Source organism: Clupea harengus, chromosome 1 (assembly GCF_900700415.2).
Source record: "Clupea harengus chromosome 1, Ch_v2.0.2, whole genome shotgun sequence".
Classification (NCBI taxonomy): domain Eukaryota; kingdom Metazoa; phylum Chordata; class Actinopteri; order Clupeiformes; family Clupeidae; genus Clupea; species Clupea harengus.
Window position 1 is genome coordinate 6,441,048 of NC_045152.1, and position 288,358 is coordinate 6,729,405.

Sequence of the window (288,358 nt, forward strand, 5' to 3'; positions counted from 1 at the left end):
TTTTTAAACAGGAACCTATTTGCAACCTTTTTATTTCACTGTACTGTAGGCAAAAAAAAAGAAAACAGAAAAGTTTTTACTTATTACAGCGCTTCCCAGTGGTCAAATGATGCAATATTTTTGCACTACCTCACAAGTCCACGTATCAAGTTTCATGACATCAAAGAGTTGCTGAGATATGATCTTACAGCATCATGAATCACGATACAAGGACACTAGAGGGATTTACAGGTAAAGATACTTGCTGTATCATATTTCATACATACATACATATTTTCAACAAAAATGTACTCTAAAGTATGAAATATTAAAACATTAGAAGTAAACCTTTATATAGAAAAATGTCAGTAATGGCTGAGCCAAATTTCATCGTTCTGTAACAATATCAATTTAATTCTTACAGAAACTTCACTTAAATTGCCAAAGATTTCCCTGCCAAATACCGTATGAGTTATAACATGAAAGCAGACATTATGGCATTCTACTACCTGCAGTGCACCTACAGTGCACGGATAAACCACCAGAGGTCAGATTGAACACAACAGGGTTTTCAGGAAAGGATTGATCATGATTTAGAAAAAACTCGTGTAGCAAATATGATACAACAATCATTATAGGGTTAAGTAAAACAAACATGTCATATGTAGGATTAACCAAAGATGGTGCATCTCACCAAAATTGGTAAAAGCAATATAAGGAGGCTGACACTAATATGGACTGCTAAGTGTCAAAAGAGGCCAAAAGTGACATTGGCAAAAATAACACAATACACGGTCTCTACTCCCAAGAACTGAAAATTACTCCGACCTTAAGATGTAATGGCTGAGCCAAATTTCATCGTTCTGTGAAGATACAGTGAATAGTTTTAAAGTAATGTGCAGTTACTTACCCTTCCCACATTTTGACTCCCATATATTTCACACTCTACCAATCTTTTGAATCAATAAACCAAGGTTATTTACTGAAACAGCAATAAACATGAAAGATTCCTAGGTTTCCACATTTTTTAGCAACTATACCTTGTGATTGTGTCGCCTGATTACTTAAGGGTGTGAAGACATAACAGTATATGACCGCCTGTGCACACGCTGGACAGGAGTGTAGATTTAAATAAAGCCACAAGCAGCAATCATAGGGCTCCAAGCACAATGTACAAACAGCCCCAAGTAGCTAAAGATCTGCAAATCAGGGAATACTGGGCCTTCAGAGATGAGATCAGTGTGCATCACAGGGTCCTCTTCAAATGCGACCGGGTCATCATCCCTATGAGGCTGCATCCAGATATGCGCATTCACTGGAGGCGCAAAGGAGCAAAGGCTTGCTACAGACAGACTCATCAGACACTTTTCTGGCCTAACATGCAAGGGGAAATGAACTATGTGGGTCGATGTTCTGCATGAAACGAGTATGCACACGCGCAACAAAAAGAATCCATGATGGCTCACCCTCTCCCAACGCGCCCTTGGCAGATCTTAAGCATGGAGCTGTTCAATTATGCGGGCAAGGATTTTTGACTAATTGTGAACCATTACTCCGACTTCTGGGAAGTTCTCTGACTTCTGGGATAGTTAGATAGTTAGACAACTATCAGAAAGTGCAAAGCCCAGATGTGACCAGCCTGACCGTGTCATCACAGACTCTGAGATTAAATGCTTTATTCTGTGAGTTTACCCTGGAGTGGGGATTTGAACACATCCCTTCATCCCCACGCTACCCCAAGGCAATTGGGAGTCTGCAGTGCAAATAGCTAAGAGCACCTGCACGTGCTTCCGTGTTATTGGACCAACCTGGTGGTGGCTGTTGTATTGTGTTGGGTTATTGCTTGCTTGCTTGCAAGTTCAGTTTATGCAGCTCATAGTGGAATATGCACACATATAATGTTAGTCTCGGTTGCAGTCTAGTTATAGTGGCTAGCTAGCCTCCCAAGTTCGCATTCATTTCTAACTATTTGCCATCAGCATCCCCCAATGTTCTTTTTCTGTTAGCATCCCCCCCATCATAGCATCCCTGATTTGTAACTGGGTTTTGTTGTCTTAGACGTATCCAATTGTTGTCAACAAATGCATGTGTACAACTGTCTACATATGACGGTAGCCTAGAAGTTAAGTGCACTCAAAAACTCTAGGGGTCTAGGGGCATACTGTCAGGGCCAGTGTCGGGAACCTCGCCGCTGGTTTACTGGTCCAGTGAGGAACTCACTGAGCAAAGTAGGAGGAGGACTCAAAACGTTCTCTTTAATATCTTCAACAAAAGGCGAAATCCAAAAAGTCAAAAGACAAAGCTCAGAGGTTCAAAAAAGCAAAAACAAGAGGCTTGAAAATCACAAAAAAACATCCAAAAAAACACAGGAGGACTGTGACTGCAGACAAGGACACTGAGGCTAGGAAACTAGGAGACTTGAGACTAGAGACTAGAGACTAGGAAGCTTGAGACAACAATAACATGAGACTAGCATTCAACCAGAAAACAATAGGACAAGGACACAGCCAAGAACAAGACAAAAGACCTGGTATAAATACTCTAGCTAATTGGTCATGTGACCATCAGCTAGCAGGTGAAAACAGTGGAGAAGCACATGTACACACACACAACAGGCATAGAGTCCTTTGTTAGTGGCCTCTTGAGGCCCGAAGGTCTCAAATCGTGACACATACGGTTTCACTTTCTCTCCCTATGGAGTATGGAAGTAGACCGGAAGGCTGTAGTTTTTAGTGTTAGCATTTTAACACTTCCTGGTTCCAAAGAATAAATCCCTATGGAAAAATGAATGGGTTTTTGCAAAATCAGCGAAGTGGCAGTAGTGTCAGACAGTGTGGTGGGGATGGGTAGGTGTGGGTAGAGGGTTTCTGCAAGTAGATCAGGTGCAAGGACTACAGCAGCATCCCACAGTGGAGACAGTCTAGACTAGGAGGGGAAGAAAAGAGACAAAGTGAGTGAGCAGAGCTCGGTGTATATACTGTACAGTATATGCGTATATGTACTTAATGGTTATGGTGATGAGGAACAATGGTGTCCCAGCCATCAGCATTTGCGGGCAAAGGTCATGCTATTAGAGAGAGAATATTTGGTTAGTAAACATCAATCTGATAAACAAAATAAATGTAGGTAAACAAATAACAGTAGGTAATATGGCCACTTTATCAGTATGAATGCCTTAGCATACTATGATATAGACGGAGATGAAGAGGGAGAGGCTGCCCGGCATGGATTCTGTTTATGTTTATGGTTCTCACCACAGTATATAGAACTATCTGGAGCTCATTTAGTCTCATCAGACTAAAGGTTTGTTTTCCTCATGCTGCCAGAGTCCTTTAAAGACTGTTTGCCAAACTCTAAGCAGGAGATTGCATGCCCCTTATACTCTAGAGTGGCCTCCGTCTGATTGGTGGAGTGCTGCCCCTCTAGAGTGGCCTCCACCTGATTGATGGAGTGCTGCTGAGAACAAGATGACTGTGACTTGGGCCGTTAGAGCCACTTAGTTGTGTAGAACATCAATTCAAGTTTCATGTCTCATATTTCTTGTTTCGTCTAATGGCTACATTTCAACAACACATCAAGTAACACATTAATATTAGCGTGGTTCATTTAACCCTCTGCAGTCTTCAGAATAGCTAACATCACTTCATTATTTTAAACTAGCAATGGAAAGGCCCCAAGAGTTATAAATGGGAATCATTTGCCAAAAAAAAAGAGAAAAAACGTGTACAAATTTCCTACGCTACAGTACATGTATCCCAGTTAAGGATTGATTAAAGGTATCAGCCTGTTTGCATGGTTTGGATTGGAACCGTGTACCATTTGGCATGGGAACACAGCGAATAGCAAGTTTCCAGTGTAAACTCACTGGTGGTAGGAAGCCGTGCATTTATGCAGGATTCAAGAAAACCTGCTGTATTCTGTGAAGCGATGAATCAAACCTCCCACTAAAGAAGCAAGAAGAAATCATTTGAGGGTATCTGAGTAGGTCAGTATGCTTTTAACGTTGTGTAGTTTTGTTTATTTGGTATGAACCACAGGTTTGTGGAGAGTTGTGTGTGTGGTGTTGGGGTGAAGTAGAGTTTGAATTCGTAAATAACTGTCATCTCGCCTCAAAAGGAATAGCAAACTTTTGAGATGTGCCTTAGAGAAAAGGCGTCATAATAAGTATTAACATCATAACAACTATGATGGAGCAATAAAGCATTTTAACAACATTTAATTGTGTTGACAGTTTTCAGTGTCAACACAGCCTTGTCAGTGCTAATTATGCACAGGGGCTTGTTTTACACCGCACTGACTGGCTTCACAGCATTGTGATGAAATGGCCTGTGGATATCATTCAGAGTAATGTGTTATGAAATAGCCCCTTAATGGCACATGATGTCACATCCATTTCAACACATGGAAAAGTCCCATTTGTTTTTGGCTATTGAATCGTATAGTACATACGGTTTCTTTTGGACGTTGCATAAGATCCTCTATTGATGCTTAATAAAACACCATTCAGTGTCCAAGAAATATGACTGACTTGGTGACCTTGGCAGAGGTATCAAGGTAATTATAGAGGTTATCTGACATCAAGGTTAGTGATATGTAATTGTTTCAGCACCATGTCTCTCCATGTAATCTCCCACTTACATTCTCTCCACTGGTGTTCAGTGTCATGCCATAGAGATCAAACATAACATTAAAATGTACATTTTTGTGGTAGATTTGTGTCTTGCCATCGTCAGTTTTGCCAGCATTTGCCCTTTTTGTAGTTATCCTAGGGTGCTTGAACAGTAAGGTGTGAGGTCCTCTTCTGGGATATGTAGTTCTCCTAACCTCAGAACTCAGAGCATCCTCACCAACTGCATGTCAGTATGGTATGGCAGCTGCTCTATTGTGGACCGGAAGACACTACAGAGGCTGGTGAAAACTGCCAAACGCATCACCGGTTTCTCACTCCCCACCATTGAGGCTGTCCAGAGCAAGAGATGATGTCTGCAGAGGGCACGCAGTATCGTCAGGGACAGCTCTCACCCCAGCCACAGACTGTTTGCCCTCCTCCCCTCTGGGAGGCGCTACAGGGTCCTCCGTTCCAGGACCAGCAGGTTTAGGAACAGCTTCTTCCCTGCGGCTGTCACCCTGCTGAACTCTACTCCACCGTGATAGCCCCCACCCCACACACACACACACACACACACACACACACACACACACACACACACACACACACACACACACACACACACACACACACACACACACACACACACACACACCTCCTCCAGTGACTGTACTTCCCCCCTCCACCTGGACTGGCACATACCCTCCTCCAGCCACTGAACATTTGCACTAGACTGTTTTTTACTACTGTATTTTCCCCACTTATAGTGTATTCATATTTATATCTATTTATATACTTATCTTGTCTATAGTGTATTCATTGTACTTATATCATACCACTTAACTTACTCTGTATATAACATTACTACTACCATTTTCATTTAATTTACTACCATCACTTAAACTTACTCCTGCACTTCATATATTCTGCGCTACCTACTTCTATTGCTGCTAGTCTTGTATCAATACTGTTCATACTCCATATCTTATTCCTTACTGTACATATCTTATTTATTTACATATTCCACTTTACATATGTACATACTCTGCACTTTTACTGCTTTTTTGCACTTCTGGTAAGATGCTAAACTGCATTTCGTTGTCTTAGTACTTGTACTCTGTGCAATGACAATAAAGTTGGATCTAATCTAAAAAAAAAACTACAAATTAGGTACAGATCAGAATGATACTTGTGTTTTCTATTTTACCCACTAAAGGGCGCTGTTTGTCTAATCATGGAGCAAAAGATTTTTCTCTGAGTGCCAGTGTCTAAAAGGTATCCCTCTACATCCCACCAATTAAAAAAAATAACTATTATTATTATTTTCTTTTTACTTCAGCCATGGCCTTGATAAAACAACCAAAATAATGCACAATCATTCAAATCTGACAACCTTGCACCACAAATTAAACAGAGACCAAAGAATAAGAAATTCGTTGTGAATAGGGTGAAACATACAAGGACAGGTGTGTGTGTGTGTGATGCAGGACAGGTGTGTGTGATGTAGGACAGGTGTGTGTGACAGTGATGTTAAAGGCTGATAGTCACTTCAACCGTCAACCGTGGTATGGAAGGGGGAGTATTTTCTCTTTGCAAAGGACAATGGGCCTCATTCTCGAACGCAGTTAAGAAGAATTTAAGAGGAATTTAAGAGGAATTGGATTTAGGACAACATTCGGCATTCATGAAAGTTTTCTCATCTGGGATTTGCTCTGAACTTCAGAAGACTTTCCGAACTCGAAATAGCAGTCGTAACTCGGCCAGAGTTTTCTCAAATGCGATTCCTTAAAAAACCACAAGATGGCCCCATGGCCCCATGGGCCATCTTGTGGTTTTTTGAGGAATCGCATTTAAGAAAACTCTCCGTGTTAATGAATTTGTGAGAAATCGTTGGTGATTGCGTTCACATCAACTCTACAGATCCTCGGATTAAAGTATCATTAACAATTACGTTTCACATGTAGGCCTATAGTCATGATTCTACGAGGCACCGTGATGTCATAAAATAAATAAAAGGACTACACCGGAATGCTGCGCTCGTCTAGTGAGCGTCGTTTGGCACTGCCGTCTGTGCAAGTACGGCAATCCAGAATTTTCAAGTAGTTCCACGTTGGTGGAACGAACTGCCTAGCACTACCAGAGCAGGCGCGTCCCTATCTACCTTTAAGAAGCTTTTGAAGACCCAACTCTTCAGAGAGCACCTCCCTTCCTAACTGGCACTTCGACTAGTGCTTAACTTGCACTTATAGCAGTTACATTCCTGCACTTCGTTTTTATTTCCTATTTCGTTTTTCTATTTCTTATGTAAAGTAGTATTTATTGTTACACTAGGTCTCTATTGCTCGTAGCTTGACTGTTCTATCCCTTGTACGTCGCTTTGGACAAAAGTGTCTGCTAAATGACTAAATGTAATGTACACGAAACCGCTTTGACATGACTCGTTTACGAGTTGCTTTCGTGTAGATTCGGTCGATTCCGACTGCACACGTCACTACGGTTGCGTGCCCTTATAAGGAGCTGGCAGGGCATGTATGTATGCAAATTCAGGAGCACGAGAACGCGCTTTCAATTTAAGAAAACTCTTCCGGGGGAGCACAGCCCAGAAAACTTCTGCTGCGTAGGACCGCATTTTCAAGCGTGCATGAATTTGGCGGATGTCTTTTGCTTACGTTGTTTTTCCGAAGCCCGTAAGAAACATTTCAGAAGAAACTTCAGAAAATGTTCGAGAATGAGGGCCAATATCTTGATGTTAGTCATCTATTTGATCCAAAGCCATGGAGGAGAGGAGATACACCCAGTGTGTCAGGTGATTATGCTAACATAGGCCACAGAATTGAGATTTTCCTGTTTGCCAGTGAAAGAGAAAATACTACGTTGAAGGGATCATGATTATGGGATCAGCCCCTGGTGTTGACTCAACTGGGTGGAATGGTCGAGGCAGAAGAAAACCTGTTGGCTGTGAAGAGAAAGCATCCATGACTTGTGGCTTGCTTAGGGGCTGGCAGGGAAACACCACAGGCTATCATATGGGGTTTTTCCACTGGCACTTTAGGCCGCTCCGAGCCGGGCTGTTCTGAGCTAATGTGCCGTTCCATTTCAAGTTGAAAGGTGCCTCTCCTGAGCAGGGCCAAAACATACCGTGCCTGCCTCCAAACACACCAAATGTCGTTGAAGATAATACTTATTTTGTGATTGGTTCTGTCATCATTCAGCGCTTGCCATATAGGCCAGGCAAATTAACCCTTTTTGGAGCCAATAATAGAATTAATTGTAAAATAATTTTTTTCAGCATAGATCATTTCTATGAGGTGTCCAGAACAACATACTAAAAGTCCTAAGAAATCCTAGTTGAGGAAATATGTCAAGTATGTTACAATTAGTCTGTCGTAAAACGCTATTTTGCCTGGACTAATAGTGTGTCTGTATTTTTGTTTATCAAGACATGTATGTAACAGATCCGATCTGCCCATCGTCATTTCTACCACGACGAGTGTGTTTAGGCAGACATTGAATTAACGTATTCTCTCATTGTAACAAGTGTTATGAACTCGATACATTTCATGGTTAAATAACATTGTTATCTTGAGAACTAGCAAGCTAACCCACATAGATTAGAAACAGCTACAATCAATGTTAGCAAGGATTTGGGCTTAGAAATAATGGAATCAATTTTAACCAGGCAACCTCTGTTATCTTTGACTAAAGTACTATCCTAGAAACTAAACAGGTTGGGTTCTTTTAGACTAAACCTGGACACTAAACAGGTTGGGTTCTTTTAGCCTTAACAGGTTGGGTTCTTTTAGACTAGGCCAAATGTTTCCTTCGTGGGCTGATGTCATACACACCAAAATACATGTATGGCATCTAGAGTATAGATGGAGGAAACTAACGTTACACTTTGCGTCATGCAGTTCTTTGCCTCCACTTCGTTGAATATTTGTGTATGTCAGGACACCTCGGCGGGCACTATCCTTTACTTAAAGAAACATCCTCAAACAAGTAGACCCTGATATATGGGAATGCAAATCCAGGATGTGCTTGGTCGACAGGCTAAGCTGAGCGAAGAACACACTGAGGGACGCCATTCGTATTGAAAAACGTCAATACAGTCATGCTGTAATGTCAAAGCTCACCCGGAGGTGCTGTTGGGCTGTCTAATCAATATTAAATGCATGTTCACATTTCAGTAAGTAAGAACTAATACTGGGGTTGTATAAAATATTGGATATCGGAAACCTGTACAGAAAGTGAATATATGGTGATTACTAGTAGAGTAATGAGTAGGCTTAGACTTTGCCTTAAGTATTTTCAGCTGGGAAGATTGTAATACAGATTTGAACTGGGATACTGTGGGGATACAGTATTGGCCCGTTCTTCAAGGAGAGTCTCTAGTTGTTTGAGGGATGACGGAGGTGGATATCTAGGCTGTGCTCTACACTCCAGAATTCCCATAAATGTTCCATAAATGGCAGCTCACAATGTGCTGTTTTGTAGCGATTGGATTGATTCTATTATGCAGTGATTTCCGGTGCTGGGGATATTTGCACATTATCACATTATTAGTATATTATCGTCGCTGTTGGGGAGCTTTGGACTGCATCCATGGTTCATTATTGCAGGTGCTGAGTTTTGGTCAGCAAATGCTGTCATTGACACTGTTCCCCTTGACACCTTAAACAATATCGCAGTTTTTTTGTGGCCAGCGCCCCTTTTTAACCTGTATTTGAACATTCTGTTACATCATGAGAGATGGGGCTAGTTAGATATATTAAATATAATATATAATTAGTATACATGTCCGTTGGGATGCCCTGGGTAATTGTGGCTAAAGTGTTGTGTGTGTGTCCTCGTGAACATCTAAGGGTAGAGGACACACAGACATGAAGCGTACAAACATGTCATGAGGCGTACAAACATGGTTCAAACCATAAGCAGGGCTATCACTGGTTTCAGACCATAAGCAGGGCTATCACTGTTCTCAGAGGTTCAGACAATGATCTCTCCACAGCAGACATTACCACTAAGATCTGATAGCATGCAGAGATACCTGGTGTTTCACCATCAGTTAGACGTCTTCCAGATAACATAAGGCATCAGAATGCTGTCCAGAAGAGTAATGTAAAATGGAGAAAAATGGAAGGACAGATTGCATTACAGGCCTAGTAGGGCCTCTACAATCCAAGCCCTTAAAAGGCCTGCCTTGTGTAGAAGTGAGCAGCTGTCACTCTGTCTGTCTGCCTCAAAGAAGCATACTGAGGAATCTATTTTCTATTCTATTTTCTCCCCTGGAGGGACCCACTGGTTTGCATCAGCAGTGGCTCAGGCTCACACATGGTGTTGGGAGGAGTTATGGGGCACGGCCTCCATCAAAGAGTGCATATGTCAGGAACTGTCAATGCTTCCTCCACTATGCCTACACTGTTCATGGTTTTAAAGGTGCATTGTGTAGGATTTAGTGGCATCTAGTGGTGAGGTTGCTGAATTGCAACCAACTGAATACCCCTCCCTTTCCAAGCGTGTAGAAGAACATACGGTGGCCATCAAAATACTGGCACTAGAGAGAGCCTTTCACGTCTTTATGGCACCTGAAGGCCACCGTAGCTTCTCTTACATGCTTGGAAAGGGAGAAGTAGCAGCCTCACTGCTAGATGCCACTAAATCTTTACATACTGTACCTTTAAGTGTGGTTTCTCTGAAAGGGCAAGTTGAAGGGGGAGACGCAGGGGCTCTTGTGGTCTTGCAGAATTAGAACCCAAAAGCAGTTGTTGGGCACAGATATAACACACTTTGGATTTAAATGTGATGTCATGTTAATATGTTAAATATTAAAATAAGAAAAAGTAGAGGGGCTTGAGCACCACCTGGGGTCTATCTGTGCACATGCCTGATATACTGTAAATCATGTTAATCAATAGTGCATTCAGTACAAATATTCAGTAAATCCCATGTTCTGTAGAACAAAAACAGTTAGCAAAGCATAATGTCTTGTTATGCCTGTAAGTAACACTGTATATGAATCAAGCCACCAGTTTTTTCACTCAACTGATAAATTATATTAGTAGTATGCTGGTATGCCACTGAGAATAAGCAACCTTACTTAATACCCTATTCATAGATAAAGGGGTACCCAAAGTGGTTCAGGGGGTACGCGGGGAGAATTTGAATTGCGTATTGCACAGTGAAATGATGACCTTACCATTAATGATCTTGCAGGCTCAGCTATGCCTTGCAAATGAAAGGAGTAAATGATCTAATAGAATATACCACTTCCAAAGGTCAGATCTAACTTAGTAAATTACTCAGTCTGGAAACTATTTCCAGAGGCCTGGCAGTTCATGTGTATGACAACTGCAGGGACTTAATTCAGTTCATGTGTATGACAACTGCAGGGACTTAATTCAGTTCATGTGTATGACAACTGCAGGGACTTAATTCTTTTATGTAGTTTACAATTGAACACCGCAACAGTGCGTGATTTCAAAAGATCGTCAGGCGTCTGATCTGAACACAAAGGTGAGTCAACAGCCTAAATGACAAAGCATGAGAGACCAAAGGTGGTTGAGCTGACAAAATGTGGAATCTACTGACTGAGGTTGTATGGGAATAGTGATAGTAATAGTCAAATGGTCTTTAAAACTTTTCAGCAGCTGAACTGAACTGGTCTTTAAAAGCAGCAGAAGAAAATAAGTGTTGAGGACTTGACGCTTTTTTCCTCTTCTTTTTTCCTCTTCTCCTCTTTCCTCTTCTTTTTTCCTACTTCTTTCAGCCACTAGATGGCAATAGCACTACATGCATCTTTCAAAATCTAACCAGGTGCCACAGGCTTTAACATCCTCACAGTTACTCAAGAGGTTTTAAGAAACTTCACCACCTTGATATTATATATTCTTAGATATGAGATGGAGAAAAAGTAGTGAGTCATTTGTTATCTAGCGATGATGCAGTGCCAAGGATGATCGGTTGTCAGAGCAGTTAACATGAAAAATGACATCAACATGGCCTTTAGTCTCAGAAAAGGGGAAACAAGGAAAGGGTGATGAATTCTATTGTACTTGTACTAAATATTTAATATCTACGCTTGACAAATACAGCACCAATCATGTGGAAATCAAGGGTAAAATGTATAAACTTCCTCAAGTCTATAATTAAGCGGTGGATGTTTAAACAGTTTCAACCCTGATTTGCTTTTCATTTAGTGAGCCAACACCCCATAATGACTACGTAACCATTATATTATTCTGTCAAAGGGGTTTGAGAGCTGTGACGTGCATGGAATCAACCATGTGTGTACCGGTAACCACTTTGTTTGGATAGCTCCTCGACTGCAGGCTTTTTGATGAAGACAAACCGGATAGCGAACCAAATGTACACCTCAACCAGCCCCCACCCCCACCCCGTCCCTCTCTACCTCCGAATCTCCCTCCTTTCCTTTAATTGCAGTGCTGTTGTTGCTTCAGTCTCAAGCGCCAACTAAATCAATACGTCCTGACAATGCTAATCAGCACCTGTTCCATCAGCAGGAGACACACCACCACTGCGCTACATGTTTGGCCTCTCCCCCTGCCACACAGGACCACAATGAGCCCATCATGTGATTACCAAGGAGGCTCTGTGTGTGTGTGTGTGTGTGTGTGTGTGTGTGTGTGTGTGTGTGTGTGTGTGTGTGTGTGTGTGTAGGTTTGAGCGATCCGCTTCAGAGGCTTTGAATATGTATCGTCTTGAGTCGAGCACTCCCCTTTGAAGTCAATTCATATTGTTTCCCCTCAGTCGCTGTCCTAAAAAGCACTCTCTCTCTCCCACTTTTAGCCATTCTATTTGCATCCAGATAAGGGGTGTGTTTACACACTGCAGAGGCCACAGTGGCATACGGCGCACCTGAAGGACGGCCAAGGCTTGTGTGATCGTTTTCTTTCTCGAAGCGACAGTGGGTGAACTATGCTGAGAGGCACCTCGACATGCAATTAGGGCAAACTGTTACAGTAGGGGGTGGATTGTCTGCGTGATCCCAGAAGAAACTGGCAAGTGCTTAACACCTCCTCCGTGACACCAGTGTCATTAAACTAATGTATCGTACAGTACCGTCTGAGGCACTCCATTTCATATTTACCTTATTTTTTATGTTGATGCAGTGTTGTTGCTGAGTTTTGGAATTGATTTTGTTAACCTGACTGCGTTTCAGAAGCTCTTTCTTTTCCAGTCAGCTGTCTCTCAGTAGGGTTGTCATTTCAAAATGGCCTGACGGCTCAGCAGGCAATTGCAGTGCACTACACTAAAAAGGACAATTATCTCATTTTAAATTGAGAGCTCCTGAGATGTGACTGAGTGTGCCATTGTGTGCTGTACACTCAGGAGACACTGTTTGTCCTTCATATTATTCGGACCGGTGTCCCCAGTTGACCCTCCTGTAATGATCACAGGCGAAAGACCCAAGTGAAGAGTTTTCATTTTAAAAAAAGTCTCACTTCGATGAAACCAGAGGACAACACGAACACGATAATCCCAGGACACAGAATCCAGGTCAAACACAGCAAGGTATAGATACAGGTAGGGCACACAGCAAGGTGTAGATACAGGTAAGGCAAGACTGAAGTGGACATGGTTCACATGGCTGACATCTTCATGTTAGGTTCATCCAGTTAGCATCCAAATTTACCTCAGATGTCCTTAAATGTGTTGGACCACAGGTGCTCACTTCCAGCACCATTTCTATGAAAAGCCAATTAAAGACCACATCAAAATCGTGTGTCGTCTCGTCTAATGGGATATCATTTATACCATATATTGAAGATTCAGTCTTAGGTTTGATCAGTCAGGATTCAGGTTTATTCTTGAAGAATGGCGGCCGACCACTGTGAGACAGAGACTGAGGATCCATCCTCCCTCACAGAACTTCACCTCAGTATATCTGACTTATTCCTTGAGGAACAGTCTGTTAAATACACTGATATCTAAGGGGTGTTACCGTCTATTCAAATGGGCCATGCATGCAGGATTCTTTGTCTCGACCTGGGGGGGAAGGTGAGAGTCTAATATCACACCTCACTCCCCAGGTCAGCCCAAAGTATATTCACCAAGGAAAGTTTACATGCTAGTTAAATCCAAATAAAAGTAACAATTATAACTAGGTATAATATCATTGAATTATTGACTATGGCATATTCTTATGACCTATGCCGGTCCCTTCACGTCTATGAGGATTGGTGGATGTTGAAAACTGACCGTGATGACAGTCACGAAGCAATTTGAGAATGCGCAGAGTATTGAACTTTGCATCTGTGGTTTGCTGGAAGGGTTACATTTTGCAGGATACAAACCTATAAGTAGCCTAATTGAAGTATAAGACGTTTTGTACATGGAAGGTTTGCAGCACGTTATCCTTCTGACGGCAAGCTAATTCAATCAAGCCAATTCAGAAGAAAACAACTTACTGATAGAAGCGCACACCCTCAGGGTACATGCTGGTGAAGCTACTATCTCTGTGTATAGCCCACAACAAGCATCAGCTATTGCATGGATCTAACACATGCAGTCTAATAAGAAAAACTAAAAGGTTATGCATTCAAAATCAAGAATCATTTATATCAGAGGCTTATTTGGGTCGGGTAGAATCAAACATTATCTCTGTTGGTCCAGTTCATTTGCTTACTTCCATGGCGGTCGCACGCTGTGTTCGCGTTCCTATCTGTCTTCCTCCTGGGGAGTCAAAATGGCACTGGAAAAATGGGCAGTGGGCGGAATGAACAGGCCAACACACAGATGTTCCGTTCCGGAATGGGATTTTTTTTGGAGCAGCCAGTATTTCAGTTTTGCATGTTTCCTTAATCTCTGATGACATAACATGTTCATTTTAGGATTTAGTAGTACAGTAAATGTATTACATATGTCTCCTTTAAAATATTACTGATATGAATTGAAGTGGAATTCATTTAATCAATATGAGAGTGCCACAGTGCTGAGGAGGGTTACTAGAAATATGCTTTTCATCTCAACAAAACAGATGTGGTTTGATGTTGAGGCAATTTGAAAGACATGATCTCAATCATGGTTGTTTCCTAGAAGTGATACAGAACTGGAGTGTTTTTGCACGTGCTGTGACAGTCGGGCCATCTATCATCCGCCCCTACCACCTTCACAAATTGGTTGGTCCTGAAATTTTGAATTGATCCTATGTCGATGTGATGTGATGTGCTGCTATGCCGCTATGCCGTGTCCATATGATTGAGTGTAAATGTCTTGGCCCTGCAAGGATATATCATGCTGAGGTTCAAATCGCAGTGGTGCAAAGAATAGTAAATTTGCACACTGGGACTGCAAATTCTGCCAAAGCGGATGCTACAGATTTATTTGCCGCAGCTCAACACAAACAAACAACTTTATAATACTGTTTAGACTTCATTTGATACAAGAACATTATGTCACTTTTTAAATGCATGAACAAAGTTTTCTTCTATGACACTTCTCAACACTTGATGCTTGATGGTAAGTATACATTAGGCACACCACAGCTCATTCCATAATATAAAATACATTTATGTTTTGAACATCCAGTCAGTTTATATCCCAGCAGGAATACAAGTTTTGAAGGCAACTGGCCGCAGTTGGGTGTCGATAACTTTCCAGAGAGGAAAGTTATCTCTCCAAAGCCGAATGAAGCAGGTTTGCACAAAGGCATGGGGTTCTATCCTATCAGTTTTCAATGTTCTGCTCCTAATTCCTTTCTTTTGAAGGGTCAGTCACTGATCCATATGGTAGACCTGGTAACTAATTACAAGATTATCAATCTTACTTAAATATAATTACCATTCTACAAGGACGAATAGCAATCTGTTGTTGTTGTGCTGAGCGTTTGTGACGTAAATACCAAAGACATTTAGGTACTGTAGAATATTGTGTGTGTGTGATAAAAATAAATCTGCTGTGCAAATTAAATCTGTAAAGTGGCTGCAAGAAAATACTTATCGTGAATTGAGTGGATATGTCATATGTGTGTTAATTTATCTCTCGTCATAAAAATGAATGCATATGTATGTACAGGATGTGTGCATGAGTGTGTTTGGGTGCATGTGTGATTACACAAGAGTGTGTTTCTGTGTGTGTACAATGTGCGGTATGTGTTTGTATGTATTGCATGCCTGTGTAAGAGTCACACCATCACAGTGTGACTGAGTAGCTGTGTGTATATTTACTGTGTATGTGTGTGTGTGTGTGTGTGTGTGTGTGTGTGTGTGTGTGTGTGTGTGTGTGTGTGTGTGTGTGTGTGTGTGTGTGTGTGTGTGTGTATATACACAATCAAGGCATAGACAGCTGTGTTCCCCAGTATAGTATACAGTCCCACCAATGTAATTATTTCTCACCTAGCCTTACCCTTCCACCCACATCATTAATCTCATGCTGTTTCGTCATGACAACCCTCCGGAGAGGTGCTAACAGCTACATGAAATCCCCAAGAGCCATGACACTTGAGGTGTGATCTCCTAATGAAGGTCAGAACCAGAACTGTAACCCAATGCTCGGTGTGTCTGCCTTGCCTAAAATGACTCTTAACATTTGCTGCCTTTAGGGCTGCCTGTAAGACTGAGGTCATTGTCTAGCATCTCCAGATGGTCAGGAGCCATTTGGTCCCTGAGGATCCCCCTGGTCCAAAATCAGATGATCCGTCTTTGTCGGATGAACATGTCGTCTTTGATTTGATTTGTGTTATTGGATTTCGAAGCCCTGGTCCTCTCTCGGCTCTTGGTGCCTCATTCTCCATGCGATGACCAGAATCGTGACGCCCGTGAGGGCTTCGCTCAGGCTCGACACGCAGGCCAGTGCCAGGGACCAGCCGAAGCGGATGTCCACGCCATCATCGAGGGTCTTGGTGCCGTCGCCGTTGAGAGCCAGGTCGAGTCTGGTTGCCTCCCTGTAGGCTGCAGCCCAGTAGGCCACGTAGATGCACACACCGCACATGGTCACCAGGGCTACAACACAAATATATATAACATATATGTACATATATATAGATAGAGAGAGAGAGAAAGAGAGAGGAAACTGCTTTGTGTGTTTGTGTGTGAGACAGAGAAAGAGAGGAAGAGAGAGACAGCAATTCAGTATTGTAGAGTTTAAGTGTATGTGTGAGTCAGACAAAAAAAAGTCAAATTAAAAAGGAAACAAAACATACTAATATGACCGCTACTATCCTCTTGATGTTTATTACAGACAGTACTATTTTCATACTATTTTCATACATTGTTCATATGAAGTGCCTCTTCTCTTTAGGCCTTTAGTACAAAAAAAACCCACAAAGACAAATGAGTTTAAGGGGTTGGATGTCTGTTGTTGGATCTCTGTCTCTCTCTAAAGCTAAAGCTGAAGCCTCTGCAGAAAGTCCAGAACACCATGACAGGTCTAAACTTCAGTTAGCTAAAGAGGATACGTAACACCATGATGGGTCTAAACTTCAGTTAGCTAAAGGGGATACAGGCCACTCTTTTGTTTAATGCCATTCACTGGCTTTAGCTTGCTTCTCCAATTATAATCAAGCCAGTGATGTTTGCCTCTAGTAGCCACCAGATCAGCACCTGTCTCCCTGAATTCCCCTTTTCAGGCACTATGCTCAGTCTCTCCCGTTATATTCCTCTGCAAGGAAAAACACTGAGCATTTCCACCTTACTGGTTCATTTTTGGTCTCTTGGTGGTGGAACAACCTGCTGTGATTCATCTGATTTGGCAAAATCCTCTCTACAAGAATTATTTGAACATAGATAATCATTCCAATATCACCTTTTGATTTAGTGTTACACTCCCCTTATAGAATAAGGAAAGAATATATTTTTGTCATGTTGCATAAGAGTTTCTGTACTCTGTACATTGCACTGGGACCTGTGGTTCACACTTTGGATAACAGGGCATACATTCTGATGAAAAGAGCAGAAATACACAAACACACAAACACACATTCACTCTGAACACACTCATACACACTCTCAAACATACATTCACTCTGAACACACACATACACACTCTCAAACAGACATTCACTTTGAACACCCACATACACACTCTCAAACATACATTCACTCTGAACACACACATACACAATTTTAATTTCACACTGCCCTTACTGGTTTGCGCTGATGTTTATTTTTGTGGTTTTGGTGGATTCCATCTGTTCATGCTTGATAAGGTTGACATTAATGATATCCAATAATGAGAGTATAAATTCCTATAAATAAAATAAAATACATTATTTTTGAGGTATTGAGTAGTATTCTGGGGAGCCTTTACTTTAGGCTCTTTTGCCTCTGGCGTTGACTCTGAGGATACGGTGAAGGGCTGGTGGATGAAGCTACATCACGAAGAGAGGTTCTTGAGTAACGATTTGAAGTGCCCAGGGGAAAAGAGATGGGGACAAAAGGTTTGTTTTTCCATTTTATTGTCTACTTTTGTGTTGTGTCTTACGGGAATGCCCAATAGCCACAAGCAGCACGGTATTATTATTCAATTAAGGCTGGGGTTACTGACTTTAAATCAAACAGTTGGGCTTGACAGACCAAAAACTGCTGACCCATGGATGCTTAAAAAAAGCACCAGCGTAAGGGGAGAAATCTATAACCTGCACAGCACCATTGCCCTGAGCTATAACTCCGCTGGGGATAGGGAAGTGGGGAGGGATGGTGTGTGTGGGGGGGGGGGGGGGGGGGAGTGTTGAAAACCCTTACCACCGAAAATTAGCTGGATTCCCGTCACCACCAGGAGCCGGCGCGCCCTTGCCAACAGTTTGATGATACCGAGCACGCTGCTCACCACCATAATGATCACGCTGAGAGGCAGCAACACCAGGAAAGCGCCGTGCAGGTCTGTGGGGACAAGCAGAGCCATCACAACGGCAGAATCATCAGATCATCGGTGTTTTTGAACATGACCACTTAATCAGTTCCCGTCGTTATTATCACTGTTTTCTTTTCAACTTGCCTTTTACTCCATTCTAAATTGAGTTTATTCTCAATCGGGCTATACGATTGTTTTATTGTCTTGTTATTTATGTATCTCTTGAAGGGGCTGTGTTTGTTGACGTTGATTTTTGCACACACTTTAATCTCCAAGGACCAAAGAGAATCAGGATTCCTCACAAAATAATAGCTTAAAGAATGTGTTATACTGACATGAAACAAAAATTAAAACAAGATTTGAAATTCTAGCAGTACTTTAGTGCTTATGTGGTGGCCAATACTAAGTCTTAAACTATTTTCACAATCAGAAAGTCAAGACAAAGGACGTGTTGTTCCAACGGATTTACTGTAGTACATTAAGCCACAGCAAAGAGATGTATTCCGGAAATAGATCTGCCACATTACACTCGCGCCAACATCTTTAAACCTGTAATTAGCACCTCCCATCTATGTTTTGCTTGGTTGACCAATCCAGCCAATTAAACCTGACCTCTCCATTCTGACCCCACCCAAATCAAAGACTTCCATGGTATATAATACCACACCCATTTTTACCTTAGGTCACGCCAAGCTACGCCCTCTTATTTTAAATCTCTACCTCATCTGAAATGTAACCCAAAGCTAATCTTTACACTCATTCAACAGGTATCTGGTAAAACTATCCCATATTCATATGAAAATATCCCACACTTACAACTAAGACCCTATTTTTGCCGCCAAAGTATCACACTTAGTAGCGGAGCGAGGGCATGAGGGTCCCCAGGGCAGGCCCACGGTTCCTCTAGGTACAAACGGGGCCACCTTGGCCCCAATCTGCCTGACAGAACATGCATTTTTGTTGTTCCGTAGAATATTTTGAATAAAGTTTGTCTGTGTGTCTTGATTGCTGCGAAACTGTCCAATGTCGCCGCAGATGACGCAACCAGTAGAATACAGGATCTAGCCAACTTCTATGCTGGAGTCTGAGACGTGTCCACAGCTAAGCGCGTGTTGGATGAATTTCCATTCTATGTGCAGCAGATTAAAACTCAACACCACAGTATCTGTTCTGCCATTTATCGAACGATGATTCCATCTGCAACGATATGAAAAAAGGGCATTTCCCAATATAATTATTTTCTATCGTATTTGCAGAACACTACGTCACCACTGCAAATCCGGAACTCAGTTTCAGCCGCCTGAAGTTAAAAACCAGGCATGCATGAAGCTAGACTCTCACACCTCACATTGCTATCCATAGAGAGGGATATTGCCATTGATAAGAACAAGGTGGCTGAAAGTTTTTAGAGGATGAATGAGAGGAGGATAGTGCAACAAGATCACGCTCGAGAATGCGTTCGAGTTTGGCATGTTCAAACGTGTTGGAGTTTTTGGATATTGGACATTTCGTGTAGGCTACAATGGATTCCATTTAGTTTTTGCCGGATTGGATTCAAACTGACATCTGCTGGATAGAAACAGAACCATCCATCCTCCAGCTGCTGGATGGAAACATCGTTAGTAAATAGTTTCATACTCATTATTGGTAATGATGTAAACCACTGTGTCTCCTTGGTTGGTGTAATAACGGCAGGTCACACATTGCTTCCCCACTTGTTGTTTGATGTTGTGTGTAGGTTGTTGTGGCTTAATTCTGTAGGCTATATGGCTGCGTGGCTGTATTGCACATCTGTATTCATTAGTATTCAATCCTTGCCTGCCCGTTAATTTTATCTGACTCAGGTTTGAGCAAATTATCAAATTATTTTATTAAAATCCATGGCGCTGACCATGGTTCTGACATAATCTATTTGCAGTTGTGCTGCTTGAATTTCAGCAGGTCGCCGTTAAATGAACAATACAATGTCCTGTCCATGGTGCTGAAATAGCACATCTCATTGTAATCCGCATTTCTCTCTGCCCTTCCGTCTCTTAAAATGTCCCCTTGGATCTGTTTTGCATGTCCATGATAGGCTGTATTAGGGCCCACTACAGGTCCCCGCCCCCTCTCCAATGAGCCGCCAGCTCCACACCTTACCTGATATATTACTTAGCTAATCATTGTTATAATGCAAATCTAAATAAACTACATTACATTAACATTTACAAATCCTAACAATTACAACAAACCATCTCTGTTGTCTTTAGAAAACCAATGTTCAACGTTGCTTGTCTTCATCATAGAGATGAATTACAACAGTGCTCAAAGATCACAATAAATACATCTTAAATGACACACTATGTCTGACTTAAAGAAAATCTATCCTTTGTATTCCTTAAACAATACTATCTAGACTTTGCGATGCTTTAATCATGTCTTAGAATTTTTTAGAATGTTACGGTCACAAAAATTCTACTATTTGTATCAGTGAGAAACTACTAAAAGTGTAAACATCACAAAACATTTAGAGAATCCGAATATACAAAGCCTACCTCACACTGAAAACACCTACAAAATGGGGTTTGAACCTTTGGACATTAAGTAGTGAGAATGAAGCACTGAATGAACTTAGATTATGCATTGAAAAGTATTAGGAGTATAAAGACTTCAATGCATTGCAGTGCAGTGCTTTGCTTTGGAATCAATTTAATTAGTCTCGGTTCTGAAATGTAATCCAAAACTCAGAAATGATGTATTGCCTGATGATGAATCTAGACCTTAAGTAAACTGAGTTTATAGTTTTTTTTAACTTTGTCTTTATTGGAAGTAAGACACATAAACATAATGTACATACAGTAACAGAAATAATGTACCAACATACATTGGAAAATAGGTTAACAGAAATAAATTACTTTAAAAAAAAGAAAGAAAGAAAAATGAAAAGACATACAAGGGTGAACCTCGCCTTTAACAGGAGGAGACTTTACAGGAGCCATATTATAAATATATGGGTCCTTTACTATATAATATAATTCTTAGTATTCTATAATGTTCATATTTAATTTATTATCCAGTCATGTCTACATATGTTTCATTTTGTATCCATTTTCCCCAGTTCCTAGCAAATAGCTCTTCTTTCAATTTCAGTTTGTATGTTAACTTTTCCATCCCCTGGATTTCCTCGATTATAGATAGCCATTGCTTACATAGTGGCATGTCTGCTTTCAGCCAATTTGTAGTGATTGTCTTCCTGCTCGCTGTAAGAAGAATTTTCACCAGATATAGGTCATCTCTAGCTACACACTACTAAATTTCCTAAGTAAAGACTGTACATGTAAAGGGAATTGGATATCCCAGGGTCTGGCATACAACTTCATGTACCTCTCTCCAAAAAGGTTCTATTTTCTTGCAGCTCCAAAAAATATGTGTATGATTTGGTGACACATCACCACATCGTCTCCAGCATGTTTGCGGAGTTGACGACTGTTTACTTGTAATTAAGGGAGTGATAAAGTAACGGATCTGATTTTTCCAGGCAAACTCTCTCCACTTATGTGATTGTGTGGTGGTCTGGTGACATTTCCACATTTCATACCAAATCTCAGTAGAGATTTCCTCATCTAGCTCTTTCTCCCATTTAGCTTTTATATAACATGGTGAGTGTTGTTTGGATTCCATTAAACAAGTATAAAGAATTGAAATTGCCTTAGGTATTTCTCTACAGTATGACGTCACAAGAATCTTGATCAGGGGATGAACTTCTCCATCCTTCTTTCTTATTTTTTTATCATAATAGTCCCTCATCTGTAGATATCTGAACAGATCTGCGTTCCTTACACAAAATGTATCTTTTATTTCTTGGAAACTCAGCATTACCCCCTCCTTGATAATGATACATGTTGCCGTTATGCCATCATTTACCCATCCTCTATAGGTCGTGTCCATCCTCAAATGCAATCCATTTTAGAAGACTAAGCTCCCTACCTATTTTCAACTGCTTAGCAACTGAGTGCCATATCGTATCTAGCGTAAAAGATGTTAATGGATCAATCTGATCCTTGAGCTGTAGAGGGGTTTGCCTTTCACCTACGCATGTTTCGAATGGGTAAGTATGAGTGCATAACTCTATATCCTTCCAGCGGGTTATAGCGGTATTATTCCCCCAACATAGAAGTGGGTGGATTTGTGCTGCATAGAAGTACTCCCTCAAATTTGTAAGTGCCATACCTCCTTTATCCTTAGGTAGCTGGAGAGTGGTAAAGCGTATTCTAGGTCGTCTTCCTTCCCATACAAATCTGGATATCAATTTGTCCCATTTTGTGAACTGTGCTTGGGGCACCTCCACTGGGAGTGATTGAAACAGGTATAATAACCTGGGTTGTATATTCATTTTGACTGCATTTATCCTGTCTGTGAGATCCATGGGATAAGTAGACCACCTCTCTATATCCGTTTTTATCAAATTGTTTACTTCTTCATAATTACTATTATATAGTTCTAAAAGGTATTTGGTTATGTTGACTCCCAAATATTTAAGTGATTTTGCTTCCCATCTCAGTCTGTGTTTTTTTAGTTTCTGTGTTGGTGTGGTATGGAAAATGAGTGTCTGTGTCCTTGTTACATTTAACTTATACCCAGAGTAGCAGCTTAACTTTTCTAGAGTTTGCATTAATCTATCAAAAGATTCTTCCCCTGTTTTACACCCAATGCTTACAGCTTTTTTTTAAACAACAAAAAGGCCCTCGTCCACTTTCCCTGCTGTACATTGCCTTGACAAAGTATGCTATTTGCTCAGGGATATGCATTACTTTATGTTTGTCTTCACATATACATCAAGGGTGAGAGAGGAATGTATCTATGATTAAAAAAGGCGTAGGCCACTTCACTTGGAAGTGAACTTCTGAAAGAATGGATGGTTGCCCTTTGCCTGTAACCTCTCTCTTGGGCTTCGCGAAGCTGACATGTTGCCTGACAGCTGCCTTATCCCATTTTTCACCAGTCGGTAGATTTTTTCCTGATGAAAGATAACTCTGTGAAAAAGTGGAGTTACATGGTTGTGTTTTTTTGCACAGCTCTTCTAGAGAAGGGAACACTGAATGATAGTAAAGGAGACACGACTTCAGATCTAGCACTCTCCCCACCTAAGATTGCGGCAATGCGAGCTTTCATCATGAAAGACCATCTCCAGAGAGTTATTTGGCAGCACGTTGGCATCCATGTGTTCAATTCTGTGATTCCGTCATTCCAATTTCGCTCTGAATGAAGACATTGTGCTGTCTCTTCCGTGACACACACACTTGAATAGGGAATATTCTCTGCCATAAAGCCCAGTCACATTCAGAGAACATTTGTGACACCCCTTTAAATTGCAGAGTATACATGAATGAACAGGGAATAAAGAACTGCCATGGCTAAGGTTCACGGAACTCAGAACTCAGAACTCAGAACATAGCTTTTAAACTGAACTGTAGGATTGGAACTACTCTAACAGAGCCTGCATTCAGAGTGAGTGAGTGCGTCAGTGACAGGAGTTGCCATTTTCTCCATGAGTCATATCAATCAGCTCCTATACCACGGCATTGTGCTTTAGCTTCAGGACTCGCTAGCATGGCAGCCCATGTTCGGCATCCTCAGTGATTTGCCAGGCACCCATCGGTGCAGATGGGATTTTTGAACTGGGGGGGACGCTAACATCGCCTAATCAGCTGTGCAGAGTTATTAACTGATGATTGTCGCCTTACGTAGGGAGAGTGGTGGGGACGGATCGGGGTCACTATGAATCTGGGGGGGGACATGTCCCCCCCGTCCCCAGTGCTATCTGCGCCCCTGCAGGCACCCACAGTGTCTCTCTGATTTCAACACACCCTCCCACTGTGGCCATTCGCTCAGAAAATCCTCGAGCAGAAGCAACTACCATCTCAATGGTTTCGCCAAATGGTTATGGGAATGTCAGTGCCACCACCTTCCATAAATTCTCAATGATGTCTGGAATGTTGATGATGTATTCTGGGTCATCTGCCATTTATTTAACATGGCTAGCTAGCTACCTTTTCTGAATCACCTCCTGCAACTAAATTGTATTGTAGCTCTAAACAGCAATTTGCGTTATTTACAGATTGTACTTAACTGACACTAGACCTAAAGCCTACAGAAGTTACAGTATCAAGATTTTTCAAAGAAGGAAGTTACAAGGACATCCATGTTCATGTTTCCTCCTTATTGTCTGATTACGGTCAAGAGCTCGCAATCAGTGTCAAATGATTTCCCATCTGCGTCTCCCAATTTTGGGTCAATTCAACACTCCCTCACATTCTCCCTCAGTGGAGAATACAGGAAGGGTTTTTCCTGGGCAATCATCATCAGTGCCTCCCAGGAATTGCAGACCCTGGTGAGAGACCAAACTTAGTTTATTTATACTATTTATTATTATTATTATTATTATTATTATTTATTAACTGTTTATTCAAAAGACTTTTTTTGTTCATCTAAAGAACCGGCAGACACTGCCCTCATTTGGAAAATGTCAGCGTAGTTAACTATTACAAGTTAGCCATATTAAAGTATTCAAGTAACCTGCCATTATCAATAACGAGACCAGCAATAATTATTTTCTTTTTAATTACACATTAATGTTAATATACCATTTTAAATTAGACTCTTCAGCTTTGCTGCCTGATTAGCTAGCCATGTTAGCCAAGGTTTTCTAATGAGATTAACGTCAACACCCCTCTAACTTTACTGAATGATCGTCAATTAAGGGTAGTTCACAACAGACCCAATAAAGAATCAATCAATTTAGAATGCCAGACCGTATAGCACTAGTACTTGCCAGACAGAGGACTTCTATGACAATTGTCATACGGCTTTTATGTGTTTCTTTGGAAACCGTCCTGGTTTCATCAGATTCATTTGGCAGTATGTCAATTTGTGATAGTTTTAAGGGTTGAAAGTAATTACATGCAATGCCAAAAAAACAACATTTCAATCCTATTCTTAGCATGAATAAAGTTAGTTGATTAAATGCAGGTCCAGACGCCCAACTTGTGTCTGGCTGCACCTGGACTTCCTTTGTCCTTTTTTTTTTACATTAGTGGTGCATATTCTTCTTTGCTGAGCTCCGCTAATGGAGGCCTTAGATGCAGGGTCACTGGCAGAGAGTGGGTTGTACACACTTCATATCTCTCCCCTGTGGAAAGCCTAAGGCATAGGCATCATTTACGCTGGGGATGCAGGGGACATGTCCCCTGTCTTGTTATTCCAAAGTCCTGGGTCTGAAACACTCTGGATTAGAACGGGAATGAGGGATCTAAAGCACTTTACTGAAAAATGTAAAAGCATGAATCTGGCCTTAGCCATCTAAATAACACCCTGAAGCAAAACCTCTTTGGAAGACTGAGTATTGCAGAGCAGTTGGACGAGGGGTACTGAATTGGCATTCGAAAACATGTAGTATCATCCAGTGTTTCTGAATCTATTCTGCTCTAAACCTCTAGTATCATCCAGTCTTTCTCACTCTATTCTGCTCTAAACCTCTACACACTGCGTTTTTTTTAATCTACCCTGTTTTAAACTTCTTGTACACAATGTTTCTGAATTTATTCTGCTCTAAACCTGTAGTATCCAATGTTTCTGAATCTAGTCTACTCTAAACCTTTACTAACCTATGTTTAAACCTCTGGAACCCAACCCAATGTTTCTTAAACCATTCGGCTCTAAACCTCTCATGCCCAATTTTACAGTTTGTTGAGAGTTGTTAATGGACAGTGTTGAGCACTGTGTTTTCATGAAATAAATCTTTGTTTTTTTTATATATATTCTACTCAAAACCTCTCGTGTGTTTTTTCTCATTGTGGAGTGCTATTTAAACCGCACCGCCCAACTGCGCCCCCCCCCCCCCAAGAAATAAATCACCAGCCGCCACTGCCTTCAAAGTGTCAATGTTTGACCAGAAATAGCTACGCCTTCCTCAAAGAAAAGCTTTCCTTTGAAAGTACAATTCTGTAATACAATCACGTTGCCATAACATTCCTATTCTTTGTTGCATGAAACTGATGACAATATCTGAAAATAAGGGAGCCACACTTCAGAGACTGACTGTCTGAGAAATCCCAGTGGCAATACAAGTGATTGCATGAAAAACTATTCAGCATTATTTCATTTAGATTTTTGTGAGGAAACTGTCTTTATGATTCATGTTGTAGATGTGTGTGACAAATTGCAGGCTTAATCTGATGTTCTGGCCATTTCCCACAGGGTGTCCTTTCAGACAGAAAGGACACATTTTAGAAATGGGTTAAATTGGAAGGATGACAATACAGATGTCATATTACATTAGTTGGTTATGTAACTATAATCTTAGTTATTTAACTATAATGATTTAAACGCATATGATATCTTCTGAATAGATAACCTGATATGAAATAGTAATTCCATACGGATAATGATATATAAACAGCAGATACCTACATTAATATCACTAACACATGATTCACAAGCAGCACCCTGACTATATAGAGTATCTATTATCTGTGCAGTGTGGTCATGACATCATACAAATTGATGGTTATGGAATTTTGACATGGATTTTTTTCCCCTCTATCCGCTATCCCTGGTCTTCCATATTTTTTCCAGCTCACTGCTCTGTGTAATTTATTGTGCCAGTCGGTTTGGTTTGAGCCACACTGAGGAATGCCAATACCAGTTACAAGTTACAAGTCTTTTATTGTCAGATGCACAGAATGACACAGGGTCAGACTGGGCACTGAAATTCTTAGGATAAGGCACCGCACAACAACCTACCATAGCATAACATAACAACCATAATATAACATAACATAACATGACATAACAATACCAACAGAGACCAGTGGCTTGTGTAAGGCACAGGAAAGAAGATGTGTAATCACATCAGACAAGGGATAATGAGGCAGGTCTAAGCCGTTTGAAAGCTTAATTTACATTTACCAAAGCTATTTGTAATAATGTTCAGATCAATTTTTGAAAGAAATGGTCCTTCGAGACACCACTGCTCTCACTTTTGAAGTACCTATAATACATTGATTCTGAATAACATTCCCGATAGATGTCTGGAAGTGTGATGACATGGTAATTTGCATTTGAGATTGAGACTCTTGCACATGAGAGTAAGTGTATATCCAGTGGATAGAAAGAATAAAACCACAATAAACTTCAAATGTTACCTATTTCTATATCTAGTCAAAGAATAGCAGATTGAGAGATAAGTTATGTGTACACATAATATAAAACCACGTGTAGCCAATAAGAGCTTCAGAAAACAGTTATAAGCTTAATTTCTACATAATCTTTACATTGAAGACAGAGGAAAGTATACTTACTTAATATTTGCCTCTCTGAATATGTGAAATTTCCACCATTTTTAAAGGGATTCACCAAGGATGAGCATTGGCTTTGAACTGCAAAAAAATTAATTCAGAATGTTCTGAATTCAACTTTGTAATGAACACAAAAAATATAGTATAATGAAGAGGCAGAAGATGAAACGTGAACTTACAGTTACAAGTTCTCCACAGTCCAGTGTGTGAGCTCAGAGACACAGAGGAGTTGTGCCTCTGCTCAGAGACATGGATTATGTACCAAAAGTCCGTTCCAATGGCCACCAGCAGACATGCAAAGCTCAGGAGTCCAACGACGCCTACAAATCGGGTGAGAAATCTCAGGGACAGCCTCATGTCTCTGTTGTTTCTGCACTGCCGCCCAGGAGGTGCAAGTGAGACTGACGCTCTGAATGAGGGTGTGCTGTGCATCTGTGCACTCCTTCTGGGCACAACCCTGAATCTGGCAGACCCTACGAATGAACTGCATCTATATATAGGAATGGTCACAGGTACCGCCCTCAACCAGGAGATGGCAATGTGGTTGCACTCTCCCTCCCTCTCTCTCTCCCTCTCTCTCTCTCTCTCTCTCTCTCTCTCTCTCTCTCTCTCTCTCTCTCATAGACACACAGTTATCCGCGATGCCATGGAGTATACAGAAGATCAGTGTGTGTGTATGGTGCCGGTGATCTCAACTGGATTCTCAGGCATCAGCATCTTTTTGCCAACAAATTTGACCTTGGAAGTCGATGAAATTGCAATTAAGTGCCTGGAACATTTCTTGCGCTATAAAACTTTAACTGGTCAATCACTTCAGTTTGCTGAAAAACCACACATAATGAAAAGGTACCTACCTTAAAGTTCTACCAATTTTTTTATGTGTATAAATGGCTGCATGATGTGGTGAAAAAGTCATATTGCGATTATTATGAACAATATTGCGATTTGCAATATAGACTAATAAACAAATGGTATTGTAACCTTATATTTTATGGCTTTGGGTTAATGAAGATAAACAAATTAATGTAGAACTTATTGTTTATATTACATTTTGCTTTTATGCACACCAGTAACCTAGTCTGCTGGGTCATGAGAGATTGGTTCCAGGGGGATGTACCCAGTGGTAAGGTAAATTTGGGCGCTATTGGGGCGAAGAGAAGTGTGTTGTGTTTGTGTGTGTGTGTGTATGTGTGTGTGTGAAGTGTGCTGTTTTGCTGAGTTTGACTGTGTATTTAGGTTTTGTATCTTTTCTAGTCTAGTCTTTAAATCTGTTAACTTATACTTCTGAGCTTTCGCCCTGTGACTCTTTTAGTCTTCCCTGTTTGTTTTCTATTCCTCTTTCCCTGGCTGAGTTTAAAATAAAGACTCTGTTTGCACCTGTAAGATTCATGATCAAGTTGGCCTGCTTAATATCCAAAATGGTTATCTTATCATGGTAACAAAGGAAAGGTCCCCACACTGGATTTGCTCGGACACCTGGGATCAGGAAGCAAACTAAGGTGTGAGTGACTGCAATTAATCATAGTATGGGAATGGGATGGGAAAATTAAATATCAATAACAAAAAACAATGAATGCCCATACAAGGACATTTAAGCAGGGTGAAACAAATATTAGTGATTCAATTACGAAATGGGGCATACTTTGCACAACCTGTTCTACAAATAAAAATGTGGATATCAAATAAAAGTGATACTTTAGGTGGTTCACTCACACCCAAACCACTGTGGCCGTGCAGAGAAAGACTGCATCTCCCAGATCTCCTGCGGCAGAACCGCCCCTCTCAGCTGTGTTGCGCACCTGACGTGAACCTTTTAATATGGCACCTGCGGGGGTCCTCCTCCATTATCCTCCACTGCCACACTGGACTGGGGAACCTTTTTCCGGCCTCGCTTAAGTCCGTTCTGGTGCAGCGCGTTCAATCACTGTTTTTCCCCTACTATAAAAAAGCCACTGAATGCGTCACAGCGTACCCCAAGGTCACTATTTTGTTTCAATGTGCAAACTGTGTTGCCTCTGCTATTATAAGGCCGTACTGTCCCATTCTCTCTGTGTCAGAGGCACTGTTCGCTGGTTGTAGCGTATAGGCCTGGCCCTTCTTGAACCCCCCCCCCCCCCTTCCCCCATTTAATGTGCTCAGCGTCAGAGTGCCCATTGTGGGGTGTATCACCAGGTTGTGCTAAGACATCTTACTTGTTCCAGTAGTGTGCCCTATAGTGGGGTGTATCACCATAGCGTGCTAAGACACCTTAATTGTTCGTCCGTTAGGTGACGCTGACTCCCCCATCAGAACCCCCCCCCCCCCCTTTTGGCCAGTCCCTGACGTACACCTCTAGCCACTGCCTAGTCGTGGTTGGCCCTAGACCCTCTACCCACAGCCCGGATAGTGACCTTATCTAAGAGGCGTCTCAGTCCCATCTTCTCTGTTGTTTGGTTCATTGATTTCCTGTGTTTTCCAGTGTACCGGGTGCCTGTGAGTGACTTGGTCTGTGTTTATATTAACTTGCTGCCTAGAGCCGAGAAAATAGTTTTATTAATAAACCTATTCCTATATTTTTATACATCAGCCTCTGTCTAGTCCTTAAATTGACTCTCTGGTGGGGGGGAACCCGTTTATGGGAAACCACAAGTAGTGGAAGGGTGAACCTACACAGGTTACACCACTTAAACTGAAAAGTGAAGAAAGGTGGAGTGAGCTTAGACAAAATCGTCAGAGGTGTGTGAGGAAAAGGCCCAAGATCTGGGAAAACAGGAAAAGCAAGAGAGACAGAGATGCAGGTGACTAAACAAAAGGAGCTGGTGAGACAGACAGAGGCAGAGCCAAAGCAAAGGGACTGCTTGACTGTGTTTTATATCTTTTGTACTTTGGAACCCCCGTTTTCTTTGTGTTAGGCTTCTCACAAGTGATCTTCTCTGTAGTGTGCATTGTACCTAATTTCATATACTTAATAATAGCTATTAGAACAGATCAGAAATGTAATAGGTAAACAAATCCTATTACATATCATATAGACGCAATCCCCAGGAATGGTTCATACAATGATTAGTGGCATGTCCAGGATTTTAGACATAGTTCACAAAGGAGAGGGTGAGCACAAGATTAAAGGAGAGGATGAGGGTACAAGGTTGTATTTCTGATATAATTGTTTTACTTTCCCATATTTGTTTACGACAAACTCAGAGATTTCCTGGCACCCCAGTGTTTACATGTAATGATAATAACAGTCACGACACTGTTGTTTCCAGCAAACGATGCGTTCTCACGTCATGTTTTTATGTCCTGCCTCACGCAAGCATAAAAATCATTTTCATTGTGCATCTCACGTCAAAAACCACCTGTTTTGGCAAGTCAGCCTAGAACGTTGGCAACTCTGCTAGTCTCATTGCCAGCAACAGGTTTGTCATAACATATGAGCATAAACCTGGAAAGAAGAGTTAACTCATAAACAAAGTGTAAAAGAAAGTTCCTTATCGCAGTTCACTGCGATATAACAGAATGGTACATGACGTTAGCCTGAAAGGCCGCGATTCGTCTGCGCTTACTCCTGGGCCCGCCCCCTCAGAAGTCTATAAATTCATCCGCGCAGCACGAATTCATCCTCTTTGAAAAACTTCGCAAGACGAAGCCCCAGCTCCGAGTATATCCTCTACGCTACCAAAAGTCAAAGAGTTTTGTGTGCTTTTGCTCTCGACGGGTTGGTGAGTTATTCGGGTTCTTTAACCCTCACTAGCTCAGGGCGCTGCAAAATTTGTTGACTCAACTAGATTTTGGAAGTAGTAGCCACTATCCTAGCTGCCTAGCTGGCTAAGTTTCTGACTAGCCTGCTAGCTTGCTAACAACGTGTTCGTTGCTAATAGTGTGCTTGTGTATTAATACTTTCTTCTTCTTTCAGAACAAAGATGTCCAGGCAATACCCCGACTGTGGGCATGTGCGAGTCAAGGGTGACCGCCACCGTCGGTGCGTGACCTGCCTCGGCAGGACCCACGCAGAGGCGCCGCTCTCAGGCGCCGACCCTGCCTGTGGCATCTGCGCTAGCTTGACGCTAGCCAAGGCTACAAAGCGCCTTGCGCTATGGGAGTGCAAGGACGCTGAGGAGGCTGCACCGGCTTCATCCGGGGTTAATACCCTCGTAGGACCGAGTGTGCCTCCAGCCTTAGGTAATGTGAGTGTTAGCAGCCGCTTTGCAGCCGCAGCTTCACCCATTAGCCTCTCCCCGTCGCCGCCACCTGCTAGCCCAAGGGCCGCGGGCCGAGAGGCGGTGGAGCTACCACAGGCCGAACTGGAGCTGGACTTCGGACCGGATGATGATAGTCTGCTGGACTACTCCGACGAGCACAGCTCGGTCGCGGAAGCCATGCAGACGAGCCATGATGTTCAGGGTAGCCTCACCCCCGGCTATGTCACGGATTCTGGGCCAGCAACTCCACAAGGTTGCTCTGAGAGCAGCCAGCTGCCTCGGACTCCCTCTCCCTCCCCCTCCCAGTGTGCGGTCCTCGCTGCTGGACGGGGAGTTCTACGCTGGCCCCGCCACACCAGCTCCTAGTGCCCTCCCCTTCTTCGAGGAGGTCCACGAGGAGCTGCAGGCGACGTGGGCGACCCCCTACTCGGGCCGTGCCCCAGTGCCGGGGTTCGCCCCGTACATGCAACTCCACAGGGCTAGTGAGAGCGGCTACCTCTCCTTCCCTAAGGTGGAGGATGCAGTAGCGGGCTACCTCTCGCCCGCCTCCCCCACGATGCGCCTCGGCCAGAAGCCCCTCCTGCCCACGCGAGTGACCAGGCACCAGGCGGCGCTGGCTGAGAAAGCCTACTTGGCTGCAGGGCAGGCTGCCTGCACAACCAACACGGCGCCGCTGCTGCAGCGTTACCAGGCCAAGCTCCTGACAGAGCTAGCCTCGTCATTGGGGGAGAATCACCCGTCGGTTGCGGAGCTCCGTCGGGCAACAGATCTTTCGCTCCGACTCACCAGGTGCACCTCACAGGCCCTGGGGAGGGTGATGGGTACCGCGGTGGCTACCCAGAGGTCCCTGTGGCTGTCGCTGGCCAAGCTCTCCGACAGGGAGAAGGCACCGCTCCTCGACGCCCCGGTCTGTGTCTAGGGCGTCTTCGGCAAAGCTGTTGACACAATGGCTGCCAGATTTGAGGAGCAGCAAAAGAGCAGGGAGGTATTCCAGGCTTGGATGCCTCGCTCTAGCGGCTCGGACGAGCAGTCCTCATCGGGACACACTACGCCTACACAGGGCCAGAAGCGAAGCGGGTTCCGTTCGCCAGCCCCTCTGGCAAAGGTGCCCACCAGGCGAGGCTGGCAGAGACACCCCTTCCGCCCTCCAGCTCAGCCTGCAGCCCAGCAGCAGCCCACTAGCCTCAGGCTACCTGATGGTGACAGTTACCCAGTGGCCACACAGGGGGGAGCGGTGGAGCCCACACCACCTCCACAGACATCCGCCCGTTGCTCACATGCGACAATCATGTCCAGCACGGTAAGCAGGTTCTCACAAGCACCACACTCATACGTCCTAACACCTGCCCCAGAAGGCGCAGTGCCCAGGCATGCTTATGCGACTCCCCCCGCGATGCACACAGTGCAATCGCACCCCCCAATTTTTTTCAAAACCATGAGGGGGCAACCCCAGATCTCGTCCCCCTCCCTAGGCGGAGCGGGTGCAGATCTAGGCTTAGACTCATTGACCATGAGCGGGTTAGTTCCCGACTAATTCAACTCAAAGCCCAGCCTGGCTGGTTGTGTGGCGAGTTGGCGCACATGCGCAATCTCACCATGGGTGCTGAGAACGATCACAAAGGGGTACGTGCTGCAATTCGCCCGTCCCCCTCCGCCATTCGGCAGAGAGATCCAATCCGTGGTGCAGCAGGGACAGTCTCACTTCCTACGGGAAGAGATAGTCTCCCTGCTCGGAAAAGAAGCGATAAGCATAGTGCCTCCCGAGGAGGAAGCTTCAGGCTTCTACAGCCGTTATTTTCTGGTCCCCAAAAAGGACGGGAATTATCGGCCAATATTAGATCTACGTGTGTTGAACAAAGCAATCATGCCACTACGGTTCAGAATGCTGACCCCACGCCGGCTAGTGCAGTTCATAAGACCAAACGATTGGTTTATCACGATAGACATAAAAGACGCATATTTCCACGTTCCGATCCACCACAGACATCGGAGATATCTGAGGTTTGCATTCGGAGGAATAGCGTACCAATTCAACGCACTCCCGTTCGGCTTAGCTCTGGCACCGAGGGTTTTCACAAAGTGCGTAGAAGCAGCCATCGCCCCATAACGACTACGCGGCTTACGCGTATTCAATTATTTGGACGATTTGTTAATAGCTGCTCATTCAAAGGCCGCAGCGGTGCAAGATGGCCATCTAGTGGTGGCACACCTGCATCGACTGGGCTTTGTGATAAACAAGGAAAAAAGCGTTCTGTGCCCAAGCCAGACTACGCATTTCCTAGGCATGGTTCTAGACTCCACCTCCATGGAGGTCAGGCTGTCTCGAGAACGAATAAATGCCATCAAAATATGTGTGCGCCAGTTCCGACTGGGACAGTCAGTCTCGTCGCTGTGCTGCCAGCGCCTGTTGGGAATGATGGCGTCAGCCGCTATCGCGCTCCCGCTGGGGATGTTGCGTATGCGGCCATTCCAGATGTGGTACCTGTCTCTGAGGCTCAACGCAGTCACAGACAGGCACCGCAGGGTAACGATGTCCTCCAGATGCAGGAGGGCCCTGACAATCTGGAGAACCCCCTGGTTTCTCGCTGCGTCGGGCACTATGGGCATAGTGACGCGTCGCGTAGTAGTGACCACAGACGCCTCCACTAAGGGGTGGGGTGCGGTCTGCGAGGGGAGAGGCGTGAACGGTCTCTGGTCTGCGACAGAGGCCGCGTCTCATATAAATGTGTTAGAACTGCGGACAGTAGTCCTGGCTCTACGACACTTTCTGCCTAGACTGAGTGGTCAGCATGTGTTAGTGAGGACGGACAACACTGCGGCCTTGGCGTATATAAACCGTCAAGGCGGAGTGCGCTCCCAGTCACTGCACCATTGGGCGAACCGCCTGCTCCTGTGGTCAGCGACTCACGTCCTTTCCCTCAGGGCAGTTCATATTCCAGGTCACCTCAACTACGGTGCGGACCTGTTATCGAGGGGCGACCCTCGAGCAGCAGATTGGTGTCTACACCCTCAGGTGATAGAACAGATCTGGGTGCGTTTTTTCAGGGCGCAGGTGGACCTGTTTGCGAACAGGCAGAATACCTGCTGCCCACTCTGGTTCTCGCTAGGGGGCGACAACCCCCCACTAGGCATAGACGCGCTGGGTCACCAGTGGCCAGACCTACGCCTATACGCTTTTCCCCCGATCCCGCTCCTCCAGCAGGTGCTGCGCAGAGTAGCGGACGAGGGCAGAGAATTGTTATTGATAGCCCCCCACTGGCCCAACCAGCCGTGGGCAGCGGATCTATTCAATCTGTCAGTGCAACAGCCCTGGGAGATGCCTCTACGGAGAGACCTCCTAACGCAGGCGCACAGGACAGTGTGGCACCCCCATCCGGAGTGGTGGCGTCTCAGGGCCTGGCACCTGAAAGGTGGCTACGATACAGAGTGCCCGAGCGGTGTCGACACGGGCTCTGTATACGCTGAAGTGGCGCAGTTTTGAACGATGGTGCACTGCGCGTCAGCACGACCCCATTAACTGCGCGCTGGGCGTTATACTAGAATTCCTACAGCAGTTGTTTGATGAGGGGAAGGCAGCTTCCACTCTCAAAGTGTACCTGGCAGCCATTTCAGCCTGCCACGCATGCATTAATGGCAGTTCTCCTGGCAGTCACCCGCTAGCGTCACGCTTTATGGCGGGGGTGAGACGGCTCAGGGTGCCAGAGAGACACCTCATACCCTCTTGGGATCTGCTGGTGGTGTTACGTGCTCTCACAGGGCCTCCGTTCGAGCCCCTGGAGACGGTGGACATAAAGTTTGTCTCTTTAAAGACCGCGCTGCTACTGGCGTTGACGTCAGCAAAGCGCGTTGGTGACATGCAAGCCCTGTCGGTCAGCCCATCGTGCCTTCAGTTCTCGATCGCTGGTGACAGAGTAGTTATGCGACCTAATACTGCTTACACACCTAAAGTGGTGGCAACCCCATTCCGCAAACAGGTGATTGAATTAGCAGTTTTCTCGCCTCCTCCTTTTGCGTCCGCAGAGGAGGAACGTTTGAATAAGCTCTGTCCAGTGCGCGCTCTCCGCTGTTATGTAGAGCGCATTGGAGCTTTCAGACAGTCAGATCAGCTATTTGTGTGCTTTGGTGCACGTGCAAAAGGCAGACCTCTATCAAAACCGAGCCTCTCCCGTTGGATAGTAGAGGCTATCGTGTTGTCTTATAAGAGCTTGTCTTTAGATCCCCCGGAGAAGTTGCATGCGCACTCTACGCGGGGGGTCTCGTCTTCCTGGGCCTTACTAAAGGGTGTCTCAGTGGAAGATATTTGCAAAACTGCAAGCTGGAGTTCTCGCCACACTTTCATTAGATTCTATATGTTAGATGTGGCTGAACCTAGTTTTCTACATGGAGTTCTGCAGGTGAGCGATCTCTGAATCCCCTGGCCTGAGAACGATATAATGATGAGTGTGTTCATTAGTGTCTACATGTTATGTTGCACATGAAACATCCCAGGGTGGTTTCCTATGGGCGCGGGATCACGGATCCCTGCCGTCTATGTTAAAGGTTGCCCACCGCCAGCTGCCGTATGAACCTCTAGGAGGGCAAAGGCTTGAATAAAGTTGGTGTGTGTGATTGGCTGCCACTGTATTATCACGCGGGAATGTATAGGCTCCCATTCTGTTATATCGCAGTGAACTGCGATAAGGAACGTCTCGGTTACTTACGTAACCTCGGTTCCTGTGAAAGAAATATGCTATATAATTATTATCATGATATGTGTTGTAGTTTGATATTAGTTTGTTAAATAGAAGTCTCAGCTGTTTCCTTTGTTCTGTGAGAGGAATTGTGAATCTGTGGAACTCAGAGGTGTCATGAAATGTTTAGGTTAAGACTGATTTATTGTTGTAAGACCCAGAGTTTGGGTTTGGGGGTTTTAGGTAAACATTCTTATCTCTGGGAACCAAAGACGAGATGGTACAACCATGGGAGTGTCATGTATGAACTGTGAACATCTTCTTGGGTTAAGTGCAGATATCCTAAAGTGTATCCCAGAATCCTGTCTGCCATCCTGTGTAAACATTGGATTTTCAATAAAGAGACTTGTTTCCGCATAGCACGTCAGAGAGACCCTGGTCGAGGTGTCTGCTCTCCGCCGGACGCGGCGTAAACAAGTCCAGTTCACTTCCATGCTGGGTTGTGTCTTTAATCTGCTAGTTAACTGTTTAGGGTAATTTCCCTGACAGTTCCTTAAGCAGGAACCAGATATAACAAAGTTGGCGTGTACAGTGTTACCTTGGTTTGATATTCTTGCTCAGTTTTTCTTTCCAAGGATGAATTCGTGCTGCGCGGATGAATTTATAGACTCCTGAGGGGGCGGGCCCAGGAGTAAGCGCAGACGAATCACGGCCTTTCAGGCGTGAATGGATAAATGCTTCGATTTGGGTCCATGACTAACGTCATGTACCATTCTGTTATATCTGGTTCCTGCTTAAGGAACCGAGGTTACGTAAGTAACCGAGACGTTTTCTTTTCATATTCTGGCTCGATCTTTGGTGTCATAGGCTAAACAATAACAAACATAAAGAAACTAGAATATGCATTTCCTGAAGGAAATACCAGTGCATGAAATGCAAAAGTTAAGAAAGAAAGAAGAGTGACTAAGAGTGAAAGAAGAAACGAAAGAAGAGTGAACAAGAGGATAAAGAAAGTAAAGAAAGTGAAGAGGGAAAATACTGAAAGAAGGACAGAAAATGGAGAGAAGAAGAGAGATGGAGTGTGAGGGAGAATGGAGGACTTTAAAGTCAAAGAAGGCTGACAAAAAAGTAGAAAAAAAGAAGAGGAATTGATGGACAAAGTAATTGAAAGAAGAAATGAAAGAAGAGTGAACGGGAGTGAGAGAATTAATCTGCCTATGAGATAATTAATCGGACTCTCACAGACTGCTTGCTCTGTGTGATACTGATCCTTCTGCAGAAAATCTTTTTTTGTAATGTAGTTTTCTCTGATGCATATTCACGTCTGTGCTAATATGTAATTTAGCTAACATTACTGTGTAAACATCAAAATGTGTTGCTTATTGTTTGAGAACCCATATGTGTTGCTGGGAGAAGACATGTAGAATGGTGGATGTATCAGTGTAATCTTACTGTGGTATTGTTTGATGTGTTTTATATGTTTTGTATTTATCTTTCTGTCCCCCGAGTGAGCAACCACTTGCCAGAAACAGTGACAGAGAGGGATACAAATTAACTGATAAAAAAAAAATACAAAACAAATTAAAAAAACAATCCATCATTTTGATTTAGTAGCAGTAACAAGGAATGTGCATAGCTAAAAAACAATAGTGATTGGAAACTAATAGCGTTGAGTCCAGATGATTGCTAGCTCCTCTGGTTCTTGGCCTCAGTGAACAAACATAGGGTGAGAGTTAATCACCACATCTGCAGTGGTCTGTGCCAGGGAGATTGGAGACCTGCGGTTACTACCCAGTGTTCTACCCCAAACAAACCAGAGATGGACTTGACAGAGGTTAAAGTCCTCCTGTGCTCCACAGTCAGGCGTGTTGGTTGGTTAGTTTGCCGAATGGCAAATGTTCTTGTGCCAAACATGTCTTGTGAAATATTAAGAAGGGGGGGGTTGTGAGAGTGTGGTGGAACAAAGAAAGGGCGTAATGAAATTCTTGCAGAAGTGCTCTCAGTCACGTTATACCACCCCACCCATAGGCGTTGTGATACTGTTATGAAAAATACATAGCATAAGTGTCCTTTACAAGACCTACGCAACAACTCAGTTTGTAAGTTAAGCGGTTCGAAGCAGAAGTTCGGTACAAAGAATAACTAGAAAATGCATTTCCTGAAGGAAATACCAGTGCATGAAATGCAAAAGTTAAGAAAGGAAGAAGAAAAGAAAGAAGAGTGAAAGAAGAAAGGAAAGAAGAGTAAAAGAAGGAAAGAAGAGAGGAAGAAGGAAAGAAGAAAGGAAAGAAGAGTGAAGAAAGGAAAGAAGAGTGGAAGAAGGAAAGAAGAGTGGAAGAAGAGTGAAGAAAGGAAAGAAGAAAAGAAAGAAGAGTGAAAGAAGAAAGGAAAGAAGAGTGAAGAAAGGAAAGAAGAGTGGAAGAAGAAAAGAAAGAAGAAAGGAAAGAAGAGTGGAAGAAGGAAAGAAGAGTGAAGAAAGAAAAGAAGAGTAGAAGAAGGAAAGAAGAAAGGAAAGGAGAGTGGAAGAAGGAAAGAAGAGTGGAAGAAGGAAAGAAGAAGAGTGGAAGAAGGAAAGAATAATATTCCTAGTTATACAGTTGAATGGAGAGGGACAGAGAAGAGGAGCCTTGGAACCTTGGCGCAGGTGTCAGTGAAGCACAGGTGCAAGCCAGTTTAATGACCCTATTATGATGTCATAATGGCCCAATGTAAGTCAATAGGACATTTTTTATTAGTTTTTCTTTAATAACCTAAAAAGTATAAAGTTTAGAAAAATGAAAAATACATAGCACAAGTGTCCATTATAAGACCTACGCGACAAAGTTTGAACGAAGTTTCTACGTTAAGCGGTTCGAGCTGAATTAAGCGCAGAAAAAGGTAAAAAGAACTAGAAAATGCATTTCCTGAAGGAAATACCAGTGCATGAAATGCAAAAGTTAAGAAAGGAAGAAGAAAGGAAAGAAGAGTGAAGAAGCAAAGAAGAAAGGAAAGAAGAGTAAAAGAAGGAAAGAAAAGTGGAAGAAGTCAAAGTCAAAAAAGTCAAAGTAGCTTTATTGTCAATTTCTTCACATGTTAAGACATACAAAGGAATCGATAGGACGTTTCCCACTCTCCCACGGTGAAACATATAAAAGTGCACAGGCACAACAGATAAGACAAGACATTTCCTAATACTAAGTAAACATAAAGATTCACGTACAGTTGTTATAAATACTATATATATAAATACTATAAATACTATATATATATAAATAATATAAATACGTAATACAATTTTAAACAAGTGAATACAAGTGATTAAAGTGCAGAGTCTTGAGTTATTTTTTAGGGGGGCGGGGGGATTTTCAGCTTCCTGTCAGACTGGAGGATATGGCTGGGGGGAGTGAGGGGAGAGAATTTAGCTTCCTGACAGCCTGGTGTATGAAGCCATTTCTGAGTCTGGTGGTGCGGCAACGGAGGCTCCTATACCTTCTTCCAGAGGGTAGGAGGCTGAACAGACTGTGTGCAGGGTGGCTGGTGTCATTCACAATCGAGGTAGCTTTCCGGGTGAGGCGGGTGGTGTAAATGGCTTGCAAGGAAGGGAGTGGGGCACCAATGATCTTACCAGCTGTGAAGGAAGAGTGAAGAAAGGAAAGAAGAGTAAAAGAAGGAAAGAAGAGTGAAGAAAGGAAAGAAGAGTGGAAGAAGGACGGAAGAGTGGAAGAAGGAAAGAAGAGTGGAAGAAAGGAAAGAAGGAAATATGAAAAGAATGAAGAGTGAAGAAAGGAAAGAAGAGTGGAAGAAAGAAAGAAGAAAAGAAAGCAGAGTGAAAGAAGGAAAGAAGAAAGGATGAAGAGAAAAAGAAGGAAAAAAGAGTGGAAGAAGGAAAGAAGAGTGGAAGAAGGAAAGAAGAAAGGATAGAAGAGTGAACAGGAGTGGCTATGGATAAAGAGATAAAGAGAGAGTGAAGAAGGAAAATATTGAAAGAAGGAGAGATAAATGGAGTGAAGCAGAGAGATGGAGTGTGAGAGAAAGTAGACTGAGAGAGATTAAGAGAAAGATGGAGAAAAAGAAGTAGAGTATGGAAGGTGTCTTAATCCCTAGTTATACAGTTGAATGGAGAGGGACAGAGAGAAGAGGAGCCTTGGAACCTTGGCGCAGGTGTCAGTGAAGCACAGGTGCAAGCCAGTTTAATGACCCTATTATGATGTCATAATGGCCCAATGTAAGTCAATGGGAAAATTTGTATTCGTTTTTATTTAATATCTTAAAAAGTATAAAGTTTAGAAAAATGAAAAATACATAGCATAAGTGTCCTTTACCAGACCTACGCGCCAAAGTTTGAACGGAGTTTCTACGTTAAGCGGTTCGAGATGAATTAAGTGCAGAAGCCGGTACAAAGAATAACTAGAAAATGCATTTCCTGAAGGAAATACCAGTGCATGAAATGCAAAAATTAAGAAAGGAAGAAGAAAAGAAAGAAGAGTGAAAGAAGGAAAGAAGAAAGGAAAGAAGAGTAAAAGAAGGAAAGAAGAGTGGAAGAAGGAAAGAAGAAAAGAAAGAAGAGTGAAGAAAGGAAAGAAGAGTGGAAGAAGGAAGGAAGAGTGGAAGAAGGAAAGAAGAAAAGAAAGAAGAGTGAAGAAAGGAAAGAAGAGTGGAAGAAGGAAAGAAGAAAAAAGAAAGAAGGAAAGAAGAAAGGAAAGAAGAGTGAAAGAAAGGAAAAGAAGAGTGGAAGAAGGAAAGAAGAGTGGAAGAAGAAAAGAAAGAAGAGTGAAGAAAGGAAAGAAGAGTAGAAGAGTGAGAGGTATAAAGTTTAGAAAAAAAAACAAAAAACATAGCATAAGTGTCCTTTACAAGACCTACGCGACACATTTCGAATGCTACGTTAAGCTGTTCGAGCTGAATTAAGCGCAGAAGTCGGTACAAAGAATAATAAGAAGAAGTATAAGAAACGAAGGAATAACAATACAGGGCATTTCATGCACTGTAATAAGAAGAAGTATAAGAAACGAAGGAATAACAATACAGGGCATTTCATGCACTGTAATAAGAACTATAGTGTTCACAGTTCGCTCGAAACCCTGCCTCTCTGTGCAGGAGAGAGAGAGGGCAGAATATGCTGTACGCGGAACTATGTGTGCCACGAAGCATTGTTTCTTACGTGTAGTGTGAAAGTAACACATGGCAAGCTAGAGGGGGTTGGTCTGCAGTCATGACAGCGTTGCGATTGCTTTTAATTTAAAATCACTACTGTTAACCGAGGTAATGTGTTTAGCCATGAAGGTTTAATATGTTTGTGTCTGTTCTGACATGTATACATTGTTTTCGAGGAGATTTCTCAGTAAATCGCGAACATGCTCTCTTGTGTCTGCAAGCTAACTTAATCTTCTTATGTTACCGTTAGCTTACACTAAGGTTGAATGAACCTGTATAATTTAATCAATCATTTTAGCAGTTATCTTGTTGGGTACACTTCCTATTGGAAAATGTTCTAACGTGCCATAATATTTTCTGTTGTTTACTGTAGATACGGTTCCTATAGTAACTTAACTGACGTGAATAAGTCCGGTCCAAAGACGCAACAGTGTAGACAGCCAAGCATGAAGAGGTAAACAGGTGCCACACACTTTTTTCCAGCTATATCCCATGTTAGTGTATCTCTTCGTGAGGCCTAGATTTAAACTTAACCTAGCTGCTTTCCTAAAGGTGTCTCCGAATATGTTGAATGTTATTGCTCACTGAATAACATCCATGTTGGCTCCGTAAAATGCGCGTAGGATGGTGGGAAAAGTCTAGCCTTTTGTATAAAGTATAGACAGAAGTCTGAAATGTTCTAAAATTTGTGCAGGCCTGTGAGATTTGCTTCTGCATTGCAGGCAGTGTGTTTTAGCTGTTAGTTTACAAACCATGTTGTGTCAGAAATGTCTTAGCTATACCTCTCATCTGCTCTTGTAGGTAAAATCTATTGGCTTTGGCCTTTACGGCTTAGACAACCCCACATAGAAATCTTGAATCATGATTTATAGTTATTGTGCTTGTGTATAGCAAGCTCCCAACCAATACATTTTGAAAATATTTGAAATATCTTGACTTAAGTCCCCACATTAACTGCCTTCTGTTTGACCTTGTAGCAGTAGTCAAATGCAGCTTGCAGGGAAAGAAAGGTTTGCCTCTCATAGTAGCACAACATCATTCAACAAGTAATATGTCAACAACCAGAGTAAACTGGCCGCCATTCACTTCAGCTAAACAAAGAAGCCACTCTCTTTTTGTGTTATGTAGAGACAAACAAGACAGGCGATGCAAATGAATATCGTGTAGTTTCGCTTTTTACCATACATTCAGAATAACACCATTGTTATTGTCTTGAAACAGCATGTATTCATGTGATCCTGAAACATACATGTTACACCTTTCTAGCCATGCCCTACTCTTTGTACGAGAACAAAAACTGATGCACAAAAAAATCGGCCATGATTAATATTAACAGGAGGATGAGTGTAGGTAAATACATTATCCTCTGGGGTACATACTGATTGACATGAGTATACTAGCCTCAGAGGCTCTCCTCAGGCAAGCTAGCTACAGATGTCAGCCTTCACTATGAGCAGGTGAAATGGCTTTTGTGTCAGGTCAGCGTGAGATGCTCATAAAGAAGCCTCCCACACACTTCTGTCACTCTTCAAGACAACTCAAGGTCATTCTTTTCAAGGGTTGAATTTCCAAGGCTTATAATTGGTTGATACTGTCTCTATAAAATGATAAGGTTGATATCGTTGCACTAAGTTATTTTGGAAAAGAAAATTGGTTTAATATTGAATGCTTATTTAGCTGCATAACTTAACAGCTTCCATGCCAAACTGAACGACTGATCTCTTCAGTATTAGAATCAGTATTAGACGTATTTGACCACGGTGAACCTTATGCAGAGGAATAAAGTGTTGCAGTGCTGTAATGTAATGTGATGGCAACGCTTTCATCCGAGATCATAGCACTGTGTAAAGGCATATAATCACTGTACGTTGTGTTGGATCACAGCGTCTTTTACATGTAAAGCCTTTGTATTTTCCTCAGGCACCCTGGAGCTTTCCTTCTCACATAGGAGATATGTTGACTCAGCCATGGACGAAGTCACCTTCCGCATGGACACTGTCTTGTCAGATGTGCACCTTTTACTGCCCAACGCCCGCCACCTGATGACCCGCCTTAACGGTGTCGGCCAACCAGGTAGCAGGACCGCACTCAGTCCTTTTCTTGCCATTGACATAATACTGGCCAATGAGATGTGATCACAAACCTTACTATCAGAACTCTTGTGGACATATGTGGATCCATGGTAGCTCTCCCCACTCCCACCATTCCTGAAGTGCCATTGTAACGAATGCTTTTATGTGTTTTCACATTTTTATATCTGAAACACGGTATGGCTAAACGTTATGGCTTACACATACTCTCGGTCCTCCACGTGCTGCCAAAACAGCCAGGACCCATCAAGGCAGGGTTCAGTCCCCTGCTTGCATGCCCATTGGAGGCGCTTTCGATGGCGGACAGAGGTTGGCACATGGGCACGCTGACCAGTCCATATACCACCATTACCCAGCCCTGTGTGAGGCACACATTCCTGTTGTACACATTCCTCCCAGTTCCATCATTAAACATTTTTGATGGTGGACAGAGCCTTTGTTGCCGTCTTGTATCACCATGTGAAAGGTCGAGATAGCTGTCGCGGTTAGAGCTGGATGGAAACTCATGGAGGACTCAGGAGGTAGAAGATGTTAGAAAGATGAGGTTTTTATTTCCTCAAATAAGGCCCATAAGGCGGTAAAACAAGGACATTACTAAATACAAAAATAATGTTGCAACATGGACAAATAATCAGGCATCCTAGCCTCAATACAAATAAGCAGTCGACTAGACAAATAAAAGGACCCAGGTAACTAGTCCGAATGAGAGCCCCAAGACTTATGTCTTATTAACAGGCAACTCTCCTGAAACAAAGAAAAAGGCAGGTTTAAGTACCCTTGACACTAGCCTGCAATTGGCTCATGCCAATTATTGATTGCAGGTGTGTCATAGTCAGGCACCTGCACCCCGTCCACTGAAGGCAGCAGCCTACAGGCTGCAGTGGCGGGTCACACAGGTGCCCCGTCACACACCAGTTCATGATTCGTCCCTCCTTGAACCAGTAGCAGTAGGCACTCTCTACTGCTGACCAGGACCACTCCACAGGCCTTGTGCCATTTCAGAGATGCTCCAACACAATCACCTGATCATAACACTCTGGCCCTCACCAGAGTTGCTTATAGGTCTTTACTCCTGGCTATTTCTACCGCCTCCAGAAAGAAGCTCATTCGAGTGGACTGTACTTTTACCTTATAATATATGCCAGACCTTGAGGAGCACTGTTGTTGCATGGTAATCATCATTATTCACTTCATCAGTGAGTGGTCATAATGTCCTGGCTCATCGGTGAAGTCTTCTGTTGGAAGGAGAGCCAGTGGAATATACAATGAGTGCTTCAGTGTATATCTGAGTGCCTCTGCGTATCCTACAGACCCTGTGCCTTCCCCTTCACGAGCGTTACGCTGCATGGTAAACAGAGGATCGTGGGGCATTCATTCATTCTGTCTGAAGACTCCTCACTGGGCTTCATTTACTGGCGAAATTGCTTTAAATTTAATTGAATTGGTTGCTGATTTTATAAAGGCTGGATATGAACAACAACGTTTGCGACAGCTTCTTTTTATTTAAAGCAGTAGACTGCACATCTCAAATGAAGACAAAGAGTCTTGGCTGGCTGGGGCAATTTGTTTGCAGACACAATATTGTCTTTTGCCGACCAGAGCAATGACCAAATCCTAATAACCTGAAAGGTGCACTTTTAAAACCCCCTAGACTATTACTGTCACTATTCCCATACAACCTCGCTCAGTAGATTCCACATTTTGTCAGCTCAACCACCTAATAATAATAATAATAATTAAGACCTTTGTCAGGTTTTTAATGGCACACACGACACACTGGAACACACACGTGCATATATGAGGCGACACAGGACACACACACACACACGCAGGTAGGCCTGAGGTCGCGGTGAATTTATTTTCTGCTTTTTTCCCATCCTGGACCGCCCTTCCTCAAGGACCGCCCAGGAGCAGTGGGCAGCTTGTAGCGCCCGGGGACCAAGTGAAGTGAACTGTCCATCTTTGGTCAGGGATGGACATGTGTTCTGTTCTTTTTGCATGTTTTTTCCACCTTTGGTCGTTTGCACTTATGGTTATTTATGGAAGGGGTGTTGGCATTCTCTGAAGGTAGATCATCTAAACCAGTGGGGGCGTGAACACTCTCCAGGGGGGGCGCGATGTTACAGACGGAGAAAAAAAAAGAAAAACGCCGACCTGTCACTGGTTAGTGAAAGCTCCCTCAGTGGCGAAATGCAAGGGGCTGGACTGACCCAAACAAATCAAATACTGTTTTGCTCCTGATCCACCAATCAAAACGGAGTCTTATCATTTCAACGCGAGTTGCACCTCCGCTTCCGAGTATAAAAAAAAAAACGCAGGCATGGTAAGCGCTCACCCTGAGATGACACTTTGCAGAGTTTGTTCAATTTCTCTTGTTTCCTCTATCATTCAGATATTCATTGCTTTATACAGTATTTTTAAAGACTCACTCCTTCCTTAGTAATACCTTACTGCACTTGCAGTAGGTCTATTCGTAGCCTATTCTAAGGAGTAATTTGCTCCACAATCTTTAAAAAAAAGCTTGTAGCCCCGAGAGCTAGCCTAGCTAGCTACCTTTTCCAACTACAGCTAGCCCTTTTCTCCTTAACACCTAGCCTACCTTTACATTTTTTGATCATCCACCGTGTTGCAACAAATAAAACACCAGCACTTGAATACTATTTTGTGCTGTCCCTGTCTACATTGTGTACAGTTCGTTTTGTTAGGAATCATTGCCTAGCACAGCCTTATCCATTATTCGTATGCAAATCGTTCACAACCACACATACAAGAACACTACGTTGAAATTAGAACTTTATTAACTTCACACACACTGTATCAGCAAACAAACACAACATGGACAAGTTTCTGATTCGTAAAAGTCAGAAAGAGAAGCCTGTGGACTTCTTTAAACATAAACGTGATGGCCTCCAGCAACAACGAACCACCATGTCCAAGCATAGCACTGTCTCCAAGCAGTGTCTGGAGGCATCTTATGTAGTTGCTCATAGAATTGAGCTTGGCAAACCCCATACAATTGCCGAAACACTGATTTAGCCGGCCACGCAAGATGTGTAGAATAATGATAGGTATTGTGCTGAGTTTAGCTCCTATGTCAAATGACACTGTATCACGCCGAATATCAGAAATCAGTTTAGGTCCTATTTCAAAGAGGACTACCGTTCATTCGCCTGAGTTCGGGATCCATTTCTCTGCTCAGCAGATAAGCTGTCACTAGACATGAAAGAGCAGCTGAAGAGTGACAGTAGACTTAAGCATCTCCCCTCTTTCGTCATTCTGGGTAGCAATGATCAGCTTTGCGACATAGCCTTAAAAATGCTCCTCCTTTTCGCGTCGACATATTTGTGCGAGATAGGCTTTTCAAGACTGCGCTCAAAACTAAATACCGCAACCGCGCACAGATCGAGGATGACCTGATGATATATTTGTCAAACATTGCCCCAAGATTTGAGGACCTTTGCAGTGCAAAGCAGACTCATGTCTCGATTATTTCAAATTGTATGTTATGGCAGGTAATGTGTTTTGGCACCAGATAGCTAAATGTAACTAAAAGTGCACATGTTGCCATGGTGATCAAATGATCGCGTGAAGATTCATGGGTAGCCTATGTATTATTTTATAAACGAATAGAAAGCAATTTTTACGTTCTGTTTATGTAGCCTATTGGACGTTTACATTTTTTGGAAGAGGCACCCCAGGGGGTCCGCGCAGGTACTGCAGGGGGTCCGCCAAATTATTTTATCTGAAGCATTTTTTCCCTCTTCCAAAAATGTAAAATGCCCCTAGACTATTACTATCACTATTCCCATACAACCTCGGTCAGTAGATTCCACATTTTGTCAGCTCAACCACCTTTGGTCTCTCATGCTTTGTCATTTCGGCTGTTGACTCACCTTTGTGTTCAGATCAGACGCCTGACGATCTTTTGAAATCACGCACTGTTGCGGTGTTCAATTGTAAACTGCATAAAAGAATGAAGTCCCTGCAGTTGTCATGCACATGAACTGAATTAAGTCCCTGCAGTTGTCATACACATGAACTGCCAGGCCTCTGGAAATAGTTTCCAGACTGAGTAATTTACTAGGTTAGATCTGACCTTTGGAAGTGGTATATTCTATTAGATCATTTACTCCTTTCATTTGCAAGGCATAGCTGAGCCTGCAAGATCATTAATGGTAAGGTCATCATTTCACTGTGCAATAAAGTAGAAACAAACTACTCTCGAAAGTTCTGAGGAAAGGAATTTCGTGATTCAATTGCCATTGAACTTCATGCTTCATGGTGTCTGAGCCTGCAAATGCCAGCAAAACATAAACTGCATGCACATAGAGGAGGGATAAAAGATAATAACACATTCTGCAGGTGACAATGAGGTTTTTGTGACAAGTCCCGGTTGCACACAAACCACCCATGTGTTTGATTTGAAATTGAGAACACAAATCGAGTGAAAGACCCACAGTGCAAATTGCCTCCTCAGTATCAATTATCTTTAAAGCTAATTGGTGTAACATAAACCTAGATATAATTGGGACAGTTCATTTCTCAACACTAACAATAGGCCTATAGGCACAGTAGGACTGCAGAGCAATATTCACGGAATGAAAACACACACCACATAAGAATTGTAGCCGGACACTTGTGACATTTGAATACAAGTGTGCTTGTCTGTGCAGTCTTCGTCTTTAAGTTTGAATACATTTGTGCTTGTCTGTGCAGTGTTCATCTCTAAGTTTAAGATTTTGTGGGATGCGGAGGAGAAGGAGCCTGCCTGCGGTGGACTGAGTGAGGATGGCAGCCCCTCTAGTGCGTCAGAGGCGCCCCTGGATGACGATGGTGACCTGGACGTGGCAAGGAGGCCCAGAGATGCTTCCCCAGAGCGGGAGAGGGTGTGCCCCATCATCCTCAGACAGGCCACGGGCACTTCGACAGATGGCCGTGGGGAAGATGATGATGATGAGGAGGAGGAGGAAGAGGCAACGCGTCAAGATGTCATCAGAATAGGTTATTTTTGTTTATGGTCCCTGTCATGTACAGGCAGCATCTGCTATTGTGTTGTACACCTGGTAAATGACCTCGTCTGAGGCAATCTGGTTTCCCAATTCACACTGACACCATGAACCAGATCAAAACATTGCTATGGGTTGGTAAGATTTTTTTTGTGTTCTTTTTCAATTTATTTTCCATCTGTGTTGAGGCTGTCCAGTATTCCTTTGTGTGCGGTTGGAGCGCAACTGACTGTTGTATCTCTGTCACCATATATAGAACATACAATGGCTACCCCACTGGAAGATGTCGGCAAGCAGGTAAAGGTTCTAAAACTGTCCCTTTTATTGTGAACACACACACACAAACATGTAGTGATTTTTTTTGGTGCCTCTTTTCAAGATTTGGCGAGGAGCTTTTCTTCTAGCTGACTTCATCCTCTCGCGACCAGCTGAGTTCGAGGGAGTTACTGTTCTTGAGCTTGGGGCCGGAACTGGACTGACCAGTGTCGTCATGGCAACACAGGCCAAAATGGTGTATTGCACAGGTATTCATAGTTTTCAGTCACGTGACTACAATAGGTAGCTGGCGGGCAAAAAGAACAGCGAAACAGCGAAAATGGCGACAAACAGTGGACAACTTCGAGCAGTGCCGCCTACTCAACTACGATCGCCATCAACAACAGACCATACCACTATAGCCAGACAGAGATATTTAGAAAAAAATAAAACATTTAGGAGCTTGTGATCCATTTACTGCACCCGCTGACATTTTTATTTCTTTAACCTCGACGAAGTCCCTGCCTGAGCTCCAGTGTGGAGATATTTACATCTACATCAAAAACTGAAAGCCTACAAAAGCACAGATAGTTATTCAATTTTCAGAAGTGGATGGGTTCACAACGCCGTCGTCTGGAAGGTGAAAACAAAAAATCTTCATAATCAGAGCAAAGATGAGTGTCATTTAATAGCTAGCTACCAGCTAGCGAGCTACCTGCTGTTAGCTAGCAGCCTTTAGCCTACCCAACGCTGTTCTTTATCATTTGACACAATTTCCTGGTTTAAACAAGTACGAACACCTGGTCTGGCAAATGACAACTTAAATTATCTTCCCGTATATTTTCTACTGGCATTGTAGTATTACTAGCCTGACGATGTCATACTCATAATTCTAGTCAGAATATGAGTCTGATATCGCTCCATTGGGCTGTGATTATGGGGCGTGTTTCAACCGAACCAGGAGAAAAAATGCCTCTTCGCTCAATTGGTTACCTACAACCAATCAGAACAGCGTAGTATGTGACCAGGGCCAGCTGATAAATTAAACTTTTACCGGATCCCGTAGGAAGGAAGGCAAAAACATCTTTTCGATTGACAAATGCCTTGATCACGTTTCTCTGTTCCTCTTTCAAAATGAATGCACTGTCAATGTCTAAATGGACTCGAATCTATACATTTCAGCTCTCCAGCGGCAGCCATGTTTGTTGAAAACGAATTCAACTCGTGTGTTGGTGACGTGCTTGATTACGTTACTGTTGATGATCTGTCCATCATCGTATAAAGCCCGCCTTGACAATTTGATTGGTCCGGCAATTTCTGTCCGAAAATAATTTCTCCCCAATGGAGTAATGCCAGACCGAACTTCCCGACTTCAAATGTTGTGGGCGGGGCTAAGTTCGGTCTGGTATCCAGGCTATAGTATTACCAGTTGGATGACAAAATACACTAGCCTAGCCTACTTGCTTAGGTACTTGTCGCAATCTCAGAGCAGAAACCGGGTAATCCAATTTGAATTGTGTTGATGCTTTGTTTCTTGACTTTATTACTTGATCTATTCCCGTTTTAGGCAGTTATTCTGATAAATGAGGCGAACAGGGTGACAGCTTTTATTGCCAGCTCCAAAAGTAAGGCTACTTTACTTTACTTTTAAATGCGATAAAAACACAATCCAGGTTTGTCTCCTCGCCGATTTGAACAGCCAACCGAGCAACAACTGTCTAGCATTTTACTACCTAAGTCAGACAATGTTAAAGCGGAGATATTAAATTATCTTGAATGAAAGGTGGTCGGTTCCTGTATAAACTCGAGTGTTAGATAGCTGTGGAATGTTTTTTTTGCCCGCCAGCTGGTCATTCTGACTTCACGTGAAAACTATCAATTAATGGAGCTTAATTGCTAAAGTGAGATTTTGCAGGTGTCTCTGGGTCAAACAAGGTCAGTGAGCCTGCTGTCAGATGGGCTTTCCATGCCTGGGCCACTTTCATCCCAGGCTGTTGATTGCTGAAGTGTGTACATGAGTGGAAATTAGTGCCTGTTTCTCTCTCACCAAAATTGTCCTAATTGAAACTCTCCATCCAAAGTTAACTTTCTGAAGTAATTCCAGAAGGGGGAGTAGAACCATCTGCTGTGAATGTCTTTAGCCACCTGTGGTCTCTCTCTCTTACAGAAAAGTTTATTTTTTTGCAGTATTTCATGTAGAGTAATATTCTTAATTAAAGACAGCGGGACAGCGTATTTTTCTCAGATAAAGTATTTTCCTTTGTCAGCTTGCACACAAGTGATTGTCATCATAAAGACCCGTTAGAGGTATGGATGTTTGTGTATATTAGGATTATCTATATTATCTATATTTTATTTTCCCAGCGTTTTGTGGTAATGATCCATGGTGCTCTCCTGAGGTCAGGTGAGTGAGTGCTCTCAGGTTAAGAGATTTAAGAGATAAGTGTTTGTTTGCGGAGGCAACAGAGCGGGCAGGGTGACAGGCAGCGGGAGCGAAAGTGAGGAGGATGTTCACGGCCACGCTGTTGCCATGGCCATAATTGGAATCTTGGTGTTCTCTGGGTATATTTAAATATAATTAGTTGTGCCTCACAAAATTGTGTCTTCGCCTTTGTTTCTTTTCTTTGTTTGTGGGGGATGGGGGTGGTGAAGTGTTCCCATGAGTGTACAAAGGTGTCCTTACATAATGTAACCTTCAGCTAATGGTGCTTGAGATATGTTTTTCCATGTCTAATGATGACGTGCTTCTGTTGTTCTGTTTGAGAGCCGCATTCTTTCATTTATACACTGAGGGGGGGTGGGTTTAAGCCATGAACGTAAGTGCAGCCGGATAAATGTTTACATGTTTTCCAGACGTGGGCCAAGACCTGCTGAGTATGTGTCAAAGAAACGTCACCATAAACCGACATCTCACAGAAGCCAAAGGTGAGCCATTGCAGGTAACCCATGTTCTGGTGATCGTGCGCAACTGTCTGATCTCACTATTAGATGCCAAATCATTTCAGCAGTCAGCTGTGGCATTGTGGGAGCAGTCATGTGAAAGTGAGCGAATCCCTCCTCAAACCATTGCACTCAAAAGGCATTGACATTTTCCTGTTGGGCAGCTAGCATTCAATGAATTCCCCTCTTTCCCCCTGCAGCGAGTGAGGTGAGAGTCAGACAGCTGGATTGGACAGGGGATGATTTCTGCACAGGTGAGGCCGGTGGTGGCTGTGTGTTTGTGTGTGTGTGTGCGTGCGTGCGTGCGTGCGTGCGTGCGTATGTTAATGGTGCGTTATGTGTGATGTGGGTTATGTGTTTGCGCCATTTTGAAAGCTAAATCGCTTGGAAAGAGTTGTGCAGTAAAGGTCACATTGTGCGCTAAAGGTCACAGTGTGTGCGCTAAAGGTCACAGTGGCCCTACGGTCCATCTGTCCAGCAAGGCCCCCACAGCCCAGCTGGCACAAGCGGGGTTAACTGACGAGGTTAATTGCAGTTTTATTAGTGGAATTATATTTAGTATTTTGGCCGAGAGATGGTATTCTCACAGAGAATAGTCTTCTCTTGGGTCAGTTTCACGATTTCTTCACAGCTCTGCATAATTATCTGTGTGTCCCTATTTTGTTTTTCTGTCTGTCTGTCTAACGTCTCTGTCTATCTACATCTATCTGTCTGGATCCCTTCTCTTGTTAAAGCTACTGTTATTCCTGCAGATGCTGAGGTGGCCTATGCATGGACTGAGGATGAGGTGGCTGACCTGCACAATGAGACATCATTAATAATGGCCGCAGACGGTATGTGTATAAAGAAACATGCCCCTTTCTAAGGGGCTGTGATTGATCTGATTGAAGGTCCTTGCAATTGGCTTGAGTTAATGACCTTCATTTCCTGTTCCTTCAGTGTGCTATGATGATGAGCTCACCGACGCTCTCTTCAGGATGCTGTACAGGATAACCAGCAATCTACGAAACCAGAGCACAGTCTACCTCTCCATTGAGAAAAGGCAGGATGCAAGCAGTGCTACTTTTAGAACAGCATCATCACCCTGTTCTCCCATCATGCTAATATTACACCTCAGAAATGTAGCTCTGTGGGATTAGGACACTTAACACAATGGATGTTGAGCTCAATAACCATCATTCTGTTCCAGAAAAGAATTGGGTTTGGGCGGTTAGTTGTAAGTCCTTGGCAGGGAAAAGAAAATTGTAAAATGTTTATCGATCCCAACCATCATTTGTAGCTTGAGACATGGTTAATGGAAATGTCATCCGTTTGTTCTTCTGCTGAGGTGAGGAAAGAGAACAACACATAAATCAAAGGAAGGGGTGGAACAACAGCTTGTGTGAAATCTCAGAAGTGTCATTAGAAGCTAAATGCAAGCATCGTTCATCACACACTCCATTGTCACGACTGCTGTTCTAAACACTCCCACACTTTAACGGAAGTCTTCTAAAAGGAAGTTCCTTGAATCCTGAGGGAAGGGAATGATTCATTAACTTCAAGGCCCTGTTAATTGGAGAACGTTTCTGTCACATCACAAATGGCTGCTCAATAAACTGAGTCACTTTGGCTCAGGCACTAAACTGGAGCAAACCTTTTCCTGCCTGGGCAGGTTGAACTTCACCCTGAGGCACATGGAGGTGTCCTGCGAGGCCTACGACCACTTCCGCCACTGCTTGGACGAGCTTCACGACATGGAGGATGGCAAGATGCAGTACTGCGTCGAGCAAGTGCTCAGCCCCTTCCCCCAGTTCTTCCAGTACGAGCGGGTGGAGCACCTGGTAAGTGTGTCCTTTTCACTATCGCGCAAGCGTTCTGCGTGAGCGGTCTGCGCGAGCGTTCTGTGCGAGCGTTCTGTGCGAGCGTTCTGCGTGAGCGTTCTGCGTGAGCGTTCTGAGTGAGCGTTCTGCGTGAGTGTTCTTTTCATTATCGCGTGAGCGTTCTGCGTGAGTGTTCTTTTCATTATCGCGTGAGCGTTCTGCGTGAGTGCTCTTTTCATTATCGCGTGAGTGCTCTTTTCACTATCGCGTGAGCGTTCTGCGCGAGCGTTCTGCGTGAGCGTTCTGAGTGAGCGTTCTGCGTGAGTGTTCTTTTCATTATCGCGTGAGCGTTCTGCGTGAGTGCTCTTTCCACTATCGCGTGAGCGTTCTGCGTGAGTGCTCTTTTCACTATCGCGTGAGCGTTCTGCGTGAGCGTTCTGAGTGAGCGTTCTGCGTGAGTGTTCTTTTCATTATCGCGTGAGCGTTCTGCGTGAGTGTTCTGAGTGAGCGTTCTGCGTGAGTGCTCTTTTCACTATCGCGTGAGCGTTCTGCGTGAGCGTTCTGCAGGTTTAGGCCTTTGTTTACATATACCCTCTAGATGTTCGATAAAGGCCTCCACCCTTTCCAAAAACAATTAACAACAATTGACCTTTAGAAAGTGTTTGTATGTCTAGACACATTCCAGTCACATTGGTGATTCCAGTCACAACACAAATCAATCATTGTACCTTTAAATTGTGGAATTATGCCCCTGGGTTCTTTCTGGCCTTTCTTTTGTCAGAAATGCTAATATCAGACAGATATAAATGTTCGTTGAGGCTGATAGAATTGTCCCAACAAATCCTTTCACATTCTCGTTGTTATTCTGCACCAACTGACACGATTATTCAGCGCCAACAAACATCATCCTTCCCTTAGACTGTTAGTCATGTTGGATGGGTTTTAATTAGTGCTGTCAATAGATTAAAAAAAATTAACGAATTAATCGCACATTTTGAAATGAATTAATCGCGATTAAAAGTTTGTTTTTCTTCTTAAGACTAAATCTTTCTATCATGCACCTTTGACCAGAGGCCTGAATAAACAGGGATTCATCTGCTTCAGTTTAGCTGGCCAGGACAAGGTCAAAGTCAGAGGCCTCTTAGCCGGGCGCAGAGGAGATAAAGACCATCTGCTCACAAAGCCATGATTGTCACTTAGAAATTAACACACAGAATGCATTCTGGTACACAAAACAAAGAGTCAGTCTTTTAAGGGCCAGATCCACTGATGTTACTTCCTGGGGCCTCCAGGTATCCGCCTCTATGGGACTGTAAGTCTGAAATAGTAATAATTTCTAAGTGACAATCATGGCTTTGTTAACACTTTGCCTCCCTTCTGCAGATGGTCTTTATCTCCTCTGGGCCCGGCTAAGAGGGTCAGGCGGAACATCCACGCCAGCTATATCCTTAAAGGATTTAAAAATGTCTGTCCAAAACTCAGATAGGCGAGGACACGCCCAAAACATATGCACCAAGTCAGCAGGTGATTGTCCACAGCGGTTACATGCATCACTTACGTCAGGAAATATCCTTGCATTGGTATAATGAATGCGGTGTAAAATCTTGCATTGTATCAGACCATGTCTAGCACAAACTGATGAAGAGTGGACTAGCCCCAACGCAGTCTCCCATGTCCCGTCCGTCAGCTCCACCCCCAAGTGCCGCTCCCAAGCAGCTTTAAGATGGTGAAGAGTCTCAGGCTTAATGGAATCTATCTCAGTATGTATATTTGAAATTAGGCTTTTTACATGGGGTTTTAAAGAGAGAATATGATCAAATTCAGAATAAGCAGGGTGGTTCGGAAATTCTGGAAATTGCTTTGGTAAATAATGTCTAATTTGGAAGTAACGAAAGGGACTGCTTTCTGTCGGGTGCTTTGCATTAAGGTGATAACTTCAAGACGAGCTGCTTCTGTGATGCTTGACAAATTCAGCTTCAGCTTGACAAATGCTACATACAACTTTAGTTTTGTCGATTGTTCCGTCATTTTGGCTCTTAAACAGAGACTTTTTCGCCCAACAATCCCTCAGCTCTCTCCATCTTCAACTACCGCAGTGGTTCTCAAACTTTTTCTGTCATTCCCCACTTTGAACAAGGGGGGCTTTTCAAGCCCCACCTGTCCCTCTTCGCTCCCATAAAATGGTAGGCCAAACCCCCTACTTACGGGCTACATTGCCCGAGGGGACACAGGTTCAAGTCTGGCCTGATGTCATTTCCCAATCCTCTCCCCACCTCTTCTCCGCCTCGCTTCCTGTCATAACTTCATGTTCTATCCAAATATAAGCTTTAAAAAAAAAAAAAAAAAAAAACGTTAATTGCGTTAAAATATTTTATCGCATTAATGGCGGCCTCATTAATCGCATAGATTGACGCGTTAACGTTGACAGCCCTAGTATTAATTGCAATGTCTAGAACAAAAGGCTATAATATGGAAGGGCATTAACATTCTTTTAAAATATAAATTTCATGACAGATAAGTCCCAAAGGGTTGACTGTGTCGGCATCAGCCTTGGATGATTTTAAAGTGGTGAGCCATTTTCAACCCATAAAATGCAGGTTTTTCTAAAAATGGTAATATGGCACTATTAAAGCCCTATTATGCGAGAATTTTTTTGTTTGCTCCTGAGCTCCCCCTAAAGGAGAGCAGAGAGTGTAGCTCACTTTTACTCCACTGTACGGACCCCTAATGGACAGTGGGTTCCCATTCACATCCATTATAAAACTGGCCTGTTAATAACAATGGTTAATTAACTGCAGTTTTCTAAATCATGGGGCTAGAGAAGTCAACTTTATGAAGTCAACATTTTTACTGTGGTACCTATCCCCTAGCCCCCACCCTCAGTCACCGTTATTGAACATCTGAACATTTCATCCACACGCCACAAGAGGGCAGTAACAAGGCCTTTCTTCAGTTCAGTTCAATGCTTTTATTTTGTAGTGTCTTAAATCAATATTTAATTAAATGCTCTTGCATCTTGTCACCTCATTTATGTGTTTTGTAGAGCTTGCATAAGACGGCTTCAATGCTTTTTTTAATTTCCTTTCCCTTCTCTCTCTTTCTCTACAGGAGCTGTGGAAAGTCTCCGCCTACCAAAAATGAACTCTGTGACCGGCTTGGAGCCTCTCTAATTTGGGATGGAATTTCAGTGTCTCCTGATACCTGATATAGATGCTTGTTTTGTGAGATTTAATTTTGTGTTTTAACTCAAAAGGGACAAGGAAACACACACATTTGAAGATTTGATCAGGAGTGACAGGTGAAAGACGTCAGGTTCCTACTTCTGGCTATTAGTTGTTGGATGCCTACAGACTGCAATAGGTGTCCCATGTGTTTTGAGGGCACGTGCATAGACCTAATCATGCCTAATTGCACTATATTATTGTGGAAAGAAGGAAGGGCCATGCTGACCACTGATTGTGTATTTACTCAGCAAGGCACCTTTCATTCAGGTGGTGACACTATCTCCCATGCACAAATTGATGTTTGTGGGCTTTTCTTCTGAAACTTCTTGTTTTTTTCTTTACCTCTAATTGTGTACAATACAAAATAAAAAACTGCTTTTCATGCTTGAGGAGTCCTGTTTAAATGAACGATATGATGAGGCATTTGGGATACTCTCAAAGTCAAGAGGCTCTTCATATTAGAAAAATCAGGCACACAGAGAACGGCGTCAGCTGTTGTCCGGGCTATTTTTCATTGCTCGTCCGATGTCGAACTGTAGAGGGAGTAAGAACCGAATCACAGACACCGACAGGTTGAGTTTGTTGGCAGAGAACGTTAGTTACAAAATCCATTATTGCAGCCTACCGCTTGCTGTCTACTGTCTGACATTCGATCCCCCCGTCGTGTTTTGTTCTTCGGATTTGTTTCATGATTGAACATTGAAGGTATATTATCTTAAATATTTCTGAAATATACTTTTTATAATCGTGTACTGACAGAATTTCTTGTAAAATCTTTTTATCAATACTTGATGGTTAGATCAGCTCGTTATCAGTGAGTTTTGTACCTTTGCCATTCATGTGGTGATTTATTTGTATGATTGTGATAATCTACATATGCAGGGTTTAAGGAGTCACAAAGATAGCTAAAGTCATATATTTGTATCATTTTACATGAATGGTTGATAACTCGATTTGCAGCCAGAGCTGTTGGGAGTCAGCCAGTGCGCAGTACTCTGATTGGCTAACAGCGCATCGGGTCTCATTAAGGCCCTCCTTCAGTCAAAAGAACCAGATCGCAAGCGATGTAAGATCTGACCCTCGGAACCTGTTTACGTTTTACTTTCGTTGTTCTCTCGCTGCCGCAGCGGCCGTGGTTTCCGCACACCCATAGATCGCTACAGTATCAAAACGTGAGTACCTTCACCATACGCTTCTGCACCGGTGCATCTTTTGTCTCCTATAAGCACATAGCATAGGGGTATCAGACAGCCTATGTTTTCAGCCTGTAGCCTGTTACACAATGTAGCTTCATTCTTAGAAGCATTACCCTAGCAAAAGACTCGAGTTTCTTTTCTTCTGACATTTGTGTTGCTATAGATATCTGCATAACTTTTGTCTAGACTCTACGTGAATGCATTCTGTGGTTTCGGCAACCTCGGCGGCATACAATGACATTGCCCAACAAACACTATCTCCACATTTTACTGAATGGTACATTGCAACGCTATACAACCTAAGTTGTACGTGTTCTTGTGCAACAATATTGTCTGCAGAAATGTTTGACTACTTAGATCCAGTCGGAACTGGTTGGCGTCTGTTTGTTCGGCGTATGACGTGAGTAACGGAACTCTTGATATGATGGAGGAACTTGGTCGATCTCAATTTGTCTACAGGCCCTATGACGATAAATCATTAGTCAATACTTAACTCGTAAATGAATGCAAATCTGTCAGGAACATTGCGTTTCCTACACTTGTAGTTGTAAAGCTTTATATTATTAATATTATATCAAGTTAAGTAATTATTAAAAAATTCTCAACTGCTTAGCAGTCTAATGAAGGTATGCACCTTAACCACGCTAAAATATTCGATCCAGAACGTATTGATGTGTAAGCTAGAAAAGCTCTTCCTTCAAACAGTCAGAGGACCTGCAGCTGGGGTTGACCTGTTGCTCCAATGCAGCTGATCATGTAACCAGTGGCATGTTAAAGGTATTGTAGGTATGCCATGTGCCCGGAGCGCCACTGAGCAGGTTCTAATCTGACAAGTCGTAGCTTTCTCGAATATTGGGGGAATTTCTTCAGATAGTCCAACACTGTATAGAGGTCGTATCCTTGAGCGGAAAGACTCCATGTTTTGTAATTTCAGGTATGACTTGGCTCATGGGCGTCGTTTGGCCTGGGCCTCTGGGGCGACAGACCCGAATGTTTGATTTATAACTCCAGATCTCTATGTTTATTTTTTACAAAAATAATAAATTGTCATTATTGGTATCTGGTGGTAGCTAATTATCTAAGTGAAGACTTAAAGGCTATGGATATAAGAAGTTGAAAAAACTATGGTGGAGGAATATCTTAGTGCAAACCAAGAACGAGGTTATTGGGACGTAAACGGTTATGCGAACCGTTTAGACTCAACTCGATCTCCAGGGTGGGCCTACTTGGGAAACCACCTGGCCTGACTGCATTCTATAAGCCTAAACCTTGGTTTACCAAACGTTCTGATATTCAAACTCAAAATGATTTTCGAATGAGATTAAAATGTCTAATGTAGTCTACAAAAACCTAGTTAATGTTCTGTATGGGTACCTATGTCAGTGTGCAGTGTAGGGTGACCAGCTGCAAACAAACCAAACGTGGGACGAGAAGTAAGTTTGTGTAAGACAATGTAGGAGCAGGTGACCAACGCTGAAAGGTAATTCTAAAACTTTGATATTATGTCTATCTAACTGAACAAGGAACATTTGTATTCTTCCTTTTGGCTCGTAAACATTTGTACGTTTGTTTTTTTGTGACGAAGCAGAGGAGTTTACTGGCCCCATGTCTGCACAGTTTGATTGACAGCTGTCACAGCCTCTTGATGAGCGCCTTCACTGCTCTCTTCTCAGTCACGGGATGAAAGACAGACTTTTAGAAAAGCTTGGCTATGTTGTATTTGTATGATCCAAGTTGCTGCTTTTGACCTAGCTCTATTAAAGAGGTAGTGCACACTTAAATGTGATTTTTTTTTTTTTCAACCCCTAGCCAAGGCCCTTCCAAATGATTCTCTAGGAGTATCCATAAGGTGTATGAACTCCACATCCCGTACTGTAGGTCAAAGGCACTTTTATCCATAAATGCACCCCTGCGAGTGGCTCATACTTTGTTTTTCATTTCAGTATGGAATATGATTGAAAATTGCATTTAGTGTTTTGGTGTAATGCAGCCTTTGCACCGTGCTGGCTGCATTGTCTATAGTTGCGCCCCTGGCGCACATACACATACACACACATACACAGTGCAGGTACACTCAATTAAAGCCAACAGCAAATTAACAAAATATAACCTCAAATAAGAGCTACATAACAGCGACTTCACGCAGAGGCTCTGGCTTAGGGGCCCCCTGAGCTCATGGGCCCCTGGGCCTGGGCCCGGTAGGCCCGTTCGGTAATCCATCCCTGGTCACAGTCCTTTACAGTTTCACATCAAGTTCAACTCACTTATGCTTGTCACAGAGTAATTGCTGGTTCTGTTTCCATCTACTTAAATGCTCTTGAAAGGGCAAATGTTACCCCAAGGATGCTGCACTCGTCTAATGAGCGTCTTTTAGCACTGCCGTCTGTGCAAGTACGGCAATCTAGACTATTCTCATTCGTAGTTCCACGTTGGTGGAACTAGCTGCCTAGCACTACCAGAGCAGGGGTGTCCCTCTCTACCTTTTAAGAAGCTCTTGAAGACCCAACTCTTCAGAGAGCACCTCCCTTCCTAACTTGCACTTCTACTAGTACTTAACTTGCACTTACAGAAGTTACATTCCTGCACTTTTTTTTCTATTTCTTATGTAAAATAGTATTTATTGTTACACTAGCTCTCTATTGCTCGTAGCTTGAATGTTCTCTCCCTTGTATGTCGCTTTGGACAAAAGCGTCTGCTAAATGACTAAATGTAAATGTTTGCTGTGTTTGTCCCACGCGGCCTTATGTAAAGAATACTTCAGCGACACATTTAGTGTCATTGTCATTACCTCACACATGCATGTACAAATCTGCTGCTTTAGTGAGTCAGAGGACTCAGTGGTTGGTGTAAATGGTTCACTCTTTGAATGGTAAATGAGTCGTAAAACAAGCCTGATCAGAAGGCTCTGTTACGATTTATTGTATGTGCTGATATGTGTAGCATAATACTTTTTTCATTTATTGTATCACAGAGGATGAGACTGCATCGTTTCTATTTGCAATTTAAAGCGATCTAGACCCTGGCTGATATGGTACACTACTACTTTGACTAAATGCCGTGCCTGAAAGGAACAATTTTGCCCTGGGAAATGATTCATGTTTTCAATGTGAATTGAATTAATTTCAGTTTATAATTTACTACTACAGCTGTCATAACTGTGCCCTTCAGCCAGCTTGTGTTGCCAGCGTCTTGTCCCTTATGATCATATCTCTTTGAGCTCTGACCTTATAGAAATCTAGGAAGAACTGCTAAAACTGTAACCAACACAAGAGCAGAAATGGTTGGCCCACATCTACGATGGTGAGACGCAGCTTTTGGTCATTTTGTATGACTATTCAGTTGGAAGATCTCTGTAGATTCCTGACTTATAACCGCTTAAGAGACTGCATCACTGTTTTTCAATGGGTTTAACAGCACAAGGCATCAACCACATTTCTGATTGCTGTGTCAGTTTAGATTTGATCTTGCTGACCATGTGGTAGCAGTGTGTACTGACACGCATGCATCTGCTGAGGTGCTCAAATCTGATTTGTATGGCTTCCGTGTTGAAAGATTCTCTATGAGATGCTCTGCCTTTTGAAAATCGTATCCCTACACGCTCAGCAGCAGAAGTCCATTTCATGCTGAGAGTGTGGACTGGGGGGTTAGAATAGAATTGCTACCCTCCCTCCCTCTCTGGTTACCCTGGCAACTCTAGGCCAATATTTATTTGATTCAAGAGGTTCTATACTGGATGTGTGCGCTGTTGCTACGACGACAGATTAGGGGCCCTCATTTGCACATTTAAAGAGGAGCTATTATGCTCATTTTCAGTGTTCATCATTTTATTTTGGGGGTCTACTAGAAAAGATTTACCTGCTTCATCTCTATTCACCCTCTGTCTGAAACGCTCTTTTAGAGCTTCTTTGTCTTTAAGTCTTCCCTACCGATGAGCCCAGTATGCTCTGATTGGTCAGCTAGGCGGGCAATAAGGATTGTGTAACGAGATTGCATCCTTTTGTAACAAAGGAAAAGGGCTGAAAATTCCAGTCAGGTGTTTCAGGCAGCTGAGAAGAGTTGTAGAGAGAGTAATTCCTTCTGGGGTGTACTTAGGACTTTGTAACTTTGCAGACGCACACAAACAAGCTATACAACACACTACAGGATAGGGAAAAACCGGAAAGCATAATAGGCCCTGTTTAAGTAAACACTCTCTTACTAACTACACACCAGCTATAACACTGCGATCATCAGATACAGGTCTATTACAGGTCACCAGAAGCAGTCATAAGAAGATTGGCAATGCAGCCTTTGTCAACTACGCCCCAAAATTATGGAACACATTACCTATTAATATTAGGGAAGCAAACACGCTAGACACTTTCAAAAGTCAGCTTAAAATCTTTTTACCAAAGCATTTTATTAATTTTCTGTGGGGTTGATACTAACTGTAAGTTTCACTGTTTTTACTATTTCAGAAGGGTTTTATTCCTTTTATTCCTTTTATACCTTTTATACCTTTTATCATGATTTTAGTAAGTCAAGAAGCCTATCGGAACATCAGGTTCTGATACGATATTGATCATTATTTTACTCCATGTATTGCTCTTGCTGCTTGCTTTTATTGGTTTTATGTAAAGCACTTGGAACTGCAACTATTGTACAAAATGTGCTATATAAATAAAGTCTTACTTATTTACTAAGGAAATGAAACCACTGTAAATCGTAGCATTAGTCGAAGTATCCATTGAAATCAAAATCGCATGCAACTACAGTCTAATCTCTCCTTTCTTCCATCACCTGTGATTTGTCTCATAGATAATTGAATTTACCACAGTAGATTAAGACAGGGTAATGTATATTATCTACTAAATAAAGGGGCTTGTCTGTGTAGAACAGTGTTAATGATGTTGACAGCCTCTCCCCTCTTTTGTAGAGGGCCAGTTCTGAGAGTTATGGCCACTGCAATGTGCTTTGATCCTGTTCAAGGCAAATGCCTTCACTTCTCATTAGTGTAGCAGGACCTATGCAAGCTTCAGCTCTAGTAGATGGATGCATTCCTCTGTATAACAATGCAGTGCTAATGATTAGCATTCAATGAATTTAGGCTGTCAGAGTTATACAAAAAATATTGTGACGTCATTGTAAAGAATAATGTATAAAGCCTTGTATCTGTTTTGTTTTTAAAATGATGAATTAAGTGGTCTTCATTGAGAATGGCATGCCAAAATAAGATGTTATGGATGTTCTGGTCCTTATAGAAGAGCGTAAGCCAAGGCTTACTCATGCTAAACAGATGAAATGGAGGATCTGTTATTGTCAGACATGATCCTGTAACTCAGGCCTCTCCGAAAAATGATACAATGTAAACTGCATCTTCACAATCATTGCTTACATTGATCACTCTTTCTGACAATTTCTGTTTGATTTCTTAATGGTGGAGATTGTTTGCTTGTTTGAAGCTGCTTTTACTCATCCCGTGACCGATGCATGCCAAACATGTTGCATAATGCAGAAGTAATTAGCATTTAAATCACTTTCAAAATGGCCACAGAGCAGGCTGTGTAACTCTCTGCGCTGCAACCTAAAACAGCCGGAGAAGTGGTAAGCGGTTTCAGTGAGAATATGTTATTTATGATTCTTTATAAATATTAAGTGTGTTGTGTGGGGGGCCGGGGCTCGGGGGCAGACCTCGCTGTCTGTCTTGAGAGGACTTGAGGGCTGGGGTGGCATGGCCACAGTTGTGCAACACTGAACAGCGGGTCACTGTTGGCAGTGAAATGAGCCCACGGCGTGGCGCGAGGGGCAGAGCCCAGATGAATAACGAGTAGCCACTTCCAAGTTTTGTAACACCGTGAGAGCTGAGGGGAAAGCAAAAGAGAACCGGTGCTCGGCTCAGTGGAGTGAGATGCGGTTTCTGACTGTTTGTCTTTCACAGTTCATCTAAGGATATTTTCAGTCTGCGACTGAGGTGTCAGTTGTGTGCTGCTTGTATTTGCTGTGAATGAGTTGTTGCATAGGCTTTTAAAAAACGGTATCCACTTACTCGTGGAGATACGTGCTGTCACTGAAACTAAAGTGATCGCACGCTCCAGAGTTCATAAATACAATTCAGTACATACATTCAGTGATCGTACAGTAATTGGATATTGTTGTGATATTCACAACCTTAGCCATGAGAAGACTATTAATACACATGGCGTCATCCATCCAAAACAGTATTTCCCCAGGGAATCCATCCAGTTTAGCCCACTTCTTCAGGTAGCTGCATCCTCCCAGGCATATGGGATGCAAGCTTGTGTAATGGCTCCTTTTGAGAACCAGTTCCATCCAGTCGAGGTTTTGTTGTCTGGATTGAGGGGGGGGGGGGGGTTGATGAGGGGAGGGGGGGTTCGTGCGGCTCATTCCTTCTGCAGACTCGGAGCATCGTCTGGAATTTTCTTGCTTGGGCACAATCCGAGGTTGCGTAATCAAGCTCCCCAATCGGGAGAGGAGAGACAGGGGTTGGGGACTGAGGAAGATGAAGGGAGAGAGAGCGAGAGAAATGAGAATGATGGAGTCAGAAAGAGGAGGAGAGAGAGAGAGAGAGAGAGAGAGTGTGTGTGTGTGTGTGTGTGTGTGTGTGTGTGTGTGTGTGTGTGTGTGTGTAAGCAAGAGGGCGGAAGGGAGACGAGACTGTGATGGTTACAAAAGAATGGGAATAGTGGGGAGAAAAAATAGGAGAAAAGACGAATGTTTCAGTTGCTCTGTGTGTTTGTTAGGGATGACCACTGCCTCTTCTTAGTGGACAATCATCCGGTTCCTTCAGGTGCCTCAAAAAGGTCACCTGGAAAAATGGCACAAACATAAAGTGCCTGTACACAGTAACCTGGTGCCTGGTGCATGGTGCATGGAATGAGTAATGCAGCACATATGCAGCAATTCCCCCAGTCACGTGACGTGACTCGGTTAGGCGCATTCTCATCAAAATATGTCATTGCTATTGATCAAGTAACAGTGTATTGGCTGCCCTCCTTGGAGCGCTAGCCTCTATGCGTTGTGAGATGATGTTGGTTGAGGGGGTGTCTTAGCGTGTAACAAACATGTACAAAAACGAATCGCATTGCAAAAAACGTAAAAAGAACGAAAAAAAGAACATAAATGGCTTCACTGCTTAAAGCACAGTCACCTATAGATTCTGAGGCTAAAAATCGCCCTGTGTCAGCACATTTTTACTATGTTAATTGGGGTCAGGTCAACCCTGCTAGTGTGCGTGTGTGTGTGTGCGTGTGCGCTAATGACCTAAACACAGGTCAGGGGATGCAGGTGAGAGTACTCCCCGCGGGAATGTGAGACCATGTGTAATCAGACCGTTTAGCCCAATTAATCTGTTCCAGAGCTGTGTGTGTGTATGAATGTGAATGCCTTGAGTGAGTGTGAGGGATTAATCATCGCCTTGCAGGGGCTGTATGAGTCAGTCATGTTAGAAAACCCCCAGTAGTGTCCTAACATGGCTCAGCCCAGACCGAAGGAGTCCCCAACCCACAATCCTGTGCGGTGCCCGGTCTGATTTATGGCCATGCCTGAGAGGGGAGAGGCAAGGTTGGGAATTAAGGGGGGGGGGGGGGGGGGGGATGGGTAATTATGACAGGGGAAACACATAGCAGATTTGCACCTCAAGGACTCCCTGGAGAGGGAGAGGGAGAAATCCTGGAGGTGGCTCCTGAACACCAGTGCAGTTGGGTCACCTGTTTTTGGATACAGACAGTACTAGACAACGCCTTGAGCACGGACAGGCAGTACTAGACAACCTGTTTTTGGATACAGACAGTACTAGACAACGCCTTGAGCACGGACAGGCAGTACTAGACAACCTGTTTTTGGATACAGACAGTACTAGACAACGCCTTGAGCACGGACAGGCAGTACTAGACAACCTGTTTTTGGATACAGACCGTACTAGACAACGCCTTGAGCACGGACAGGGCTCGGGCAATAAGTAGAGATCCTGGCAGAAATGTTACATGACTATTTCTGGAATGCTGTTTATGAGTAGGTCCCATTGTGGATTCTCTACAATTAATCCGATTCCTTTGATTCATTTTATTATAGCCATTGAAGGTGTCACTGACTCAATGTCATTTAGGAGGTTTCCATTTCAATATACTTTATTAAAAATAGGATTAAACTACTGGTAATCCAGGAAGACCAGTGAATGAGTGTGACTGTAGACCAACAGAGGTTTCTATGCTGATGTAGCGATGTGCAGAAGAGGAGTGAACAAATGGCCTCAATGGTCTTTTGCTTGCCGTCATGGCTTCTGATATCCTGAATCACTCAGTTATGGGTGTACTGGTTCATGAGTCAGGTGTTTGGCATCAGATTGTTGTTGGCCATCATGTCTTTGTGGCAACTGGGATTGGGTCTGGGATTCCATCACACGGCCAGAGGATGGGTAGAAATGCATGGGAGTGTTGTGTGAAATGTACTGGCAACAACGGATGAGTGTACGAATGAAAAGCATAAGAACTTGTGTATGGTTGCTTTTTGAGAGTGCTTCTGTGTGGTGGTGTGGTAGAGGATGGTGAGATCACGTCTGTCTGTGCTCACTAATATCGCTGCCGAGTGCCAAATACGATTTACCTTCACACCCAAACTCAGTCCAGGTTGAGCTTTAATTCCTAATCCTTACTGCGTGTGAAAGGTTGAGGTAGCCCATTCAAGCTCAACCAAACTGACTCGCCACATGAAAAGCAATTATATGGCTACCAGATTAGTTGGCTGATCGTGCCGGTCAGATGCTTCTTTCCCAGCCCAGCCCAGCCCGGTGCAGCGCAGCGCTGATGCCCCCCTGCCCTCTCTGAACAAAGGCACAGCACGGGCAAAAAGGTTCCACCACTTCGGCTGTAGTCATCAGCTCCTTCAGTGGCCAAGCTCACTTAAATCAATCAAAACCATTATTCAGAACTTGGACTGGTGACTAATTTGCAGTCGGCCGCAGTAGCAAAGTCTGTACCAAAGCAGAAGAAAACCACTAATGCCAAATGACACTAATGCAATCTTTTCATATCTTTTCAGAACAAAAGGATATTTTTATTAATCCACATATATCAAGGGTAATAATAATGTATTAGTGGCCCTTGCGTAACACACACGTTTCAGATATGCAGCTGCTGTCGAAGGGCTTAACTTGCTGAGTCATGTGTCGTAATAAAGGTGCAACTAGATGGTGCAAGACAGAATGCCGTCACCGGCCCCATAGTCATCGGTCTCTGCCTCAGCGTGCCACCACAACAGAACCAACCAGGTCCCTCCTGTCTGTGTGTCTCTGCAGGTTAAGCCAGGCCAGCTGCTGTGTTTAAGGACCATCCTCCCAGGTTCTGGTTCGGTGCGGTTCTTGTTCCGGTTCCGTCTGCCAGGCACTCCTACACATGGCTTCATCGCTGCTCAGCCGTCAGCTGGCCCTGTCCCTTCAACATAACCTGCGCCTTAGTGCACAAGGTGAGCCCCCGCAGCCCACGAGAGACTGTCATTACGTCATTATGACCTTATGGCCAAGACTAATGTCGGTGCATTATGTTTATTGTTATATCAGTTCTTTTCATAATACACTACATTGTTCATTATGTTGTTGTCTTATTATTATTGATTTTAAATTAAGCTAACAGTTGACAAATTAATTGGTGTGTTCAATTTATTAGCATAATTAGCATTATGTTGCAGAGGTGAATTTTTATTTTCAAATTTGTATTGAGCTCCGATGAGTATGGCTATGACTGGTCAGTTGGGTATTAGCGGTATTAAAATAATGCATGAATGTTGATCAGTCATTCCCCTTTGGGAATCTCAGGAGATTCATAGGAGAATACCTTACTCCTCCTTACTCCTGCATTATGTGTATTATACCATCTAATTTAATTCATTAATGTAAGACAAATTTAAAAAATGTATGTGTAGCCTTATGCCTATGTGCAGTTGTAAATTGGCAGCGTTTCCTCTTTGGTGATTGTTCAGACGTGAGTTGGGCTGTGTTCGGTCCTAAGTTCATGTTGATCTGTTCGTCTGTTCATATTCACCTGTTGATTAATGATCAACAGTTTTCCGGTTCCATCCAGTTTTGTGCCATTTTGCCTCCATGTTGGGGAAAAGGCAATCCCTCCCTCATGCTAATAGGACGCTTATAGCACTCCGGTCAACCGGTCAAGGGTTGCTTATGTAAACCTTCTATAAACCTACCTAGGCTAACCTCATAGGACCTTCATAGCCCTGCCATTGTATATCAGAATGTTATCACAACTGCATTGTAAAGATCTGGTCTAAAATTGGTTCACTGATATTATAGTATACGATTTCCCACATCATGACATTGACATTAACAGTTATCACATTTAAACTTGTTAAATGTATTTATTTTTTTATTTTGCATGTCTCTGTTATTGTGGGAATGTAATCTTATGCACGCAACGATTTACAAAGAGTCCACAGTTACCATCCTGTATACTTAAGCTTGCTCCTACTTTTGAGTGCTTTTACTCAGAGTTATCAGTGATCTGGTAGACACAGAAACATGTTTTGATTGAGCAACCCAAACAGTGCTCAACGTAAACATCCTGTTTTGCCCAACCCAAAGCATACATCTTGCCCAGTACTTATAGTGATTACTACCTTTCCCCTCTCCCCTCCTAGGCTGCAGGTATGTCAGCAAAACAGCCACAAAGTCGGAGGTGGACTTTGAGTACGATGCTCCCTCAATGAAGACCGAAGTCCCAGGGCCAAGGTCCAATGTAAGCCACTCTGTCCCATAATTCTTTAGCATAATGTGAATTTCCCCCCAAAGTTCTGTAGCATAATGAGATGCTGTCCCAACGTCTGGCTGGCTCACCTCTGCTGTCAGCTGCTCAGACTGTAAATGAGGCATCGGCCCGGTGGATGCTCTATTTCTGGACTGTTTATCCGTTTTGTGCGGTTTGTGTAGGTGGAGCAGAGTTTTGACATGATGCCACGGTTTATCTTTGAAAAAAACATTCTGCCGTAGTGTTTTGATCAGCAGCTGATCCGAGTGCCTCAGGCATTTCAGAAAATACGTCTGTGCAAAGACTATATTTGGTCCATTGCTGGAAAGCCAAAGCGAAGTTCCCTTATCAACAGATTTGCTAGCTTGTGTTTTTTCTTATGAATGATACACAATAAATGCCAAGTGTCTGTGCTTAGCTCTTAAGTAACCTGAGTAACTCATTCCTGTATTCCCAAATGAGTGACATGATATTCTTCTTCTTTATCCTTTCACAGGAACTGCTCAAACAGCTGGGTGATATTCAGGTAAGACAAATAACATATGATGTATAACTATGATGTAATACTGATGTATTACTATGAGCTGCTTGATCGGAGACACTGTGAACCATTCTCATTTCCCTTATGGTGTCTCTCTCTCTCTACACTCACATGGTATCATAACGTCACACAACATGGCCACCTCAAATTCAACCCCCCTGATTATAGGTCAATGGTTAATAATATGAAGATGTGATGTGATATGTTGTTTTTTTTGGGGGGGGAGGGGTGGTCCTCCAATGGCAGGCATTCCCATGTCATGTGATGGCCGTATCTAGTGGGTAATGCAGCATGCCTTGCGTGGGTGGCTGAGCACAGTGAGCGTTAGCGTTAGCATTAGCATTAGCTGAAGATGCGTGTTTGAGACTCAAGGTCACCCTGATTACACGATCTCACACAGTGGGTCTGGGCATCTTCTGCACAAACCTGCGAGAATACGGATAGACCTTTGCATGCATGTCTGGATTATAAAGCTGAATGTGCAGAACCTTTTTCATGTAAAACTTCCCCCTGTAAAGAACCCCTTTGATGTAGAAGAGGTGATACATGGTTAGTCACAGCTAGCTGCCAAAAAGCTGACAGAATGAGAATCACCAGATTAGATCCGAAGGGGCTTAATAAAACTTTAACGAGCGTCTCCTTGGAGACAAACCGAAAAAACCCTAAAGGGTTCTAGAATGCAGGCTTTCTGATAGCTTGCATTTCTGACAAGGGGTAGATAATAGACTTCCTCCTCTCATTACATCACTGCAACTGCCTGGGAGACCTCTTCCGTCCCAACCACAGACCTCAATGTGGCACACCAGTGTGGCAGCTCCGCAGGAAGACCTTCACCATGTTACACGACTCCATGACCCAGTGAATTGTGTAACCCTCTGAACACGACCTGCCTGCATGTTTGCAGATGGTGCTACATTTCTTTGCAACGTGAAATTCACCTTACCAGGCTTCCAGGCTTCTAAAGGAGTATGGAATGACTTCCGATGCTTGTCCTGAGACGTTTTTCTATTGAGCTCTCTGCTGATAACTGATTGGTGCATATGGGCATAACTACTGTCTAACTGTTACCCATGACTACTGTCTGACCGTTACCCATGACTACTGTCTGACCGTTACCCATGACTACTGTCTGACCGTTACCCATGACTACTGTCCGACCGTTACCCATGACTACTGTCAGACTGTTACCCATGACTACTGTCTGACCGTTACCCATGACTACTGTCTGACCGTTACCCATGACTACTGTCTGACCGTTACCCATGACTACTGTCTGACCGTTACCCATGACTACTGTCTGAACGTTACCCATGACTACTGTCTGACCGTTACCCATGACTACTGTCTGAACGTTACCCATGACTACTGTCTGAACGTTACCCATGACTACTGTCTGACCGTTACCCATGACGGGCGGGGAGTGAGACTATAATCATGAATAATTAGTTGTTGAACTTGACAAGTTCACTTGACAAGGGGGTCTGTCTATTGATCACCTTGTTGTGTCAAATAACCATTTCTTACATAATTGCAAATGTAAGATGTAACTATTAGCCATATATGCAATTTATGCAGTCTGGTCAATAGATTGTTAAACCATAAAAAGCATGAATCCACTGCTAATCCTGCCATCAACCCTCGACGCTTAGCGAAACCATGATGTGCAGCACCTAATTTCAGTGCGTGCTCTTCATAGTGCCCTTTTGTATGTGAGCGAGACAGGATTCCTCTCAGGCGGTCCATCTGTTGAGTGCAATGCTGGTTCACGTGTGTTGATGCTGCTCTTGGAAGATGCCCAGAGCGCTCTGCTCTGCTCTGCTCTGAAGTCCGACCCCCCTCAGCCGACCCAGGAGCTTGATGGCTTGTGACAGGCGGGCTCGAAGGTTCCTCCTGCCGATCGGTTCCTCGCGCTCCTCTTGCTTTCCTCCTGCCCTCGTTACATAAGCGCCTCCCCCACCCCCCTCCAGTCATAATAGGGGGAGCAGAAATGCATTATGCATAAATCTCCTCATTAGGAGAACCAGAATCGGGGCTATGAACGGAAATCTTTTCTATGCGTGCGGCAGAAATGTGAGACAAACAGGAAAAGGTTGAAAGATGAAGATGTTTGTTGTTGTTGTGTGTGTGTGTGTGTGTGTGTGTGTGTGTGTGTGTGTGTGTGTGTGTGTGTTTTTTGATTGTGTGTGTGTGTGTGTGTGTGTGTGTGTGTGTGTGTGTGTGTGTGTGTGTGTGTGTGTGTGGGAGCTCTGGTCACTAGGCAAGCCTCAGCGTAGCGATTTGCCATGCTACACATGATCCATTCATCTCTGGCAGTAGCTGGCGATTGTGACTTTGGTGCCTGGCGAGCGAATGGGTGGTGAATAGCAGGCAGGCTTTGGTCTTTCTGCCTGAGTTACGCACTGACTTAGACTGGTGCTTTGTACTTAACATGGCAGGGGGTGGGAGCGCCTTGAGACGTTACAGAATGGTTCCAGAGTGTTGCAGTGTAGACTCGTGCCCTCAGGAAATGGGATTGTTTCCTTATTCCTTCCATTTAATTGAATTTGATGGAGGCTGGCTCATAGTGCTATGCTCGCACGTAAGACTAGCATTCTGAGCTGCACGATTGGGTGTAAATATCGGGCGCTTCATAAATAAACTGGTTTTGAATTGATCTTTGGTTGACTGCTGTATTGCATCATACCTTTTACATTTACTTCTACTCCATGATTGACTAAGAGGCTTTCATTCTTTTTTCCATTCTCCATAAAATGGACGGGGAAAAGATTAGACACAGGCAAATGTTTAAATGTTCTATGAAAATTAACCTGGTTATCCAACAGGCCCCTAGTGAGCATGCTCTGTGGTATATTTAATATGCTGGTTTCATTTTCCATAATGTAATTTCACTGAAGCCACTGAATTACCGAAAGCCTTTTTTTTTAAAATATATATATATATATATATAAATTTGCAACCGTGGCTTTTACCAAGATTAATTCGTCCTATAAAATGTGCTGCTGAAACCCGATGTGCAGTGGAGGCCAGAGAGGCGCCGACTCTGGAGTAGATCCTCCCCGGATCAGGGCCACGTCTGCGCCAGAGTCGGCTCTGACAGTCAGTCATACCTGCGCCCCGCTGTGCGGCATTAGCCCCAGTGATTAGCATTAGCATGCAAGTCACACACTAATCATAATTCTGCTCATGAAGAAAAAGGAGAGTGACGGAGAAACCTGGATTATATGTGGACGTTCTCCGTGTTTGGGTCCCGCATGACTGAGATCCCGTTGTACCTCTGTGTGCTTCTGCAGAACGTGGGAGCGGTGCACTTCTTCTGCAACTATGACGAGAGCCGTGGGAACTACCTGGTGGACGTGGATGGGAATCGCATGCTGGATGTCTACACCCAGATCTCCTCCATCCCCATTGGTGCGTTGGCATGAGCCTCACACACACCAACCTAATCCAAGACAAACAAACAAACACACACACATAGGGCTGAAACACACCAAACACGTTTTTAAAACGGCAGACGCTTCAAAAACATCTTGGCAAAGTGCGGCTAGGAAGCGGAGCTGCGTGCGCAACCTGCCTGGGCCGAGTGTGACATTGATGAGCGGTGTGCCTCCGCGCCTTGCGCTGGAAAGTTGAGAATAGTTCAACTTTTAAGCGCATCTAAAAAACGCTACAAAGACGCAACGCGTGGCTGAGAAAAGGCGCACGCGGAAGGCGCGCCGTACCATAGGAAACAATGGTTTTGTTAGCGTCACGTTTTTAGAAACGCGTTTGGTGTGTTTCAGCCCATAGACTACACATGTCCTCTCCTTGCGCACACACAACATAAATGGTCTCAGCGTAAGTGTTGTACGTCTGTGTGTGTGTGTGTGTGTGTGTGAGAGATGTGCCAACATCAGATAAACAGGCATCCCCAGTAGAGAGTGCAACCTGAAGGGCAGTACAATAGCATCACACATCATTAAATCACTCTGGAGCCCATTACTTCCCCCTCGAGTGCAAGAGAAACAGTCCTGGCCTGTCCTCAGCCTCATAGTTTCATACGAGTGCCACTAATTATTCCTCTCCACTCTGTCTGTGCAAGACTTTATGCGCGTGAATGTAACAGCATTAGCACCCGCTGAGCTAATCAACATATCAAATCCTTGGGACGCTTTTCTTTTTTTTTTGCTCAAGATGAGCTTGAAGTATTAAATGTAAGTGACACTAGAGGTGGTTATGTAGCGCAGGGCTCAGTGGTGTCCTGTGAGTTTGGACCTGTTGTGCTTTTGGGCATTTCCAGTGGTCAGCTTAGCCTGTCCTTGGACCCGGACACAGATCTGCTTTTCAGAAAAGGACAGAATGGCTGTGTGAGGAAAAAGAGCAGAAGGGCAGCTGGTTAGCAAGGCCACACTAATGCTGAAAGGCTGTGTGTGTGTGTGTGTGTGTGTGTGTGTGTGTGTGTGTGTGTGTGTGTGTGTGTGTGTGTGTGTCAGTCACAGTCTGTGTGTGTACCTCACACACACACACACACACACACAAATACACACACAGTCAGTCAGTCAGTCAGTCAATGCCTTTCCTTTCCTAGGCTGACACAGGGGACCTGAGGTGACTCAGGAGGGCTTAAATGACCAATCACCCCTGCCAGACTGTCTCTGCCCGTCTGCGTTGTCTCGCTCCGCAGACTGGAGGCGCCCTCCGGCACTGACAAGGCGTGGGCAGCTAATGAAGTTTTATTCAGTCAGATCTCATATTCATCCACACTAGTATTTAACACAGTCCTATCTGCCACAACTGCCACGGCCCCACGCCACACCGCTCGCATGTCGGAGCAGTAGCAGGATGTGCTACGTGTGTGTGTGTGTGGATGTGTCTGCAGTGTGCATATGCATGTCTGTGTGTGTGTGGATGTGTCTGCATTGTGCATATGCATCACTGTGTGTGTGTGTGTCTGTGTGGATGTGTCTGCAGTGTGCATATGCATGTCTGTGTGTGTGTGGATGTGTCTGCAGTGTGCATATGCATGTGTGTGTGTGTGTGTGTGTGTGTGTGTGGCTGTGTCTGCAGTGTGCATATGCATGTCTGTGTGTGTGTGGATGTGTCTGCATTGTGCATATGCATCACTGTGTGCCTGTGTGTGTGTGGATGTGTCTGCAGTGTGCATATGCATGTCTGTGTGTGTGTGTGTGTGTGTGTGTGTGTGTGTGTGTGTGTGTGTGTGTGTGTGTGGATGTGTCTGAAGTGTGCATATGCATGTGTGTGTGTGTGTGTGTGTGTGTGGATGTGTCTGCAGTGTGCATATGCATGTCTGTGTGTGTGTGTGTGTGTGTGTGTGTGTGGCGTAAATAACACAGGCTGATCTTCTCAAAAATCCAGTTGTTGATGTGTGAAGAGTCTTCAAGCACAGGAGCAACTGCACAGTGTGTGTGTGTGTGTGTGTGTGTGTGTGTGTGTGTGTGTGTGTGTGTGTGTGTTGTGGGGTGAAGACTAAAGGAATGTTTGACAGTGGCCGGTTCCCCTCCCCCATCTCCTCGCTGCAGTGCAACACTGCGACACTGTCATGCTTACTCAAGCTTAGTAGAATGGAGCCTAGCGTGTTGATACACTCACACACACACACAAACCCACGTTAACACACTATACATCCATACACACACACACACACACACACTGTACACCCATACACACACACACACACTATACACCCATACACACAACACAACACTGCATGTTGCGTGTTCAGCATAAGCGAACACTCTTTCCAGTTGAGAGAGAACGGTCCAAACCTTGCAGGCAATCCTGTTGTGTGTGTGACTGTGTGTGTGTGTGTGTGTTAGTGGTCTGGAGCAGGGTGATAAAGCCATGTGAAGGGAATCTCTCTGTCTGCATCCAGCAGCCTCCTCCATCCTCACAGCTCCAGCTGCCAAAGTTCATACAACACAACACACTCTACTATCAGACTCGTTGAGCTCAGTGGCTGTATGGTCAAATACAGTGTGACAATGCCCTCTTTGTGCTCAAAGCCACGCACTTGGCCATGTTCTCTCTTTGCCTATAGTAGAGAGTTATTCCCCCGCCATTGCATCATTTTATTGTCATGGACACTTCCCCCCAATTTGCAAGTCACGCTGAGTTTATCTTTACGGTTCTCTGATGTGTGAGTCTGTTGGATCGCATTCCAGACGTTCTCTCTGCAGAACAGACCAACAGGAGGAGGCGCGAGAGATCCGCAGATAGTGAGCTGTCCTAGATTAGCTAATTTCTGGCACTTCATGTCTGATTGTTCTTGCCTTTCTGAAGGGCTTTGTGGATTTTAGCATCGCTAAATAGACTACAAATGTAGCCCAGCTGAAAGGGATACAGCCTGATATGTGCACAGCACATACATAACCACACAAAATAGGGATTCACTGTAACGCACACATCCTCAGGATGTGTATATATATATATATATATATATATATATAATATATTGGTTCTGGATCTCTCTCTGTCACTCTCTTTGTTCATACACACACATACATTTGTGTACGTTTGTTTATTTAGAGAGAGAAACATTGAGAGAATGCAAATTGATCGGTTCCCACCTCTGAGGACATGCCCTTATCGGCTGGATTGAACCGGTTCAGTGACATATGACACTCTCAGGCATGATCAGTGAAAAGGGATGTTTATTTGTGAGAGATAGCAGTCCAGCCGAGCGCATCATAAATAAAGCTAGATAAATAAATGAACAGGTTCTGTTCATCTCACACTTTTTCTCTTGTCATACCTCAGTATCCTCTGTGTGTATGTGTGTGTGTGTGTGTGTGTGTGTGTGTGTGTGTCCGGTTCAGTGTGTGTGTTACTCAGGAGATGTCGGCGAAAATTCCTTACTCTGATGTGTCAAAAGAGAAACGTGGTTCAGCCTCTCAGTCTAACACACTGCCCCAAAGACTCCCCCTGCTGTTAAATTTAGGAACTGTCACGTAAATCAATACGTAACCAGCACCTTGATGGAAAGAGATAGCATCTGTCTGCCTCAACCTTCAAGATGGAGGTCTCTGGATCACATATGCCTGCTATCACTTATATCGAAAGGAGCTGTCAGCTCAATCAGTTCATCTCATACCCTAGTATTATATGTCTGCTGTACGGTGCTAAGGCAATCTGTTGATGTAGAAAGGCTGTATTAGGCCAACCATTTCAGTCATCCATTTCAGTAATGCCCGCTTAATCAAGCACTTCCACAAATTCAAATAAGAATCCTAAACCTGGACTCCTGTTTCAAATGAGTCACTGTGAGTGAATGTGATCAGCACCCTCTTTCATATTATGCAAATGAAGCCACTTGCAGGTTAGTTAATATCACTCTCACTGACTGACTAATGAAGTGTTTCCGTTGAATCAGCTGTGTCATATTTGTGTAGTTTCCTCAGGGATGACCCCAATACTGTTGCTACTGATCACATTCTCTGAACATAAGGTTTTCTTTTCCCTCTCATCATCCCCATTGTAAATAATGTGATTTTTGATGGTTTGTTCTGTCGTTTCAGGTTACAATCACCCTTCCCTCATGAAAGTCATGGCCAACCCACATAATTTGGTAAGTCATCAGTCAGGGTAATCAGGGGGCATATTTATAGGTTGAGCGCGTCATCCAATTTCAACCGTCTCCGGTCAGACAGGGGGCTGGGAGAGCTAGAACAGGAAGAACAGAGAGGAGGAGGAGGAGGAGGAGGAGGAGAGAAGGACAGAGGGACAGAGGGATGAGAACTCTCAGAGGTTGTTTGCTAGCTGAGGGTGTGTGTGTGTGTGTGTGTGTGTGCGCGTGTGTGGGGGGGGCTTCCTTCTTAAATTTGATGACTGTACCTCATAATGTTGATTGTCATTTCTTTGCCCAGAATGCTCAGTGTTTTGTAACAACAGCGCTTTAAATTAACTCCTATGATGCTCTGGGTTCTCTGTCCTGATATTGTGGGCTATTTAGCAAGAGCACAGCGGTGTTACGATTCGTATTCATTTCCAATATATATCTGCTGTTGGAGAGGATCACATTGAAGTAGAGCAGTTCAGTGCCAGGTGGCTATTTGGTGCTAATGGGCATTGCTTTCTGTTTTTCCCCCAGAGTTCATTTATCAACCGACCAGCTCTTGGTATCCTGCCACCTGAGAATTTTCCAGAGAAGCTGAATGAAAGCCTTCTCTCTGTGAGTGTCTTTCTTTTAGTGTGTGTGTGTGTGTGTGTGTGTGTGTGTGTGTTAACACCCAGCTTGTTTTTTTTTAATGGCTCCTTGTCCCCAAAAGTAAAGTTTATGTAAGTTTAACTTTTGGTGGCCATGCCTGTGGGGGGGACAGAGCGGAGGGCACTGGTGTTGTGCAATAGAACAGGACTGTCTGGATGCATTCGAAGCATGAGGCAAGGACAACCTTCTCCTCGACAAACAGGATGTGTGCACGCTGGTTACAAAACTGCCCTCTTAGCTCGACTCCTTAGCATGATAATAGACCTCGTGACTTTAGTCTGTGGCCCCCGCCAGTCTATATAGTGGTTTACACATTTGAAAATATGTGCTGTGTGTGTATGGGTGGATGGGGGGAATTTGTGTGTGTGGGTGGGGTGTGTGTGTGTGTGTGTGTGTGTGTGTGTGTGTGTGTGTGTGTGTGTGTGTGTGTGTGTGTGTGTGTGTGTGTGTGTGTGTGTGTGTGTGTGTGTGTGTGTGTGTGTGTGTGTGTGTGTGTGTGTGTGTGCGCCCTTACTTTAGTGTTTGGTGTCCTTTCCAGGTTGCCCCCAGTGGCATGACCCGTGTGCAGACTATGGCGTGTGGCTCCTGCTCCAATGAGAACGCATACAAGGCCATGTTCATCTGGTACAGGGTGAGTGAAATCAGCAAACATGGGACTCAATCAGAACATGCGCAGACAGGAGAAGAGACAGTAACATGGGACTGAACTCCCGTTCATAGATTGACAGCATCTCCTTCTGTCCCTTGATTACAATTCTGTTGTGCAGTGCCAACCTAATACATTTTGTGTTGTGTCAAATCAAATCAAATCAAATCAAACTTTATTTGTACGGCGCATTTCATACAAGGAAGTAACACAATGCGCCTCACAGTAGGAAAGAAAAGGGGGGGGGGGGGGGGGGGGGGGGGGTTTACAAACACTTGTAAAAAAAAAAAAAACCACACAGATTTTCAAGAGATAAATGAATAAAATAAAATAAACGTACTAACCGCACTGGCACCGTAAAGGACTACTCAGCACGGTCATCGTCAAACTAAGCTGCTGGGGGGGGGGGTTACAAACACTTGTAAAGAGACACAGATAAGTAAATAAATAAATAAATGTTACATTAATGTTAAATAAATACATTTTACAAGTTACAAAACACTTATAAAAAGACACAGATTTTGCCAGAGATAAATGAACAGGAAATTACGTACTAACCGCACTGGCACCATAAAAGACTGCTCAGCACAGTTATCGTCAAACTAAGAGACAGCTGCTGGGCGGGGGGGGGGGTACAAATACTTGAAAAGAGACAGAAATAAGTAAATAAATAAATGTTCCATAAATGTTAAATACATTTTACAGTGAGTGATAAGCGAGATCAAAGAGGTATGTCTTAAGTGCATGTTTAAAGGTTTCAACCGTTTCGGCCATTCTTAGGTATTCTGGCAGAGTGTTCCAAAGGTTGGGGGCATAGAAACTAAAAGCTGCTTCCCCATGTCTCTTTGTCCTGGCTTTTGGAACTGTTAGAAGTTCAGTGCCGGAGGACCTCAGGGATCTACTGGGTGTGTACCTTGAGAGCATGTCTGTTATATATTCAGGTGCATGACTATGGAGTGATTTATAGACTAGTAGGAGAACCTTGAAATCTATTCTAAAACTAACAGGTAGCCAGTGCAGTGATTTTAATACTGGTGTGATGTGCGCTCTCCGTCTTGTTTTAGTGAGGACTCGCGCTGCTGCATTCTGTATTGTTTGTAGTTGACTAATGGCTTTTTTTGGTAGACCAGACAAAAGCAAGTTACAGTAGTCTAGCCTGCTCGTGATAAACGCGTGCATCAGTCTTTCGGTGTCAGCCTGAGCGAGAAACGGTTGCACCTTAGCAATGTTTCTTAAGTGATAAAAAGATGTTTTAATTATATTTTTGATATGGGTTTCAAAATTGAGATCTGAGTCAAGTATGACGCCTCATTGACGTGTCATTTTGATGTTGTCGTTACTTAATGTGCAAGTCTTCTCACTAGAAGGAGTTAACATTCATCTATTCTATCTATCTTCTCCAGAACAAAGAGAGAGGACATAACAACCCTTCAGAGGAGGATGTGACATCCTGCATGATCAATCAGGTGACTCTGTAATTACAAGTTATTAAAATGATGAAACACCACAAATTCTCTCTCCCCCATTTTTTTTTTTAATATAAAAGTCCTCTCTTTTCCCTTTGTCCTTGTGCTGATCGTGACTAAGCACTTTTCTCTCCCACACACAGTCTCCTGGCTGCCCAGATTTGAGCATCCTGTCCTTCATGGGAGGGTTTCATGGGAGAACTATGGGTAAGGTCCAGCAGCTCCTCAGCACACTGTCATAAAGCCCCTGTATCTTCACCGTTCCATAAAGCTGTTTTGTCCAATCAACACCTGATTTTTACTGTCAGCGCTACAACGCTACACCGAGCACAAGACTTATAACTTGTGGTTTATAAAACTAGATGTATTATAGTATCCAGGCTACTGATGAACCAGTAGCCTGCATTCGTGTTGTGCTGAACCGGATCCATCTGTGCTACAAGCTTTGTATTGTTTTGTTTGAAGGTTGCCTGGCTACCACGCACTCCAAAGCCATTCATAAGCTAGACATTCCATCCTTTGACTGGCCCATCGCCCCCTTCCCTAAGCTGCAGTACCCGCTTGAGGAGTTCGTCCGGGAGAATGCCCAGGAGGAGGCGCGCTGTCTGGAGGAGGTGAGTGCTGTCGGCATGGAGACCTCTCTGCCCTGTGTGTCCCCTTATCTCCCAAACCTTGGACTTGGACAGGCTTCACTGTTTAATCCTGGCGTGGTTTCAGAACAACAGTAGTCTATGACCTGGGTCATAAAGTTAAAGGTCATAAACAGTGTCCATGAAGTCACATAATGGTATTCAGTATCATCTAGTCATGGAGACTAATACGCCAGCCTGGTAGCCTTCAGTAAATGTGTAAAACCTATCCTCTGAGCCTGGCACACAGTGCTAAAGTTCAGAGGTAGCCTGGTGTACAGATAACTGATAAACCTTATCTAAATCCTATTAAACAGTTAAACTGCTACTTCATTCTTATGTCATCCCATTGTGTGTGTGTGTGTGTGTGTGTGTGTGTGTGTGTGTGTAGGTGGAGGACCTGATTGAGAAGTGGAGAACAAAGGGAATGCCAGTGGCCGGCATTGTGATTGAGCCCATCCAGGCAGAGGGCGGGGACAACCACGCCTCTCCCGACTTCTTCCTCAAGCTGAGGAACATCGCGAGCAAGGTGAGCCACGCACACCCCGAAACCCCCCCCAAACACAAAACCACACGCAGTTACAGCCCACAGAACCAGAGTCACTATCAGCCATCATACAAACCCCCAAATCAATTCACCGCAACCCACCTGTAACTTGAAATCCCCCAGACACACACAGACACTTTTGCTTCTATTGATAATAATAATAATTCATTTTATTTCTAATGCACTCTTCATTCAGAAGAATCTCAGAGTGATGAGATAAGTTCACCAGATGATAGAGGTCTGATGGAGTGTAGGTCCTATGTCAGGACACCTGAAGCCATAAAGATGACAGAAGGATGAGGCAGTTAAAATGTCACGCTGTCCACGTAAAACATGACCGAGGAGGGCTGATGTTTGGATCCCGTGAGGATGGATGGGTACACCTTGAGAGGGGGCGACCACGCGTGCCAGATGTAGTTCTCCGTCATCACCGGCCGTTCCCTCTTAGGGCCGTATTTGAAAATGACATTCCCATTCATATGCCAAGTGGACGCTAAAAAATCCAAAATGGATGGCAATCATCCCCACGCTGCCAGCTCTGGTTTGGCAGCGCACTGATAACGGAGCAGAAGGGAATCATTCTTTGACATGGCAGAGAGGAGAGATTTAGCACGCTAATACAGCAAGCTTCCACCACAGATAGATATCATTCATCTATTTCATCTTTTCAGAAATATTTGATATCCTCACTGATACCTGCCTCCTGACATGACAACGTAAGGGATGTTTGGCTTGTTTCTCTGTTTTTGCCTCAGGAGATCTATATTCAAGGGATCTGGTGTTATGTGTTGGTGTGGATAGTTGCAGTAGTTGAGGGGTAAATGGGGAACATTTTGAAGCTAGGGGGTTGTGTTACTTCTAGGTCTTCATATAAATAGGAGATACTTGTTTATGTATTTTGCAGTTCATACATAGAACCGGTAGTTCGTAGAACCAAGCATGTCAACCAAGATCCTCTGCGGAACACCTTGCTTCAGGCTCAAAGGAGCAGTCCAGACGGTCAGACAGATGTTTTACACACAGATGTGTGTGCGTGTGTGTTTTTAGCACGGCTGTGCCTTCCACGTGGACGAGGTGCAGACGGGCGGTGGATCGACGGGCAAGTTCTGGGCCCACGAGCACTGGGGCATGGAGGACCCCGCTGACATCGTCTCCTTCAGCAAGAAGCTGCTGACCGGGGGCTATTTTCACAAAGACAAACTGCAGGCTGACAAGGTATGCCTAACCCTTACAAAAACTAATATAGGTAAAATAGCTTTTATATTCTTTGCTTCCCAAAAATGGAACACTGTTCAAGTGGAGTTCAAACTAACCGAGTATTTGTCTGTCAACCAATTTAAGAGCCTTTTAGATGCTAAGGATGTGCCTCAATGCTGTTGTTTTAAATGATTCTCTGATTTAATTCTTTTTACTTTATGTTATTTTTTTTTTATACTTAATTTCTGAGTTGTTTAATGTGTTTTTTTCTGTTTTGTTATGGTTTGTTTATTTATTGTTGTATGTATTATGTAGCCTCAATCAGGGTATTGCTGCAAAAGAGCCCTGTGCTCAGTCAATTCTCACTGAATAAACAATGATGATGATGATGATGATGCGTGGGGGGAAATAATATCCCTTCCATGCATGCCCTCAGTTTGAGGTCGTTAGAGCAATTTGTGGTGTTTGATCATTTTAAAAACTTGTAATGTTATGACCTGGGCGTTCGTCATCTTTGGCGCAGGGTTGTGAGTTATGTACCATGCATTATACAAGAAGTGGCAGCAGGACATTTTTCTTTTCTGGTGGACTCTATCGCCATCTAGTGTTAGCTAATGGTCTGTGCATTCCCTTCTTTATGTAATCTGTCATAGGATGGGTTATCTAACCGGACAACAAAGGGGGAGTCCAAGGGGCTGCTCAGTGAATGCAGAGGGGGTTTCTCATTCAGGTTTTCCTCACTGTGGTTCTGTTTGTTGTCTCGCACCAAAAAGGCATACAGAATCTTCAACACGTGGATGGGAGACCCCTCCAAGAACCTGTTCCTGGCCGAGGTTCTCAACGTGATCCGGCAAGAGAACCTTCTGGAGGAGGTGACACGCTCGGGGAAGACCCTACTCCAGGGGCTGTATGCGCTGCAGGTATGCGTCTTATGAGTCACAGTCATTAGTCATAGAGCCCCTCATGCTGCCATCAGTCAAGTCGGTGTGAGACTATGATAAGAAAGGCTATGATGTCACTTAGAATCTTAGTACAAAAACTGCAGATATAAATAGATACAATTTTGAAAGATGATACAAATTAGGATCTCCCCTTGATGCGTGCATTTGCAGATAAAACACTGCATGGAGGGAAATTTTATGTTTAGAGAATAAAAAGAAACTTTGCCAATATGGAAATTCCAGGTATAGGGAAAAACTAAATCCTCCATAGTTTTCTGCATCAGCAATAACAATTTGATCAATAGTATTTTTTTTGTCAGGAGCTAGAACTAATTAATCAATAGCATAGTCATGACAGGTTTTTAATTCACTCAAAAATGAAACGTATGACAAATAGTACTGATGACATAAATATATTTAAGATGTTTTCACACTTAACAAATGCAGCGATATCCATTTAATCAATGCTTAGTGTATTTAATGATGTCCCCACAGAAAGCAATTTTCACTCTCTAAGCAAACCACACCACCTATGAGTCAGTGACCTACTTACACCAGAGTCTTCCTCTATAGCCTCCAGCAGTGCCAGCTATGGGGGGGCTAGGGGGGGGGGGGATCAGGGGGGTTTGGATTGTGTGTCTGGATAAGCTCGGGCAGATCTAAAGCCCCCCCCCCCCCCTTCCAGTGCTCCGCAGGGCTGCTGCTGCAGCTGCTTCACAGCGGCGGTGTTATTGTGATCCACTCATGAGCCTGGTCATGTAGCGCACCAGACTGGGCCTTGGAGCACCTGAGCTTGTTACCTCGGGCTACCAGGCTACTCTCTGCTGTGATATCTCAGCTGAATCTCTGTGGGGCAGTGTGTTACATAGAGATGGGATTTCAACAGAGGTGTGTGTGTGTGTGTGTGTGTGTGTGTGTGTGTGTGTGTGTGTGTGTGTGTGTGTGTGTGTGTGTGTGTGTGTGTGTGTGTGTGTGTGTGTGTGTGTGTGTGTGTGTGTGTGGCAGATTTGTACACTCTATTTCAGTGTGTGTGGGCATGTGAGTGTTGCAATGGATCTGTGCGTCCCTGTGTGTATGTGCACAGCTGTGAGCGTGTGTGTGTGTGTGTGTGTCTGCTAGCTACAGTATATGGGCACATAGACAGGTCTCTAAACCTAAGTCCTCTCCTTGCAGGCCCAGTATCCAGGCCTCTTAAGCAGGGCTCGAGGCCAGGGCACCTTCTGTGCCATCGACATCAAAGACGACGCCACTCGCAACAGCATGATCCTGAGTGCCAGGAACAAGGGTGAGCGCAGGCGCCTCTGCAGCCTCAGTAACACTGCACCACTGACATCACTGCTGATGAGGTCATAAACCTGCCGAACATGACTCAATGGGTACATTTTCCTCAAGTTGAATCGGGTTGTTATGCTCTCTGTTCATCAATCAGTCCCTCCAGGATTTTCCGATCTTGCGTTTTCACAAATTCATGCAAATTCAAGGATTTTTCGCTATTGCAATTGTTGGTTGCAATTTTCTCTTATTGCCACAATATTTCCGCAAACAAGAAATGTCAAGGAATTTCTGCATTATTTGCAATTGACTAATTCAAAATCACCTAAATTTGAACCCCAATTTTAGAGAATTCCCGCCGCAAATTTAGTTAATTTAAAAAATAAAAAAAAATCTCTTTTTTGCTAAATTACATCTTCAGGCACTTTTGGCCAGAATAACACAACAAACCTTCAAAGACCCTTCAGTTGACTGACCAGGGGCCTGCCAGCTGGTTAACCTCCTTTTCCGTCTTTCCTTTTCCTCCTCTGGTCTTCTTCCATCCTATCTCTCCTCCCTCGCAGGTATTCTTCTGGGCGGCTGCGGTGACCGGTCGATCCGTTTCCGTCCGGCGCTGGTCTTCAAGGAGCACCACGTGCACATGTTCCTCAACGTCTTCAACGACGTGCTGCTGGAGCACAAATAAGGGGTGTGGTGTGTGTGTGTGTGGGGGGGTTAGGGGGGGCAGTCAGTCCTGAGGGGCCCACAGAACCACAGAGGTCCAAGCCCACAGGATGGGGCTCGTCACACCACCACAAACCATCCCAACCAAACCCATTCTTTTACACGTTTTATCTCATATGCTTAATATCTTCTTTTTTTTTTTTGTCCTCTTCATCTTTCCTTTCCTTCCTCTGACACTCTCCTCTGTGGGAGGTATGCGGTATACGTCCAATATTTCTTCTTCTTAACTCCCAGATCCGCACAAATACAAGGAGCATTTTTTTGGTGGATAATGTCACCCAAAACTCCTATCCTTCTGGGTCAAAACCGCACAAGATGTATATTTTGGATATCTTCTTCTGTTATTTTGCCAACTATCGGGTCATAAAACTGTAAATTACAGCAATAGAGTAACAGCATTGCTGCTTAAGTTGGAGTCCATAGAACATTCCGGTGCAAGGTTAAGCTAAGGCACAGTTGGCTAGATGATTATTTGCGAAGTGGTATTATTTGTGTGTTTGTTTATTTGTTCTGCCTTTTTCTCTTATGCCATTCTCTGGGCATCACTGAGAAGGCCTTGCATATGTTGCATCATATCCAGAGGAGCTATGTAGCTTCTGACAAACCATACCTAGCAATATGTTAGCCATGCGGTTAAGCTCCATGTGGAAGTGCGAGGTCTTTTTTAAACTTAAGGTATCAAGCAAGAAAACCTAGTTAATACCATGATTTCTAAGTCAAATTATGAGTTGGTTTTCAAAAATTCTATTTTAAGGAATTGCCGTAATGACAAGCACATGAATTGATATCTCCCTATTTGTGATGACTCTTTCTTCATGCTTATTTAATGATATGCAGAGCTCTTCGTTTTGGGACAGAGGCTACTGGCCAGCCGCTCTTGTTCAGGCATTCTTTGCACACGACACTTACTGCACTGACAGACAGGCTCCCAGAGGAGGAATTCGCCTTCGCCTCGGGTTTCGCTTGCAATGAGCGACGCGTGTAACCAGGCATCAGCCCTTCCTCCTGCTCCGTACACACGCAACGAGTTTTTACAGTGCTTAGAAACCCCTAAAATCAACATGGCAACCATATGTCCTGTTTCTGCTTAGCTTGGCACAGAGGTGAACATGGTCCCCTCTTGAGAAAATTCTTGTGATTTCCCAGGTAACGTGGACACACTCAGCCTCGGAGTGTCCCAGGGGATAGGCAGTGCACTGGGTAATGGGAGGAAGTATTACAGTGGGGTGATTCTCCTGTTTTTGAAAGCTAAGAGCTGGATTGTTTTGGTTCTTTTGAGCATTCGGTATTGCAATAGCACTGGTTTACTTAAAGAAGTAGTGATTTAGCATGTTGTGGCAAGACTGCTGAAATTGTGATTGGACAAATGCTTATAAAGTATGAACAGAATAATCTGTAAACCCCCCCCCCCCCCCATTCCACTCTGCATACTGTCCTTTAATTAATGTCCTTTAATTAATGTCCTTTAATTTAACAAAACCCATAACAATCCCCATTTCTGAACTAACCCTATACTCATACCAATGTGTACAAACACTTATGCATCCCCTGCAAGGTGCACTTTTGTTCTAGAATAAGATGAAAAATATACCCAGTATATGTGTATGTACAGTGTACCGCACAGCACATGGTCCTGGACAGTCTTTAGTGAGCATTCGTCACTGCATATTCTCATGAGGAGCTTACAGTAAGTCTCCGTGCCAACGTGCAGTGCAAGGTAGCCATGTGGTATCTTTATCTTGAATGCCTCCTTAAATGTTTTGTAAATGTTGTGGGTGGGTGGAATACTCTGTTAATGTCGCTTTAGCCTATGGGAGTCAGAGTGGTGGATATTCCAGTGTGTAGGCTAAGGACTGACCAGCTAGCAGCTAACTCTGAAGTAGATCTCCATCCCGGAGTACGCCGCTGCCATCTAGGTGTGCCTGTCTCTTAATGTCTAATAAATAAGAAGAATCTGTATTGTATAGAGATTTGTGATTTACTTGTTAACAGATTAATAAAGATGAAGAACAGCATTGCTATGTTTGTTAACACTGTTATGTGAACTTAAAAAAAATCAATTATTGATGTAATTATTTGATAGTTCCAATTATTGTCGTCTAAGAACGTCTGTATGTTCTCTTAAAAAGGAATAAATCTTTATGAAATTTGGAATAATTCGACTTGAATTTTGGTTTATTTTTGTGACGATGTTTGAACTGTCTGGTCAAACCATACCAATGAAACTGACATGGACTAAAAAGAGTACACGAAAACACACAAAGCAAGCTTTTTAAAGATGCTATATTATCACACTTCACTAATGCAATTATTATACATTTCAGGCATTACTTGTAAATATTTCTTCCATCCTTGAAAAATAATTCAAAACAAGTCCACTGCTATATCAATCTAAAGCTGGATCTGTGTGCTAGATCTGAGTTTAAGGCTTTTGCGGTTTCAGTCAATATCTCAAGAACACCTCATTCCCACAATACAACCTGGGCAACCTCTTTGGAAACCGAAATCACACATCACGAAGCACCCATCACAACGTCAGAGCTGACAAGCAAGCTTGTTTCAGTAACATTACAAATGTAATAGTGATGACAATGTTGATGCTAAACAAGGGAGGACACATGTCAAAAGACAAAAGCTTTTTTTTTTTTGCATTTTGCATTTTGTCAAGGTAATATACTTACATCTGAAACATAACACCACCACCTATCTTTGAACCAATCCTTTGTGTTCCCTTTTCTATGGGGTCAAAATAAACAATACAACAATAACAACAGAAAATCATCCCCAAACCACTCTGATTTCCAATCCTGGACCACTTCAACACAGCATGGCAGTTCAAGTATGCTTCCTCCCCTCCACCACCAGAGGGCGTCCTCATTTGTCCACCACGGTTCCAGACCAGGTCTCGTGCTTGGTGCCGGGAGCCAGGTGCGTGATGGTCACTTCTACGGCCTGGACCTTATCGAGTTTGGGGGGGATGCAGCATATCTTGTAGCTGACCTCATCTCCCTCCCCTGGGACGTACTCGCCCTCGATGCTGGGGGAAGAGAGGAGGGTGCAAGACGGTTAATCTTCACTCTTACAAGGGAATTGGAGAGTTCTTCCCACCACCATTTTAAAAAAACAACAACATGGTAGACAGAATGCGACTGCAATAGTGAAATATAATAAGACTAAACCCGAGGCCATCCTCGCACCTTGGCTAAACTCAAATACAATGGAATCAGAAAGGCACTGAAAATACTGGGAAACTATTTCCTCACTTTTATATGAGTGTGAAATGTAGTGCCCTTGTTCTATCCAGTACAGCAAATTATAACGAAAACAAATCCAAAACAGACATTGAGAGCAAAATAACCAATTCACATAATCCCCATCTCTTAATGAATGATGTCACTTCTGGTGTGCTTCTCTCTCTGCTATAGGGGCCTTCTGATCCCCATCACATAGAGCATCAGGACATGCACTCACTCACATCTGTAATCAACTGCATTCACTGGGAGAGATAAGCAGCTCCCGCCCACACACACACACACACACACACACACACACACACACACACACACACTTTACCCATTCCGACCCACTGACTCAAAGACTCATGACTGTGCTGAAGGATCCACTTCAACAAAGCCATTCCTCTTCAGCCACACACACATTCAGACACACACACATTCAGCATCTCCCACATCCAAACCTGTGCAGCCCTCGTTAAGGGAGCACGCACTCCTCCTTGTAAGAGCCTCCAACATTAACAATCAATTCCTGACGAGAAGCCATTCAAAGATTAGACCACACGACCCCCGTTCACCCGGCATGCCCAGAATCTTCATTAGTAGACAGCGTGGGTCACGTCACTTTAACACGCCGCCATCTTATCCACCCACTCAACCCAAGGCCCGGTGCCTTCATGTCACAAACATGAGTCTAAATCCCCTGCATGTCCTCAGAGCACAGCTGGTCATCTCACTTCCTGAGCTCATCGGCACCTACGCACGGATGTGTTTGTGATTGCCGTGACGCCAAGTGACCATCGCAGTTGCTGGAGGAATGACTCCAATGTGAGGCTTGATTACTTGATTGATTTCTTGTTCGAGTACCAACAAAATGTCATTGGGCCACAAATATGATTACTGATTACTGTGATCCAGGCACAGTAGCTGTTGCTGGGCATGGAAGTGACTGTGGTGCAGTCATTTGTTATATCCAGTCATTTTCATAGTCAGTCTCAACTTATTGCTTTTAGGCCATAAAGACAGAAGTCTTACAAGTCTTACATTGGCCCCTCCTTCAAGGTTCTCATAGTAAGGTCTACATTTGAAATATACTAGTACTGAAATTGCACATAGTTCACGATTGGAGACTGGTTCTACTGAGAATATTAAACACAGCATGAATTAAAGCAATGAAACTGCAAGCCAGAAATGGAGGTTTAATTCCCTGGGGTGCATTAAAGGGAAAATCCCAAAGTTTCCCTTTAAGCTTCTCACACGCCCGCCCTGTCGCTAACGTAACTTCTTACGTAAGCCTAAGGTTCCTTTGAGCCTTTCACCCAAAACTTTTTTTGGCACCCATCCCCTCTCCATCCCGCTTACTCAGAGATGTGCACAAAGATGTCAGAGCCTCCGTCAGCTGGCGTGATGAAGCCATGGCCTTTGGATCGTGAGAAGCACTTGCAGACTCCGCTGAACATGGGTCCCTCAGCAGCACGGGCTTGGCTGTAATGAGGAAGAAAGAGAGGAGGAGGAGGAGGAGGAGAAGGAGGAGGACACAGAGGAGAAGAGGAGAGGCCAGGCCTGGTGTTAGAATGTGGGATGCTCGTGTGAGGATGCACTTGTTGACCGGGCTGGCGTTTCAGATCAGTGATCACTGGGTAAACAGTGAGCCTTGGCCAAGCTGAGATAATGGTGGCTGGGAATGCGGAGTCTTCACAAACAAAGAGCCTCACTCAGAGGAACAGTCCAGAGAAAACAGCCTTTGAACAATGCAGACTAAACAGTGGGGAAGTGGAGTGTGTGTGTGTGTGTGTGTGTGTGTGTGTGTGTGTGTGTGTGTGTGTGTGTGTGTGTGTGTGTGTTTGTTGAGGGGGAGGGGAGGTATTATGTCGATCCTCAAAGTGTGAACTCTAATCAAGTGTGGGCTATGTATGCAGCGTGTATGTGGTCGAGTGTGTGTGCCAAAGTTCATCGGGAGTGTAGACAATTGGAGTTTTTCACAGTGATTTGTTTGTTCTAGTGCTAATGTGCAAATAGCTGTGTTGTATACCTTTATACTGTGATGGATATTTTCTTTATCAGATCATACCTTCCATTTTTAAAATAATAATCCTTTGAGAGTGTGTTTGGGCATGAGGTAGGCCCATTACCAGTTGACAATAATATGACCCTGTCCCCATGTGTCTCTCCTTTGGGAGGAGTGGAGACAGGAAAGACTCCATTAGGGCAGAATAGTAAATATCATAGCTGTTATATTGATTTTGGCCCTCAGGTTCAAGGTTGAAAACAGACCTCGTGAAGAGAGGGATGGTTGTTTCATAGTACTGAGAGAGACAGAGAGAGTGAGTGAGAGTGAGAGTGTGTGTAGCACTATCTAGCATCGTTGAAAACAAAATGGAGATGAAACTATGCCTGGAAATCACTAGTGGTAGTAGCATACATACTGTACATACAGACAAACGGAAGCTCAGAACGAGAAACAGGGAGAAGAGGTTGTGCAAGGGGTAGAGGGAGAGAGAGGGAGAGAGACGGGGAGTGGGAGGGGGAGAGAGAGAGAGAGAGAGAGAGGGAGAGAGACGGGGAGTAGGAGGGAGAGAGAGCGAGCGAAAGAGAGAAAGAAGGAGGAAGAGCACTCACGCGGAGCAGGTGCGGGTGCGGCGTGTGGGCACTGGACTGGGGACCAGGAAGCCCCTCATGGGGGAGGTGGAACGGTCTCTATGGCGACACGGGGGCAGGCGCAGGGAGCTGGGGGACACCGGAGAGTTGGGGGAGCGCGCGTCCAGGGGAGGAGTGGTGGAGCGCGCCCCCCGAGATGTGGCGTCTGTGGACATGACGTCCTCCTTTTAGACACGAGCAGCCACTGGACCCTGGGGAGACAGAGATGAAACAAACCCAAATCACCTCTCCGTTCATCCCAAAAGTGCATTATGCAGCTGCCCCTTATTACTGTATTCAAATGTCAATGTCATGGACAGCCACTAGAACTAGAAAAACATGTTCTGCTTTGCTTTGTTTGATTTGCTTTCCATCATATTTTTTCATAATGTTGCTTTTATGGGTTATACAATACAAAATAAATGTGCTTTTGATGGAGACCTGGTTTACACAAACATCTTATCCTATGAAAGTTTAGTTTTGAAAGTAGTGTTTAATATTGCAAGGGATATGAGGCATTTTGAATTTTACATTTTGTGATTTGTATGAAGGTGAAAATGTGAAAATGTATTACTGCAAAAAATAAAAACCCTTACTAATCATGGCACTCTGAGATTCTTTTGAATGAAGAGTGCGTTACTTAAAATGCATTATTATTATTAATTATTACTATAGATCATATTACTGGCTACTTGGATTTACAGAGACGAAGAGACAGCAGCGCCCCTCTAAGTCATTCTAGGCATTCACAATGTCACAGGCAAAGTCAAACAATGGCACTTGGAATATGTCCTCCGAACCAGCAAAGGATTGCTGACACTGCTAATGGCTTACTGGCAATGTGGCAATTACTTTGGCATGCATCAGACACATGGGCTAGTCTTGGCAACACTTGGCCCGACTTGAGACGATAACTTGTGTCAGCATGTGTGTTTGGTTTGAACTAGCAATGGGAGAAAAGTGCATTGAGAATTGAATTTATTCTTTGAGAAATGTGATCTTCTCAGTAGACTGTAACAGCTACAGCCCAACCTCCTCAGGGAGCTGTGGATGTCTGATGATGTTTCACATCAACCCTGGGTCTGGGGACACTTCTTGCTGTGACACAAAGAAGCCATGTCCAGTGCAGTTCTATGGCAAATGAAGTGGCTTATCAGTCAGACACACACACACACACACACACACACAGAGAGAGAGAGAAAAGCCATGTCCAGTGCAGTTCTACGGCAAATTAAGTGGCTTATCAGTCAGACACACACACAGAGAAAAGCCATGTCCAGTGCAGTTCTATGGCAAATTAAGTGGCTAATCAGTCACACACACACACACACACACACACACACACACACACACACACACACACACACACACACACACACACACACACAAAAATCACATTTCCCATAAGTATGGAGTGCAAATTACGTGGCTCACTGGCGTCAAATGTTTTACGTGGCTCATTGGCCTCACTTTCAACCAATGATCTGGCAGTAGAGAGCAGATGACGTTTTCATGTACGAGTTTGTCTGGTTGAAACACCCCCTCCATGAGGATTCCATGTGACCTCATCAACCACTGCCTGCACCCTACAGCAGGCGAGGCGTCCCACTGCCTGCACCCTACACACACACACACACAAACACACCACTGCCTGCCCCCTACAGCAGGCGAGGCGTCCCACCCACACACACACACAACTGCCTGCACCCTACAGCAGGCGAGGCGTCCCTGTGAAGGTGCCAATGTAGAACTCCCATTTCCTCCTGTAATGCAATCTCTCCATGTTGATCCTGCTGGCGATAATCAGCCACTGTTAACGCTCACTGGCTGGCGATAATCAGCCACTGTTAACGCTCACTGGCATATCTCATTTCCTGGAAGAACCCTTACTTACTCGCTGACGCTGACACACACACACACACACACACACACACACACACACACACACACACACACACACACACACACACACACACACACACACACACACACACACACACACACACACACACACACACACACACACACACACACACACACACACACACACACACACAGACACCAGTGCGTTGGTCCAGTTCCAGCTGCAGGCATGAAGTGAAGAGCAACTCTGCACAATGTTGTTTGTGTTCTGGGGTGAGTGGGAGATGTAAACATTAAAGAAGGTCTCGGGACCATTGGCCTGGGAGGAAGGGTCACAACCTGGAGGTAATGACATCAGGAGGAGACTATGCATATATTTGTTTGGTTCCTCTCCATCTCAGAAATGTCGTTCAGGTTCAGATGAACACACACACAAGCACACGCACACACAGAGAGAAAACTCAAGACAGAAAAAAAACCACAATACTGTATACAATGACTGAACCAGCAGAGCTCAAACCACTGATATCTACTGTTCTTGACTGAAAGAGCTCTTTCATTTTAAAGTGCGTGTCAGTCCTGTTTGAAGCACTGCAGTCTGACAAAGAACTGATTCCATTCTTGTTGTCGTTTCCTGTTTTTCTTTGGACATCAAACAACAACACACTGAGAACATGTACTGCGGCACATGACTTTCTTTGGAACACTCGTGGCTCGCCTGTGTCATGACAACAACATTCCAGAGTCTTCCCCCCGGACAAGCACTGCCCCTTCTCCCACCTTCAATGCTGTTACATCACTGACTCCAATTATAGTGTTGTGGTGTCCTAGCAGGAAAAAAAGAGCTCCAATCCCGGCATCACAAGCTGTGTTGAGACCAGCAGGCCTTTCAGAAAGCCTACTCCAGTTACACTGGCTCCCTCATTGTGTCTCCAGTTAGAATGCAAGGATGGGCTTCACTGGGCTCTACATTTAGGCCCCCCAGCCTATTCTGTTGGCTCGTATATCCCAAAGGAAATCCTTTAATTGAGAACTTTGAAAAGCGCTATATAAATGTGATGTATTATTATTATTATTATTATTATTATTGTGATAGCCATAGGGGCATAATTATATTTTATATATATTCTGATAATAATCATTTTGTTTTCAAATGTTGTTTAAAAAAGAGTAACGGATGATAAATACATTTTTATTTGTCTAATAATAACAACTACTTACTAACCAAGAGTGAGGTCATGCCGGGAAATATCAAACTGAGGCTTTAACGTATCGACCGAGCGATAGCGAGTTCATGGGCAGAACATTCTGTAACTAGGCCAGACTAGAAAAACATATATAGAAAACATATAGATGTAGGTGAAATTGGTACCAGCCTCACATGGGAGTACCAGACTATGTAGATGTAGTGTCCTCCACGGTGGTCAAACTAAAGATAATCCACAAATCAGTCTCATTAAATATATCAGTCTCATAAAATATATTAAACTATCAGTTTGGAACTCTGATTAATAAGTAAATGCATAACTACAACCAAAGTTACCTTATTAATAGCAAGGTTGAAGGTCATTAGAATTCTGAATAGAAGAGGTGGGCAACGTTCATTCTTGTGTAACATTAAATAAACCAGCGTATATAATCAAAGTATTTATTTACACAATGATAAGAAATAACACACAATATGTAATCTAGCTAAATGTAACTACCTAATGAATTGAAGGAGTGTGGGGATGTGTAAGAGAGAGGGAGTGTGTGTGTGAGAGAGCTTGTGGGCTCGAGATTGCGCTGTTAGGAGCGCGCCAGAAGGAATGTGCGTGTGTTCCTTTGTCCGATCACGGCAGTTCCGCGTGCATGTGTGTGCACGTTCGTGAACATACATGTGATGGGGACAAGGACGAGCCTATGTGCAGCGCGAAGTTCGACTATTCCCTTTGCGTGTGTGGCTATGTGAAGGCCCATGTGTTATCGTGTGTGGTTACGGTGCCATGTTAGAAGAGGGAAATGGTTAGTGATGCATGCAAGACCCTGTGTGTCTGATATGCAATTCTAACGATAACCCTTAGATGGTGTGGCGAAGCATGAAAATATATAACAGTTACGTTCGGTAAACAAAACAGATGAAACACATCAACAATGACATATGTAAAAACAGTCTTAAGCTTAGCCAGGTTGTGAGTAAGCTACGATAGCTAAATGCCCAGTTAATATCAAATTTACCAGTCTTTTGGATAAAAGAGTCGTGTTGGCGAATCCGATGTTGAAACGGCAGAGAAGAGATGAAGATGTCCGTAGATGGAGAAAGTTTTCCTTGCTGTGGTGTCTTTGGTTCACTGCAGTTTAGTTTGGAGGATTTGATCGCTCGGAACGTTGCAGTTTGCCTTGTGTTGTCGTGCTTTGTCCCGTTGCAGGGTTAGCTAGCAGGTCTCTTGTACTTCGTCTACGTTAGCGGTCTGTGTTTGCCTAACGAAAGATCTGAGACAAACGTGAGAGCTTGTCTGTTCTCTTCCGTTGTGAGCATAGAGATCCAGGGGGGACGTGTCCCCCTGTACCAAGGGCGTAACCACACATTCTTTGGGGGGCTCGTGTTTTCAGTCACGTGACTACAATAGGTAGCTGGCTGGCAAAAAGAAAAGCGACAAACAGTGGACAACTTCGAGCAGTGCCGCATACTCAACTACGATCGCCATCAACCACAGACCATACCACTATAGCCAGACAGAGATATTTAGAAAAAGAAAAAAAATGTAGGAACTTGTGATCCAACATTTCTATTTCTTTAACCTCGACGAAGTCCCTGCCTGAGCTCCAGTGTGTAGCTCCGTCCCTCTAGTTTTTTTTATTGGCTAAGTGGTCCTTGGTCTGAAAAAGTTTGAGAAACACTGGTATAACAGCACCTAACATGATCAAATGCGTGTAGGTAATATGTTGTTAAATATGTTTTAACTTAAATAAATTACCTATACAAGTAGTTATGTCTCGTTGTATTAATTTGTCCTGTTATTGATGTGCCTAATGCGCAAACAGATATTCGAATATGTTCGAATATATTAGTTTTTTTAAATGGAATATTCGAACGTCATTTTTGAGCAATTTTGACAGCCCTAGTCTACACCCTTGGAGGTGGACGAACGAGACGGTGCTCCAGGCGATGCCGCAGGTGAGAGAGGTGTATGCCTGGCAACGCCAGTGGAGAGAGAGGTCACATCTGGGAAGACGTGGCTATTGTCCAAGTTCAGGGGGCATGGTTAAAGTTGCATCAGGTTACATTTTACAGTGGGCTGAAGTCTTACGTAGGTCCCGGATGAAACTATACGCAAGTTACTGATTGAAATCAAACACAATGGACGGATTATTATCTATGTACCTACATAGACACCTTACAAAATGAACTAAATAATCCGAATGGCAGCATTCCTGGTATTGATATGCTCCCATGACTCACAACAACTGACCTACCTGGACTCATTCACTGGCAGAACAGAATCATGGGTTCCAGTCGGAGCACCACATACAATCCTGACCATGGCGACAAACCTGAGCAATAAGGTCTCTCTTCAGCAGAATTGTGATCAATGAATGAATACCATGGGAGGAGATTTCCATGAGCGTGGCAAGACAGACCGCATGCATGAATGGCAAACAGAGGGCACCCACATGCTTCTACCGGAGAAACAAACGGTCATCTTGCCCGGACAACTCATTTCAGTTACATGCAGCAGGAAAGAACTAAATCTAAAATAAGGTATGGGTGTATGGGTGTGGGTGTGTGAGTGTGTAACAAGCAACGCTTAAAAGGAGAATGAACAGTAGGAAGGGAAAGGGCTGTTCTACCTAACTCCTAAAGGAATTTCAAACGGACATGCCTTCTGATATAAACAGGTGATTAAGGAACTGCAGGGACCAAATATTTGGCGGTTATTGCCAAAACACTATCGTGCCTGCGATTACCATCAACAACCACCTCGTCCAGATAAAGAGAGCCGATGGAACGTTGAACAGGACAGAATGCAACGCTACTCAGCTTCCTTCAGGTAGGTTGGAGCTAGCCTGAGCAGTGGGCGAGACCAGCAGGCGGCTTCTTCTGAAAGGTGACCAGGCCTCTTTAGGTAGGTCAGCCGGGGCATTGGTGGAATTTTCCACCTCCGCAGCCTCTAACCACAGAGTGCTGGTAAAAACTGAAGCGAGCACACACAGACACAGACACACACACACACACACACACACACACACACACACACAGAGACACACAGACACGTGCCCACACGAGCAGAGCTGCCAGCCAGGCCGATTCTCGCCTTGCGCACAATGGGATGCTGCAACACAATGCCAGCCACTCCAATGTGTGCAAAGAGGCTTTGTGCCGCACAGGAGGTCAATGGTGGTACATGCAATGGCTGGCTCGCACTCACCAATACAGATTTCACTGGAACACATTCAGGCCATAAAAATGAGCAATGCGAGCAATGTCAAAGAAAACAGGACATCAAAGGGGACGTGAACATTCGATATCTGCTGTTGATGCGCACAGAGATATACAAACATGAAAATATGACTCTGAACTATGACTATGAAAAAGGCTCTAAAATTAGACCTCCAGCACCAGCCCAAAGACAGGAAACTTGTTTACCACCCTTCCTGTTTGTGTGTCGTAGAAACAATGTCCTGAATGAAACCCGACCCCATCACATGATGTGTCCCACTCACACACCATCGATAACAATTCTATTTCCTCCAGGCAGAAGAGACTATCAGGGGAATGGCTGTCTCCTTTATAGATGTGCATCAGCACTGATACAGGGCAGCGCTCCCCAGCTACGCATCAGTGTTATATCTGTCTATCGGGCCACCATAGCCTTGCCCTCGGGATTTTAGCTAGTGAGATCTGTTAAAGCACCTTTAACATCATATACACCGGTTAAAATAGTGTAAAGACTGGAAAGGCTAAGGAATTAACTTGAATCAAGGGCATGTTTCTCCTGTCATAACAAGGTTACAGTGAGAAACAAGGTTTCTGTGAGAATCGGGTTATTCTGAGAACCTGTTTTCTGTTAGAATCAGGTTATAGTAAGAACCAGGTTACATTGAGAAACAAGGTTTCTGTGAGAATCGGGTTATTCTGAGAACCAGGTTTCTGTGAGAAACAAGGTTTCTGTGAGAATCGGGTTATTCTGAGAACCAGGTTTCTGTGAGAAACAAGGTTTTTGTGAGAATTGGGTTATTCTGAGAACCAGGTTTCTGTGAGAACCAGCTTACAGTGAGAAAACAAGGTTTCTGCGCGAATCGGGTTATTCTGAGAACCAGGCTACCGTGAGAATCCAGGTTTGTAAAAAAAAACAAAAAAAACAGGGAAGATGAAAAAGGGAAGTGAAGTTCCTGCCAACCCTCTCCTGTTTTATGCTCCAACTGCCAGCATTACTGCTCAAACTCCTACCAACCCTCTCCTGTTTTATGCTCCAACTGCCTGCATTACTGCTCGCACTCCAGAGCTGGAGGGTAAGGGGAGGGGGTGGTGGTGGTACTGCTGCAAAGAGGATAATAAAGCAATTACAGGCTATTGCAGTGTTAACAAGAGGGGCACTCCCATAGGCTGTGGGTGCACAGATCATCTCTTCAGGCTCTTTTGTTTGAGCTCAAGGACTGTTCCTTGGAAACTGGTGCCCCTCAGGAGAGTCCATCTACGATGCATGCAAATGTGTTGTGTCGTGCCTGATGAAATGTGTTGTGTTGTGAATGATGAAATGGGTTGTGTTGTGAATGAGTGAGTTCGTGATAGAGGAGAGTAATTCCATAAGTGTACACATTGCTGACAGGCAGTGACCACTGGACCAGATGCGTCCAGAAGTCCTGGACTTCTACAGCCACAAACCAATATGACAACACCAACTAGACAACGCAGCTATGACAACCGTGCGACTATAGTTTGCTGCAGATGTAGATGAACTGGTCAAATACTCGTTTTTCACACCAACAGGCACTCCGTCGTTGAAAATGAATAAGTGGAAGGGACACCATGTCACTGGTTAAGAGCACACAGCAACAGAAATAAGGAACGGAGACTGTTCTGGCTCCAAACGACCAAGTCTGTCTGATGTCACATTTGCACTAGGATGCAGAGTTGAATCGATGCAAATTAGGGGGTTACTTTGATAAGGTGAGCAAGCAAGCAGACTCCTACCCTCCTCCAGCGGGTGTTCCAATAGAAGGGCTTTATTCAGGAAATTGGGCCAATCTAATAGGGAGGGCAACAGCTTGAAGGCTTTGACATTTCCAAACAGGCGCCTTCCGCGGAAACAGACGCACACCGTTCAGAATGCGCGACGACCGAAGCTGCTCGTCAAACTTGCCGAGACATCTTAGTCAAGCTAGCCGTCAACGTTTTTTTTTTTTTTAACAAGGGGACTACAGGAACAACATGAATGCAGTCTTTGTTCCCTCAGAGGGTCAGGAGGCCTCTGAGGCAGAGAGGAAAGTTGGCCCTTTCTGCAGAACTAGCTTTCAGGTCAAACACATGTGTGTCTGACTCCACTTTTCCATGAACTGCTCTAAACAGTAGTCTCCATGTTTTTTTCATTTCGGAGAAGTGAACAGCATGATCCAGTTTGTGTTGAAGGTAGGCTCCCCACCAGGTCCTGGTTTTCCATTAAATGTTCTTGTTTTTTTATTGCGTCCTCAAAAAGACTTCTTTATTCATTCATTTAGGCAACTTATTTACTGTAATTTTGTGTCCAGACTTTGGAGAAAAAAAATCTAAACTGAAAGTTAGGCACACTAGGACCTACTGTGTGTTGTGACCCTGGACCCCTTTAAGACCTGAAAAAAAGATAACCTGATCCTAGTTATAATGCCGTACCTCTTCTACACTATTTGTGTATTATATAACTAGGAGTACCTTACCAATGAAACCACTTCACACACTTGAGGTAAAGGACTCCTCCTTTTGAAGGTTGCTGACAGTGGATGTGGCACACCATGCGAACATGAACAGGTGCCATCACACACCTGTGCTACAGGTCTTAACAGGACACCATGCAAACATGTACAGGTGCCATCACAGACCTGCCCTACAGGTCTTAACAGGACATTAAAACAGAACTAAATGATGTATCCCTGACGTGTAATACATTATGTGATTAACGATAAGAGGATTTATTGCAGCTTATATGAAAGACTAGCATCACGCAAACACACACACAAACACACACACACACACACACACACACACACACACACACACACACAGTCACACACACTTCCTGCTGCTGGCTGAATCTGTGGTGCAGCGAGGGAACAGCACTATGTGAATAGCAGCAAACACAGAACCCGCACAGGTGGTGGATAGGAAGTCCAGGTCACATGCCAGACATATTCTCACGAGGTTACACAAGCCACAAGACATAAAAACAAAAGCTAACTTTCCCATCGCTTACAGGGAGTGTGCAGCGAGGTAGAGACAAAAGGCCACGGCAAGAACAAAAGGCCCAGGGTAAGTGAATCCTGTTCAGTCATCACCACGCGGAAACACCCAATCAAAAGGGCACTGGAAATTTCCTCTTAACCACACACACACACACCAGAACTTGTAAGAGAAATAATAATCGAACACTGTAGGAGTTTAAGCCGTATAACAATTGCACTGGTTCAAATAGCATAATCAAGAACATTCTGTATTGACCAAAAAACCTGAACAGGGCTTGCAAACAACTTAAACTGTAAAATCCAGTGTTGATTTTGTAGTATTGGGAAACTATATATCAGATATCTGATTCGGCATGAAATGGAAGGCAGTTTTCTGTCACAATTTACCGTCTGTCTCTGAAAGAACACCAAGTGAGTGTGCACGCTTACCAAAGCAGCCTGAGTGAAGGCAGGGCATTAATATTGCTAGGCTCCCTGCTGCACCCAATGCAAAGCACAGCGCCTTGAAGCCATCCTGACCTCCAGCTACTCCCTGTATGTGGGCCACGGTGTAGCCTTGATGTGTCCCTCACGAACTTCTATTAGCATAGCGCTAATCTTGCTTGAATAGGAGAATGATGTCTTTGATAGCCTTATCTTTTACCCTATCAGATGAGATTGTTCAGGTTTAGATGCTCAGCTTAACCCTTACAAAATAAAGAGAACATTACTAATCTAAAAGCACCAGAGATGAAAGCTCTCTCCCCATAATAAAAGTTATTTGAATATTCCTCCAATGTGACATTTATTGTTTGTCCAGTATGTTAGGTTTGAACAGCCTAAAGTGAATATGCGGGGTAAGGAACAAAAGGCCGCTCCTGAATAAGAGCCTTCAGCTTTTTCCTATGCTGATATCAATGCATATGGGTATTAGCTGGGTGAATACTAACTTTGAGTCAAAGAAAAAGGTGCACATTCTCCCTGGCTGTTTTAACAAAAGGTCTGACTCACCACTCCAGCACTGCACTCGAAGACACAGTACGCCAAGGCTGATATGAATAGAGGGCACATATTTTGCACTCACACAGGTGCTTTCAGTGTGCAACAGTGTGCCCTGATATTAACATTTCAAATGGTTCCTTGTAATATTCACTCTTTCAGAAGCTCTAGCCTTAGAACAATGGCCCTGTCTTGTCATGTCTGCTTATTGTTCTAGGTGTTCTTACACACACACACCCCCAATTCCCTAACAGGCATTTTTGGTTTGGTGCGGATAGGGGTGAACAGATGTGCAATTAACAACCTCTGCCTTTTGTTGCCACACATTAGCTAACACGCGCTAACACGCTCTGTTCAGATGGCTCGGTGTGATTCCAGAACATTTCAAGCATTACTGTCCACTCACATGATACTACTGATACTACTGATAACAAATAAAGATTTCATACTACCTGCATCTTTTGAAATTTAGACGATCTGTCTAGCTTAGAATTGGCTAAATTATACAGCTAATGACTCACAGGTAAAGTGTCTGTAGGATGAACCAGCGTGGGTAGAAATGAAACAGTAAACACGAGGACAACCACAGACAAGAATGAAGAATCTGAATCTGAATAGCTTTTGCCTGAAGTGCTGAATAGACTTAAGTGCCAGCAACTGTTATGCAAGCAATAATGCATTCAAGGGTTGTGATACATGGCACACAGTACATGCCATGGCATGACTATCCCAGGCTACCCACTTAAAGCAGTGTTCACAGCCAGACCAATATGTATTCATGAGAACGGTGCCTTGTGCTTTATTGTTTAAATAATCCTTATATTAAACAATCATTACATCATCACAACTGCTGAACTGCTTGCTGCTTTTGCCCCAAAACAGAAAAAATAATTGACAAAAGATAAAATGCAGTGAGTCTTGATTTTTTTTTTGTGACATTACGAAATAGTCTGATGGCCATCTCACACTGTATCAAAGGTGACTGGCACAGTGTCAGGCCTGTTGCTACTCCAACAAGCAGCACTCTCTCCGATTCAGACACTACTGTTCAGGTCTCCACTGGTATCTGGCATGAGACCAACAGTCCTGATAGGGGAATATTGTGCATCGCCACAACCCCCGGGCAACATGTTTTATGTGAGCCAGTTACAGTTAAAGATCTAGTAGGGGGTAGGTTTCTATCTGTACAAAAGAAAAATGCTCCAATGTACAGAACGCTAATGGGGAGTCGGGGGGAGTCCCAATGTTACCGAACATCCTGAGCTTATTGACTTGTTGCTTCAGGTGGTTTTTTTTCCTTTCCCTGTTTTGTTTTGTTCCTTTTACATTTTACAGGACCATAAAAATGAAATCAAATGCATTAATACGCAGGCTGAAACAAGTCAACACTGAAAAAAGTTAAGACTAACACTGTAATTCTATTACCTCTCCGGGATTAGACATCATGAGTCTAGATGTGCTTTCATTTTTAAGAACCAAAACTATACACCGCATCTTTCAGTCATCTTTCAGTCAATTCAGCGAATATTTGATTCCAGTAACTGCAGTGTGTCTGCAAACTGCATTGTTACTTGCCAAGGGAACTATACAAAGGTAAAAGACACCTACAGTTATCAGTGCTTGTTCGCAATTTCCAAAGCTTTTCTTATCTGTGTTGCTATTCAGGGTAAGTGTAGGGGGCTGGTAAGGCCCAGACTATCTACAGCCACCCAATGAGAGGTCTTGTCTTCCTATAGCAGAGCTGAGTAACGCTTACGATGTAACCTGACACCTCATTTTCAAAGAGCCCGGGGAATTCCATTCCCTCAGTAATTTTCACATTGTATTGGGAAAAAGGGACAAGGGGATTCTGTGCAGTTCTTTTAGTTATGTGAGGACACAGCTCTGGCTAGATGTTAGACTGGCGATGACGTAGCCCAAAGCATTTAGGGTAATTTGTTTCTCTGTTGTTTGCCCTCAACTTTATGCGACAAGGTAAATTGTTCTCCCTGCTGTAACAGTCATGGTACAAGTCTCTATGTCACTCACACCGACCTCTCACCCCCACAAAATCAGAACAATTGCCACCAGATCTGCCTTCCTGTTCCACCAAGATAACAGCTCAAAAACAATACTGATGAGCGCGAAAACCCTCTCACTGAAGAATATTGACTTGCTCATGGGGATGAAGACAACTCAATTCTCAATCCAGGAAAACACAACACTGTTATGAAGGTAGGCTTAAGGGGGACATTTAGAAATGAGTAAGCATGGCAAAACACACACATTAACACTAATACGGTGTACCCTACAGTCAACTGCTTTCTTGTCACTACAACACTCCATGATACGTGATGCCTGGCCTACAGCGCTATAAACCTGTTCTACTGCAATGTGGCAAAGCTTTCAAGACACTTGAAATGTTTATTCTAGTATCACGTTTCAACTAAAAAAGGCTACAGGAGTTCTTAAACGAACAGCGAGGGAGTTGGGAATATGATGGATCCCAACTTCGAAATGGGGCATTGCACTCTAAAATGAAGCATTATTTTAATACCTTTTAATGTGTATATGTACTTTCAAAACAGAAAAGCTCCACTTAACTCGACAGGGCAAAATATGTATCACTGCTGACTAGAACAGATACAATCTATAGGGGTCTTCGAAAAACACCACACCTTCACGCAGGTCCAGGCAAAACGAACATGGCTGTGGCCACTGAAAATTAGCCTAATGTTATCTCGACAGACGACTGTGATTTTACATCCAAAGTCTCTGAAGGCTGTTTAAAAAAGAAAAATGTAATGGGAACGGGGTTCAGTCTGAAGTCCTCTGTTGCTTTTCGTCCAATTAGACAAATCAATGTTCACGTAGGGAGGCACAAGTTGTACATCTGTATACTATAATTCACTTCTGCGGACAACATTATGGTAACCGACGTCTTTTGTTCCATGTAGGCTAATTGCTTACTTTCACTTTGAAAAGCGATACTACGGATTTAATGACTCTCGCTTCAAGCATCACTCACCTTGCAAACTTCTGTGAGAAAGAGTTGTCAAATGTAACAACTGGTTCCGTAACTGGTTCTCTTCGTTCAGCGGGTGTAAATCTGTATTCTGAATACGCACTGAATTATTAATTAGGCTTGGCCGAAATATTTACGGTTTGGTTTTCAGCACTGATAAACCAAAAGGTGCTTGCCTCGAACCTGAGCTCATCCCAATGGGTGTGTTTATCTTCATCTAAGCATGACATCATGACGGGTATATTACCGTAAACTCCCGAATAAGAGGAAAATGAGATCCCAATTTGGTGAGGGGATTATGTAATCGATGGGTTTAGTGTAACAAATGAAAATAAGCGGTTTCTACATCAATCAGTAGCATAAATGTAAAAAAGTAACATAGGTATATAACCTACAGACTAAAAGGCTCCAAATATGATCAACTCTAATTCTAGATGTTCATTTTGAGAATCATACAGCCTGATACTGATGAAAGATTAAAAGCAAACACTTTACGTTAACCACAAACAGTTATTTGCGTGATGATTTTATTTTCTCATCTGTAACCCCATAGGTTGTTGAAACATTTCATAAAAATGCATAAGTTCAAAGGATAGGTTATGAAAATGTGGATGGGAGCTATCATTTGCAGGCTATTGGTTACATAAATTCTTAAGTGTTTGTACCGTAGGCTATATGGGATATTTTTAATGAGGCTAAGATTAAACAGACCAATTCAAGTCATTTCCAAAAACACTGCAAAACAACAGAGGAAGTTATGTGATCTGTGCCATTTTCTGTGAGAGGACCTGAAATATTTTGAGAGAACTGACGAGGGCGCCATTTTACACCGCTAATACCAAGAACCTGGGCTTACTAACGTTACTGTCATATCTCGATTTGAATTTACAATTACCGTAAGAAACAAAAGGACGGTATGTTTCAACTGCAATTATTCCCATATGTTTAACTCTTTACAAAAGGCGCCCATATAAGGACAATAATGTGAAGTGGCCATTGACCACTGGAAACAAATTCAAAAGAACAAACTCACACAAGTGCGTTCATAAATATAAATCACATATAAATTATAAAGTCGCTGACAAATGGACATAGTACATGTATTTACATGACACACACAGAAGTGCACTATGTGTGTGGTCAGATGTTCCAGACATACATTTCAACTGACCTTGAATAAAAGAACAAAACAAATGTTCATAAAATCTAATTATAAATTTTAACAGAGTAATACATTTAATTTCCCGTATGGCCCTGCTTTACCCCGACTGCTCCAATAACTTCCTTCACATTTCTCTAGTACATTCTCCGGTCTTCCATTTTAAAATAACTAAGATAAATCTTTACTCTTTCTTACTTACTTTTTCTTTTTCTCTCTCTCTCTCTCTCTCCTATACTAGATATGGTAATCTAACTGTAGTAAACATGATTTTGAACATCAGAATGAAACAGTTAGCATGATGAAGTAGATCATAGGGGTTGGGTAAGGCATAGTATTTACTGAGACTCCAAACCCAACACTGAGCCTTCCTTCAGAAATACCACTACAATCATTGTTCCTGTATGGGCCATATGAAAATCCATCTCAGATCCCAATTTGCATATTGACAAATCAGATTAAGTTATTTTTAAAACATATGTATATGTACAAACTCTGTATGTGTCAAGAGGTCGGGCTACTGGTAAAACTACTGAACACTGAGTGAAGCCAGCTTGACACATGCACAAAAGTGACTGAATATTAAGGTGGTCTTCTTTAGGGTAGTAACTATACCATCTTGGTCTTAAAACTAATCTGGTCAGGCACACATAAAAATCTCTCTCCATATACATACATATATATATATTAAAAAAAATCTGGGTGAACCAAAGACTGGGTTTCTACATAGCAGCAAATTACAGGCATGAAGTAGACAAGGAGTCCACATTAAGGAATAGCCAACTACTAACAATATTAGGTTAAATATAAATATATATTATACAGTTATGGTACATCTTGTAAGACTGCATGAGGCCAAACCAAGAGGTCTGTTTCACATCATTTCACTTTCGGGTGGATGCCCTTGGGTGTTAAGACAGCCTCCAGTGAAGCAATGGATTCTGCATCTGTCAAGAGAATGTGACACAAGCAAAAGTCTGAGAGAAGCAAGAATATTCCAAAGACAACAGTGCAAATATGGCATTCAGCATATTTACGTTTAAATGACACTGCTGTTGTAGGATGTCTGCAGGTCTGCTCAACATGAATTGCAATTTTAACTACAATATAGACTAAATTGAATTAAATAAACACTTAAAGCGAAGTTATTAAATAAGTATGTTCAAGTCTTATCCCGGTGATCCAAACATATCCAGTTTTCCCGTTAGTGTTTTTAAAGGCTTTTGCACTAAATTGCCCAAGCAAGAGCAACATACAGCACAACAATATTCGAATCAGAGGCGGCACTAATCCGGGGGGGGTAGGGATGCCCAGTGCTTTCAACACCACTCTTCAACGAACGCTTCAGCAGCATCTAAGGCATGCCAAGGTGTTAGTACTGACTGGATTGGATGGGAGAGGAGACACCCGACAGCCGCTGAGCCTCGCTTACCTGACGGGGCACAAAACCCAGGGCTTTCCCTCACATGGTTCTGCTGTACTCAATGCCACTCTTGGAGGAAATACCAGACCAGGGAAGAAAGCTGCGAAGAAGACTCTGCGCTTGGCGGTATATTCTCTGGGGAATGGAACACGGACTCAAGCTAGCCAGAGCAGAGCCTATATGCTGAATATAGTCAGTGGAGACATGGGTCAAGGATAGTAGCAAATTACAATTAAAGTACAAAACAGATATGAACACAATTTCTGCAATTAAGGCCATGGTAATAGTACAAATTAATATTTCTTGTATTAATTTATTCTATGTATTACCTGTATTTGTTTATTCTATTTAGTTTATGATTTAATTAAAAACATATGAACTGTAAACTAACTTAATAAACACAAATGTAATGCATAATGTAAGTCTCTATCAAGGCCAGGGGAGGAAAAAAATTAAAATAAGTTGCTCCATTTGTGCAAAAACATTGTCTAATGACTCATCGGAGAAGATCAAACTAATGACAGTGAAACAGGCCTATAAACGCCATTAAAAATGTATGCAATCCAGCTACGCTGCTGTTGCTTGATGTACTGGTGGATGATAGAATTTCCCCTTGCCGTAATGGAACAGATCGTGTTGCGGTGACTGAAAGGATATAAGATCGTCCACGGTGGATGTCCGCCGTTGATGTAGAGAACGTACGTGAAACCATCCTTCAGGACTCCCCGTATGGAATAATAGTAGGGTAAGTAATGGTGCTGTTTAAAGTCTCTGTTCTCATAGAAGTGAATGGCAGTGTTGTTGGTAGTGAGAACATGCAAGTAGATCGCCTTGCAGTGGTCCTGCGCCGTGGTGGAGATGTGCTCCTTCAGACTGTCCAGCAGAAGTGACCCTGAAAGACCACAGGTCACAGGCACAGGGTGACCTCTTCTGACTGGCAACATTCAAAAGGCACTTTTGCCAGCATGTGAGAATACTATTCCTTTTAGTTACTAATCAATTAAACAAAGCAAAACTAAATATACATAGGTATTTACAGGGTACTACAGTCCAGCTCACCTATTCCATGTTTTCGGAAATCCTTTACCACCCCCAGGCTCAGGATGTACGCAACCTGAGTGTCGACAGGAAAACTAGAGGCCAGAATGTCTCCATCCTGTAAGGGAGGAATTAACATGGGCTCAGTGGCAGAGACAGCAGCCTGCATACCAAAAACTGACACTATGATAACAGTCACAAACGTTGGTACTACTTAGGTCTTAAGTCTAATGAAGATGGTAAGACAAAAACAAAACAAAAAAAATAATTAATAATTACTATTTATTAGACCAGATTAATCCAGACTGCGGAGCTCGGTAGGTAATGCACTCAGTCTGACTTGTTCTGTACATCTGCAGTGTTCTCTCGTACACATCAGCTTAATCAATCTTTCTTCAGGTTGGTCTTTGGTCTGAATAAATACTGATACAGAAGATCCAGCACATAGGCTACACATAAATACATGGTTTTACATTAAGGTCTTAAACATCTTCACATTAAGTTACACTCCAGTTTCTCATGGTCAGTGGAAGCAGTCACAGCAAGGTCTCGTTGCAGAAAATACACACAGCTGAACCATCTAGGCTACATGCCAAAGAAGTGCTAATGCAAGAAGACTTCTCTCCCCTTGCACTGAGAAAGTCAGTCAAGGTCTTACAGCATGCAGTGAATGATCTAATTAATGGCACTCTATAAAAAGAAGCAGCGTATGCTAAAGCATTCCATTTAAGATGCCGCAATTGCAGGAATCATCTTAAGGGAGAGACGCTACAGTACAAACAGCTGGCATGGCATAACTCCCTTCTGGCTCAAAGACGTGCCATTTCCAGGTCAACCACAGCGCAGTCAAGAGCACTGGCTGCTTTTCAGCAGAGCTCTAAACAATCTAGTACAGCTTTTAAGGATGCTACTAGAATGCTTTGGGAATCTGACTGAAACTGTCATGGTATCTGATGGGTGAAATATGTTGTGCTGCGAAGACCATACCTCCTTGTGTACTTTTGTTCTGCCTTTAATTTCTGCCACTATCATTCCCACAATGCCACCTCTATAAGTGGCAGCTAGGGAGAAGAACTTCTTGTTTGAGGTGATGTCGTGATACCATGAGTCTGGGTACCTGTGAGAGAGAAAAGGAGAAGGAAAAACAGGTAACGGGTATTAGAAGAGACCACTTGATGCATTTGTGATGCGTCAATCAATGGCTGGTTGGAAACGCAATGGGACACAGCAGTACTCACTCAATGGGGAACCAATCACTACAAAGCACTTTAACACTATCTATGTCATCTTGGCAAAGAAGGCGGAGCTTGATTTCGCTAAGCGCAGAGGGGGGCACCACGTCAGTCATTCACACCTGCAGCAATGATGGGGCAAAAGACCAATAGTAACACATTAGAAAATAATAATGTGATTAGATTAGTATGATCATTTTTGTCATTTGAATATCTGCATAAGACCTTATTCATACAGCACTGGACAGCTATGCTGAAATAAATCAGACTTTCAGATGTACGTGAAGCACACATTTAGATTTAATTGTCATGAGTATTACATAGTCCCTTCTTGATGAGCAGCGATATCAAACCTTGAGATCCATCTACAACTTATATGGCGACTATTAACAAGATCAACTTGATTTGAGTCATCTTATGCTATTACAATTGCACTGATTCTACAGTGCCTCTGCCTGCAAGTGTCCACACAAGTCATCATTCAGGACAGGCTGACTCAGTTTTTAAAAACTATACAACCTGAAATGATAGCTACACTACAAAGCTTCACATATCACATGTATGCCACATCTGACAACACTAATTTATGACAGTACAGTATGTACTCTAACATGTATCATGTGTGATCTGAATTTGGCTAACGAAGCTATTGCGGGTGAACCTGCTGAGCTAAAGAGGTAGCTAGCTAGAAGATAGATAGATGGATACTTTATTAATCCCGAAGGAAACTAGAAAGACTAGTTACTCTGTTAATTTGATTCCCAATACGGTTTACGTTTTTTTACATGCAATCAATATCATAATAATATAAACTACAAAAATGTTCTTTTAGGACCAACTGTCATGGATTAGCAATGAAATGCATACATTAGAACTGACGTTCTGATAACCAAGCAGGCTAGCTAGCCATCACGTAAACAACGTCAGTTAGGAACTCATTGGCTAGTTTGGACACTACCCTTGGCTAGTTCACACAACAATAAATTGTATCCTTCTATAACAATTACCACCTGTTGACAGATCAACCATTTACAGCTTGGCGTGAAAAATAAAAGATGACAAAAGACGGCCCTTAGTGCCAGAATGGCTTGCAGGTGGCTGACATGCAAACTAACCTGAGATCGTAGCTAGCAGCTAACTCTAGCAAAATAATCTACCTAGCATACCTGCCTTGTTTCAGCGCTCCAGCTAGATGAACACAGACGGATATTTCCCTTAACGCTTAACGCGTTCACTGCAGTGGTCGCATTTTGATGATATTAAAACTTATTTTAAGTTTCAAGTATTGCCTTTGATCTCTAGGATGCATTTGTTAGCTAAAACAACTTGAAGCCGTCTTTCTTCCGGTGTGATCACGTACCGGAAGTTAACCTCGTTCTGAAAGTGCATTAGTGCGGAAGGCTGCCTGAGAGTGTTCTAGTTTGTAGTTTTTTTATTCTATGGGCTGATGTAGACTATGTAGCAATTGTTCTGTTTGCTCAGTAAAATCTTACAGAATGCAAGGTAACTGCTGGATCTAATTTGATGTAAACTGAAGTGAATATATATTTTATATAAACACTATATTAACTTTACCATAAAATATTCTAAATTAGGAACAAAAGCCTATGGTAAATGTGTAAGAATAAGCTATTAATATAAACCACTAACAATGCAATGTAGTGTACAGCAGGAGGCCAACATTTCAAAATAAGTGGGCCCACCTCTGGCTCTGAGGTAGTTATTAGCTAACTGGGAAAATATATTATTAGAAAGCACAGGGAGAAAACATTTAATTGTAAACACCTTTAGCCTTCAAGTATCAAGGGCATAACAGGCTGATACGTCTATAAAACAGTACTCAAATCAGAATGCAGTGGCTGAGATGGAAAATTACTTAGAGATAGGCCTATCTATAAAAAAGCCACAAGGTTCAATTTTAGTGTGACTGACAGCTGTGTTTATACGAGACACCTGTAATGTTCTCATGGTCAAAAATAGCAACGGTGAGCATAGCGTAGATTAGGACAACACATGGTATTTGTGTGAGACAAAGCATTATATGATTTTTCTCTATATGACCTTTTCTATCTAAATGTCACAGCCGAAGGCATTGTCAAACAAATCCCCTGCATTTGAGATTTCCAAGCCAGTTGTTACATCTCTAATACATCTGAACTCAACTTGTGAGGTCATTGAACTTTTACCTTTTACGCTGTGTTTAACCACCTGGCTGCATGACTGCAGGTAACTGCTGCAATGTTGCTGTTTTCACACGCCGTTTGTAAATACAGCCTTCTCACAACTGATGTACAACTCCTCTGTTAGAGACCTCAGATGCACGATTACCTCAGTATATAAAGAGGTCTTAACGGCTGAGCTGTGGCTTTATCCTGACATCTTCACAGGGCTTTACACAAAAGAGGTAGCTTCATGATTTCAGCATTTTTATATGAGCCAAAACATTTCATTTAATGAATGAATATAATATAAAAATAATACATTAAATAATTTATGTATTTAAAGAAAATTATCCAATAGCTTTTCTCCTTAATATTTATATATGGGTGAATAAGCAGTTCATGTATTAGTTGTAGATTCTCTTTTGTGTCCTAATACTACCCTTGATAAGACGATAATATATATATGAGGTTAATTACCGTATACATATTTATTCTCCCACCTTGTTACCTGAAATATGTGTTGTTTGCAGTCAGCTGGGATGAAGGTTGCTGTTGCTGTTGCAGTTGTGCTTATCCTGGCTCTTGCTGAGCTGGGTAGCTCCTTGTTAATTGGTGCGTTCAACATCAAGTCATTTGGGGACAAAAAAGCATCCAATGCGACTCTGATGGACATCATCAGTACTGTGAGTCACAAAGAAAAGTCTGTTGTTTTTAGGACCTTCGCTAACATTTAGAGGTATAGTATAGTCATGACGTCAGAGATAACTAACTAGTCTATATCTATCCAGCATGGCAGAATGCTTATACTGTATATATTTACATTGACTCCTTAAAATTTTTATGTCACTTTATACATAATTTTATAGATTGTGCATCGCTACGATGTCATCCTGATACAAGAGGTGAGAGACAGTGACCTGTCTGCAACCAAACAATTAATGCAGCATGTAAACAAGTAAGAAACCAGAAACAATGAAAACTAAATTGACAAAAGTCATGAAATATCACTCACCACTGGCACTGTTCTTCTCTTTAGGGGGTCCTCTCCTTATGTGTACCAGCATATTGTCAGTGAGCCTTTGGGTCGAAGCACTTACAGAGAGAGATACCTCTTCCTCTACAGGTGCATTTTTGTCAGTTGGTAGACTTCTTTTCGAGAATATGCATTTCTGTTCAAGTGTCAGTAAATGGTACTTAGTATTTTATTTGTTCAGGGAACAGACTGTGTCTGTGGCCAAAAACTTCACGTATGATGATGGATGTGAGCCATGTGGAACAGACACTTTTAACAGAGAGCCTTTTGTTGTGATGTTTTCATCCAATTCAGGTGGAGTATAGCATAAAAGTGCCTGGTATATCCATGGTTTTACTGTCAAGCAGTGTGCTATATCTCATGTTAAAATGTTTTACAACGTAATGACAACTGAGTGAAATGTAAATTACTTTATCTCCCCTCCCCTTTAGTTGTGCAAAACTTCGTCCTCATTCCTCAGCATACGTCTCCCGATTATGCAGTGACGGAAACAGATGCACTGCATGATGTTGCCGTGTACACCAGGAGCCACTGGAAGACTAATGTGCGGGAACTACACAACACACTGCTGCACTAACTGCTATGACACACATTGGGAAATTTATGTTTGTGAGGAATGGAACTGAATGTCTGTACTTTGAGTAATTTTTTATTCTTTCAAAAATGCTTTTGTAACATAGTTGCTTACCACGAGCTTCACAAGTTAATAATAATAATCTTTTCCACTGGCATATTCTTAGGACATTCTGTTACTTGGAGACTTCAATACTGGCTGTAGCTACGTTGTTGGTCCAGAGTGGCAGGAGATAAGGCTGTACACCGATAAGAGTTACCACTGGTTGATTCCCCATGATGCAGACACAACTGTCTCCCACACCAACTGTCCATATGATCGGTAAGAATTAGTAGATACCCTTTCAGCCCTCATTTAATGGGCAACCCCCCCATGAGCCGATAGGCACTGTTCTGCTAGCAACATGCTAAGGCACCTGGTTTATTGCTGTTATAGGATTGTGGCCACCACTGAAATGATGCGAGGTGTTGTTCCTAAGTCTGCTAAGGTCTTTGACTTCATGTCTGTTCTTGGACTCAGCCACAGCCTAGTAAGTGCATAAACATTACTCTTGTGTGTCTTAGCAACAGTATATTTTAAAGGACAAACAGCACAAGCATATCACTGTGTTTTCTCTTCTCTAAGGCTTTGGCAGTTAGTGACCACTTCCCTGTTGAGGTGGAGCTCTACTGAGTCAAGCGCTGAATATTCACATTAAAAACATTTGACGAGATAACGGGTCCAGAAAATTGTTATTCCGATATTGTCTCATGAAATTACAAGGCACTGTTATATTACAAAGAGGATGTGTATTGTGCAAACCGCTGTGTGCAGGCAGGTCGTTGCTTCCTCATGCTTTCTCAAGCGATTCAACATTTACAAAATACAGGCACATTAAAATCTCAACTGATATCTAAAACTTTACTGAAGACCATCCAATGCTGAGAAAGAAAATCACAAAAAGACAGTTACAGACCAAACCAGTACAATAGGTTACTGTAACCAACCTATGAACAATAATTCTCAAATTCAGAAGGGTATGAAGCCACATCGTCCACCTCTATATACAGTCGACGGGCCATACCAAATGGGATTAGTAGAGACTTTGTCCAGTCACTTTATGGCTTTATTTTAGGCAAGTTGGTCAGAAGGCACAGTGGTCTTGGCGATGGCGTTCTTCAGGCCTTTCTCTTCTTCAGCATAGCCAGGTACATTCCCAGCGACTTCTGGATGGAGTCTTTGCTGATGAAGTTAGCAAAGTATTTAATGTCATTCTCTCGATTTGATGTCAGTTTGTCTAAGGTCGGCTTCCTCATTATGGATTTAGTTATTTGACGGGCGTGGTCTATAAAACAGAAAACAGATTGTCAAAACACTATATCTCTTGCAGTATTTCTAGCACTTGAAAGGGGTTTCTCAAGACAAAATCTGAAACAAACTTAAATGAATGTAAGTACTTAGAGGACATATGACAGGTAATAATTCTGACATTAAACACTTTAAAAGTTATACGTATATATACATATCTATTGTGTAATTAAAATAAATAAACTCTCACCTGGAATGGCAAGCCATTTAGTCATGGCCTCAGTGGCAGCAGAGAGGACATTCTCCTCTCATCAGGAGAACTGTACAGAAGACCCAGCTGCAGGGCCTTCTCTGTCTCCCTGTGACCCACCGTGTTGACCATTGTGTCCTTAAACCTGAAACAAAGCTCAGGTCAATCAGCTAAAACACATTATCTATCACTATAATGCTACACAGAATGTCAGAATTAAAAAAACATCTACACATCTACAAAATATGATCCGTCTAAAGCAGGGGTGTCAAACTCAAATACACAGAGGGCCAAAATTATATTACATATTCAATATTTATTGGGAAAAAAAGATATAATATATTTTTTCATATGTAAACATGAACTTAAGTTTAACATAGGCCTACTGAATCTGGGACAAGCAGCCTATGCAGCTTATGCCTTTTAGTTATTGCCTATAAACACAGAGATCAAATTTCAAAATAAAATAATTTCTTATGCCTCCCTTTTGCACCTCGCAGTTGCTCCATCTGTGGTCAGTCCAACAAGTTTGTCCCAAGGCAGCCCCATTTCATTTACACATTTCGATACCTCATTAAAGAGATATTTCCCCGTAATTGTGCCATGCATTGATTTAAATCCCAAAAGTTCATCTATAACGCACAGAGTCGAGTTCACTCCACGGATGAAGATTGACAGCTGGGCAGTATCAGATGTGTCGCTGCTCTCATCCACAGCAAAGGAGTATGCAATGAAATATTTTCCCTTTCCCATCAGCTGTTGTTGTAGATCGGTGGCAAGGTCACATACACAATCAGCAACGGTGTTTCTGCTCAGGCTCACATTTAAAAATGCTTGCCTTTTATCAGGCACACGATGTCGCAAACTTTTATCATGCAGTCCTTGACAAATTCTTCCTCGGTAAAGGGTCGGGCTGCTTTAGCGATCTCCGCTACTTCAATAAAGCTCTCCTTCACAGCAGCCTCACTTTGTGATTTGGCTTTTACGAACACAGTCTGCTGTGACACCAGCGATCTTTTCGAATCCTCTTCCTTCTGGAGCTTCTGTTTCATGTCCAGATGTTTGTACTTGTCTTGGTGTTTCGTTTCATAGTACCGTCTTAAATTATATTCTTTCATTACAGTCACATCGGCTCCACACACAAGACAAACAGTTTTGCCCTTTACATCAGTAAACATATATTCTGCCAATATTGGCCTTTTTTGGGGGCTAGAGAGACAGGCCGCAAGCTAAACTTTGACTTCAGGTGATGAGGCTGCAGACAGTGGGGCAAGGGCTCGCGCTTGCGGGCCTAAATTGACGTAGGCTACCAACGCGGTGGCAGTGCATTGTGGGACTTGGATTATTAGTGGTGCGTGCGACATACCGGCGGCCGCAGCCATAGACATATATAGGCCTATATACTGTATGTCTATGGCCGCGGCAAGCCAGCTCTGATAGACATAACATATTATCTGGCGGGCCAAATAAAATGACACCGTGGCCCATTCAAATCAATGGAACTTTTTGCAACATTCCGAGGAGCCGGCGGGCCGAATGGAATCGCTTGGTGGGCCGGATCTGGCCCGCGGGCCTTGAGTTTGACACATGTGGTCTAAAGGAAGCGGCCGCTCACCAAAAGGGGGCGACAATGCCGAGTAGTGTTTCGTTAAGGCCGATGGAGTAGCGGGGGTTGTCGGCCATGATCCTGTAGTCACACGATATGGACATCAGACAGCCTCCAGCAGGACTGGATCCCTAACATTTCAAAAGAGCAGAACCAATTCACAACAGAATTCCAAAAAAAGGGGAACAAAAAGATGGTCAAGATGCTTCGTGATGAATCACACTCACATTTATAGCTGCGATGGTCACCATGTTAGAGCCATACAGTTTCAGCCACATCTCTTGCACAGCCTTCCAAAACACTGAGGCATGTTCCGGGCTCTTCCCGTACATCTCCATGATGTCCAGGCCTGCTGAGAAGACCTTTGGCCGGGCCTGTATAACACCACACAACCACAAGGAGGAAACATTTTGACTTCATCTAGACATTCTTTTATTTCCCAGTTAGGTTTACGGAGAAGAAGCTTTCATAGGTTAATGGGACAACTCACGTTTTACACCCCATACACATCCATGTGAACACCTCTTATTGCTCTAGTTATGCAATGTTTATGCAGGATATTATCTGTTGTACAAACTCGACTGCTGTACAAACTTTGTGTCATGTTAGTATATGTCACTGCCTGTAAACTGACAGCTGACCAATAGTTAGAAGAGTAAGACCATCCAAACTTAAAAACACCAACCCAAATATCACCGTATCTGTACACATCCAAAAATGTTACTATCATTGTGCATCAAAGTACCTGATTGAACAGAACAGTGTATTGAGTTCTGTGTCAAAGTCAAATTTATTTATAAAGAACATTTAAAAACAACTCACTCACCAAAGTGCTGTACAATTAAAATCACAATAAAATATCAAATCAAATAGAAAACAGAAACAAAACAATTAGATCACAATCAAATCAAATAGAAAAACAGAAGCAAAACACTCAACTAAGCATCTACACAGAAAGCGAATATACAAATTATCAACTCAGATCAGGAGGATCCAAATGCTAAAGAATAAAAGTGGGTTTTGAGCCACAATTGTTTTGGTATTGATCCTAGGCATACCAAAACAATCCAGAAGTGGATAAAAGGCCTTTTCCAAAGACAATGTAAGCCTGATGGCACACTGCTGTGTGTCTACTCACTGAGGTAAGAATCACCCCCCTGCAGCTCTTGTCCAACTCCAGCTTCTCCATGCTGATGGCAAACTCAGTAAGGAAGTCCAGACTAAGGCTGTTCACAGGTGGGCTCTGAAATTTCATCAATGCGATACCTGCACGGAGATAGGAACCAGTAAACAAACATGTTTGAGAACAAAACTACGGAGGAAGGGGTTTGTCATCTTATTTGTGTAAAAAGAATGCTTTGTAATCACATGCACTGCCTGATCATGGTCTATGTCGTTTAGTTATAAACACAAAAGTTATGAATATAAATCAGCGGTGGTGGTTTTTGATTTTGTCATGATTATGGTCTTGTATACTTTATAAGCGTTCATGTTCATCTCCTGCTCGCCAGCGGAGAAAAAATAGCCTTTTTCTTTGAGTTTAGAACCATTATACCGTTAGAAAATCATTGTTTTGGTGATCGATCTTTCCTGCCTTTTGAAGTAGGACGTGCACGCGCAATTGCCCTGATAAATTGTGGCCAGAGGGAGCAGACTGCACGGACTGGAGTGTGTTTGCCACTCAGGCCACACTGGACTCCCACACGGACATTGATTCCTATGCCTCTTCCGTTCTGGACTTCATCAACACCAACATCGACAGTGTCACCAACCAGAAGCCATGGATGAACAAAGAGGTCCGCCTACTGCTGAAGGCACGAGACACCGCTTTCAGATCAGGTGATGCTCAAGCCTACAGTTCATTCAGGGCTGACCTGAAGAGGGGCATCAAGCAGGCCAAGCACTGCCACAAGCTAAGGATCGAGGAGCACTTCAAGAACAACTCCGACCCCCAGGCCATAACAGACTACAAACCCACCAACACCACCCCCCAAAACAGTGATGCCTCCTTCCCTGACGAGCTTAACAGCTTTTATGCACGCTTCGACAGGGACAACCAGGAGGCTGCCATCAAGGCTGTGCTCACTTCAGACCACCAGCCCCTAACACTCTCCTCCACCGACATGTGTGCTGCACTGAGCAGGATTAATGCACGTAAGGCTGCTGGCCCTGATGGCATCCCCGGACGCGTGCTCAGGGCCTGTGCTGGGCAGCTAGCTGAGGTCTTGACTGACATATTCAACCTGTCACTGGCCCAAGCTACTGTCCCCACGTGCTTTAAAACCACCTCCATCGTGCCGGTGCCAAAACACTCCACTGCAGAGAGCCTAAACGACTTATGCCCTGTTGCACTGACCCCCACCATCATGAAGTGCTTCGAGAGGATGGTCCTGGCTCACCTCAAAACCTGCTTACCACCCACACTGGACCCCTTCCAATTCGCCTACCGCAAGAATAGGAGTACGGAGGATGCCATCTCCACGGCATTACACTCCGCCCTTTCTCACCTGGACAATAACAACAGCTATGTGAGGATGCTGTTCATAGACTTCAGTTCAGCTTTCAACACTGTCATCCCCTCCAAACTAATCACGAAACTCAGTCATCTGGGTATCAACACTTCCCTCTGTAACTGGATACTGGACTTCCTATCCAACAGACCCCAGTCTGTTAGGGTAGAGAACCACACCTCCTCAGCCCTCATCCTGAACACCGGCGTGCTACAGGGCTGTGTGCTAAGTCCTCTCCTCTACTCCCTCTTCACCTACGACTGCACTCCTGTACATGGTTCTAATACCATTGTTAAGTTTGCAGACGATACAACGGTGATTGGCCTCATCAGCGACAACGATGAGTCGGCCTACAGAGAAGAGGTCCAGCACCTGGCGGTGTGGTGTGCTGACAACAACTTGACTCTCAACACCATGAAGACCAAAGAGCTAATTGTGGACTTCAGGAAGAAAGATGGCACACACACCCCCATCCACATCAACGGGACGGAGGTTGAGCGTGTCGCCAGCTTCAAGTTCCTGGGTGTCCACATGTCTGAGGACCTCTCTTGGACCCTCAACACCTCATCCCTAGTCAAGAAGGCTCACCAGCGTCTCTTTTTCCTGAGGAGACTGAAGAAGGCCCATCTGTCTCCTCAGATTCTGGAGAGTTTCTACCGCTGTACCATCGAGAGCATCCTTACAAACTGCATCTCAGTATGGTATGGCAGCTGCTCTGTTGCCGACCGAAAAAGACTGCAGAGGGTGGTGAAAACTGCCCAACGCATAACTGGGTCCTCACTCCCCACCATTGAGGCTGTCCAGAGCAAGAGATGTCTGCAGAGGGCGTGCAGCATCGTCAAGGACAGCTCACACCCCAGCCACAGACTGTTTGCCCTCCTCCCCTCTGGGAGGCGCTACAGGGTCCTCCGTTCCCGGACCAGCAGGTTCAGGAACAGCTTCATCCCTGCGGCTGTCACTGATAGGTGAAAATTCACCCTAGTTACCTCAGGACTCCGGAGCTGCATATAAGTATATTTATTAGACAAACAACAATTGCAATCGGGCTCACTCCCAGCACAAGGCTGAAATTGGAAAGCAATGATAAACACATCGCACAAGGTTTATATAGACAGAAGTTAAGCGTTCAGCAGAGAAAACCACGTGGTGGATTTCTCACGTCCGAGGCAAGGATGGAAGTTTTGCAAGGTTGGAAGAAGCACAGTTCGACCCTTCTTAACACTTCTAAACATGCTCTTGTACATATGCAGACTAAGTGGCACCTAATATTCTAAGTTACACACACGCACAGAAAAGCCATTTCATAAGCACATGATTCATACATTCTTAAGTAATTAACAGTATATGCAAATTATCTCCATCAATTCCTCCTTTTATCCGTTTCAATGAATAATTCAAAATCACAAATCATCTTTCTTAATTCGTCAATTATCAATTTCAATGGATAACCTCAAAATCATCACTCTGAGCTTCATCCCATGGATTTTTCGGAACAGAGATCATTACTGAGCATCACTCCATATCATCATAAGTCAATCACTTAAAATGTCATCATATTTCTCATCACACAGTTGTATACTTTGCATTTGTAGGCCAACATAGTGGATGTCGACTGTGTGTGTGTCATTAGCTCGCCTAGGCTTCAGATTACATTCAAACAAGGCCTCTTTGCTGTGTCCTTGAAGGCCTTCTTCAGAACACATCGGCTGTTGAATATTACTGGGCAGGAAAATGTAAACAGTCTCTTTGTGGAAAGTGTGTTTGGGCAGTCGGGTTCCCCCACCACGGATGATCTTTAGGTAGGCCCCATCGCGGACATTTGACCAAGATCCGTGCCTGTTGTGATCAATATGTTTAACAATACCAAAATGTAGAGCAGTACAGTTATTATCAAAAGTTTCACACATTGTTTAATTTTTCCCTTGTTTTCCCTTCCCCATGACTTCACAGAGATAGGACCGCCCCGCCCTCCCAGTATCCACTAGGCTCTTTTACCCCACTGGACAGTGTTGTTTTCTTCACCAGGTTTGAGACGAAAAATTGCCTAACGCAAAGAATCCCCTTTGTAGCTGGACTTCTGTCACAGTGGCCTTGGAAAACTGTAGAGGAGGGCAGCTCCTATCCTCTGTCTCTTTCTAAGGAAGGCTTACTCGTTTACAATGTGTTAGACGTATCCAGGTGGCTCTCTCCGCTATTTTGACTGTGGTAGATGTTGACAGTAGCACTTTGTATGGTCTGTCCCACTTGGGCGAATGGCAGTGTTTTCTTTTGAGGCTGTTGATTAGGACCCAATCTCCTGGCCCAACCTTGGTTTCAGCCTCACAGGTTCCTGCGGAGCACAGAGAGTTCTGAGAGCATTTTGCTAATTCACATTTTTGCCATATATTCTGCAAATGTATATTCAATCTCTTAGTCTATTTCAGCAAATGGTTTGAGAGTTTAGGCAGTGTAGATTCTTCCATACATCATTTCAAACAGTGATAACAACATGCATGCTTAATTTCACTAATTTCACTCTTGGATTCTCAAATTGCTTTCAATAGGTCGGTTCATTCTTTTCTACCAGTCCGGCTGACTGGGGGTTGTATGAACAGTGATTGTCTATGGCTAGACAATATTTCTTTCTTTCGTTGGGATTTAACTCAATAAAATAAATAATGAATGATTAAACATCTTTCTCATGAAATATAAATAAGAAGTACAAATATATGCTTACTATCCCCACTTATTGAGGCATGTTTTCACCATGGCTCAATATTGCAGCATATCTTTTAATATTGTGAGATCTAATTCTTCAATTGTGTATGTGTCAGATGGTTGTTGTAGTGCGGCCTGGTTAGTGGCCTTGTCTGCTTTGCATGTGTGCGCAATCAGTTCAATTAGTTCCGCTGCTTGCGCAGATTAGTGTGGAAGTAGTGGCTATGCGTTCAAGGTTTATTTGCTTGAACCATCAACAAACAATAGTTAAATCAGCTTTTGGAAAAGGCATATCTTGTAAGTCAGCTCTGGCTGCCATAGTTTTTATCTGTCCTCTGCCGTTAGTAAAAGTGTAACTGGGTTAAATGTCACGCAGCGCTCAATATTGATATGAGGCTGAGTGAACAAAAAAAAAGTAAGCATGTGGAACTTTCAGTGTAAGTGTCTGTTTAGTACAATAGGAGCAGAGGCCTGCACCGCCAAGGCTGCAGCCACTACTGCTTGTAAACATTCAGACATTGCTTGGGCTACTGGATCTAGCCGTGTTGACTAGTATGCCACTGGTATCAACTTTAAGTCCCCACTTATGCATTAACACAGATGTCATATAAGCTTTTTTACAGTCTACAGTTTGTACGAATGGCTTTGTCATGTCATGGATGTGCTAGGACAGCAGAACTGACCAATAGTTGTTTTATCTGTTCAAATGCCTGCTTTCCATCTTCAGGCCTTTTAATAATATCTCCTGCTGACCTGGGCTGAGAATAAAGTAAACTCTGCAACATTTGTGTTTCTAACGTGTGGTTAGGAATCCATTATCTACAGAAGTTAGTCATTCTCAGAAAATACATAATTTATTTCTTTGTCTGTGGCTGAGGTGCTTTTTAAAGATAGCTTTACTTTAGTGGACCACAGCTGCTAATGTTGTGGCCTTGTTTCTGCTAAAATCTTCTTATCTGAGAACAGCACAAGATGTTCACAAGATGTTCAACAATTCACTGTCCCCCGAAATGTAGCTAAGTTTGAGCTCATGGCTTGTGAGAATACAGTCTTTTGAGCCAGCACTCAGCCCCCCACCCATCCTGTCCAATGTATCAGTCTAGGTTAATGAAGTTAGTCAGACAGGCTTCAATTTCTCTTTAAATCTTTTTGGGGCTAAACAGTGTATATTTTATACATACTAATATTTTGGGACACCATTGTTTAATTTATTCTTAAACCCTTGTATTGTTGGAACAATTCTAATGCCCAACCCACATCACATCTCTTCCTAATACGTTTGTAGGGCATGTTTTTGAATCATACTCTGTATTTTTAAATATCTCTCCTGTTTCAGACTCTTTTAGACTTGCTTTTAGATGTCTCTTTCTTCTTACAACCTTACTGTTCTGGGCATCTAATTCGAGTAATCAGTCACACAAAACAAAACAAAACAAAAAATCATTGGCTTTCTTGCCACCATTAACGTAAGCTTTGCTCTGTTTGGCGCAACCAATAATGCAAAAACTATTTTAAAATTTGTGTTTACACTTTTCAATTTTCTAGTTTGTTCTTGAGATCGCAATGCTGAGTCAACTCGAGCCCGACCAGAGGTCCTCCGTCTCACTCGTTTGGTGAGGAGGTTGAGGCCAGGGAATTTCCCTGGGGTCATCAGTCCCCTACTGGTTCAGGGTCAAGGCATCTCAGCAATGCGAAATCAGTCCTTTAATTACATAAATTATGACTATAATTATCTGTGTTTTACCCATTGTAAAAAGTTTGTCTCAATCCCACAGAAAAGTAACACACAGGAGTATCTCTAACTCTAGCAAATTCTTTCAGGAATATATCTAAAACAGTTAGTATCAACCCCACAGGTAAACACAAGGTAAGGGGGAATGGATAGACCTTTAAGAGACTTCTCCGGAGTCGTCTAGAAATAGGTCTAGAGAGTTTGTACAGGCTTCCAGTGGCCAAGGGGATATATCTCTCATTTACCCCGAAGAGGTTGTACAGGCTTCCAGTGGCCAAGGGGATATATCTCTCATTTACCCCGAAGAGTTTGTACAGGCTTCCAGTGGCCAAGGGGATATATCTCTCATTTACCCCGAAGAGTTTGCGGAGGACCCCCTACCACGCAGGTTTATCTCTCATTTACAACATTTTAACACAGCTAGCAAATTTGTTGAACACACGAGGCAAACAGGAATATCTCTAACAAGTTTGTAAACTTAAAGAATTCCTTCTCTACCCCGCGGAGAACAGGCAACACAGCCCCACTCGAAGACACGTGTACACAAAACCGAAACAAACAATAAACCAACAATATACTACCGTGCACTTACAACAAACAAACAATATACTCACAAACAGCTCGGAGTCCACACCCTACAGTCCAATTATTTTCCTTCACTCTCGGCTCTCCCCGCTGGCAGGCCCTGGCCTCCTTCCAATTCAAGTTGGAGGTCTTTAGAAAAACAGAGTCTCATACTCCTCCGTATGGTTCAGATCCTGATGATTAGCCCAGCGTGGAGAGCCGTTGAGGTTGTTGGAATCCCGGTCACGAGCCCCCAAATATGATAGGTGAAAATTCACCCTAGTTACCTCAGGACTCCGGAGCTGCATATAAGTATATTTATTAGACAAACAACAATTGCAATCGGGCTCACTCCCAGCACAAGGCTGAAAGTGAAGCAATGATAAACACATCGCACTAGGTTTATATAGACAGAAGTTGAGCGTTCAGCAGAGAAAACCACGTGGTGGATTTCTCACGTCCGAGGCAAGGATGGAAGTTTTGCAAGGTTGGAAGAAGCACAGTTCGACCCTTCTTAACACTTCTGGTCTAAACATGCTCTTGTACATATGCAGACTAAGTGGCACCTAATATTCTAAGTTACACACACGCACAGAAAAGCCATTTCATAAGCACATGATTCATACATTCTTAAGTAATTAACAGTATATGCAAATTATCTCCATCAGTCACCCTACTGAACTCTGCACCACGGTGATAGCCCCCCCCACCCCCACCTCCCCCTGTGACTGTACTTCCCCCCTCCACCCTAGCTTGACTGCCACATACCCTCCTCCAGCCACTGAACATTTGCACTGTACTTCTCCCCCCCCCCCCTCCACCCTGGCTTGACTGCCACACACCCTCCTCCAGCCACTGAACATTTGCACCAGAATGTTTTTACTACTGTATATCCCACTTATTACTGTATTAACTGTATTAATCGTACTTACGCCATACAATACTTCTTAAACATTATATTACTACTACCTCATTCACTTCATTTCACTTATTACCACTACTAATACTTACACCTGCACTTTTTATATACTTATCATATCTACACTTCTTACCTCAATTGCTGCTAGTCCCAATTCTGTTCATATTCATATCTATGTCTTACTGTACATATCTATTTATTTATTCACTTATTCCACTTTACATATGCACATACTCTGCACGTGTATTGCTATTTTGCACTTCTGGTTGGATGCCAAACTGCATTTCGTTGTCTCAGTACTTGTACTCTGTGCAATGACAATAAAGTTGAATCTAATCTAAATCTAATAAGTTTAGCCTGGTTGAAATTAACCACATGATTTGAATGCGGACCAGCCTTTGACGAGCCGATATATCCTTATCTCAATCAGCTCGCTAATGTTAACGGGCTAATATGACAATTGGTTAACTTAGCTTCAGCCCTTACGACGAATAGGGCCCTGATGTACAACTCCTCTGTTACAGAGCATTCACACGGTACCGTTGGAATGCGTTGATCCGTCAGGGTTGACGGATCTCCATTCACTTTGAATGGGGTGACATCATCCATAGGCCGCAAGGTGAACCACGAAAAGTCCTTTAGAAATCGAATCCCGCTCCACAGGCGTGCATCTACACAATATTTAGTTCATAAAAAAGAAAGAGTCGTGCTTAGCTACCAAAAAAAAGTTTGTCGCTGACTTTCCAGTCGATTTTTGGTGCGTCTATGTTTTATGCCGAACTAGTTTCTTCAGAGCGTAATAGGATCTTGGTCGCGAGTGCCGGCACGTTTCGACACGTGATAATGCTACACCAATAAAGTAGCTGCTTTTTGTCAACAGAGTTGCAAGATGGCGTCCACCATGCCTTCATCTAGCAGTACGGAAGACGAAGAAAATACACCGGAATGTCTTAATAAATAAAAAAACAAACATTGTTTTATGCATATTACTTCAGTCAAGCACGAAGAGGTACATTATTTCACCACTACACGATGGAATACATACAGGACAAGCCTACAAACGTGGCTCTGGAGGTGCAGTACCATAAAGGCTGTTATAATCAGTACACCAGGTTTTTGACGAGGCCTGAAAAACCAGAGAAAGAACAGTAAGTTATTTATTAAATTGCATTTCAAGGAGCTACTAACTTAACATTATATAAGTAAACATTCAATCTGCATTCTGTTGTATGTGCACACAATCACAACCCTTATTCATTTCTTTCCTTCTCATTTATATGTGTTCTAGGAATGAGCCCACGTTTGATGTCAGCTATAAGTTATTCTGTGAGAGGATCATTCGCCAAAGTCTGCTTGTCAACCAAGAGGTGCAGAGAATGGGCCAGCTGAGGAAGGTCTTCATTGAACTGGTGAAAACAAATGAAGGTCTTGATGCTTCAAACTACAGGTAACTGCAATGCATTTTTCTCTCAAGTCTTATTATTTGTCATGTGCAAGTCTAGCTTTACACAACATGTGTGTGACAGGCCTGAGAAACTGTTTTTAAGTCTTGCTGTTTGCACAGACATGTACCAGTTGGCAACAAAGAGAAGGTGTGTGTGTGTGTGTGTGTGGTGTGTGGTGTGTGTGGTGTGTGGTGTGTGTGTGGTGTGTGTGTGTGTGTGTGTGTGTGTGTGTGTGTGTGTGTGTGTGTGTGTGTGTGTGTGTGTGTGTGTGTGTGGTTTGTGATGTTGTGTGCCTTTCTTGGGCATCTTTGGTGTTAAATGTGCTGTATGGCAGATACAGGTTCTAGCCTGTAATGTCTTGTACCACCTCCACCACTCTCTGCTTTTCATGATACTCCTGTGACTCTTAATTGGCACTGTTTTGTTGTGTTGCAGACAGGATATGTTGAAGAAGAGGCTGACTCGAGATTTCCCCCATCAGTATCAAAAACCTAGAACGGTCATGTATAGAGCTGATGCAGGGTCACAACGCATGCAAATCTTTGGCCCGGATCAGAGGACCCCAACCCAATGGAAAAAGTTTCTCTCAGAAGGAACAAATAAGGAAGCACTTGCCGAATTCCTGTATGTTGTATGGAAAAATGCAGACCTTACAATAGTGGGCAAAAACCTCTGCTTGCACATACAAATCAATGTCACTGTGTGACTGTTAAGGAGGGTGAACAGTCTGTTTGTGTTGTTGAAGACCTGCAGTGTGATCATGAAGAATGTGACACAAGGGTGTTTTTACATGCACAACATGCTGCACGGGAGCATAAAGCTGTCATTATCAAGAGCTCTGACACTGATGTGGCAGTCATTGCTGTAAGTGTGCAGACAGATTTGCCATGCAGTTTATATGTTTTCACAGGGACTGGCAACAGGACACGTATCATTGACATTACCAAGGTGTCATCAGCTCTCGGAACCAGTGTGTGTTCAGCCTTGATCGGAATTCACACATTCTCTGGGTGTGACTCCACAAGTGCCTTTCATGGCAAAGGAAAAAGAAAGACATTTTCTGTTGCATGTGAGAAAGATGAGTACCTAAAGGCTTTTACAAGTTTAGGTACTAACTTTAACTTGGAGCAGTCAACATTTGCACTTCTTTGCCAGTATGTATGCCACTTATATGATCAGCCAGCTGCCGATAATGTAAATGAAGCTAGGTACAAGGCTTTCTGTATAGCATCATCAGCCTTGCCAGAATTATGCATTCCCCCTACTGCTGATGCCCTCCATCAGCATTGCAAAAGGGGAAACTACTAGGCTGCAATAATGAGGTCCTGTCTCAAACAAAATATAAGTGCTCCATCACCTGCTGGATATGGTTGGCAAATAGAGGATGGGACCTTGCACATCACCTGGATGACCAGAAACCCTGCCCCTGACTGCGGCTGCAAAGGTGCCTGTGAGACAGGCAGATGTTCCTGTTTTTCTGCAGGATTGTGTTGCACAGACTTATGTCGTTGCTGTAATTGTGCCAACACAAAAGAAACTGAGGAACTGGAAGATAACTGTCCTGACACTGACAGTGAGGACTGAGTGTCCTTAATCTGTTATTTCTTATTTAGTTTTGTACAGTTTTATATATCATATTTCATATTTTTTATAAAGATTGTTTTTATGGTTCATCAGTGTTGTTTTCATTTGTGAATGAATGAATGAATGAACGAACGAACAAATGGTCATTGGTATAAGTACAATTACTGCCTTTTATTGATACAAGGAAGGAGGTTTTTTTGTCACATACATAGAAATACTTACGTAAAGCATGTAGTGAAATTTCGTTTGGTGTTAAGCTTTTTCTGTGCGAGTGTGAGTGCGAGTTTATTTTCATAAATAGCAAGAGGGAGTATAAAGTGCAGTGTGTGTACAGTCCATGTGCAAGTGTGAAAAAAAGTGTAATTGCTGTTATAGTCATTGTGTGTGTTCAGGATACGGAATGCTCGAGGAAAGAAGCTCCTTCTCAGTCTCTCTGTTCTGGTCTTGTAGCAGCAGAGACGTTTGCCTGACCTCAGTGTTTAGAAAAGTCCATGGTCAGGATGTTAGGAGTCTTTTACAATACTTTGGGCCCTGGTACGTAGTCTTCTCTTGTAGGTCTGTAGGGAGAGGTGCTCTGATGATGCGGTACTGCTGTCACAGGCTGTACAGTTCCCATACCAAGTGATGATACTGTCAGGACACACAGCTGATGGGTGCTGATGCTCTGAACTTCCTCAGCTGACGTAGGAAGTACAGTCTTTGCCTTGATTTCTTCAGTGTGTGCTGGGTGTTCACAGTCCATGTTAGATCGTCAGTAAGGTGTATTCCCAGGTATGTCAAACTTGATCTAAATGACTTAACATAAGCATAACATTATCGTATTTTTGCCTCATTGTTCTTCTTCTACGCGGCTATGTATACAGCACTATTTAGAATCCATTTAGCCCACTTTTGAGGATGTTCGGGTGTTTTCCTCTTGATCGGTAACGTTGAATCTAACCACGGGAGCCACCATCTTGCCATTCTGTTGACAAAAAGCAGCTACCTCATTGGTGTAGAACGATCACGTGTTGAAAAGGGCCAGCACTCGCGACCAAGATCCTATTACGCTCTGAAGAAACTAGTTCGGCATAAAACATAGACGCACCAAAAATTGACTGGAACGTCAGCGACAAACTTTTTTTTGGTAGCTAAGCACGACTCGTTCTTTTTTATGAGCTAAAGATTGTGTAGATGCGCGACTGTGGAGCGGGTTGAAACGAAAACAGTGTTCACCTTACGGCCTACCTTTGCCGAACTGAATTATGGCTCCGTTGGGTTCCCGTGCGTTGCGTTTCATGCTTTGCTTGCGGGAAGAGTTGAAGAATGTTCAACTTCTCGAGAGGCAATGCATGCGTCAGCCAATCAAATTGCCTTTCATGCATAACTGACAGCACAGGCGCTAGCCAATCAGATCCCGTATATGCTCACGTCTAGAAAGCGGCAAGCTAAAAAAAAAGAGATGGCGACCAAACTCCGTAGATGGTCGTATCTGTACCCAAAAGTTGTTTGTTTGACTTTTTTTTGCTTAGATTTTTTCAAAGTTACCGAGAAATAGAAATTTGCGAGGTGTGTGAGCACCCTACCTAATGTTAGCATGCTACTGCTTACAAGGTGAGCAGCTTGCTAGTGGCGTGATTGACAGGTCAACAAACCAATCTCACTATAACATCTCTGGTATCAACAGAACCCCACGCGCCAGACTCCTCCTCCGCCATCCGTTGGCGCAACGCATTCCAACGTGCACGTCTGAATGCTCCGTTAGGGACCATGCACACGTACGCGTTGGAATGCATTGATCCAACGGATGGCGGAGGAGGAGTCTGGCGCATGGGGTTGTGTTGATACCAGAGACGTTATAGTGAGATTGACAGGTCAACAAACCAATCACGCCACTAGCAAGCTGTTTAACTTGTGAGTAGTAGCATGCTAACATTAGATAGGTGACTCACACACCTCGCAAATCCTATCAGACGTATTTTTCAGTTACAATAAAGGGGGCTTTACATTGTACAGTGTCTATTTCTCGGTAACTTTAAAAAAAATCGAAGCAAAAAAAAGTCAAACAAACAACCTTTAGGTACAAATACGAGCTTCCCGCTTTTCAGACGTGAGCATAAACACGATCTGATTGGCTAGCACCTGTCAGTTATGCATGAAAGGCAATTTGATTGGCTGACGCATGTGTTGCCTCTCGAAAAGTTGAACATTTTTCAACTCTTGCTGCAAGCAAAGCATGAAACGCAACGCAACGGAACCCAACGGAACCCAACGGAGCCACAATTCAGTTCGGCAAAGGATGACTGATAGGTGGAAATTCACCCTAGTTACCTCAGGACTCCAGAGCTGCATATAAGTATATTTATTAGACAAACAACAATTGCAATTGGGCTCACCCCCAGCAAGGCTGAAAGTGAAACAATATTAAAAGCATTGCACAAGGTTTATATAGACAGAAGTTGAGCGTTCAGCACGGATAACCACGTGGTGGATTTCTGACGTCCGAGGCAAGGATGGAAGTTTTGCACAAGGTCGGAAGAAGCACAGTTCGACCCTTCTTATCACCTCTGGTCTAAACATGCTCTTGTACATATGCAGACTAAGTGGCACCTAATATTCTAAGTTACACACATGCAGAGCATAAACGCCATCTGATTGGTTAGCGCCTGTGCTGTCAGTTATGCATGAAAGGCAATTTGATTGGCTGACGCATGTGTTGCCTCTCGAAAAGTTGAAAATGTTTCAACTCTTGCTGCAAGCAACGCATGAAACGCAACGCAACGGAACCCAACGGAGCCACAATTCAGTTCGGCAAAGGATGACGTCACCCCATTCAAAGTGAATGGGGATCCGTCAACCCTGACGGATCAACGCATTCCAACGCAAAGGTGTGAATGCTCTGTGAGACCTCAGATGCACGATTACCTCAGTATATAAAGAGGTCTTAACGGCTGAGCTGTGGTTTTATCCTGACATCTTCAAAGGACTTTACACAAAAGAGGTAGCGTCATGATTTCAGCATTTTTATATGAGCTAAAACATTTAATTTGATGAATAAATAATATATCTATAATATATAAATAATAGCTACATATATGAAATAATTTATGTATTTAAAGAAAATTATTCAATAGCTTTTCTCCTTAATATTTCTATATGTGTGAATGAGCAGTTCATGTATTAGTTGTAGATTCTCCTTTGTGTACTTGGCTTTCCAACAATATAAAATACAATACCAATTGGTAGGAATAATCGACCGAAATAACGTTTACGAACTTTTTTTGAGTTTATATGAGGTTAATTACCGTATACATATTTATTCTCCCACCTTGTTACCTGAAATCTGTGTTGTTTGCAGTCAGCTGGGATGAAGTTTGCTGTTGCAGTGGTGCTTATCCTGGCTCTTGCTGAGCTGGGTAGCTCCTTGTTAATTGGTGCGTTCAACATCAGGTCATTTGGGGACAAAAAAGCATCCAATGCGACTCTGATGGACATCATCAGTACTGTGAGTCACAAAGAAAAGTCTGATGTTTTTAGGACCTTCGCTAACATTTAGAGGTGTAGTCATTACGTCAGAGATAACTAACTAGTCTATATCCAGCATGGCAGAATGCTTATACTGTATATATTTACATTGACTCCTTAGTATTTTAATGTAATTTTATACATACTTTTATAGATTGTGCATCGCTACGATGTAATCCTGATCCAAGAGGTGAGAGACAGTGACCTGTCTGCAACCAAACAATTAATGCAGCATGTCAACAAGTAAGAAACCAGAAACAATGAAAACAAAATTGACAAAAGTCGTGAAATATCACTCACCACTGGCACTGTTCTTCTCTTTAGAGAGTCCTCTCCTTATGTGTACCAGCATATTGTCAGTGAGCCTTTGGGTCGAAGCACTTACAAAGAGAGATATCTCTTCCTCTACAGGTGCATTTTTATCAGTTGGTAGACTTTTTTTCCGATACAATGCCTTTCTGTTTAAGTGTCAGTAAATGTACTTAATATTTTATTTGTTCAGGGAACAGACTGTGTCTGTGGCCAAAAACTTCACGTATGATGATGGATGTGAGCCATGTGGAACAGACACATTTAACAGAGAGCCTTTCGTTGTGATGTTTTCATCCGATTCAGGTGGAGTATAGCATAGAAGTGCCTGGTATATCCATGGTTTTACTGTCAAGCAGTGTGCTATACCTCATGTTAAAGTTTTTAACATCGCAGTGACAACAGAGTAAAATGTACATTTCCTCCCCTTTAGTTGTGCAAAACTTCGTCCTCATTCCTCAGCATACGTCTCCCGATTATGCAGTGACGGAAACAGATGAACTGCATGATGTTGCTGTGTACACCAGGAGCCACTGGAAGACTAATGTGCGGGAACTACACAACACACTGCTGCACTAACTGCTATGACACACATTGGGAAATTTATGTTTGTGAGGAATGGAACTGAATGTCTGTGCTTTGTGTCATTTTTTATTCTTTCAAAAATGCTTTTTGTAACATAGTTGCTTACCATGAGCTTCACAAGTTAATGAAACGGTATAAAAATCAGTTATGTTAATCATCTTTTCACCCGGCATATTCTTAGGACATTCTGTTACTTGGAGACTTCAATACTGGCTGTAACTACGTTGTTGGTCCAGAGTGGCAGGAGATAAGGCTGTACACCGATAAGAGTTACCACTGGTTGCTTCCCCATGATGCAGACACAACTGTCTCCCACACCAACTGTCCATATGATCGGTAAGAATTAGTAGATACCCTTTCAGCCCTCATTTAATAGGCAACCCCCCATGAGCCGATAGGCACTGTTCTGCTAGCAACATGCTAAGGCACCTGGTTTATTGCTGTTATAGGATTGTGGCCACCACTGAAATGATGCGAGGTGTTGTTCCTAAGTCTGCTAAGGTCTTTGACTTCATGTCTGTTCTTGGACTCAGCCACAGCCTAGTAAGTGCATAAACATTACTCTTGTGTGTCTTAGCAACAATATATTTTAAAGAACAAACAGCACAAGCATATCACTGTGTTTTCTCTTCTCTAAGGCTTTGGCAGTTAGTGACCACTTCCCTGTTGAGGTGGAGCTCTACTGAGTCAAGCGCTGAATATTCACATTAAAAACATTTGACGAGATAACGGGTCCAGAAAATTGTTATTCCGATATTGTCTCATGAAATTACAAGGCACTGTTATATTACAAAGAGGATGTGTATTGTGCAAACCGCTGTGTGCAGGCAGGTCGTTGCTTCCTCGTGCTTTCTCAAGCGATTCAACATTTACAAAATACAGGCACATTAGAAATCTCAACTGATATCTAAAACTTTACTGAAGACCAACCAATGAGGAGAAAGAAAATCACAAAAAGACAGTTACAGACCAAACCAGTACAATAAGTTACTGTAACCAACCTATGAACAATGATTCTCAAATTTAGAAGGGTATGAAGCCACATCGTCCACCTCTATATACAGTCGACAGGCCATACCAAATGGGATTAGTAGAGACTTTGTCCAGTCACTTTATGGCTTTATTTTAGGCAAGTTGGTCAGAAGGCACAGTGGTCTTGGCGACGGCGTTCTTCAGGCCTTTCTCTTCTTCAGCATAGCCAGGTACATTCCCAGTGACTTCTGGATGGAGTCTTTGGTGATGAAGTTAGCAAAGTATTTAATGTCATTCTCTCGGTTTGATGTCAGTTTGTCTAAGGTCGGCTTCCTCATTATGGATTTAGTTATTTGACGGGCGTGGTCTATAAAACAGAAAACAGATTGTCAAAACACTATATCTCTTGCAGTATTTCTAGCACTTGAAAGGGGTTTCTCAAGACAAAATCTGAAACAAACTTAAATGAATGTAAGTACTTAGAGGACATATGACAGGATATGAATATGAAAATTCTGACATTAAACATTTTAAAAGTCATATGTATATACATATCTATTGTGTAATTAAAATAAATAAACTCACCTGGAATGGCAAGCCATTTAGTCATAGCCTCAGTGGCAGCAGAGAGGACACTCTCCTCGGGGACCAACTGGTCTACCAGGCCGACCTTCAAGGCATCAGGAGAACTGTACAGAAGACCCAGCTGCAGGGCCTTCTCTGTCTCCCTGTGACCCACCGTGTTGACCATTGTGTCCTTAAACCTGAAACAAAGCTCAGGTCAATCAGCTAAAACACATTATCTATCACCATAATGCTACACAGAATGTCAGAATAAAAAAAAACATCTACACATCTACAAAATCGGATCCGTCTAAAGCAGGGGTGTAAAACTCAAATACACAGAGGGCCAAAATTAAAAACTGCGTCCAAGTCGAGGGCCGGACATATTCAATATTTATTGGGAAAAAAAGATATACCGTAATTTCCGGACTATAAGCCACTACTTTTTCCCCACGCTTTGAACCTCGCGGCTTAAACAATGACGAGGCTAATTTATGGATTATGATACCTGTGACTGTATACGGTGGCTTTGTGTTTACGGTGGTTTTGTGGAGCTAGGATGCTAGCATGGATGCAGCCGCATGGATGCTTAGCTCCACGCGATTTCTCAGTATCTCTCAATAACTTAACTAATGTCAAAATAACCAGTCTACCGGCGTAGACAGAACACAACTCAAAACAGAAAAGTTTACAACAATACAAATCCAGTCTTTTCAAGTTCTTTAGCTCACTGGTTTCAAACTAGCGTCTTTCTTCTATCTCGCTGTCTTCAATCTAACGTTCTAGCTTCTGATTGACTCTTGCAACTGTGCTCTCTTAAAGCAACAGTGCACTTATCGTAACTGGCAAAACTAATAATATGCATCACTATTGTATTACTTTTGATATTCATTTTAGCCTGTGTAAAGTTAATTTGTTTCAATGTACCGGTAGGCACCTGCGGCTTATAGACATGTGCGGCTTATTTATGTTAAAAATAATTATTTTTTAAAAATTCAGTGGGTGAGGCTTATATTCAGGTGCGTTCAATAGTCCGGAAATTACGGTAATATATTTTTTTCATATGTAAACATGAACTTAAGTTTAACATAGGCCTACTGAATCTGGGACAAGCAGCCTATGCAGCTTATGCCTTTTAGTTTTTGCCTATAAACACAGAGATCAAATTTCAAAATAAAATAATTTCTTATGCCTCCCTTTTGCACCTCGCAGTTGCTCCATCTGTGGTCAGTCCAACAAGTTTGTCCCAAGGCAGCCCCATTTCATTTACACATTTCGATACCTCATTAAAGAGATATTTCCCCGTAATTGTGCCATGCATTGATTTAAATCCCAAAAGTTCATCTATAACGCACAGAGTCGAGTTCACTCCACGGATGAAGATTGACAGCTGGGCAGTATCAGATGTGTCGCTGCTCTCATCCACAGCAAAGGAGTATGCAATGAAATATTTTCCCTTTCCATCAGCTGTTGTTGTAGATCGGTGGCAAGGTCACATACACAATCAGCAACGGTGTTTCTGCTCAGGCTCACATTTAAAAATGCTTGCCTTTTATCAGGCACACGATGTCGCAAACTTTTATCATGCAGTCCTTGACAAATTCATCCTCGGTAAAGGGTCGGGCTGCTTTAGCGATCTCCGCTACTTCAATAAAGCTCTCCTTCACAGCAGCCTCACTTTGTGATTTGGCTTTTACGAACACAGTCTGCTGTGACACCAGCGATCTTTTCGAATCCTCTTCCTTCTGGAGCTTCTGTTTCATGTCCAGATGTTTGTACTTGTCTTGGTGTTTCGTTTCATAGTACCGTCTTAAATTATATTCTTTCATTAGTCACATCGGCTCCACACACAAGACAAACAGTTTTGCCCTTTACATCAGTAAACATATATTCTGCCAATATTGGCCTTTTTTGGGGGCTAGAGAGACAGGCCGCAAGCTAAACTTTGACTTCAGGTGATGAGGCTGCAGACAGTGGGGCAAGGGCTCGCGCTTGCGGGCCTAAATTGACGTAGGCTACCAACACGGTGGCAGTGCATTGTGGGACTTGGAGTATTAGTGGTGCGTGCGACATACCGGCGGCCGCGGCCATAGACATATATAGGCCTATATACTGTATGTCTATGGCCGCGGCAAGCCAGCTCTGATAGACATAACATATTATCTGGCGGGCCAAATAAAATGACACCGTGGCCCATTCAAATCAATGGAACTTTTTGCAACATTCCGAGGAGCCGGCGGGCCGAATGGAATCGCTTGGTGGGCCGGATCTGGCCCGCGGGCCTTGCGTTTGACACATGTGGTCTAAAGGAAGCGGCCGCTCACCAAAAGGGGGCGACAATGCCGAGTAGTGTTTCGTTAAGGCCGATGGAGTAGCGGGGGTTGTCGGCCATGATCCTGTAGTCACACGATATGGACATCAGACAGCCTCCAGCAGGACTGGATCCCTAACATTTCAAAAGAGCAGAACCAATTCACAACAGAATTCCAAAAAAAGGGGGACAAAAAGATGGTCAAAATGCTTCGTGATGAATCACACTCACATTGATAGCTGCGATGGTCACCATGTTAGAGCCATACAGTTTCAGCCACATCTCTTGCACAGCCTTCCAAAACACTGAGGCATGTTCCGGGCTCTTCCCGTACATCTCCATGATGTCCAGGCCTGCTGAGAAGACCTTTGGCTGGGCCTGTATAACACCACACAACCACAAGGAGGAAACATTTTGACTTCATCTAGACATTCTTTTATTTCCCAGTTAGGTTTACGGAGAAGAAGCTTTCATAGGTTAATGGGACAACTCACGTTTTACACCCCATACACATCCATGTGAACACCTCTTATTGCTCTAGTTATGCAATGTTTATGCAGGATATTATCTGTTGTACAAACTCGACTGCTGTACAAACTTTGTGTCATGTTAGTATATGTCACTGCCTGTAAACTGACAGCTGACCAATAGTTAGAAGAGTAAGACCATCCAAACTTAAAAACACCAACCCAAATATCACCGTATCTGTACACATCCAAAAATGTTACTATCATTGTGCATCAAAGTACCTGATTGAACAGAACAGTGTATTGAGTTCTGTGTCAAAGTCAAATTTATTTATAAAGCACATTTAAAAACAACTCACTCACCAAAGTGCTGTACAATTAAAATCACAATAAAATATCAAATAGAAAACAGAAACAAAACAATTAGATCACAATAAAATCAAATAGAAAAACAGAAGCAAAACACTCAACTAAGCATCTACACAGAAAGCGAATATACAAATGATCAACTCAGATCAGGAGGATCCCAATGCTAAAGAATACAAGTGGGTTTTGAGCCACAATTGTTTTGGTATTGATCCTAGGCATACCAAAACAATCCAGAAGTGGATAAAAGGCCTTTTCCAAAGACAATGTAAGCCTGATGGCACACTGCTGTGTGTCTACTCACTGAGGTAAGAATCACCCCCCTGCAGCTCTTGTCCAACTCCAGCTTCTCCATGCTGATGGCAAACTCAGTAAGGAAGTCCAGACTAAGGCTGTTCACAGGTGGACTCTGAAATTTCATCACTGCGATACCTGCACGGAGATAGGAACCAGTAAACAAACATGTTTGAGAACAAACATACAGAGGAAGGGGCTTGTCATCTTATTTGTGTAAAAAGAATGCTTTGTAACCAACCACATGCACTGCCTGAGCATGGTCAATGTCGTTTAGTTATAAACACAAAAGTTATGAATATAAATAATCTAGCTAGTACAGCTGATATTGAGAACTGACAGTTTCTGTAATGCTTTTGCATTCATTGTAGGCTTACAATTGCGGGACAAAGATTGGTAGAAGTATAATTTAAGTTATCAGTGCTCCACGTACCAGAAGTGCTGTCCAGATCGACTTTGATTTTTGGTGCGGTTGAATTGTATCTCTGATGGACATAGGGCAATGCACAAGCTCTTCCATTTCTGCAGTGCACAGAAAACGATGAACATAAACCTACGGAAATAAAGGAGACCATGAGACACACTGCTTGGTTTTGCCATGCTACAAGCTCATCGTTTAAGAACTTATACTGTCATTGGTAAACTAGACAGCTAGATACACCAATGCAACTTAACGTTAAACAATTCACATATAGAACTTTTCAATTGCATGTAGGACCACTTTCAAGGACGTAATATAATTGATATATATTTATATATAATACATATAATGTTTAGTCTTTATACAAAAACAGAGAGTGGTGACCTTTGTCACACATTTCAGAATAGATTCATGGTCAAGTGTGTAGCTAACAAACATTAGCTGGCGGCTTGCATTCCTACTGGAGTGCAGCAACGACACGAGCAGAACACCTCAAATTAAACACCTGCGGGAAACGTGTCTATTAGCGATTTTTTATAAATAATACTTGTATAAAGTTTGTTAATTGAGACATACCAGAAAAGGTTAACTTTGCAGACTGCCTCAACACAGTTGCCATGTCGGTCAGCGGGTGTGTACTTCCGTGAATGGGGGTTTGGTATGAAAGAAAATACTCGCTGGTTGGCTGTCATAGCACGTGATCGGTAGCAACCAAACCACGAACAAATAGATATTATTGGGTAATTGTTATGTCGATCACAGAAAAGGGTCGTCGGATATTAAAACATGTTTTGAATGAGTGTCACAACTATGAGTGACAGGTAACTGATTTTTTTTTTTTTTATCAGAGCCACTTTCCGTAAAATTCAGACAGATTGTGATACATGACCCTCTCTCCATCTAATTTTTCATTATCCCCCCCAAAAAAATGCATTCGGATTTTGGGGTCTTATTCGGGTCCCTCTGAATGCTTGAGCCCCAATAAAGACTTGCTTATCCATGCATATATGGACACATTGGAACACCCTCTTTTAAAATGTACATGAATGTTACTGCCGTAATTTGGCCACACTGACATAGAGGTCACTTTCTTAAGGCAAGAACATCACGCCCTCAGCCTGTAGGAGGCTTTCCCCCCTACTTTCCTGGTAAACAAAAAACACATTTACTGGATTTTTCCATGAGAGGCCATGTGTATGCAGTATTTTCTATTGCTTTAGTATTGACCTACGATTAAAACAACGTGTGCAGAATGACTTAATTAAAAGGGAACACTGGTCATATGAAAAGAACATGAGAAACGGCGCATACGTTTATTATAAAATACAAGATGCATGAAAAGGTTTCACAATGCCTTGCAAGGATGCAGGAAGCTGATTACCTGTAATTGGAAATTATTCACACTAGAACAGAACAGAACACAAACAGTAGTCTTCTGAGAAATTGTGCCCATGGAATACCACAATAAAAGATTAAAAAAAAAAACAGTAAAGGATCATGCATCACAGCTCAATAGGCCTACTATCAGTACAGGCTTACAACCATTTTTGAATACCATCATCATTATATCAACACCAACATTTTCAAAAAATATACACGTAACGTGAATTTACTGAAGAAATGTACAAGGGACAAACTGATTTGCTTTTATTATCCCCAGTTCTTTTTGAATTGAACTAAAGAGCCACAGGGTCTGAGGATACGTCGTAAAATGTCTGATAGCTTTCAGTAAGCACTTCTTCATGACTACATTCATATTCATTAAGCTAGCCACTGATAAAAAGTCAGTTCCTTCCCACAGAAGAATCATCATATGTCACAATACATGCACATTCTACAGCGGAGGCAATGTTTTATTAATGATTATGGGTGTGCAATCTAATGGCATTATAGTTTTAGTTAATGTAAGCTGAATCTGAAGATATGATATGCCTCATCTACATAGGGCTGTACTATCCTACAAGTTATACGAAATGTCAATGAGTTATAAGGTATAATTATAAAGATAAAACACATTTCCTGAACAAGTGTTGTTGTTTAGAAAAGATTAATTGATTTAATGACTCAGTCACCAACCATGAAGTAATTTAACAACCCCCCCCCCCCCCCCCCCCCCCAACAGAAATTCACACAGGAATGATTTGAGATAGATGACATGATTCAAGATGATTATATCAATCAAATAAAGTTGTTGTCCAAATAAGGTCTTCTTCTGGATAGCATCTGAATAACAATATGCATGTGAGCACACTTACTGAGTAGGTCAGTGAACAGGGCCCTTAAGTTATTGCTGTTCATGACATTTACTTATACCCTGGGTACACAATTACTACAAATGTATACTATTCACTATACTCTAGCCCATAAAACTGTGGTCCTCTGACGCAACACGGGTAAACGCTACCACGACACTTGAAAAAAAAAAATCTCTCTGCAGATCAGACTTCACAATTCTGCTCACAAGTCAAACACAGGAGAACGGTCACTGCACGGGTGTGGCACACTCAAGCATGCGCATGTAACTGGCACATGATACGACACTGAATGCATGGATGAAATGTAGACACCGTCATGATATAATATTTACACGGGCATGTCTGAAAGGAAAACAAAAAAATGACCTGAGAAAACAGGCATGTGGAATCCATCTGAAAATCTTTAGCACATTATGGAGTAATAACCCCAGTTCTTCTACTCTTGTTCTCTTGTCCCTGTGTGCTCCCAAACATCTCCTTGTTATACAAGTAAGTATGCGCATACATTAGTTTCATCGGTTACTGTAAATAATCAAGCTGTTTTTGAAGCCGCCCCGGTCCCCCCCCCCCTCGCCAAGCCTAACCTTAACTAGCCTAACGCCCTTGTATGTACACCTCTCGCATACGCTGTCATTGTGCAGGTGGGTGTTTCGTTTCAGTGCGGCACGGCGCTCTACTGGTCCCAGTCCTTTTTGATCTGCAGGTTCCACTCCCACGAGAGGTGGTCTTTCTTGTCGTCGTCTGTGAAGTGGGACTTGATGTGGTAGCCTCCCCGCGCGAGCAGTCCCTTAGGAGCCTCCTCCACGGGGGTGAGGAACTCGTGCTCCTCGGCCCGAGGTCCATAGCTGCCCACCATGTACACAGCCTTGTCCACTGCAGGAGGCGCAAACACAGAGAAGTGCACATATCAATATATGTATAATATTAACAATATGGTCGGTAAAATATACAGATTGTTAGATGGTTCATCTTGGTAAGGTGTCGTCTGGTAGTATGCATTTGTAGAGAGTCCTTGTTGAGTTCTGAGCAATTCCCTGTGCTTTTGTCCCATATAAAAAAATTTACAATAAAATTTGAGTTTTGAATGAGGTTATTCAAATAACATAAATTACATTTTTCAGATCACACATGATGTTTCCGAATACTGCAAATTCAGCTTACAGATGATACCTCTTGTACCAGCTGTAAGCTGAGATGCCTAGGCATTTCCCCAGAGGTTGGAATGACCAGGTCACTGGTCATTTTGCATAGCTGTATGTGATTACAAATGGTTTAAATTAACTTTCAGGCTTGACTGTGTAAACTGGGGCTTCTGGATGGTGAGCATATCCAAGAAGTCTGTAAAATTCTCAAAAAACAGGGTTTGACGGATGCCCTTCCTGTGTATATGTGAACTCAACAGAGAAAGTCCAAGCATTCAACACAAATAAACTTGAATTATTAGGCAGCTCAAATCCAACCTCAGTCTATCTGGCCAAAACGGTTTAAACATTTACTCAAGAAATTTGATAAATCTGGAATTCCAATGTTGAGTTAAGGCCCACCTCAACTTTTTCAAGAGGTAAAATTGTCAGGCATGTTTAGGGAATTCATTCCTGGCACAGGCCATGGGTTCTTACAGAACCATAAACATTCTGACAGCACAGTTTCTACCTTAGCCATTCCCATCAAACAAACAATGTCAGCAACAAGAATGACTTCAAGAATAAGAATGGAAGTCCTTGCCTCGCAACCCTTTCTTGTAGGTCAGATGCACATACTTCAGTCCGGACACAATTTCTCTGTTGACCTGTTGTAGAGAAAACAGAAGAGTTATTTGAATTAGCTTAAAACCGCTTAGCATCCAGTTGATCTGAAGCGCAATAGCACAAAGGCACCTGCAGAGGGTGTCTCAGGCATCAGCATTGAGAGGCACTTGCCGATTCTCTACACATCAGAGATCCCTTCTGGGATCTGCTCCTGGGGCACTGCCTCCCACTACTGCTAAAGAACGCATTAAGCATTGAGCATCACTTTAATTAGCCTCTTTCACTCTGTCCCTCATTCCAGGCCTCTTTGTCTCTTTCTCTCTCACTCATTCTAGCTCAATTTGCGTACTAACAGTCCGGTCTTACCTTGAGGAAGATGGTGTGTGAATTGTCTGCGAACTCATCTTTCCCTCCTGGATCTAACCAGACTTAATTAAGCAGCAGGAAGGAATTTGCACTTACCCATAATCCCCCCCCTCCTCCCAAACCACCACCAGAGAGCAACCACACTATCTCTATTTGTTACCCCCCCCCCCCCCCCCCCCTCCAGCAGCCACTTTGCGGCAAGACATCATTTTAAAAACAGCATTCCCATGCTACCCAAGACAAATATTTCCACAGGAAATACATAAACACACAGAGCACAAAGTGAGCATTTTGGAGCACAATTGTTTTTGTGTCTTTTCGGGGGGAGAAGGCAGAGGGGGGCTATTTTAAGAGTGAATTATGCTGGTTGCTTGGGAAAGCCATTGCATGTTTATGCATGCACTTAATGCTGCTGCCGTCCTTTGGGACCGAAACGTTTGAGAGGGTAGGCGACCTCATTCATTTTCATACGCAGCAAGGCCTCATGTTTAAACATGTCACCCGTCTATTTTGGAAATCAGAGAGATTTCTAGGGTGAGAGAGAGAAGTAGAGTGCTGCTGCAGCCAAGCTCAAGTAAGGCAGAGAGGCCCTGATGCTTTCACCAACATTTGAGAAACATTTGTAGACAGAGTTTTGATGGCTTGATGCCTCACAAACATATATGCTCAAAAACTTGATGATAAGCCTACTTTGACAGATCCTTCCCAGGAGTCTTATAACAGTACACCTTAATAATTAGGTTAAAAATATCATAAAATTTTGTCGCTAAAGAAATGTCAAGATTAAGCAAAATATGTATTGTATATGAAATTATATATGTATTACAGACAGTGATGGTAGTTGCTGTGTGTGGTGAAGTCACAGAAGATCTGCGCCGAGAGTGAATTTCATCTCACCTTGAAGTGAATCTTCACCCTGTAGTCAACACCTTCTTTCATGGTGAAATTCTGCTTCTTCAAAGCCACCAGGTCGCCTGCGTGAAATGGAGAGAGCTCTTGTCAGACTGCATTACATGACTAAGACTCTTTTCACACCATCCCACGTTCGGCAAGGAAGAAGGAAATAAAGAACCGGGTGAGAGGAAGACAGAAAACACGGCAAGAAAGACTAGAAAGAATGTAAGATAGAAAGAAGGAACATCCCAGTGTTTTTTTTCTCCTCTCAGTAGTTCATTTGGGTTTGCCTGCCATAAAAGCCTTCCTACCAATAAGTCAACAGGATAACTGCAGCGTTATCAATTTATCTCTGAAATTTGCCTTAAGTGGTCTGTAATGGATTCTGAGAGAAGGAAAAGATGGAGAGTGATGCAGAGATAGAAGAGTGATAAAACGCTCCATAATAGAAAAAAAAAAACATTTTCTCAGTGACAGAAACACTACAGGAGTAATCAACTGACAGAAATGGAGTCTGTCTGTTGGCCGTGCTGTATTCACTAAGAAACTCCCAATAAGGGTTCAGTAAAAGTCTTCACCCAACTCTCTCTGTCTTCATCATCTGGTTCACAACATTTTTCAGTCAGCACTGCATTTCCACCGCAGCATTCATTTCTAATATTCTATTATTATTTTATTTATATGTATATTTGTACGTTTCTTTATGACTTTATATTTGCACATCAGTTCCATCAATTATTCCCTACTATCTGTCATGTATGCATAAACTGCAATCCCTTAAAACATCTATGTGAACCAAGTTTGCCATCATCCTTTTCAAATGTAAAAAAAACATGTCAATATGACACAATAATGAGACAGAGCATTAATATCTCCAAGCATGGAAATGGATAATAGTACTGCACTCAGGTCTACCAGCCTTTCAATAATCATAGTTATGATGCAATTAAATCCTTTCTATCCTCAATCCAGAAATGTACCTAAAGCATGAAAAAAAATGTTACAAATCAATTTTAGCGATCATGAGGCTATACAAATGTAATCTACGATGTAATCTATACAAGCAAGTGAATTTGTTATTTCATGTTCATGAAAATAAACTCGTATCCCTCTCTACTCAACAAATCCCACCTCAGAGAACAGTTTCTCTGTTGTTCGGTTGTTCAGCCTCTACAAGTCTTGGAGCACCAGAAGCTTGCCAGAACGGGAGCTAACATCAAGGCCAAAAAATTGATAGCAAAAAAAAAAAAAAGCCTCTGCTCCATGAGCATACAGTGAGTGAGGCTCATTTCAGAAGTGTGATCATGCTCTGTTCTTTGCTTTGCCATAACAGTCTGTCAGGATCAGCTGTAGGGAGATGGCTCCTTGGGGAGCTATCTGTACAGCAGCATAAAATGGGTCAACAACCGATCGGTTTGTTACCTTGCTGCCTCGAAACACAGACGGCGGAGGGAGGTAACAAGTAGCAGGAAGTAATGTGGCAACACACGTCTCCCTTGGTCGTATTTCTTTCTTTCTTTCTTTGTCTCGGTCTATCGTTTTTTTTCTCCCTCTTGGTTTTCTCTCACCCTTCATCTCTCTCTCTCTCTCTCTCCCTCTCTCTTTCTTTTCTCCTCTTGTGACCGATACATTTCCTTGCGCAGTCATGGATGGATGCCTTGTTGATTTAACCTCACGATACTACACTGTGTAACCCTTGGGCTAGATGTAGTCTGGTGCACTCCGATAAAGGAGAAGGGAAAGAGGCTGACACACAGGAAGACGTTTAGAGAGCCAGTTGCCAGTGTGTGCTGCATACAGAGAGATAGTCAGAGAGAGTCTGAGAAAAAAAAAAAAAAAAAGGATGGAATGAGAGGGGGAATAGAAAACATCTACCGCGGATAGTCGTGTAGACATGCTTAACTGTGATCTTGCTTAAGACTTGAAATAACCGCCATATTCCTCCTATGTGTAACGGGTGTGACCATGGCCACATTCAGCTCTCTTTGCTCTTCACCGCCAGCAGCAAGAAATCTCATTTGGCTCCCCCAACAGGAGCATGCTCACCCATAACTGCATTAATGCCGGGGGTAGATGTACACATGTTGCCCTGGCCTCTGGCAAAGGTCCCTTGGAGATGATGAAATATTTATTGCACTGTTAGCACAATTCACTCCCTGTGCAGTCCTACCGAAAATCTGGTTAACAAAAATCAACGGTGTATTACATGAAGCTGCATTCAATATGCGTAATTTAATTTAAGTGTATTGACTGTGAATTCTCCACGGTATGGATGTGTGTAGCGGCCATGATGGTTAAACTACAGCTCAAAGCTATAACTCAGGCTTTGACAGGTTGACTGGACCTCCTTGACAACGATGCACAGCGTCAGAACAGCATGACCTGATTTGCAATCATAGGCAGCAGAGCCGTGTCTCAGTCCTACTGGAGATATCCTCACGTTGGATTATAAGTAGAGAGAGAGGGATGTGACAGAGCTGCCACACAAACAGGTGCTTTGATAACAGCACTCTCTCTCTCTCTCTCTTTCCCTCTCTCTCTCTCTCTCCCTCTCTCTCTCTTCCTCTGTCACACCTACACTCCTTCTCTCTCTCTCTGCCTCTCTCTGTCTGTGTCTCTCTCTCCCTCTCTCTCTCTCTCTCTGTCTCTCACTCTCTGTCTGTCTCTCTCTCTCTCTCCCTCTCTCTTCCTCTGTCACACCTACACTTCCTCTCTCTCTCTCTCTCTCTCCAGCTATTGGGTCTTGTTCAGCTCTGTCCTGCTGTCTGTGCCCAATATCAGCCCCAGTTCCATTAGGGAATCAGAAGATAAGACAGGCCTTCTGTTCTCCTAATCAGGGCATCAGCGGAGATTGGAGAGGAGACGGAAGAAGAGCAGGAGGTGGAAAAGAAAAGGACACTGAGGGTGGAGAAGGAGGATTTCTGAGGAGGCGCGAGGAGAGGACACAAAGGAAAGCACATTAATAGGAGAGCTCAAGCTGCCACCAGATTCATACTGCCTGTCTTGCCTGTCCCCCGCCCCGAACACACACACACACACACACACACACACCTCACATCCTCACAGCAATGTCCCCCCCACCCCCCATCAACCCCACCTGCTCACCACTCCTTGTCACACCCCTTCGGCTCGCTCTCAAAGCTTTGCCCGCCTGGACACATCCGTCAGGCGGCGGCGTTCCGTTCCAGCGGCTCCACCACTCAAAGGGCCCATCATCAGCTGTCACACAGGCTCGGCCCCACACACTCGCCCCATCCATCAGGAGGAAGTCAGCTTCCTAATGCACCGCCCCGGCTCCGCCGGAAATCGCATCGCAAAACACTGTGGTCTTCCGAGGGGAGACGCACTGTCTGACTAATCAGGTAAATATGATACTGTGCTCTATAAATAGCGCCTGCGTTCGACCTGCAACTACAGAGCACAGTGTAACACCGCCCCAATACACCACAACCGAATGGTGAAGCCGGGGTTGGTCTGTTTTGGACCTTTTCTCCCCAGTTCAACTCTATCGAATTTCTGTAGGAATGCGTTTTGCATTTTTGTGTTTCAGAATCAATACTGAAAATAAACATGATCTGAACAGAAAACTTCTGAAGGATTAAAAAATAACAGACGATCACGAATAAAAGGTCAAGAGAGGTCTTCTCTGATCATGTGATGTGGGTGGTGTCTCGGGTGTCTCTCACACCATTCAAGATGGCAGAGATCACAGAGGTTTCAGAGCAGAGCCCAGCTATGCCTCTACAGAGTTCACAGTAGCGCTAAGTCAGAGACACGCCATATTAAGAATAAGTAAAGAAAGAAACAGTATACACAGATGATGTTGTGATGATGATGATGTGATGATGTGTGAAGTTCTTCCACAAGACAACACCCAAAGGCCAAGAGCCAGGTGTAAGCTCTCTGGAGAGATACAGATTTCTCCCTGTCAGATTTCTCCCTTGGCCAGGGGCCCTAAACCAGTCCTAGGTGCCAGAGCTGCACTAAACCATATTTACACGGCACCTATATTCACGTCTGTTTACATCCATAGTGTCATGACCTGACGGATTTGAATGAGCAGAACAACTTTTATTTTCATCATAAACCAAACATACTGTGCTATGGTAATGTTTGAAAAACATTCTCTATTTGAGTGAGGTAAATGCTGTTTTAAGTCTACTGCTGACAGAGGAAGCTCTGTTGCAAGGCCATTTCCTTCACCCAAAGTCTGATGTTGAAATGAGCTTGTGATCCATTCGGCAGCTGACTTTAGAGTCTACGCAGTACCCTTCCACCACCTGAAGAGAGGCAATGGCTTTGTAAAGTTACCCTAAATTCAACCAACTGGTGTGCAAAAAGATTTTGCTTTGAGATTATGACATTGTAGCAGTTAAGATTTTGGTTTTAAGGGATCAAGGGATCTGTCCATTCTATTTGCTTGAGTTTCAAAGTTTTGTTTGCTAAGGACTTGGCAATGGACAAAGGATGTGCTCTTTACTGCATTGTCATATAGCATGTAGCATGTAGCATGTAGCATGCCCACTAAGTGCAGGTGTGTTTAAGTGTATGTTGGCTGAGAGACGATGATGTCAGGTAAAGAAATCTGCAGTACCATTTTCTAGAGAGAGCAATTTGTCACTTAAATATACACAGAGGAACTGTCAGACCAAATGTTTTTTATGATCATCACTGCAGCTTACCTAACAATTCATACAAAAATAAAATAAGTTTACATTTTAGTGATCATCACTTCAGTGATAATCACTAATGATAGCCCTTTGTAGAAATATACTATGCAAACAAGTGTCACAGCTGTGGTACTGGGTGTATGGTACATGCAGTTCAAGAAATATGAGTCATAGCTGTGTTAGTATGTTCTGTGCCAACATCTGTTTCTTAGTAGTGAATCTACTTACATGTGAATTCAGCCATGTTAGGATATATGCTAGACAGGAAATAGACCAAATATGTAATGGAGGCTAATGGACAAGGTCTTGTGACAAGGCATGGTGAGGGGTATGTGGTAAGGTAGAGTCTAATACACACTATTATGTGATTATGGGGTGTCACAGCCTTGAAGCCTGGCTCTAAGGAGGGTTAATGTCTCTGGTGAGTTGGGTTTCTTCCTTCCAAGAAGCAGAAAGAGGAACAGGAAATTCAAAGGGTCATTTCATTGCCTAGCAACGAGATGACCTTTCGCATGGCTCCGGCTGCTGCCCAGGAGACAGAAGAGCCTCCCTCGAGCCAAACGCTGGAGGGAGGGAGGGAGAAAAACAGAGAAACAGAAAAAGAGAGAGCTACAGGGAGAGAGAGAGAAAGAGGCAGAGAAACAGACAGAGCCTGAGAGAGATGCAAAACAAATAGAGCATGAGAGAGACGAGAGGAAGATAAGACTAGGAGGAGAGACAGACAAAAAGGCTGAAAGTGAGGGGAAAAAAGAGATAAAGGGATAAAAAAAGAGAAGAAGAACAGAAAAGTGAGAAAGGGAGAGAGAGACAGACAGACAGACAGACAGAGGGAGAGAGGGAGGATGAGAGGGAGAGAGAGAAAGACAGACAGACAGATGGAGAGAGGGAGGATGAGAGGGAAAGAGAGACAGACAGACAGACAGACAGAGGGAGAGAGGGAGGATGAGAGACAGACAGACAGACAGACAGACAGAGGGAGAGAGGGAGGATGAGAGAGAGACAGACAGACAGACAGACAGACAGACAGACAGACAGACAGACAGACAGAGGGAGAGAGGGAGGATGAGAGAGAGACAGACAGACAGACAGACAGACAGACAGAGGGAGAGAGGGAGGATGAGAGCATCTCTGGACCCATCGACCGCTCGCGCTCCCTGCAGCCCTCCCTGCGTGGCCTCCCCTCTCTCAGCCCTGACAGGTACAAAGCCGCTCCGACCAAAGATTGATTCACGCTTCCAGGATCTTCCTCCTCTTCCTCCTCCTCCCTGGCCGCACTGTCTGCAGGCTTGGGGGGAATGACATCATCCCTCTCCAGGCTGAGGAGGTGACTCATTAGGATGCTGTCTGTTGCCCTCCGAGGGTCTGTCAATATTGTCAACTAAGCAAATGCCATCTCTCTCTCTCTCTCTTTCTCTATCTCTCTCTCTGTCTCTCTCTCTCTCTCTCTCTCTGTCTCTCTCTCTCACTCCCTGAACAGAAGCCTTTGTCTGAGCTTGTAAGGAGCCTTGATGCTGTGTCGGCAACATGAAGATGAATGATGACAAACTGGGTGATTCTTCTTCAGAGAAAAACAGATGCAGGCAGGAGGGGTGTGACCTGTATTTGTGTTCTGGGTCTGCGGGTCTGTTTACTGTTTCTCTGGACCAATGGGCGTGGCTGCTGAGGCCATGATGTAATGTCACACATACAGTGGCAGTGCAAGACACTCCACATTTGAATTAACACACACACACACACACACACACACACACACACACACACACACACACACACACACACACACACACAGACACTCAGTTACACATACTAAATTGCTCATAATGTTGATAAATTGGCCTTAATATGCCTCATAGCTTCGAATATATTAGTGTCACAACACGCCCTATTATCTGTGTGAGTTAAATGACAAACTCCCCCTTACTGAGTTAGCGTAATATTAACAATAATACAAACATATATATTTCCCACCAGACTCGAAGCCAGTGAAGCCATGGCTGTCTTATAATTCATTTTGGTCATGCTGCAGTCTTCTCAAGCAGACAGACCTGATGTGGGCACAGGATGTTGGCACGTCTGGCATATCGGCAGTCTATTTGTGCCCTGTTGGAAAAGAGCATTATATCTACCCACGAAAGAGAAAGAGAGGGGGAAAGAGAACGAGAGAACGAGAGAGAGAGAGAGAGAGAGAGAGAGAGAGAAACACTAAGGTCTCCCTTGTTCAGAGACATTGGAGAGAATGGCTCCTGTCAAGATTCACTGCTCATCCACAAAGCCAAACCCTCCACCGGTGAAGTGTCATTTCACCAGAGCGGGGAGCGAATCCAGAGGCGCGAGGCACTCTTGGGAACTCAACTCCAAGGACATCCATGTCTATATTTGCATTAATCTTTACGATGAGAAGCTTGTATTGAGGGTGTCTCATAGAACACAGTGCAGTACTGACGATAGGCATGATGTAATCAGAATGGGGGACAGAGAGGTGTTGAATGAGATCTGATGAAATGACTACCTCTAGGTAGAGCGTTAGGCGTGTTAGGAACAATAGGAGGAATAGCAGAAGGTCACAGTATAGGAGTACAGGAGAAAAAAGGTCACCTGTGAGATCCATGGTGATGGGTCCAGGGGCCTGGTCACACATCAGAGTCAGCCTCGTCACCTGGAGGTTAGGGAGGGTGGGGTCTGTGATGGAGGAAAAGCACACGGACAACTGAGTATGGTACTGAGTATGGTACTGAGTATGGTACTGAGTATGGTACTGAGTATGGTACTGAGTATGGTACTGCCTTCTCTCTCTCTACTCCTCTTTTCACCCAGTGCTGCCCCAGTGTCTGTCTGTCTGTCTCTCTCTCATCCTCCCTCTCTCCCTCTGTCTGTCTGTCTGTCTGTCTGTCTGTCTCTCTCTCATCCTCCCTCTCTCCCTCTGTCTGTCTGTCTGTCTGTCTGTCTCTCTCTCATCCTCCCTCTCTCCCTCTGTCTGTCTGTCTGTCTGTCTGTCTGTCTGCCCCAAGGGCACATGGCACACTGCAGGACAGGAGGACGGTCCCAATGCTACAGCAGTACCCCAGTTACACAACATGGAAAGGCAGTTTGGTGAGTTTAATGCTCGACAAACACAGCACAGGGGGATTGGGTGAACTAACGCGGGAGGGTCTGCGGTGGGATCGGTGTTTCTGGCGTGTTAATATTCAGCGCATGTGGCTGCGAGACGAGATAGAGACGGGGCCTCTCATTTAGCCGAACCGGCTGCGGGGATCGACGAGATTTAATCACGTAACAGCCACGGAGGTGGAGGAAGAGGAGGAGGAGGAGGAGGAGGAGGAGGTGGGCATCAGGGGCTATGAATGTGCCCATTTTTCACATGAAAGCCACTGCCAAGGAAGATGAGGCTGGCACAGATAGAGCTGGGAGAAAAAACATATCCAAGTCTTATCCATCCGATCATCACAATCTCTCAATCACAAATCTTTATTTATGCAGCTTATGAGGGAGGAATCAAAGACGACTTAAATTTGTAGCGTATAGCTTTCATGACGAAAGGCCCTTTTCCCTCCATTTTGGGGTGTAGATGAAAGACTATTGGGGCCCAAATGCCATCATAATGAGACAAGGCTTCTAAAATGGTTTCAGATACAGAAATGAAACAGAAACACCACTGGACAGGAGAACAGAAAAGCACGAGACCTGAGACACAAAAGGTAAATACTTGTCAACCCACGGGTGCTGTCTAACCATTTCCCTGTAGCATTGCAAACGTACTGAAACAGTTAACCCATTAACAACAGCTCATGAAACATGTAGAGGAAACTGTGAACTGATTAAACATCAAACAGATGTATATAGAGAGAGAGGCAGAGAGAGGAGAGACGAGCAACAGTTATACAGTATAAACCACATCAATAGCAACTATTTATGGTGTGTATGCTGTATATAGGCCATATTTGTTTATGAAAGCAGGGCTTAAATCCCTTCCCCATCCACTCCCAGCCTTGCTGTGACCTGGTGATTGGGAGGAGAGTTCAAAATGATCTCATCCGCGGGGATTTGGTGAACAACACAGACATTCTGCCCTTGAAGATGATGGAATCCATTGCACTTTCCCCTGCTCCTGTCCAACACAGAACAATCCGCCCACCCACCCACCCCCCACAACAACTTGCCACTTCAGCACATTCCACCGGGGGGGGAGGCCATCACCAAGGTGACGGCTTCTGTCACCCTGCCAGTGAAGCCACTGTCCTGGAGCATGATGTGCGTGACACGGCTGAGGTAGACTCCCACAGAGCCATGGCCACTCACCTCTCACACCAGGCAGGACACACACACACACACACACACACACACACACACACACACACACACACACACACACACACACACACACACACACACACACACACACACACACACACACACCCCCCACATACACGCGCGCACACACACACACACACACCCACACACACACACATATACACAACCACCCACACAAAATAATGGGAGGGGTCCCCCGTGGCAAAAAAAAAAAAAACACTAAACAAAACACTACACCAAACCCAAACAAAATAAAAATGAACAGGAAAACTGTGGAGGTTTGAGTGGAAGATCTGTCTGGAAAAATAACAACCAACACCCCTGCCTAAGGCAAAAAGCCAAAATGTCACAAGCACTGATGTTTTTTTTTTAGGTCTTTGAAAGACAACATATGAACATTTGTGATTTCTAATATTTTGTAAGTTACATTTTTATTTCTTGCTTCTTTCTGCCAAATGCGCTGTGCACACTTAAGCACAGGCAAAATAATGTTCTTCAAACACCTATTTACAAAACATGGCTGCTTACAGCAGCTTTCATGCTGATGTACAGCACAACCAGGCAACTAGATCACGGTAGAGATGGGCGAGGGGCGGGCTTTGAAGTACTGTTACTCATGCACTAACAGGCTGCAAACCCGTCTTCAAATGGTGAACACATACGAGTCGCATGAATTCACACATACAGGGGCAACAAGGACAAACACACAATGCAAAAAATCCCCTCCTTCACACACACACACACACACACAGTTGCAATCCAGCACGCTAGGACACAAACACACACACACACACACACACACACACACACACACACACACACACACACACACACACACACACACACACACACACACACACACACACACACACACACACACATACACATACACACACACACACACACACGCTAGGACACACACACAAACACGCCCAGCTGATTTATTGTTCCCCCTGAAATCATCCATCACCCGGGAGAACAAAACATGACAAATTAATAGACATCTAAAAAGGAGTAGCTTTGCGGCCAAGTGCCACAAGCCTCGCTGCTAAAATGACTGAGGTTAATATTCCCATCATTGAGGAGAGCCGCGCACAGTCGTAAGGAGGGGACCACTCAGACTCCACATCTGCGTTGCATCCAGACGGTCCTTCAGCACAATGGAACTGTTCGGAGCTGAATCAAAGGTGCGCGCCTCAATCAAAAGGCTAAACACCACATGCGCACCACCCACCTCCATTATGCTATACGCTCATGCCCGCGCCCAATTCAGCTGCCATCAGAGTGCTGATTGGTCGAGATTAACGTGCCACTGTAAGCCGATCTTTCCCCCATAAAAGTGAAATGTGAAATGCTACCCTCTCAAAAGGCTGCCAGGCACTCAAGGTCATTAGGCGGATGGGGGCCGCTATTATCGGCCATAACCATGAATATAAGGATGAATCATCCCTGACTCAAGTGCTGTTCTAGATAAATGACCCACTGTGCTGCATCACGGATACACAAGCTAACGCTAAACAGGAACCAGGCCAGCCATTTTTTTTAATCCATTGAAACAGTAATTTGTATCGTTTGGCGTTAAAGCCGTAACAGAAAACAGTTTTATCTTCTGGAGCGGCAAAACAGTCTATTTGTCAGGTCTATTTTTCTTAAGCTGATGTGGTACTTGTATTTCATCTTCCGTTTAGGTCTATATTTAAAGGAAAACTTTGGGATGTTTTAACCTGGGTCCTATTTTTAGATCTTTTTGGGTCCAGAATTATACTAGGGACACTGAATGATCGAAATCTGTCCAGTATTGAGTTAGAACTCTAAAACCAGTAAACGCAGAATGGCTATACAATGGAATCCTATGAGGAAAGCATCTGCGCCAAGGTAAACTGCTTGTTTTCACCACTGACAGGCTCATAAATGTTATTATAAGACAACAAGGAAAGGATCCCTACAGACATAAACCTACGTCTGTTTTCCTCTGAGGAGAGGAAGATGTAGAAAATGACTGTTTGTACCGTTAGGGTTTCATCTGTCTCTTCTTCCGGGCTCTGACGTAGCAAATCATTTAGTGCCTGTGGATTACTTCTCCTTTTGTACACGTTAGCAAACAGCCCCCCCCCCCCCCCCACTGCAATGATCAACTACAGGCGCTGAATAGGGTGTTATGTCAGAGACGGGAACTACTCACTGTAGTCATTTTCTACAGTTTCTTTACAGTTATTGAGGTGAATAGACACAGGTGTATCTCTGCAGGAATCCTTTCAATGTAGTCATTTAGGAGCCGGTCAGCAGCAAAAACTTTGACTTTGCTTTGCAAGATGCTGGACTCATAGGATTCCATTGTCTAGCCATTTTGCGGTTGCTTATATAGTGTTCTAACTCAATACTGGACCGATTTCGATCATTACGTGTCCCTAGTAAAATTGTGGACCCAAAAAGATCTAAAAACAGGGCCCAGGTTCAAAACTTCCCAAGTTTTCCTTAAAGCACCATATATTTCACTCATGATCATCACTTTAAAACACGTGGGCATGAAGGCATCAGACCCCTTTCAAAGAAAGTTTGCAAGATATTCTCCGGTAGTAGAACTGAGGAACTCATTAAAATACAATGAGTCCATTGGATGCATACAGTAAAGGTTAATCTTCCCCCCCAATACCCTAGGTGCTCACTTGGAGTGGTAAATTGGGTTTTTTACCTCCAGCTGAGCACCCCAATCACATATAAGCCAACACAGAATACTAATAGCCATTTCTTGGGGAGAAAACCAAACCTATTAGTGCTGAGCTGTTGTATTTTTCGGGAGCTGTTCCCTTTTTCACAGACACAAGATGTGGGTCAACGTCCTGAATTTTAACCGAAGGGTGGTGGTGGTGGTGGGGTATGTGTATGTGTTGAAGTGCCTTTGTGAGAAAACTGTGGTTTGGTGGGGGTTCAAAGGATGTTGCTTTCTAATGGGGAGAAGACAAGCCCTCCCTCCGGCCCTGCAGCGGAGGCAGCCTCACTGTTTGGGGGGGGGTTTGAAGCAGGACTGGATTACACCAGGGATCTGAGGCTGTTCAAACAGATTGGGCCTAGTGGGAGGAGGACGCCTCTAGAGGCACACACACGCACGCATGCACGCACGCACGCACTGGCAGAGGGAAAATGCCACTTCAGAGAAGGGGATAGAGACAGTGAATGACGTTTGGGCTTTTATGATAGTTGGGCACTTGCAAGTACATGCCAGGAACAGAAGTGAGAACAGAAGAGATGCCATGTCTTTGCACCACCTTTTCAAGAAACAGGCAAGAGTTTATGCATTTTAACTAACAACTACAAGTGTGACAGGTTTATTGAGCAATGTTAGCATTTCCTTCCAATATCTGTTAGCATTTCCTGCCAACAACTAGATGACATGGCCTCTACACCCCCGCACTTATCTGTGTCCATATCTATGGATGATTCCTGATTGGTTAATATCATGTTCACATTTTAACAGGAGATTCCCCCAAAAATTATTTAAAAAAAAGACACCACTGCTGACTGCAGCTTTAAGGAAGTTCCACTGGAAAGTGGATGAAATTGAACTGGGGCAATTCATCTTATTTGAGGGTTAATCCCACAGTCTTTCACTTGACTCCTTCACTGTCCAGGGGTGAAAGGGACTCACTCACCTGCCACCACGGGCCCTGAGCCTAGGAGAGCCTGTTTGTACTTGGTGAGGCTCTCGTCATCCTTGTCCAGCTCCTGGATCTCCTGCAGGGACTTCTGGGCCGGGGGCTGGTAGTTCAGGTCGGTCTCGTCATCCTCAGCAATGGGCGTGTCTGTCTCTTTGTCAGCCATGATGCCTGAGAGAGGTCAAAGGTGAAAGTCCATACAGTTAGTTACTGTAAGGACAGGGTTCTTCTTACATGAGCATACATGCAACACAGCGACTCATGAGCGCTGCGACTCATGAAACCTGGAGCAATCAGCAATACAAAGTCACACACATGAGGGAGTCATCTGTCGTGGTACTCTACTGGAAGTCACACACACGAGGGAGTCATCTGTCGTGATACTCTACTGGAAGTCACACACACGAGGGAGTCATCTGTCGTGGTACTCTACTGGAAGTCACACACACGAGGGAGTCATCTGTCGTGGTACTCTACTGGAAGTCACACACACGAGGGAGTCATCTGTCGTGATACTCTACTGGAAGTCACACACACGAGGGAGTCATCTGTCGTGGTACTCTACTGGAAGTCACACACAGCTGAGGGAGGAGAGATTCACTGAGCCCTATATAGGCGGGAAGTTGAACAGCAGGCCCTGTGGTGCGGTCGCAACAATCTAGAGCTGAACACGCTTAAAACCGTGGAGATGACAGTGGATTCCAGGAGGAGCCCCCCAGCACTGCCCCCCCTCACCATACTCAACAGCACTGTGTTGGCTGTGGAATCCTTCAGGTTTCTGGGATCCACAATCTCCCGGAACCTGAAGTGGGAAACCCAACATCAATACTATTATCAAGGCCCAGCAGAGGATGTACTTCCTGCTTCTGCTCAGGAAGTACAACCTGCCTCAGGAGCTGCTGATCCAGTTCTACACTGCAGTCATCGAGTCTGTTCTCTGCACTTCAATAACTGTCTGGTTTGGATCGGCCACCAAACTGGATAGGAATAGACTCCAGTGGACAGTCAGGTCTGCAGGAAAGATCATCGGTGCCAACCTGCCCACCATCCAAGACCTGTACACCTCCAGTGTCAGGAAACGGGCAGGAAAAATCACTGCAGACCCCTCACACAACCTATTCAAAATCCTCCCCTCTGGTAGACGCTACAGATCACTGTTTGCCAAAACCTCCAGACACAAAAACTGTTTCTTCCCCCTCGCCATCTCACTACTGAACAGCTAACCCACTGCAGCATATACATTTATCCCTGCACTTCTTGCACTCTCCACTTCTTCTTTGCACTATTGTTGTGTAACAATTCACAGCTCTTGTATAGCCATTCCGCCTTGTATATACTTTCTTAAACTTCTTAGACCGTTGCACTGTTTGTTTTTTGTTGCAATGTATATTTTGTGTAAGCACACTGAGAGCCACTTTACCCAATCAAATTCCTTGTTTGTGCAAACTTACTTGGCCAATAAAACCTGATTCTGATTTATCACCGGCACCACGCGCTTGTTTTCTGTTTGCGGAGCCACTGACTTACCCTAGTGCCGGCCATGCCTCAGTGATACTCAGAGCATTTCCCTCCAAGCCCGTCTGCCTCCACCTCTATCTCGGAACAGGGCTCTGAAATTCTCCAATAAGTTTAATTAAATTTCAATAACCCAGTTATTGGCCACTGCCTCCCACATTCAGCCCTTACATTATCCAGGAGTGGAAATATGTTCTCATTTTCAGTTCGAGGTGGGACACTACCCAAGCAAGCCTGACACTGATCGCACCAGACGTTCTCGTTTCTCCAGTTCACTGGGGATGAGGGACCTCTCGGCACTCTCCCGCTCCCTTCCTCCATATTCATTTCTGGACGAACAAGCACGACGTGTGATAAACCACACAGTTCAGTAGGCTCCAATGGCCACACTGTCTCCTCAGATTCACCAATAAAGCTCACAGACTCTCATTAATGCAGATGGTGAGGGCGGGGACAAATGGGCTGTCATTATTAAAACCCACAGAAGATTTCTCAGCCCAGTGGCTGTGTCATGCACACACACACACACACACAGACACGTGTGTGACTGTGGGAAAAGATTGCCACTCCATAAAGATGGGAACATTGATTTCTCCTAAACAAGGACATTCAGAAAAGCCTCAGTGAGCTGCCTGTATTCACTACGCTATGACTCTGGAACGAAGCAGGGTTATTCATCTTCTTAATTAGCCTAAACGATAGAGTAGCTTGCCATAAGGGAGAGAGAGAGTGTGTGTATGTGTGTGCGAAAGAGAGTTAGCGCCACCAAAGCCATTCTGAAGTTCCAATGGGGCGAGCTGCTTAACAGTGACATCACCGCTTCCACCTGTCTAGACACACACGATTTAGAGGCCCATTGAGGGTATGTCTCCCTTGGTTACAGGGTTGGGGAGAAGGAGAAGGAAAGAAAGAAACAGACACAAAACACCTTATATCATTTATCATCCTCATGTGCACACTCAGACTAACGCATATGGACACATACACAAACACACCCTAGCCCACCACAAATATCACACACAGAGACACAAACATACACACACAGGCCCTATGTACACAATACACAAAGCACAATGGCTGGGCTAAAGCACTGGCAACATGCTTATTTTCCCTTTGACAGCGACCTTGCTTACTTCAGCACTGTGATAAAGCCTTCATGCTCCAACACAACAAAGAGCCAAGTGCATTATTATAATGTACAGTAATGTGGCACCAAATACTAGTGCATAATGTATACAAAGTGCTTAAACTGACCTGATGTCAAATGTTACCTCTAAACATAGACCATGGGCCAGAAGCAACACACACGGCAATTTCTTTCCTTAGAAAAGAAACGTAAAACCTTGACTTAACCGCAATGATGACTCCCTTTCAAAGAAACATTCAAGGAAAACTTTTCACTGAAAGGGTTAAAGTATTTCCCGAGCCAAAAAACAACATAAACCTAGGAAAGTACCCGCTCTATCAATGCAAACAATAAGGGGAAGCGGGAACGGGTCAACTTCCGTCGCAAAGCCTTGTCTTTAAAATAGCTTTTGGCACCGACATGGAAAGGTACAAACATTCAGGGTGGATCAGAATGAGATGCTGGCATTACTATACGTATCATACAACGGTTGTAGAATTCACCAGATGAATTTAAAAAAATGAGCAGTGCATAATTGATATGAAGTAAAATGCATAAATCATTTTCGTACAGTAGGTTACACCAGCTTGTTGCTCACCGCTGTGCAACTGAAACTGCTGTGTGTGTGGCGTGTAACGGCGATAAAATAAAAAAAACGCCTCATGAATGATTCACGTGGTCGCTGGCATTTCCATTTCAAATGCTACGATTCTCCACGTAACCTAAGGCGTCAGACATCACACACTTTATGCACCCTTCTCAAACTGAGCCTGTGTGAAAACGGATGGGTAGAGCCGATGAGATCGACGGCTTCTTTTGCCCTTTTTCGACAAAGGGTAGAAAACGAGCCAATTAGCACAGTACAAACGCTGCGTGTAAATGAATGCAGCCATGAAGGAGACAGAAAGAGAGACCTTCGGGCGTGCTATAAAACTTCTTATTGATTGTCTCTGGACTCTGCTGTTCGCTCGGAAAGCATATATTCTCGGCAAGGGTGTCACACGCGCTCCTGCTTTGCATGCTAGTTGTTCACTGGGCCAATATCCTGCGCATTATTGGCCCATTTGGCTAATTATTTATATGGATTTACTGAGAGCTGAACATATGAGGGTAAAGCATGTCTTAAAGACAAACATTAACAGCAACGGGCTCCACAGCAGCTCCCACCCTGGCTTCCTGGAACAGCTCCCACTCCCAGCATGGCTCAAGCACCAGCTCAGGAAGGGCACTGCCAAAGGTCTTCGAGGTGATAGCTCTAAAAGCTACCGTCTCTTTAAATGCTAAGGGGTCATAGGTAGAAATTATTTTGGGGACCTCGAGCACAGAATGATATCCTCAGGCCTTGTGTACTTCACGTTTAATAAAATGTGGCTGGCGAAAATGATCATAACTGAAAATGAAAATAAATTTTCTTGACCTGTGCTTGTCTGCTTGTATGTCATGCTGCATTATTTTTCACCACACATTCCTAACATTATAAATCCTGGTGTTTGCAGCAAACATGCTAAAATGTCATGAGCCAGACCAACGCTAACCTAAACCATGCCCAGAGCGGAAGGCTGTAGAAGAAAGGTAAGCTAGACAAACAGAGAGTGAGAAACAGAAATGTGTGTGGGAGAGAGAGAATAAAACACAAAAAGCAAGTCCAACATAGGACGAAAGAAGCTGCAGAAAGAGAAAAGAAAAGAAAGAGAAAGTGATAGCTGGAGAGACCCAGAGAGAGGTAGAGGACAAAGATGGCCAACACCTGGCGGCATCCCCCAGAGACATCAGGCTGGTGCTGAACCCAACCGCCTGGCACACTCTCCCTCACAGTGCCCATTAGCTGAGGGCCATCTTTATTAATGAGCGGGAAAAGTGACAGTTATTAGCCAGGGTCAGTCGAGTTAAATAACAACCGTAATACGTTTGAAGAGTTGCAAAAGGCTTTTTAATTGGCCCGTTTAAAGCACTTCAGTGGCGTCGCTCCTTTTGTGCGGAGAGAGGGATGAAGGGAGGGGGAGGGTTGGTGGTGATTAAAGTGTGTCAGTCGAACTTCAAAGTCAACGTACACACACACACACACACACTCTCTCTCTGTGTCACACACACAAAAACACATGAACATAAGCTCCCTCTCGTGCATCAAGTTTTGATGTGATGTGGGCAGGAGTCTGTCGACACCACAGCCCTCATCAACACAGACAACACGCAGTTGCCTCTCTGGGAAGCACCTGTCTGTGTAGCAGTGCGGTGCTAACGAGACAGAGAGGGCATGGGGAAACAACAAGAGGGCTCCCGCTTCGATCAAACGCTCAAAGAGCAGGCTGGTTTGAGGCCCCCGCTCGACATATTTGCACGGGTCAGCAGAGTTTGTGAGGCACGCTAGATTACTCTATGACCACAGCTGGTACCCCAGCAAGTGCACTGGTACTCCATATCCCTTCCTCCCCTCACAGAAACAGTTTCAAATCAACACATTTCATAGGGACATATATTAGCACAATTACATATATATGTATTTATATAAAATTGTGAGTGTGTGTTTGTGTGCGTGATTAAACAAGCAGCCAAGTTCACAGGCTTACTAGCTATACTACTATAATGTAATTACTATAATGTTCCATCCAAAGGATGAAGGAACCCTCTAAATGCAATGCTGAAGGCATTGGCACTACACCAAAAGCAACACATACCAGTCTAAAGGTACCACCAATTCATCTACACATAACAGTCTAAAGGTACTGATTCATCAACACCAATTCATCTACACATAACAGTCTAAAGGTACTGATTCATCAACACCAATTCATCTACACATAACAGTCTAAAGGTACCACCGATTCATCATCAATAATCTGCTGGCCAACTAGTGAGTACCTCAGAGATCTGATGGTTTTGAGGGATATGATCCTATGTGTTAGCAGTGATTTAGCACCATCATAAGGACCTTATGATAAAGCTTCTGGCCCATTGTCTCTGGTCTTTCTTTGATCCCAGGTGCTTTTCTCCCGAGCTCTTCACAGCCACTGATAAAGTGCTTGGTGTGATTTGTCTCTCTGTGAATTGAGTCAGATTTACAGAAGACGCCAATGCTTCTCCTGCTGGAGTCTCCTTTGGCTATCCTTCAATACGCCTATCTACCAACAGACAGCCGCTCAGTCTGATATCATAGCAGGCAAGCAGGTTAATCTGACACCAAGAAAATAAATGCTACGACTGCAGAAACAAGAATACATTTGTTACAAAGTAGAGTGAAACTCTGATATGCAAAGGCAGATATTGATCGCGAGCATTCTCTTTAGCATTTCTGTTGCTTTTCTCGACTATACAGTCTACATCTGACACCTGCATCTTGGAGGGAGAGACAAGTCCATTACAGTAAGCACAGATGGGGGGAGACAGTCATACTGTCTGTGATCAGAGGAATCCAAAGGGGGTTCATGCACGCAATCACACAATGCTTCGCTCCTCCAGGGGACACAAACATGTCAGCTTTTGAAGGTTTGGCGGAGGCTACATGCAGTCTAATTGATTTACTCCCTCTAACATGTGTCAGGCTGCTGACGTGGAGACATCCATCAACATCCTCCCCAGCCAGCCACCCGAGCCATGGTGCACACACCGCAAGGCACAAAGAGCAAGGGAGAGCAGAGCAGAGAAAGGGAGGGAGGGAGAGATGGAGAGAAGCATGGGAGTGACAGAAAAGAGAAAGAGAAAGAGAGAGGTAGAGGAAAGAGAGAGAATAAAAATGGGAGTAAAAGGCAGCCAGAGAGCAACAGAGTGAGCTATAGACATATAACAGAAAGTGAAAGAGAGAGAGAGAGAGAGAGAGAGAGAGAGAGAGAGAGAGAGTAAAAGAGAAGGGAAGGGCAGCTGCTTGAGTCGTGAGGAGTCTGAGCTATCTCGGGGGGTCTTATCTGGCTGCCACCTGCAGGAGGCATGTGGGGACAGGGAGGGGAAACCGTGGCCAAGACCAGGGCAGCCCACGCCATCTGCAGCCCCCCGCGGCCCCCCGCTGCCCCCCGCTGCTCCCCGCCGCCTGAGTCAGGAGCCTGGAGCCAGGAGCCAGGCTGAGGAGACCTGCAATATTCATGGGGTCTCCCCCACCAGCGCCACATGCCCTTCTTGAGCACACACGCACGCCTTATCTCCACTTACAACCCCCTCAGCCCCAGATAACAGCAGGGTAGGTAATATAGGGGACAGAAACACACACACACACACACACACACACACACACACACGCAGCCAGATGCACACACACTCAGCCAGAAACACACACACTCAGGAACACATGCCCACACATAAACACACACAAGCATCTGCATACACACCCTCAGACACAGGTATGCAAATGCACACAAATTTGTGCTACTGATGATGTGAATTTTGCACTTACACACACATGCACACACACACGCGCGCGCGCACACACATACACACACACTTAGACACAGCACACTGTAGATGTGCATACATCTACAATACACACAAAAACACACAAGCTCATAAACACACAAACCTGCACAACACTCACCTACAACCATACAAATGCCTGGCATCTCAGACAAACACTAACCTGCTATCACTTGTGCCAGCAACATATTCACACCTACACATCACGCACACAAACATTCACCTGGACCCACACACACACACACATTCACACACACACACACACACACACACACACACACACACACACACACACATTCACACACACACAAACACACACACACACACACACACACACACACACACACACACACACACACACACACATTCACACACACACACACACACACACACACACACACACACACACATTCACACACACACACACACACACACACACACACACACACACACACACACACACACACACACACACAAACAGATATTTTATGCATCATTACTTCCATGTTCAGTCGTTTGACATCAAAGTGAGCCTGAGAAACTAGCCGGCTGAGCCAGCAACGGCATAGATGAGCGGCGAGGAGCGGCGAGGAGCGGCGAGGAGCGTTGAGGAGGCGAGCCCACTCAGCTACACCCTCTGCTCAGCACACAGGAGCAGCCAAAGCAAAGCCCTGATTCAACAGGATCGCTGACATGTAATTACAAGGCACACCATGACGACACGCTCCCCGCTCCCCGCCGAGGGAATAGAGGACGAGCAATCAATAGCCATCCATCAGGGCACCTGTGTTTGTTTGAACTGAATTTCTTTCTGGTCAGATTTAAAGAAGTCTGTATCTATGAGAAGACTGGTGTAGCGATACAAAATGCAGTCTGTATTACTTCTACTACTGATGTGGGGAAAAAACTGTCACTGTAACACAAACCCAGTTCCACACTTTCAGCTGTGACACACAGCACACCCTTACCACCCCTACTTTAACAGATTTCTTTGGCTCCATGCCAAATGCCACAGTGTGCCTTTGCTCATGATTAACAAGTTTGCAATGTGTTTAAAACAGAGATCATGCATTTATCAGTATGAGGTATCTATTCAACCAGCGCAGTGTGCCAAAACAACACCAGCTGTGCAAATAAAATACAATTTTTAAATAAAAATAAAAAATGACAAAAAACTTCTCACCTCTGTAGCAAACAGTGAGCCAGAGCAGCTCTAGAAACTGACCGCCAAACTCACACACGTCCGTGCCCAGCATTGTGCCAAGGAATTCCTGAGAGCTTTTCCCAGGTTGACAAAAAAAAAAACAATCAGGAAAGCCGGAAAAGGGGAAAAAACACAGTCGACAGACAAAAAAAACTGGCTGTTTTTTCTTTTTTTGTAGAAAAGAACAGAGCTCTCAGGCAGACATTCTCCTGTTCCTGCCACACAAACAGAGACAGAGAGAGAGAGAATCCCTGGGTGGGTGTGGGAGAGGGGAAGACAGAGAGAGAGAGGGAGGGAGAGAGAGAGCACGAGAGGGAGAGACAGATAAAGGCAGAGAGAGAGAGTGAAAGAGAGAGTAAGAGAGGCAGAGAGTGAGAGTGCAAATGAACAAATGATCTGTCGGCTATCTGCACCGGACACTAGCAACAGCCGGCTATGGCTGCAACAGCAGCGGCTGATGATGGGGAGAGAGACAGAGATTAACAGTGGGAGAGAGAGAGACGGAGGGAGAGAGAGAGCCAGCAGCAACGTGGAAATGGTATGGCTGTCTACTGACACTATCGATTCACCGGCAGAGGCAGCCAAGCCCTCCTCCTCCCAGCTCCATCAGACTCTAGCCAGGCAACTGCGATGATCTCATCCTTTCTCTCCCTCTCCCCCCTCCTCTCCCCTCCTCTCCTCTCCTCTCCTCTCCTTCTCCATCTCTCCCACCCTGCCCATCCTCTTCTCTATCTGGGCTCTGTTCTCTTACTGTGTGTGTCATTTTATTCTCTTCTGAAAATGCTTTATTCTCTTTCGTCATCCCTCGCTTTTAGCTTTTCATGCATTTAATTCCCCCCCCAAGCAAATATATCCATACACCACACACAGGTAAAACACTTTTCTTTTCATTTTCTTTTTCGTTTGTCTTTTTTCTTTTTCTACTCCCTTTATCGTCAACAGCATCAACACGCAGTGAGGAGTAAAATGGTAAAAAAAGCCCTTCCTTCCCTGATTAAGATGTTTCTTGACACCACCAAACTGCCCCCTCCTCTCCCACCCGCTCTGCTTTCCTCTCCCTCCCCTCATTTATCTGTCACTCACTGAGGTCATCCACCTGTCAAGGTGGATGGGAAGCGAGGTTACCGGGGAGATGCCCCCCTTGTGCATACACGGGCATGCCCCTCCCTTTTGATGCATGTGCTCTGATGCAGCGGGCTCCTCTGATGCGGCCACCAGTGGAGGATCATATCAGAAAACTGCAGCCGCAGCCTCAGCCTCGGCAGCAACAGCAGCAAAAGCAGCGCAAAAGGGCGTGTGTGTACTGACCCTGAGCTGTGTGCAGAATCTGATTTTCAACAGGCTCCAATCGGTACTGGGATTTTTCTACACCCCTCCACCCACCCCTACACCCCTCCACCCACCACTGACCCCACCCCTGATCAGAGATGTGCTGCCCATGTCCCCCGTTCCTGACTCTTAGAGATCAAAGGTGTGGCTCCTTTTTTAAGAGCAAATTGTTCATAGTACCTTGCTGAAGAGGTGCAAGACAGGCAGTGGGCATGTGCTGCAGTACATTTCCTGTGCAGAGACACACAAGCTGGTTTCCAGCTCTCACATTTCAGCCCTTTGTGATAAATACACATGATGCTGCATGTTCTCTGAGGGCTAAATCATCGGTGGAGAGATAAGATGGGGGGGGGGGGTGGTAGACAACTCTGGTTGCTGCAAGGAAAAAGGTAGCTGGATGAGGAAGACTCATCTCAAATCAATGGCTAGATGGCGTAGAAATAATGAGCATTAGACGACTCCCTGTGGATAAGTCCTCCCTGTACTCTGTACTTAGTAATCTGGCACGCAGTCAGGTTTTCAGTGAGTTTCTCCCCAAGCTGCACTCAAAAATACACACGAGCAGCTATAGAGTCAGACCCCACATAGGGCACTGAGGACGTGACGGGTGAATGAGTTCAACTTTCAATTTGGATGGGGGCTATTCTGGGAGGATGTGTACTTTCTGGGAACCCAGAAACAGCACACAGGGTCAAGTCCGAGCATTAACAACAAGTAATGCCCTTCTAAATGTAAAAGCAGAATACATCTGTGTGCTTATTCCAAACTACCCCGTAATGATCAGAGTAATTGAGAACCCAATAAATGGCAGGTTCAATAATATGTTACTGAAACACGGAATTAGGTAAGAGGAAACAACAATTGCTTTTCGCTACTCTATTTCAACACAGCAGACACAAGAGACAAGCCTACAGGAAGTGAAAGCATCCAGGCCCTGAGCAAACAGGAAGAAAGAGATGAGTTTTATTTGCAAGGCAACCACAGCGTTCACAGAGGAAGAGGCACTGGTTCAAAAAATCCTCTAGAACTTTGACAGTCAAAAGGACCCCATGTCTATTGTTTTCTGCTTCCAAATAAGGAGGAAACATTTTCAGTCCTGTCCCTTTAAGAGCTAGTTAGCCCTCGGCTCAGTAAGACTTAACTTCACCTTTTTCCTGGCAGGCCAAGTTTATTTTGTGTTCTCCTTGAAGGGAGTTTTAAGTGTGCAGCTGCATCAGGTGAGATGGTAGGTGTCTCTGGATCTTCCACCCCCCAAGAACTACCGTAACCCGAAATGTACATCCTAGACATAGGCCTCATCTAGAGGTGTGATACCGATCACCATTGTGTAGGTTCCTTATGTTAGTGATGAACGTCTGACTCTACCCCAGTCAGTGTAGGACAGTAGCCTACATCTTTTCCCTACCACACATTACAAAGAATAAATATATACATTAGCATGCTCCAGGGGAATCGTAGAGAAACCACTGATTACTTATAATGTCAGGGGAAATCATGCAGAGAAACAACCAATACTTGTGCTACTGTATTAATGCACGGCAAGCAAACAATAAATAAATAATCACAAACAACCTGTTTGTGACACATTACTTCATAGAGGACCTTGTGTCTGCTGCCTGTATCTTTAACAGTCACAGAGTTATTGACGCCTTAATATATACTGAAACCGCTGTGTGATGTAAAAAAATAACTCTGGGTCACCATGACTGAAATATCACGGCGGACATCCTGGTAGTTAGAGGAAACTGTTTTAACAAGAAAGGTACTCCAGAAGAAGAAGAACAGAAATCGTGGACAGATGAACAACCAGACAAAGTGATGAAAGTGATGGAAGCTTTTCAAAAATGTGACAATATGTACATTGAAAAATAAATGTTTTGTCCAATGCATCATAAACCTAAACTCCAGAATATCAAAAACAAGAACCAGCGATTTCAATAGGTCATGTAACAATTCACGGATACGAGTTGTTTATATTGGGTTCGTATAATACACGTGTGTGAGGTATAAACACGTACTTCCTTGCTAATCTTGATGCCCACATTGACAACAGATCCCAGAGTAGAATCTTACTAGAATCTGTTTCATCTGACTCCTGCTTGTTCACCTCACCAGCCGAGAGACATTAGACAGACCCATATCAGGCAAGGAAAGAAGCCTTCAGTGGAAGTGAGCGTCTAATACAATCAATCAATGGACAGACACCCTGTTTATCAGGCCTTGCCAGAAATGGCCACCATGTCCGCTTTTTCTGGACCAGGCAGACGGCTGTTTGAATAGCCACACTATAGCTATGGGGAAAAAAACAGTGCAAGCACACTAGGGCCTTACAGAAGTCCACGTCACGTGACAACTGTTTGCTTGTGTGTGCCGAGGGTGTTTGTTTATCGCAGGAGGCGTTTGTTTGTTTGTTGCGGTGGGCGCTCTGATGAAACTGCGGCAGACGAAATGGAATAAGAGAACCAGCCGACCCCCGAGACTATGAGAAACTGACCCCTTGTTACTGCCTCGCCTACTGGGCCGTTTTCTTCCCGCAATGGCGCCCGGTGTTTCATATACGATGTGATTTATGTGCCGCTGAAACAGGAACAGGCCTTGATACCACAATGTTTGTCTTCCGTCGCAGTCGGACTTGTGGCCCGGAGGCGTCAATAACATTTTCCCAAGGTTCTGCAGCTCTTTAAAGCGTGTCTGTATAAAACCAACTTTACAGATCGCTCATCATTTTAACAGCCCTCTGAGAAATCAATGGCAGAAAAGGCTAGGGATCCTACACTTATGCTCCTGCTCGTCAAAGCTGTTCATTTCAACATTTTATGAAGATTTTACATGCTGAATATAAGTTTCGTAAAAGAACTAATAAAGCAGGACTGATTGAGACAGGGCCAGCTTGATGCACGGGTGCTGGAAACCCAGATACATTGTCACATTGCTGTAAATCACTGTAAATGTGTTAATACTGTAAATCAGAAACATTTCTGGTGTATTGCAGTTTGGTCACAAAGACCATGACGATTATGAAGCTAAATAAATCAGCCACACCTTAGTACTGCAGATGCAATGTAAAACATGTGAGGAGAATTAGTCAGTGGTTAGTGTCGACATGTCAGTCATAATCATCTCATAACTCCATATTTATCGACTTTATTCTCTTGCCCTCCTGCCTGGATCTCTGCATTAACACATGCCATTTCAAATGTCTCCATAAGGGTTTCAAAACGTGTGTGCCAATCCAAAGCAGATGCTACATAGGAAGCTGGAATTGATATTGTGCTTGCTGTGTTCATGTGATGCAGAGCAGAGGACATCCTGAGAAGGTGCAAGCAGGAGAGGAACAGGATACTAACCAACCACATTGAGCACAACCTCATTTACACTTTGACAAACGTATGCATGAAGGGTGCTAATTAATAGCCAAGCAGAACAAAAGGTCACCCAGCTCCTCTTACTGGTGATTCCTTTATTTCTGATGAAAACTCATTTCAAAGACACTTATGACCGACAAGTGCTGTGTCTAAGCTTCCTGTCGCTGAGAAGAAAGAGACACACACACCTCAGGCTGCCAAAGGGCGGAGCCTAGGTGGAGTCAAAGGAGAGTCTTTGATCAAACCAGAATACGATATTTAACTACTGTTTTTGTGTATGTTAATGCTTGCCATAAGAAACAAGAGCATCCACGAGGCGCGAAACAGAAGGAAGAACGGAGGGTGAAGCATAGCAGAAAGAGAGCGTCTTGAATGCATTACTTGTGACCTAGAAATGGCATGTGTGACTGTGACTCATAACCATACATGGCAATCAAGGAAATGGCCTGAATTGATCTTTAGTTATGCATTAAGCAAGAATATTGAGGTGGTAACTAATGGATTCTTTTCCAGAGAAATAAAACAGTCTGACCAATTTGTCTTACAGCAATGCAGTCTCATTTGAAAACCACTTGTCTTGATACAATGATTTACTAGAGCTCTGCGTGAATGGATAGCACTGCATATTTTTGGCCATTTTTCAATGTCACAACGCTCGATTGAAAAAAAGTCACCGTTCCTCCACAATTCTGTGAAATTATTCCAGCTCATACATCAGGAACTCATTCAGGCACACCCGCATTAGCACAACATATCCATGCATACAGACACACATGTTCACATACACTCTCTCTCTCTCTCTCTCTCTCTCACACACACACACACACACATACCCACAAGCCTAAAGCCTTTGTCATTTACTTGCTTTGCAGAGGATGTGGTTTTAGATGGCAGAGCATGTTCACCCTCAGCCTCAAGCAATGATTAACATACGAGGGGCGAGGGATCATATTTATTATCTCTTAAATATTTTTAAAAGGATATGTTAAAATAAAATAGCATCAAAATCGAATCAAAATATCAACACAATCAAAATATCAACTTCATACCAAATCTTCTAGTTTGGTGTAAACACCTAAGGCATTCTCAAGAAAATGTTCCACTCTGCCAACTTGAGCCTTGATTGCAACAGTTGCGAAGAGTGTTTCAGTAGCTTTAATCGCATGAGAATTTCAACAGCTATAAGATAAGGTAAAAACCTCTGAATACCAAAAAATAAATAAATACAATTTAAGGCAAAATCCTGAGGTTATCGATGGTTCTATTTGCAAGTCAACCTATGTTCTTCAACGTAACAGGTTAGTCTTTTTTGATAGCCTACCTTTCCACTTCAAACTGGAAAATGAGTGAAAATGCGTACAGTTAACAGTGCACTTAAAGTGAAAGAGTGCATATTAATATAACCCAATTCTAAATCTGTCGGAATTTATTTCTGATGCGGCTTACCTTCAAGTTGATGTATGTGACTGCTGGTGCTTGTCAGATCGAGTGCGGTTTACGAGGATGCAGGAAGTTGGCTAGTTAAGAGCAGTCTGGGCGTTACACGTCTTCAACTTTTCAAACTCATCTGACAGTTTCTCTTGTATCGCATCAAAAGTCGAAGTGAAGCTGATCTTCTCAGCTTATTACATCCAACTCTTTAAATAGCCTCATCGTCCTCCATACTAACCCGAATCTCATTATCCTAAACCCCTTTCCACATACGGCTATTTGACATAAATATTGTTTTCTAATGATAAAGTAGAAGTTATTATTTCAACTGAATGACCTCCTGTGAGGGTGGCTGAAGAGCACATTCATTTTAAATGAAGTGCTGCTATCTAGCGGAGAAAGAGGGAGAGAGAGAAAGCGGTGACTGTTACCATATTTCACCACCCTAAGCGGTGTATTTCGTATTAGCCTACAATATTTTCCTTCACAAGTAGTTCAACCATAAGTAGCTTATTTCGTTTAATTGTGGTCCAAGTCATCTGTTTGGCAACAATAGTCACAAGGCTCATTTATTTTTTTCAGCTGGAAGAACTTAGTTAAAGACGAGTTAAAGACCGCCAAACACGTTTAGCTCACTCATGCTTCCCCTGCAAATGCAATGTAGTGTAATGAAACATGCATGAAGGGTCGTGGACAAATATAAGGACAAGAGAAGCGTGAAGGGCAGTAAAACGAATAACGGTGAGCGCTATAGTCTCTGGCATATCTCAAGACCCGGAACATGAAACGGGGGGGATGGCTTGACATAAAAGGAGGAGAGGAACGGCTGGTGCCTCAGGGCACGGGGCTTTAAAACACCCAATCCTGCCCCCCCCCCCCCACACACACACACACTCCAGCCCTTGCTCTCCTCATCACCTCTCCCATCAAACCTCAGCCCAGCCAAACTGTAGGCCTATACTGTTCAACTGTAAAAGAGAAGGGAAGATGCAGCTAAATTAGAGAGTGCATATACACACATACATGCTTCATTGCTCTGCATATCCTTATAATAGTCATCTTATGGGGACACTGTATACCCACTAAGCTGTTCTACAACCAACACTTGCAATGCTGGCTCTCTCTATTTGTATGCACTGTGTATTTCATGTAGCCTATATATCTTACTCTATGTTTCTTGGAATCATATGTGTCACGTACATATGCCACCTATGTGCTTATATGTTATATCCTCGGATACGAGTATGAATCCATCCGCTTGCTTCTGATTCCCTCTTCCCCCCCCCCCCCCCCCCCCCCCCCCCCCTCCTCCTTACTCTCCACCTGCCCGGCCCCAAGCAGACCCCCCTTTGAGCTGATATTCTGCTTAAGGCTTCTTCCTTTTCAAAGGGAGTTTTATCTTGCCCCAGTCGCCTTTAGTGCTTGCTATCTAGGGTTCAGGCTCTGAGCTTTGTAAATTGCCTAGAGACAATTTCAGCGGTTACTGGGGCTATATAAATACAATTTCATTCAATTTAATTGACATACGTATGAATTGGCAGTATTTTTGGATACTGTGTAAAATTCTAATGAATGTCATGAATGTGTGTTATTATGACTGAGTGCAACAATGGCTTTTCAACTTCTAATACAGCATTCAGGCAATATACTCTGACTGCCTGTGTTTTTAAGTCAGTATAGAGGAGTTTAAAACACTGTGTCTTTGTTTATAAAGGAGAACATGGAAAATCAAGTCAGTCTTTTGTTATTGTTTATTATTCATAAAAGATTAATACAAGTTTATCTTATCTTATAAAACCTTGTGTCTTGAGCCATCAGTACACTGCTATTTATCAAGTATTCATTCCAGCTACTTCCCCTGATTTAACTGTTGACATAAGTATGAAATATTAGTGTGACACCATTCACCTATACTGTTAATACGTCCGTTGTTAGAGTATTGAAATGAAGCACAGTACATTCTATTTCTCTTTGAGGAGGAGAGGAAACGCAGAGCCACCTCTTCAATAAACCAGTTAACAGCCTGAGTGTGTGCTGGTATTTAGAGCTCTCTAAACTAATATGCACATACGCGTGGCATATGGCCAGTCCTGGCTGAGCCATGTTCAGACTCCTTTTTATGAATGGGAGCATGTCATTCATGTTGCTGATAACGAGGTTGGTGCCGGATGCAGACTCCAGCTCCTTCAAATCAGGGTTGCTCTGTATTTGGCCCCTGATGCTTTGCCTCGTCACACAAAGGCATCTGCTGTTGTCTGCAGCTGGTCGTAATGTGATCTATGCCGAAAGCCTGGCTCAAACACGGTCAATCACATTTTCACTGCCGCGCGGGAATTAGCCATAAGCACGTTAGAGAGACGCCCCCCGGTCTTCAGCAGGGACATCACATCTATTACTTCTCATTCACATGATGTGAGACAGCAACCTAAATGGAGAGGTTTTGCCAACATCTTTGGACATTTAACTCCACAATAAAACTATTCACTCAAATATAAGCCTGTTATGGACTTTTTCATGTGCTTACACTGCCTGGACGCTTCTTTAAAAAAAAAAAAATTATAATATTCAATCCTTCTAATAAAACGTGTTTCAACACACAACCCATTTTCACCCATCAGGATACCATTTCAATAATTGTACTTTTTGTCTGCTGTAATAACAAAGACACCAAAGACACAACTATTACAAAGTTATGATGGAATATCGTGCCACTGTTTCCACAAAAGGTGTGTAGTTTACACCTGACTGTCTTATTACCTGGCTTTTTCATTCATTCATCATTTAATTCTTGGTCTATGCTACAAAGTAATCCACAGTAGGTTGTGCCACAGGTGGCATATCGGTCCATTGATCAGGATTTAGGAATGAACCTGGAGTAGATGTGTTGTGTGGTCTAATCCCAGGGTCTGCCTAAGGTTAAGAGAGTCCACAAGCTGGCCCAGTTTGGCTTCATCTGAGATCTGACACGGAGCTGAGCCGACCCTGACTGCACCGCTCCGCTCCCACCTCACAGCACCTTCACCCTGCTCCCCCTGGTCTGGGGACAGACAGACATGATAGCCCAGGCTCTTTCTCCAGTCACATAGTACACAGAGGAGGATGCACATCTACTGAGACAGACAGACATGATAGCCCAGGCTCTTTTTGCAGTCACAGAACACACAGGGGGATGCACAGAAACACACATGCAGTGGTGCAGGTATGGGCTAGGTGCACATGCAGACAGATGAAGGGAGAACACTAGACGCATCTTCACAAAAACAAACACACATTCAAACGTGCAGAACACACACACAGTAGACGCTCATCACATCGCTCATCACACTTCTTGTATACTCTGAGGAAATTGTAAGCTCAATATAAATAATGCTGGATAGACAATCCATGATGCCATTGTTGAGCCATAACAAAAGCACACAAGCAGGTGTGTGTGTGCATTACAGCAAGCCTTTATCACATCTGGTATCTGGAATATAAAATGCTTTTTTCCTATTACAACTCCAGACCAGAGTCCCTGCGTAATAATTCATTTTGTGTTCTCCCTATTTGAACTGGCCTGTTGTTTAACATACGCCCTCCAACCTTGTACGTGTATGTGATGTTTGTAAACATGATTGATTAGAAAGGGGTGATGACTTTTATGAGCCGGAGTAGGGGTGATTTGCCATTTTATAACTGCCAATCTACTACCTCTCATGAAATATAGGACTTTTTTTTAACCTTTGTGCTAGTGTTAGATAAACAAATCATACTAGATTATGCTTTGTCTTGATGGATGAATACTATTCATTCAAGGTACACTGGTGTTTCTAATTCAAGGTCAACTAACGTTTCTAAATCATTTTTGTGAAATAAAGATATAAAAAATGAATACATATGTTTATGCCTCTGTTCCTTACGTTCTAAACAAGCACACGTTCACATAAACAGAGCGCCCGAGGCCTCTGTGTTTTCCTTCTTACTTCCTTCGAGACTAATGAGCCACGGCAGTGTTCCTCACACCTTCGCTCGGCCCTACACAGCGATGTCACCTGTGGACCTGTCTGCCGGCACGTAGAGTAGATTGGAGTGCTCTGGACAGGCTTTAGCCCTAAAAAGATTAGCTGGTTTACGCTAACACTGAGTGGATTAGGGGTACAGATTACCCTCATGCTGTTAGCAGCCTAAACACCTGCAGTGCAGATGCTGATACCGTTATCAAGGCAAAAACAGACAGCAACAATTAAACAGGCCGCTGCCAGTTTGCTCCATTAGGTTGTAGAAATGAATTTAACCTTAATTTATGCTGATGTGGAACATTTTGCAAATGAATCATTATCACTCTACTGAATTACATACTTCAGTTAGTTTGATAGCAGGAAATATTACATTTAAAAAACATGTATTAAACAATCTTATACAATTTATCCATAGCTTTATTAGTTCACAAATGTCCAAATGATTATAAAATACAGCATATCGTCACTTTTCATTCAACATCTACAACTGTACAAAAAGATCCACGTAGAAACAAAGTGAGCATTATGGGACTGCTGTAAAAACAATGTTCAATGACTGAGAGGGCAAACCAGTTAAGCCTCAATACCCAAACAATGTCAAGGGCACAAGTATCTTTTGTTCAGAAGGGCATTATGTGGGTTTATATCAGTCTTAACATGATTTCACTGCATTTTCTTTCTTCAAATTTTACGTTAACACCTGAATACTGTCACTTACATTAATTTAAAATCCTCATGAAAACTTTTTTTTTTAATTATACACATCATTCAAATTTTACATTCCTTGTTTAAATTTGAAGTACCTTCTTAATATTTCAGAAAATGTAAATGTATATTTAATATTTAAGTTAACAAACCTTATGGCCAAAATGTTACATTCACTTACCAGCTTGTAAACTCCACACAGAATATAGACAGTCTGTGAGTCTAGACCAGTGTATTGTGCAAACTAAAACAGTACCACTTGGATTCCTTCACCCTCAACCAAGTGCAAAGGGGCCTCCACAAACACACCCATAAGCTATCCCAGCATGCACCCTGCATGAACACACGGCAAACATCTATAGGTGCTCCTTGTGAAGGCTTCCATCACCAGGATTTCAGATCTCATTTCCGTATGCAGCCAACAATGACAAAGGACCCATGAATTCCATATAAAGGGCATACAAAGGACTCATGAATCCCATATGAAGGGCGTACAAAAGGATTGAATGAGCTGTGGCTTGGGAGTGGTTTTTGCTGTCCTTGTGTATTGTTTCTGGTGAAAAATATGGCTCCATGGTGTTTGGCCACTGCAAATGAACGGCAAATAAATGCTAAATGTAATATTTTAAACATAGAGAACAACAGACACCACAGCAACATCCTCGGGTCGGCTGAAGACGAATACTTAAACGAAAACTACTCAAGGTGGTTTAAATACTCTGAGAGGGTGATTCCATGTTGTATTGATATGTCGAGATCAAATCAGGATCTACACCACCTCTGTCACCTGTATGACCGCCTAGCTCTCTCGAAGGGTACAAATAATAAAGTGACAAAAACAACCTGAGAGTCTTGCGTGCTGCACTTACAGCCAGACTCTGCAGTGACTCAGTGACTGATCCTTCAGATGTGGCAATCAATATGTCCGGGAAGTAACTGGATTTGTTTGCCCCCCAGGCTGTCAGGCTACATTACTGCAGAATAAATAAACAAAATGATCACATAGTGCAAAATGTCAGATGTGTGAGTCTCTAAGGTATGCAAGATGAGGAAATCTAAACATGTGTATCTATTTTGAACAAAGTGTTTGTTCCAACCTTTGTCAAAAAGAGAGCCCTTGCTAATATCGGACAAAAGGAAACAAAAAAAAAATAGTGCACGTTTGTCCACCGATTTTGGCTTCTATGACACTACCGAGACACTGGGTCGTCGTCTGGAGTGCATTGGCGGTGCATAGCTGGCGGTCGGGTGGGTAGGTAGGCATCGGGGTGTGGAGTGCCGGGACTCGGCAGGGACCGCAGCGCCGTCATGTCTGTGCCAGCTGGAGCTCCTCCAGCCCGTGTTTGCCCATGTGGTACCGTGCCAGGTCCTTACGAGTCACCAGGCCCACCACCTATCCACATGAAGGACAGGCAGGGAGAGAGAGAGAGAGAGAGAAAGATGGAGAGAGAGAGAAAGAAAGAAACATTATTTGAGTCTTAAATGTAAGAGAATCAGCTGGGTCACAAACAGCAGGTCATCTTATTATGTCAACAGTTCTCTCCAGTTCCTAATTGTAATCATATACGAGGCCTCAGTTCTCATGACCTTGATTCTGCTACTACACATTATTTTGTGCATCACAATCAATTTCAATTACTGCAAAGACACAAAACTGACTGGACTATCAGCTGGGTTTCAATGAGAAGCAGTGTTCTCGCCACAGTGGACTCCACGTACCCTGTTTTCACTGTCCACCACCAACAGATGCCTCAGGCCCAGGGCTCTGAACAGCTTAAACACTCGGGGGAGAGAGGTCTCCTGTAGCGGGCACACAGACACAGACACAGACACAGACACAGACACAGACACAGACACAGACACAGACACAGACACAGACACAGTGAGAAGGTTCACAAAATGCAGATGATGCACTGACCTAATCTGTTTACTAACACAAAAAAAAACACCAGACAGGACAGAGATGTACATGTGTCTTTCCATGGGTGCTGAGCTCTGCCACGCATAATCAACTTGAAACTGGATAACTATGTGAGTCATGCAAAGATGTGTGTGTTCTACATGGGGAGCATGCACATGTTGTGTGGTCATGGGACTGGTCAGCCAAGGCTGCCTGCACACAGGTTAGTGTGGGTCTGGTCACCTGTGGCACGGTATAGGTTAGTGTGGGCTGATGGGACTGGTCACCTGTGGCACAGTATAGGTTAGTGTGGGCTGATGAGACGGATCACCTGTGGCACGGTATAGGTTAGTGTGGTTATGGGACTGGTCACCTGTGGCACGGTATAGGTAGTGTGGTTATGGGACTGGTCACCTGTGGCACGGTATAGGTAGTGTGGTTATGGGACTGGTCACCTGTGGCACGGTATAGGTAGTGTGGTTATGGGACTGGTCACCTGTGGCACGGTATAGGTAGTGTGGTGATGGGACTGGTGAGCCGAGGCTGCCTATACACAGGTTAGTGTGGTTATAGGAGTGGTCACCTGTGGCACGGTATAGGGCGTGGGGTTCATGAACTCGCTGAGGTCCATCATGCACTCGCGCTCGTCCTGTGACACGTGGATGGACTGGATTGGGGGGAAGCGCGGGTAGGCGTCACGGAAGTCCTTCAGCTGCAGCTTCCTCTGGCTGAGGCGCGTGCGTGCCCGCTCCACAAACACCTACACACACAACACAAACAAAGACCAAAAAGGTTGACACGATACACACACACACACACACACAAGTGCGTTTCAATAATAGTTCTATTAAGTTTAATAAATGATGATAATAAGTAATAGTTAATCAGTTAACTATAGTGTGTGACACTAAATGTTACCTGCACAATATACTTCCTAGAGACCATGCTGGCTAATTAGCCATACTAGTGATCATGCCACTACAGACCCAGAATGCACCTCACCTTGTGCTTCAGCAGCACTATGAGCTGGGAGCGCAGAATCAAGCCACAGACCATCCCAGGCTACAGGGAACAGGGAGAGGGAGAGAGAAGACAACATTAACTGCCAGAACTACCCGGCCAACTGACCACGACTGACACAGTTCAATTAGACAGCCACAGAACATCTGACATCTAAGAGGAACTGTGCATTCTGACCACCCAGTCAGGAGAGCTCAACATGCTTTCACTACAGTTAAGTGGTCTTTGCTCAGCCACGATCACCCAGTTAAGGGTTCAGTTTAATAAATAAAAAGCCACAGAAATCACATTTTGCGATGTTCTCCCTGATATGTCTACTGTTGTAAAAACAGACGGCTGCTAGCAGTGCAAAAAATTGCTGTACAAAACTAGCACAGCAAAGTAATGCTACGGAATTGACTCCAATTATATCCAGCTGTAACATTGTAATATTGGATACCTCATCACTGTCTGGGATCTGAATGACTACAGGGAAGCCGTTGTGATTTGTGGAGGTGTTGCTCAGGGTGTTCACGATGGTGCCAACCTTCTCCACCTTGTTGAAGCAGGTTACTGGAGAGCTCATCACCTCCCTGGGGAAAGACCACCCAACATCAGAGCATCAATCTCTCTCTCTCTCAGACACACACACACACACACACACACACACACACACACACACAAGTGGCACAGTACCTCGCAGTTAGCCAGTGAGAGGTGGCGGGAGCTTCATAATGAAGGAAGGGAACACTTTGTAGCTTGATGTGGATATCATATAAGCCCTGTGGAACAATTGCAGACAGAGGAAACACAGACAAATTCAGACCCCCATATTCTGTACAAATATATACGCAAAGTAAGTAAGCCTCACAGTGGTAAAAAAAAGCACTACAACTGCATGCTCCATGCTCATATGTGGTGTACCCCGAGGTACGCCCCTGGTTTCATATAGAAGATGTTATGCAGAGTGATGTTTTCACACATTAAGGACCAGAGGCCAATTAAGGAACAGAAGCAGCCATTTAATAAGCAATGGAAGTGTTTCTGAAATGGAAGACCAGTTCACCTCTGCAAAGTAATCTCCTACGATCTTGGCCGTCATGAGCACGAGCATGATGGGAAGGCCGAAGGTGACGTTGCCAGTCGCCTCCACCATGATGACTGTGAGACTTAGGGTCATTCTGACGATGCCACCTGTGTTTGGAAGCAAACATAGGATTCACATGAACAACCACATTCAACAGCAAACCAACGATGACAACAATTCCACCTTCAAAAAACCAGCGCTGGAAATGACTGGTGAACAAGAGCAATAGTGAATCAATATATGAACAAAAGAAGGTGTTGCATGCATTGCCACATCACTATGGCTGATCCTTTGTTCCCCGGGGTGGGAGGATCTGTTACAACAAACACGTACACAGTTATCACCTTCAATGTATCTGGACCAGTGTTACAACAAACAAGGACACAGAACTCCAGTGTATCTGGGTTGGTGCTGTGAAGTGAATCATCCTGACAAACATTATGCAAAACAAAACTTTTTATTTTTTTATTTTATTTTTTAAGAACACACACACACACACACACACACACACACACACACACACACACACACACACACACACACACACACACACACACACACACACACACACACACACACACACACACACACACACACACACACACACACCCACTCACTCACCCAGCTGTGCTGCGGCTCCTATCAAAGCGTACTTGCCAGGATCTGCCCATATCTGCTACAGAGAGACAAAACATGGGAACATTAAGGGAGCAGAGATGCCTTTATTCGTCACAGACTCTGCATTTAACTCACAGAGGAGACGCTGGTGTGGGATCAAACGGAGCCCTTCAGAGTATAATGCACCATGTGAATGTTAGTGTCCTATGCAGCCAACCACTCTACGTGTTAGAGTAGCGCTCTCCCAAATGCAGCTCTGTTGGGGAGGCTCAGTGTGAGGCTTGGGTGTTTGGAGGTTTACCTTGTCAACTCCTTAGCAATAACCCAAAGTGTGTGTGTGTGTGTGTGGGCGTGCGTGTGTGTTTGAGCGAGTGTGTGTGTGTGTGTGTGTGCGTGTGAGTGAGAATGCTTTCCTGTTTTATTCAGGTTAAGCCGTGGGATTAATTAACTTCACAGAGATTTCACTGTTGATTAACAATGAGGCCTTTTTAGGGCTCCTAATTCCATGGTAGAGAACTGAACACCGGATGTGTGAGGGGAATTTGGCATATGAGCTTATATTTCCTCTGTTGGGTCAGTGTGAGTGTGCGCGCTCACATGTGTGCTGCATGTACGCGTGCATTGTGTGTGTGTTTGCTTGCAGTATGCATCCGGGTCAGGTCAGAAAAGGAATCAAACTTGGTTGGCTGCATAGGACACTAACATTCGCAGCAAGACTTCTGAACATTTTTGTTTTCCTTATAATGTAATGTGAGTGTGCTCAAGGCTATGAGTAGGTAACATGCATATGTCATATGAGGGAAAGTGTGTGTGTGTGTGTGTGTGGGGGGGGGCGGGGGCACGCACCGAGCTGCCCGAGGTGAAATAGGACAGCAGGATGCCGAAGAGGCGTCCCCATGCCGCACCGATCAGCAGTGAGGGAATGAAGACCCCCGCCGACACGGTCAGCCCATAGGTCCAGCAGGCCAGGAAGAAGTAGGTCAGTGTAAACAAACCCAGCGTCAGTGGGTTGTAGGAGCCTGAGAGAGAGACAGAGAGAGAGAGAGAGAGAGAGAGAGAGAGAATTAATTAGAAAAATAGAGGAAATAACAAGACCCAGAGAGGCAGTAGAAGAGAAGGAATATGAGTATGAGAGAGAGAGAGAGAGAGAGAGAGAGAGAGAGAGAAAGAGAAAGAGAGAACAAAATGTGAACCACACTTTGTGGGTAGCACAGGAAAAAGCACTAGCTGTGTAGGCAACAGTACGCAGCACATGGTCGGACAGGGCAGGAACTGTGCAAAGCAACCTTCCTTCTGAGTGCAGGCACTTCTCACCTAGACAAACGCAGACAACTATATAAGACTAGTCGAGTTTCTTTCCCTCTGTCAGATGAAAACAGTCACTTACTAAAAGAGAACTACCTCTGTGTGCAACAGACTAGGCCCTTAAAGGCGGAGAGCTCTCCAAACGACTTCATGCTAAGCAAACACAGGATAACAACACGGTTCATCATCCACATAGAGCACCTTAAAGAGTCAGAACCGCAGTGAGCTATAGCCTCTTCAGTTTAACCCACCTTCTGCACTCTCAAGGATCTCATCAATGTGCAAAAGGGAGCAATGATGATACTGTGATATGAGTGATGCGGGATGCTGTCATAAGGACTTAGGCGTAGGATGTGCAGTCCATCCACTGTCCACAAGAGGGCAGAGTGTCTGTGACCCATGACCTGAGCAGTCATGTAAGAGATGGAACATGGGACACACGGACAGCGCAGACTCGAAATAGAACATTTATTTACGATAACGGGTAAAAACATTCATTCAGGCTGACATGTTATTATAGCCATTCCCACGACTTTTAACTGGGAATTTATCTACTGGTTTACAGGCAACGCAGAAAGATACTGGGCCTGATGGCAGAGCTCCACCATGGGGCTCTGGCAAAGCCATCAGGGTCTCTCCTGCTCCCTGGCGTGGGAGCTCCTGAGCTCTCTGCCATCTGCCCCACTTCCTCCTGCTCTAAATCAGCTGGCCCGGCTGTGTGGCCTCCACTGTGGCTGAGCAGCAGCAGCAGCTACTGGTGGTTTACACTTTCCCTTCCCCTTTGCATCTAACTTACATACACAGCATATACTCCCCAACACAAGCATGCTGACATACAACATGAGCGCTAATGCAGATTATACAAGTGCACAGACACAATCCTACAGACAGGCAAGCAGAAAATGCACCCTGCACATAGGCAACCAGACCAACACTCATAGACATAACGCTTCACATAACGCTCATACACATAACACTTCACAACTCAAGCAATACACTCCAGTGAATGTTCCGGAAGTAGAGTGTGGCAGTCTGATGAGTCCACAATGCCTCAGACCAGCAGAGCCAGACTTTATCTTGACACTGGCGTGATGACAGACAGACAAACTCATAAACAAACAAGCACACACACACGCATGCACACACGGTCCACGCACACACACACACAGTCACACAGTCACACACACACATGCACACACACACACACCTGGTGGGTTGTGGAACAGGCTGCGGACGCTCCTCTCCGGTGTGTTGAAGAATGCGGTGGCCATGGAGTTGTACTCGCCATCTGCGCAGAACAGCTGCAGCACACAGACACAAGGGGAGTCAGGTCTCCAGTTTAAAACCTCTCTGTCTCACTCCTCCTTGCTCTACAGTCTGCTGGACTGCCAGGACTCCCAGACTGATCGGAGATTCCCCTCAAACACCCCCCCCCCCCCCCCCCCCCCCACACAATCACACACACACCACCAAATTGTGATCACAGATAGAAGATGGAAAAGGCTGAACATACGATACAACATAAGATTTAGGTCAAATTACTTAACAATTACAAATCACCAAAGTCGTGGACTCAGACAAAGCACAGGGACAAACTCGCTGACTTGTCGTGCCGAACTCACTGACCTGTAGAGGGTAGTCGTCTTTGGTCTGGTCCTGGCCCAGGGGCTGGCAGTCGTTGGAGAAGTAGATCATGGTGAAGGAGACGGTGGCGGTGACTGCAGCCACAAGCATGGCCTCGATCACCTGAAGGCAGGGCCGGTGAACGTACCTGCAACACAGCGGAGCTTCAGACAACACACCTGAGGAGCACGCTGGGACAGCTGAGAGAGAGAGACAGAGAGAGAGAGAGAGAGAGAGAGAGACTCCTTGCCTCTGAGGGAGAACTAAGATACCTCTTCTTTAAGAGGAACCATCCTCACCTGATTCTGAAAATTGTTAGCCAGTAGTTCAGGAAGTTAAACAGTGCCCCCAGCAATCCTCCTGTGTCACAAGAAAGGTATTTAAACCATTATAGGAGATTATGGCTCATTACACTTACTAAAACGCTTGACAGGCTTTATAACTTTGTGTAAATGTAATAGATACACAACTTTGCGTGGAAGCATTCCTAACATTTGATTCAATAAACACAAAAGCCTCTTACCGATTGCTCCCATAATGATGAACAGAGGAATCTCATAGAGGTTATAGGCCACACTCTGTGGAGGAGAACACAGAGAGGAGACACACACAGAAGTCACACATCACATCGAACTGTGTTTTATTTTTCACATATAAAGATAGAACAAAGGACAGATGATAGGTGTATAGAATGATAGAAAGAAAGACATGAGGAGTAAATTAGAGAGAGAGAGAGAGAGAGAGAAATGGGAGAGGGTTAGATCACAAGTCTGAGCAGGGGGGATGAGAGAGATGAAGAGAGACAGAGAAATGATGATGCTGGAGAGAAAGGCACCACTCACATCACTATCAAAGCGACCAAAGTTAATAAGCCCAGGGTTGGAGAGGTCTCCAGTCTTGTTATTGTAGATACTCAGGAAGAAGTTCAAAGTGAAGGTGGAGATCATTGAGGCAAAGAACTGAAATACAAGGAAGAGACAGACAATGTAAACAACAACCCAACTTCATTCATTCATCCAAAAAGATCAAAAGTGACTCCCACCCTCTGAACTCACTATTCTCCACGTCAACATCTGGTTCCAGAAGGAGGCCCCCTCTTCTAAACTGAAAAGCACTCCACCTTGAAATAAAGCAAGGAGCACACAAACAGAGTCAGAGAATCAGACCAATCCGTGAGCAACAACCACAGCACAACATCAGCTCTGAGCTTCTACTGATTTAAAGCAGTTGGCAGATCTCTGGTCAGTTTGAGCCAACTCTGCACCTCAATCAATCACATATAGGCAGTTTGATATCCAGCCAACCATACTGTGATGCAGGCCTGCTTCCTGGAGTCGTTTCCGCCCCGATCCCTGGGGGGAAACATTTCGGAGAGGTGCCCATTCCCCCCAAACAGAGCTCCGCCAAACCGAATGGTTCATAGTGAAACTATTTAGAAACTATTGAGACATCAACTTCTGGAAGCAGTTCTTGCTTCCGCACATTTTTTGTGGTGGGGTTTGGGGGGCTCGATGTTTGCAATCTAACATCTTTGTTGTGGTTTGGGCAGATTTACGATGCGTACCGACGGGAGCTCCGAAGGCAGCCGACACACCAGCAGCGGCACCGGCTGAGACGAAGTCTCTCTTCTCCGTGTCTCTGCGGAAGTACTCGAAGATCTGCAGACACGAAAAACAAATAAAACAAATAATCATAACTCTGACCCTCATCACTTTCCTCACCCAATACTTCCCAAATCCACCATCTGAGCCTCAGTGTAAAAGCCTGTGTGTGAGGCTTTTTTTGCAATGCAGTTGCACTACAGGAGGCAGTGGTACTGACCTTGAAGTCTTTCTTGAGGGATGTGCTCCTGCCCTGGGACACCCCAGCCGCCACCACAGCCCCTGAGTGGATCATGGGTCCTTCCTGCGAAGAGGAGACAAAAGACGAACATCACAGATAAATTACATCATTACTTAATCTCTCACTACAGAAAGTACATTTTTAGATATTTAAAAATGTGTTTTTTAATAGTGAATTGCAATGACATCCTCTGCTCATATAAAAATAACAATCTTCTCAAAGGAACTGCTGCACTACCAGGTTCAAATCACCGTCCCTAGTCTGAGTTAAACCATCACAAGGTCTTGGATTAGTTTAGAATTTACGTAACACGTGTCTGGTTGTGCAAGCCCATATCCTCACTACACAATATGAAATCAGACACCAAACAAGGGAGCAAAAGGGAACTTATATTGTAAACATGTTTTTTTTTTTTGTTTTTCTTACCTTTCCGACCGCCAGTCCTCCAGCCACAGAGCAAATCACTCCGAACACTTTCACCATCAGTGTCTACAGAACACAAAAAGCAGCAGGGATTGAGCCTACACTGGATCCACATCCTACACTGGGAAAGCGTTCTCTCTATGCGTGTTTATGGTGAAATACTTTTAACTTTCAGTTCACTTGTGATTCACTGACAGTCACTCTTAGGAGTCAGCTGAGCTTAATGCCTATGAGACACTTCAGTCAGAGAGCAGCGGGTGTTTGTCTCTGACGAGAGTCAGTGGACTGTGTGTGTGATTAAGAAAGAGGAGGGGAAGGGGGGGGGGGTGTAGGGAGGGACTACCTTCAGTCGCACCACCCGTGGGATCTTCACTCCGTTCAGGTAGCACTTAATCTGAGGGATGCCACTGCCTGCAGCAATGGGCTGAGGAAAACAGATGGAAAGAAAGAGAGTGTCAGAGGAACTAAATGAGAGAGAGAGAGAGAGCAAATTAAAATACAGAAAGGTAGATTCTGTTCTAAACAAGATTCCGTTCCAAAAATAGACAAAGCTGTTCAATATGATGTTTCATGTTCTGAGATGTGAGTCCATGCACTCTGGACTTGAAAAGATACATTTAAGAAATCAAAACAAATAAGTCAGTACATGTCATTAGAGGAAAGTGCATAATTACCTCGAAAAAAGCCACTATGATGGCTCCTACCATTACTAGTGATGAGTTTAGCACAGCCCATAATATCAGCGAGATGGAGAGCCCACCGACCTCAGTGAATTTCTCAATGTCTACAGGAGGAGAGTCAAGGGAGTGCTTCCTTGGCAACCAGAAACCAGGGAAAGGTGACGTGTAGGCTTGCAAACCAAGCATTCAAGTCTTACAAAACAAACAGACAACACATCAAACTGACAATCCTTTTGTTGAACAACATGTCATGGTTATAAAGTTTAATATCATCTAAGCTAATTGCTAACTGTACGTCACAAAGCATGCTTTGCAAAGGATACTCTGTTTGACAACAATGTATTTTATCCCAGCCAATTTCTCCACAACAATGTCAATAAAACAAGCGATGAGTCCAGTGAGAAAACCAATGAGCCCACAGATGACCCAGCGACTGATCTCCAGACATCTGAAGCCCTGTGGAAGAACACAACAGCACTCATAACTGGAACTAAACGCATCTGAAGCCCTGTGGAAGAACACAACAGCACTCATCACTGGAACTAAACGCATCTGAAGCCCTGTGGAAGAACACAACAGCACTCATCACTGGAACTAAACGCATCTGAAGCCCTGTGGAAGAACACAACAGCACTCATCACTGGAACTAAACGCATCTGAAGCCCTGTGGAAGAACACAACAGGACTCATCACTGGAACTAAATGCTCATGTGCTATACCAAATAGAGCATTCTAACAGAACACCAAAGTCATAGGTTCCAATTCAAATAGAACTTCGGTTTAATAAATAATATACACTGACATTAGGGTCACTACTGCGAGGCTCTAAGATGCCTTGGAAGAAAGTTTACACTTCTTAAGATCTAAAGTTAAACATTATCACTATGGCTCAACATATGAGTTTGCTACCTTGGATTTATTTGTATAGTTCCTCAGACCATTTAAGATGTATGCAATGGCGTACACAACAGTTTTACTCGTTGCCTAAGAGACACACATTTTAAACTTGTCAGGTCCATTTACTCAAACAACCCTACAGCACTGGAACATTTGCGCACACACACACACACACAGTAGATGACATGCTTTGCTTGTTGTAAAAAAAACAGAAGTGAAGGAGTCACATAGTTGTACTGACCATGTGGCTCATCCGCCTCTCTTCTTCCAGAAACAGCTGATTCTCAATGTTATCATAGTCAAGACTCTGGAACGCAAACACAAGAAGGAAATGAGTCTGCTTTTCTTCAGCAAAACTAAATGGTTAACTTATTATCAAATGCTACTTATTATCAAATTATCATCAAGCCTTTCACAGCTTTGACATGTGTGAGAGTTCTGGGCAGAAGCTTTACTTGGTAATGTTGAGACGGCACACAATTATAACAGTCATGGAATCATACTAATGTTTCAGTTTTCACCAATAAAACCCTTTCAGACAAAATCCCTGTCTGATTTGTGGGACAGGAAATGATTAGGCTTGACGTGTGCTGTAGGGTGGTGGGTGTCATGCCTCTTTCATTACCTCGTATTTGAGCGAGAGCAGCTTCTCATTGTGGGGGATCATATTGGGTCTGGTCCTCACAGAGTCCTGCTAACAGCGTTGAAAGACAAGGCATAGGTCACTCACAAACATAAGCACACTGAGCCGCCAAAGGCAACTCCAAGGTGCAGATGAGCCCAACACATGCCCATGCCCATAACACATATCATATCTGCACACATCAACATTCTGCAAACTAGGGTGACGGATTTTGACTGTAAATGTCAGAGAATATGCTTCATGTACATGCACTGGAGAACCGAAGATTCAACCCAGAGAAAACAAAGGGGCTGTGTCCACTTAAGAGATGGCCTGTAATTGAGTGAAGCTTTAACTGTGAAGTCGTTGTTCTGTCCTACATGGCATGAGAAAAAGGGTTGTAAGGTTGTATTGAACACTACAACAAGAGTTCCATCATGAAAGATGACCTCTCAGGAATTACCTCTTCTGATGTGATTTCTTCTTCCAGGTCCACCGTACTGAGTCTACTTATGTGAAATAATCCCCCGGATGGCTATGGACCAAAAACATCAAATGGTTCAAAGAATCTACTCTTTGTCTCTGATAACATTGATATCAGCTCTCATTTTGGGTTGAATTCGGCTACATGAATTGTTGCTGTGTGTCTGTCTGTGGAATACTAACTGTGGAAAAAATATATACCTAAAAATGTAACGGGAATCCGTCAGTTTGGCTAGAATAGGAAGTTGGAAATCCCAATGCTTCAATAATGCAAGACTGGGCAGATGACTAATAGCAGACTCTAGTAACGTCTTATTTGCAATACTAAAGGCTAGACATGCAGTGTTATATTACAAAAATGTTCAACATAAGTTCATGCTGTTCACTTTATTACTGAACAAAGGAGGTTGTTAAGAATTTGGAGTCTGCAAGAAATACTAAATCCTCCTAAAACTCATTTTACATTGCGGGAACACCTGTGGGTAGCACAGACGATGCTACTACATACTTCTTATTCATATCTATAGTTACTTGCGTTATAAGGCAATGGTATATAGTTACAAAAATGTATAACGTTAGTTGATACTACGAGACAGGTTTTTCCAAACTTCAGTGCAGTATGCCAAAATAAAGTCAAGAGTACATAACTGCTACATCCTTCTCGGGCCTCAATTCTCAATAAGCGTGTGTTTATGTTCATTACAAGCTATCTGGTCAATTACATTTAGGACTTAACTATCTTCAATGAACTGCTGTTTGCAAGCGGTCTCATTTAGTTGGCAGTCTATTAGAAACATTATTTCATACTCATTCACATCATTCAGTTGCATGCCAATGCAAGAAGTTACACATGCACAACGGAAAATGGTACGCACCATTCTATATGTTATCATTTCCTATTGATGCAATTCAAGCAAAAAGTCTATTGCGATACCAAATGCATTATCACATAGCTTACCAGCCATCACAGCCTGCTAGCTGGCTAACTTACCTGTCTTGTGTATCTGACTTCCTCGGTTCCGTTGAGTAGCGGGGTAGCCTCTCCGCGCGCACTGTCATCGCCCCGGCTAGACCAAGACACTTTTTTTGTGATGTTTGCCATATTCATAGACAATAGTTTAACACTCTTACAACTGCAATATTTGTAAAGACCTACAATTGTAGCTGGCAAACTACCCCGGACAGCTTGTACCCATGACTAACAATCATAAAAAAATCTCGTGACGAGATCTACGGACAGGACAAGAGACCAAAAAGTGTATCATGCTCGAAAGGGATTATGGGCAATGTAGTCTTTTTGGGGGGAATGCCCAGTTGTTTACTTCATCAGAGCAATAGTTCTACTCAGTTCTTCAGACTATTTGTTTGAGCCTAAGTTATTTTTCTTTGACAATGATTTATAGCTCTTAGATACAATTTTAGTCTTTTAATCTTAACAATACAATCTAGATAGATTGTATAGACACATAGAATAATTCTGCACATTTAATGTTAAAATACAAAATTGATATTAAACAAATTAAAGAAAAATAGGCCTTCTACAAATATTAAATCCATCAAAACTATGCTATGGAAGTTACAGTAATAACCTGTTATCATAGACTTTGAAATGACCCACACCAAGTCCATAAAGTATTGGTCCTCAGTCATGTAAGACAGTCAACATTAAATATATCAGAGCTTTATATCATATCAACATTTCATATATTATCAATAGAAGCTTTTCAAGAATTTTATCAAACAGTAATAACTTCATCATACGTTGTTATGAAAACAGCTGCTAGAAGCCATTTTCAAACTGGGTAGGACGTGTAGTATGGAAATTCAGGACTGTGAGAAATATTACATGTTGAATGAAAGGTTAATTTACTGTACATGAAAGAACATTGAAAGCAGGTACATTTTATAATATTGACTTTATGGATTTAAACTTGTGGGGGGGCATGTTCCTTAGTGTGTTAGTATCAGGGGCAGTGCTCAAGACATTCACACATGACTCGCTGTACGGATCCTCTCAGTTTGCCCACATCATCGAGGCTGAGAACAGCACCTCTGGGAGTCCCTTTCCCTGTAGCGATCCAGGAGATCTCGCCTGGGCTCAGGACCCGTGGCCACATGGTAAAGCCAGCTAGCCGGCCCACAAACGCCTCGGCCTGGTCAAAGTCTCCACCCATGGAGTCCTGCTCTTGACCCAAAATCAGAGTGCCTCCCGGTGGAATCTCGTAGCCATTTTGGAACCTGGAGCCCGTAGAGATCAGGCGTCGGTCAATGTAATGCCAAAAACGGCCCTCGATGGAGGACCATATGACACACATGTGATGCCACCGGTTGTCCAGGATGGTCTCCACAGGTAACTCCCGGAATGCCGGGTCCCCGATCACGAAGTCCACACTGCCCGCTGAGCTTGTGTTGCGGCCGTAGAGAACCAGCTTGTTGTCATTGTCCTCGGTGGCGTAAGAGAAGAGTGTGCCCATGTACCTGGTCTCAACTCTCACCCAGGTGCAGATTGTCAGCTCATACACACTGGTGGTGAAGCCCTTGGTGAATGTGACATAGTTCTCAGGGGACGCAGAGGGAAACACTAGCATAGAATTCACATTGCATACTGTAAATGAAATCAAACAGAAGCATTAATCCATGACAAGAAATTAGCTAGAGTAAACATTTAACCTTTTATAAATACCTAAAACATACAGTATGTCTATAGCTTGAAAATATGGACAATGTAGATATGTCATGTGGAAGCTTGAATTTAAATGACAGCTATAAATTCTTAATGTCACACTCTGCATTCTTAAAAAGTAAAACTGTCAACCTCATTATTTGTAAGGTTATGTCTGTATTTTTAGATGTGCTTATGGTTAGTTGTATAACCAAACTCAAGATCAGATGCGCTTATTTCCCAGATGTTGTAACTCAAAAAACAACACTGATAATTTTCTAGTTTTCAGCATCTTTCAGAGAGTTCTGTTTCCCCTTTTTGATACAATACAAAAAGTCCCTTTCTAAACTCAGTTTATAAAACTAATGAAACTGGATCCATAGCTTAAAACGGAATGAGAATTACAAGCATTTGGGGATTTGTATTCTGTCTGTTCTGAAATTTAAATATGATGTCAAATTATCCTCATTACTTCATAAACTTTCATGGCGAATGTGCACAGCTGCCTTGGAGACTATACATACTTGTGGCTTGCGCCCTGGGAATGTGATGGTGCGGAATCTTGTGTCTCAGTGGCAGTTGTAGAGCTGCATTCTGAACCAGCAGCTCTTCTCCCTCTGTATCCTCCTTCTCCTCCACCTCTTTTGGAGGCACTTGAGATTCCTCCTGGAAGTCAGTATGCCTGGCCCCCTGCACCCTGTCCCTCAGCCTCCTCCTGTCGCCAGCCTTCCTGCTCCTCTGAGTGGGCCTGGGAGACGGGGGGCTGTTCCTCATCTTCCCCTGTTTAGGGGGTTTTGGTTGGGGTTTCACGTTCCGCTCAACAGGCTGTGTGGAACCCTGAGGCGTCTGATTGGAGTTGAGTGGTTCTCCAGGGAAGGATAACCCCCTCGTGGAGAGGGAGCCTGGCTGCACTACGCTTTCCTTCATGCGCTCCTCCAGTCTCGTCATATGAGTCTGCTGCTCCCTAAGCAGGCCCTGCAGGCTCCTAACCCCGTCTCGGACCTCCTCCTGGTGGGCCTTGACGGAGTCAATGTGGCTCATGTGCTCCTGGAGGTCGTCTGTGAGTTTGGACAGAGCCTCCCGCTGCTGCTGCACCTGCTTCTGAGAGGCCCTGCTGTTGTCCCGCAGGGATCTCTCCAGACTGGTCATCCTCAGGTCCAGCCTCTTTGTCTTCTTCTGCAGCTTCTTGGTCCAGGCCTTCAGCGAGTTCAGGTCTGCATTTGTGGCTGCTTTGAAGGCCTTCAGATCTATGGACAGGCCCTCATATTGCCTGGTCAGTATCTGGAAGCGTGTGTCTATGCTTTGGGAAACGTTAAAATTATCCGCAATGCTTCGAAGGTGGTTTAATGTCCTCTCCTGGAACTTTCTGAACTTTAGAGTAATCGGAGAAAAAAGATTGTCAACATTAGTCAGCACAAAGAATGGAATGTAGTGGACAGACAAGGGCCATTGCGTCTCCAATTCTCCATAAGATCTCTCTATTCTCCATAAGATCTCTCTATTCTGTTTTACAATTCTCCATAAGATCTCTCTATTCTCCATAAGATCTCTCTATTCTGTTTTACAATTCTCCATAAGATCTTTCTATTCTCCATAAGATCTCTCTATTCTCCATAAGATCTCTCTATTCTGTTTTACAATTCTCCATAAGATCTCTCTATTCTCCATAAGATCTCTCTATTCTGTTTTACAATTCTCCATAAGATCTCTCTATTCTCCATAAGATCTCTCTATTCTCCATAAGATCTCTCTATTCTGTTTTTCAATTCTCCATAAGATATCTCTATTCTCCATAAGATCTCTCTATTCTCCATAAGATCTCTCTATTCTCCATAAGATCTCTCAATTCTCCATAAGATCTCTCTATTCTGTTTTATCCTGTAGCATGGTGGTTACTTCATTAGTTAGCCTAAAGAGATGTTTTCAGAAAATGCTAAGCATGCAAGTATAGACCATAAGAATTTGCCCAAACCTGCGCATCCAGCTGTCGCAGCCTCTGTGACAAAAGCTTGTCGGATTGCCTCGTGCCTTGTTCCCAGGTAAGACTAATCAAGAGGAAGATAATGACGAGGATCAGGCCTGGTTTAGCCTTTCTGCAGTCCATGTCGGAGACGACTCTGGTAGAGTCTGTTGTGGAAGGGGCTTTTAGACATCTGAGGACTTGGTTTAGTGTGATGTTTTTTTTTTTTTTTTTTAGACACAGGAGCGATGGCCCTCCCTCTGTCATAGTTTCCAAACCAAACTCCTCTGCGCTTAAGGCTCTGCTGTTGCCAACAGGGAGAGAAAGCTAGCGAACAGGATGATGACTTTAGCAGAGCTCATGTTAATTTGCACACATGCAGGCACACACCAACACACATTTAAGAAGGCAGTGACTTTACATCTTTATGAGCATGTGTGATAAAAAAAAAATCAATTTAAAGTTTAAAGGGCATAATACACATGAAGTATACACATTTACACACTGTAAATATACACAAAAGTGACATGGACTAAAGACCTGTGAGACTTTAACTGGATAATGGTTGGTCCATACCTGTGCTCATGTTTATTTCAATTTGTAAAGAATGAAACCACACAAAGATATCTTCTGTTTCTGTCCTTTCCCTGAAATGAGCTACAAAGAAGCTTCATTTCCTCACAAATTAGCAAGTAATACAGCAAGTTTGAGATCAGTTTGTGAAGTGTCTGAATTAAATTGTTACATTACAATATTTGACTGTATTTAGTCTGACCTGAGGTTACTCCAACCCCCCCTAGAGGTGAAAAGGAGAACATCAGTCACTTTTATTAAACTAAACTAAGTAAACTATTATTGAAATGTAATGTCCTTAGGTGCACTTAGTGACTGTGTCACTGTAACTTAATTTTGCAGGCTTATAAACATGCACATACTCCCCTAGTGAGCAGAGGAAGCACAGACAGCCCAGTCTGGAACAGGGCAATACATAGAGAACAGATCCACTCTCACTAGATTCTCAGTGTAGTCATACTACACATACAGCCCAGTCTGGAACAGGGCCATGCATAGAGAACAGATCCACTCTCACTAGATTCTCACTGCAGACTGTCATACTACTCATTGTGCATTTAAAAAGTTTCATGAGAGTGCGCTGTCTGTGTCATGCAGCCGTGTGGATGCCACCAAGTGGAATGCTGTTGGAATTGCAACAATTGACAGTAAAATTGATTGCTATCACACAACTTTCTTTGCCAACCTGCCTCAAACAGAAGAAAAGTTGGCTTTAAACACCAGAGGGCATTGCTTTCCTCACTCGCCTCTTGCCTCTTGCCTTCTCCAGTGCGTGCACACACCATACTGTATTCTCACACCTGGGACAATGCAGACATTATTTAAGTCATAATACAAAGGATCATGCAAAGCAAACATGAGCTGCAGGATCTAAAATCTCATGCGCAGAAGAGCACGCGGGCTTTTTCTGTAATTACAAGGGAGTGGTGGGGCCTCAGCCCATGTCTGTCATCATGACTGTCTCTCCCTTTCTCCTCGTCTTTGCCACTCTTCATCTTCTAATGTCCCCTCTTCCCTCTCCCTAGTTACACAGTCTGTACATACATCAAAGACTCCTGTGTAGTTATTCACCTTTTGAGGAGCAGTACATGGGTCAGAGAAAGAAAAGCAATAGTAGAGTGTTGTGGTTATGAGATTAATATCAGATGTAGCAAGATGTCAGTGGCAGTGAGTAGGCTCCTGTGTGCAGTGGTTCATCTCCTCATACAGTAGCCCTACCATCGGTGATCCACAGGTGATGCCAGTTAAATCATGCAGGTTAAATCCGATGACACAGATTACATTCCTTAGAACTTGACTTTTGGATGAGATCAGTGAGTATCACTTTGTAAACTAATGATGGCTACCATACATGTCTGGATCAAAGCAAAGAAATTACCTGTTTAAACGGCCATAAGGCCACGTCAATAAGAAACCACTCTAAACACTCGAAACAAATATTTGGCACAGTGTATCCTCCCCTATAAATGCCACTGATATAGACAACAGTATTCACTTCACGACCAGCCAGACGGAAACAGGAAGTATCCAATGAAAACACCAAAACATGATGTTGCTGGGACCAGACAGTCCCAAAGCCATTCCCTTGGGCTGGGCATGGACATATTTGTACATTCATGTTGTTAGCATGTTGTTTGGCCCGTGCAAACATGGCAACAGAATACGTCGGAGATGAGATGAGTCATTTCAGGTGTGAACCTCTGGCTCTCATCTCCATCATGAGGTGACCAGAGGGCCTCTGCTCGCTTGGCCGCTGCTAGAAACTCGGCTGCCGCGAGATGGAATGCCGCGCTGAAGGGAGAGGGAAGGGTTTGGTATGAGGAGCTGAGGAATGCCGTGGAGCCGGCTCGGCAGTCAAGGGAGTTCCTCTGTGTCAAGCCTACTGCCACAGCTGACACGACCGGCCAGCTGTGACACGCACACACACACATGACGGCGGCGTCACCACACCCAGAAACACCTTTCTCAGGCCTCAGCCCTGTCCCATGACCACAGGGTGGACACCCTCGATAGTCTGTGCTTCAGGCCCTCATTCCCACCCTCCAAGCTCTGGCCACTGCCTGGTCTCATCACCAACCCATATGGTCTTAGTATCGCATGGAGATATTCAAAAGTACTGCAGATATTTAAATGATACTATGGAGAGGCAGTGAACCATGATGATAAATTACATTTCCGTCTGATGTTGTCTTGATTGTCAGTGTTGTTGCTTTTATGACTTGCCTTTGGCAAGAAAGTTGAGGCCGAGGGCGAGGGAAAGGGGAATGGTTATGTGAGGACTACTTAGGGCTACTGTCTGAACAGTTTGGATGCCTGTCCTATTTGTGACCTATGCAAACTACACCAGTTCTAAGATGTTTGTCAGTTCTGAATTTATTCTGATCAAGCAAAATATTTGAAGAAATGAAGAAAAAATAATGCCCATTTTTGTTCGGAAATGACCTTAAAGAAATGTTCCCAGTGTTTGGAGCATCAAGGCCGCTGTGTAAATCTCCCCTCTCAAGTCTGCTGAAGGACATTTTGTCTTTCGATCATATCTACTCTCCAACATGCTACTACATTTAGCATCAAGACTGCGATATCGGATGATATCTTACCTTTGTGGAAATGATAGTGGCCTTGGGGCATGATAAGAGAATGCAGTATCAGTTCCTCGTGCTGTTGTCAGCTCAAAATCTACCTCACTGCTTGAGATTTTACAATCAAACTAAATCTCGTACCAACTCTGAGCTTTGAATAACAGGTCTATGAGGTTCATTTACAGTAAGGACAGGATTGCATCTTTGTGGAAAAATATAATAAACCATGTTGTGGTTGGAATGCTACATTTCATGATTCTGAGGAGCAGGTTTAGGCCCTTGTTCATGAGCCACCGGACGAGAATGTGCTGCTGAGAGAGAAACAGGTTCAGCAGAGAGAAAGAGGCAGAGACTAAAGCATACAGATCTAATTCTGTGGGCCCTTCTTACTGGTAACATCTGCTTCCTGTTTTATCCCATGAATATATATGGCAACAGGTCTGGGTGGGGCCAGGTCTAGGAGAGTAGCCTAAGTGCACGGGGTCTTCAGGCTCAGTCTAATACGGACGCTGACGGAGTACAGGTAAGACACTTGAAATCTTGCATTTGAGGATCTGGGCGTTCGATTTGTTGATACTTCTGATAAGTCTTTCTACTCATGTTGATGTTTGTCTTTTGCGATAATCTCCTCTCTTCTCAAAGTTGTTTCAGTGTGGTTGAACATTTGGCATCACCTAATGGGGTCTTATGTAGCTTTGATATAGTCTGATGTGATTCATACGGTGGATGGTTAGGTTAGGGGAATCTTTTATTTTGTGAGGCTGACAGAGCAAGTAAGTCGTTTTTGTGTAAAAGGACAAAACACACAAGACACTAAAGACACTCCGCTGGAACTAGTATACAAATGTGTAAATATTGATGATAGCATCAGGGAGCTGAGGGAAATATTCATCAGCAGAGGGAAATATTCATTTTTAACCGAATTTCTATTGGTCTTTTATTAAATGTCAAAGAAAATAGTGTTGAAGTAGGCATTGAGTAAGGATTGCTCAACTCTCTATAGAGGCTCACTCAGGTACAGTGGTACAGGGCCGCACCCCTCTCAAGGGCCGGTTGATGAATTCCTCTAACACTGGACATTTTTGTCTCAGATTGCAGTCATTTCATTCTCCCCCAACCTGAGATAACAGTGACATGGCTTAAAAGTGTGTTCTTTATAGTTAAGGTAACCACAATGTTCTGTATTACTGCCCCTCATCTTTAAATCACAAAAGCTCTGGTATCCTCAGTCTGTAGTCTGAAGTCTGTCATTTTCATGGCAAACATTTATTTTGGAATTGGGAATTGGAGTGGGAATATTGTTGTATATCGATCCATATCAAAAGGAGGTTCCAAAGTTCGCAAAGGATAAATCACTGAAGGTGTGGCTAAATTCACAGGCGTTAGCCTGGACCTAGGCCCTCAAGACTGGAGACATCCACCGTCCCTTAGGGTTCAAGGACAGGGACAGGGACAGGGACAGGGCTCAGGGACAGCACTGTGAGCTCTGCTGGTATTATTCACAGCACAGGAGAGTATCCTCAGCAGTTTTAAAGGGCTGTAATGGACTTGGGGGTAATGAAGCAGAGAACAGGAAAGGGAATTTTGATGGAGACAATTGAGACATGTGGCACTGCCACATTCCACCTTCAGGGGGAAAACGCCTGCTTCAGACAAGGGCGAGGCCTGTGCTGCTTTTGTCTTCAGTTGTGTCATCAAGTGTTTTCCTGAACAATGGAGCATGATAGACGAATTGGGGTAAAGTCTTTAATGACCTTAAAAAAACAAAACAGCAACAGCAACCTAATAACTGAACATTAACCAACGGCATTAACCAAAGTGATCCTGTTTCAAAACTAATTCAGGAAATGTGTGATAATACAAAACTTGACCCTTTTCACTTCTGTATCAATAATGAAATGATCATAAATGCTTTTGACTTGAGGAAAGAAAACCATTTTATGAGACCACTGCCCTCTGGTGGTCATGTATCTGAGCCACTTTGTGCTCTTTTGCTTCTGATAACTCAGCAGTTATCCAGTTGGTACTCCCACGACTGAACCCAGATATAAGGAGCCACCAATTGTTAACCAGCAGCTGGGGACACCTTCAACATTTCCCTACTGCACTAAATAATATGGAACAAAGTCACGGTTGTACGCAGGGCTTCTCACATCTACAAACACTGACACCCCCATGTTACATTAACAGGCACTTGCTCGTTAGATGCAGGTGGAGACTGTTAGGGGAGACCCCGCCTTGTTTCACAGCCACATGACATAAAGATGATTCATTGTCCGTGTGAATGTGACTTAACACATATCTCTTTATTTTCCAGTTCTGGTTATAAACAATGAGCACAGGAGGCAGAGGGGAGCCTCCTCCCTATATCATACCAGGTAGGCCTGTCTGTCACGGAGCTACAAAATCAGCTTGGCATCAGCACTCAACATGATATGCATGATTTAGTCCATTCAAACCAATGTATTCCAGTTCAGAGCAATGTGGCGTCATGTTATGAGAAACGTGTTAATATGCAGCTACCACAGACACATACTTTGGTGTGCTTTGGTGTGTGTTGACACAGTGCAAACAAATCCAATGTCCACTACACACTTAAAGCCTGTAATTTGTGCCCTTAGTTGAAGGGCCTGAAGGAGATGATGGCGTTAAGGTGTATCACTTGCACACGCCCTTCACACCACCGTCAAGTACAATCGAGCGGTTCCAGTCACCTGGAGACGACCCTTATGCCTCCGTAACCCAGGCCGAAAATGGTAAGTCCATGGATAGGCCCGTCTTTTTGCCATGTTGATATTCTGGAATGGACACAAACATGCACATTTGTATTAACACATTCTATCAACCTAAATGTGTGTGAAATGTGTGAAACCCATTATAAGGACAACTTTCTTTCAACCCCAAACCAACCGAATGTGCGTGTGTGTGTGTGTGTGTGTATGCCTCATGGGAACCGTAATCTCTATTGATGTATCCACACTGGTCGTCACCTTTTGCAGTCAGCTCAACTCAGGCTGGAGCCCCACCACAGGAGGGGGTGAAGAGGTTTGTTAGTGAGGATCGTGAACTAGGCAGCAGCCCAGGAATGATCACGTGCCCAAGCTGTCAACAGCAGGTGCTCACTGAGGTCACGTACAAAGTCGGATCGTACGCTTGGATCATGTGTTTCGTCTTCATTCTGTGCGGGTAAGAGCCACTAGGGTGCGGTGCAGAAACAAAATGGCCACCTTTCTCCTCCCTGGGCCAGCGGGTTGAGTGACCACTTGTGTCCATTTGTTCCAGGTTGGTGCTCTGCTGCTGTCTGATCCCCTTGTTCCACAAGCACTTCAAAGACGCCTACCACTCCTGCCCCAGGTGCCAACGGGTTCTACACGTGGAGAAGAAGAAATGCTGCCCTTGACCTCCGTCTTGGCTCTGGGCCTCTTGGCAGAAGCAGCGCGGTGTCCTTGAAGCCTTTGGTTTACTGAAGGCTGACAGACCTCTGTTGCTGCCAGAGTTGTTTTCTAATATTGGTTAATTGAAGTTGGTTATGGGTTATGAAGAACTGTGACTATTGTTCTAGAGTAGTCCACTGCATCAGTGTCTGATTTAACCTTGTCAAGGGAAGGCTTGCTATGCATACGCGTCACAACATTTACACTTCATGACATTTGATCTGGTGATGCTACAGACCTTGCTTACAATGACAAAGTATAGAGCACTAAGATTTGCAGACTGTGCAATAGGAACTAATTAAGTAATGTATTAATATATTGACATTAAAAAAATCAATGTGTATTTGGTATTGTGTACAATCTGAAGGATGCGAATTTGATTGACATTTCTTTTCTACGTATAAAGTGCTTCCTGTAAAAGTGTCTTCTCATTAATTGCCAGGCTCTGCTGGAGGGTAGGGTTTTTTTTATAAATTTTTCCTCTGGATCCAAAGATCCATCCTGAAGGAAGTTATGTCTTAAGTTCATGAACCCTGATGTCATGCTGAACAAAAACACTTCCCCTTTTACTAAGAGACCATTACATTTAGGCTTATGCCAATTAATGCACTCATTTTTATAGAAAATTTTATTCAACATACATTTTCCAGCAAAAAGGCAATATACAGGAATAGTTGTCGTACACTGCTGCTACAAGGAGGAATTAAACTGGAAAAACTCCAAGATGTGATCTGCAGGTCATCTTCGTACTGCACTTAAACAAGACAAAACTGTTGCAATTGGTTAAAGAAAACAAAATAAAAAATTAAACGGAAAAGTCAGGATCCAAAATAAAACTACACACAATGAATATGAACATCTGAATCAATCTGTACCCAACAAAATGTTTTTTTTTTTTTTCTTTAACTTTTTTTTAATTTTACAGGTTTTTCATTCTTTAAATATACAATTTCATTGTTGTCTTTAACAAAGCCAACTATGCACTAGGGCGCCTTCTTTCTGCACTTGGGAAAAAAAGAAAAAAAGGGTGTTTGTATTGGTTATTGGTGCTGGTTTGATTATTCTATGGCCTTCACCAGTCCTATGTGCCTGCAGATTCCCTGCCAATGCGAAGTACAGTGAATGTGTAGCGTATGAGGGGCCGGGTGGGGCCCTAATCCTCTGATAAAGCCAAACACAGCAGAGAGTCAGAGGCAGACAGGGGACACAGAGGAGTCCGGACAGGCAGAATAAGAATGGAGGGCAAGAAAGAGGGGGAAAACCCAAACAAGAAAAAATGTAAAACAAAAAGCTTAAGACCGAGTGGGGGGGAGCAACCCAAAGGGATATGCAAATCATACTACAACCAAAGTTTACATTTGACAGTGCTGAAAAATGTAAACCCTTTGATAATAAGTGCCAACGTGCAAGATGAAGTACAGACAAATTTATTTCTTTTCTTTTTTTTTTTCATTTATTTAAAACAGATGCTGTGGATCTTTATTGTTATTTTTTGTTTGTTTTATTTATTATACAAGTTTTGCAGAAAAAAAAACTGAACTAAACTGAATTCCTCCAACCAAACTAAGTGAGAAAAGAGTTGTGTAAACATGAAAATTGACTAGTTGCACTAAGGGACCAGGAAAAAAAAAATGACAACCACTTCAGGGCAACTAGCAAGCATCGACCATCCGCAATGAATTTGTTTTTGAAGGATCAGTGTCCTTGTTTTCACGAATGGCAAACATCTCTTTCTGCCGCCTCCCTCCAACGCTATGCACCAGCCTTATCACCATAACAATTCTTAAAAAAAAAAAAAAAAAAGGAAAAACAAAAAAGAAATCTACAAGTTCAAACCATCCACCCATTTTGCTAAAATCCAATTCATTCTTCCAGACCCAATAGGCAGCCAATAGTTAGAGAAGCCAAATTGAACAGCCTCAGAAGGAGGAACAAGGGGGAGAAAAAAAACAAAAGAAAAACACATCAGCAGCAAATCCATTTGCTGAAGACTTCATACATGGTGCCTGTGTACCCTGTCAGCAGGTGTTAAAACGTGGTGCACACAAGAGAGGTTTGGTTAAAGTCTTTAGTATGGGTGGAGCTGTGGCGTTAGCGTGGAATCTGCTCAGTTGTGGATCTTGATCGCTTTTTCCAGGTATGTGTAGCGGCCTCTCTTTGGAGCTTTGTTGAAATGGTCTAGTCCTAACCAAGGCCTTGGGTGTGACATGTTTCCTATGAGGACAGAGAGACAGACAGACAGAGAGAGGACAGAGAGAGAGACAGACAGAACAAAAACAGCAACCATTACTTCCACTGTCTTTTAGCATTAGAAGGGACACAGAACAGAATTAACTCCAGGCCCCTCCTCATGGCCTGGGGCAGTTATCCATTTGCAAACGGTGCATCTGATCGGAGCAGAGATCGATAATAATAATAATAATAATAATAATAATAATACCTGGCTGCGGCTCGAAGTCCTTCAGGTTGACCTCGTACTCATCCTCGTTGATGTACTGATGTCGGCCCATCATGACAATCGCGAATTTAAACTGCAGGGAAAGAGAAACCAGTGACAGATCAGACAGATGATTCAAAGATGCAGCAGGCTACATGAGCCAAAGGATGCTTTGGGCCTTCGTCTGGCAAGGTTGCATTGCACAGTCAGACACTATCTGGGGCAAGGAGAAAGGCCACATGATCCACAACTATTTTACCTTCTCAAACTCCTTCTCTTGGATGTCGAGCATGGTCTGAATCCTCCTCATGACGTCTCTGAAGCACTCGCCCTACAGCAGAGCAGACACACACAAAACAGGCTCACACTTTGATTTCCATTCACCTTACTTGCTGGCATGCACTGTGATCAATGAGCAGGGCTGTAACACTGTAAAGAGTTGTACTGGAGGGACTGTGGAGGGGTTTGAGGAGAGATCCTTACAGCACTAGAACCAACCCTATGCTTCCACCGATTCCACACACACACACACACCTGTCTGATTTTCAGCAAGAAGGGAATGCCGAAGGTCCCAAAGACTTCTTTGTGGAAATGTGCAACAGGAATCAGCATCTCGGTCTCTTTGTCCAGGTCCACCTGGTCCAGGGGGATCTCCTGCAAACAGGCAGACACAGTGCATGTTAATGGAAGCTAGCGAGGCCAATTCAACAAGTGGGTTTAGACCCCGTGATGACCCTGACGCATACACAAATGCAACACAAAGGCACGCCATTGACAGGAGCTTGTTTAACAATGGCAGAAATGGTAAACAATGGCAGGGCACGGACAGCTGAGCGACGGGCTGCGCTCACCTCTATTCTGAACGTTCGGCTGGCCGCAGGAGATAAACATTCTAGCAGTTCGTCCTCTTGGTGAACGCCGATAATTTTGTAGCTTACGATTTCTAAGAGCCTGAGAGGGCGAGAGAGAGAGAGAGAAAGACAAAAAATAAATACAAATCAGACACTGTCAGGAAGGGAGGACCAGAGGGGCAAGGAAAGGTCGCCTTTCTGTAGAGGCAAAGCAAGTCCTTGACCAAGCTGTATAATGAAGTGAGCCACAGGCAGGCAGAGCCTTGCTCTTGTGAGGAGGCGTGTGTGTGGCCGTTACCTCAGCTTCTCCGAGCCTTTGTCAGAGAGCTCCACAGCTTTTTTACATTCCTCCAACAGGTCCCTCACGCAGCCATGCTTGTCAGGGTATAGTGTTATCTCCTGAGGGAGGAAGACCAAACAAGGATGGAGAGAAGAAGGGCATCAATGTGAGGTCATGTAAAAGAAGGCTGTATTTACACACACACACATCTGCAAAGCAACTTAGGCATTGGTATGTTGCTTTTACCTCTTCACGAAACTGACTGTTGAGCCATATGGATTTGAAACTCCGCCTGTTCTCGAAGTCTGTGATCTTCATCTTCAGCTGAGGGGGAGAGAGAGGGAAGATGCTCAGTCAGTGGCACACACCAAAGAGTGTCCTTAGAAGCTGAACACCAAACCATGCAGACACACACACACACACACACACACACACACACACACACACACAGAGAGACCACTCAGGCTCTTTCTAGAGACACTCACCTGCTGGTAGTAGAGCTTCTTGGGCTGCCGGGGCTTGAAGAACTGCAGCAGGTCTCGGAGAGTGCCTTCATAGTTGTGCCTGAGAGGGTTTCCTGGGCCATCTCTGTACCTGCCAGAGACGTGGGCAATTGATCAGTACGGCAGAGGGAAAGATGGAGAGAAAGAGATTGCAGTGTAGAGAGAGATATCAATAACTAGACAGAAGAATGAAGAGTGAAGCACTGTTGCAGAGAGAGAGAGAGAGAGAGAGAGAGAGAGAGAGAGAGAGAGAGAGAGAGAGAGAGAGAGAGAGAGAGAGAGAGAGAGAGAGAGAGAGAGAGAGAGAGAGAGAGAGAGAGAGAGAGAGGGGCCAATCCACCCACAGAAAGACTGAAAGGTAACCAAGACAAGCAGACAGGAAGAAAGAGGTAGAGGCAGAGATGTGTGACAAACGCACCCCTGGGACTTGAAGAACTGCAGGAGCATAGGGTCAGTGTTTAACCTCTGTGCTACAGTCTTAGCCACCTGCAAGACAAAACCATGACGACCAGTGAGATCACACACACGCTTGGGAACATCAACTTTCAATTGGACCAGACAAAAACAAACATTTGAACCCTTCACTTTACCTGGAAGTAGTTCATTCTGTTGGACAGTGTGACGACAAAGCCAGGGTCATTGTGGATGGTTTTGTCGCAGAAAATGACGTCCACGCGGTGGTACAGGTCTCTGAAGTAGTCCTTCGCTGTGGGAAGCTCACTGGTGTCATTCTCAGGGTCATCCCTGTAAATCAAAAGTGACAGGTGTAAGTGTATACCCCAAGCAAGTCTTGTCAAACTCGTTATTGCAACAGGGAAGTAGGCCGTCCTTACTTCTGGAACACAATGATATCTCCATCCATCAATTCATCCAGAGCCTTGTCCAAGGAGACGTCATAGTCTTGTATGCGTTCTGTTAAATTCGGTTTAACTTCCTGTAAAGGACACGCACACACACGAGACACACACTTTAGGCTTAGCTCACACCGGACTAAATGTTTCAATGATTTATACACTACAATTCTCAAACTGCTTTACTTTTTACGTCATTTCAAATATGCACATACATATCCCTAGCAACATACACAGAAAGTAAGAGAATTTCCATGTGCATTCTCCCACAAATGAACCTTTGAAGTGCAAGAGGGGTTGTGTGAGCCATGGATGCGTACCTCATAGAGGATAAGACTAGTTCCCTGCTGGAACCCTGCTCTCTCACACATGACGGGCAGCAAGTCTCCTGTTATCAGGCAAAACAGTCATGGTTAAAATCATTTGCAATCTGCAATCATTTAAGAAAGCTAGCCGGGTGTGAAAAATCTATTCATTTTAGCTTGGGGTGACCGACTTACGTATTTTACAGGATATAGGTGTGTAGATATGTCCACAATAATTTAAGCTTCTGGTTTTTGGATCATACATCTTCAAGAACAACATGACATCATCTGGAAAGGAAGGGTGACAAACATTAGAGAGGTAAGTTATTGGGAGATGTGCTACGGTTAACAGAGGTGTGTACTGATTAACACACATCAGTTTGACAAGCGGAGGGAGAGATGTGCCACATGACAACGTGGATGTGTATATCAAACATAAAAATCCAGAAAATCCAAGTGGAATGTGAAAAAGATGGTGGGTCTGCTTGGAACAAACCACTTTCTTAACCACTGAACAAACAGTTAAATACACTAAATGAATTTTGCCCACTCCTTCTAGCACACCACACACTCGTATATCAGATGCCAGGAATGAACAGGGACTTCATGAAGGAGGACTGGCTCTGGGCGGAAATGAGAAAAATAGCACTTACGGTCTTTGTCGAACTTCGGTAACGTGGCACCACTGGCAGCCATCTCTGGGTCTACTGTTTCCAGAAATATTGTCCACGGGTTTTCATTGTCACTCAAGTCAATCATCTGTATGAGCAAGTAGCAAGTGTTAGCATCCATCTGTTTTCATTGAAGGACAACATCTCGGCGCAGTCTAACCACACATAGAACGCGACACAAAACAGCGAACATGAAGGGCTTTAGTAGCCGACTCAGCGAGGAACAAACGAATGGAGAGGGTTATTTATAAAAGGTTAATGTGGTCGCCATGCTTCGCAGGATATGTAAACAGGATCGGGTGGAACAGAAAGGATGGATGATGGCACGTGCTATTCCAAAGCACGACACTCTTGCTTGACAACAAGTCATTCAGACAAGCGAGCACAAGGGTGACCAGAGGCTGTCGCACTCACAGACTTGTTGCAGTCGGCCTCGTAGTCGAGCATGGCGGGCCTCTTGGTGCCGTTGCTCCGGGCCTGCATGGGCCACAGCCTCATCTGGTCCTGTGGGAAGCCCTGCAGAAGATCAATACAACAGTAAAGCACCTCACCACCAGTACACAGCGCACCAAGCTACAGACTGACTGCACGTTACTGCATCATACACCACAATCCAGACTGAGATCTACGTGATTGCCGTGATTCTTTTGATAAACATTGAATTTGAAATCAGTTAGAAACAAAAAAAAAAAGGGACAGGGGATGATAAAGAACTGAAATGTTTAAACTATCAGTCATGTTAAAATGAAATGAGTATGCTTTAATATTATTTGCACACCTTATCTGTGGAATGAAGCCAGAAAACACTACCTGTGTGTATTACCCGCAGTTTATGCAATGTTATGTCAAACTTTGCTACAACGGTAAAGGGAAACAGTGTTTTCTGGTTGTTATGGTTGTCCAGTTGCAATGCTAGTTAACTAGCTAGCTAGGGCAACTTTTAAATAACCTAAAGTTTAAATGGCAAAGTCCCATTGGCATGAAACGATAGCTAGTTATCTAACTGATGTTACAGTCTCCTCAAATGTTAGCTATACTATTATAGTGGGTAAAGATAGAAACACTCAGGGTGCCTGTGCAGCTTCATATTTACATGAGCTCATATTCATTACATTACATTTACATTTAGCAGACGCTTTTATCCAAAGCGACTTACAATGTATACATTTACACTGATGGCACACTGCACATCAGGAGCAATTAGGGGTTCAGTGTCTTGCTCAAGGACACTTCGACAGGGAATTGAACTAGCAACCTTCTGATTACTAAACCACTTCTCTACCTCCTGTACCACTGTCGCCCCACTATTCACTAAGCTACAGATAGCTAGGGTAGTTCATAGCTAGGTGAACTGGTAAACTTGAGACCACGCACGTTACGGTAGATGAGAAGAGGTGCTTACCATGGTCTGTGACAAGTTTTGGACAAACTCAGCCAGGGTGGAGCTCTTGAGCACCTTGAACACGGTGTACTTGACCTTCTCTTCGTCGTACATGTCGTTACCCTGGTGGCCACAGAACTGGTCCTCGGTCACCATCTGTGAAGATCCAAAAAAAATAGTCAACACACAGGGCCAGTAAAACACGTGATTCAAATCTGCTCCACCCAGAACTCCAGAGCTGATCCAAGAGTTGGGCTAGTCACTGACCTATACTGCTTTAGATTTCCCTTCGTTCTTCAAGGCCCAGGCCCCCCCTCTGGCTAGAGACTTGCCACTGGGCCAGAGACAAGGTCACAATGACCTTCAGACCCTTAAATGCCTTCAGTCTTCCTGCCCAGTTCATAATCCTTAACCAGGTTTCCTACCCATTTTCACTGACATTTCTAAACTTTTCCAGGACCCTTAATTTAATTTCCATGACCTTTCACAATCTACAAGTACACAAAATTGCACACTTTACTCTGCAGGCTGGGCCTGTTTATCGAATGAAAATGAATCAACCTTTTCCATTCCCTTTCTAATAGAATAGTTAGGCCATGTCAAATCAAGTGGATACTGTATGACACAGCAGAAATGTATACAACGAAACATTATCCACAGAAGAGTACCATAACAATTTATTTCATTAGACCTGCATTTGGCAAAATCAAATTGAATGGCTCTAAACGTTTCCCAGGCTTGAGTTTCCAGGCTTTCCATGAGCGTGGGAACCCTACTACACACTGCACCATGAGTCATATAGCTGAGGATTTGGCATATCCACAGCATAGAAACCGTTTGAGGATCATTTTTGATTAACATCAGTAACCAAGTCTTTCGTAAGAGAGTAGCCTCAGTACTGGTCAACCAACACAGCTCTCTCACACACACACACACGCAATCGTCAGAGGCAAAGACAAGAAAAGAACAGTCAGCACGTCTGCTTCCCCTCACTGACCTGCACTTGCATGTAGAGATGCGCCTCTTGTCTCTCCTTCCTCTTCTGGGCCTCCACACGCTTCTCCTCCTGCAGCCGCTCCACCAGCTGCTGGGGAATGTCCACGTCTGTCACCGGCAGCAGCACCTCACCTGGGACACACACACACACACAATCGTATCACACACACACACACAGCGCAGAACACCAATCTGTTCACCTTCGAAAGAATTACATATACCAGGCGCTCTCTCTCACTCACACACACACAGATAAGAGTCACACAACATTACAACTACACAGGACACCAGTCTGTTTATTCTGTAAAAGTATAATTTATACCAGCACTTATGCAAGTTCAATGCAAAATTCATGTCATTTGTTTGACAGATGTATGTTTAGGTTATTACACAAGTCACACAAATAGTGGCCCTTTCAAGGATGGACGGAAGAAAAGATCCAATCCATTATTGATACCGAATGTCAAAGCTTAATTATTTAATAATGACTGACGGAACATGCTGCCATCTAAGGAGTCGATGTTACAAAGGCAGGATAAATATGATTGGGGACACACAACACAAATATCCAAGATAGGGCTACGATATTAGTTCTCAACATTCATAATGACCTTGTGAACATCAATTAAGGGCATTCAGCTGATATGATTCACATGCATAGATACCGTAGATATACCACGCTGCAACGAGATTAGGCAGACAATAGAAGAAGTCACACACATAAGGCAACAGTCTTACTCACACACACACAAACACACTACTAATCTGTCACCTACTGCTAAAAGAAGTCATGAATCTATCCCAACCAGTGAGCAGAGCTCTCAACACAAGCACCATGAACATGAAGACAACATGAACATGTAGACACTATGACAAAATGCACCTTTAAAATCACCAACGCTGCTCGCCGTGTAGGGTTCTAAAGATGTGACGCATTAACACCAGCACAGAGAGCATTACAGAGAGAAGCCCAAATACACTCTCCAAAAATCTGACTAACCTATTTGCGATGACTCAGCTGGGAGTAATGGAAAACTAAAATATCATTTGTGTCACGAGAATCCCGGGCCTGAGAGCCGCTAGAATGTGTCAAGGGCACGAGAGAGAGAGAGAGAGAGAGGGGGGAGAGAGAGGTGCACTCACTGAGCTTGGACTCCCGGATGTACACCAGCATGTAGGCGTTGGTGCAGTGGCGCACGGACAGGTCGTCGTCATGGCCGCCATAGTTGTGCTCGATGGCCTCCTCCTTGGTGCACCGTGACACCACGTCGTCATCGAACTTACACCACTGAGGAAGGGACAGATGAAGGGGTGGGGGGGGGGGGGGGGGGGGTCAAACGTCCCAGGAGGTGTCAGTTCCATTTCTTTACACGTTTTTTGTTTTTTAAAAGACAGCCATTGAGAATACGATGGGCCATGCATGATCAGTGCCTTTTGTTAGTCGTCCACACCAGTGCAGTAGACATCTTATCTAGGCACAGGTCAATGAAAATATGGCTTTGGTAGACTTGATATCTGATTATACATGTTTTTATTAAATATATTCAGATGTGTAGCTTCACACCTAAATCAAGCAGTACACATAGAATTAAAAATTCTCCGACGACAAAGGTTCACATCCTGATCAACTATCAGTTCAACAGGAAAGCAATTATTCAGCCTACTTGCTAACCACAGTCTGTTCTTAATTATTTAATTACTATTATTACCATTTACAATTATTCAGAACATTTCCCCAATTTTAGAGGAAATGTCATTGAATATTTTGTAGAATTGTTCAATGATACGGTGAACATTGATACATAGATACACATGTGTGACTAAAGATTTTCTTAAGAGGTCCCCAATATAAACAATCATTACCAAATCTAATTACAAACCCAAATAAGTGAAACACCATCAGCCAACAATGCATTCTGCTATTGTTCTGTCAAGGTCAGACAACAATGCACTCTGCTACTGTTGTCTACCATTTCATTCACAGCTTTCAAGGAAACACTTCAGAGAACCTACACCGACTGCTTATACATCTACAGCTCACACAGAATCAATGCACAGCAAACCACATTTATCCCCCCCTCCCAATGAAAGTAAGTAAAGATCCTCACTATTGGCTCGGTGACACTCGCTTTGCCGTCTCCTTTAGGGTTGAGATAGACGACATAGTGGCCGCCGTGGTTGTCCCCGCTATGCACCAGCACCGCGTGAAGGATGTAGTTGGCCGGGTCCTTGGCGTCAGTCTTCTGGAGAAACTCATCCAGTGGCAACTGTTCAGGGAACTCAAACCTGCAGGCGGAGGGTTAAACAATGTGTGAGACCTCGAGCAACCTTTAGCTAAAGGCATGTGCTACTGAAGGAAATGCAAACTAGCATCGGATGCTCGGTATTAGTTTCTTGTTTGACTCAATAAAACAAGACAGTCTAGACATTGTTTTTTTTAACAAAGAAACAACGTACTAGGAAAAATCAACACAATTCACACAAGTGAAATTTCTAAATTCAAAATTGTTCTGACAGGCGACATGTTTGTCGGTCCAAGTCTAAGGCCTACAGTGCGGGGACCATAAAGCCAAATTAAATTACTTTAATTAACTTAGACCCTGGCCATATCACAGTCATTACATCAGTGAAGGAACACAAAGCTCTGCAACATAGCTTAATGCTAGCAGCCTTCTTGCTACCACTTCCTGCAGTGTCATATTAGCCAAATACAATCTACAGTTCTTTCAAAAGGTTGTATTAACCAGAGATAGGCTTGTATGGATTTCTTTACATACTACCATGTTGTATTGATAATCATGTGTTATTGCTTGTTGTTTTTACCCAGTGTTTCATTTTTGTTTTAAAGGAGAGTAACTGAATTATCCTGTTGGCCTCACAGAAAGGCATAATTAGTTCCAATTGGAATTCAGAATTCAGATTTTGTAGAAGTTGTATTTACAATGCAGTAGGCGCCAAATATTTCGACATAGGTCTGCTGCTGGGTAATCTTAAAAGGAGCGTAGTTTAGTTTAATGCGAGTAATTCTACAAAACCGCTGTTTGATCAAAAGTTTAAATCTGAGAGCTTGTAATTAAGAGTAAATAAAAACCATGAAGGACAAGATGCACCACACAGTATGCACTTCTCCACTGCAGCCTTTAGACACTTTTCCACTGCAGGAACCACCCATGTAGGACCTTTTTTGGGGGGTGAAATAAGTATGTACTCTGGATAGGTACTTCTGTGCGTCCCTGAAACTGATTTCTTGACGCCTAACAGATAAACGCGACGTGAATGGAAGACAACAACAAAACCAGCTAGATTTAAAATCAGAGGTTACGCAGTCAATACGTAAGGGATAATGTATTGTCCAGAGGTCATTATCCAAAAATAAATCCCGACGGGGCGAACAGCACCCCGACGCGCAGCGGATGACAATACATTATCCCGCTTATTATACGGTTACTTGCCAAAAACGATAGAAGACATTCCTCCAAAATACCTCTTTTTAATGATTTAGTTGCCGTTTCGTGATTTCCGCTAAGAAATAAATAGTTCAAGCAAATAGAACTTTTAAGTTTCAGGTGTTGCGTAGCAACACATTACTTGCTGACTTCAAATTACAATGAGTCTGTTACGTTAAATGACCGGACTACTTGCAGAATGATATGAAAGATGTGAATTAGAAGCACAAAACCCGTTGCCAATGACAGCGGTCAATATCTTTTCGCAGCGATGAATATCAAGAAATATTCACCTGCGAACGTTGGGATGCCCATTCAAATCAACGGTACTTTTTGGAACATTCTGAAGAGCCGTATAATAAAACTAAATACATTAAAGCTTACATAGTAAGCTAGTTGGGGTTAGTCACTGAATGAACACAACCAAAACGTTTAAATAATCATAATGGTGCTGATATATTCATTTATCAAGTAATTAAAGCTGCGATGAAGCCATTTAAATTGAGTATTAACAACTTCAGAGCAAAATTTGTCCTGCGCACCCCCTTCCTGCAGTGGAAAAGCACCTTAAGTTCACTCAACAGAGGGCCTCAATGCAGAACGCAGTTCTTTCAGCTGGCCTGAAGGCCCGCATCAAGGACTTGAGCATCTATAAGGAGCCGGAGATTACAAAAACACAAAAAGTGCAATGTGTGCCCTTTTTTAGCTGTCTGCAGAGCAGCTGCAATGTCATCTCCTCATTCTTCAAGGGATTTTACCGTACATACTAGTATACGGCCTGCAACACTGAGCACATTCACATGAATGTACTGGTGAGGACTTTTTGTAGCATTAGGTTGGGAACTGTAACCAAGCCTTAAACCCTGTTCAGAGCACGCAGAGCAAGACAGCGAGGAGCCGAGGCATGCAAAAAGCCTGCGGGGCCGCAGCGGGGAACGAGAGAAACCAGACTTCTGCTGATCGGAGGCCCATCCATGAGTCACATTCTCTGAGCCGGGTATTTAAAGCACTGCAGCAGTGGCGGCGGCGGCAGCAGCAGCTCCTGCTCTCCTCTGTAAAGTGGTGTGATGTAAACGGGCCCTGGGCGCTTTTAGAAACTGCATCAGAACTGGTGCTGGCCAAGTGGCCCTTCCGGCAGGACAGGAAGGGTTTACAGTGAAAAACGCCGCATTTCTGATGGCTGCCCTCTGGCTTGTAATGGCGGACGTAGAAAAGTTGCTGTACTGAGCAGTGATATTGATGTCTACCTGTCGTTGATCTTGATGTTTTGGTCGGTCTGGGGGTCGTACATGAACCTCATCAGTTGCAAGTGCAGAATCGGGGGGAAGGTGAGGAACTTCACACCTTTTTCTGCCTCCTGAAAAGGTGAAGAAAAGAAAAAAGAGAGACAAATTCACCAGGACAGAAAAAAAGTATTGTGTATGGAAATAACCATGTAAAAAGGAAATGGTGATGAGGTCAGAGGTGGTTAGTGTGTGTGTGTGTGTGTGTGTGTGTGTGTGTGTGTGTGTGTGTGTGTGTGTATTTGCCAGGGAAAGAGTCAGAAGGTGTGTGTTTGTTTGCCCACCTGGAGCCCGTGCTCTCCGGCATCATACTTGTTATCTCCGTCCAGCTGCTCAACAGCCACATAGTCTTTGAACGACTCAAAAACTGCAGGGAAAAGGGAAAGGCAGGTGAGTCCCCAGCAGCCATCAGGGAGGCAGTCCCTCCCCCCCTCCCTCCCACTCATCCCAAAGCCTCGTCAACCCCCAAACTCTCTTAGGCTAAACCCAACTACAGCCAGAGAGAAGTACTTTGTAGAGAGGTTTGAGTCATCAAGATTAAGATCAATGAAAATCAAACCGGGGCGACTTGACAGACACTCGTTTAAAAAAATGCAGGCACCGCCGTTAGATTTAAGTGTCAGCAGAAGCAGCAGTGCACTTGAGAGAAAACCACAGGCCATGAATACTCACTGTTCTTTTTTCCTTTTATGCTGAGCTGAATGTCGTAGTAGTCCTCTATTCTCTCGGACCGGTAATCGACATGCTTACACTGGATATAGGACTAGAGGAGATGAGGGGAAAGGAGATTAGGGAATGTGGGCAATGTAGGAAACTGTAGGCAGCAGAGGCGGTGTTAGAGGCGAGTGCCGACGCGGAGCTGGACACTTACCACCATCTTTCCTCTGAAGAGTTTTGGGATGGTGCCCTCCACACAAGTGCCTTTCATTTTGTTCTCCACATTGTCCAGCAGCTAAACAAGACACCACATCAAGGTCAAAACAATGCCCATTCAGTGCTCTCAATGGCCTCCCTGTTTAGACATTTGATGACTCCCAGAATCAGGATTTTGTTCAAAGAATCAAATCAGGCGCAAAGCCTACTGCTAAAAAAAGGACCTAAACTGTTTACAGTTATTCTTATTCAAGTGAATGGACTTGAGAAATATCAAGTTGTGCTGTATCTGGAAAAAACACAAACCACTCACCACTCTGCACAACTCCTGCACATCGTGCTGCATGAAACTGTCAAGGGTCTCCCACCTTTGAAAAACAGACAAGAGGCTCAAAAAAAGCACCATGGGAATGCCACCACTAAGACAATAGCTATATGGGTGGCAACCAGAGAGCAGGTAGGACCCAGTGAGACCAATCGAGCAATTAATAAGTGGTTTAATAATTCAAGTATAAAACAAGTTTAGCCACATCTCCTGTTAATACACAAGCACACCAACCCGAAAGACTTGGTCAGCTTCTTTGTCCCCACTGGCTTGTCACTGTGTTGAAGTTCATAGAAAACCCTTTGCAGAGCCAGCGGGACACTTTTGGAGGAGTCATCCCCTTCGGTCGGCATCATGTACACCGCCTGAAAGCAGTTGGGGGGTGGACAACTTTACAAACAGGCTGACACTGGCAAAATGAGTACCAAAGTTCAGGCCACATGCATTGCTTTGAACTTATTTAGAAAGCAAGTGACTGGTAAATAATTGTCATCTCAGAACATTATCTTTCCAAATCCCACCCTGAACTGTGGAAAGTGCTTTGCTAGCTCAAAGCCTTTTTTTTTAGTTAAATAGCACACTGGCCTTAGTGGATCATGCTACACTTTGTATATCCCCTGCTGTGAGGGCACAGAAGAAGCCAGGGCAGTGTGTTACTCCCAGGGGGGAGGTGATTGCCTCTGCCTCTGGTAACCTGATGTGCAGGCCTGCAGCACCAGACACCAGGACGCATTTGAGAGAGTGCTGCTTGTAACCTCACCCTCCGGAGCTGGTTGGTGAAGAACAGCGTCTGCAGCAGGCTGTTCATGTAACATGTGGCTCCCTGGTTCTTGAGCCCCACGTAGCCGGTGTGCTTCTTTGAGTCCCACCTGCAAGGGAGGATGACGCACTGTCAAGGGCTGCTTTTGTCAACAGTGAAACACTGACTGTGGTTCACGCTTGGGTATTTTGACAGGAGTGCTGAGAAATTGCCGGCGTTGTGGAAAGAATACTTACGCCACCCCATGTGGAGCGTCTGCCTGCACAAAGACTTCAAAGGTGACTTTGTCATCCTCTACAAATCCCCTCTCCGGATCAGTCACGTCCTAGAAATGTACAAGAATTGAAAAACAAGTATGATACACTGTACTGTGCTGAGCGTCTGAATCCAAATGTCTGCTGCGTTTTTTTTTTTATTACAGTACAAATATTTCATCAAATATATACACTATACACAAAGACATAACACCAATGTCAACAAAATAGAAATAATTGCAAGTAGCTCTATTTGTAACTCATGCATGTCTCAAAACAAAGGTCGTTAGTGAACCGCATAATTTCACAGACGGTACAGGCACATCAGATGACTGCATAGTCTTGCTGCTCTGTTTCTCCAACAGGCACAGGATGAGGAGAGAGGGGTGGGGGGATGGTGTTGAGATGACGTGACTCAGGTGCAGCACTTACACTCCAGGACATGAAGTTGGAGAAGCCCCAGTCGTTCTCCTTGTGGAAGAAGAGGTGGCTAATGCGGCGACTGAAGGACTTCTCGTCATCTTTGTAGTTGATGATCTTCAGCATCGCCTGGGCATGACACGACCACGACCTTCAAATTCAGAACAATCACAGTTGGTCAATCAGCCATCCACTTTTACTCAGAGTGATCTACAATTCTGAAAATGTCATCTTGGTGAACTTCTTTATTGGCATCAGTGACTGCATTAAGACTCGTCACTTAATCTACTATTCAAAAGTTTGGGGTCACTTAGGGTTTTCACTGAAAGCATACATGAAATGAGTTTGAGTAGGAAATATAGCTAAATGAATAGGAAACATCATTGATAAGGTCTGAAATAATGATTTTTAATTGATATAATAATTGTGTTTATCAAACTTTACTTTCGTCACATAATCCTTAATTTTCAACAATTACATTACATATTGGTCCTATTAGGTCAAGGCCCTATTTTTTTTTAAGCAAATGTATTATTCTCCATCTAAACCGGGGCCTTTGGTTGCACTCACGTGGAATCGGACTCTGCATTGCACTGCAGGAAGAAGCCCACACTCTTCTGGTGAGGCCTGTCTGGGTAGAAGCGTGGCATCACCATGATCTTCCAGGGCAGGTTCCTCACGAAGCAAGAAGGGCTGAGCACAGACTCACTCAGCCGGCTGAATCGCTCCACAACAAAGCGGAAGGTAGCCTCTGACCGCCAACTGGTATCTACCATCACAAAAAGCAACAAGGTTAAAACATTACCTGCCAATACCAAATAAAAGCTCCTTGGTTGATGAGAAAAATTGGCTTGAGTCATTTCACTGGCAGCTATGTAACATGATGTTATCTGCTGATGATGGTGCCTCACCGTCCTCCATGTCTTCCTCTGTGTTGTTATGCCCGTCTGCTATGGCCATGTTCCCGTTGATGACAGGGTTCTGGGGGATTCTAGGGGGATCATCTGTGTCCCCAGCTAACAGAGGCCGAAACAGAGAGAGGGAGATGGAGAAAGGGAGGGCATCACACAAAAACAAAATATTAGACTGACCGGCACATGGACATTCCCTACCTTTAATGAAACAGGAACATTCACAGCAGCATTTTTTTTTTTAATGGTTTAATAATTACAAATGTGAACTTCATACAAAAATGTCAGTTGATTTTGAGGACATGAGAATTAACCATAACTGTATCAACAAAAAAAACTGAGCAACACACCATAAAGTAGGCCCAATACTAAACTCAACCAAGTCTGACAGAAGTCAACTTCAGGATGAACACAAAGGAACAGCCATCAAAAAACCTACAAAGTTCCAGGAAAAATACTCAGATATGCTTTGTAAGCTGACCTCATTTTGTCAAGTGGATTACATACTGGCTATGACAGGTGCCATTCCTCTCATTTCCCATCTCCATTTTAGTAGAGGCCGACCGGATCCGCAAAAATGCATGGCATAATTATTGTATCATATAAAATAAGTGTCGTTATTATTATTATTGTCAATAAGCACTCATCCACAACAGAATGAAAATTTAGTTTTCAAAACATATCTGGCCAAGGACATATTTGCTGATCAGTTAATTTTCACATGACCACAACAGTGTGTTTTGTAAAAGCTTGTAATTGGCCTAATTTACGTTGTTTCTTTGTTGATCAACACAAACCAGGTTAATCAGATTTACACCATTTATCAGGCGTTGGTAAACAAACCAACTTCACATATCCATAGTACATATCCTTTTCAATATATATTAGTGCATTAATATTAATCGGCGAATTTAAGGTTACACGTACAAACCAAGCAGCCTATGAAAGACAGATAAGTCCGGCGAGCTATGTTCATATAGGCCTACTACATCATCTGCAGGCTATTTATTTCGGACTAGGCCTGCGACCTGACCTGCTGAAGGAATAATGAATTAAGTTAGGTACTTACGCCCCCGTTTGTGACTGGCATAACTTAAAAATAAATGCGGATTTTACCGAGCATAGAAAAAATGAACTTAAACGACTTAACTGTTATGTACTGTTAATACGGCAGGCTGCAAGAGGTTGATTAAAAATGTATCATTAAATATGGCGAAGTTTCATGTATCGAGGGCGCAAATCCCCGCGCTGTGTCGATGTCTGCACATGAAGGCCTTGCCGCAGCCTCCTCCTAAGCTCCGCTCAGTATTTTCGCATCACCATAATGGAGCTACCTAAGCCAACAACAAACTAGGGCATTAGAAATAAACAGGCCTGCTGCCCATGTAAACGACGACGGTTGATCGCTTTGGGTTCTCAACACATAATACTGCGATTGCCAAATAGGACCCAAATCGGCGTCTTTGGTTTGTAATGTTCTCAAATGGGGTAACGTTACCCAACTGATTTAGTTAGCCATCTGGCCATCTGGCTAACTGACTTAAAACCGCAAAATGTATAGTTAGCTAGCTAGCTAGCAGGCTAGCAAACTAAACTCGATTACAGGTTAAATACATTTTATATTTCTGCTTTAAAAGCACTGATATAGCTCTCAAGCGAGTAATCGCTGCAGTGTAGTAAAAACTGTCAAGGCTTCATGACAACGTAAACAAATACATACGCACGCAGGCCTGGCACAAAATTGATCATTGCAAAATACGGTCCTCCATCTTGGAATAAAATTGCCATACACTCCCCCTTGCTGCAACTTTTGGATGGAACTGTGGCCCTTCAAATGAAGCTAACAGAAAGCTAGCTGAAATTGTGAATATGGTCAATAATCAAATATAACGTGTCCGACACCCATATTGCATCTCTAGATTTCTAATACCTGATCAATGGCATCTTGATTATTTGTCGGAATATAATAGGACTTAGTTTGTATACCGGTCGAGCACCGCTAGCACTAACGCTAGCCGTCTAACGTTTACTTTCTAAAATTAAACAGAAGAGGAACGTTAGCGTTTACGTTAGTTCTCTTCTTATTTTATAAGTGCGCGCTGGCCGCAGTCACCGAACTCAAACTTGAGAGCAGGGAGCGTAGCATCTTCTTTAAATAAATGAATGAAAATGGATGCACAGACGAAGGGTCTGCGACAAGGCGACGGCAGTCATATTTGTTTCACGTTGAAAACATTAGCTAATGTTACTAGCTAGCTGTTAACGTTATCGGGCTAGTTTACAATTTTAACGTAATTTGATAAGAGTTAACGATAACCCACATAGTCGGTTTGTTGCTAACGTCCGGTGTCCATAGTGCCAACAACGTGAAGTTATATGGAAAATGAACGTTGATGACCATTCATCAATATACCAATAAAGGAGACAGAATGGACGAAATACCATTACTTATGGTGTTACTCACACTGGTCCAGATATGTCAACTCTTGACATGCTAGTTTAACAGATTGGTTTAATGATGATTTCTTACAGTGATCCGACTTACTTAGAATGGTTAACTGCCCAGCTAAATTATTTTTATAACACTTTCCCACCTCCCCAACTTCAGTTCAATGTTCAAAATACTTTAATGTCTCAATAACTGGTCTGGCCTATGGGCTAACGTTAGCTCGGTTATCTGCGCCACGTTTATTGCAGTCAATTCCGGTAATGTTAGCTAAAAAATCAGCTTGCTTGAGCAATATTCGCATATGCTGTCGTTAATGAATTATTCGACATATGTCTCTGCATCATCATCGTCTGGTTATGTAGGATGTAACTTATATATTTCAGTTGAACAGATACGGTGAAACACTGCTCATCATCTGTCACCAAAAACACTGACTAATGCAGCTAGATAATTTAGCCTGCTAACGTCATGAGCTACTGCAGCTAGCTGTCTGACTAGCCAGTAGTTGCTAGCACACCGTTAGCCTACAGATAATTGTTTAGAGTTAGCTAGCTAGTAAATTAGCTAGCTAGGCAAAACGAGGTCAAAACATCCACACTGTTGTTAGCCATAAGGGAAGCAACAACACTTTACCGTGTAATTCACCCTCATGTTAAAGTTAACTGTGTATATTGTCTATAGCTTGCAAAGCATACAAACATTTAGGCTGCAAAAAACATTTAAGCTGCATGAGGCCTTGTCCTACCTTCCATCTCCATATCCTCGGGTTCGCTAAGCTGTTGCTCGCCGGCTTTCTGCTGCTGTTGCTGAGTGTGATGGTGGTGGTTCATGTTGGCAACTGTTGTGATGTTGTGATGTTTGTTGTTTTTGTTCCCCTGGACCTTGTCTGGTGTCGGTTCCGTGGAGAAAGGGGTCCGGGGAAGTTGATGGGGTGTTTGAGGATGCGGAGGAGGGGTAAACAGGTCGAGCCTTGGCGGCTGGGCCTGTTCTACAACGACCTCGGCCTTTTCTGCAGTCAGCGCCGGGGACTGAGGAAGGGAGGTCGGTGGGGGAGCAGGCAGAGAAACACGGACGTATTTGCTCGCTATTCGCCCAATCTCGGCGCCTTGATGGGGATACTAACACTAACTGGGATAGATGATTTGGGCTCCTGTGCAAGGAGGCCCGCTGAATTAAATCCGACTTTGCCCCTATAATATGGGGCAGAAGACGAAGTGAGTGAAATTGAACTCGCACCACAACCTGCAGCCGGAGAAAACAAATACCTTGTTTATAGCTAGCTGATGCTAGGTAGCTAAGCTAGCGAGAGTGACAAAGGATAGAAAATTCAACCAAAAATCTCTCGAAACAATTCTAAATAGAACTTTTCCTGCAATATGTCCAGTCCGTCTGCTCCTCCGATTGTCCCTCTTCTGGGGGGGAGCGGAGAAAAAAGCTATCCATTCAAACCAGATTCTAATTTGAAATCGCACTAATTTAGAAGTTCAAGCAGACATGCATACGTTTTGTCTCGATATTACGTCCAGTAGAACTATTAACGAATCGAATAGCTAAATTCATTAAGCAGTTGCATTTCAAATGTATACTCTAAGTAAAATATTTTGCCCGGTCACGGCCAGAGCTCTCTCACCCGCTCCCGTGGTTTGTGATGTTCAGTTGAGGTAAAACTCAAAATGGCGGTCGCGCTCCTCTCTGAAATGTCACATCCGCATGGAGATCTAAACACTCGGCGGACACAAGTAGTCAGTCCCACATATATTAGCATTACGCTGGCTTCAGTGGTTGTCTGTATGGCATGGCATTGGAACTGTCTGTCATCAACTAATTAAAGCAAGTTTAATTTGAAATCGACATTTTGAGCATAACTAAGCCGGAAAGTTATTAGCCTTATACACTTTTCTCCCTCCGTTTGCACCAGACAGGGTTGTTGTAATTAGGCTTAATGCGAACTGACTTTAAGACCACAGGATGGGAGCTTGCCCACTTGATGATGATACAGAGAAAAGTCTAGTGATATTTATTTACCATTATATACACTTGTGCGCAGTCTGTGCGCACTTCCTACGCTTCTGCTTAAGGGAATTTGGAGAACTTGAGAATCTAAGCATACATAGCTCTCTTTGTGATAATGGGGCCTTCAGGTAGGGAAGTTGTCCTATTCTCAGCGTACAGAAAATTCCGTTTTACCCCAATTTTGCCTAGTTTAGGCTACCGCTGTGTAGCACGTACTCTCTATCTCTTGGGAGATTGACAGATAGGCCCAATGGGCTATTTAATAGATAGAGTAGCCAACAACCTACTGTAGCATTGTGGGTTCAGCAATTCAGCAGCCCTGTGCAGCAGGCTATTGATTCATTCGAGGCTGTTCTTCCACCGCCTAAAAAATGGTAAACTATTTATAAAGCTAGAACTGTTGTTACAACTGATCAAGAAAATATGTGGTGTCCATAGTTTCCATGCCATACACATAGGCTACCCGTAATGGACCTGCAAATAAAAGCTGAATGAATATACAAAAACATATTTATTCATTAGATTGCTCAAAGAATTCAGGGAAGGTCTATATATTGCGTTGCAATTCTCTTATGCACAGCTTATAGAGTACAAAGGGCCACATGTTAAGTTCATGGAAAAGCACGTCAACAAATACTGCCCTCTGCTGTCAAATAGACATGATGTTGGCCTATTGATAGAAGTTTTTCTGTCAAAATTTTACCTATACATACAATGAATAAAATGTTTTTGTTTTTTTAAACACTCACTTGTTTGATGTAGGGTCCTTAGAAGGCCTTTTGGAACACTAGGGGAAAATAACGTTTGGTCATTTACCTTGTATCAAAGCAATCTTGAAAAACCTTATGCTAAGAGTTCTAAATATGAAGTTGGAGTTCTTTCATGAGGCTGATTGGAGAACTGAGTCATAGGTTTAATCCATTAGGAAGTGAACAAACACCAATTCATTTCAAAGTATCCAAGTAAAAAGAAAGTATCCAAGGACACATTTTAAGTTGTATAAAAGAGTCAGTTTATCTGTAATCAGTGACTTGTACTTTCCAATAGACCCCATGCTAATAGCTTGGAGTACCATAGCCTATAATTAGCATTGAATACAAATATTTGTATGCAAAACAATGAATTCAAGCCCACGATGCATTAGCATCTTGAATATGCCACACTGGTTTATGATAACCATGAAAAGTGCTGTAAACAAGCAAGGAAAGTGGCACAGTGAAGAGCCGTTGGTTATGTATTCCTAGCCCCACATGTTTGATTACTGTACAATCACTTCAGTGGCTTTCATCTCAGACAGCTATCACTGAAGGCTTCAGCAAAGTGGACAAGATACCTTAACATTTAGATATACTTCAGGTTGGAAAAAAGCTTTTCACATTACAGAGATCTGGATACTACTAAGAGTGAAAGAAATGAACAGAATGAGTAGCAGTACCATATACCTCTGGGATGACTGCTGAGGAGAAATAGCTCCAGTGGCAAAAAATTGACATGTGACATTGATATGTCATACATGTTAGTAAGTGCTATTAATTTGGCTGCAATTTGATATTCTTGCCTGGTTCTACATTTATTAGGCTAGTCAGATGAACATTAATGGTAGATAAATAAAGATACATCATAGTTTTTATTCTGTCTGATCCAAACATCTCTTGTCTTGAGGATGGTCACACAAATTTCACTTGAACATGAACAAGTATTGGTTGCAAATCTTTGTGGCTCTTTGGGTTATTCACAACATAAAGGAATTCATCATTCATTCGTCACATCAATAGCATTATTTTTTCCTCAACACTGACAAATTACACAAGGGTTGACATTTACCATTTAAAATGGATGAGAGACCATTCAAAGTTCTAAATAAGACAAGAAAACATGACAATTATAATAATAATAATAATTAAAAGTTTTCTCAGTATCTGATATTTCTCAGAAATTTGCATGTCCTTTCACCTTGTTGACATTACATTTACATTTAGTCATTTAGCAGACGCTTTTATCCAAAGCGACTTACAAGGATGTATACACATGTTACATGTTGAATAGCCAGGAGTGTGTTGAACTAAACATCGTGCACTCAGACTCCGAGATGTGGTGATTACATGTAGTGAGATTCTAGGCCTTTCCCAAATGTCAACCATTGTAAATTGATTTATTTTGATCCGTCAGTTAATTAAAGATGCAGACCACAATTTGGTTACGGTTTTGTGAAAGGTAATTAATATTTGAGATCAACAGCCAAACAAATTACACCCATGCCTTCCATGATCCCAAAGCATTGTTTTGATTGGCTGGGTGTAGCGAAAGGAGAGAGCAGTCACCCCACCCGGCCTTGAACTCGGGTCTACAGGGTACCAAACCTGCACCCTTCGGGAAGCGCACCCATGCGCTTCACGCATACAGGCATCCCTCACACATCCACCAACTGTACTTCTCCTATCCCAGGGCGCTCCACACACTAGTGCTTCACCCATCTCAGGGGTTCCTCACACATGGTTCAACCTGACCTGGGGGTCCCTCATACAGTTCACATACAGCCTCCGATGGCCTCACAGCAAGTCATCCCACTTCTGACACCGTTAGTAGCAAAGGGAAAGAGCAGGTCTACAGGGTACCAAACCTGCACCCTGCACCCCACCCTCAGAGCACATATTCATCTGTAGTGATGCCACTTTGTCACCCTGGTATTGTTTATGGCTCGGTCCGAACCATCATGTTTGTTTCCCATTTACAGAGCCAGGACTTTGTACAAACCCCAGAGGTTTATTTGCGCAAACATTGAATGCACAGCTAGAGGAGTGTGAGGAGCAATTCGCTGAATTTGACTAAACGTGTATGGAATTGGAATCGCAGACTGCACCTTCAAATGCAATTTATTTATCAATGATACAAATCTTCCTATGGTTGTTGCAGGGAATAGTGGCATGTTTAGTGCCTTATTTATAAATGCTATACAACTCTGAGATGGAATAGGACTGATCAAAGAGAACAAACATCATGCATCTAGTGAGTTATTGGACACTGCATGATGTAAATTAAATGGCAAAATATCAGGAGTCACAACTGATTCTCACTAATGCCATTGATTATTTCTGTGTTCTGGTAACCGGGGAGTTGCAGAATGTGTTATTTTCTCCAGGATTCTCAGTTAGAGTCATGAGGTTTCTGTTCCGGGCTTCCCCTCTTCTTGGACCTCAGAAACTAATTGTTCTATTTACCTGGCATACAGCATCAGTAACAATTGCTTCTTAAACCCCTTCAGGCTATTGCATGGTCAGTTGTTTCCCATCACTGCTTGGTGATGAATCACGTATTAATCTGGTTTATTCTAACGACATATAATGTTCTTTCATCATCCCCTTATCATTTCACTGAAACCTAATTGTTACTCCATTTCCGTTTTCGAAAAAATACATTCTAAACTGATAACATTTTCATGTCTGTACCAAATGACCTTTACCTTGATGTTTTTTTCATCCCTTTCACCATTAACTGATGAGCCAAAAACATTATGACCACTCACTGATTAAGTGAATAATGATTACCATGCAACAACAGTGCTTCTCAAGGTCTGGCATATATTATAAGGTAAAAGTACAGTCCACTCGAATGAGCTTCTTTCTGGAGGCGGGAGAAATAGCCAGGAGTAAAGACCTATAAGCAACTCTGGTGAGGGCCAGAGTGTTATGATCAGGTGATTGCGTTGGAGCATCTCTGAAATGGCACAAGGGCTGTGGGGTGCTCCTGGTCAACCGTCGTGAGTAGGAGGGACAAACCATGCAACAAAGCCTGTCTGGTCTGAACCAACTGAGGGGAATCTGTAGGGATCCAAATCACAGAACGTTTTAATGATGGACATAGGACATTTAGCATAATGTGGACTGCTGGCCATCTGTACAACAATTACCTGGGGAAGCAGAGAGAGTGCGAGACTCTGTCCAATGTTCTGCTGCATGGGTTACTCTGCATCGGGGCACTGGTTGTCAAATTGAAACCTGTCAGTGCCACCTGTACCTAAACATTGTTGCAGACTGGATACACCCCTTAAAAGCAGTGGCCTTCCCCAATGGCAGTGGCCTCTTTCAAAAGGGTAATGGTCCTAGCCATACCACTGGGAAACCTTGGGTCTGGGCATTCATATTGTTTTCAGTTTGAAACCTCCCACCTACCTAAACATTGTTACATACCAGGTACACCCCGTCATGGCAATGCTTTTCCTCAACATCAGTGGCCACATTGTTTGGGAAAGGTTTGAGGAACATGATGAAAAATTCAAGGTGTTGCCATGACCTACAAATTGCAGACCTCAATCTGCATCTGTGGGATGTGGTGCAACAACAAGTCGGTGCCACGTCGGAACAAACAGTATCTGCTGATGTCTTCGTATTTCTAACCAAATATTTTTGCATTTTTGACCATTTTGAAATCTACTCTGAACATATATAATGATGAAATGATATATGTCTCATTATGTCTGAATAGTCATTTCTCAGCTTTACCACCTTTCAGAGAGATTTGCCATCACACAATTTACATCACATCTGTGCACCTTACTTGACCTCAGACTTAAAACATGCCTCAAGTCATCAAAGTAGACCGAGCTAGTTATTTGTCTAAGATACTTAGATAGAATATTTACACTGAAGATGTTGGCAGATGTTGACAGTCCATGGTCTAATGACTTTAGACTTGTTCTACACATTCTATATTCACTGAATCTACACTGGTTTTGGGCCGTTCCTCCAAGAGATTGAAACTGGGCTAAGGGAATAGCTAATGAGCACCAATCCAAAGATTTGAGGGTGATTGGATCAGCTTCTGCCTTATGTCATGAACACTGAGATCATGGGAAAATAAATCAAAATAAGGTCTTTTTACACTTCAACAAAGGCTTGTATTTTCTGTCTTTATCGCGACAACTCCCAAATGTGGTTTCTTCCCTGGCCCGGACACATCTCAAACGATCTTTACCCGCTGCAAAATTGTAAAACAGATCAGGGTTTTTTGTAGACCAGAATGGCACTTATGACATTGTTATGTGCAACCAGACCCCCCCCCCCCCAGCTCAGTTGTAGCTGAGATCAAGAAATAAGTAACTAAGAAGAGCTTTGCCAGTCCATCTTAGACTACCACTCAGTGAGACGTAGCTGGTGGTTTAGATTTAGCTATCTTGTTGTAGGTGAAGGAAGGTGAGAAAAAAATACAGAGAATGAAACAGCAAATAGCAAATTAGCTGAAAAAATATTCCAAGAAATATAAAAACAAATGGTCAAAGTGTCAAATGTGCCAATTTTACAAGATCTGAAGATCTTTAAGTGGACTTCTTCACAGTTAACTGAACTCAAAGTTTAAGGATACAGGTTTAATGTTTTTTTCAGTGTTTTTATTCAGTTGATTGTAATTTGGTTCATTTTCTTTAGCATATTTATTACATGAACATTGACTTCATGATCACAGCCAGAACCAAACGCATCACAGTTTGAGTACCCGCACTTATACAATGATTTGTATGTGTTCAATGGCCTGTTTTTATTTATAAATCTCATTATCTTACATTTTCTCACTTCTGTAGCGTAAATTGGGAACAGTCACGAATGCCATTTCACATTTACATTACAAATGCATAATGAAATAGAAACTATTGTGAAACAGGTAGTGTTTGGACCTGTGCAATCACTTTTTTCAGAGGACACTCAAAACCATTACCATAAAGCCACTTGACAGCCTACAGGGACCATCAAATTCAAGTAGCCTACCAACCATATGAAATGGAAACAGAGCCTGATTATAGGCTAGGGTGTTGTAGCTGTAGAACAAGAAGATGACTTGTTTAAGATGAATTGTTGAAATGATACACACCAGAAGTTAAAATAGAATTAAATTTTCAGCTCACTTTGTTTAGTAATTTAGTTCTGTGAACAGAGCTGTTGGCTTTTATTGGCATGCAAGTACAATTGCATTGTCCAATTTACTCTTTAACACAGTCGTGTTCATGAAGGACAATGAAATGATACATCGAATTAATTAATTAATGAATTACAAGTGTGTACTATCTACCCCATTATATTATAACCTGCCTATCGAATGAATGCATATAATATTATTGCACATACTGCAACCAACTCATCTTCGTTAATCGTATAAGCAAAAATCCAACCACAGGGCCCTTATCGCATGACAGACACCACCAAATGCATTTGATAAAAAACTTCCCAGCCTTGCTGACTACGTAACGACTAAAGAATTTTCATCGTGGTTTCTTTGTGTCGTTCCACTGACAGATGTATTCTTTGTCCAGTAAAAAGTCGTCTGCGGCCCCATGGTTAACGATTTGAGGTCACAATAGCCAATCGTTCTTGTTCTTTCTAGCAAAGAGGTGGAGTCAAAACACCAACACGGTAGTATGATTTCTTTATAATCCCTCAGCAGCGCCGCTAGTTTGTTTGGGAGTTGGTAGAAGTCGTCGAGGCAGACTTGTCTCACAGTCAAAGCCGTAACGAAGTTGACATAAATACACATTCGACGGTATTGTATTTTCAGGTCAAAGTGTTAGCAATTCACCACCTTCTATAGTCATCTAGTTCGGAAATTCAGTGCCATTATGGAGGATAAAAAAGAAGAAGGGGAAGCGGAGATTCAGGAACACGGACCCGAACATTGGTTCTCAAAATGGGAGCGGCAGTGCTTGGCTGAAGCCGAGCAGGGGGAGCCAAGCGAGGAAGAGGCAGATCAAAATCGGGAGAAATTGTGGCATCTTTTCCAGAATTCCGCTACAGCAGTTGCTCAACTTTATAAAGGTCCGAATTGGGATATTTATATCGTGTACTATCATTGTCGCCATTAGCTTGTTTGCTAATTTCGCTAACAAGCTACATGGCTAACTTAGCATATTTTCGCCAAAACAACAGCTGACGTTGGCTGGTTAGGACGTATCTAGCGAGCTAGTTAAATGTTAGCTACCAATAGCTTTCTTGCTATCGTTTCGTAGCACGCTGCGTTCCAGATAACTCGGAAGTCGGATATATCCGACTTTAAGTTTCTCAGTTCTGACTTAAAAGTCGAGGTAGATGGACTTACAACGAGTTCCCAAGTAGCCACTCCGACTTTGAGTGGAGTTCTATTGTCTTTTTTCAAGTAGGATGTCGAACAATCTCGACTCCGGGGTTTGCATGGAACGCAACTGTGAAATTTCAAGTCGGTAATATCCGACTTTCGAGTTGTCTGGAACGCAGCATTCGCTAAGCTAAAGTTACTTGGCTAGCAAATCGGAGGCCGATTCAGTTTGTCTAGCGAAGTTAGTCCATGGTTGTCGAGTTCAATTATATGCTTTTAGCTAACCTTATTGGTGCAATATTACACGTTAAATATGTGTCGTTGGCTAGTCCATATTTCAAAACACTTTAACGGCAGTTTGCTTCCAAGTAGTTCGCTAGCTAGCAAGTCATCTACGTTGAGGGCAAGGATCGGATTGAGACGCTAGCTATCATAGCTTAGTTAGTGTCCGTGTTAGCTAATTGACACTGGATTCAATGACTACCTGGTGGCCTTAAATAAATTGTATGAACTTATGTTCATGCAATCACCTCCTTGTACATTTAAATAATGTTAGTTGTGAGTTAGGCATGTCTAAAAAATATAAAGGGCTTGAAAGGGCTTGAAGTGTCAGCTGGTAGCCACTCTAGCTAACTAGAGTAGCTGGCTAGAAACAAAATGGCGATGGAAACAATAATTACGGCAACGCATTCTCTTGTGACATTTCATGGTAAACGTCTATTTCTTGAAGAGAGTGGGTGAATAAATAATCTCGGATTGGTATAAAATAAGTCCTAATGTATTGGTCATATGAAGTGTATACTCAGACGTACTTGCTCTTGACAGCGTAAGCCAGTCAAACAACTTGGTTTCTATAACGTTGAAGTCCTTAGCACTGATATCCTAGCTCGCAAATGATGGCTATCTTAAATTACACAAAATGGCGAATATCAGGGTGAAGCTTTAACTATAATACACATAGATATTAACATTACATGTTTACAGGTTAAAGAATTAGCACACTCTTATTTGAAGGTTGTCAAATAATAATTGTAAGCTAATGAATAGCCATGTGGCCAAAGGAGTAATGTTAAAGATTACATAGTTGGCTAAGGAAATAGCAAGCAATGTTATTTCTTTGTACTGTAAGCTGTTGCTAACGGCATCATAATTATGAGATTCTTATAAAAAATTAAAAAAAAATGATCGCTGCAGTTTGGCTTTTCTTTAGACAATCCGTTTTGGTTGCCGTAGCTAGCGAGTCTGCCAGCATCTTGCTAGCTAACGTTAGTTTGGTTGGTTAAGACGCTGGTTAACCTTATGTTCTCGACATTTAGAATCAAGCTTGTTACGTTGCTAACGTGAATAACTGAACAGTTTGGTCCAGTCCAAAGGCAAAAGACGAAACCAATCTAGCTGTCGTACTGTGTGAATTTGAAGTTGTGTTACAATAGTTATGTGTAATATGTGTATTGACAACTTCAGATGTTCAACAAAATGGCGCAGAGACATTACCTAACGCAACCTCTCGAGTCATTTTAGATGCCAGTTTTTATTGCCGTTAGAACGGCAATCACGGAGGGCAACGGTGTGTTTATAATGAAATTGAACTGATGAAATAAATGTGTACCGTCTTTAGAAGACTTCTTCATGTTTGTTCCAATTGCAAAAGGTGTAAACAAATGGACACCTAATGATTCCAACAATCACTTTTCAAGATATCATTTTTATGTTTGCAGATCGAGTTTGCCACCAGCAGGGAATATCACTCTGGGTCCCCTTTCAAAATGCTGCAACAGCTGTTACCAATTTATATAAAGGTATTTGTTTTATTTCTTGTCAATTTGGTCATCATAACTAAACACAGCATGCTCCATGCTGGCCTTGTGCTTATACAGCATGGTCTTTCACAAGTGCTTGTGATGAGCGCCATCCATAATGCTTGTCTTATTTCGCCATCCATAATGCTTGTCTTATTTCCTTCCCTTGGTGAACAGAAAGCGTAGAGGCCCGTCAAAGAAGTTATGACCTAGGAATTCAGATCGGCTATCAGCGACGCAATAAGGATGTTCTGGCCTGGGTGAAAAAGCGGAGGAGAACTATTCGTCGGGAGGATTTGATAAGTTTCCTTTGTGGCAAAGCTCCACCGCCAAGGACTTCCAGAGCTGCGCCCAAACTGACTGTCATGTCCCCAAATCGGGCTTCCTCCACAGACACGGTCTCTTCTGTAGAGGCTGATCTACAACCCTTCCGCGAGGCCATAGCACTACACGGTAAATATGGCAAGCAATGTCGAATGATGGTCATAATGCCCCTTGTTGTTTTAAATGTATGTTCTTTAAGACCACGGCCCACAGAGATGTGTTTCAATTTTAGTGCTGTGGTTTCTGCCAGCTATTTTTGATTTTCGACATGTGATCAGTTTTGTGAACAGCTCAGTTACTGTGCTGGATTTACTGTGCTGGATTTGGACGCTTCCTGTGTCAGATATAGCGGATAAGACACAGGTAGTTTGTGTGGCAATGGAGGCCTAAGTACACGAACAAATTCATTTTTGATTCTCTCCCCAAGGCTCTCACCACCAGCCCCATACACAAACGGTAAAGGGTACATTGCTAATGTAATGTCTCAAAACTACCCCTATAACATGCCTACGGTGTGGATGTGCAGGGTTTGGGAATATCTGGTGCACAGCACGAGTTGCACTACATGGCAAAGTGCTAATAGTGCCAGACACTTTTCTGGCTTAAGGCTTGGCTTCTGCTGTACGGATTGAGAATCTTGCCCTCTGATGACTTATCTCACAAGCCACAGTTTGCAGTGGAATGAAGCACCATGAATTGCACTCATGTGCACTCATGTCAGATTTGGAGAAGCATCTGATGGCCTGTCAAAAGCACTCCTTATGATATCTGATATTGGCTTCGATTCTGAGAATATTTCGGCACCGACTAGCCTAAATAGTTTGGTGTGATTCTTGCCGGGCCTTGGAGAAGTTGCTTCAGAGCAGGCACAACAGTTTTTAATTTTTTTTTTTTTTTTTTTAAATATACTGGAGGCTACTTTGCCTAAAGGAGTGTTTTGAATTATGATACACAATCAGCAAATTCTTGCACTAGCTGTGAGTTACAGTTAATTGCAAATGCAAGGGTTTTTTAGTAGACATTTCCCCCTGTCAGCTCTTTAAAATAACACTAGTGGCCTTGCTGACTGGCAGTGTGCTACAGGGCTGTTACTTGTATCTGTTTGTGTACACATTGGAGATTGGACGAATATTCGTTTTTGTATGCAGTTCTTTAAAGTTTAAATCAGAAGGGTTCAATATTGTAAGACTGTTTAACATGAGATTTTAGTGAAATATAAAATCCATTCTATTTATTTGTCGTGAAGTTTGGTTTTAGTCTACTTATCTGACACATCAGGTGTACCCAGTACAAGAATAAGAAATATTCTGAAATTGTCTCTGCTGTACACAATATCATGGCAGTAGTTAAAATCAGTTTGTTGTGGTTTTGGTTGTAATATCACATCAAGCATAGTCTGAATTGATATTCAGTTTGAAAACGGGGAAAAAGTGCAACACTGAAAATACTTGCCTCTGAAAGGTCTTTATTAATTATTTTCTTACAAATGGATCCAAGGTAAAACATTTCCCGTTTCTTACATGGAACCAGCACCAACCTCATGACTGTTTATTCTTAGAACATGAAATATGAACATGCTCTTAATGTTAAAGGCTACGGCCGTTGGTTCATGATTTTTTTTTTTTTTTTTTTTTTGTATAATTAGTCATTAGGCTAACATTTCAGTATTGGTTTCCACTTTATTTCAGCAACTTTTTGTTGTCTGATACAGTTAAGGCTGTAAGGGGTCAGGTTAATTTACAAGTACTTGAGATTCGTTTAATGAATGGTTAGGAAATCATGAGTTGTTACCTGTATGAGTGGAAAATAAGCACCCGTAGTTAATCAACTATTCTACAAGACAGAATTTATAACCAGTGTTGATGTCTGTATTTGAGTGTGCAAGATGTGTTGCTTAAATGTTCCTTTTTGAAAGTTCAGTTTTTTGAGACGTATATAACACAATACAGACCACCCCTGCAGCCCTTCAATTTGTTATGGATATTCACATAGCCTATCGTGGCCAAATTTTATTCACAATTTCTGATGAAATGCCTGGTTTCATGTAGAGTACACTGTTTGTGGAGAGGTCAGAACTCTGTTCATGAAGCAAGGCTAGAAGCCATATTACTTGGATATAGATTTAGTCCGATGGTGTCCCTCCTTCAATTGAATTTGCATTCTCCCAATATGACACTGATAAAAAAAAGCATCAAGCCTGAAGCAGAATTAGAATGCTGACATTTCAGACAATGCTCTCTTTAGTGTCTGCATTTGTGTACTTTCAAATTTGCATATTGAAACACTTGGAACGACTTGTTGTAAACCATTTTCCCCCCAGTGATCTATCCATATTTGTGGTGTGTGTGTTTTAATGTTTATTATTATTATTATTATTATTATTACTACTATTATCTATTTATTTTTAACCAAAGAGTAATGTTTGTACCTGGCTTTTCATTTGTACAGGTCTCAGCGGGGCAATGGCGAGCATCAGTGTCCGCTCCAGCACCCCTGGCTCCCCCACCCACGTCAGCAGCAGCTCAAACCCGGGCCGGCGGAGAAACGGACTGCACGATGTGGACTTGAACACTTTCATATCGGAGGAGATGGCGCTGCACCTGGATAACAGCGGCACCAGGAAACGCAGCTCCGCCCAGTGTGCCGACGTCATCACAGACTCCCCCACCCACAAACGTAACCGAATGCTCTGAGCCTTCCACCCACACCTACCCTCCCTCACCAAAACCCCACCGCCCCCCTGAGCTCCTGCCAGCTCCCAGTCATGTACTGTGCTGCTTGACAAAAAAAAATGAAATAAATAAAAAAAAACACTTAAATCCTCAAAACTTTTGTGCCCCCCAAAAATCCTACCTTACCCCCCCCCCCCCCCCCCCCCAACAACACACAAAAAAAGGAAACGAGGGCCATTGAACATCACATAAGAGTGAATTCAATAATGATTGCCATACGTTGGACCACTGTAGTAGATACCTCTCGCTGTAAACCAATATCTGTTACCCTCTCTCAGTGCACTCAGTGGACACGTCTGTCAGTACTTGATTATTTGAGTGTAGAGTTACGTTTTTGAGTTCTTTACGCTGCCGGTATTCATCATATAGGAAAAGTATGGGTAGCTGATAGCCCAGAGCTGGCTTGGCAGTACCCCTATTTGCTATTAATGCTTCAGCCGTGAAACCAGTTAACCACTGAATGTTCATTTTTCAGCGTTTGGTGTCCTTTGTACACCTATTAGTTCACACCAGATATTCTGACAACCTGCTTTTTTTGTTTCTATATAATGGCAGTCACTTTGTGAGGACTCCAGTACTATTGAACTCAATTGCTTTTTACAACTTGCTAGTCTTATTTGATGCCGCTGCTGAGTTCCTTTGTATTTGTCTTTGTTTTGTTCTGTGTCGTGAACTTGAGAAAGTTGCAATAATGTTGTTGCACTTAAGTCAACTACAGATCCATTTGGCTTTAATATCTTACAATTTTATGCCACTGGATCAAAATAAGACAATGACTAAACAAGGGCGTAGGAAGCCATTCAGTGTGTCTGTACAGTAGTGGTGGCCATGACGAAATAAATTGACAACTTCCTTAAGAAGGTGGCCATGATAAAATAAACAGCTCAGATTTTTTTTTGGGGGGGGGGAGACACTCCATGTTGCATAAGGAAGCCATTCTCCTGAGTTGTTTGTCAAGCAGAGATGGCTCACTGACCCCTTCCTTTATTTCATGCATTCAAACCACGTTTGTGCTCTCGAGGCATTTCTTAAAAAGAAAGTTGACGAAGAGAAATCCTCATGTAAACGTTCAGTGAGATTGACAGATGCAGATACACATGAGTATTAGTATTTCGATGCACATTGCAGAGACTGATGCAGAGGTAAACCTGGAATAAATTGTAACTGAGTGTAGTGCATTGAATAACTGAAGAAACCAAGCGGTAAGATGTCAACAGTTACCCTCTGAAGCTGGCGTGAAATAGAAGTGATTTCCTGGGCATCTGTACTTTTTACAAACAGAAATATCCCAATGCCAAAACACGCAAGGAGTCCAGTTCTTGGGGAAACTTAAGTTCACAGTTAGCATTACTAAGCAGTTTGTTTCAGCCTGTTGATTGTCATATATAAACGATGGGGGGACAGCCAGGGACAATTATGTAGAAATGTCACTTTATTCATTTTTTTTTTGGCTTGCTTTTTTTATTTTAATAAATAAACAAGGAATATCACCAACTAATCTTTAAAAAAAAAAGAGACTACATTTAAATGTATCAATCATTTTCCAATGTCATTTAACAGGTTGTACAACAACCAAGTATAGATGCTGGCTAACCACTGATTGTAGAGACAACAATGAGATCAGTCAAGTTAACAGCAGTTTGCCACACTGTTCATGTCTTTTTCAAAAGTTGAGATGAGCATTGTGTTGGAGAAATAAATATTGCGAAATGTGGCCATGTAAAATGTTTCCCTTTTTAAAAGAAGCAGTAGTGTATGGGCTTAAGTTATTAAAGACTTTTCAAATATGCAAATAATTGTCTTTTGTTTACGTTTCTGTTGAATGAATTTTTTGGGCATGTATGTAACTGGATTTGCATGAAGTGTTCTTGAAAGAATATGGCTGTTCAGATTCTTGCTAACTCATCAATGTGAAATGTGCAAAAAAAAAAATCATCAAATGCCTGTTTTTCTTGGATTAGTTTAGTGTTTTCAATTTAATAATGCCAAAATGAGGGGGATTAGTTTCTTGATATGTATGTACAATTGATCATGAAATCACAAAAATACAACAGCTTTTCGTGGGCACCGACATCCAATTGCGGTGCTGTGTAAATCGAGCACATTCTTTATTAGTCCACAGGGTGGCAGTCAAGTACCAGGTTTGGGCTGACTCAAGAAAGTCCTTGGCTGCTAAATTTAAATGTTGATCAGCAGTGCTTGCCAGAGAATTTAATCTCTTGCCCAAAACGCCGCTATTGTTACAACCCACGAAGCCATCCAGTGCAATGATTGCCTAAATATAGTTTTTGTGGAACACATTGGAGGAAAATAAGCACACACTACCTAAGTTGTGTGTAATAGCTATGATATGCATATTGACTTATGGTGTATTAAGCTCCTGTTCCCACCGTGAGGGAGTGCTGTGAGGGAAGGGGACGTCTGCTTGTGGTAACCAAATGTATAATCAAGTTGGCATACTTACCCCTGGAAGAAAATGAGTTCTTGAATGAGTTCTTGTCTCCCTGTGTGTATCGACCTTGGCCTTTTGAGGCAAGTTTGTCAGCAAAGAAGCGGGCATTGACAGGATTACCTCTACTGAGGAGACCTATTTTGGATTCTATTTTGGGGAGAAAAAAAAATCCTTGCATGCTTAAATATGTGTTGGTGGAGCTGTCTCACTCAAAACATCTGTAGAACTGACCCTACTTACACCCAGAAATAATTGGCCAGCAGCTCTCCCCAAGATTTCCAACATCTAAAATTTGATTGGATGAAATGTAGGGCAGAGGATATCCATATCTCAAGTTAGACGTGAAGAAGCTGTCCAGCTAATCTGATTATGCCATAGACAAGAATAATAACATAGAATATTAGTCCTTGTATCTTGCAATGCTATGCCGGTAACATCAAACTCATTGGCTTGCCAATCGTGTGTTCATTGTTATTTTGTCTTTTATTCAATCTTTAATTTTATGCTGATTTTACGCTGAAGCAGACCTTGATCCCATACTAAAAATGAGTCCATGTTGGGTGAATAGTGAATTAGGCCTTAATAGATAGATAGATAGATAGATAAATACGTATTAATCCCGTAGGTGTAAAACAATCGGCGCCTGGTGCGGGAATCTCTGTGTGCAGACTCCGCTGAAAGAAGTTGGTGCATACTTCTTCACAGGCGAATGAGCATGGGCATTTTCGTCACACGAGGCTTCCCACTAACACGACAGGGTTTTGAACCCCTTTATGTCGGTTTTGTTATTGAGGGCGTCGCCATGGCAACCAACTCTTTTAATCTCGTACTTGTACATTTTTTTCTCTCCCCCCTTCCTCATATCCAGTCACATCTCTCTCTCTCCTGACCAGAGGATGCATCAGAGAAACAGAGAGAGGCAGACGTCACTATCGGTATGGGGATTCTCGTCTCATTCAGTTCACAGCTGCAGTCTGGACATCCACCACCAGGCGTCAGTATGAGCCCAGAGTTGGAGCGACAGCACCCGCAGCGGGGGAGAGGCGGGATGAGGCAGGGAGCACGACTAGGCCTATGTCAGGACCCTATCTGCGGATTGGTGGAAATACTATAATAAACAACTAAATGTGAAAACTACAGTATTTAAAATAATTACGTTTGGTACAATTAAGCCCCAGGGTCATCAGTCTGGAGTGATGACATTACAGGGGGCATGTGTGTGTGTGTGTGTGTGTGTGTGTGTGTGTGTGTGTGTGTGTGTGTGTGTGTGTGTGTGTGTGTGTGTGTGTGTGTGTGTGTGTGTGTGTGTGTGTGTGTGGTGTGTGTGTGTGTGTGTGAGTAAATGAGTGAGAGGGTGTTCCACATGTGTTCTTCATCCCAGCCATGCAAGTCTTAGCTAGGTGATGGTTTCAAGCAACATGTAATTACCTCAGTCTGTATTGTATATGTTTGTAGAGGCAAGGGATGGCGTTGCTCTTGGCATGATCAACAGTTCTTGGCTAATCAACTGCTTGACCTCAGGTGTGTATGTTCGCTGATTGCAGGTGTGTGTGGTTTTCCTTTCAATCTTGTTTTTGCTGATGTGAAGTCTTCACTGAGAGGTCATAAAAGCAGGCAGTGATGAAAAGCTCTGTCTCTGGAGCCCCTTTTCAGACACAGCCTCAGAGGGAGCTCACTCAGCTCAGAAAGACAGACAGAGAAAGAGAGAGAGAGAAAGAAGAGAGAAAAAAGAGATGGAGAAGTGCCGCTCTCTCTCTCTCTCTCTCTCTCTCTCTCTCCCTCTCTGACTGCTTACTCTGGAGTTTTGTTCAGTTTACTTAAGCAGTTCACGCCTGGCTTCGCTTCACAGCGGCTCAAGAGCACACGATTTTGAGGCAGCTCCCTTAGGTCTCGAGGGCTGTGTCACTCTCGTGCACTCCTCTGTGCGCCTCTGTGTGGATGGTTGTGTGTGCGTGTGTGTCTGTGTGTGTGTGTGTGAGACATTTGGTATCATAGCAACTGCTCTTTACAACCTTTTGCACAGTGTGTGTGTACACACATAAGTGTGTTTGTGTGTGTGTGACCGTAACCACATCTTTTCTCTCCATAGGACAGGTGCTGTGTCGTGGCTTCAGGCTTCACACACCAAAATACTTTGGCATCATCTTCATTACTGGTCCACAGGCCCCCCAAAATGGCTGCTGCCGCCCTGAAAGCGCCCTCTCCACTCACCAACCTGGCAACTGCCACACGTTTCCCCATCACCGTGCTATGGAGGTAGGCCATCCATACACCAGTCTTTCTTTTTCCGTCTCTGCGGATCAAATATTTGCAAAGCCCATGAAGGAAGACCTGACGGCGCCGTGGCAACGAGGAACAGCAAAGGCAAGCATCCAGGGGCCATATTGCCGGTTCAACCCAAATTAAATGGGCTCCCTGGCGTGGATGTTGTGCTAGAGAGTGACAAACGTTGCCGTGTAGTCAAGGGGGAACACAGCACTCTCACATCCTATGACAAACAGCTCTGACAACATCACACTTGCTCAACATACTTTTCTGTCCTCTGAGTTCATGACTTTCGTATGACTTCTGCCTTGGTGTGTTTAAAAAAAATAAAAAAAATTCTGTTAATTTGCCTACATGCATCTGTGGGATTTAAGAGCCAATCTCAAGTTGAAGCAGTAACACCGATAGTTTGGTTTGGCCTCTACCCATAAATTACTTAGCAATACAGAGATAAATATTGTCATGTCAGTTGATACTTTTATTTGAGTGCTGCCACAATCAATCTGCTCAGTGCCCTGTGTTGTTGCTGTGCACCGGCCACTGATAAACCCTACACGGGGTACATTTTCACAATTTAGCACAAGCTTAGCAATTCAGAGTTCTATCTGCCCCCCTTGGAAGAAAAAAAACACTCACAATGTCTGACTCACTGTTGGCCAGAGCCCAAGTGTGTGCATCTTATTCCCAAATCTGTCTGAATCATTCATTGCACGGTGCTGCTCCACAGCAGCGTGGAGAAGGCCGTCGGTGGGTGGTGGGGTGGGGTGGTGGTGGAGTTTGAAACAGGCGGTGCGGCGGGGGTTCTTGTAGGCCCGCAGGCTGGTGCTGGAGGCAGGGGCTGGGGCAGGAGCTCACAGCTGGAAGAACCAGCACTACTAGAGCAAAGTGTAGCCGGCTCGGGCTGTCATCGGCCACGTTTTTTCCAGGGCAGTGCGTCATTCCTGTTTTGTTCCCATTTCTGCTGTCCCTTTTAGTCTCTCACTCTCTCATCCCTCTATCATGTTGTCTGTGTCTCTCTTTTTTTAATGTGATGAAAAATGCAGGGGCCTCATGATGCACTGATGCTCAACACGCCCAGAGATCCTGCACTTCCTCAGCTGCAGCCCCTAAATTATGGATGCCTTCTCTCAGAACTCCTCTTTGAACACAAAGCCAAGCTCGCATTCTTAGAGTAAAAAAAAAAAAAAAACACAAGTTGTGTTCTCCTACTTCTCCCCCCCCCCCCCCCCTTCCCTCCTCACGTACACCGGTCTTATCTGAACGGGCCGTTCAACCCCCCCGCCCCCGCCCTCCCACATGACGGCTTTCCAGAGACGGATCCAGTGGAGAGTAAATAAGGATGTGGCACGTTATGTCAGCTACTCAGATGTGCTGTGCCAGACTCTTCCATTCAGTTGCCTCTGTAACTCCAATGGAGATTGAGGGCAAAGAGAGTGAGCCCTGTTGGTGAATCCTACACTGCGTGAGGCATGTGCTGAGTAGGCCTGTTCGAGGAGGCGGCCATGTGAGCTTTGAGGTTACCTGAGTCTAGCTGTGTATGTCGCGAACTCAAAACATATACATCACTGTGTGACGTGTGCAATGTTACATCACAGTCTTTTTTTTATGCACCCAGACACATGATATGCCTGTGTGGTACGCCATCCAGCATCCTGCGTGCTCACAGGCGGTTGACCCCTTGGAAAGTTGCCGCTGCTGGCTGCCCAGCTCCGGGCCTCTTAAAGGAGAGCAGTTTGTTGAGGCTTGTCGAAGCTCATGAAGGTGGAAATGTTTGCTGTAGAATGTGTCTGAATAATTGATCGCCTAGGTTGTAGCCCTCATTTGATGTGTTTAAATATTCAACAATTACATCTCTCTCCTGAGCGGGAGGGAGGAAGAAAAAAAATCCTAAAATAACATCGCTGCTGATATCAACCGGGGAGGAGAGTGTGCACGGTCACTTATTAAGAACACTGAGAGGAAGGCAAGAATGCCTGTGGAATTGTTGCTGTGATGGACAGAGTCCACATGGATGAACTGGAGTGCAGAATTTAGGTTTTCCACAGGATAGACAACACTATGGTGACATGAACTGATCTGTAGTAGGCTTTTAATTGCCTCTCTCTCTCTCTCTCTCTCTCTCTCTCTCTCTCTCTCTCGCTCTCTCTCTCTTTCTCTCAGTTGCATAATATGGCACAATAAACGTTTTTAACCTTTACTTTTTTACACCTTTATGTTCAACATTGTAAGGTCAATAGATGTAGCTTACGTCAGCAGTTATTCTGGTGTACTGGCATTTCATGTTTTATGTAAATATGCAATTGTCAGATGCCATGTCATGATCAGGCCATATTATGCATAAGACTTACGTCTGACTGTTGTTAATATTTTGTGTCTTTTTAATCTTTGTATGTTGCTTCAGGCAGAAGTGTCTGCCAAATACTATTAACATAAACATAAACATGATCAAATCACAGAATGTTTAAAACAATTTTAGAAATATTTAGAGTGTTTACAGTGTGTCATTACAGTGTTTCATTACTGGTAACAATGTAAAACAGCATATCTACCATACGGCACATGTGACACTAACGTGACATGATGTGATGGTAATGTGTAAAACTATTCATCCACATGTTACATGATTTCCTTGAGTAGTGAGCAACTTCATTCATGAAGTCTGCCCATTCGTTCTATTCATGTAAGTGATGGATACGTAACGAAGGACAAAGGGCCAAACTTTGTTTTGCTTCTCTCTTAACTGTGTACAGCAAACCCGCCCCAGGGGGAAAGGCAGGACAGTTCAGCAGAAGTGAAAAGTTAATAATGAATGCACCCATTAGGAGGGGAAGAATTATCCAGGCGGGACCATTTTTTATTTTTTTTTGCCCTATCAGGAGGAGAGCAGCAAACACCAATAACGAGTCAGCCTAATTAATGGTGGAGTGGACCGCTGCTTGCATGGAGGCCTAGTGAAGCTTCGCCGCGCCAACCAAGCATGTTTGTGTTATCTACACAGCGGGAGGATGAGAAATAATTACAGAGGATTTACATTTCTCATGTTTTTAATCTTTCTCAGGCTCCTAGATATAAGCAGAAGGAACTTTCCTTCGACAAACACAAGTCCTAGGTGTGGGAGAATAGGTCTTGAGAACATTTGGTGTTCTGTTTCAAAAAAATTGTCATACGTGTGGATTTTAAATGGAGGGAGAGGAAAATTGGGTTAATAAGAATGGCGTGTTGGTATGCTAGATTGGGTTAATACCAATGGTGTGTTGGTATGCTAGATTGGGTTAATACCAATGGTGTGTTGGTGTGCTAGATTGAGTAGAGACTGATGCAGCGACAAAAGGACAGATACTATACATTAATGTATGTATACTATACATTATCTCAACCTCTCAGCAACAGGACAGACATAGTAGTATTATATTTTATGCAGCACCAAATGCCTTCTTTAGCATGACCAGTTTTTTGTCACTCAATGAAATTGATTTTATTTTTGTTTGTAATTTATTTGGCCCTTCTTGCTCCCTCGCCTCTTTGTAACAAATGGGGGCAATAAAAGCATGAAATGTGTAAACACAAATAACCTCTTAATGGACCAAAACATGTTTTAAACATAAAACAGAAACAGTGCAAAATTAAAATCAGGTCTAATTTGATCAATTTCATAAAGTCACTGCATAAGTCTGACATTTTATGTCTTTTAATGTCTCCCTTTCTCCCAGCCGCCTCTGGTGAAAGCTGTTTCCTTGAAATATGAATAGATATACAAATAATATATATAATAATAATATAATATATTCAAATCATTGTGAGTGCGACCAGTGGTGTGGAGATGTCTCACTGTAGACAGACCTGTCTTCATATTTTAACATGTCCAACTTTCATTTCAGATTTTCCCTTTTGATCACCTCTGTTGACTCGTGTGTGGAAACATGAACGTTACTGAGAGATAAGCAAGGTAAGGACCACTGTACCAGGGGAAGCAGTCGTATGGTGAGGTGGCACACCAGAGACCAAGGCCAGATTGATCAAACATGAGCAGTGTCACCGAGGAAAGAAAACCCCCAGAGGCCACTACTGGGATTGTGTCTTGACTCTCACTCTCCCACAGACGCAGAGAGAAAGGGCTTGAGGAGTGTCGTCCGTCGGAGTGAAATTGCTCTGTAGAAGACGAGTCTCTCACTCTTGGTTTCTCCAACCCCCCCCCCCCCTTCCCCAGCCCATCCCACTTTGTCTTTTCATTTGGCTGCCACACATTGGTGCTGTCAGCACACATTGGCATCACAAGACGGATAACGGCATTTGTGGCCATTTTCACTTGTCCCCAGTCAGCATGGCCTAGAGGCGGCCCCCATGGTCCTGGCGTCTGACGTTGAGTGTTTGGGCTTGTGATGGAGCGATCGGGGCTGGAACATGGAGATGCAGATGGAGATGGAGATGGAAATGGAGCGCATGTGACCATTCCCAGCTCACGGGCCAAGAGGGACGGGGTAAAAGCCCAGGTTTTGCAGTCTGGTCATGTATGTTGAAGCCTCCTCCCAAAGGCTATTTTTTCAGGAGTGTAGGTGGACAAGCCCAGCTGCTTCGCTTCCTCCCCACAGGCCAGACACCAATTCCCATGCATCTAACATTATGCCTCGACCGCCTCCTGCACACATACACACACACGCGCGCGCACACACACACATACACATACACACGCTCGCACACATACACATACACATGCACACACGCGCGCACACACACACCCACGCGCACACACACTCACACACACGCACACACACACACACACACACGCACACACACACACACACACACATCCACACGATTAGACAAACATGCATGCACACACGCACACACACATATCTCCGCCACAAGCACACCTACACTCAAGCAGTGTTGTAGACTGGCCTGTGCTGCTCACCGGGATGCTTTAGTGTTTAGAGCGTGTGTTTGTGGCTCTCCCCACTTCCACGCCACACCATGTCACGTCCCATTAGTGTTCTTCATCATATAGTACAAGACTGTTGTTTTCAGGCATGCTCATCATATTTATAATATTTATACTTAGGCCATGTGGGTGTACATGTCCTGTCATTTTCTCATGCAGAACTGACTGAAATATACATCACAAATGTACTTATCCAGTGGTGGTTACAGAGTTTGACTTCATTCACATGGCAAATATGCAGAATCTAATCAAAATTGCTTGATGTAAGTCCATTTCCAGGTTTAATTACACTGGAGCCATAAAGACATTAGAAACAATTATGGACTGTGGGATCTGGCTATAGCTCTGCCAGTGTTTGTATCCTGAGTGGTTTAAATATTGCCAGGCCTTCACACACACACACACACACACACACACACACACACACACACACACACACACACACACACACACACACACTTACACACACGCACACAGACATATGCACATGCACAGTGTTTGTATCCTGAGTGGTTTAAATATTACCAGGCCTTCATTTCTGCTTTATTTCCTTTGGGGAGGGCGGAAAAAACCTACTCCTCTTAGTGTGTGATGTCGTAATTCTTCACACAACTAAAACACACACACACACACACACACACACACACACACACACAAACACATGAATGTTTCTCTCTCTCTTTCTCTATCAGACACACAAATGCACTCTCACTATTAGAGCCTCCCTATAATTAGTTGTGATTAAAACACGAAAAAGGGTCCGTCGTGGAGACAATAACACGCTGGAAATGTCTCCCAGTGACACAGCCCCTCATTAAGGGGAGCCCTGTGGAATTACCCGCCCGGTTTCATGGAAAGCTACCTCTGCCAGGGTGTGGGCGCACTCACGTGGGCACAGCACGTTGGCACAGCACGAGGCCTCTTTTGTGTACCTGTAATGACGCCATCACTCCCTTTCATTGCGCCCAGGTGTCACCGAAGCGCGAAAAATGAGAACGCTTGCTAAGTAGGAGTTTGTTTTTGATCCCCCACATCTTCCACCCCAGCGTCACGGCTTCCCTCTTGGATCTTGAGAATGTGTTTCGTCCTCCTTTCCGGACTTCAAATGGCAAGACCACGGGCAAAAGCAGAAAGCCTCGTTCTAATTTATCCCTCATTGACGAGCCCGTGGAAGCTTTTCCTCGCTGTTCGAACGCGGAGCTGATTTATCTGCCGTCTCCAACCCACCATGAAACAAGCCCCCAAACGCTCATCCCTAAAGTCAATCCTAAAAGATAATTTGTGGGTAAAGGAAACGTTTCAGAAAAGAAAGATTCAGAAACAGCTGAATCATGGCACAACACTGCGAAAATCAAACCTCGCTACCCACGATTGTAATCCCCCCCCCCCCAAAAAAAACTATTTTACATGAGCGGGGGCGAGTAGATTCCGTTCCATTACTCAGCGAGACACAAAAAACACCTCCTTCCTGAGTCAGTCTGGGCAGCTTGCATCCTCACACTCACAAAGAGTCGCCTGGATTTTAAGAGCTTTCCAACCCCATCTAAACACCCCTCAAAACATAAGGAGCACACCTACAACCTATGTGTGTGCCGACGTGATTTGACATTTGGATACATATTTCAGAGAGGCTTCATTAATTATGAAATAAAGGAGAAAGCTAAATAATGTCTCTCTCCAAGCCTGACCTCACCTGGCAGTGATAAGTCATCACCTATTTACAGCAATCATTTATTGATACGTTTACCAATTATTACTTTCGTTTCTTTTTTGGGCGGAGCATTCGGGCACTCGGATCCTCAGTTACGACTGCACACAAATGAACCATGGCTGGAAACATATTTAAAATATATATCTATTATTTGTTTTTAACAACCTTTGCGGTCTCTGGACAAATAGAAGCAACTGGGTTGTCAAACTGAGAGGGCGTGTGAAGTGCGGCAAAACAGCCTCCAGCATTATCCCCCCCCCACCCCCCCACCCCCACATCTCCGCAGTCAGGTTACATCAGCGTCAGTCAGTCATGTTTGCCCCGTGTCCTGGCTTCCCACAGATGCCACTACAGTCGACCGACCCACTGCAGTATCAGTCATCAGGAAACTTTCCCCAAAGCAAGCGTGGGTAATGACAAGATCCTCTGTGTTGTTGTGATGATGAATATTCACAGGGTTTGTGCTGTGTGAGAAACAGGGAAAGCTCCAGACCGTGTCCTGATGACTACATAACCATTGAGGTCCTCTTAGAATGGGGCTGCTGATAAATATGGTTCATTCATTAAAATATCTGAATGCTGCAAGCGTATCAATTGTGTTTGACTCAGTTACAAAAATGCCCTAAAACCGCTAAACTCATCTGCGAGTTTCACTACAGACACTGGCTACTCAGTCCACAGTTTGCGTTAGCATTCTAGCATTGCCAAACTATATTTAATATATTCCTTTACCAGATCCTAACATCGACTTTAAGCACACAATACATGCTATGGTTTTAGACCCAATGCAGGCTACAATGACAATGACAATGAGCTGATGTTTGGATGGAGTGATGTCTTGGCTAACTATGTAGCACCATGAAAATTCTTCCCATGCAAATGCAGCTCTTTGGATTTGCGTAGGCAATACACCGTTATATTCAGTAGCTCAGAAAAGTTCTTGGAACTAAACTTTAATTGGTTCCTGATAAAGGATTAAAGGACTAATCCAACAAGTGACTGTTTACTCGAGAGCCATCGGAGCCTTTCCTCATTTGGCATTTAGTCCCCAGAGGAACCCGAGGGGTTGAGTGGAGAAGTGACTCCTGTCCGGCAGGATCAAGGGATCAGTGTCATCCAGCCCACGGACTCAGTTTCTCTGGCTGAGGTTTCTCAGAGACGGCATATAGAGAAATGTATTGCCACGCCTCATCGGCTCCAGTCAGGGAGCCAACCCAGCCGTGGGTGAGTGGCAGATCCCTATCTGTGTAATGGGCACGGGTAAAAAGTACCATTCTGGAACGGCCTTGTGTTTGTTCACAGGTGCTGACATCAGCCCAGAAAAAGATTAGTTAGTAATTACACCCTGCAAAAGGGAATCAATAGTGTTAAAAAGTCTTTCTCTCGCTCTCTCTTTTTTCAGCTGAGAATCACAACCAATCACTGCGCTTTAACTTAGGGTTGATTTTGGAAGTTGCAATTCTTCTCTGCTTCTCCATGTGTGCAGTAATGCATGTGTTTGTTTCTTATTCTTCAACCCTTCTGTAATGTTAGAGAAAATTGGTTAACAAAAAGTGGGGGAGGCTGTGGGGAAAGGTCAGAGAAGCTTTTGGTGGACTGCAGTTTCTGAGCAGCTGTTTTTCTGCTGCTGCCAGCAATGACATGTTTCATAAGCAGAAGGGGGGCATTTGTGCCACATGAAAGTTTCATTGCCACTTCAGGTGGCACCGTCTGCGTAGCTTTCCTTAGATTAGTCAGGCCCACAGGGATGTTTCTGAGCAGCGACAGTAAACTTGAAGCACTCGCCCGGCCCGTGAAAAGACAAAAAAAAACAAAGCGGTAACGAAATGTGCCTGCTTTGCACTTTGCAACTTTGAAAATAAGGTCGCCGTAATACCATGACCCATGTTGTGCAGGTTGGGCTCGTGAGTCACAGAGACGGCACGCTGGGTTGATGTGATGTGACAACTTGTCAAAGGTACGACCATGTTTCTGCAAGCTCATCTGACAAAGCGCTCCAAGGTGGAGGATTAACCCGGACACATTTTTTTGTACTCAACACTATCCGCTCTGTCCTCGCGAAACCACAGACAAAATGGTCACTAGTTACGCCAGATTGTGTTCCTCTGGCATGTAATTTCCATAATCACAGTGAAAGCTGTTACATCGTGTGCCGCATGCTATCTTTCCATATAGAACTCCCTTGGGGTAGGAATGCATATTGCAAGACATCCATTTCGGTAAGATACCATTCTACCAGGCCTGATCATATTAATACACACACATGACCTAGGAGACCTGAGCTGTGTTTGGTTCCATGTAAACACTGAGTGTGATCACTTTTTTTTTAGTTTTTTGATAATCCTGACCACACACACACACACACACACACACACACACACACACACACACACAGGGAGCTTTCAAGGCTGGATCTGGTGGACTGCTCCTAATTAGAGTGAAACATCATCCCAGCAGAATTACGCAGTCCACTGATCAACGAGGTTAAGCAGAGTACTGTGAAAAATAAAACATGCCATGAAATGAAGAGACTCGCTCCGAGGCTTATTCTTCTTAACTAGCTTTGGCAGAAAGATGTTGATTGTATGCAGAGTCAGACTGAACACAATAGATTTAGAGGGTTGAGTTCAATGTTAGTATACCCACAGACCTGACTGCCACTGTAATGATGTGTGCACTTGATGATTCCCCACTGTAGCTATCCTCTACCTTTCTTTAATTTAGCAGTGTAAACATCACACTGGAGCATCTGTGGCAGGTGACCCCATTTCACACTCACAGGGCCCTAGCGGGAAACTCTGACAAAATGGCCTATTCTGCCAGGCGGGTAAATTAAAAATATCGCAGAGGTGTGTACGCTGGATACAGGCATCGTGACATGTCCTTTTCTGACAGGGAACATTTGTATGCACCAATCACAAACCATCACTGCCCAATTCTGGTGGATCTATCTGGCAAAGAATATCACACTCCCTTTATTGGAAGAGTGTGTGTAATGGTGCGTTATGCAAGGAAGCAGGTGCAAACCTGTGTTAAGAGTTAATGCAATAAATCTATCTGGGATATCCTTGAAGTTAACACATATCCTGGCAGGCTTTTAAAGAAGAATATATATATATATATATATATATATATATATATATTTGCTCAACATTTTTTTTACTGTTTACAATCACCCTGAACTGATGCTGACACATCTACGACCATTTGGTACATATCAATGTCACAGGCAGCCCACCTCCTCCAGCCCCCCCCCCCCCCCCCCCGCCCGTGTGCCTGAGTCTCATTTTCATTTGCTGACGAAGACTCATCATTCTCAGGAGTTTACATAGACAAGAACTGACCTCTGACCTCTACTGCTCCCACACATCTGTGAAACATTAACCAAAGATGTTAGCTCAACATTTATCATTTCTGTAGGCCTGTGTAGCTCAAATGTTTTCCATTAGATGCATTTATATGATTAAATTGAATGTGTATCACATGTTATGAATGTTATACATCCATGTTGTATCTCCAGAATGGGGTGCGTTTATGCAATATATATATATTATATTGGTCTCGACAAAAAATTGCTTCCCATGGAATTTAAGTGAGCCAAACTATGACACTTTTTTTTTACACAACCTCACCAACTGACTAACAATGTAACAGTCAGTCTGAAGGGATGTGGCTTGGGCATGTTAAAACAATTATGTGTCAATGAGTTTAATTGGTTTGAACAACAGAAGAAACACCACGATTTATTCCTCGTGAAAGCACTCCTGGCAACCACAGTCCAGAACCTGTGGCGACAATGCCATCTTCTTACATTATACACTCGTTTGAAGAATTCCGTTTAAAGGGATTGCATGGCAATGCCTTTGGTCAGTGAAACGCTAAGCAAGCGTTTCACTAATTAAGTTTGGCCTGGCTCTCCCCACTTAGTGCCACTTTGACCACACCTTCACCTCTTTCTCTGAAGCATCTTGTGCAACAGTGCGCATGCGTTGCCCCTTTCAAATTAAGGGCTCACACTCTCAAAGCTAATGAGAAGTGTTTGTATGAGCGAAGTGCTGTCGCCGTCTTATTATTTTGATTACACTTTGGCACACTAAATTTAGACAGCCTTGGCCAGCAAAATTGCCACCCGATTTTGCTGTGGAGTATAGAAATTAATGACAATGTGCGACTGGACCCCCCACTCCTACCCCACGGCTAATTTAATGTGTTACGGGGGTAATTATTTTCAGCTGTATGAGGGTTTATGTCTAATCTGTGAAAATGCAGGGAGGGGGTTGTTTAATCTAATGTGTGGTGCTAATCACACTAACCATGTAGCAAATGGGTTTTGTTGCTTTGCCTCAGTGACTGGTCATTATACTGTCAGGAACTAGGAATGGGAACTGCTTTATCATGAAAAAGCCATTTTGATACAAGGAGAATATGTATTGTTTTGTATATGTAATATGTTTGTTTGCATGTAATCACTCAGATTGTGTCCGTCTCCACTGTGCCAGTTGGGTCAAAGTTGGAACTTCAGAGACAATGCAAGACGCATATGGGAGCTTTGAGTAACTCTCTGGAACTCTACTAAATGTTGTTTATTGTTTTTTGTTGTTGTTTTTTTTTTTTTGCTTGTATGAAGCGTGTTCGTCTTCCAGAAGAGTGCATGTTTGGCTTTACAAGGTGCTCTTGGAGGGAACACAGTTGGACCGATGTGTGTTTTTTAGTTTCTTTTCCATCATGAATATTTCATTCAGGTCACCTAACACTGACCGAAGCTTCCAGAAAATGAAAGCTGAAAACCCCATGTGCCAATGGCCCGATTCAAAGTCGGGAGAGGGGAGGGCGGAGGGTATGTGTGTGCAGGCTAAATACAGACAAGCGGAAACTAATTCTGTTACTTTCCCTCGGGGCAAGTCTCCACTTACCCCTCGTCAAAAATAAAATACACAACCACAGACACATCCTGGCTGGAAAAGTGGCAGTGTCACACCACAGCAAGTCACGGGAGAGAGGGAAGCAGTGTTGGGAGGGGTGTGTGTGTGTGTGTGCGTGCGTGCGTGCGTGCGTGCGTGCGTGCGTGCGTGCGTGCGTGCGTGCGCGTGCGTGTGTGTGTGTGTGGGGAGTGGAGTGGGAGGAGAAGCAGCACCTGCAACTCTTCATAACAGCTCACACTGCTTGTAAGTCTTGATGACCCCCGTTTCTTTCATATCTATCCTAATTGCTCTTTTTCCCCATTTTAATTCAAAGGAATTTTTGTCTGTTAGACTTTATTGCTGCTAGATATTCAACTATTTCTGCTCCCACTACAATACTTATTAGTATAATATGAATAATAATTATTTAGAATATAAAATGTCACCACTGCTAAGAATATAAAATAACCTCAAGCAGTCCTGCAAATTGTCGGTAAATGCATCGGATTAAGGATCATTTCTAGATGATTTAATGATTTCCAGGAGGGTGACATGAAGCTAACGGGCCTAGATTTCTAAATGACCTGATAGGAGCAGGAGCTGTAAGGAGTATTTCTGACAATACTGTACATATTATATATTGAGAAATGTACACACTCAGTCATGATCATTTCAGTCATGATCAGTCTCTTTCGCTTTGATAAAGGATTCTCTTCAGCGAAGAACCATCTGACACTCTGTCATCATACAATGCAAGATGACATGGCAAGATGATCACTCGCTAGATAACATTTCATCTGTTCCGATCCAACAGACTTTCTAATGCTCCCTCCCCCCCCCCCCCCCCCCCTTTTGGTCTCTGTATTGTATGTGTAAGTCTGAAGTCTTTGTGCTCATGTGCTTAGCTCTGCTTATCTTAGGGGGGCCATGTTGTTGGAAACCAAACCACAGATAGATGTTTAAGAGAATTATTCCATTCTGTCTGAGGCTTAGAGTTCACTGCACATCTCAGCGGTGGCTACCCTGTGGTAGATATTTAATTCGTGCACACATTAAGTGCTGCCGCCACGCTGACGGTCATAGACAGGGTTCCACTGAGACATTATTATTTCATTGAATTTTTAAATTGTGGATTGTATTAACTGACCTGCTATGCACAAGCAGTCATTTGTCACACACACACACACACACACACACACACACACACACACACACACACACACACACACACACACACACACACACATACCCACATACTTGCACACACACACACACATATACACACACACACACACGCACACACACACACACGGACACACACACACAGACACGCACACACACACACACATACTTATTAATACCATAGCACTGCTGCAGAACATTTTAGGAAATGCCTATTATTCTTGTCAGGATAACAGCACATTTGTTCTCATTAGCATAGCAGTGTTACGCAAACACATTTAGAAGGTGCATTTGCGTCAACCACGACTGCTGTCCCTATGAAAGCATATGCAGTTGTGACAAGCACTGTGACGCAGCCCACAAACATGCATCTGAATAACATTTGGTGAAGAAATCACTCAGCATCCTGATTTCACAGTGTTTAATTGGTTCAATTAATTCAATTAAACTGCAGATGCACACAAATAAAGATGTGATTTTGTTATTCCAAACACGTGTCCCCTCTCTTTTTGTCCTCTGGACTCCCTCCCCTCGCTTGCTGTTTAAATTAATGCAAAATGGATGGCAAAAATAGTCGGTGTTCAAGCACGACAAATGTGCATTCAGTCGTGTTGTGTACTTTAACTGGCTGCCTAAGTCATCAAACATTTAGCGTCACGTGTGAGGACTTTTTAACGTCGACCAGAGCGTGAATCGCAGTGAGGAGCGTCGTATAGCCTGGTCTATATTTTACAATGAATTTTACAAAAACTGTCCATCTACGTGTCTCTCAATGAGAACCTGGTGCTCGTACGGCAGAATAAAAGCCTAGCTGGACCACCGTGATAAATGAAGAGGCCGGCTGTTTATCTGTGCTTCTCTTGTCCTCGTGTCAGGTTTCAGAACGCTCTAATGCCGAGACTGGCGCAGGAAATTGTCGGCTAAAAATACTGCAATACACACATTTAATCACTTCCTGCTGGGCCTTGTGGAAAGAGATTCGCACAGCACAATGGAGAAGCTTGTCTTAAATCAATGGCGCCTCGGTGAGAAGCCACGATGCCACTAATTATGGGCTGGAATGAAATCTTTATTGTGACTGTCATAATCCATCTCCCACTGGTTATGTGATGAAGTGTCTTCTCTCAGTCATGGGTGATGTAGGCAATACTCAAGAGCAACTCCCTTAAAACACACATGTAGACACATCCACCCACACACACACGCGTGCGTGCATTGTGTTCCCCACTCTTTCATCTTCCCCGAGTTCCCCCTCCCAAAATCTCCCATCCATTACGTTCATTAAGCCGTTATCTGCGAGAGTTAACACAGAAGTGCACACTGCTGTCTCGCTTGAGACCCGCCAGATCCCACTTCAACACACAATCAATTCAAGGCCCCTGCCATTGGCTTAATCGATGGCGCAAAACCACAGAGGGAAAAGTTTGAAGTCGCCTCTCTCTTTTTTTTGGTCTTTTTTTCTTTTTCTCTCGCTTTTGCTTTTGTGGAGAATCAGCAGAAGTATAATTAAGTGGGAAGCTGAAGTCTAGTGTGGGCCATCTCCATCTCTTGGTTGGAAATAAAACATGGGCTGTTAATGGGGCCCGGAGGGACTGGACCGGGGTGCTCCTCAGCAGTGCTGGCCGGACCGCTCCACTCAGTAGATGGCAGTGCTGCTCTTCCTCTCCTGACTCCAGCTCACACTGGGGCTGAACCAGCTTCCCTCCCTCTGTTCTATCTCTCTCTCCCTCTCGCTCTTTCTCTCTCTCTGTCACGCTCTCTTGCCCTCTTTCTCTCTCACGTCCACTCTCTCTCTCTCACTCCCCTCTCTCTTTCTCTCCTTCCCCTGCCTCTTTCTCTACCCCTCTCCCTCCCTCCCTCCCTCCCTCAGTAACTCAATAAGGCTGTTATCGTGTGTAACAGAGCCGCATCAGCGCTGAGAAACCTGCACTCCCACCGTGAACATGTGCTGCTGTACATACCTACATACATCCATACATACCGACATGCATGCACGTGCGCACATACACACATACCCCCTATGTATATGCACGTACATGCATCCCCCCTCTGCTCTGCTCTCTTTCTCTCTCTCTCTCTCTCTCTCTCTCTCTCTCTCTCTCTCTCTCTTTCAGATGGCTTCTGGAGTAGTGCACTCCACCACACCTCTATTGATTACCAGTCAAGGCGACAATAATGGATTGTTTGATCCGACGCAAGTGTGTGAGAGGCGGAAAGAAAGAGAGAGAGCGAGCGAGCGAGAGAGAGAGAGAGAGAGAGAGAGAGGGGGGGGGGGGGAGAAAATGTGACCAAAAATTGAGGTTTGGGTATAGAGCCAGTCGGGGGCATGCCAGACGCAGTGATGAATAAACAAAGGCTATTAAATGAAGTGGAAACTGTGAACCTGGTTATCGGTCATTATGACAAAGCCTATCGGTCACTATGACGACGTGGGCGTTCAATCAGCGGCATGGGAGTCAAAGGGGTGAGGGGTTCTTGGATCATCTGAGGCCGTGGGTAAGGACTGTAAGACAGAAAGAGAGAGAGGGAGAGAGGGAGAGAGAGAGAGAGAGAGAGACAAACATATGAGTGTAGGTATTTGAGAGGGGGTGAGACAGAACGTATTTGTGTATGTGTGGGTATGCATTTGTGTGTGCTTATGCATATCTGTGAGAGAGAAAGAGTGAGTGAGAGTAAGTATACCATGTGTGTTTGTGTGTGTGTGTGTGTGTGTGAGTGAATGTGAGAATGCGTGTACGTGGGAGAGCTGAAGAGAGCTGAATGTTCATGTGTTTGTACTCTCATGTACGTCTTTCTGTGTGTGTGTGTGTGTGTGTAAGTGTGTGTGTGTGTGTGTGTGTGTGTGTGTGTGTGTGTGTGTGTGTCTACGCGCGCGCATGTGTATATGTGCGAGGAGAGTAAAGAGCCAGAGACACACTCCACAGTATTTAATCCCTTTTTCTCACTACGAAGCCTGGCTGGCGGCCTTGTATGACTTGGGCACACACACTTGCTTGATCCTCCCCAGCCCACTGAGGAGCCTCCCTCAGGTTTGCTCTCTCTGCTTATGGAAGGTCAACACTTTCTGCGAACGGAACTTCTTGTGAATAATTGCTACCTGGAAAGATAATTCAGTCTAAAACCATAATCTATAATGTGTGTAATACCACTGAGAGACAGAGAGAGAGAGAGAGAGAGAGGTGCTGTTCTTTTCTTCCATGTGTCGAATAAATAGCCGAATTAAATGCATCTATCAACAACAACAACAACAACAACAACAATAACAACAGCAAAAAACATAAAAACTGACTGAATTATAAAACAGAAAGTGGAAGAAGAATAATAAAAAAAAACATGCTATACTCTCCAGATATACTCTGAGTATTTTTTTAAGTTGTCCAGCTGACTAGGAGAGGTCAGGAGGTCGCGCACACGGCTGACTGAGTGTGGGAAAGAGCAGAGTGCACGGAAGGATGGATGAGAGATGGCTGATGGCCATGGAAGGGTTGGGATGAAATATTCATCGTGGGGCCTGAAAAATCATCACTTTGTGTAAAAAAAAAAATAGGTCCATATGGGGCTGGGATACATGGATGTAGAGGAAAGAGGGCTGGCGGGGAAAGTGCTCACTACATGCATGCACTGCAGTCAAAGGCTCATGCGAAGTGACAGTGTGAGTATGGAGATGAGCACTCTGTTCAGTATGGAGGGTACACCACATGGAGGGTGGTGTAGCAGAGCTGGATGAAAGACAGGGGTGAAGATTATGGGGAGGGTTCTTGGGGATGTCTCTGTAAAATTGTTATTCTTACCACATGATCCATTTCCTTTCTGTTCCCTCTCCCAGAAGCCCAGCATTACCCGGGCCCCACCCAAATCTGGTTGCTTGCCAGAGTTATTGGTTCCTGAGGGGGACTGAACCAGCTGTGTATCCTAGCATCTGACCATCCATCCTCTGCGCTCTCTGTGTCTAAGACACACAGCCACCTTCAGCGAAGCTCCTTGAATAGTCTGTGTGACCACCCACACGCGTGCTCACTCTTCAAAGAGCAGAGCAGAGCAGAGCAGAGGGAGAGGTATTCCATTTTTCATAACCACAACTTAGACTTTGGTATTCAATTAGAAAACATCTGTGATCACTGTTGATCAGTGTGGAGAGCTTAAGGGGTTTCACAAATGAGACCTGTCGGGTCTCTTTCGCGCGCGCGCGCGCTCTCTCTCTCTCTCTCTCTCTCTCTTTCTTTCAAGTCCATTTCCTCTGGGGAGACAGAAAGCATGCAAAATGAGGACTTCAGAAAACTGAAATGAAGCCCACAGGGTAATTTTTATGTACTGAATTCACAGAAGTAAACAATATAGTTTTGCCCCCTATGATGTACACACTAAACCGCCAGAGGGAAGGATATGGCTGGCAGTTCTTTACTGACAACAGATGAAACTTTGATATAGTGACTGCTAACTGGTTTACCTGTAATTCAAGGTTGTGGTTCATGTTTGCTTGCTGGCTTCCATAATCCACCTGTGTGGAAATGAACAAGAAATGTAGAAATGATGAACACAAAATAGTGTATCATGACAAACCTACTCTTTTGCAAATTAAATGTTCCCATCCACGCAGTCATACTCTGCCATAAACAAAAATACAACTGCAGAGATGAATCCAGATGAGCCCATTGATTTATGACAAGGAAGTGTAGCTAAGGCAACCACATGTCATAACGAGTCAGATTCCTTTATCGAGCAACACAGCGACATTTCCTGGTGTGAATAACCGTGTTTATTTTGGTGTGGGATGAGAGTACATGGCCACCCGTCATTTGAGTTTCCTGCCGGAGTGTTTCAATCTTAGCCTGTTTAGTCTGGGGAGGGGTCAGCCGGAGAGCAGACGTCACAGGTTAATGCTTCACCTCCCTTCCGTCTTGGTTTTTAGTTATTAATTTGACTACATCCACGCCAGATATGCAAATCAGTCATGCTGTCACTTTGGATTTCACAAGCACTGATTTAAAAAAGAAAAAGAAAGAAAGAGAGAAAATGAAAGATACAGCTGCCTTCTTGGACTGCTTTCATCTTCACTGCTTGTTCAGTCTGTGGTACATCTTTGTTTAAACTATCACTGTGCTGATCGTTCACTAGCTATGTTGAAGTAAGTACTGTGTAAAAAATCAGTGTTTAAAAAGTGTTTTAAAAGTAAGGGGTTAAATCAGTAGTTTAACCTGTTGAACCAGTGGAACACAGCAGAGTGGGCAAAGTAGGTTATGACATTCAAAGGTATGTACCCAACAGTGTACAGCAGAAGCCCTCATGTGAGGAAACCGCTGCAATTCTATGTTATTCCATATAATGTTGCTCAAGACAAGTTGGTTACAGAAAGGGGTAACACTTTATTTGGCTAGTCTGTCTGCAGAGGGTTTAAAATGCATTGTTTATACTGCTTTTATGCCCATGTTCACCTACAGAGAAGTAGCGCGTGCATATCGTGGTGGATGGTGTGTTCCTTGGTGGCTGATAGTGACATTGGTGCCAAGAGACAGAGTATTTTATACTATTACTATATTACTATTTTTTGGTACTTATATTGCTAGATTCTGAACTTTCTATCAATGATATTTTATATCTCTCATCTTATTCCTGTCTTATTTATTCTTTATAAATATGTGTGAAGTCTGAAATATTAATACACCCATTTGTGGTTGACACAATATCAATTGCCCTTTGTTATAATGACAATGAAGTTCTTGAATAGCGGCTGACTCTGGGACACGTCTGGCCTTGATCTGGATCATTCGGAGGGGTCCACCAATCAGTGACCAGTGGGGGTTGGTAAGTGCGATGACGTTGAAATTAAGCGTTGGTTTGAAATGTAGTTACGCCAATGGAGGCAGTGACAATAAAGTTCTTGAATAGCGGCTGACTCTGGGACACGTCTGGCCTTGATCTGCACTCGGAGCTGCTCCTACTCGGTGCTATCCAGTCGCTATCTAGGCAGTGCCATTCAGGACTACAAGCGCCAAGGGACAGGTTTTTATTCATGAACATGGAACAGCTCAGACGAGAAGGGGGACGCCCGGTGACATATCAGGACAAAAGGGGGGATGACAGGTGCGCAAACAGAGAGCACAGGCGAAGCGACGCCGCCTCTGAGGGTCTGACAAGGCCTTTGGGAGGAGAGTGTGTCTGCCTCCACAGTCCGACACATGTGAGAGTGTGACGTTATCAGCCGTCAGAATCCTCTTGATATCCTCGATGCCAGCCGGCGTTAAGGTATCCCATCCCGAGATATTCTCTCCATACAGCACAGAACAATGCTAGCCAGCTGGAGGAATGCTGTGGGACTGTTCCAGTCTGACTCTGCCTGCATATTGCTCATTATAGTCTGGAGCAGCTTTTGGCTAGATGAAACTATGGGCCATTCTGAGGGGTCCACCAATCAGTGACCAGTGGGGGTTGGTAAGTGCGATGACGTTGAAATTAAGCGTTGGTTTGAAATGTAGTTACGACAATGGAGGCAGTGCTAGAGCTAGACAAAGCGATACAAACAGTAGTAGCAACGCTGGCAAACATTGAGGAACTGAGATTGGAGCAAGGAGAATGTGTAAAATTATCCAGGCAAAGACTGATGCTGCTCTACTGCCAATGGGGTTTGGGAAAAGCCAAATATATCAGTTGGCATCCTTCTGGTAGAAGTTGGAAGTATAGCAATCCCATAGTGGCAAATGCTGATTGGTTAAAGGCTGGTCCAATGGTTTAAAATGAACCCGCAAGTCTGAGCCAATTAGGATGCAAGGACTGGAAATAATCCCAAATGAGGCAAGGCCAGACCATATTCACAAAGTGAATGTGGGTCTGGTTATACCAGGCTAGGACTTTCCCCCCTTAAGAGAAAACATGCAGTTCTGTTAAGGGCCTTTGATGTCAGTCACTAGCACCATAACTGCCTTAGTGTTTTCATCTTTGAGTCCTTTTAACACGTGCCATATTAAATGTCTCCATCACTGCCGAAACATTATGTTCTGTTGCCCTTTGGCTGTCTTTTAACCTTTGCCGTGGTTTTGACATTTTCTGTTTTTTTTTTTCTTTTTCCGCCTTCTCGTGATTGCAGGAGCGTAAAGACAAATGTCTTTCAGACATCCTTCATAATGGCCCACAGCAAAGGAGGACCTTGGAGGCTGTGGCGGAGATATTTACTATAAATGAAATGCCCTTTAAAACCTTTGGTCTTTAGTGCAGATGGCTAGTTACTAATTTATCTCTGGCTCTGCATCTCAGTTTTCATTGTTGCTGTGTTACACCGGTATGTGTGTCTACAGCCTTGGTCAGAAACCTACCTTACTGCGGGACAAGGTGAATTTGATCTTTTAAAAAAAAAAATAGGTCTGTGATCATATTTTCTATATGAACACTTCACGTTTCACAAGTTCCCACATGGACACACAGTTCTTAAAATAACTCAAATATATGTAATTTCATTAATTACATTAAGAAATAACTTTAAAAATACCCAATTACATGTTATCTCTGTTCATATGACCATGTAGAGTGCATTGGATAGTTTAGAGAGGGATGCATTAATGCTTTAAGCTGCATTAATTGCTAATAATGTTGACAAATCTAAAAATGTAAAAATCTAAAGTGCATGCTGCCTGCCTCTGCTTGAGGAAATGATACTATTAGGCTGCTATGACTTACAGGCTTTCGAGTTTTAATAGCTGAGAACAGATGAAATGGTGTTTACGGAGAGCCATTCCAGCAACGTTATAGTTAGAGGAAGTAGACACAGTTGAGTAATACACTGAAACACAGCTTGAAATGAAAACAAGAAATAAGCAAGATGTCATCTCAGGAATGTGATTATCTGTTTTTATCATGAAGAACAAGCATGCAATATATAGCGGTGACAGAATTATTACACAGCCTGTTTAAATGTCCTCAGTTTCCCATAAAAAATGTACAACATTATACTGTTGCAAGATAACATCCTAGGAACTATACATATTTTAAATAAACAATGTTTAACATGCATTACCTTATCTGCATCATATTGCCGTAACTGGATAGTGGTGTTTTATAGATACCCCACCAAATATTTATATCAATGTATTCTTTTGCCCCATGGGTTGTGAATGCATTTCACCATTAAAGTAATTAAAGTAAATAAAGTAAAGAAATTTTGTTTCTAAATATAATTTTATTCCTCTTAAGTCATCCTTGAAATAATGCAAGACCCCTTAAATTGTTTTCAGGGACCCTTTCATTTGGATACAGACTGCCTTAAATGTCCTCTTAAATTCTCTGAAAACAGTTAATTACCCTTAATTATGCCTTTATGATAAACCACTGAAAGGTAAACAGTTCATGGCATTATTCAATGACAGAAGTGTATGCTTACTACCAATTAGGGAACACTTTGGGGGCTATGAACTCATAGGCAATACATACTGTATATCAGCATATAAAGAGGTAACCATAACCACTCTCTACTAGTTACTAAAATAACTGATCTTCATGTTCTCTTCCGCAGAGTAGCAGCCATGGCGGTTAGCGTGGTTTTCAGTTTACTTGGTCAGCTCACTCACTGTGCAGCCACAGGGCAGAGACCCAATGCTCATCAGTGGGGCCAATCTGAATGCTTTGGTTTAGTTGGCCTGGCTGAAGACTCAGATCCTCCATTATTTAATTTGGCCCAATCGCCGTGGCAACATCAGAAAATCCCCCATTCCTGATGCTAGCGCTCATTTTGACTGACCATGGACAATCACTTCTAATTACTCACACTCAAATGGAATCTAACCATTTTGTTTTGTAATGAAAAAAATCAGGTAAACTCAGGTCATAGTATATGTGACAATAAAAAAAGACCTCTTGCAATAGTGTTCATGGACCAAGCAGAACTCTCAAAGTCCTTCAAAACGGTATGCATCGAAACATACAGACACTCTGGGCCTCATTTACTAACAGGATTGCGCCTGTTTCAGGCGTAAAATAGCGGGTAAAAACCTAAAACCGTATTTATCAAAGGTGGCGCACTTTAGATTACCGCTGCTGGGAGTGTATGAGGGAAAGTGGGTGTTCGTCGCAAAGAGATGGGAGGAGATGCGTAAAGTGCGCCTAATTATGTACCCTATTAGTAACGAAACAAGAGGTGTTTCAGCATGACATATCAGCTGCTGAATGAAAACTATTTGCCTGCGAGAAATTTGAAATCAGAAATGTAATTTTTTTTTATGTTTATATTTGATATATCATTTAATATAGGCATATCCAAAATTGTCCCACCAGCTAGCTGTTCGGCCACGCTTTACCCAGAATTACCGGTGATTGTATGGTTTACTTTAAACCGTATTTTCACCCATAGTTCAAGCAAACCGAACGTCTGAAAATGTCAGTTGTCCCTGCCCTGTCCACGCTACAACTCCAGTTTTCAAGTGTATCTGCCTAGGGCAGCATTTTTGAAAAGCCTGGTTTTCAGTGTTGGAATGCGCCGTTTTAAAGTAAGGGGTGTCGTGTATTCCTACCAGACTATTTAACGGGATGCTATGGAGCAGTTAACCTGGCTATTAACTATCCTAGCTATCTCTAGCTTAGGGAACCATATTAACAGTTTGCAGCTGCCTGTGTGTGATTAACTCATGTTAATATGTGTGAATATGAACTTGTGAACATAAACTCGTTGATATGAAGCTGCACAGGCACCCTGAGGGGTAACCATAGCAACCCAGAAACTCAATGTTCGCTGAAAAGTTGAATTTCCCAAAATCAGCTCACCAATAAAAGACAGTCTTGAATTCAAAGTGATCACAACTTTTCATGTGGACGGAAGGGATAAACGGAGAAATATTTATGAGTTTCTATATTTACCTGGGTTAGTTTGCTGTAACCTCGTGAACCAAAAGCTCTAATTTTAATTTTAGCTCATCATCCATGGTGGAACACGTAGGCTCTTTCTTCCCTATTTTAGCGGAGCGCTAAATAACACTAATGGGCGGTGTTAGGCGCAGATGACGCGACGATGTTCTTGTTTGATAAATAGGATGCAAAATACCGTGCATTAATTGCGGTTTGGCAAAGGCGCAGATTAAGCTGCGGTCGCAATGTTAGTAAATGAGGCCCTCTGAATCTTAAATCTGATTAGTGGTAAGTCTTGCTGTTGGGATATTTACTATTCCAAAGGTTACAGCACAGTCAGTGATCATTTAAACAAAAGAATGAAAGGCGATATCCTTGGCCAGCTCAAGAGTCAACCCTGGACTGCAGCTTCATGGCCACAGAGACACTGTACGTGAACATCTCCAGTACTGTCTGTACATTTCTGTGATTTCAGGGAATCCAAAAAGCATCTGCACAAAGACAGATGAGTTAGTAGTGTCAGCTCCTGATGGATGGCCTGCCACGTGGGACTGTTGGTAATGAAAGGGCTAGATGTGCTCACCTCAGCTGTGTGGAGAGAACAGTGCCTGCTGTCACGTATGCAGCTGAATGTAGATGCACATCTCAGGCTAATGGAACCTTGCACTGCTCAGGGCTCAGTCTCAAGTTTAAATTCTTGCTCCAAAACGCCCACTGCCAGAATAAATGAAGTCTACCGTGTGTGTGTGTGTGTGTGTGTGTGTGTGTGTGTGTGTGTGTGTGTGTGTGTGTGTGTGTGTGTGTGTGTGTGTGTGTGTGTGCTGTGTGTGCATCATACCCAGACAAAGATACATTCCAAATTGGACTAATAAAAAGACCTGGTTAGAAAACCAATAGCTGACAAAATCTAGGGCTTTGTATTTATTGTAACTCAAGTAAATAATTAAAATGTGTAAATGTTGAAAAGATTAATGACTTGACTTTTGAATGTAAGTAGTTCAGCGTTATCTCATTGCAGCAGGAAAACAGCAGCCAACTGGAGAATCGTGCAGCTTACTCAGTGTGGAAGATGGACACACACACACACAGTGTCTCACACACACGCACACTCACACACACACACACATACACACACACACATACACACACAGACGGAGCAGGGCCAGGGTGATTGGCATGCAGCATGTGCAGTGCAATGTGGCCTCCGCACTTATCAGTATTTGGAAGGATCCCCCTTGGCAGCATGGCGGCTCACCCAAGCATGCCTGAGATGGGGGGTGGGGGTGGGTGTGGGGGGGGGGGGGCAGGCCCTTGACTGCAACCTTCAGTCTGCTGTGGGCTCCATGAAGAACCTCCTGCCCCACCATGTGAGTGCCTTCAAGATTGGCCACAGCACCTGGCCACCAGATATATCATGCTTACACATGTAGCATGTCGCATGCGAAACATAACATTAGGTCAGCTTTGTTGAACAATCAGGAAACATAGCATGCTGCCACTGGAACCAAAGACAGTCATCAAATATGAAAACTGGCGCCACATACAGTATAATGTGGCGAGCTAGCCAGGAAGAAGGCGCAGCGAGACAGTTTTATTGCAACTCCAGTGCCCCCCTACGCCACGCGGCCCTGGGAGTGCCACTTTATTGGCCACTGAACACGCACAGAATAAGGAAACAGAAAGCAGGAGTCACTTACACTGACTGTGGACTTATACGCTAACATAAAGCAGAGCTGAACTGAGGCTAACAGCATAACACACATGGGCAAAATAATAACAGTTACACACGCTAATAGTGCAATAGACACAAGAGGGATGCACAACTTATCCGCTAGCAGCATAAACAACAACAACTACACCCCATGGCATGCTGGGATTTACACAGTATGCTACTCACAAACAGAAGCAGTGCTACCCCCTTGCACACTACAGTGGTAGCGCTGCCGGGGAGGGATGGAGAAGGAATGGACTTAATTGTGCAAAGAATGCAGCATGCTGCAGGGTTGAATTATTGATTGTAACAATGCATTCGTCTGTTAAGTAAGGATTTAATCTCGCTCATGAGCCATTATGCTCTATGCCTTTGTATGTACTGAACACATGGCATACCGTCATCTGGACCCGGTACAGTTTGATTAAACATGAATTGCATGGAATCCCTGCACAGCAACTTTGTCTAAGACAAATCAACAATGAAGGTTCTGGAGAGTTAAGTGGGTAAGGGGTTAATTGTAAAATGCCCACGCATTTATACTCTCACATAAAGGAACCCTTGCTCCCTTGTTCATGGCCCAAATCCAACTTGATTGACATATGTTGCATTGTCGCTATGCGTTTCAGAAAGAGTTAGTTTGCCCATTAGCTCCCTGTAGCTTTGCTTACTAATGTGCTTGTCATCCCTGCTGGAAATTAAAGGGGTCAGTCTTTCACGATGCAGCTCTGGGGAAGAATGAACATCACACCAAACGGTATTTGATCATGGAGACTACTGAGGAATATGATGCCATTACACAGCAATAAATGCAAATAAATAAAAAAACAGTCCAGTTTTTTGCTAAATTGTTTTTGCTAATGTGTACAGTCACCATCTTACCATTATAATAATTTAACACAAAACATTTTGGCATTTTGATATATAGATAGAATAGATAGAAAAGCCTTTATTTTCACTGTATTTATACAACGAAAAAAACTCCTCCATGATCGCAAAATTTATTAAAGTTACTTACCATAATCAATTTGTTTAAAATTGGACATGTACCTATATAAAGGCCTTATGGTTAACCACTGCACCACCAATACACTTGAATATATGGGGGCACGGACTATTAATGAACTATCGACACGGATCCATAGCCATAGTGTTAATCTCATCGCCACGGAATTCCGTACCAATAGTCACTTCGTTTTTAAAACATTGACTGGAGATGTGAATTCAACTAGCTGGCAACCAGCCCCGCATGAAATTATAATCAGCGCCTGGGAATAGGGACTTGAAAACCCATACTGAGAACAACATGGTTCTTAAAAGCATTTAATTCCTTCTGAGACCCTTGTTTGGAGTGCAATGGCTTGTATGGGACCAGGCGCTGACAGAGGTAGGGTGTAAAAGGAGCCTTGGTTTTCATGGTTGCTTATTAAAAATGAACAAGGCCCTCGCAGCTGCTTTCAGCGCTGGGGTCAGACGGACCGTCAGGAACCCCCTGGGGATCGCTCAGCGGGAGGAGAGGCTGGCTCCCCCGTGAGACCGAAGGAGAAGAGTTCCATGGCGTCACAGCCCCTCCCCTTGGAACGTTTTAGTTCTAAAAGATGGATTTTTCATAGCTCATGAAGCCTAGATGTGATCTCATTATTGTTTCATTTATGTATCAGTTTAATTGTAGATATTTTTGCTAACATTGTTTTCAGACAGAAATGAGGCACTTTTGTATTATTTGTAGGGTAAAACTCTCCCATAATTGACGAAAAAGATCAAGCGACCCCTCTCTACAACAGCTTTGAATTTGTGAAAGGCTAGTTAAATAAAGATTTGTGCCTTATCCCCAAACACCAAGGTTGTCCTGAGAGAAACAGAGGAGGTAATATTGAGATGTCTAAATGTTTAGTAAAAACCGAGAATGATTAGTGACTCTGTTGAGCGCTCTCCTTTAAAACCATAGGATAAATTTGGTCCACATAGCAATCTGAGAAGGACGAGATGTAAGGCTTAATCTCACTTTTAATCTCATTGTTGTCTAGGAGAAACTAAGGAGATAACAAGGAGATCTCTTTTTAGATTTTCTTTTCTCATGGGCTCATACTCCAGGCTCCACCTCAGCTCCACCATGGTTTGGGTTCTAAGGGGTTCTTACGCAAATAGCACCCTATTTATACTGCAGATTCACAGACAGCAGTTGTAATGAAGAAAAACTTCTTCCACTCTGCAGCATCTCTCTGAAGGCCTTGCCTCAGCATTTACAGGGCTGGTGTTCCGGCAGCTTCTAAAAGCTCTATTTATATACTGAATCCACAGACAACCATTTTAGTTTAATGAGGAGCTTCAGCCACTCCACAATATCATTCCTTCATTCATTCATGGCTCCAAACTCCATGGGTTGTGAAGACATTATTTAAATGATATCTATTTTATTTACGGTTCATCCTATGTGAAAGACTAGAGTGGTTTCTTGCACTCATTAATTCCATCTGGAATCTCCACTGACAACTGAAGTTGTCCCTCTTCGTGTTTGGTTTGTTTTCATGCCATAAATGAAATATTTTTAATTGGAAGAGGAAGATGTCAAGAAAACATGTTGCATTGTGGTTTGATAACTAATAAACACATTCTGAGGATGAATATAGAAACATAATAAATGACATGCCTCTTAAGAATAAGTGTGCCTCTCATATAGATAGCAAATGTACATGGCTAATGTTATACGTACTTGACATCCCCACTGCATAGCAAAGTGGATGGAGATTTATTTGGTCAGCTCTTTCAGCATGACATGAAACAACAATGAAACATCACATTTCTTTTGTAAAGAAACATGATTAATTGGATCAACAGTGGTTTTGAAATTATGCCTGTTTTTTTGTTTTGATTTTGGTTAAAGGGGTTGTCCACTGAAATCATTATTTCAAAAACCTTTGACCAACTGCTATTGGTGTTCCCTCAGGGGGAGAAACAAAGCGTTCAGTTGTCAAGAAAATGTTTTGTTTTCTCGTAGCTCAGAATGCCATTTTAGAGGATGAGCCATGTTGTGTTGAACATACCCAAGAGGGGTGTCAATCAAGAGTAGAACTCATACCTCTAATGTTTCCAAGGATGAAAGCTATATTGTAAACTACTCATCACAGGGAGAACAAAAATGTTAAAAGAAAAAAGAAAATCTGACTTATCATCCACACTTCCCTTTTATTCTTTAAACGGTTGTCATTCAGGCGGATGAGAACCTGAGGAGTTAAAAGAAAACTGATGACACAGATTATTTCCGTTAATCTCTGTTCTATTGCATAATTCACAAACTCCACAATTACAAAACTGTGACAGGCTGCATGTACTGGGCTGCAGAAACTATCCTCTCTCAAGGCATATGGGATGGTGAAGAAAATGCGTCACCAAGCACGCATCATTTCGAAAGGAAAAGGTTTAAGTATCAAACAGAAAAGGGTGAAGTGTCAAAAGCCATACTCCTTCTGTGTGATTCTGTATGTGCTGCTTAAGAAGTCCAGTACACCTGATGAGCGTCATCGAGTGAGGTGGGGGTGTGGGTGGGGGTGGAAGTGGGAGTAGGGGTGGGGTTGGGTGAAGGGGTGGGGGTCGGGGTGGTGGTGAGGAGGCTAGAATGTCAGTGAAGGTTTGAGCAGGAGTGGGATCTGCTGTCAGCACTACTTAGCCTGACTGGAACCTTTACTCATCCATGCTCTCCGGCCAATGATTAATTAAACATTTCATTAACGTCAAACAACATTAGCTGAGGCAAAAACCTCTGGCAGGAGATCAGAGGAGGATGGAGTGATGGTACAAAAGAGAGAGAGAGAGAGAGAAAACGAGTGGGAGATGAAAAAAACGAAGCCAGGCTGACAAGGAGCCCTCGTTCACTGGCTCCTTGGCAGCTTTTCATTGGGCCCTATGTGTGAAGCAGGTCCATGTCTCCTGCCAGAGAGGCCACATAAACATGATCAGCTCCTCGCTCAGGGAGGCTCTGTCCTGGGCACACCAGGGCAACAAAGGGCAGGGAGCAGTGGGGTGGTTGTCAACAACATGGTTAAATGTCATGTTACCTCATGTGGCGACACACTGGGTCTGCAACACACACACAAATATACACACATTCACACACACACACACACACACACACACACACACACACACACACACACACACACACACACACACACACACACACACAGAGAAATATACACGGATGCACACACACATAGACACACACAAACGAATGTAACCGCATGCACACACACACACACACACACACACACACACACACACACACACACACACACACACACACACACACACAAATATACACGCAAGCATATACACATAGACAGACACACACAAATATCCACGCAGGCACACACACATAGACACACAAGAAAATACACGCATGCACACCCACATAGACAGACACACACACACACACACACACATACACTGCACCTCAGGTCGCAGATAACTGTGTGATCACATGTGCCGTCCTGCTGTGCTATTACAACACAGAAGCATTTATGGTGCTACTTGACAGCCAGCTCCCCTCACTGTCCGCAGAACACCTGAACAATGTGACACGGGGGACAGGAATGCTCTGCGGGATAAAGCTCATCGGGGCTTCAAGACGGCTTACTGAGACACGCTGAAGAAACTGACAGGAACAAAAGCCATGGTTGTTTGTTGACAAAGAGACTTGTGTGTGTGTGTGTGTGTGTGTGTGTGTGTGTGTGTGTGTGTGTGTGTGTGTGTGTGTGTGTGTGTGTGTGTGTGTGTGTGTGTGTGTGTGTGTGTGTGGGTCATGGTTTGTGTGTATAAACGCTGCAGCAGGGTCACACCTCAGTGGCACAGGTGAAATTTGACAACCGAAGAAAAACAAATCGAGGATAAATGGGAGTGAAAAATAAAACAGCAGAAGATGTGGCCCAGTGGAGTGTAAGTATGCTTAAGAGAATCTTGTTATAACTGACAGTGATTCCCATCTAAGGAGTCGGGCCTGTCACAGAGCCCCTGAGTGCTGATCTGCAGCCTTCAGATGAAGATGCTAAATGGGGGGCGCAGATATGAGCCATCTCTGTTTATCCCTAACTCCGCATGCTTTAATGTTCAGGCCCTTTCTAAAGTGGAAATTATGTCCTTGATTCATCATTTTGCATTAGCCTTGCAAAAGTTTTTTTTTTTTTTTTTACAACTGCTTAGACATGTTCTCTGAAACTTGGTGTCATTCTTTCAACACTTTACACACAATTCACACAAATGCACACGCATATCTCCTGCAGTATTAAACACTGCATTCAAAACTCATTAATCCCTTCTTGAAATCTACTTTTATCATCAAATGGCAAACACAGCTATGTACCGTATATGGCTAGACTTTTCGGAACGCTTAATACACACTAGTGTGATACATCTAAAACACTCTTATCTTTGTTAGGCTGAAGCCTTTTTAACTTATGGTGTTCCAGTGCATTTCATAGAGCAATCTGACAAAGCAGTTACAATACACTGAATATATAAACACCCAATTACAGTCGAGTACAAATGTCAATCATTTTTCTAAATTTTTCTGAAACACTGTCGACCGAAGCGCCCTTTGGCACTTTCAGCGTAAGAATATATCAAACCCCAAATAGTTTCATTAAAAAGGTATAATAAGGATAAATGTAGTCAACACATAAATGTTTCCATTAAAAAAGTTTAATAAAGATATATGTAGTCAACACATAAATGCCATTTAGGGGGCTGAAGGTTGTTGTAACAGTAACAAAGACTTTGTAGAGAACATTACCAACACAGTATTTCAAAGTGTTCAGTAAGGAAACATATCATACACAATAATCTGTAGTATGTAAGAAGTATAAACATGGACATTGTACATGATACATACAATTTGTTTCTGATTGCTTAGGCTTTGAAACTATAAGCGATTTTAGCATTATATATCTCTTGCAGAAGCATCAATGTTTTTGCATCAACACAGTAAACACTAACCATCTTTTGAATAAGCACACGAAGCACCAGTTACACACTAATAGTACACATGAAAAACACTTGTGGCTTTTTTTTTCTTCTCAAAATGTTCTAACTCTCCACAAACAACAAATGGGCAGTTGAAGAAAACAATTCAGTTTGGCTGAAATGATAAATGCTTTGGCTACAAGTGTTAATGGCTTTAGATAGTGCTGTGAGAATGACTGTTCAGAAAGCATTTGCAAAAAATTGTTAAAAAAAAAAAAAGACTGTGTGATCATATCCAGCAACACATCAACATCACAACACTTCCACAATGCCCTCTTTGGAATTTTGAAGGGCAGTGCCTTAAAATGGCACACAAATGTTCAATGCCTGATTACTGTGTGTAATGTTTTGCAAAAAAGTGTTTTATGGAATGCAATACTGAGTGAAAAGCTGAGAATGAGCTTGTAGTCTTACAGACTTAGAGTGGGATTTTGGTCTTTGAATGATGTGACATGTACACATTTTGTGTGTAAGTAGTTAAAAAAAAACAGTAATTACTATATTATACACATTTCCCTGACAGATTCAATTAAGATTAAGTGTAAAAAAAAGCACATTTGTATGCCCGTTTGTTGTGAAAGTCTGCTCCCAAATGGATGGCTAGCACTCAGTTTACTTTTGTAAACAAAGCTTAATTTATGCAGTTATTGCTGCTGACAAACTTCCTTTGCTTTCTATTTCCCTGAGCACGCAATGGCAACATATTTTCAATGCCTTGTTTTATGCTAAAGTTAGAATGGCTGTTTCTGTGAAAAGAGGGAATTCATGCAGCCGTTTAGTTACTAAATATGATCATACACGCTCATGTCTGACCATTTTGTTTAGTTTTAGTTTAGTGTCAAATAACCTCTCTGAAAGGTTGCATGGTCACAATGTGTTAACCTATTACCCCTTCTGTCAGAACCGTTCCATTGTGATGCCATAGTGTGATGCCATAGCTTAGGCTACAGAAGAGAATAAGCTGTCCTTATGTACATGATAAATCACTGCTCTGTGAGAAATGTGTTCGCAACCTAACCCACTTGGAAATTTATGAATCGCGATTTTACTGGAATCTTTAATTGATCATAAAGAGGCTTTTACAAGAGGACTGATCAGTCACTGGGGCATCACGTGAGGCGTGTCTAGGGAGGGCTAAGTATCCTCATCCTCCCCCCCTCCTCCAAATATTACAGAAGGGATAAGTGTCCTCATGCCCCCCCCCCCCCCCCCCCCCCCCCTTCCACCACCCCCACAAACATTAGAGAAGGGCAGAACTAGAAACATGTCACTGGATAAATTCACTATAATTACCCAAAAGCCACCGATTAGTTTCAAGCATGGCCTAGGTGGTTATTTCTACTCCGTATCTCCACATTCATTCATAGATGTGGGTTCCTGTAGTTTATGTGTAGGGTCTACAGCCTGCCCAATGGGCTAAGGAAAATTAACTTCCAGAACAGAATTATATTAGCTAGTGCTATTACATTTAACACAGTCCTGACATTTCTCAATTATCTATTTAATACACCTTCTCGAACTTCTACTGTGCTTCTTCTGTAAAGTATCTTTTTTGGAGAGAGGTTAAAGAACTGTATGAAATTCATGTTTAGGACTGGACGATCCTGGTGAGGAGGCACAACACAAGCAAATAGGTTGAGTGGATAGGTGACAAATTGACGTTGATCTACTTGTAGCTCATATTTTGAACTAAGTCAGTTGGTATGGATGGTGGTCCACAAAGTGTCTTGCTGGAGAAACATTGACTTTTTAAATTATAGGGTGTAGGAAACTTTTGTCAGGTATTAAAATCATTATGTCCGTGTGATTTTAATGAAGCATTACACTTACTCATCCAACATGGCAAGTGTGAAGTATTATGCCAGCATATCCTTCTGAATGTGCTCTCTAATGTAAACGAACATTTCCTGTCAAAGGGGCACTTTTTTCTCCCCAGACTAACAGACAGCGAGAAATCTTCAGCACCAGCCTCTCGGCTCCCTTCCCATCAGCCCTGATTCAGGTCCACAGAGGAGGCGTTGTCCCCCGGAGAAGTGGCAATGGCAGTGTTTTGGATAAACAGACACTAGCGTTGGCGGAAAGGGCCTGAGCTTGGAGTGGGTAGAAGAGCTTGTGGAGGAAAACAGATCTACCTCTTAACAGGCCCGTGCGCACACACACACACACACACACACACACACACACACACACACACACACACACACACACACGATTCATCGAGCAGAGACATTTGCGTTTCCAGACCACCAGGAGAAGGAGGAACTCATTGCAAAGACAGAAGCCTCTTACATGGGAATTCATCTAAGTGTCAAGGTCAGGTTTATTGCACTTGACACATATTGGATTAACTTTACACTTTGTCATAGTTGCATGTATCACAGCATTTCTAGTGACAAATTACACAAATTCCAAGACTGACGAAAAGGATAATTCTTGAGGGTGCGAAGTGCCTCTTTGAGCAATTCATGGGAAAGAGTCTGAAAAAATGGAAAGTCGATCAATTAGACAATGGCAGAAATTGTACAGCAGTCAAGTCAAGTAGTCAAAATGCACACATGCAGCCTGAAAGCCAGCTCAACGCACCCATAAAGGCTAACTTTGCAATTAAACTACAGCATGAGTTTGCCAGTGTCTAGTGTTCTATCTTGCAACTGTCCCTGTAAAACTGTTGACATTTTCAGCAAAATGAGGTCCGATTAGTTACCTTGATGGTAATGTGTGTTTAGTTTTAGCACCATATGGACCTATTTCGAGTTTAATGAGCCAACTTTTACTCCCCATAAGCTCTGTGTCACCCTGATTCACCCTTTGCACAAAGACAAAGAGAATTGTTCTGGCAACACCCATCCTGTTGATTTCACTCCAATACCTAATGGTAGATGTAGCTCATTTTTGTTATTTACAAAATGCACCGGAATCGCCATCACTAACAAATTTGACCTCTTCAAATCACACCTCTCATCGTTGTATAACACTACTAGACTGACTACAAGTCAGTTGTTACTGTGTTTGTGTACATTTGTGTGTATCATCCTAAAGGTAGATCAGTGGGATGAGAGACACATGGAAAAGGATGTTCAGTGAACGGTAATGGGACATGCAAAGGCATCATCCCCTCTTCTGCTATTGTAATTTATTCAAAAAAAGACAAACCATGACATGTTCAGAACCAGGGCTTTACCCCCCAATAAGATTAATAATTAGTGTCTCACTATCAAAGCAGTATGTCTAAGCTATTAGTTATCATTGTCATAAAAAAAATCATCAGCGTTTGCGCCATTCCATTTCCAATGATACAGGATAGGCACAATGGTGTTGCCAACTCTTACCGCTATAGTTTGCTCTCTGCTTAGAATTGATAGCTAGCCTGGATACCAGACCGAACTTAGCCCCGCCCACACATTTTTTGGTTGGGAAGTTCGGTCTGGCATTACTCCATTGAGGAGAAATTATCTGCGGACAGATATTGGCCGTACCAATCAAATTGTTAAGGCGGGCTTTATACGATGATGGACAGATGATCAACAGTAACGTAACCAACCACGTCACCAACACACGAGTTGAATTCATTTTCAACAAACATGGCTGCCGCTGGAGAGCTGAAATGTATAGATTCGAGTCCTTTTAGACATTGACAGTGCATTCATTTTGAAAGAGGAACAGAGAAACGCGATTAAGGCATTTGTCAATCGAAAAGATGTTTTTGCCTTCCTTCCTACGGGATCCGGTAAAAGTGTAATGTATCAGCTGCCCCTGGTCACATACTACGTTGTTCTGATTGGTTGTAGGTAACCAATTGAGCGAAGAGGCATTTTTTCTCCTGGTTCGGTTGAAACACGCCCCATAATCACAGCCCAATGGAGCGATATCAGACTCATATTCTGACTAGAATTATGAGTATGACATCGTCAGGCTAATTGATAGCATCACCGAACTGCAAGTCTCTGTATCATCATAAAACTTCAACATTACCATCATGTCAGCTAAAATGGTAAGTACTTGAAGTAAAAATGCCTACCTAAAAAAAAAAAAAATTGTGCAGATATGTTGAGTGTTTCCAGTCAGTTCTCATTTTGGTTGTCCTTTATCAAGCGACGGCTAAAAGAAGTGTCACCCTACATGATGAATAGTTTAACATAGACTACAGTTTACAGAATTCTGATAAGGAAAAGAAGTAGCTAGAATAATGATAGTTCGTTTTGGTCACTGACATTGGCAGTAGATTGTTGAATATGAAAAGGTCACCATAAAGAAACTCCTTCAGTTTTCGATGTTTGGTTGTATATATGAAAATTCTTCATTGAAGGCGGAATATACAATGTAAGCATGCCTAAATGCACACAATAAATTAAACTGCTATTTAATAAAGCACCTGAATTAAGCTGATGGGTAACATTTATGTCAGTAGATCCTATCAATACAAATCTTAATGAGATCTACTGTGCACCACCCTGGCCAGGAAGCTGTTTGTTTGTTGTATGTGTTACTCTAAAAAAATAATGATGAACTGTCTCTCTGAGGCTCATTTTTATCAATGGGGGGAGGAGGGGTCAGACCCCCTGGCGATAGCTTAGCCCCTCTAACCATAATTATCTAGTGGCGTCCCAGTTCATACTGGCTCTATTTAGCCCCAGAAAAATGTAGCAAAATTTGAAAAACAATCTTTCATATTACAATATGATAAAGTATCTCACACAGAGTTAGCTGTGTTGCCAGAGTTCAATATTTTAGTCGCATTGGATTGGGCAGCACGTACTAACGTTAATTCATTCCACTTCAGGAGAACCTGCAACTCTGATGTGTTCAGGGCCCTCACTGTCCCAGATTGTCATGGTAAGTTCTATACCACACTGACCACACAGCCATAGTCACGCCAGTGGAATAGCTGGCCCAGTCTCGCTGAGCACAACCACAGTAAGACAGCTGGACTCGAGGCTGATAACCAGTTGCACCACAACATACTAATACAGGACAGGCTGGGTACACCTTGTACCTGTGGTCATGTGATCATGTTTAACCCACTGAATAATTTTTTTTGCCCGTTGACAAGAAATAGTCATAACACTAAAGCCTTTGTTGTTATACTGTGGAATTCTTCAAGGTAAAAAAATAAATTCTTCGTCGTGTTTCTATGAGGCTAACAACAAAAGGCCCTATAGATAGCATATAGCCACAGAAAAAAATAACATGTTATTGAAAAAAAAAAATACGTCACTGTAAAAAAACAAAAAACAATTACAGGAGTGACAAATCAAAGATGGGAGTATACGAGGCAAAACACATCACTGGCCCACCCTATCTGTGCCACATGGCCGCAGTAACAGAGGCATTGTGGATGACAGGAGAATCCTATGGCGCCAGACAGGAAGGTTCTGTTTTGTTGTCAGTGTTCCACTTCCACTCACTTGTGCCAGACATGCAGATGTAATTTAATGTTCCAGTTGTTCAGCAGTTTGCATCAACACCAGAGAGAGAGAGAGAGAGAGAGAGAGAGAGAGAGAGAGGGGTGATGTTCAAATTAGTCCGTTTCTATTCCAGGACATTGGAAGCAGTGGCACAATGATACAAACAGAGACAGATGCAATACACACAACACAACACAACACCAAGCTTGCAGACTGTTCCAGAAACAGGCTGCATCTGATGAGGTGTCTGATTAACCTGACTGCTTTGCGATGGCGACTTGTCACAGAAGCAGAAACAAAATATACAACATCATTAGATATGGAGGTGTGTGCATGTGTGTGTGTGTGTGTGGGTGTGTGAGTGTGTATGTGTGAGTGCAGGGTAAAGAGCTGAAAATGCACTAATTTAATGAGGAAGTGGCTGCTGCTAGCGCACGGTGCAGCGTGCTTGTCCTGGTTTCAGAGTGTCTGTCATTTACATGGCTTTCATCTTTGGGCTCCCTGCTCCTCAGGAGGAGAAAAAAAAAAACGAGAGAGAGAGAGAGAGTCACACTTGAGAGACACGTTAATAATTCAGACACGAAAGGGACTGTGGCTCCTTACTACGCGACTTCAGATGCTACTTGCATATGCTAGGAACTGAACTGCTGGCTTGAAGTGTTTTCTCTCTCCTACCTGTCATCTTTTGATTGGCACGACATTTGCACCATTTCTTTTCCTTTTTCTTTTTTTTTGTGTGGTGGTGGCAGGGCATCTGTGTAGCTAATGATATAAGAAAAAAAATCACAGCGCTCTTTGTAATTGAACCTTACACTCGTCTGATCAAGACTCCATGTGTCTCCAGTCAGAAGGTGTTTGGTGTATTGGCATGATACACTGATGACAGTGATGCACATGTGCAGTTACATTCTTCTCCCATCAGGAAGTAAATGCTCTCTGACATGTGGAGGTGTGAAAGAGTGGATGAAAGAGAACCTTGGGACATTCTTCAGAATTCGACACACTTCCCCTGAAGACATGACACGTGCCTGCCATAAAGGCTTTATACGGCTGCTCCATTTCTTGTGATTAATGGTAGCCATAAAACATGTGAACAAGCTGTTGGTTATATGTCTGTCTTCCTTGAAAGTAACATTAAATCTCAACTGTTTGACCATTGTCACTCCAGGGATTAGGTGGTGAGATTGGGTTTTATGACAGGTCTTATGTTTTAGCTGTGCACCTGCATTTTCTTTATAACATGTCAGATTTTTTTTTATCCAAAGCTAAATACCTAAATACCAACAACTCCAATTGGTTATAACAACATTTATAACACTGTAACTAAGCAGAACTGTAGTTATAACGTCCATTCCCTATCATTGGATTCCAACTACAAAACTGCCTCCTTACTTCTTTGCTTTGGTTGAAATAACAGAAGTAAAAAGGTATCATAGGTAAGCTGATACACGAGACAAACATTATGTCTCTCTCTCCAATATCCACCTGGTAAATCCGTTTATATCACGACTATCTACCATAGTTTATGGTCTTCTTTTAATGGCTGATAGGTCCTGTGTGAAGTGGTGTGGTCTTGATGTACTGTGTCTATTAATAATGTTGTTTGAATGGTTTGAAGTGTTACTGCAAACAGTTGATCAGGGACCAGATATGTGTCTCTCAAGAGTCTGAGCCACCCATATTAATTTCAGCCATTCATGATATGAACTATTTTATGAAGATATAGTTTGTTTGTTGCTAAAGTATTTTGTGAGGACTACAGCAGTTTTCATTTTTGAAGAGCAGTCACCATCCTCAAAAAGAGTTTGGAAGAGCAGTCACCATCCTCAAAAAGAGTTGAGAAAGTGACATGTCTGCAGCGTATCCCATGTTTCCTCTTTGGTGTATATCATTGCACATAGAACTTTCACCCTGTCAATGGACTTTACTTTGCCAAATGTTTACCTTTAGAGCTGATAATGAGCACAACTAATAGACGATCCTACTCCTACATAGAGTTCCTGCAGTCAGGCAAACTGAGCAACTTTTCAGAGAGTGGAATGAGTCCTTGGTCCCAGACAAAGAACTCAAACTTATTTATGACTAATTTACAGTTTGGGAAACAAATTCACATATTGTATAATCGTTCATTAATATTAAAAATATCAACTTGTGTGTTTTGACTGCAGGCTAAAACTGCATTTAATATGCTCTTTAAACTCAAAACAACTGTAACTGTTCACTCAATAAAGCCATGGTAAGCATACCACGCTGAAATGTGTGATTCACTGTAATAAATAAAAGAAAAAAAAGGTTCAACTGTTGGACCACTTGTGTTCGTGTAAATGTGTGTTTGAAAATGATTGAGTCTGTGGTGACACATAATGGTTATCATCTGTATTTACCTGGAGTGTCTGTATCTACATTTACATTTACATTTAGTCATTTAGCAGACGCTTTTGTCCAAAGCGACGTACAAGGGAGAGAACAGTCAAGCTAAGAGCAATAAAAAGCATGGTGTAACAATAAATACTACTTTACATGAGAATTAGAAAACAACGACCTAGAAAAAAGGAAAAAGAAGTGCAGGAATGTAACTGCTGAAGTGCAAGTTAAGCGCTAGTCAGGTGCCAGTTAGGAAGGGAGGTGCTCTCTGAAGAGTTGGGTCTTCAAAAGCTTCTTGAAGGTAGAGAGGGACGCCCCTGCTCTGGTAGTACTAGGCAGTTCGTTCCACCAACGTGGAACTACAAATGAGAATAGTCTGGATTGCCGTGCTTGCACAGACGGCAGTGCCAAACGACGCTCACTAGACGAGCGCAGCGTCCTGGGTGTAACATTTGCCCTTACAAGAGCATTTAGGTAGGTGGGAGCACCCTATCTACACCCTGAGTTCATGCCTAGTTTTTGTGTGAGAGTGTGTGTATTTGTGTCACATACACACACATACTGGTTACTTGCATTACTTCACCTAGCAACAATGTATTGATCTGCAGGTATTACTTTGCTGCATACACCTTTTCTTGGCCATGTACATGCAAATTGAAAGGGAGGGCCAACAATTTTCGCAAAAGGCGGTAGAGTAGTGTCCTTTGTTCCCTGAAAATATGGCGTGTGAGAGTCTGTGTGTGGGTGTGTGGGTGTGTGTGTGAGTGTGTGTATTTGTGTGTGGGTGGGTGGGTGGTTGTGTGTCCACATCCTGTATGTGTGTGTAATAGTGATTAATGAGTGACTCCTATGTGTGTGAGTATTTGTGTGTGTCTGTGTATATGCGTGTATGTGGGTGTGTATGTGTCTGTCTGTGTGTGTGTGTGTGTGTGTGTGTGTGTGTGTGTGTGTGTGTGTGTGTGTGAGAGAGAGAGAGAGAGGACCCCTTGCTGATCTGATCAAACAATGTCTTCCCAGGCCCAGAGCCCTGACTGCTAGGGACAGATGAATCATGACCACTGTCAGGCCCCCTTGTATTGACTAGCGCTGAAAAATGTGTGCCGGATTAAATGGACTTATCTTTGACAAATGCACTGCAGTGGCCTCCCCGCGCTCACCCAACCCTTAACACGGGGCCGCGGCACCAAGTTTAGTTAGGAATAAATGAATCCCGTGTCGTATGCAAAGAGCTAAAGAGCTAATCCTTGCTATTGAATGGGCACACCCTTAACCATTTGTCAGACTGTGCAGAAACCCAGGCATGCTGGCTGGTGCTGACGGATCCTCCTGATGCTGGGCGTAGGAAGAATACTACCTAGCATTACAGATCACAGGCGGCCTCCATCATGCCTGATCAGATAGAACTGCTCGGTGACCCGAAAGGTCATACGTTATCTTAGCTACAGACAAAAATGGGACTGCCATGGGACGGGTAATTAAAGATATTTAATTCAGGTGCTGAATACAAAAGCAGAGCTGCACAAAAGAAAACACTCCACGATAATTATGTATTTATTTATCGAAATGAGTTTTGGAACAATCCAATTTTCTGTCTGCACAGGGACGGTATTTCACATTGTATCACATATCTAATCTGTGAAAACTATCCTTATTAGTTTGTAAAGAAGCGGTACATAGGATGACAGCAGCACAATTATGAATAATAATGAAGATAATGGGAAGCCCTGAGTCGTGGCGAGGGGATTGGAGATATGGAGGCCTATGTGTTAATGTGAAATGCATATGAATTAGCCCTGCCAGGTGTTCGAACTGTTGTTAATTTTCCACTCCAGTAAAACCAGAGCCTAATGAAAAATGCATAAGGATTTCCATTTATGCTATGCGGCTTATTTAGTATTACCAAAAATAAATAAATAAATGCTGTGATTTAAAAACCTTTTGACTCAAATTGACTCTAGGGCTTCCATTAATTCAAAAAATGTCAAGGTTGCTGTGCTGATGATGTTAAAAGCAAACATTGTCACATTCTCAGCCCAGACAAGGAGGGGACAACTTTCTAGAACAACATTTTGTGATTGTGTGTGTGTGTGTGTGTGCGTGTGTGTCTCAGTGTGTGCGTGGTGTGCTTTTGTCAGAGAATGTGTACGCCTGTGTGTGTGTGTGTGTGTGTGTGTGTGTGTGTGTCTCAGTATGTGCATGCATGTCTAGGTGTGTGTGTGTGTGTGTCCGTGTGTGTGTGTGTGTGCGCTTGTGTGTGTGTGTCAGAGAGAGACTGAGAGAGAAAGAGAGAGAGAGAGAGAGATGTGTAGCTTAAGTGGATGGACTGAAAGTCAATCAGTGGAAATGGGCAGTGGAGGCCAGATCAGCCTAATGGCCCTGAGTGGCAGCAGGGTGCCCACTGTGTACAGACGAGGGAGCAATCAGCCCTCATTACACCAGCCATCCATTCGCTCTAATTGGGATTTCTTTTCCCCTTTTTCCCATTGCTGAGTTGAAAAAAAAAGTGTTGACAGGCATGTCGGAGAGAGGTCAGCAGGTTTGACCTCTGATGGTTTCGCTTAACTTTATGTTGTGTGTCGTTTTGGCACAGACGTGCGGTTAACATATGGGTTATCCCCTGCCATCATCTTCTGTATTGATTATCTATTGGATTGTGCTGAGACTTTGCACTGTATTAGGAAGTGTGTGTAGGTGGACGGACGCATGCACGGGTACAATTTGTCCTCTGTTGAGATTTTCTCAGACAATTTATGGATAATTATGAGACGTGAAGTGGGTTATGATTTATGTCCAAGGCGGGGAGTGTATTTCACTTTGGCATTCAGTAGTCAGTTTCCGTGCTTTCATTAAAGTCATCGTATGTCTTCATTTGGGTTTAATTTCTTAATTTGAGTCAGAATGGCAATTAAATGGGCTTGGCTTGCAGAATGTTGACAGACCATTTTCATAACAATATGAATAGTGTGGATTGCTCACTACTTCAACAGAAGCCCTCCAACAGTATAATGATCAAAAACGAGCTTTATCTTAACTGATGTATTTTGGTGACATTTTTAGCGATGCTCTGAGTAAATCTGCTCTAATTAGAGGAGATTATTGTCCCAGACCACAAAACTACTTCATGAAAAGCCCGAGTGGCTAGTTGTGTTTATCCCCCTTCCACACACCATCAACAATAGGGAGCTGCACTCACACAGCTTCAGAAACGTAATAACTTACACACTGTTGCTTTAATAATGGTGCCAACATTAATCAATCCATTTAAGCAGGATTAATACTTTTATGTGGGTGTGAGCAACTCAAGTATTTAATGTTAAGGTAACTTAGGGCAATAAAGTCAATAACAGTGATGGAGATCATTTCCAAACACTTAATAATATAATAATCAAGTGCCTTGTGTAACTTAGATTATTAGGTGCCACTTTGTCTGCATATGTACAAGAGCATGTTTAGACCAGAAGTGATAAGAAGGGTCGAACTGTGCTTCTTCTGACCTTGTGCAAAACCGCCATCCTTACAAGACAGGGAGCCTCGGACGTCAGAGATCCACCACGTGGTTATCCCTGCTGAACGCTAAACTTCTGTCTATATAAACCTTGTGCGATGTGTTTATCATTGCTTCACTTTCAGCCTTGTGCTGGGAGTGAGTCCGATTGCAATTGTTGTTTGTCTAATAAATATACTTACCGTATATGCAGCTCCGGAGTCCTGAGGTAACTAGGGTGAATTTTCATCTATCAAACAGCAATTCAATGTAGTTAATTGGACTTAAAACTATGGAGTATCTCCATAACGGTAACCTCAACCATCCTCTCACAATCACCATGAGCAGAGGTCTCAAAGTACGGCCCCTTGATTGTTTAGATTGGTAATGAGATGTGCCCCGCATTTGTGTTTTTTTTTACGTTAGCAATTCCTTCTTCACTGAGTGTAATGGGCCCCCCCAACCAGTCTGATTTGCAAGGAGAACATTGCCATCCTTAAAGACTTTGATCTAAAGTGCCGTCACACCACCCGCCACGCAGATGAGTGTGATCCTTTTGAAGGTGAGGAGAGGGAGAGAAAAGCATCACAACTTTGAGAAAGCGCTCTCCTTTCTGCAGAACCTTCTACTGTCTTTCTAGGAGCCAGAGAAGAATGGGATGCAGCTGTTGAAGCTAATTATGTGGTAGGCAAAGCAACAGCGAAGGCGTGAGAGTCATTCACAGAGGGATTGTTTTCTGAAAAAAAAAACTATAACTGTTATCCTGCAGGTTGTTAAAATCGTCTGCCGAGAAAAGGCATCTTTATTTAGAGATGTTAGTCTTACAGCAAATACAGTGGCAGAACGTGACATTGGACAGTTGTGCTCTTCAGTGAGAGTTATTTGCTACTGGTTGGGCACTTGATGAAAGCACAGAGATGAATTCTAAATGCCAATTTCCCTCATGTTCTACCATGCATGCTCACATCTTTGGTTACCACATATAACAGTTAAGGGAATAAAACATCAGAACAAGAATGCGGCATTTAGCAATAATCCAGACAACTGGGAACTCATCAACCTAACTCACCACTGTAATATATAGGCTTTAATTGCTCCTTTGCATTTCATTTACTGTGTTGAAATGTGCACAGTGGTTCCATGTGAACAAAACATGTTAAATCTCTCTTTCTGTCTTTCAGTTATGCATTTATGTCCTTTTTATTTTATCCTTCATCATAGAGTTCATGACATTTAAGACATTCCGAGCAGACTACCAGTGATAAGTTTCAGTTTTTTTTAGCAGAGAGGTTCTCTGAGCCAAAGAGCTGTGACGTTTTCTTCATCTGCAACTTGAATAATGCAGAGGTTAAATACAAACAAAGGCTTCTTTATACATGGAGCTGACCTTCAGGAGACAGGACCAGCCTTACTAATCGAATCATCTAAGGTGACTTACCCTTTTGCTGACCTGTAGAGAAAAATGCTTTACGAAAACAAATTCTGATGAGCTATTCTTGGCCACACAAACTCAAGCATGAGATACATTCAAGATGTTTAAAGTCAAAGTCATATATTTTGAGTATGATTTTTGTTGTACTTATCTTTCTGAATTACATGTCAGCTCTGAATGTTTTTTTTTCCTCAGCATTCAGCAGTCAAGAAAACAATGAAGCAGACAAACAGTCCAGACAAACAATGGAGGGAAGGAAAACCAAAATGTCAAAACCAAGGCAAAGGTTAAAAGACAGACAAAGAGGAATAGTACATAATGTTTCTGCAGTTATGGAGACTTTTAATATGGCACGTGTTAAAAGGACTCAAAGATGAAAACACTTAAGCAGTTATGGTGCTAGTGACTGACATCAAAGGCCCTTAACAGAACTGCATGTTTTCTCTTAAGGGGGGAAAAGTCCTAGCCTGGTATAACCAGACCCACATTTACTCTGTGAATATGGTCTGGCCTCGCTTCATTAGGGATTATTTCCAGTCCTTGCATCCTAATTGGCTCACACTTTGAGTTCATTTTGAAACCACTGGACCAGCCTTTAACCAATTGACATCTATATGGGATAGCTATACTTCCTGCTTCACCAGCAATGATGCAAGCTGATATACTAGGATGTTCCCTTTCCCTTTGTCCTCACTGAATAATATTACACATTCTTCTTGCTCCAGCTTCAATTCTTCAATGTTTGCTCTCGTTGCTACTAGGGATGGATTAACCACGGGGCTAAAGTGGGCTTAAACCCCAGGGCCTTGACATAAGAAGGAAGCTAGGTCTACATCAGTTCGGTTTAAATTTGAAGCCTACCTTGTTCATATGTGGGGCTGACGAGTATTTCTGACTGGTATCGTGTAGCCTACTTGTCTCTGTACTTGTACTTGGTGTCAGTATAGTATATGCAATAGCCTACAGTAATACAAGTACAAATACAAAACATAGTTGATTTCTGCGATTTCAGGTATAGCAACCAAACTGCATGTATGTCAAAATAGAGAATTCTTTCAGACTGGAACTTCTGTTAGACAGTCCAACGTGTTCTTTGCGACAAATAAAAATATGAAGCTGGCAAAACAAGCCTTCTGTCACTCTGAAAGGAAAAAAATGCGATGTCGGCTGTGTAGGAGTATTTCGTTATTAACAAAATTGTGGCACGGTGGCTCAGTTGAAGCTTGCACTGCTTGCACTGCCGCCTCACAGCAAGAAGGTCTTGGGTTCGATTCCCGCATGGGGCGCTGTTGGCTCTGGGGGGCAGGTCCTCCCCAGAGTGCACAGTGCTCAGGTGGGCTATCTCCCGGGCCTTTCTGTGTGGAGTTTGCATGTTCTCCCCGTGTTCACAAGGGGTTTCCTCCACTAAGGACCCCAACAGAAAAGACATGCAAAATAACAGAACACATGTCCATCCCTGACCAAAGATGGACAGTTCACTTCACTTGGTCCCCGGATGCTACAAGCTGCCCACTGCTCCTGGGGGGTCCTTGAGGAAGGATGGTCCAGGATGGGAAAAAGCAGAAAATAAATTCACCGCAACCTCAGGCCTACCTGCGTGTGTGTGTGTCCTGTGTCGCCTCCATATATGCACGTGTGTGTTCCAGTGTGTCGTGTGTGCCATTGAAAACCTGACAAAGGTCTTAATTATTATTATAAAAGGAAATCGGGTTGGCAGACAGAGAAATCTGCTGTGCAAGTTTATTTATAGGAGGCACAAAGTCAGATAGTTTTAGTAACAGCAACTTCATCTTAAAAGTGCCATTGTAACGAGTATGCAGACTTTACGAAAGCTACTGGCAACAATGTATCAACCAACCCTGCAAGCGTTCCTGGAGAGAAAGAAGATGATGCCTAACGACAGCACTGAAGATCACAGAGAGATCACTCTGGCAAAGCACACTGCTTTAATTAAAAGTACTCCTAACTAGGATTCTAGCTGATAAGTTAATAAGAAGACGCTGATTAAACTGATTTCACTTTTTCCCAACCAAAACCTGTGTGCCTGTGTTGTGTTTGGTCTGTCTTTGTCTGATTGATGGGCCCCTCAGAATGGCCCATCAATTCATCTTGCAAACAGCATTTTCAGACCATAATCCCAGCAAAAACTGAGCTGGGAGCTATAGGCGGGCGGCACCTGTGTAACAAACTGGGGTTAGTGTTACAAACTGGGGTTAGTGTTAGAAACTGGAGTTAGCATAACTTTTGGTGGATGCATTATCCCATCCAGTATTTAAGATCACTAAACGAGGCCCAGTGCGCTGTGAGCTGGAACAATAGGAGCGAACTGCAAATATTTGTGTGTTGCTATCCATGAACCCTAACAACACTATAATTGGTAAATTCCTCACACTGTTTCATCCATTCAAACAAATAATTGTATTTGCTGATGAGATTTTAAAATGTTTCCTTTGGAGCAGTTATTCAAGTAACATGAAAAGGCATCTTTGTGTTTTGAATACACATTCTAAAAGAAATCCAATCACTGACTGCTGCTTTCTGAAGACCACTCATAAAAGGAATGAAATGAGATGTTTTGCTTTACTGATAGACGTATATCCTGAATATAATATGAACATACAGGCTGTGGTGAATATGAATCTTCTCAGTTTCTCATTTTCACTTGGAATTCCAATCTTATAGGCCTCTGGAAAATGGAATGAATTCAAGGAAAGTCAATTATATCTGAATGTATAAAACAGATGTTCTTTTAATAACCTGCTGGCAGGCATTTGGGAGCAGGCAGGCATTTATGACATATGATTTCTAAAATCATATTAATGGGAGAATGGAAATCTCCCTTATCAAACAATACACGCCTTCCGATCCATAATAGCACAGACTTGACCCATTTGACCTGCTAAAAAAAAAGCTAAAACAGGTTACATAAATGACTGCCATTTTTAAGACTTTAGATTAATGATTGGCTGTGGCGTCAGAGTCTGACATATTTTGGTTGAGCTGGCACTTGAGATTGGAATGCTAATTCTTGCCGTTGGCACGCAAGTGGCAATGCTTTCGAGAATTTTGTACACAACATCAGAGAGATTTAATGGTTAAGTTCGTTTCAGAGGGTTGCTATGGGGTTTCTGTCTTCTGTCTGAACATGATCTGCATGTAACGTCATCAAACCTTTTCAAGCTTCAGATCTGAAAAGAAGTAACCTCAAATGGGCACAAATAAAACACCATCTGATACTCTACACCCATATTACCATGAATTCATCCATTTCATTAGTCTCAATTGTCTGATATGCTTTGCAAGGTCAGTGATCTCTGATTTAAATATCTCCATCAGCTTAATTAAAGATTTTGGTTCGAATTTAATGGGCAGTAATCAAGTGTGATATGAGAGACACTTCACTTGTTTTTTTTTGGCCATCTGTGTTCATCACCCATTTCAACCCCACAGATGAGCACAAACAAGCTCACACAAGCAAAAAAAAAAACACTTTCATTCTGATTGCCTGATGGGCACTGCACGGCCATGCTTCATTATTTAATATTTTAATGGCTGAACATGATGTAATTAACGGCAAGACTGAGAACTCTCTCTCTCTCTCGCTCTCTCTCTCTCTCTCTCTCTCTCTCTGTCTGTCTCTCTCTCTTTCCATTTCTTGAGATGTAAACAATCTAACTGTATGCAGATTAACAGAAGAAAATAACATCTGTTGGAAGTCAATGGCACTAAGTTTAGAGCCACACACGGGTGCCCTGGCAACCAAAAAAAAAGTAAATTGGCCCAATTTGATACGCCAAACTGATTGATTAATAAATCATTAATTAAAAAAACACAAAAAAAGAAAGAATTCTATTTAAAAAATAAATAATTCTATTTAAATGTAATTTTCTGTTGTCTGTTCTCTTGTCAGCACCTGCTGGCCATGGAGTTCCTCTTTGTCTCCATGTTGTGACAGCACATACAATGAACTGGCCGAGCCCTCACTGCTATTACAGATTGCACCAGACATTTAGCTGCAGATGAGATTGTCTTTGGAATATCTGTATTAGCTATATCAAAGCCGTAATCTGTAAACTTTGGGCTAGATAATGTAAGAAAACAAAAACAAATAAGCCCTCGCAAGATCGGCCGATTGTGAAAATCCCCAGACTTCCCAGACACTCTACGGTTTGTTTGGGCAGGACCCCTACTACAAGGACAGCACTAACCCTAGCCCTTATAAAACCACTCATCTCTACTGCATATTTGTGCACCTGTCATACACTTCATCTATCATCATCTATCACCAGCTGTGTCAAAACCAGTCAGCCACGTGTATCTCTGAAAGCATAGCTGTAGACAATTAGTAATAGCATGTACCCATGTCTGTTTAGAACTGTAATTAATCAGAATTACGACATGTGTCTTTTTAATTTGTGTCACTGTTTGCAGTCTGGGGGCAGGGCATGATCACATTACACTACAGGCGTTAGTATTGATGTTGGCTCTCTGTGTGATAAAATTGTCCATGGGCTCCATATCAGTGGTAGATTTGAGCCCACTGCACCTTCATCTAATGGTTTCAATGTGAGTGTTACGAATGGTGGGTGATGTGAAGGACTCAAACGCACGACTCAGCACAGGGGTAGATTGAAAGGGTTAAATGTTTTACTAGCCGGGTTCGGTACATAGGTAGGCAGTCCAAGAGTGGCAAACAAATCCAAACAGGGAATAGGCAGGAGAATAGTCGTTGTACAGGCAGAGGTCAGAAGCACGAGTAAATCAATCTCACAAAGATAAAGCGCTAATCGCTGGAAAACACGAGGAACAACGGGCAAACCAATGAACATACCAGGTAACATAATTCTACGAAGACGCAGCGAGAAACAAGAATACAAGGACTATATATACACACCAGCAACAGATAACGAGGGACAGGTGAGAACAATCAAGGCGGGGCAGACAATGACACAGGTGGACTAAACAAGGGGAATTAACAGGACACAGGTGAAACCAATAATACAAACAAACCGGGAGATTGGGAACAGGTGAGGGGTGGAGACACGAACAACAACAAGAGGGCACATGGCATAGACAAACAAACATAGGAAAGCACATGGCGGGAACTCAGAACTCAGAAATTAAACACGGACAGAACACAGACCTTACAGTGAGACTACAACCATCATGTTATTTAAACTGATTTACCAACATGTAAACTTCAATGACAGGACAAAATCATCCTTTTCTGGGGCTGACATTCTTAGTCAGACAGTGAATGTAAACTCTACAACAAAGAATCAAGATAAAAAGAATTCACAGGAGTGTTTGTTAAAAATCATCTATTCATTGATGCTTCAAAACAACATTAGTATTCTTGGTCTAAAACTACCTCTCCTTGTACCAACTGACCGTGCAATTTGATACCTTTTTTAAGGAATATCCAGCACTACATGAAAACAAAAGCAGGTAGGGGAGGCCGGGAGCTGTTTTTGCATTTTGGACACTTTTTGTCTTGTTGCAAAAAATCAGCATAAAGTGACATCTTTCATTTTATTTCATATATCTGTAGTCTATATGCAGTGGAGGGTTGTTCTGGAAGTTGTACTCTTTACAGAGATTATTTCCAAAATGCCAGTTGGTCCCGGTGAGATAGTCCCTTACAAACCAATGATGTCACATTTTCACCGCAGCTTCCCAACCTGCTGCCAGAGGCTCTACATTACCTTCGATACAACACTGTTTTTTTTTTCTTAACACTAATACTAGAAATAATTGCTACGTAAAACAGGGTTAGCAGTGCATGATTCAGCCTACTGTACTGTACTACGTTAGACGGAGCATAACCTCAGATCTCCTGGCTCTCTGGTTGCGGCCCTGCACAAAGCCGGGCTGGTGGAGTACGTGTTATGTTCTTCTGGACTGATACACTGTGTGAGACAAGCCAAGCTGAGTGAGAGCGAGGAGGAGACAGAGGCCACCCACCAGGCAGCAGAAAAACCCCCGCAGAGTCCGAAGCGGGTACCCTAGTGAGCAGCGAGCGAGTCAGATGGACGCCACTGGTGTGGGGTGGTGATTGGCATATTACACTGATCCTGCTCCTCAGCTAGAACACTGGGGCTTGGGCAGCTGGGCCGGGCTCACGGGCCCTCACGTAGACGGCATCCCGGAGGGCATTCCATGTAGTTGATACGGGGTCCACCATTTGCATCGTCCGGCCCAGCATGCTACCCAGCACGGAGAAGCCAAGACCACCAGGCTGTGCGATGACAGAGGTGCCACGTTGCCACGGTTACCGGGGAGAGAGCTCAGATGAGACGGAAGAAAGCCTTATGAGTGCTCATCGCAGGACATGCTGTTTAACACCCATTCTGGCTGGCCAGCATCCAGGATGACTGCATCATTGGACTAGACCTGCTGGCCCGGTGGGGGGCTCGATCAGGTCGTCGTCAGCAGAGAACGGCCCCTGACAGTGAACCAGTATGGGAGCAGAGAACCAGAGCATCAATGCCAGCCATTTTGGGGAAGCCAGCTCACCACTGCCGCCACCGAAGACGCCGATGGCGGAGGAGAGAGAACCTTCACCACTGCCGAATCCAGGGGATGAATCTTTTCGCGCCCAAGCAGGCGCGTCCCCAGCCAGCAGCAGCTGCACCGGAGAGCCATGCTGCATCCAGAGACCAACACGCCGAGACTGACGTCGACAGCCGGCTGAGACGGGCAGGCCGTTTAGGAGCTGTGCCAGAAGAGCCACAAAGGGCAGGGCAAGAGTCAGCAAGGCTGGCTACGCCAGCTTGCCAGCGTCAGCCTGCGTCAGCCTACGTCAGCAATGCCAGCTTCTGGAACATGTTTGCTACCAGAGACAAAGACGGCACCCGCAGTCTGATCCAGCATGACATCAGCACTCTAGACGCACATCTTATCTGCCTCTATCTATCCTATCTGCTCTGTACGGTTGCCCCCGAGCCAAGCGGGCCGCAGCAGAGCAGAAGATGCCGGAAATGGCCGAGACAGCCCAGCAGAAGCCCAGGGGCAGCACTCAGTGCTCTGGTGAGGAGGGAAGATTGTTCCGGGTGTTAATTCTCCATGGGGTCACCTGCAAAGATTTCTGCTCTTTACCCTGCATAGATGATGCCCCTTATGTTTGTTAAAGATTTCACCTCGATAGCCAGCCCACTGCATCGACTGACGCTAAATCACTAGACAGTTCTAGTGGGAAGAAGACTGCACTGCTGTTCCAGTGGTAGCTGCTCTGCAAGCTTTCTCATCTGACGATGCTGACAGCAGCATTCCATCTTCAGCAGCAGTAAGAGGCGATCCCCAGTCTTCAGCAGCCGCTAGCAAGACCAGCGAATGGGATCTCATTGACCCCGAGCACCTGTGGCTCAAGAACCTGTCCTTGCCTGGGTCCAGCCCTGGATCGCAAGGCTAAAGCTCCCCATTCCCAGTGGCCTTGTTACACTACGCAGAGAGGGCTGCTGTATCTAGTTTATTTTCTGTTAGCGTTATGATTTATGCCCCTGTGTGGTTTTCCTGATGTGTTAGCATCTTTGTCCACCCCAAGTCAGTCTGATGTGTCTGTGTATATAAACCCGCTCCAGTTGACATTCTGTATCAGTGTTTGAATGGTTGTGCCTGTTATCAAGAAACAGCAAGAAAGCTTAATTTGCATCCTAAACTCTGCTTGAAGAAGTGGCTAGCCTAAATCACTTGCTGATTGCAACAGATTGTATCGTGACAGTTATAATGCATGTTAAAATTGTCCCCAGTCCTAATATTTGATAAAATAATTGGAATATGACACACTGTATGCAGCTAATAATTACACTAGCATCAGGAACAGAAATAACTGATCACAACCACCTTGTGACCCTGTCATGACGCATCAATACTGTAGTCAAAATCTTGCGGAAAACTTACAAATTTGCCCACAAAACAACTTCTGTCTATAACCTTTGACAGTGATTGGAGACACAAGCTGAAATTTTGAACGTTGCATGTTGATGCAAGCACACATGTTGTTTGACACAAGCTGAGAAATTCAGCATGTTACAACCGTCACCTTGTTACAACTGTTCCCGGTCTCCCCTAGATGCCATTGCCTGGTTTCTATCTCCATGAGCAGCCGGATCTTGTGAAATCGTCATAACACTGATTCAATTACACTGACTCGGTAATGGGGCCATTGATTAGCATGATCTAATTTGGAAACATTAATGTGCGCCATAATCAAATAATAAACATCCTTACCAGGATATGTTTCATTGTGATTGTTTGTCCCATTAAGATGGACACTGCATACATAATATGTACTGATCAATTCTGACCAGTGAAAATAAAAATGCACATTTTAAAATGAAATTCATGTTTGTTTGATGCACAAAACACACACTATTAAAAATCACTTCATCCTATAAGAAAAGAAAATCTTCATATTATCTCCTAGACAACTATAAGGCTAAAAGTGATATTTAGGCCTAAATCTCCTGATTCTCAGATTTTTATATGGACCAAATTCCTCCTATGAGAGATCTCAACAAAATCACAACACACAGATCCTGCTCAGATTTTACTTAATGCTTCTTCCTCTTTCTCTCACAGGACAACCTTGGTGTTTTGGGATGAGGCACACATTTCCACAAATAAAGTGAATTTAACTACTAGCCTATGACAAGAAGATTGTTCAAAGCTGTTGTGGAGAAGGTTCTCTAGGAGATCTTTTTTTTTGTCACAGTACAGTGCCTAATTTCTGTCTCAAAAGGAACTTTAGGATAAATATCCATCATTAAATAGATACATCATTTAAACATTAAAGAGATCATACCTAGGTCTCCAGAGCTTTCAAAGATTCATCTTCAGAACTAACACTTTCTTGTGAGGTGCTGTTATTTGGCCTTTAATGGTAGGATACAGTATGTCAAAAAAAAAATACGTTGGCTTCCTGAATAGTTGCAGCACTCTGTGAGACTGTGTGGGATAATGAGCCCATGCACTGAGACCAGGTGTGATGGAGCTCAGGAGACACGACACACAAGGGCATCACACACACTGAGTGACATCTCACAAGAAACACTCGTCTTGAAAAATAATAAGCAATGTCTGAATGCTAATCATAAACTGCAGCATCACTGCAGCATCAGCAGTGGATAGCATGCACTCCGCTGCACATGGAACAGTGGAGGCTAGTTACACTGGAGGCTAGTTACACTGGAGGCTAGTCATACTGGAGGCTAGTTACACTGGAGGCTAGTTACACTGGAGGCTAGTTACACTGGAGGCTAGTCATACTGGAAGCTAGTTACACTGGAGGCTAGAGACAGGTGTCGAACATGAAACTGAATACTTAACATAACTATTAAATTAAGCTGTGTAAATGTCTAACTAGAAACGGTCAGTGTATAGTAACTTGAAAATAAAATAGTCAATTGAAAATAAAAAGTGCAACAATAAAAACGGTAGCTTTTCAGTTTGCAGTTACATGTTGCAGTACATTCCATTATGTTTCATGTATCATCAGATGTGATCATTATGACAGAAAGTCATGTTCTTCTTTGAACACTTGAACACTCCGGGTAGAGGCTTAAATAAATGATCATAGGATGCTCACCAAAGATGACTGTTTAGAGTTGCACCTATGATCATACGATGCTCACCAAAGATGACTGTTTAAAGTTACACCTATCATTTTTTTTCAACATAGCCTCAGTGTGATGAGCAAGGCAAATAAGTAGCTCAGCCTCAAAGATGTGCTTTTGCTTCCCCAAGCCTTTAATTTGTTATATAGCATGCAAGACTGCAGGAAGGGGACGGATGGTCATTGAAATTCCACTCATCGTTGCTTTAAGCAGA

General features: G+C 43.3%; 15 protein-coding genes across 29 annotated transcripts; 6 read left to right on the forward strand and 9 right to left on the reverse strand.

Annotated features, from left to right (window-relative positions):
- Positions 1-14,939: 14,939 nt before the first annotated feature.
- Positions 14,940-28,168, reverse strand: LOC105899891 (transmembrane protein 114). Its single transcript, XM_031575593.1, has 4 exons — positions 27,912-28,168; positions 27,736-27,813; positions 18,289-18,426; positions 14,940-16,548 (listed from the first exon to the last, which is right to left on the reverse strand). Exons 1-4 carry the CDS (start codon positions 28,162-28,164, stop codon positions 16,286-16,288), a joined length of 732 nt encoding a protein of 243 aa, XP_031431453.1. The 5' UTR covers positions 28,165-28,168; the 3' UTR covers positions 14,940-16,285.
- Positions 28,169-41,724: 13,556 nt separating this feature from the next.
- mettl22 (methyltransferase 22, Kin17 lysine) lies at positions 41,725-57,414 on the forward strand. Of its 2 annotated transcripts, XM_012827151.2 has the most exons (12): positions 41,725-41,821; positions 42,087-42,167; positions 43,634-43,786; positions 48,520-48,804; positions 49,066-49,106; positions 49,189-49,333; positions 51,918-51,989; positions 52,205-52,258; positions 52,757-52,837; positions 52,944-53,046; positions 53,656-53,824; positions 56,912-57,414. In XM_012827151.2, the coding sequence occupies exons 3-12, from the start codon at positions 43,681-43,683 to the stop codon at positions 56,942-56,944; spliced, it is 1,089 nt and encodes a 362-aa protein (XP_012682605.2). In that variant the 5' UTR covers positions 41,725-41,821; positions 42,087-42,167; positions 43,634-43,680; the 3' UTR covers positions 56,945-57,414. The 2 variants fall into 2 exon arrangements, with proteins under 2 accessions (XP_012682605.2, XP_012682607.2); XM_012827153.2 differs by lacking the exon at positions 42,087-42,167.
- Positions 57,415-57,555: 141 nt separating this feature from the next.
- Positions 57,556-86,164, forward strand: abat (4-aminobutyrate aminotransferase). 4 transcript variants are annotated; one of them, XM_031565814.2, is made up of 17 exons: positions 57,556-57,732; positions 57,988-58,199; positions 67,516-67,682; positions 68,868-68,965; positions 69,471-69,500; positions 72,806-72,923; positions 77,027-77,076; positions 77,599-77,679; positions 78,254-78,346; positions 79,765-79,827; positions 79,971-80,034; positions 80,293-80,441; positions 80,848-80,985; positions 82,051-82,218; positions 82,974-83,120; positions 84,315-84,426; positions 84,977-86,164. In XM_031565814.2, the coding sequence occupies exons 3-17, from the start codon at positions 67,613-67,615 to the stop codon at positions 85,096-85,098; spliced, it is 1,503 nt and encodes a 500-aa protein (XP_031421674.1). In that variant the 5' UTR covers positions 57,556-57,732; positions 57,988-58,199; positions 67,516-67,612; the 3' UTR covers positions 85,099-86,164. The 4 variants fall into 4 exon arrangements, with proteins under 4 accessions (XP_031421674.1, XP_031421675.1, XP_012682675.1 ...); XM_031565815.2 differs by having other exon boundaries at positions 58,155-58,199; XM_012827221.3 differs by having other exon boundaries at positions 57,556-58,199.
- Positions 86,165-87,401: 1,237 nt separating this feature from the next.
- carhsp1 (calcium regulated heat stable protein 1) lies at positions 87,402-104,680 on the reverse strand. The gene is made up of 4 exons (XM_012827225.3): positions 104,271-104,680; positions 90,989-91,218; positions 89,732-89,854; positions 87,402-88,173 (listed from the first exon to the last, which is right to left on the reverse strand). Exons 2-4 carry the CDS (start codon positions 91,180-91,182, stop codon positions 88,011-88,013), a joined length of 480 nt encoding a protein of 159 aa, XP_012682679.2. The 5' UTR covers positions 91,183-91,218; positions 104,271-104,680; the 3' UTR covers positions 87,402-88,010.
- A 97-nt stretch (positions 104,681-104,777) lies between these two features.
- Positions 104,778-111,926, reverse strand: nat15 (N-acetyltransferase 15 (GCN5-related, putative)). Of its 3 annotated transcripts, none has more exons than XM_042703570.1 (7): positions 111,790-111,926; positions 109,126-109,241; positions 108,875-109,004; positions 107,909-108,005; positions 107,507-107,741; positions 106,859-107,045; positions 104,778-106,373 (listed from the first exon to the last, which is right to left on the reverse strand). In XM_042703570.1, the coding sequence occupies exons 2-6, from the start codon at positions 109,233-109,235 to the stop codon at positions 106,889-106,891; spliced, it is 729 nt and encodes a 242-aa protein (XP_042559504.1). In that variant the 5' UTR covers positions 109,236-109,241; positions 111,790-111,926; the 3' UTR covers positions 104,778-106,373; positions 106,859-106,888. The 3 variants fall into 3 exon arrangements, with proteins under 3 accessions (XP_042559504.1, XP_012682677.1, XP_031421700.1); XM_012827223.3 differs by lacking the exon at positions 111,790-111,926 and adding an exon at positions 110,286-110,508; XM_031565840.2 differs by lacking the exon at positions 111,790-111,926 and adding an exon at positions 110,290-110,506.
- LOC105899892 (deoxyribonuclease-1-like) lies at positions 111,797-113,600 on the forward strand. Its single transcript, XM_012827114.3, has 8 exons — positions 111,797-111,964; positions 112,148-112,236; positions 112,318-112,404; positions 112,496-112,608; positions 112,746-112,858; positions 113,055-113,209; positions 113,324-113,417; positions 113,513-113,600. The coding sequence occupies exons 1-8, from the start codon at positions 111,797-111,799 to the stop codon at positions 113,558-113,560; spliced, it is 867 nt and encodes a 288-aa protein (XP_012682568.3). The 3' UTR covers positions 113,561-113,600.
- A 169-nt stretch (positions 113,601-113,769) lies between these two features.
- On the reverse strand, positions 113,770-117,356 carry LOC116220278 (enoyl-CoA delta isomerase 1, mitochondrial-like). The gene is given in 6 exon segments (XM_031565865.2): positions 113,770-114,212; positions 114,426-114,485; positions 114,488-114,570; positions 116,041-116,162; positions 116,259-116,405; positions 117,170-117,356. Coding segments are annotated over 6 exon segments (696 nt in total). The 5' UTR covers positions 117,287-117,356; the 3' UTR covers positions 113,770-114,045.
- A 12,947-nt stretch (positions 117,357-130,303) lies between these two features.
- LOC105899997 (deoxyribonuclease-1-like) lies at positions 130,304-132,606 on the forward strand. Its single transcript, XM_012827240.3, has 9 exons — positions 130,304-130,462; positions 130,820-130,966; positions 131,141-131,229; positions 131,311-131,397; positions 131,489-131,601; positions 131,729-131,841; positions 132,062-132,216; positions 132,330-132,423; positions 132,519-132,606. The coding sequence occupies exons 2-9, from the start codon at positions 130,829-130,831 to the stop codon at positions 132,564-132,566; spliced, it is 837 nt and encodes a 278-aa protein (XP_012682694.2). The 5' UTR covers positions 130,304-130,462; positions 130,820-130,828; the 3' UTR covers positions 132,567-132,606.
- A 170-nt stretch (positions 132,607-132,776) lies between these two features.
- On the reverse strand, positions 132,777-137,960 carry LOC105899893 (enoyl-CoA delta isomerase 1, mitochondrial). Its single transcript, XM_031565882.2, has 7 exons — positions 137,852-137,960; positions 137,288-137,407; positions 136,865-136,992; positions 135,959-136,105; positions 135,741-135,862; positions 133,438-133,616; positions 132,777-133,219 (listed from the first exon to the last, which is right to left on the reverse strand). The coding sequence occupies exons 1-7, from the start codon at positions 137,892-137,894 to the stop codon at positions 133,053-133,055; spliced, it is 906 nt and encodes a 301-aa protein (XP_031421742.1). The 5' UTR covers positions 137,895-137,960; the 3' UTR covers positions 132,777-133,052.
- A 1,657-nt stretch (positions 137,961-139,617) lies between these two features.
- Positions 139,618-169,876, reverse strand: arhgdig (Rho GDP dissociation inhibitor (GDI) gamma). 2 transcript variants are annotated; one of them, XM_012827242.3, is made up of 6 exons: positions 169,553-169,876; positions 155,167-155,340; positions 149,804-149,887; positions 142,542-142,618; positions 141,256-141,319; positions 139,618-140,403 (listed from the first exon to the last, which is right to left on the reverse strand). In XM_012827242.3, the coding sequence occupies exons 2-6, from the start codon at positions 155,333-155,335 to the stop codon at positions 140,204-140,206; spliced, it is 594 nt and encodes a 197-aa protein (XP_012682696.1). In that variant the 5' UTR covers positions 155,336-155,340; positions 169,553-169,876; the 3' UTR covers positions 139,618-140,203. The 2 variants fall into 2 exon arrangements, with proteins under 2 accessions (XP_012682696.1, XP_031421752.1); XM_031565892.2 differs by lacking the exon at positions 169,553-169,876 and adding an exon at positions 163,392-163,676.
- Positions 169,877-173,934: 4,058 nt separating this feature from the next.
- clcn7 (chloride channel 7) lies at positions 173,935-187,954 on the reverse strand. Of its 4 annotated transcripts, none has more exons than XM_031565922.2 (25): positions 187,711-187,954; positions 186,700-186,771; positions 186,240-186,305; positions 185,856-185,921; positions 185,041-185,173; positions 184,712-184,821; positions 184,381-184,461; positions 184,041-184,103; positions 183,594-183,677; positions 183,337-183,430; positions 182,828-182,892; positions 182,615-182,731; positions 182,296-182,350; positions 182,072-182,132; positions 181,776-181,920; positions 181,357-181,450; positions 179,691-179,863; positions 178,848-178,899; positions 178,206-178,333; positions 177,836-177,921; positions 177,600-177,732; positions 177,143-177,202; positions 176,724-176,900; positions 175,960-176,040; positions 173,935-175,633 (listed from the first exon to the last, which is right to left on the reverse strand). In XM_031565922.2, the coding sequence occupies exons 1-25, from the start codon at positions 187,825-187,827 to the stop codon at positions 175,547-175,549; spliced, it is 2,400 nt and encodes a 799-aa protein (XP_031421782.1). In that variant the 5' UTR covers positions 187,828-187,954; the 3' UTR covers positions 173,935-175,546. The 4 variants fall into 4 exon arrangements, with proteins under 4 accessions (XP_031421782.1, XP_031421778.1, XP_031421773.1 ...); XM_031565918.2 differs by having other exon boundaries at positions 178,848-178,902; XM_031565913.2 differs by having other exon boundaries at positions 186,240-186,308.
- Positions 187,955-188,683: 729 nt separating this feature from the next.
- Positions 188,684-191,991, reverse strand: LOC105899894 (pentraxin-4). Its single transcript, XM_012827116.3, has 3 exons — positions 191,354-191,991; positions 189,906-190,752; positions 188,684-189,324 (listed from the first exon to the last, which is right to left on the reverse strand). Exons 1-3 carry the CDS (start codon positions 191,606-191,608, stop codon positions 188,684-188,686), a joined length of 1,743 nt encoding a protein of 580 aa, XP_012682570.3. The 5' UTR covers positions 191,609-191,991.
- On the forward strand, positions 188,955-198,763 carry si:ch211-157c3.4 (Lipopolysaccharide-induced tumor necrosis factor-alpha factor homolog-like). Its single transcript, XM_031565955.2, has 5 exons — positions 188,955-189,069; positions 196,811-196,871; positions 197,115-197,249; positions 197,493-197,679; positions 197,776-198,763. The coding sequence occupies exons 2-5, from the start codon at positions 196,826-196,828 to the stop codon at positions 197,891-197,893; spliced, it is 486 nt and encodes a 161-aa protein (XP_031421815.1). The 5' UTR covers positions 188,955-189,069; positions 196,811-196,825; the 3' UTR covers positions 197,894-198,763.
- Positions 198,541-218,659, reverse strand: usp7 (ubiquitin specific peptidase 7 (herpes virus-associated)). 5 transcript variants are annotated; one of them, XM_031565938.2, is made up of 32 exons: positions 218,554-218,659; positions 217,669-218,113; positions 214,475-214,579; positions 214,134-214,332; positions 213,576-213,714; positions 213,126-213,214; positions 212,890-212,998; positions 212,364-212,494; positions 212,118-212,172; positions 211,803-211,883; positions 211,604-211,694; positions 211,216-211,298; positions 210,896-211,005; positions 208,311-208,488; positions 207,346-207,490; positions 206,204-206,334; positions 205,228-205,362; positions 204,240-204,341; positions 203,808-203,913; positions 203,350-203,442; positions 203,170-203,237; positions 202,832-202,932; positions 202,589-202,742; positions 202,417-202,484; positions 201,981-202,089; positions 201,742-201,819; positions 201,514-201,614; positions 201,216-201,315; positions 200,899-201,018; positions 200,624-200,695; positions 200,368-200,458; positions 198,541-200,141 (listed from the first exon to the last, which is right to left on the reverse strand). In XM_031565938.2, exons 2-32 carry the CDS (start codon positions 217,751-217,753, stop codon positions 200,035-200,037), a joined length of 3,336 nt encoding a protein of 1,111 aa, XP_031421798.1. In that variant the 5' UTR covers positions 217,754-218,113; positions 218,554-218,659; the 3' UTR covers positions 198,541-200,034. The 5 variants fall into 5 exon arrangements, with proteins under 5 accessions (XP_031421798.1, XP_031421802.1, XP_012682642.1 ...); XM_031565942.2 differs by having other exon boundaries at positions 201,981-202,083; positions 217,669-218,643; XM_012827188.3 differs by having other exon boundaries at positions 217,669-218,642.
- A 6,678-nt stretch (positions 218,660-225,337) lies between these two features.
- Positions 225,338-232,637, forward strand: c1h16orf72 (chromosome 1 C16orf72 homolog). Its single transcript, XM_012827256.3, has 4 exons — positions 225,338-225,733; positions 227,708-227,788; positions 227,966-228,241; positions 230,561-232,637. Exons 1-4 carry the CDS (start codon positions 225,538-225,540, stop codon positions 230,803-230,805), a joined length of 798 nt encoding a protein of 265 aa, XP_012682710.1. The 5' UTR covers positions 225,338-225,537; the 3' UTR covers positions 230,806-232,637.
- The last annotated feature ends 55,721 nt before the right edge of the window (positions 232,638-288,358 follow it).

Excerpts from the sequence above, each read along its gene's own strand:
- LOC105899891 (XM_031575593.1), bottom strand. The coding sequence starts at position 28,164 with ATGCACAGCACACCCTCATTCAGAGCGTCAGTCTCACTTGCACCTCCT. Across the intron at positions 27,814-27,911 it reads ACTGTGGAGAACTTGTAACT|TTCAAAGCCAATGCTCATCC; the intron begins GTAAGTTCACGT and ends ATTTTTTTGCAG. Across the intron at positions 18,427-27,735 it reads TTCAGAGAGGCAAATATTAA|ACCTGCACGGCGCTTTCCTG; the intron begins GTAAGTATACTT and ends TTGTCCCCACAG.
- mettl22 (XM_012827151.2), top strand. The coding sequence starts at position 43,681 with ATGGACGAAGTCACCTTCCGCATGGACACTGTCTTGTCAGATGTGCAC. Across the intron at positions 53,047-53,655 it reads TACCTCTCCATTGAGAAAAG|GTTGAACTTCACCCTGAGGC; the intron begins GCAGGATGCAAG and ends CTGCCTGGGCAG. Across the intron at positions 53,825-56,911 it reads ACGAGCGGGTGGAGCACCTG|GAGCTGTGGAAAGTCTCCGC; the intron begins GTAAGTGTGTCC and ends CTTTCTCTACAG.
- abat (XM_012827221.3), top strand. The coding sequence starts at position 67,613 with ATGGCTTCATCGCTGCTCAGCCGTCAGCTGGCCCTGTCCCTTCAACAT. Across the intron at positions 80,035-80,292 it reads GTTTCATGGGAGAACTATGG|GTTGCCTGGCTACCACGCAC; the intron begins GTAAGGTCCAGC and ends TTTTGTTTGAAG. Across the intron at positions 80,986-82,050 it reads TGAGGAACATCGCGAGCAAG|CACGGCTGTGCCTTCCACGT; the intron begins GTGAGCCACGCA and ends GTGTGTTTTTAG.
- carhsp1 (XM_012827225.3), bottom strand. The coding sequence starts at position 91,182 with ATGTCCACAGACGCCACATCTCGGGGGGCGCGCTCCACCACTCCTCCC. Across the intron at positions 89,855-90,988 it reads CGCACCCGCACCTGCTCCGC|CCAAGCCCGTGCTGCTGAGG; the intron begins GTGAGTGCTCTT and ends TCCTCATTACAG. Across the intron at positions 88,174-89,731 it reads ATCTTTGTGCACATCTCTGA|CATCGAGGGCGAGTACGTCC; the intron begins GTAAGCGGGATG and ends CTCTTCCCCCAG.
- nat15 (XM_042703570.1), bottom strand. The coding sequence starts at position 109,235 with ATGACTGACGTGGTGCCCCCCTCTGCGCTTAGCGAAATCAAGCTCCGC. Across the intron at positions 109,005-109,125 it reads AGTGATTGGTTCCCCATTGA|GTACCCAGACTCATGGTATC; the intron begins GTGAGTACTGCT and ends TCTCTCTCACAG. Across the intron at positions 107,046-107,506 it reads CATCCACCGTGGACGATCTT|TGACTATATTCAGCATATAG; the intron begins ATATCCTTTCAG and ends CCATGTCTCCAC.
- LOC105899892 (XM_012827114.3), top strand. The coding sequence starts at position 111,797 with ATGTGTTGTTTGCAGTCAGCTGGGATGAAGGTTGCTGTTGCTGTTGCA. Across the intron at positions 112,237-112,317 it reads TTAATGCAGCATGTAAACAA|GGGGTCCTCTCCTTATGTGT; the intron begins GTAAGAAACCAG and ends TCTTCTCTTTAG. Across the intron at positions 113,418-113,512 it reads TTGGACTCAGCCACAGCCTA|GCTTTGGCAGTTAGTGACCA; the intron begins GTAAGTGCATAA and ends CTCTTCTCTAAG.
- LOC105899997 (XM_012827240.3), top strand. The coding sequence starts at position 130,829 with ATGAAGTTTGCTGTTGCAGTGGTGCTTATCCTGGCTCTTGCTGAGCTG. Across the intron at positions 131,230-131,310 it reads TTAATGCAGCATGTCAACAA|AGAGTCCTCTCCTTATGTGT; the intron begins GTAAGAAACCAG and ends TCTTCTCTTTAG. Across the intron at positions 132,217-132,329 it reads ACCAACTGTCCATATGATCG|GATTGTGGCCACCACTGAAA; the intron begins GTAAGAATTAGT and ends TTGCTGTTATAG.
- LOC105899893 (XM_031565882.2), bottom strand. The coding sequence starts at position 137,894 with ATGGCAACTGTGTTGAGGCAGTCTGCAAAGTTAACCTTTTCTG. Across the intron at positions 137,408-137,851 it reads TGCAAAGTTAACCTTTTCTG|GTTTATGTTCATCGTTTTCT; the intron begins GTATGTCTCAAT and ends TTATTTCCGTAG. Across the intron at positions 133,220-133,437 it reads TAAATGGCTTGCCATTCCAG|ACCACGCCCGTCAAATAACT; the intron begins GTGAGTTTATTT and ends TCTGTTTTATAG.
- arhgdig (XM_031565892.2), bottom strand. The coding sequence starts at position 163,464 with ATGCTGGGCACGGACGTGTGTGAGTTTGGCGGTCAGTTTCTAGAGCTG. Across the intron at positions 142,619-149,803 it reads CATCACCATGGATCTCACAG|GCGACCTGGTGGCTTTGAAG; the intron begins GTGACCTTTTTT and ends CATTTCACGCAG. Across the intron at positions 140,404-141,255 it reads CTACAAGAAAGGGTTGCGAG|TGGACAAGGCTGTGTACATG; the intron begins GCAAGGACTTCC and ends CGCCTCCTGCAG.
- clcn7 (XM_031565908.2), bottom strand. The coding sequence starts at position 187,827 with ATGAATATGGCAAACATCACAAAAAAAGTGTCTTGGTCTAGCCGGGGC. Across the intron at positions 184,462-184,711 it reads TCATAGTGGCTTTTTTCGAG|CCCATTGCTGCAGGCAGTGG; the intron begins GTAATTATGCAC and ends TGTTTTCCTCAG. Across the intron at positions 181,921-182,071 it reads CTAACAATTTTCAGAATCAG|GTACGTTCACCGGCCCTGCC; the intron begins GTGAGGATGGTT and ends GCTGTGTTGCAG.
- LOC105899894 (XM_012827116.3), bottom strand. The coding sequence starts at position 191,608 with ATGACAGAGGGAGGGCCATCGCTCCTGTGTCTAAAAAAAAAAAAAAAA. Across the intron at positions 190,753-191,353 it reads TGCGACAGCTGGATGCGCAG|TTCAGAAAGTTCCAGGAGAG; the intron begins GTTTGGGCAAAT and ends ATTACTCTAAAG. Across the intron at positions 189,325-189,905 it reads TCCCAGGGCGCAAGCCACAA|TATGCAATGTGAATTCTATG; the intron begins GTATGTATAGTC and ends TTTCATTTACAG.
- si:ch211-157c3.4 (XM_031565955.2), top strand. The coding sequence starts at position 196,826 with ATGAGCACAGGAGGCAGAGGGGAGCCTCCTCCCTATATCATACCAG. Across the intron at positions 197,250-197,492 it reads CGTAACCCAGGCCGAAAATG|TCAGCTCAACTCAGGCTGGA; the intron begins GTAAGTCCATGG and ends CACCTTTTGCAG. Across the intron at positions 197,680-197,775 it reads TTCGTCTTCATTCTGTGCGG|GTTGGTGCTCTGCTGCTGTC; the intron begins GTAAGAGCCACT and ends CATTTGTTCCAG.
- usp7 (XM_031565938.2), bottom strand. The coding sequence starts at position 217,753 with ATGAACCACCACCATCACACTCAGCAACAGCAGCAGAAAGCCGGCGAG. Across the intron at positions 202,485-202,588 it reads ACAGAATGAACTACTTCCAG|GTGGCTAAGACTGTAGCACA; the intron begins GTAAAGTGAAGG and ends TTTGTCTTGCAG. Across the intron at positions 201,615-201,741 it reads ACAGTCAGTTTCGTGAAGAG|GAGATAACACTATACCCTGA; the intron begins GTAAAAGCAACA and ends TTCCTCCCTCAG.
- c1h16orf72 (XM_012827256.3), top strand. The coding sequence starts at position 225,538 with ATGGAGGATAAAAAAGAAGAAGGGGAAGCGGAGATTCAGGAACACGGA. Across the intron at positions 225,734-227,707 it reads AGTTGCTCAACTTTATAAAG|ATCGAGTTTGCCACCAGCAG; the intron begins GTCCGAATTGGG and ends TTATGTTTGCAG. Across the intron at positions 227,789-227,965 it reads TGTTACCAATTTATATAAAG|AAAGCGTAGAGGCCCGTCAA; the intron begins GTATTTGTTTTA and ends CTTGGTGAACAG.